Consider the following 277,555-nt stretch of genomic DNA (forward strand, 5'->3'; position numbering starts at 1 on the left):
CAGTGTTCAGCTGATTAGCAGGAATTAGCAGAGGTGTAAGTTATTCGAGTGATTGACCATGAAACTAAGACAGTAAAAGTTTGATCTGATGAAGGTGCAGCATGGAAGGTACATACAGTTTATCCTCTGGTGACCTAGAAGATCAGTAGTGAATGTCATGGCAATTCATCCAGTAGTTGTCGAGATATTCCCTTACGACCTTATGTTAAGTCAGAGGGTCAGTAAAATAGGATTCACCCTCTGGGGACCATGAACATTTGAGAGTTAAGCCTCAAATGTGGCTGAAGTTGACTAAAAAAATTGTTAAATTATCAAAACTGTAAAATTCTGTCAGCCAACTAATGAGTTAAGCTTGTTATTGATTTAACTACAGCAGCATGCTGTTTTTGGAACTTGATGTTAAACAAACCATACAGGTGTGGTGTTTAATTATTCATATATTTGGCTCAGGGTCAGATAGACTGTTCAAGAAACCTCAGAAAACACAGACCAATGACTCTCTGCACACAGGTGTAGTAAAAATTATTTTTTAATATGGAACAAAATCAGAGCTCAGCTCCATGGCTCCGTCCACCCAACACACTCTGTAACACTGGTGGGTGGAGGAGAACGAGAAAATCAACCAGTAAGATCACAGTCCGCTCGGCCAAAAAACAGGAGAGGCTAAAAAAAACATGGAACGCAAAACTAAAGCGCTACTGGGTTTGACCTCGAGACGCCCTCCTTCCCGTCCCTCCTGACCCAGGATGTGACCGACAGCACCGCGCCTCTCTGCCGCCTCCCGGGGCTCTCCCACCTCCTCAACTACCTCACCCTTCTCTTCCCCCTGGGAGGCCGGGTGTAGTCAGTGTGGAGGTGGGTTGGAGGAGCAAAGGGGCGCGCGTGGGGGTCTTCACGCTGAGTGTGGAGTCAAGTTTTCGGGTTTTACGGTTCTCAGAGGGACATGACTTCTAGATTATTCTCATGGCTTCTGTGGAAACACCTGTGGTTCAGTCATTCTGCTGTTTTGCTCTCAGCCAACGTGAAGTCTAATCATCTCAAAAACGCTTCTCGCTTGAGATTCAGATGGAATGTTTGAAGTTTTGGAGGAAATGTGAGGGGAGGCAGGAGGAGGAGGACGTCTGCGGAGGACACCCAGTAAGAACCCATTACTATCCTAATACTAGGACATCAACAGAAGTACTACACAGATATATACAGAGCAACCAAGCAACACATCGGACTACTGAGTAATAAATCTGGTGTGGGAAAGGGAAGGTAATAATAGTCCACTGCAAATGCTCTATCCCACTACTTTTTTGTGTGTAGTTGGTCCGATCTTTAAGGCTTTTCTCTTGCTACAAACAGGGCAGCAGTGAAGCCACCACAACAAAGATTTGAGTCACAGCTCTGGGCTTGACTTCTGAATATGGCTGCTTTGTGTTTGTGTGGGCAGAGCCGGCAGCTGCCCGTCTCCTCTGAGTCCGTACAGACAAACAAGGAAAGCGTGAAGGTGTGACCGGGGATGAGGGGCATGGATCCATTCTCCTTTTTCTGTGCTAAATCGTTCTCTGGTCCACAGAGTCCTGCAGATAAACAGGGTGGTAATGTGGTGGGTGATGGATGAGAGCTGCTAATGGGCAAGGAATCAGGGATAGATGGGGAAGCATGGATTACTGGGAAATAAGAATGGTGGTGTGCGCATTGCCAGCTGAATGGGAGAGTAAATGAACAATTGAGCGGAGGAAGTGGAAATCTATACTTGGTGGAGGATTAAACTGAAGCGGTGTGATGAAGAAGCCGGGTGTTAGTGTGGTGGGGGAGACAAAAAAAGAGTGTGAGAGAGAGAGAGAGAGAGGGCATCTGCCAGCTTTGAGCAAACACAGTCATTCTGCACCTTAACACGCACTGCGTCACATGACTTACTACATCAGAGCGAGGGAGGAGCGAGGGAGGGAGGAGGCACTGCACAGAGAGCACTAGCACTACTATGGACGGACGCACACCTATTACACACACACGCACACGCGCACACTACTGCACAGGGTCCCAGTCTGCGTTCCACTGCACTCTCCTGGCTGCCAGAACCTCGCTGTGTCTTGTCAAGAAAAAACAACAAACCAACCGATCAACAAAGAAACGGACGGAAAGAAGAACAACACACACTTTGGATCCCACTGGCTGGAATAAAAAAATAAATAAAAATAAAAAAAATGAACCATAAACGAAACCTAGAATATAAAAAGAGCCAGTGGCACCAGGTTTTACAGAAAGCATTTTGTCTCAATAACTGGCTTTTGAACAGCTCTACGCTTTTTCTTTTAGTCTACCAAGTATATACTATTAACCTTACCAGGCAGCTAAAATCTATACAGTACTGTCTTTTTTTCATATATTTATAGATATTTATACACTATACAAAGTTGGCAAAAATACATAAATAAATACATTAAATTAGATTGTACACATCACAATTGTGTGTTTTTGAGTTAGAGCACTCTTTGTTGAAGAGGTGGGCCCCATGGCAAGCCGAGAAAGTAGGTGAAGAAACAGGAGTGCTACCCTCGACATCCCATAATGCAAGAGGAGTCACAATCAGACTCTGTAAGTAATAGTTCAAAGTATGGCGTATATACGATCAATTATAGTGTATTGCTTATTACCTACCTGATCAAAAATATCCACATTATGGCAGGAGTTAGAGGCTGCTCTAACAGGTTCACAAAGACTATTTACAACCAGCAAGAAACGTAAGAAGTGTTCTGAAGGGTCTGGATTTGGGGAAAATAGTAAGAATTTGATTTCAGTGCATCGATAAATGGCAGACTGTGTGCGTGTGTGTGTGTGTGTGTGTGTGTGTGTGTGTGTGTGTTTGTATTTTCGGACTCTGTGAGACTCCCCCTAAAGGATGGTATTACAAATAAAGGCGGGACAGTATCCCCTGTCCTTCCGGCAGACGGCTGCTGGGAGTATCTGCTGTACTGTATCATATCTGTAGCAGGGACGGTCCAAAAAGTAATATGAAATTGATAAGCTCCCTCCCTGCACCGTATGCAGACCCAGCCAGTTACATACGGCGGTGGCATATAGAAAAGAGGGAAAATAACTGGACTGCAGCCCTGGTGCAGTTTTACCATTTTGGTTAAAAGAGTGTTGAGACAGCAAAGGGCCTACTTAAGTTATTTAGAAAGATCAATGTTATTCTCCCTCATTTTTTCAGGCATGTGGTGGTTCCCAGTCTAATCCTGTGTTCTACTTTCAGGAGTTCTTACAAATATCTGGAGCCAGAAACGGACCAGTTATGGTGCAAGTTCACAGCAGTGAGCGGTGCTTAATCCGGAGTCCAACCCCCAATACAAGCAAGCAAATTGTCTTTACTGTATCAGATCAGATGGATGATGTATGTTCTCTCACTTTGAGCTCCTCTCCCTCCTCCATACGTGCCTGTCCGTCCCCATGTCTGGCCTCCAGCTGAGCAATAATTACTTCAAATTCAATGGAAGGCATCCTCAGTGTCAGTAGAGGGCCAATCCCGTCTAACACAATGGCATTACACTAAATCCCCAAGCCGGTAAGCAGACAGGGTGAGATGTGATGCCAGTCGGCCATGGCAGAGAGACTCCACAGGGAGGTGACCAGTTTCCTCACACAGCCAGCGAAGACTCTGTTTGTAATAAAGTACATGGAGGCTTTTAGGACGTAAATGACCCAGGCTACGTCTCTTTCCTGGAAGTGTGTGTGTGTGAGTGTGTTTGTGTGTTGGGAGGTTGGGACAGGTGGGATGGGGTCAAGGGTATGAAGGCATGTGGCAGTGTTGCTACAGTGGACCTGGGATGTGTCGGGTATCACTCCTTCCCTTTGTTTCTCTTGCCCCGAACCTCAAACACCTCCAACAAATATACAGCGGACATCAAAAGCCCTTATTCAAGAAGGGCAGTTATAATCAGATTCAGCATCATCAACATCACCACTGTTATTCATGGATATCTTTGTTTTCTTTATCATTTCAAGTGACAAATGAAAACAAACTCGGCATACAACAAACGTCATTTTTCACCAACGATATTTACATAAAGTCTTTCAAAAACAGAAGGAGTTTCTTATCACGTTTTTGTAAAGAATAAACCCGACACAAGAACACCACGCACACACATACGTACACACTGACCAACAGTCAAATGTGAACAAAAAGGAAAAAAATATATATTATTACTTATTGTCTTTCAAATTCATTTTGTTACCATTCAAAGAATGCTCACTTGAACCCTGATTGGGAGAAGTCACATTGGTTTTCACCAGATGCTTAAAACAATGGAGAGGGTGGTTGGAGGAGGCGAGGTCTGTCTGCGCAGGGCGAGACTCACAGGACGGACCGGGCACATGACAAAGGTGACCCGGGACACTTGTGGGCTGCCTGCGCTGTCATAAGATGATTCAGCAGAATAAAAGCTACACTGCAGTCCCACTGGGATGAGATTACTACAGCCTGATTTTAAAACACACACACACACAGTCAAACACCTGAAGTTCTCCCATAAAGCACAGTGTACCCTTAATTCAATATCGCCCAAACTACTGCAAAGCAGGCACCTTTTCAATAGAGTGAGTCATTGACGCTCATCTTGAGGAAGCCATAGCCATCAGGGAAAACTAGTGAAGAGAAAGAAAGTGTCTCAGAGCATGCGACAAGGACACACAATATCATCAAGCTCAGAAGAATATCTTACTTATCCCTTGGCAAACTGGTGTGACCCCATCAGCCAATAAAGCTTTTACTTATTTAGAAAGCAAACAGAGGAGGAGGAGGCTTCTGGTGACAATGATTCATTTGGGAGAACACGGAGGAATAAACATCTCAGAGAAGATGGGAGTCCAGGTGAATATAAAGTTTTATGCATGGAGTAAGAGTCTTAAGCATACTAGCAGGCTAACATCTGTCAGCTAGTTCTAAATGCAGCTGAGGCCGATGGGAATGTCATTCGTTTTTCAGGTATTTGGTCAAACTATAGACTTTATATAAAGATGGACGATATGACTGATCCGCAAAACTGAAGCCGTGTCTCGATCTCCCCCTGGTGGCTGGCTGCTGTAGAGTTCACAAACCCTGCCTGCACCATGTTTGTGGATGGGACATTGACCAAACTAAAAAGTCCAAAACTTTTGTCAATGATGGTCATTTTAGGTTGTTTTTTATCACACTGATGTAAATGTTACAAAGAAATCAACATATCCTACCCCCAGAGGCAAGTGACTATACATATGACTATAAAATAAGTAAATGAGCCTCTAATAATAAGAAATTTGGACAATTTAAATCAAAAAGTGTTCTGATACTCTCCAGATTGAAAGACAAGTTTGGAAAATAACATATACAATAGGTATCAATTTCATTTAAGTGGCAAAGTGAATAGTTTTTTTAGAGCCTGTGTGCGGGGCAAAGTTGTGGGCAGTGTTGTCTGCGTGTGCCGTTGTGAATTAAACCTCGGTAATCACCCAGTTATCACCCACACCTGCAGCGACCAGTTGGCTTCGCCAGGGAGCGGAGCGATGATGGTAGACGGAGCAGGGGCGGAGCACGAGGAGAGGAAGTGCACCTCGTCTGACAGCAGCCCTTACTGGGAGTAGCTGCACCGCCGCCACCACCGCGCTGTATTCATGAGCCAGGGATTGTTGAAGGTCATTGCTGACACTGTTGCTGCCAACAAAATGCAATAAGTTCCGAGGTGTGAGACAGGTGGCAGTAAAATAAAAGTGGGATTTGGAAATTGCTTTCTCCTTTATACTGTTTGGCTCTGAGCTCACCATCCGTTTTAATGGAGCTGCAGAGTGACTGCTGGTTATTCTAAGGAGTGTGGAACTTCCTGGACTCTGGTGATGAATTTTAATGCAGCTCTGACACACTCGGTTTCCTAAAGTGTGACTTCAATTAGTATCTTATTCCAGGATTGGCAGTGTTACAGTCACATTACACTGTATTTCTGGCTGTTTTTAGAGGTAATAGTGACTTTTATAGAGAAGCTTTGAAATTCAGCCCAACTTGACTGATTTTGTCTTTTTAGATAAACAAATTCTTTGTATGATAAGTTGTAGGTAACTGCAGAACTACTATTTGCAAAGTACGGAGTCCTTTTTAATGTTCTCTTTAACATCTGCTTACATCGTTTTATGAGTTTGACTCTTCATTAAATGTTATTTAATAAGAAAAGCTTATAAATGTGATTTGCACTGATCGCATTATCAAAAATGATGCATCGCGTCTGTTTTGAAGGCGACCTCTTCTTTAGACCTCTTCCTTAACTTAGGTCACTTTGCCTTGTATGATACTATTTTGTACATTTCTAACATGGTTAATGACTTTCAAGAAGAAAATATGAATATACTCAATATTTGTAAAAGTTTTAATAAGGTCAGTAGTAAAGGAAAATGTGGATTTAGCGATTATCATTATTTCACTTAGCACTTGGGTCTATGGGAGCTCAAACAATGGGACAGAAAAGCCAATGTCAACAAAACAAAAGAGGTTAAGAAATTTTACATAAGAAGCACATTTGCATTGTAACAGTTTGCTCAGTAACTACCTGCCTTCGCCCAAAGGGCTAATTATTTGATAACCGGCCCATTGAGGAACTTTTGGAGAACTTTTAAGAATGAAAATTACAATGATCAGGACTCAAAAGCTCCCGGTGTTATAAGTTTTAAAAGCCCAACCCTGTACCCTCCCAGTGCCCAGTCTCCCTGGAGGATCAGAGGCATCACACTGTGTTGCGTGTTACTAAAAATAAACCATATCCTCCAGCTTACAGGGTCACTGATGACAAAGCACTGTAAACCCCCTTAGCATAACAATTTATCACTCCTTGAGCAAGATGTAATCTCGGTGAAAGGAAACGGCGGACGCATTGTGTTGACTCATCACCTGCACACCTGCTTATTCAAACCAGGTTCGGCTTTCACCGCTTCCACTACGATCACTCACTGATTATTTTCCTCATTTCGACTGATGAGTTTTTATCCCTGTCGATCATCGTGTCATGTATTATTCTAAGCAAGGTTTGTCCCCTGAACACAGCGGGTCCCACCGGTCCGAGGAGGCAGATATTGCTCCTTTCTGACCACCTCACGGCACAGTGATGTGCTGTGACACTGCAGGCAGGGCTTGTCAAAACAGTGTGCCCTGTTCCATGGCTGGCCAATTGTTCTGAAGGGTGCTGGACCGGATCAGTAGATACCAAAGTCTGTTCAATCGGTCTTCTAGAAGCAATCGAATGCGACCGATGAAGTTATTGCTGTGATCAGCTATAATGACTTCTCTCTGTTCTCAAGATCTCTACATGCAACATAGAAAAAGTGCTTCCCGTAGATGCACCGTATGGATATGTGTGTGTAATAAAACTGTGAAGGGGTTTGAGTGGTCAGGCCCATTTACATCAGCGCCGCGGCTTACATGAAGCACATCCGCCCAAAATAAACTCACAGCATAGCACACAGGACAAACCCTGTGAAGATTAGACTATCTTTCAATTTGTCTCGAGGTGATTGGGTTATCATTAGCATAAATCAAAACGAGCACAAAGACACAGGATACTATTAAATTATTACTAGATAAGAGAAGATTAAATCCACTGCAGGACCTGCAGATTTTGATGGGGCCAGAGTCAGTAGGAGCAACCAACACTGTATTAACAGAACCAGTGAATCACACAAAACTGATTATTTTTAATTGCTCAGAGTAAACCTGAGAGATGTTTGAAAGGATGATGCTCATTTAGAAATAAAATCAAAGTCACTGCAGTGAAAATAAGAAAAACAGCGAGGAGACTGGATTATTATGCTTCACAGATTTTTATGAATGTGAAAACACACTCAGTCAGAAGTAAGACGACGAAGGAGCAAACATCTGTGTGAGAGGATCTTGATAACTGACAATAGTCGCGTCGCTGCTTTTTGTTTTATTTACGGGCACCGGCACCAGGGCTCTCTGTGCTGCTGTCAAACACTCAGGGAGCGTCTCACACTGGCAGAGCAGACCATCATCTAATATCACAACCACTGTGTGTGACACGCCGTTGTTCATAGTTTCTGTGAACAACAACTAAAACTCAGACGAGGCCCTGTCATCCTGTTTTTTCTTCCTGCGTTAAAGCCAAACTGCACATCTGTCTCCCTGTTCTCACATCTACACTCGGCTCCTGCTCAGCATCGTGGGCAGACACGGACACTGAGCGCTCAGAGCGGGCCTGCTGTTGATCAACACATTGTGTAATAACACTGTAGTGTGGGCCGGCCCCACATGACAAGCAGATGGGCCTGATCTCTCCATTCTGGTCTGACATTTCAGACACTAATAGCCTGCCACTGGGAGTCTGGTAGCTCACATACAAACACACACGCAGACACATGTACACAGGTGCACCAAGGAAAACAAGAGGAACGAAAAGAGAGGAGGATGAGAGCCCTACATCCCTCCTCGGTGTCCCCCACTCCATCTCCAAACCCTGAAATCACAGAGCAGACATCGCCTCTCCCTCACCCTCTCAGATACTCCACCCTTCATGTCTACCAGTACTATAACCAACATCAAAACCATTATCATTATTATTACATTTTCAAAAAGTGCAGATAGAACTTCCCCTCATTTAGAAGGCAGGACAGTAAAAGAGGTTGGGGAAACAATGGCAGTATAAGAAGAGCAAGAAGAGCGCAAGATGAGAAAGAGAAAAGAGAAGAAGATTTCTGCCGAGTCAGAATTATGTTGTTCCCGTGAACATACACACCCACGCACACCCACGCACACCCACACACACATGAACACACGCAGTAAGGCAGCCACACAGGTCAAAACTGCTGGAGTTCGACCCCCGTCAGCACAAAGCCAGAGCACACGGCAGCACAGAGAATTCATAGCATCAATAAACAGACTGAAGTGAGCACACATGTGCACCAACAGCTCAAACTCTGCTTTTTGCTTCTGCTTCGATCTTAAGAGTGGAAGAATATTTTAAATTTGTTTCCTCAGTTGGAGATGCTGTGAAAAATGACATCATCGTATCTTGGTCACTTTTTTTTGTTCTTCATCTTCTTTTTTCTCTCTCCATGTCAGGCCGTTTTGTCTGGAAAAATCAGGAGCGATCCTTTTCACGAGTTTGTTGTGTTCCCGCTTTCCAAACGTCGGAAAGTTTCAGTTTAGTTTAGTATTTTCTTTTTTTAATCTCTATTTTTGTTGGAGCTACGGCACAGCACCCACAGCACACTGACGACGAGGGGGTGGGGGTCCAAAAAGGGGGCGAGGAGGGGTTCGCTAATATTGTGCCAGAGGAAGAGAAAAAGGGAACAATAAGGGGGAAAGAAAGAAGAAGCTAATAGAGAAGAAAAAGGGGGAGGGAGGGAGAGATAGAGAGAGCAGTATCAACAATTCCATCCGAGTTCAGCTGGTTGCATCACAAACTGAGTATTGATTGCTTCTGACAACTTCAGCTGAACATTAAACCACTTTTGAGTAAAAGGAGGGAGGACAGAAATGGAGGACAGGATATAGTTCACTTGAGAAAGATGACAAGAACGAGGTGACGAATGAAGAGAGGGGAGGGATGAGAAACTGCAGAAAGGCTATGGATAACATACTTTTTACTACTGTTTTTAGGGGGGGGGGGGTTGTTCTGACAATCTATAACGCCATTGAGATTAGTATGTTTATGTATATATGTGTAGCTGGAATAGTCAATACAGTAGGATTATATGAGATTAGGTTTTAATAAGATTCTCTGTGATCCCACGGGACTGGCACCTTGATGAGTCAGGGGGCTGCAGTGCAGTTCAGAACCAAGGGGTCGACAAAGAAACGGAACATATGAGACCTCCACAGGCAGAGTGCATGTGGACAGACAGACATACAGACAGTCAGAAACAGGGGGGCCATCGACGAAAAGGGTGAGAGGCTTAAATCAAGGACCCGGCCGTACATGAGAGGAAGGAACAAATGAAGAGAGAGAGAGAGCGAGAGAATTTTCAGATAGGAATAGAGATTTTGAAAGCAAAGAGTTTAAAGGTTTAAGAGAGCAGATGGCTAATTGTACCCGTGTTTTGCAGCCTGGCAGCAAGTCAGTCTTGTGCATAAGGACGGGAGTGGGAGGAGGAGGGGGAGGGAGGCAGGAGGCAGGAGGGAGGAGGGAGGAGGAGGAGGGGGGCGGCAGGAGATGCAAGGGCATGGAGGAAGCTGGGTTGCTCGATCAGGCCTTGAGAGCGTGCCACTGGGCGACGTTCGTACGCGGCCGAGCGAGCATGTCTTTCCAGTGCTTCACCTCCCCCGGTCCACTCTTCCATGATAGGTAGATCTAAGAGAGTGGAGGAAGAGATCTTGTAAGGTACAGAACATTATTGGCTTCATTAAAACTTTTGGCCCAGTAGATCTTCTCCCCCGGCAGCCGTGACACTTTGACAGTTGCTGCAACATATGGGGCAACTGCGACAGTTAACAAAATGTCCACTTCAAGTGCTTTTGTTCACCAAGACATTTTTATTTTGGGTATTCATTCCTAAGAGCCGCGCAATCTAAATTTGCAGGAAGTCGTCGTCGATATACTCCGGCTCAAACAAGTAGGGACGATCAAGTGCTTCATCAAAAACTGTCCACATGAGAAAAAGAATCAGCCATAAAAGTTCAGTGCAATTCAAAGTCATCTCTCCAGCTCTCGTTCTGTTTTCTACCTCAGTCCAATAACTCAATTCTGACGAGACTTGAGAGTGAGACATGTAATATGTTACCAGACTCTTAGCAAAGAGCCATAATAACAATTTGAGACTTTTGTTGGTTACATAAAGTACTCTTAGTGGACATGTTGTAGACGGTCGCAGTTGCCCCATAATATCACATTGTAGCCAAAGCAGAGCACATCTACTTACAATATTTAGACAATTCATGTTTGTACTGTAAATATGTAGTTGGAGCAGCAGCCCGTTATTTAGCTGAGTGTAGTGACTGTTTTTATTCTTAATGCCTGTCAGAGGTGATGATTGAATGATATTTTTCTAACAGTGGTCTGTAAGGCCAGCAGGGCATGTATCCACTCTCTCTGCATGTTTAACCTTGCGGCTGCAGCCTCTGTATTAATTTCACAGCATTTAACTCAGACATGTTTGAAATGTGACCAAAGGCTGCTCGTTCCTCTGTGTTACAGAGTCCAACGTCATCAACTGCTAACACATCCATGAAACAAGGAGCAGAAGGGGCTTACAGTATATGTTGTAACCAGGGCCAACATGACAAAGTATTACCTTGCCAATAACGTCGTTGCGGCTGAGCCTGTCCTTGTCCATGACGGTGATGATGATGGTGGTCTCCCTCAGCACATGGGCGGCCACTTCGAAGGGGAAGGACTCATTGAATATGGGGTTCAGACAGCGCTTCATCGTCACCGTCTTCTTCTTCTCGACACGCTTGTCCTTGTGCATCAGCCACACCTTCACATATGGATCTGCAATGTGGACGCAGGGGGCAGTGGTTTACACGAGAGGGCAGGTGAAGAAGAACGTGGGGGGGGATTCTTGGGGTCAGGTTGGCTATTACCCTCATAATTGGGAAGGTCAGAGGAGGCAGCAGGGAAGCAGATACTTAGTTTGGCCTCAAGGTCAATTTATCCCCTGAGCAAGGAAACATACAAATGAGGAAGTATTTATGGAAATAGGGCCTGGGATTTGCACTACCAATTCTGGAGCATTATCATACTCTGTTATACAAACAGATCCTGCTCGCACTGTGAGAGGAAGCAGTCATTTTACAAAGGAAAAAAATACGCCACGAAAAGCATTTCACAGAAAGAGCTGATACTAGCACCAGACCCGGCTGACACAGATTTGGCTGGGAGGCTGAAGATCCTCATAGATATACAGAAGAGACAGAACGGGGTAGAGCTAGGCCAAGGGACAGACACTTGATGTAATGTCACCTTGCTGCTGCAGCTATCTGAGGTGCGACTCAGCTTAGGAGCCAGACGGCAACCGTCATCTGCACAGACAGGTCTGTGAATGTTTGAACACAAAGCCGGCTGGAGCTGCGTGTGTGTGCGTTTGTGTGTGTGTGAGAACACAAAGACCAATGTCGTGAGAAGGGCTACGGACTAGAGAACAAGGGTTAGAAAGAGAAAAGGCTAAACAAACATGGAGGAGACTCTACCTGAGGTACCCCCGATATCCATGGCTTTGAGATTGCGGGCTTTGATGATGTTCACAGTGATGGTGTTGCCACTGGGATTATAGCAGAGTGACAGCAGCAGGTCTCCTCGTCTCCCCTGAAGAACACACACACACACAGACCCACGCACAATGGAGTATGATTCACAGGGTCTAATATCAGATTTCATCAGGGAATTGCAAACTCCACATTACTCACTAGCTTGTCTAATCTTACATCACTGCGCTCTCTGCTCTAACCCCTCGTGCCAAACACAACCGGTCCAGTGACCAGGCTGGCAGAGCCCATCTCGTTGCTCACTCTAAAATTAGACCTATCAAGCTCACGTGCTGAAAGTCATCAACAAACCGCCTCGTCTACTTAAGGTGTAACCATTAAAAAAATCTGAACTCAAACACTGGATTCTTCATTATTCCCTCCCACTCTTACGCTGCCATCACTGCAGGGCTTGAGCTCCTTCCAGAAAGTCTTTATCTGGCCCAGTTCCACCTTGTTGAGGGGGATCGACACCTCTCCGATGGGGTCGTTCCGGCTGAAGCGGTCATAGTCCAACACCTGAAGGTAGAGAGTGCGCTCTCTAACCTTCTCATACGGGAAGCCTGGAAACAGACAGGGAAACAGAGCGGGCACCGAGGGAGGAGTTGCACAGATGAAAAACCTCATTCTCGACAGAACAAAGTGAAAAGTGTAATCGGCACCGTACTAACATGGATGAATTTGGCAAAGGCCAAAGTGCATTTCAAAAACTGCAGAAAGAGCCAGCGCTCTCTCTGATGACTGAGAGGGATCATCGCTCTCCAGCCACAAAAAAACTATCACACTCATTTTTCAAGAGCGCTGACTGTTGTTCTGCTTTTAGAAAGAGTCTGAGCCTTTTGAACATTATTCGGGTTAATTTACCGTTGAACTGTCATCCAAGTACAATGGTCATCACACTACCATAGAGCTGCAGCGCTCAGGAATAAATATACTTTTTTGCAGTTTCTTGAGGTTTTATCAAAAGAAAAAAGAAAACCACATCTTTATTGTGACTTTTCTCACTGATGGGAATAAACAAACATATTTGCTTTTGAGTGGATGAACCAGAGTTAGATAAGAGAATCAATACCACTCTGATATCTGTAAAATATGATGCTACACCAGAAAGGTGGTTAGATTAGCTTAGCATAAAGACTGTATGCAGTTTTAATGTGGAATGCAAAAACAAGACATAGCATGATAGTTATTGAGAGATGCTGATAGATGGGTTGTGTTACCTGTGAACACTGCAGCTAGAATGTTTCCCCCTTTCCAGCCTCCATTCAAAAGAGTAAAGCTTTAAGTTGTAGCTTCATGATGATGTAAAAACTTTTAAAAAGCTCATCTCTTGCTTTAAACAGCTACCGCAAAGTTTTGGAAACCAACAGAATGTCTAAAGGGTCCGGAAAACCCCATAGCCGCTTTCAGTGAACTAAGGTGTCTCAAATGAACAGGAAATTGTCCCCAATTATCTACCAAAGACTGAACAGTTATTTCACATGAGAGATTTCTATTTTTGTTAGCACTAGTCCACTGGTTTGAAGATAAAAATCTGATGAAACGATACCCACAGTCCGTAAGCAGCTTCTCATCAGAGTTTCTCAATGATAAACTGTTGAATAATAACTACTTTTTTAGATAAATGCTCAGTGTCAGTGGTCAAGTGATCTGTAGGCAACGGACCGAAGTAGGGAAGCCTTCTGGTCTCCAGTTCTAGTTTGACCAATCATGTTTGAGCAAGCTGTGGTTGCCACAGACCGTGTGGAAAGCAAAAGACACAGACCACATTGACCAGAATGCATCAGCTATCTTCTGTTTGTCTGCATTCATATGTAGATGGTTGAAAACTAGTCAGACTTCAAACGGTGAATGGCGAACATGGGACAGGATCTTGAGAACCAGAACATTGTCAAGGTAATGTGAGGTGGGTGTTAAGTTTGGGATATGCTTAGGATTTGAAATGTTTCTAGGGGTTTTATGGAATAAAAGTAGGTCCTTCTTTTTGGGGCGGCATGAATAAGTGTGATAACAACAATAATTGCAACAATTCTTTGGTTAAGTAGCTAAATGGGAATACCACAGACCTTCAAAAAGGAAGGTTTCGTTCCAGTGGGGGTTGAGGTTTTTCCTCTTGATCTTGGTTTCCAGCTTGTTCTTCTTGTCAGGCAGCAGGTAGATCTTGACGAAGGGGTCGGAGGTGCCAGAGAAGTCTTTTGCCGGCAGGTCCTGGCCCCTGAGCATTTTGACAGTGAGAGTCGTGTTCTGGAAGCTGTAACCTATGCTGAACTGGATCCGGCCCAGCTTCTCACTGATGGGGCCTTCGCCGTCATCATCCTCCGAACCAGGGGACAACTGCAAAGGGCCACAGATGCAGTCAAGTAAGCACCCATCCATGCAACAGCAGCAGCAACTCAAAGGAAAAAAGTTCAATCCAAGGGCACACACATTTGGTCACGCAAGCCTGTGACACGGAGAAGTTTTAAGGGGAGGAGATTTTAGAGCCGCCTCTCTGTCACAGCACATTCATGCAGCTGCTCGACGGTAGAATCTGGTCTGACGTTAAGAAGACAGAGACTTTAATTTCCCTACTAATGTCCTTAAAAGGCAGGAGATGCTCAGATTGGAGATAGCGGGAGCTTTAGACCACCTATTCTCTCTCCACAGCCACTCTGACAGCTTTATCACTGCTGTTTACTAAAAGGCCACTATCTGATAGAGCGCAGCGGGCAGAGGGAGGGAGAGAGCGAGCAAGAGACAATCAGAAAGAGCAGGAGAGAGCGAGACCATTGTGTGAGGGGCAAGGAGAGAACGTTCAGCTCAAGGTTGCCTCTCTGCACTTGCAGTTGCGTTTGTGGTAGTTTCTTTTCTGCGTGTGGCTCCACCTTCTGTTTCTGTCCTTTATTTATTCCTGTCACTCTGACAGTAGCTTACATCAGAGCCAGGCGTTTGAGGACTCTGAGAGAGATTAGACAACCAACAGTTCATTAGACCACTTTGTGTGAAAGCCCTCCGCTGACAATAGCCTGCAAAGTGGTTTGCATGTAAATGCTGTCTACCTAAAAAAACTGATTTCACTGCTTCAACCAGAGCTGCAATTTTAAAAGGACTGAGACTCACTCACTCACTCAGAGTTTGTCAATATGGGTTTTAGAAGTGACAGGCAGCGCAAGTGTGAAATATTCCAAGTCTCATTTATCAAACAGTGTGAGTCACCTTGATTGTCACTGTGGGAACGGCCCCTGTGGGTTTGTGGGAAGAGCATGGCGAGAAGTATGAGGTCCCTGAATATTAGACAAATATGTGATCTGAGCATACTTCATTCCGAAACCATCCTTACAATTCTCCGTCACTTCTCTGTAATGTCTTGCAACAACTTTTTGGACTCAAAGAATTTTTTACCTCGGCCAACTGTTTGTTATCAGGAATAGACATTAACTACTTTACGGATTAAGACAAAACGTGCTGAAAGGATAGGGTGTAGGTCAGGGAAGAACCAATTGAATTTCAGTGCTGATCTGAATAATTGGGCAGACCCAGGAATTTCATTTCTTCAGCATTTCCCGCAGACTTCACTCTGTCTGTGGCGGACGAATAATGTGCTAACGAGCAAGAGATTCTGGGAAACAGAACTCACAAGACACAACCGCAGCTGAAACTATGAGGTCCGACCGTGTGGATGGTAACAACTTTATGGACGATAGGACTATCACGCAGCAATAGCAAAACACTAAGTTAAATATCTCTCATGTTATCAGGAGAAGTGTCATTAATAAACTGTGGCGGCACTAATTAGAATATGGCAGGCCACCACAGTCTGGAGGATTAATGGGAAAAACGGCTTTGATATGGCGAGATGGGGCATTAGCCTTGGCAGATGTAGTGTCCTTCGAGCTTTCAGCGGTTTTGAAGTGTGATTCAGAGAGGAGATAAAAATCGAAATATCTTGGCCTCTTTTGGCTGTTAATGCGCCTCCTTAAGGAGTTGTGTTGTGGAAGAGCAATACTGAGTCCCTTTAACATTTCTGTTTGAGAATAAGCCTGGCCAAATTCTGTATTTGTCATTTTGTCAACAAATCCCATGACAAAATTTGAACTGAGTTATATCTACTGATAAAGGTGACATGTCTGATAAAACCAAAGAAATAAGCTAGGAAAATTAGTTTTTTAGTTTGTTTTCAGTTAATCCCACAAACACAGTGGTGGTGCCAATATTACCTAGTTATGTGTATTCATCTACAAGCACAAATAGTCCCAAATAAATAAACTTCTTCTTGTGTCATAGCTGCCTTATCCTGTGTGTGAGAATCTGGGCTGTTATGTCATCAGCATCTGCGACAGTGGGGCTGATGTGAGTTGGGAGAGAGCCTCTTACCATCACCATGTCTCCGGTGAGAGAATTGGCCAGGTCGGTTACGGAGGAGTGACCGTCAGCATCAGGGGGTTGGCCTTTGGGGCTGTTAGCTGGTTTGTTGCCCCTGCAAGGAAAAAACACCATTTGACCGGGGGGGAGGAAACAGCGAGGACATGTGCTGAGAAGCTAACTTTGTGTCCAGAGAGAGAGAGAATGTCTGAGCACTTGGGGAGTCCAACCTCCACCTGTTTCTGCGCTTGAAAAACCGCCTATTTGAAACCACCAATTTGAGTCCAAGTTTTCTTTGGATAGATGTCACTTCAATGTGGATTGTGCTTTCTCTGGCTATCGTGAGCGAGGCCAAATAAATCTGCCAAAGATTCCGCAGATTAACGGCGGGCGCTAGAACTGAGGACATTTGATGCGGTGAGTTGCGTTTGATGAAACCTGGAATCTGAGATGACTGTACATATGTCCAGTGTGGCAAACATCCATATCTCCGAGAGGAAAGTTACCTCCACCAAGTGAACAAACACATTTTCAGACAGAACACAACACAGACCCACTTAATTTAAAATTGATAGAAACCAAAAACTGATTCCTGATCCCCGTGGAGTTTATGATCAAGCCTTGGTCCCTCTGAAGACGTTAACGAGACAAACAGGTATAATGACATGTATAGCAACTTTACGTTACTATATACACATAGACAGACACGTATAGCAACATGTAGAGGACTATACATTTAACAGGACATATGCTGAACAGGTGTAATGTGCTTGTGTGTTTAAATCTCTCAGTTATTGGCTTTGAACATCAACCACACAAAACATAAATAAAAACATAAAGGAGAGGGCAGAGATCTCCCATGGCACAGCTGGTACTTAGGTGCAAATGTTAATAGTTGTTGAGATAAGTTCCTTCACATGAGGATTGTTGAAAACATAACGTTAAAGTGGGACAAACAGTTTAGGGAGAAAAAACCTCTAAGTTGATACATCATGAAAACAAGAGAACAATCAAAAAATTAAAATAAAATCAGTGAGAGAAGATTAAAAAAAGAATCAAAAAAGAGTAAATATTATGAGATTAAAGAAATCATGAGGAAAGATAGAACAAGAGAGAGTCAAATGCAAACATCCCGGCCAATGTAATGTGACACATTGGACACACAGCACTCCATAGATGACTGGTCAAGGCACATGGAGAGGCTGAACACTGAAACACCATTAGGCAATAAACAACAGTAAGAATAGAAGAAACAACAAGAACAGAAACACAGAGGAGGAGAAAAGAAATGAGCAGACGCTGAAGAGAGAGAGAGAGAGAGAGAGAGAGAGAAAGGATGCACAAACTGGACAGAAATCATAAAGACTGTCGATAAGATAGAAAGGTTCAACGAGGAATGCAAGCAGAGAATTGTTTATCTGTATTAGAAGAAGATAGCAAGTATTAATAGCATGAACAGTGAGGTTACGGAAAAAAACAAAAAACCCAAAACAGAGTGAGATCGTAACAAACACCAGCACATTAGAGAGAGAGAGAAATAACAGAGCTGCAAGAAAAGATAGGGAATGAAGGCAGCCTGGAAACACAAGAGAGGCTTAGTTTGGTCAGTCTGATAAGTACCAACGAATAAGAGACCAAAAAATAAAGAGCTATGCACACACAATATCTCTAACAGGAGACAAACGGGTGGACATGCTAAAGGGAGAAAAAGAGCACAGAGAGGAAAAGAAAAAGACAATAAATACAATTGATCACCAGGAGAAAAGAGAGCAAGAACCGATGTTCTTAAAGTGAAGAGTCTAAAGTAAACAATAGATGAGAGAGAATGAAAGAGAAATAAAGTGTAGATATCCCGTACAAAAATATAATATCATCGAAAACACAAAAGATTTGACGAATAGTAAGGGGATGCACATTTAGAGTGTTACAAATGAGGACGTTGTTGAATAGAGGTGATAACTACACATATGCTTTAGTAAATAACAGGATTATCCAAACATTTAGTAACACTCTAAAGGTGTGAACTGGGGACACAGGGGCCAAAGCACGAACGGGCATTGGCTACATGTGCATATATAATATATGCAAGTAGTTGTCACTCAAGGGAGTGAGGCAATGCCTGGGACAGGCCGAAAACAAGGAGCCCATAAAACGTCTGTCTGTCTGGCCAGCATTCTCTGTTGACTACTTCACTGAGAGGCTGTATGTCGTACTTCTTTTTCTTTTCTTTTTTGTGTGTGATTTTTTTTTTTGTATTTTAATCAGCAAATTTGGATGAAAATTGATGTTGACTGTTATAATGTGTACATTTTCTCTGCGGAAGACAAGGACAGAACCGGGGGGGGGGGGGGGGGGGTATACTGACAAGTAGACAGACAGAAAAAGCAAGCAAACAAGACAAGCAAATAGACAGATCACTGCAACCAGCGAGGAACCGGGGCGAGACGGGTGGGGAGGGAGGGAGGGATATTAACCATTTCGAGAAGGAGGGGGCTTCATCAATTGGTGTTAGTCGTATTAGTTGCCAGGGGAGGTAAATGCATTGTCAGGGGGGCTCTTTTTGTTTCCTGCACAGACTATAAAACTGCAGGCAACAAGTCTGAGGGGAGAAGGAAAAGACGTGGGGATAAACACACTAACCTGAGAGCCGAGGACGAGCGCTAAAGCTCGGAGAGAGACTCAGGGTTTGAAGTAAAGCACGGCACCTCCCTCCTCCTCCTCCTCCTCCTCCACCTCCCAACTATCGATGGGGGAGTGAGCGTCTTCAATTATTCATTCACCTTCATGCTTCATTCAGGGGTTCAGTGCATTTTCAGGTAAGAGCTAGTGCAGCCGGGGGGGGGGGGGGGGGGGGGGGGTGGCCGTTCTACCAGCACCTGAGGTGGTCCGCTGCTCCGATGCTGCCTCCAGGCTATTAAAACACAGCGACGGTGGGCTGCAGAAAAATAAGCCACTGTACTGTACTGTACTGTACATCATGAATTGCATATGAAGACTGGTTTCAATTGACTTTATTTCTATTAAAGAGTCATATTAATTGTGGCAGATGGTAATGCTACAACCATTAGATTCCGGTGCCAATGCTTTTTCTGTCCAACACTTTTGGAGAGGGGGAGCTGAGATGGAAATTGATGCTCTGGAGCCTGCAGTTGTCTACAGTGTCCAGTGGGAGGCAGAGTGGACTCGAGTTCAGATTCTCCCACAGCTCAGGCAAAGAAAGTGGGCTGTCGGCATGGCAACGGCTCGTGAAACACAGACCATACATATGTGGAGTTTGGGGGGGTGTTGTTGTGACAGGAGGTTGTTGGTGGTGGGGGCGCAGTGGAAGGGTGTGTTTGGAAGGGGGGGGGGGGTGCAGCATAACAGGCAAACACTGAGAACGGAGAAGGTTTTTCAGGATATATGACAGGTACGGGTGAGAGCCTCGCAGACACACACATTCACATGAACAGACATATGGAGGCAGGCGGGGCCACGTTGGGTTTCACCGTCCTGTGATACTATCCTGTTTGGTTACCTGACCGAGGGCCAGCCGCTCGAAGAGAGGGGGAGGGGGGGGGGGGAAAGACACTCCACTTCGAGGCTGGAGAGAGACGCGAGAAAGAGAGCCCAGCCCAGTCCCAGCTTCTTCATGCACTCAGACTCCCCAACCCTTCTGCAAACATGTCACACTCAAACAGACACGCTCGCCCGAGACCATGAAGTGATGAGTTTCAATGTCTGTGCTCAATTTCGTAGCTGCCCACTACATCTATGACTCTTCGGGGGCCACAGCATTACTTCCCAGGATCGTACACCAGCAGTGTGCTACGCCGCTTACATAACTTCATCATCCACGTGACACACACGTATGTACGCACTGGGAATCCCTGCTCGTTCCCAGCGTGCTGCTCAACTTCTCGGGCCGTGGCTCCAGCATGTGAATTTGGAGGCTTTCACTGTTAACAAATGACTTCCTGCATTCTGGAGCTGGAAACGTTTCCAAAATAGCATTGTTTATTAAAATCCCATTTCAGGAAGGAGCAACAAGGGAGATGCTAAATGCTGCCTTCTGCGTGTCTGCTCATCTCACTGAACTCTACATGGAAATAGAAAACATTGAATCAGGAACAAAAGCTGATCTTTACAGTTTTACATATATTTCTATCACTATTAAAAGCAAATTTATATATTTAATCCTTCTACTACACTAGCTCTTTTAAAAGTATATGGCAAACATAATTACTTTTGAATCCAAAGACGAGTGTAATGTTTAGAGCCCCACCTCCCTCCACTGGCTGCCCCTGCTCTCTGCCATTTAGCATTCATGCCTCCGAGCCCTACGGAAGTAACAAGCCCATCAGTTCAGGGAATTCCAGCCACATGAAAGCATCCAACATTTTAAAAGTCCATTAAAATGCCGAACACTCGTCTACCCAAATGTTTTGAATCCTGATTAAATTCAAAGATTGCCTCTGAGCTGGGGTTGGGGGCTGCGGCTGCTGCAGATGTGCCACCTGTTCAGAGGGAGCACGCAGGAGTCCCAGGTTAATGCTCCTAATAGCTTGTCCCCCCCCCCCAATCTATCTGGATGCATGAGATGAGCACGTGTAGCAGCATGTACCTGCTGGCTAGAGAGCGCTGCCTTCAGCCCCGCACGACGCACGGCTGTGCCGAGTACAATAAGTACTCCCTCCCACCACTCTCATGGAGGAAAGATGGATTTGCACTCTGAAATTTCTCTCATCCTCCCCTGACATATGGATAGATAGATGGGTGTTTGAATGCACTCCGCTCTCCCTACTCCACTCTTTCTCCCCACCATAGGGCTATCTACTCTCCCCCGCTGCATCCCAGCGTTCCCCCTGTGATGTCGGGATGAGCACGGCGGCCACAGGGAGCCAAAGCCCTGAGGGGCAGACTTAACCAGAGCCCCCCCAACGACTCGGCTGATTAGTCGGGCCTGCAAAGCCCCTGTCACAGGAGGAGCACTGTGTCAGACTTTCAGAGCGTAGCGTAATCAATTAACATGTTTATGGCCAAACACACGTACAGATGATATCATCTGGAAGCATTGGAGCTGCTGTTTTGTTTTCACTATCTGAGGCCGAATCAATGGCCACCTCTAACTGTTGAAGCGCACATGTGACCTTAGAATGACCTGACGTTTCATTAGCCTAAACACACCATCCTTCACCGCCATTTGTCTTTGCCTTTTCATATCACGCTTAGAAATGTAATAAGCTCATACATTATGAGGGGAGTTCTATAGCCCACATGGCAATTAACAGATACCCAAAAGACACTCAGAACGCTTCACGTCTCTGAGGCAGGGAAACATACATCTATATCTATTAATATCTGCAAGATGTATTCAGAGGCAAGACGCAGCTCCACTGGCGAACACAAAATGATGCAACATGCATGGATGAATAATTGAAAGACCAAAGGCAAGTGGATTTAATGCTAAAGTGCCACAAAGACCCGTCCCGCCTCCTCGGTCATCAACATCCATCCTCATTGGACGGTCGGCTTGCTGCTCAGGGAAGGATCTAGATTCAAAGCTCTCGGGGATGGCTGCTTCTCTTTATAGCTACAATGGAGGAGAGCGATAAGTATAGATTCAGTGAATTGAATCAGAATTGTACGAGTGACGACCAATGAAGCATTAACAAGCCACTCGTGACTTCCTAATTACGCTTTCTGAGCTCCGCAACCTATCGATGCCTGGGATATCAACATGTCAGCAGGTGTGGCCCCCTGAATCAAACAACACATGATTTTCTGATCCAGTCGTTTTCCTCAGCTATTTGACTGAGCACCACCACCGACTCTGGTGCGGTTCAAACGGCCGGTCAGCTTCTGCCTCACTTCCTAAACAAATGGGCACGCAGAACTCTTTCATCCAGCGATCGCACGGGCGCACACAAGGTCGCTGAAAGGAACGCGCAGAATATCACACATTATAACACCTTCTCATGGGCAGTGGGGATAAGAGTGTGTTTGTTTGGCCTGCCTTCAACTATGGCCGAGCAACAATGAAGCGTAAACACTCAGCCGGAGGGAAAATGAAAAGCCTCTCAGTCGTTATTTGTGCCTACATGTTGTTTCGCATCGCTGTTTCCAGAGGATGTGGAGGAAGCGCTCTGATCTGCTGCGTGAGTCAAAACACCAATTGTTCAATAGAGAACATCTAAGCAAGTATTGTCGGCAACATTATTGAATGACTTACACTGTCTATTCAGGCTCATCAATGTGTAGGAGGCATTTTAATTGTTACATATCGAAGAGGAGCTAGTTTAACTACTTGTATTCTGTAGGGTGCATCCAAACTCTGGAGTTGGGCCCCAAATGCTCCAAAAGTTCTTGAGATTGCTGATTACTGGATTGGAACAGAAGAAAAACATTTCAATTCATAATATTTCATCATAACCTTCACCAAGGAGGTTTGTTTGTGGGTTTGTTTGTAAGCAAGATTACACAAAAAGTACTGAATGGATTACCACAAAACTTGGTTGAAGGATGTTGTTTGGGTACCAGAATAATATTGTTATCACTGTCTTTAACATTGTTTTTCATCATTTTCATTGAGAATAATTCCCTTCATTGTAAAATCAACCTTGCCTACTGAATGTCTATTTCCTCAAAATGTTGTATAATTCTAGCTCTTTAAGTCTGAACAGCTGTTTAAATGAAGCCGTCTGTGAAGCAACAGGTTTTCAATAAAAGGGTATTTTTGGTTTCATCTTTAAAAGTGTTTTATAAGGTAATATCTATACCTGTTCTCTATTCCCCCCACTGGCTGGTGCACTACTGTGGAGCACCATTAGAAAGTCGAGATCAGAAGTTAGCGCTGACGTTGTTATCGTCTGAGAGTCTCGTGAACCGGCGATATTCACTTCACAGGCTCCGGATTGGCTGAAATAATTTACCAGTGACATGTTGTCCCTGCAGCTCAGTTTAGTTTATGTGAATTCAAAGGCTGTGACAAGAGTGATGCGGATATAGAGATGAGTGATGGGCACATAAAGGACATGTTTAATGTAAATGCACAGACGGCGGTGATATGACTATGCACAGAGGGGCGTGGAGAGCGGGAGGCGTGTGACAGGATGGCTTTGTCTGCGGCTCGAGAGCCCGCGCTCAGAATGAGCAATATGCCAAGAGCGTGATTGATTAAATCATGGTCAGACATCTGTGAAGTCAGCACTAACACCACAGGGAATGATATACTCCCAGCAAGCTTACACACCTCGCATTTCGAATTCACTGTGGACTTGTTTGAGTCGCTAACTATAGCATTCAATTAAAGTTTGGCTAAATCATCCCATTATACATTTGAATTAGTAATTTATCGTGAAACAAACAAAGCGCCTCGCAGCTCAAGTGGAATTAGTTTACAGCTCTGCAGAGGGGACGAGCAGGAGCACACGAAAGGCCACAGACATTTAAAGCTTTCATTAGAGTCAAATCATTTATATTCTCTACTCCCCACATCTCTGTCGTTCACAGACTGTAAACTGCAACTCACTCTGTTTTGACTGAAACAAATTAGATGAACCCCAGGTTAGTCTAGAAAAAACAGCAGTCAACTCAATCACCGTTAATTGAGGCGAGTCCTGCCGGCCGAGTGCTGCACCTGGGGGCTTGCTTCCCCCCACCCACTGGCCTCTTCGTCTAAAAGGAGGTTTTCCAGGTGAATACAAATACTGCGTAAGCCAGATTTAATGTGGACATGAAAGAAAATTGCACTCCTCTGTGGCTCTACAGCTTTCACGCTCATTTTGAACAATGGAGGCAGTTCTGATGTTCAGAAAAAAGACATTATTATTATCCGAAGAATACTTTCATGCTTGTTTGTATCGCCATGTGGGAAAAGGCCACAGGACGCTCAGGGGCAAGAGACTAAAACGAGGCAGAGGAACTGAATATACATCAGCAGTTGTCGACCTAGCATCGCTGTTAAAGACTCTACACTAACTAAAGGTGCTTTCTAGTTCACGGAGGACAATTACTATCACGCTGAGGACCCTGTCAATGTCTCCAGCCGCGCACGTGCAGCTCCAGCCTGCAGGTGTGCGGAACCCACTCACCAGCTGCATTGAAACAGAGCCCCAGTCTCACATCATGTGGCAAATTGATGAAACTCTAGCGAATGAGAAATAATTGGCATGACAAATAAATCTGGATTTGCTCACTCTCGTCTGCCATTTTGTTTTAAGGTGTGTGTCATATTATATATCTCCAAGTTGTCTCCAATTAGTCACAGAATCAAAGTGAGGTCAAAACGGCCTAATTGGACGGCTGAGGAAATCGAGTGTGTCGCCTCTGCCTAGGGCCGGACCGAACGCAGGATCTCACTGTGGCTGTGCGGTGTGACACACTGATGCACACGAAACCAATCCCACCAACTACGGCTCCACACGAACAACACCAGCACGGTGTGTTGTGAGCCGTTTGTCTCACATGATGCAACACGGTACTTATTTGTTGGTCCTAAACTATTCCAATCCCCCCCCCCGCAAAAAAAAAATGGTCCAATTCCAAGGCCGGAATGAAAAGCAATTATTTTTGGAGATAGGTGGTTCATGTGTAAGGTGGTTGGCAAGGAAGAGGTTTATTTTTAGCAGCATGTTTATGTAAGTGACTAACATGTTGTGGAATAATGAGGGGGCTCTCTGGGCCCTCGGTGGAGCTACAGAGACGGGACTCAGAGCAGCAGAGGGTGATTGAAGGAAGCTAATGAGCAGGAAGGGGAAAAAAGAAGGGGAGAAGAAAGGACTGGGATAATAAAAGCATGGAGATACAAAGGGAGTACAACACATACCAATGGGTGGTTTCTGTAAGGCGGTAGTGAAAAGACAAACAGAGATGGGAATGGAGGAGGAGAATTTCATTGCGATGGGGGGGCTATTATTATCATGGACAAGAATAAAAAGACCACTGGCATGAGAAAACACCGTTTTATTTGATTGGCTGGATTTCTAGCAGAATAAAGGACGGCCGGTGAGCGTCTCATCGCTGTGAATTACGAGCCCATTACTGCTTTACAGCTAACATCTAAATGTACTCATCATCTCTTTGCTCATCGCAGTACTAAAGGATTTGTTTTCCACATTTGGTTTCATCTGTTCACCTCTGTTTTTATTTCTGTAACTGAGAATCGAGCTGTAAAGCTATTTCAAGTGCGCAACGCATTTAAGTGCTGTGACTCACCGAAAAACACTAGAAAACTACTCTCCTCTAGGTTCTGAAATCATCTCTTGTATTTCTTTGATATCGTTTGGACCCTGTTCTCGCTCACGCACACACAACACACACTTTCACACGTTATCCGGTACCTCTTCTCAGGAGGGGGCTCCTGATTGGCCGGTGGTGCTGCCTGCGCTGTTTCTTGCAGGTCAGGGATATTGGCAAAGTCATCTTGCTCGGCCACACCAATGGCCAAAGCCAGGACCACCATCTTCCCCTCACTGGCTCCCAATCCAAAAAAAACATACGACAAGAGATAGAGACAGACGGAAAGAGAGACAGAGGGAGAGTGTGTGAGAGAGAGAGCGAGAGAGAGAACGAGAGAGAGAGAGAGAGGCAAGAGGAAGGAGAACAGATGCAAAAGAGGATAGGGGAAATCGAATGTGAAGAAGGTGTGGTGCAGGGAGGAGAGAAGAGCAGACAGGTAATTCCAGGTGAAAACGGGGACAGAAAGCAGAGGAGCTGTGGGACAATAAGAGACACGTGTGAGAGTAAAACACACAGGAAGCAGTAACAGAGCCAAAAGGGAGGAAATCTGCTAAACTACATTAACAGCTGAGCAGTGTGAGCACTTTGTCCAGGGAAGGATATTAAAGTGAAAGGCCAAACAAATAAGAGCCTAATGATTTAAATGAAGTGAGGCTGCCGACAGGTGCAGGCTGTGTTCACATCACACACACAACAAATAATTAAGGGAACTGTTGGTGATTAGTTAATGATCGTTAATGGATGTGATCTTCAGCAGCCTGCACACAAGTCAAAAGTATGTACGGGGCGCTTACACACACACACACACACACACACACACACACACAGAGTAATCTATCCAGTTATTCAACCTGCCTACTGCTTTCCCTCCAGACTCACGTTTCCCATTGAACATGCCTGTCATCTTTCTCCAGAGTTAAGATTTAATTAAGCCTCATTAAGAAGATCTGGACTAATTGTTTCTATTTGAGTGACACAGTATCTTGAGGTTCGAGGTCTATGTCACCGCTTTCTGGGTCAGCGCTCTCGCACTCTCCGTGTCGCACTCCTCGTTTCGTCGCCTCCTATTCAGCCACGGTTGCTCTCCAAACCCCCCCCCCCCCCCCCCCCTTTTCCCCAGTTCATCCCCGATCGGCTTCTTTTAATTCTCTGCCTCCTTCCCTCCTTCCTGTCACCCACACCAGCGGGGTCTATAGCTTAAGCCCCTGAGTGCATTACAGCCTCTCCGCTAGGAAAATACGGTGCTGCCAGGCTTTGGAAAGATATCGGCCTAAACTTCACAATTTCATCTTTCTTGCGCACCGTCAAAAGCTTTTCTCACAGCACCATGAAGCCGTGTTTAATAATCTCCCTGTTATATGTCTACAGCAGTCGTGCCCAAGCTTAAAGGTCTGCCACGCCCCCACAGCCACTTCCAGCTAAAAAAAGTTCACAGAAAAGTAAATATGTTCATATGTATCTACATTATATATCGTGACTGTTATACGTTCCTGCAAAGGTAAAAGGTCAATAAAGGAGTTAAATAAATAAGAATGATCAATGCTGTAATTTTAGTAAAAGAAAAAGGAAAAAGATAAAAAATAATAATGATAAAATAAATGTTTTAATTATAAAACCACAAATCTATGAGAAACGAAATAGGTGGGGTTTTGATTTACATTTAAAAATATCAAGATTTCATAAGGGGTCTGCTGGTGGAAGAATGCGCTCTCTTATTTTGAGCAATTTCAACCATGTGTCTTTTACTTTTAGAAATGTAACTTTTTTAGCTATTTTAAATCTTTTATAATGACCCTTTGCAAAAAAAAAATCTACTTTTACCGTTTTAGTCTTGTACCACTTCCCTTTAGTTTAGACTAATGAAGCCTCTCGTGGTGACTTCAGAAGTGACCCCAGTAGCTCACACTTGCTTGGAATCACTGATCCGTTCAAAATGAAATGACCCAGTGCATGTTTTGATACTACCACTCCCATCCGACATCAAAAAAAAGGGGTGTCTGCACTCGGGAATATTGGTAAAACTCAATCAATCAATGTGCCGAACATTAAGGAAGCACAAGTGAGAGCAGACATAAACAACACCAGGACAAATGATTGATTTTCAAGGCCAAATTCATGAAAACTAATCTCTTGAAAGATCAATTTGGTCAAACTGCTCCAGAGGCCAGATATCTGTGTCAATGACATCAACACATTCATTGAGCAATGATTCAAGCAGATAAGGGATCTGGCCAAGACTGAAATTAACCGGCTCGAACAATGGGTCGTGTCTATTGCCTGGCCACTGTGTCGTCAATCATGCCAGGCGCGGAGATGGAAATACAACAACAGTGACCTCAATCTCCCATTGAACATGATGTGCTACAGTTGACGATTACGGCCGATGTTCTCCGTGACCTTGGCACTTGCGTGAGCTACGTTGCTAATGCTCAGTTAGCCGGTGACATCAGTTCAGCTGTCATGATCAAACGGCCCGGAGCTTGTAAATGTAAAGAGAAAAGCGAATGGTAAAACGCTACAGTAAAATGGATTTGGCGCGAAGGGACATTAAACACATGTTGTACCTTGGCAATGTCCTTCCTCATCCCTTCAATGTGCCCCCTGTCCCCCCTATCGTCACCCCCTATCGTCACCCCCACCGCCTCCCCCCTCCTCTACAGGCCTGCAGCAACAATATGTTGTGGGCGTAATGGTGCTGGTGACATAAGATCGATGCTTCAGGGTTAACACAAATCTACACACAGCTGCTTAACCCTTGTTCTTAAACTGATGCAGCGTGACACATGGCCTGTGTGAACTACACACGCTGACACACGTGTGAGCAGATTTCACTATTTGCATAAAAGCAACAGTGACACTGGAAAAAAAAAAGGGGTGTCGCTTTAGTTGCCAAATACCAGCTGCAATATGGATTAGGCCTGCTGGTGTGTCTCCGACGGAGGGAGCTCAACAGTAAATCCAGAGGGAATAATTTCATGTAATTGAGGGGGCCGGTGTGAATGTAAAATATATTGTGACCACTGGCTCCGTCCCGTAAAGACCAATCGCAGCAGACAGGCTGAATGCCATCCAAGCAGATGTTGCTGTTTAGCAGAGCACACAGCGTGAACGTTGAACCATTTAAGACAGAGCGGGATGGAAATAGCCAGCAATATGTCGCAGCGTCCTTGCTGCTTTTCCACGCACATGATGTCATTCATTCTAAAATTAGGAGAAATGCGTTTTGTGACAGATTGTTCACTGAGACGCTCCCCGATTCATTTCAGCTCATTACTGTTAAAGCACTGCGCATCCAATACGAGGAAATGCTGAGAGCTCATCACTCCCGATCAAATCATTAAACACAAGGATCATAAAACTAATAAGTATATGCATATATATACACTCCCTTTAATAAGCACTGTGCATAATTATTAATATCGGTGTGTGAGCTGTGACATCCTGATACAATTAGATGTTGATCCATCTCCTACACAACAAAAGGGCTTAACGCTGAAAGACAGATTATTTACATTTATAACCCCCTTATTAATAATTATAAAAGATTTTTTTAAATATGCAAACCTCTGGCCTGAACTGAATTTCTTACTGTTTATAAAATATCTCCTTACAAACAGTACATTCACTTTTTGAAATTTATGCTCCAATCAGTCTCGGGCATCTGGGAACAATAGCTACACATTAACACATGCATCCAGAAACATACTGCACGTGTTTTATTTGACATTAGAACTATCCTTCCCTGGATATCGTATAAACACTGAGAGGAGACACCCAACAGAAGAAACACAGAAGTATATTTTAACAAAGGTAAAGGTAAAAACAGATTAATACTTACATATTGTAAACATTATGAACTAATCGATCCTAAAACATTGTAAAACACTAAGGGATAAAACTAGGTAATTACTTAAAACAAAAACACAAAATAACCAGTAGCATGCCATACACTATAAGACACAGGTAGAGACACAGGCTTCAAGCAGGTGACACTACAAACACTCCATAAAGATATGAAAGAAAAACTGTAGAGACTCACAAGAAGGACTTTGCATCCAGGCCTCGATTCCGCATCTGGTCCATCATGTAATCCCAGCTGCCGGGATTGGCATGTGAGCGCCCTGCTGCTCCACCTTCCTTATAGCGAGAGGCACCTGCTCCTGCTGGGCTGCCCCGCGCACCCCGGGGACCGCCTCGCGTACCTGCAACCCCACCCTCACCACCGCTGCCACCTCCCTCTCCTCGCCCAGCCCCCCCGCCTCCCCCTGGCTGTCCAGGTGCAGTGTGTAATTGTCCCAAGCTCTGGGATGTGGTGGGAGGTTGTGCTAGCCGGGGGCCCGGCGGTTGGATGAGAGGCTGCTGAAGACTCTGCTGGCGCAAGAGTGTCCGAGGCCGGGCCGGCCCAGAAGGGATGTGCTCCAAAGTGGATGCATAGGATAGGACTGGATCCCCAAAGCTGGGAGGGCAGAGGAGCAGGGAGGAAAGAGAACGTGAAGAAGGCCACGGCCGGCAGAGGACAGGATGAGGAGGAGGGGAGGAGGAGTCAGAGGTCACGGAAGAAGAAGAAGAAGAAGAAGAAGAAGAAGAAGAAGAAGAAGAAGAAGAAGAAGAAGAAGAAGAAGAAGAAGAAGAAGAAGAAGAAGAAGAAAAAGATGTAGAAGAGGAGCCGTGGCAGGAGGAGGTAAATTGGTCAGAGGGGGTAAGGAGGGGAGATGAGACGAAGAAGACGGGGAGAGAATCCTCAGAGATGAGACAAGGTGCCAGAGGGCAGAGGGGAGACACAGCAGAAGAAGTCAGGTTGACATCAGGATAGAAACAGGAAAGTTCATCCAGACAGGAAGTGGATGATCGCGAGGAGGAGGAGGAAGGAGGAGGAAGGGTGGAGTTTGAAGACAAAGTGGAAAAGTAGGCAGAGGGAGGAGTGGTGGGAAGAGGGGACAGGAGAAGGAGGAGAGAGAAAGAGAGCAACGTGAGGCAGCAGCAGTAACAGCAGTAGCAGAAATAGCAGTAAAAGGTGCAGCCTGAGTGGTCGCTGTGTGCCGTGTGCTGCTCGTGGGGCGGCGGCGGGCAGCATCGTGCAGACGGTGAGCTCGCCCTGCGTGTCGGCTGCGTCAGATGTGTGTGAACCCTGCGTGTCTGCGTGGTCTGCGCGTGCTGTTTGCGTGCGGGGGTGTTCCGCGCGGGCAGGGGTCGGATGTGCACCGTCCCAACGGGCGTGATGCGGCCGTGCCCAACGTGACTGCGTCGAAGGGTGTGGATGGAGGTTCTGATGCTCCCGGGCCTTCCCGTCGGGGGTTTTTTGGTCTGATGAGAGATCCCCATTATCTCGACTCGTCAGTCAACTTTTCCCATCTCTGATAGCCTCTCCTCCTTTTTTCGTCTTTGTGGTCTTTTAAACACATGCTGCTCCTCTAGAGACATCCCGACAGCCAACCATGTCGTACAGTACGACTCCCTCCCTCTGTCACCATTTCACTTCCCACTCCTCCTCTTTATAAATGCAGTTTAATTGGCTCATTAGCTTCAATGTCAAACAATGTTTCAATAGTCCTGTCAACACAATGGTGAGTGAATCATATTTCGCTAATGTGTTCTTTATTTCTTTAGTTTTCTGGGCTCTTTAGTATCATCTCTTTTAAATCTATTCAACTCCCTAAATATAACCTCCTCTCTCTCAGATCTGTGTAACCTAGACTACCAGAATTAGGTCATGAGAGAGCCACTCACATCAGTTTACTCTGCTTTGCATTACTTCACCTATAATGCAATTTTGGCAATAAGGCTTTTAGTGCGCTATCCATCATATTTTAAGTGTCACAGATGAAAGGATAAAAAGGGGAATGCAGGAACAAAAGAGTTTGTGGGCAAAACAGAAGAAAAAGGCAAAGACGAGGAGTGGCTTTACACGGCGACGGATAGATGGAGGGAGTGATGGGAACGATAAGAACGGAGGGTGACGATGGAGGAGAAACAGAAAATGGGGTGCGAGACACAAACACAAGAGACACAGACACTTACAGGAGCCTGGAAATAGAATCCAATTATAGAGAGGGGCAAAAAGAAAGATGAGGAGAGAAGGAGGGAATGAGGAGTGAGGAAGTGATGAGTGTAAATGTGTTGTGGAGGAAGAGATCGCAGGCACGAGGTGCCAAAGGAAGGTGCAAAAGAAATCATGGAGAACTCAACTGCCTCATTTTCAACTCGCTGAATTTACAGGGGGGCCTAAATCATGTTGTACGTCATGGTTGTGGGATACAAGCAGTCGGAGACCAATACGCAATTCGCAATTCAGCCTAACTCTTAATTAAAAGTCAGGCTGGCAGCAAGTGACGCATTATTTTAGTCGGTGTGTGAAAATGAGACTATTTCTGTGTTGCACTGTTGAAGTGCACTCGCAGGCTGTGCAGTTCTTCACATAAATAAATCATGTTCTCCTGCAGATTGGTACAGGAGGCCACACCGTGCAGCCGGGCCGGCTGTCTGAGCTGAAGGTTTGAGTCACAGTGCTACGCAGCTCCTGTAACTATTGTTGTCTGCTCATGATGGCGAGAATTCACCTTTCCCCAGAGATCATATTTTGATTTATGCCCACACGCTCAGCTCCATACCTGAGCAGCACTTTCCTGGACCTGACTCTCACTGCTGATACACTCACCTAATCACAGCCGAGGCACAAAACTTACCAGGGTGACATTTGCATTGTAAAACATGAACGTTGACTTTTTAAATGCCCGGTTCTGAACTCACTTGCTGGGTCTCAGTCCTCCAGACTGCATGTGGCCCTGGACAGTCTGCCACCTCCCGGCCTTCACTCCCTCTGTCACCATGCTCTTCATGCTGTCACTGCGATAAGGACCCCCCCCATCATCCCCATGCCCAGTTGCTGCCCCCTTCTGACCCCCTGACACTGCCCCACTGAGAGAGAGAGACAGGGTGCGGAGGTCCCATGGTGGACAGAGGGTGTAGAAGAGGGAGAATAACGACAGGCAGAGGAGAAAAAGACAAGTAAAGACACGCAAAAGAGTTGGAGAAAGAGAGACAAAAACACACACACAACACACACACAAGAAAATAGATTGAGCAACTACATAAGGAGGTGAGACAGTAGAGTGTATGTGTGGTTGTGTGGTTGTTTGTGTGTGTGGCGGGGTGAGGACAGGTTTAGTTATTCAGGCACGTGGATGAAAAGGTCCAGTGTGGAGAGAGAGAGAGAGATGAGGGAGTGGAGAGAAGGTAAGAGGAGGAAGAGGGGGAGGAGAAGAAGGAGCCTGTGAAGGGTGGAAAACCAGCAAGAAGTGACTCCTTTGGGCCTGGAGGACCAGGGGTGCAGCTGCCAGCCTTCACGAGCTGGCATCAGTGTGTGGACACTGGTCACTTTGTTCTCATTTTCTCATTCATTTAAGGCATTTGAGACGGGAGATTTGCTGCTGTACCAGGCAATTCAATAGAAGACGTGCAGCAAAGTGCCTCACGGGCACGTAATCGACTCATTGGGAGAAGTCATCCAAAGTGACATTCAGTTCAATACAAGTGCATCTGTTCCTGTAAGACACCGTCCCACTCTATTTTTAGATATCAATCTGTTCATCTGATAACTGCTTAGCATCCCTAAACAGGAAGCAGTGAAATACCTGCAGCACACAGGAGGGAAACATCATGAGTGCAATCTAATCACATCAACCTCCAGTGATTAACCACCTCCCATACTTAGGAGCACTTGTCAACTCAGATTTCATTTAAATAAACTGGTTTTGGGTTTGAAATGTCACGTCTGCTCTAAAAAAGCAGCGATGATCAAAAATAAAGCACAGTAGTGCCCTCTGGTGACATGACTACATTTCATTAATATGCATGGTGCTCCTGCTCCGGGAGACGCAAAATAGGAGAAACACAGAAAGACACTGTCGCCTGGTGTGTATGCCTGGAATGGGAAGGGAGGAAGTGGAGTGGCGGTGTGGGTGGATGCTACTCTTACATCATGTCCCTTTGAAGGTCACCTCTCACATTTCATTCTGACCAATTGACCTGACAGTGCACGTGGATAAGTCATCAATCACAACCGCAGCACGGATGACACTGCCAGAGCAACGGTCAACACATTTATCGAGCCGAGCACAAGGTGAAAGTCTTCCCTCTTTATTTAAAAGCTATCCAGATATCAAACACATAATCTCTGACACTTTTCTTCATCTCCAACCAATCAGATCGACAGAGTGTTATAACTATTATAACTCACCAAACTCAATACCTACGTTTGAAAAAACTATTACGTCAATGCACAAGGCCATTTTTTCAAGAGAGCCTTATGACTTTCCGCTGACATTTAGCAAATTGCAGGCTCAGAGTGGAGTCCAGGTGTAAGTGAAAATGTAAGAATTAAAACTCATATTCAGTCAATCTTAACATGGAGATTGAAGGTGCGAGGGAGGCACAACCTGTTTGATCATTGAGTCCAATTGCTACTGAAAGCTGCTGATCTGCAGATGATCGTGAACAGGTAAAATGATTTTCCAGCTGTCTGTTGACTTTAGCGACATATTATTGGTTCAAGTTAGGAGGTCTGCCAGGTTCTGCTAGTGAAAAAATTATTATTTTAATTAAAATGCCGGCCCTGCTCACCCACACCTGATAAAAAAAATCTCATTTCACCATTACTGCAGTGAAAAGTTCATTTATATTTCACTGCCAGCCCGAGGAGGAACTATGAGCAATAAATTACAACCTTGAGGGGATTTCTTAAAAAAAACAAACAAACTTCTACAGACACTGGGCTCTCAAGCTGGTTTCCTGAGATCAGCAGCCTCCATCCTCAGGCAGAGTTTTCAGACAGTAATCCATATATCCACAGTGTTCATAAACACACCACTACCTCCTTTCTGCAGGCAATTTAACACACAGTCCACAACGGCTAGGTCTATTAAAGATGACCAGTTATTAGACAGTTTATCAGACAGATGCCTGGTAGCAGGATGCCTGAGCTCAGAGGCCTCTCGGTGCCCGCAGGGAGATAAGTATGACCTTGCAAGGGCTTTATTGGATTCAAGTGCCTATAGTGAGTAAAAAATAACCTATATTGCATCAAGTACAAACACCGTATCTCTCAATGCGATTCACACTGGATGAAGTTGGAGTGCCACAGTGTTAGTGCAGCAGACGTTTGCAATTAGGGTTGATGGGGATCAGAGAGAAGCCACAGATGGATGTGAATCACAGGTGAACACTGGCACCACACTGCAACCTGGTGTGAACGGTCAACCCTCCACAACAACAACAAACTAACAAAAAAAAAAAGGCAAATTTCAGTTGAAACAAGCAGAGGACAGGGAGATGCACAGGTTACAGAGAAGGCGGGTCAAAGTGTACACTTTTGGAGGGGAGGGCTATATGAGGGTTGTCCGTCTCCATGGTTACAGCCCATGGGAGAGAGGGGAGAGGTTAGAGGTCAGGAGTTAGTGGGAGCAGCAGGGCTGTAGGGAGTAGGGGGGCATGTGAACACGTGCCTCTGTGTTCATTAGAAGGTGACAGGATGTGAGGAGTAGCAGCAGAAATTTGCCTGGGGGGGGCTTACAGGGCCGCTCTGCCGCAGCGATAGTCAAATGGCTGTCACGGGGACGCTGTAATGTTCGCATATGACATTTTCCTACGCTCACATTTCCCTAGCAGATTATGAGTAATCATTAGTAACCATTTGTGCCCTCCGGTGTGCTGACATCGGTCGGGTTGTTATTGTTGCGGTTATTACTATTGTGGATGGGAAAAGGGTTATTCAACAATAATAATAAAGTCCAGAAATGCTTTATTATTCTGCCACCGTCTGACATGTGGCTCGCTCAAAAGGCCCCTGGCCACATAACCCCAGGTACCCCTCAGTGAATTTTGTCCTAAGAATAGAAAAACTATAAAGACCATTAAACCAGGGGGATTTAATGTCTGATGTTATAACCTCCATATCCACTGGTTCAATTTGATGAGTGGCTATAGTGGTGGTGATTGCACAGAAAGGATTGATGGATTGAGGAGCGGAGAGGAGAGGAGAGGAAGTCAGGGAGGTGAACAGAAAGCAGAGGAAAAAGGGGAAGAGAGGGAAGGGAGAGTGACACTGCCCCTGCCTCGTTACAGCCCTGCTCAGGGGGAAAGTCTCTTACCAGCCTTGGACCAAGACTCACTTGAGTGTGAGGCGAGGATCTCCATATTGAGCATAGGGAGAAATGTTTAGTACGAACTCCTTGGGAGGATAGGAGCTCCACTTCTGCTGCACTGTGCTGCTGTCATTGTTATTCCAAAAGTCTCTGTCTAGATCACTGCGGCCAAAGAGAGAGACAGGTCAGAGAAAAAACAGCCATGGAAAGCCTTGGCACTAAGCAACCACCTCGCAGCAGCCGCTCCAGCGTTCAGGGGCGAAGCCAGTGCTCGGTGTGAGGGAGAGAGCTGGACTCAAACGGCTGCATTAAACAGGAGTTTGAAACAAAGCAAACCCAGATGTGTGTGTCTATTTCTACCTGGAAAAACACCGTGGTGGTCCGACTTTGAAAAATAAAAAAAAAAGGGCAGCCTGGAGGGAACCGTATTCACAAGAAAGCTTTTCATAAAGCAACGTGCGGCAGCAAACACACAGAGATAGAAAAAAAAGAGAGGCAGCAAGAGAAGAGGAGGTCATAATCTGATGAATACATCCAGCGTGTGATTACATTCGGTTCATCTAGCACAGCACCACTGACGGAACACATTCGAGTAAACATTGAGGACTCTGGGCTCCCCCGTCCTCGGCGCGAGCAGAGAGAACGCATGGAAGCATGGGACACAAGACAAAGAGATAAATCGCACACAGTCAAAGTAGAGGAGGAGGAAAAAAGGTGAGCAGAATCACTGATGTCATACAAATCACACAGCGGTGGCCAGAGCTGTAGCACAGGGACAGAGCGGGAGAGAGAGGCAGCGCGCGGAGAGGAGCTGGAAGGTGAAATGACCGACAGAGCACACCGATGCTGCTGGAGCCAGTGAGAAAGAAAATGCAAAAAAATTAACATCTCCCCCCCACCCCCCCTCCAAGTCACATTCACATATTCCGTCTTTAGTGCTTCAGACCATCCGCACAGAAAAAATAAAAAAAAGTAAACAGACAAATTCAAAAAATTGCTGAGACCACAGCAGGCTATAGAAGGGAAGAGGTGGTGAGCAGGTTAACACAGGCATTTTGTGGAATAAAGTTTCGTACTTAGCATTACAAAGCTGGCATTTTCTGCTAGTGACCCAAAAGGTCACCTTTCATCACAAACAGAAAATACCTTAATCTGAGTCTGAACCCTGGAAGGAATGTTAGATCGAAAAAAAATCAACATTTACGCTCCAGCAATTTCACAATAAAAGGAACCTGCGCCGGTTTAAGCGACACAGAGACCTGCACTTAAGCGAGACCTATCTTACAGCCCATTAGATAAGTGCAGACCTGTCCAGCAAACAGGCAGGACAATGCAGATGTCATCTATGCTGATTAAGGCAATGACCTTTCAATTAATATCTGCAGAGCAGGCTCCTCATTTTCCGCCTTGTTATTTTTTTTGTGAAGTGTACGTGGAGGTGCTCAGAGCAAATGAAGTTCATTATCAGCAGATTATTCTACCCCAACCAGTTACTAGGGCACTTACTTGATGGCTTTCTTCTCCCCTCGCCCACGTGCTGAGTCTGGAGTGTCTGCTGTCTCCACTCCAGGCTTATTCCTCTTCCCCTTGAGTCAAGCGGAGGGAGGGGAAGACAAAGAAAGAAGGGAGACAAAAGGTTAGCCCGGATTTGTCCTTTCAAGCTGTGTTCTTGCTCCACAAATTTCCAGCGTAAATGTCCCCCCCCAACACACACACACACACACACACACACATTATCTCAGAAACACTGAGACATCGGTCCTTTACCTGATAGTCACCTGATTACACTCATCAAAGTCAAATCAAATCTGCGGTAGAGAGCCATCTCCGGTTATGATTATCATTCGAGCCACCCTGAAATTTACATGGCAATGGCCTCTTTGAGGTAATCTGCAGGGGACTGGAGAGAGGCCTTGAGGAAGTCCTGCGGCAGACTGATTTCAAACAGGCAGAGCACGACCTGCTGTAACCATGGAAATAATGGCAATTTGAAGGTTTCGAAAAGTGAGGTCTGCCGGGGACATTCTGCTGGAAAAGCTCATTACAGTTGAAGGTGTTTCACATGTTTCACAATGCGGGTAATCTCTATTGACACTTTGCTACAAGTGGGACAGGGGAGGGGATCAGCCTAAAGCTGCCCCATGATGCCGTGCGGTCCTCCCTGAAAGTGACACTCCGATACCCATCAAGGATGGGCGAGGATTCTCTGGCCCAGAAAATGAGGGGGAGTAAAACACGCTGACTTGTCACCGCAGCTTGGCTCGGACAATTGAATCTTAAGTCACCGGAAGGAAAATTTCCTGTGGTGGGCTTTGCCTGTTTGGGGCTGAGCCCGTGTCTCCAGACTGGAGATTTCTGTTTGGACTACAGTTATACACAAAATGTCCATTCCATTCAGAAGCTAAAGAAGTTTTACTCGAGTTCTGTGACCCCTGCAAAGAGCAGGCTTGGGTCAGGTCCTGTTCTGTTTGGTTGCATATACTTGTGAGACGACTACATTTGATTAATTTCCAAACACCGTATCTGATTTCCTGTTGGTACAATTCTCTGTGTTAACCTAATTAACCTATCAGTGACATGCTCGTTCCACCTGGTTCAGTAAGGTGACACAGAAAGTTCTGCAATAGAAGGTATTTCTGTGCCGCTGAATCATTCTCCTCCACTCTTGTTGCCATTTTTCTGCTGCATTATAACTATGGTTAAGTAAGGAGGGAGGGGACTATGCTGCCAAATAAGCTCTTATTCAATCAATATTAGACCCTAGAGTAATTGATATGCTCAACAAGTCAGATATTCAAAAGTCTGGACCCAGGCTGAATTATGAATGATGAAAACAATTGAAGTAAAACAAAAACTAATCCAAAGTGATTCAAGGCCTTGGCTTTGGAAAATATGATGATCAAATGAAAGCCCCACTGTCTATGGAGAGGTTGCAACGATTTGTATAATTAATTTCTGCATTGTGACTGTTTGTACTATGTGACTAGATGTGTAAGACACAAGACAGCAGACACGTTCACTAGGCAAATAGAGTAAAAACACAAAGCTGAGGTAAAATCAAGTCCTCTCCAAAGAAAGATTATCGTACTGGATCCTTTGGATGGGAAATTACTGGCGTGTTGGCTCTTGCACACACGAGCAAAGGACACCGAGAACAACAGCTCTTAAAAAAAGGTGACAGCAAAAAGCCATCAGCCCAGCATGTACATATTTAAACGTGTCCAAGTAAAAAAAAGCCCTTGGATGCAAGTGCTAAGCTAAAAATACAGAGAGGCAATCAGCCAGAGGATATGTATGAGTTTCTCAGAGCTCATAGGTAGCAGGAGCATATGGACATGCAAATTGCACCACAGCTCAGTGTATATATTGAGCTTCAAAACCCTGATGGCGGACTGATGTCGACTCCATGAGGTGCCGATGACACAGATATACTGTAATTTCAAACCACAGCCCCCACCACGGGTGTTGTGGCCGGGGTTATTGTTGGATCTGTCACAAAGCCAGAGTTTACAATAACACCGCTGGGCGAGGGCGATAAAGCCCGCAGTGATACTGCTGCGTAAAATTGATATCACTCGCACACGAGGAAACAAAAGCCCTCATCTACTGTACACACAGAACCGGCCTGAATTAGAAAGGTCAACAAATGAATAAACATAGATGTGACAGGAACAACTAGTTTAACAGCTACGTATAAGAGACGTGTTTGTACTTTACACACTGAATTGTAGATTAACGGTCTTTTATAAACTATCACAGAGTTACTGTATGAACTGAACGCATCGCAAGATATCAGTAGGTTCTCAGCCAACGCATTATCGAGAACCGTCATAATCTTTTATAGTCGGGCATCTTTTGATGGCTGTTTGCTGGCAGAACACGGGAACTGACATCATTCCACACCAAATGCAATAACACAGGAGGAACACACTTACCTAAACGGGAGAATATCTATACAATAAGCACTGTGATATATTCTGTATTCTTGCATGACAATCTCTGCGGAGGCACAACTGACCGAATTTCTGTCAGACGAGGACGAGCTATCAAAGGGAACTCATGTATCATTCAATGCTATCGTAAAAATTTCAGGAAGATGGTGAGACCCACGAGGGTGACTGAGAGTCCGGTAAAAATAGAAATCAAATTTGAAAAAGGGAAAAAAGGAAAAACAGCCAGCAGGAGAGAAGTGAAGGACAGAGCAGGACGGCATGTGAGATAAAGAGATGAGAGGGAGGGAGAGGGGGAGGGACAGGTGTGAAAAGTGAACTGAGAGAAACAATGAGTGACAGGAAGTCCCGCGTGGATTGTGTGTGAAAACAAGGAGGGAGACTTGTACACGCTGCAATAGACATCAAACCCAAGGATTGTCGATTCCACACACACACACACACACAGACACAGACACACACACAAACACACACACACACGCTGGGCTTCAAAACCATCTCCTCCCCACCTTTCCTCCAGCTCATTTGCAAGAGTGAATTACAAACACTTTGCTTCTATCTTTGATGGGAGGTGTGGAGGGCTGCGAAAAATGCACAGTGATGAACAGAGCTCACCAGCTCTATGGACGTGAGACAATGAAGAAAATCAGCTCAGTACCACCCCCCGCCCCCCCACCCTCTACTCAAATACCCTTGAAACTACTTAAGTCTAATTTACACAATCCGTCTTTTTATTACACGACAAAGGGGTTCGGTGTGATTGCAGTATTCAGCGCTGTCTGGGGTCCGAAATCGCTCCGAATGATATGATGAACAGATTGGGAGACAAGCTGAAATTGCAGCAAGCTTCAATTTGGACAGAAAAACACAATCCACTTACTCTTTTTTTCAGCAGCCAAACCATGTTATAAATTACATAATTAATGTCCATGTCAGGGGTATGGCAGTGAGGGAAATGATGAAGATGAATACCCATTGCCCCACAATAAACTACCAAGAATTAAGCTTTTTATTTACAACTTCAAATTCTTTACATTATTAGCATAAAAAACAGAAGGGCAGTCGGAGAGCCCTTACCTCCTGCCAAGGCTGATTACGAGTCTCGCCAGGCCAAAGCTGCGTTTACCCATAATTATCTAGACTGTGGGGCAGTGTTTTGCCCCATTTGCCCCCCAGCCCTATTTGCCGCATGCTCGATCACGCACTTAAGCTACCGTCTACAATTCTTTTACCATCCATGCAGTCAGACCTCATCGTTTTAGCAGCAGGTGTTCACGTACCCACAAATGACATGAAACCACGTTCTCTCTCTCACGTCACAAGTTCAAGTTCATTTTGAGTCTGTCAATCAGACTCTGTTGGTCACTTGCCTCACTGCTACTGCTATCGATTCATTTAATTCTGTAGTAAATGCTACAAATGCTTCCGCCCTTTTCCCACTTCTCCACTAAAGTTCATGGAAATAGGTTCAGTTGTTTTCGCTTAACTCTGCTAACAAACAAAATGAAGCGTCGTGTTAATTCAGGCAGGACACGGAGTCCTGTGCCCCAGCCTCCACCTTTTAGTACTGAGTCCAAACATGGTTGTGGTAAATGGTATTCAAATTGAAAATGTATGTTACCTACTGGTCGGATTTTGCATGTGTTCCATGCAATAAATGGGTAAATCATGGCAAAGTGTTCTGTCTGAACAAATGTTGATTTGATGAAAACATAACCTCCTTGGTGGAGGTAATTAACGTGGGCTGAACTTTGGTTAGCATTGTTGTCTCACAGCAAGAAGGCTGTTGGTGTTTGTGTGGGTTTTCTCTGGCTTCCTCCGACAGTCCAAACACATGCTGATCGGAGGTAGTTTAATCGGTGACTAAATTGACCGTAGGTGTGATTGCACAATGGCTCTGTATGTTGGCGCTGTGATGCGTAGGCGACCTATCCAGGGTGCACCTCACCTCTCGCCCCAATGTCAGCTGGGATTGGACTCAGCTCCCCAGGATTCTTAAAGGGTAGGCAATATAGATAATGATTGGAAGGATAAATAAAGCTTAAGTAGTGGTCAAATAATTAGTTAGATAGGTCGATTTTGTATTTGCTACACCAAAGTAGACGAGTATGTGAAGTGTGGACTGCCGAGGGTGATGCTGAGGGTTTTCTTGAAGAATCCAGACATGGGAGGAGACGGAGTGAAACTACCACTCTCTCTATCTCAGCTGGCAGTGCACTGCCTTCCAACACCCAGCTGTGTTTGTTTGCTGTGAATTAGCAGGCAGCAAGAGTCTACATGCTCGCTCAATATTACCCACATCACACCATAATTAGAGGGGAGTGCACTATTAAAATGGTCGTCCGCCGCTAAATCATCAAGTGATCATTCGCTTTTCAGCATCTGTCAAAATATTTTGTTATACCTGGCTTCTTCTGTAGTATTCTGTGACATTGATAAGCTTGAAATCGCAGAGGCATAACATTTACATATCACCAGGAACTGTGCCAACACTGAGGCTTAACTGTGACAGGTCAAGACTTTACATCTACATTAATGTCCTGCTTATATAATATTCCAGACAATTCTGCTTTGAGATTCTATAATTATTGATTTGCACATATTCTCTTCTCTGATTGGCATAATTACTATCATCCTACTAACAACCGTGAAATCCTAATTCCCGTTTAATGCCACCAAAATGCCGAAAGGTTGTTGATACATGCTCAGCAAGGGAGGGGGAATGCATCGGGGCTGTGAATCTGGTCAGATTCAATCTCAACTCCAACACAACTATGTCACGGATCAAACGGCACACAGGGCTCACAGGAGCGCAGGCACGGGGCCTTCTGAATGCCAAACAGTCACCGCTGCTCAAACAGATGTTAGCTGCACCACCTCTGATACCTGGAAAGCCCACCCAACACCTTCAACACCAGCCCCCGCTGACAATCATCAACCCAACGACACGGGAGATTCATACCCGTGTGACTTATTGTATTTTTTGTTGTTGCTGCCACCTTTCTCTTTAAGTGCAAACAATAAATCAGCCAGTACACAAGAACAATTGCTGCAGCAGAGACCTGAGTAAAAGCAGCTCCTAAAACTGTCAAAGGTTTAACACATATTCTAAAAACAGACTTAGCGGGCCAAGTGAAGGAGACAATAGTGTGCAATGTGCCGCACTTCCAGGGGGCTTGGATAACAGAGAGGCGAGCAGGGGGACGTCTCTGGGATGACTGCGCATGAGGACTTTTAAAATAAAAACCCATCGCACTGGTTGCCAAAGCTAAAACACCGAAAGCAACACTCGCTCAAAATGTCTTGTCTATTAACCTATGAATCATAACCAAAACTGGCATGGGCCCACTCGCAACTGACACGTGAAGCTTCAGGGTAACATTTGCTCTTATGAAAGCTGACACTGTCAAAGAGTACATTCGGAAATATCAGAAAATGTACGTTTCAGACGGGGACTGGCCTGTGGTGGCTTTACGTGGAATGGGTTACAAGAACTGAACAGTTTTTACCTAATGGGATTTTTTTTGTGCATAGAAAATCAACTTGCATTTATTACAGTGCGCTAGATACAGTGTGCATCAACGGGGGGGCTCTGCTAAAAGTAACCATGTTTATGCAAATGATGAGGTATAGATATTCTAATCAGGTCTTCAGGGAATTCAGTACGACCATGGAAAATACGAGAGATAAAAAGATGAAGGGACTGAAAGGAGCGTCTCGGAATGTATAGCTGCCGCCCCGTCATGGCCGTTAGTCACATATAGAAATCAACACACCTCAAGTACGTTGACGTTAATGTCTGGAGACAATTTATAGCAAGATTAGAAGCATTTGTTCTCCGTCATATCACAGTGCATCATCAACAGCACATTTGTCATCCCAGAAATGGCAGCCATTAATCACAGTCACACTTTATTGTTTTATACATTAAGCAGCTGTGTTTAATGTGGTTTCACACCAGTGGGGACTGTCATGACATTTTTCCCAAAGTAAGTGGTCCGAGACCACAGACGCCTTAATTAACATCTTAACACAATAACATATTGGATGCACTCTATGGTGTCCTGCATCACAACACGCAAACACACACACAGCCGTTCTCGGATAGGAAAAATTGGTTCTGAACATTTTCTGAGCTTTTTCAGGTCTGAAGCGTTAAAAAAAATGGAAATGTCTGGAACATTCAAGTGAGTGGGTGGCGCTCGGGTAGAGCAGGCAGGAGGCAGGACATCACAGAATTCAAACCGACACCAGCGTTGGCCTTTATCATTAAATATCTAATCTCATTGTCCTCCAAGCTTCATAACCATCTTACATGTCTGGCAGTTTTTTCATCCTGACAAATGTTTGTCCTTCCATTCTCGCATCATCGACATGCCCGCTCGCTCACTATGAATTTTCCTGATATTTTTCTTTTACTAAGGAGCTGTGAGGAAATGCTCTGGAAACTGACTCTGACATTTGCGTTGTCACAAACAGCCCTCTGTAAAATTCACTGCATTCGTTGGAAGTGTCTGAAAGCAGCTGTGCACATACTCCTAAGTGCGTAAGGGCTCAGGGCAAGATTCACTGTGTGTGAATGAAAACTACGCTACCAGCAGCGTTTCAACTGTGAAAGAAGCACATAGTCATGTTTACGAGGATGTGGCTGATAGTGGCTCTCACAAGGTCATAGAGCCAATAGATCGTCACCTTATCCCAGCCCACTGCTGCTCTGTGGCTGCTGCACGGCACTGTCACAGGATGGAAATAAGATCCATTTGCAGCAGCGCTCCGGAGAGGACCGCGGGGACTTTCCAAGCTGCTGGCAGCAGAGCTGCCTCCATCCACTGCAGGAAACTAGGAGTCATTCACTGCTCCATTTACTTTTAAAGTGGAATATCTAATATAACACAATGTTCCAGTGAAGCACACAATAGAAAGGCTGTGTTGAAACACTTTTATTTCAGCGTAAAACATTTCCCCCCTGGTTCATATATATCATAAAGGCATCACTGAGTAATGTAGGTATAGAAATGTTACTGGTTATTAAAGAGCAATGTATGTAGTGAGGTGTGGGGTGTACAGAGAGTGATGTAGTGCCAAGTCCTGCCACCTATGGACCAATAGGTTTCACATCAACGCGTTTGATTGCTAAAACAACACACACTAAAATTGCATTTGAGTAGTAGCTGAAGTAAGGTCATCTTTGGAATGATTTTAATAATATTTAACAAACTAAAATAACTCACTGAGATGACTACAACATGCCTTCTCCTAAAATCACACTATGAGGTTGTTAAGCAGCAGTGGTTTACGTTTGGGTAAAGCAAATAACTGGGTTGAAAAAATTTGAAACTTAAAGTTGGTGAGTTCATGGTAACTGTGATTAGAAAAGTAAGATTATTGAGTAGATTTGAGGCAAAGCAAGTTTGTTCATATAACTTACTAGCTTCATTCATTTGCGTGCAAATTTTTTTTTCATATTGGTCCCAGACTTGTCTTCTTTCAGGGAAGTTAGAATTTGAGTCAGCTTTGAGGTTGAGATAAGCGGCCGGTGTTTCTGGGTTGAACAAGTACAGGATGATCAGAAATCTATTAACTTTGAAGACATGCAAATTTAAACCCCCCGCAAAAAAGACTGGAGTGAAGTGGTACTCAGCAATAAGGCTCTGTCTGACTAATGAGGATTTCCCTCCCTTTAATCAATCACATTTCATACAACATAATCACAATGATATGCCCTCTGTCCGAGGTCAGTCGGCTCCGCCTGTGCTTTGTTTCTGCTCATTGAGTGGACTGGTCCTGATGCTGTTTCAGCACGATGTCCTAATGTTGTGGCTGCTAATGTCTGAGAGATCCATGCTGTTGTTATGGGATGCGGATGTAACTGTATACGCCCTACTACAGTTATACGCGGTGATGGAAAACAAACAAGTACATTTACTTCAACGTATTAGTACTTTAATTCCCTATGCTCTAAGCTGTAATCTAAGACCTTCTAACAAACACTCGCTAGAAGTTCCTGAATCGAAGTAACTAAGGGTGAGCTTGCGTCTGCCATCAGGACCCAGAGGACCTGTAACTCCACGCCTGAGGAGATTAGACATGCTGATCATTGATAAAAAAAAAATTATTGGAAAGACTGATTTTATTTGTTGTTGTTGTTTTCTTTCAAATTATATTTGTTGTTGCTTGTGGCAACTGACTGATTATGGCTCATTGTCACGTTTCAGATTCATATGATTTGTTAGAATTCCCACATGGCAGTATTTATTTAGATTAAATATTTCAAAGCAAAATATTTAATTTCATTGTACAGCAGAACATTATCATCTCTCAACTCATCAGATTTGTGTTCATTTCGATACTTGAAGAACATTTTAAAACTTACACAGGACTTTCATACTTTCAAACATTATCATTTTGAATGAGGGACTTTTACTTGTAATGGTGTATTTTTACATCTTGCATTAGAAATCCTAATTAACTAAAAGATCTGAATTATCCTTCTACATTTGGTTATATATCTTCATTAGCAACTGTCTTTTGAAGGAACATTCTCAGTTCAATATGACTGCACATAATATCAGCACACATTGTGCCCCAGTGCTCTAAAGTGTAATTTACTCGTGAACTCACAGCAGATAACGATTATTAGAGCTCTGATTATTAAAATTAGGGTAACAACAAAAGTGACTGTGAGATAATCTGTTGGTGAAGCTCGGTTTTTTATGTGTTCATGTTGGTGTGTGTGTATGTGTGTGTGCATGTGCGTGTGTGTGTGTGTGTGCTTGTGTGTGTGTGCTTGTGTGTGTGCTTGTGTGTGTGTCTGTGTGTTCGTGTGTGTGTGTAAACTCACCAGCTTGCGTTGACACCAACCACAGACGCCACAAAGAGCCACCAGCCAAACAGCACACACTGTCACTGCGAGGGAGACCAGGAACACACTGAGGGACACTGAGCCTGGACAGACACACAAACACACACACATGAAACAGGGAGGCAGAAAGAGAGAGAGAAAAATGAGTGATGTTGTCGAGCACACAGGGATGCATTTTCTTCGTTGCGTTATATATACCAAATATAAACATGGTATTTTTAGCTACAGGACAGAGCTTATTGGGTGCCACAGTTAGTGTTAGTCTTGTCAAAAAGGGGACAACCCAGAACTGCACCGTCTCCCTCCACGTTTAATTTAATATCCAGGCAGGGCTTCCATTTTTACATTCTGTCATAAGGAGCTGAGAAACACAATCTCATCACTACCCTCTTCGTGCCGGAGCATTTCAATACCTTTCCAATAAGGGGCTGGAGCCAGGCATCACTCAGCTGCACACACATCACTGTCATGGTGTCACAGCTTGTTAACTGACAGGCTGAGAGTGAGGGAGGGCTGGGGGGAGGGGGTGGGAGAGGGAGAGAAGAGGGGAGGCCGGGCTGACAATACCAGAGAGCTCATGATTAATGGGTATCAGTAGAAGCCCAGTGAGAGGGGTGGTTACGGCAGAGAGGCATAAAAAAACATTGCCGCTGTGTCTCAGTGCGTGTGTGTGTATGTGTGTGTGTGTGAGAGAGAGAGGATTCACACGTGCACCTGTTTGCCTGAGTGTGTTTACATGCTGGTTACGATCGTGCTGTTTTAACTCTCCAAATCTAAATGGCTGAACGGCCTTAACTCCACTCATAGGAATGTAAAGCCTCATTGAGCTTTGAAGTCTGTGCAGCGGGGGAGAAATACAAGTTTGTGATTTTCATTCCAACAAATCAGATTCTTCAATATACAGCGATAAATGGGAGGGAGCGTTTTCACACAGCTGAGTGACAAACACTGACAAACACCCATGATTTCCCATCAGTCAGTGGGTCTGTACCTCATCACGTCCTCTGGGAACAGACAAGGAGGAAGAATGACAGATTTAAGTCTTTCAAATGGGTAATCACAATAGAATCAGCAGCGGATTCCACAGTCTGCCTTCTACCTCAACTGCTGTTTAAAGTCTATGTGAAATACTATGACCATGGACATTAACCTTAATGACAGCTGGATGATGATTGGACTCATAGTGACAGACAATCCATCAAGAACACAGAGTGACTGACGGCGCAAAAATAAAGAACAATTTAGTTTGTGTGCTGAAATCTGAACAGAAGGAACACTGCTGTGGATGGAGAGGTGGGGAACACAGACTGTTCACTCCACAGGACGAGCTGGACATGAATAAACTTCGCTGCATGAAGTGAGTCCCGAGACGAGGATAAATTGTCTTTTTCTAAAACTCAAAATTTTTAAAATCACTGCCCAGATTTCAGTCCGAAAACATTTAATCAGGGAACAACTAAAATGTTCAATGTCATGATGCAAGTTTGTTATTCACCACTATATGGTGTTGCCAACTGATTTATTCCTTTTCAGCAGCCAGGGCACACCATCCTTTTTTATTTATGTGTGACAGACGATAGATATATATATAAATATTCTTGTCAATTTTTTAAAGATGCCATATGAATATATCAAAATCCATAGGGCAAGGTCAGTGGAATAACGGGAAACTATCGGTTGGAATGCGTACCACAGCAAACATAACAAGGACCCACATAAAAAAACATTACTCTGTAACACTACTAGTGGCCAACAACTCTGCACAGGCCCTTCAACGGGCATATTAACAATCTTCACCATGTCCTCTACATATACATGGATCTCCACTTCCTCCCACTATCCAGGAATGAAGCAAAAGATCCCAAACACGAATGCTACCATCTTATGCATTTGGAGCCAGAGTCTAAGGAGCAGCGATCTGGGGATGGAGCCACGGTAGCGAGGTCACGTTGAAACACCCACTCGTCCAATCAGTCAATATGCTCGTGCCTCAATCACCTAACAGTTCCTGTTCTGATTGGGAAAGTAAAGTATAGCTGTTACAACTTCTTTCAAGTTGCCCCCACCTCCCCACCCTCATTATTCATCTACAGTCAAAGTGGCTGCTAATGGTAAAGACAGAGGTTCGTACCCTCATGAACACAAGAAGGGTCAGTGAACACATCCAGCTCCTGAATGATGAATACCTCTATTCATAGCAGTTCATAAATAGACACAGGCTTTATACATTGCTACTGTATATTCATAGCGAGGTCAATACAGTTGAGTCCATTAGATAGTATGAAATCAGCTATGGATCTTAAATAAGAAGAGCTGGTCTCGAGCTTAGGGCACGTATGGTAGCCTCAGCACTAAGTGCATCAGTGATGGATGTTTTGATGTTTGAAGGAGAGTCAGGTGGATCTGTGAATGCCGGCGGCTCTCGGTGGGGCCTAAAGTCCTGTGCTCCCTCTGAAGGTCAGAGGATGGGGGTTAGGGGGATGGTTTATGATCTGTGTCAATCATGAAGGGAGAGACGATGGAGATAAAAAAAACTCTGAAATAAAATGCATCATCCAAAGAGGCCACATTACTGCGGACAGCTGGGTTCCTGCTTCCTGCTTCTAGGAAAATCACTTCCTTCTTAGAAGTTCCACAGACGCACTGTGAGCAGGCAGCGAGTAGAAATGAGAGGGAGGAAATACACTGTGTTGCGGTATTAGCGAGATATGCAAATCTCCAGCACTAAAGCTGCGGAGAAAAAGAGGCATCATTAGCGTATGCGAGGTCTGCACTACATACTGCTATCACAGCATTCAGGAAATTCAATTTATCGTTCCCCTGGAAAAAAAACAAGAGCCACGGCTTAAAAATACTCCAGCAGGTGACGCATTAGTAAGGTGAAAGATAAAACAGCTTTAGTATGCTGTTAAGGGAGTTAGGAGACAATTTAATGAGACCAGCTAACGTATCATTTGGTAATCCTTACTATAGTTTAACTAGGTAAGGAACGAAAACACTCCCAACTGGAGGTTAATGGATCGCTCAGTAAAATTGACAAATAAAATGAACAGCCAATGAAACCCTTTGATCGGGAGCCTAAGGGAGTCGGAGCACTCTTGAACTTTACAATCCCTCGTTGGTTGTAGATGTCTGTGGCTGTTTCTTTTATTTGCAGCTGAAAGAGAAAGTAAGTGGGACCCACAGGGTGAGTTGGGACAGTGATGGAATAAGTGAGTTTGCGACAAACCTTTGACTGAAGAGGACAACAAAGAGCGAGTCATGCCAGAGCTTATATCACCCCCTAAAACTCCTCTTTGTTACTCAGGGAGACACATAAAGGTTTGTCATGGCCTTTAAATGGCTTAAATGTACCTCTAAACCTCCCTTTACCCATTTCGTGAATGTGACTATAAATAGACTGATATTTCCTTGCCTCTGCCCTCCGTCTCACCACCCTCACAGCTCACCTGCCGCTGAGGAGCTACTGAGCTCCACCCACAAGTTGACACGAATGGTTTCTTAGGTTTGTGACATCACAATCTTTATCTTTTTTTTCTTCAGAACAGGCGTTTGTTTACTGAAGGGTTAATGTGGGACTACTCAGCCATGGGGCCTATTTGTTTTTGCTCTAAATATGTCTTTGATCATACAAAAAGCACAAGAAAACATATTAGGCCTGATTTTCCCTGGAGACTCTAAGGATAAGACGGAACCTGCTGAAAATATCAAAGTATAGTCTTAATTAGGGATGAAATGGTTACTAGTTTTACAAAAAATGGTGGTAAAACTTCTGATGGATTAGTTGTAGTGTTTAGTGTGTTTACCGTGGTCATTTGATTGGTACTGTACTTCTTGAGCTGCTAGCACTCTGACCATATCTAACAACTGCTAGCATCAACTGTCACCAAATTATATTCAACAAAAGCTGATATTTTGTCCTGACTCTCTCGCTTTGTCATCAACACCTGACATTGGATTTGTTTCGTAATGGTTGTGTTTTTCTTACATACACATACTGTATTCATAATGGTATAGTTGTTTTTATATGCACATTTCATTTATTTATTTAAGGTTTCAATTAAACTAAGTTTTGAATGTGAAACAAAAAACTGCTTCGGCAAGTTCAAGTTCCTTCTTCAGTTTAAATGTTGCCTATTTGATGTGATGTTCCATGGTGCTATATTTAATTATTTATATTGATAACAAATATATTATTTCAAATAAAACTTCAGTTTGTGTATCAGAACTTTTTTGAACATTTTCAGCACGTTTTAGCAATAACACAATAATACTCGGATCATTTGGTCACTATAATTTTGATACAACATTTTCATACCGTTTATTCTCAAGTCTTAATTAGGAAGCGGTCCTAATGCATAGTGTGGTTAAACGGAGTGGTACAGTGCATGCAGGTGATCTGGCCCACATACACTGAGCTAAGCCAAGCAGAAAGGGACCAGTCCTCAGGGGTGGAAGAAATTGCTAATTGGACAGGCGGAACTGGAGCAGTGTCCAGTCAGCAAAGCTGCCACACCGCATCTTTATGCTCAGACTGAGGTAGAGAGGGCAGCGCCTTAGAAGATCTGGGTGCAAAGCTCACAGCCTAATCGCCACTTCAAAGTGCCCTTTCCTTGTCCTGGAGTCTGGGCTCTGCCCTCTTTATAGCTAGGGTAATCCTCAGATGTGACTCAGACAGCCTTCTCCCTCTGAGGCTCCAGCTCTGTGCAGCAGGAAGTTGTTACTTACTTCCTGTTGTATTGTGATACCAAGTGTTTGAAATTGCTTCCATTTTCTCTAGAGCTCCGTCCTGCGCTTTAGCTTATTGCTTTTGTTTTACAATTTATTCCTCAGGACGAAACGACTGAGTGCTGGTAAACATCACATCCATTTGAAGGGTTCAAACTACACATTTCGCCTTCGCTCAGTCGCACAAAGTGATTTGTGTAAAATTGATTCAAGAGAGGATACCTGGGTAAAAGGAATACGTAACTATGGTTCCAGGTAAATAAAGTCTTTGTCACATGAAGTCATGAGGGGACATGTCCCACAGTGAGCTCAGAGGTAGCTAGGATGGAGGACAGATGATTGACAGGTTTCTTACTCATGTAAACATCATTGAAAAGAGTTCCTGCAGCCATCTAAAATAATGAACCACTAGGTGGACGTGCACTGGTCTTTTTTTAGATCTATAGCACAGAGCCCGTTGTTAACCAGCCTGTTTGGAATGGGCTGTTTTGCTTGGCCTGAAGTAATGCCAGTTGCAGATTTCATTCTGAAACTTTAAAAGTGACCTACTCTAATTGAGCCAGAGCAAGTGAAGACTGGCTGCAGGACTCAGTCCACTTAAGCAAGCTACACAAAGTACGCAGAACCCTGATCTGGAAAATAAGTTGTTGTTGCAGTTGTAGTAAACGCCACTGATACAAATTATTCAGTTTATCGATATATATCAAATATGACAAATCCAAATCACACCAAATTCAACACTGCACTTCTTTGGACTCTTGACACAACAAGCAAAGTGTGATGTCCATGAGATGAACGTTTTTAGAGATACACATACAGACAGACTTCTGGAAATAGTAGACAAATAACTGTTTTTTTTCAGGTGAGTGCTGAAGGATGTTAAAAATCCTTTACTATACTTTAGAACAGCAAGTATTTTATTTATTCAAGTAGCTAAAAACATTTGATTTTTTAGAACACATTCTTGTTTGCTTGTTGGTTGTGTTCCCAAGTTAGATTTTCTGATTATGTTTGGCAGGGTACTCTCAATTATTGATGTTGTTGCTTGTTGCCACCACTCACTTTAACATTATCATAGATGCAACAATAATAGTTTGAAACAATATAGACAAGCTAATGTGAGCTGCGATGGATTACCTATCTCATAAAAGTTGGCAGGGAGCATAAAAAGCAAATTGATACCAGGAAGATATAGAGTACATTCATTCATCATTTTAAAGAGCCGTGGTATGCTTATGAGGATTTATGGCTTTGATGTTGCGTTCATAAAATTTGCAGTAAATGGAGAAAACAGGCAAAACTCAGGCACCACAGCAGCCAGCAGCGCATCATGTGCAGCAAATCACAGAAGTGTGCAGGGACACAAGTGAAATTTTGGCGGGCGCAGAGCACCTGTTGTGAGAGAGAGTGTCTCTTTCATTCCCTGTAGTGCAGCGGGATCTTTGCTGTCTCTGTGTCCCTATATGCTCCCCGTGGCTCAGCTGCACCACTGCTGTGCTGTCACAGAGGCTGTTGCACAGCGAGAGTAAGAGGACTGCCGCCCACGTTCTGTCTGCTCTCAGATGAGGGATAATATCCATCTCAGCCCAGTGACATGCCGGGCTGGCGTCGGACCAGCAAGACATCAGGTGACACATGGCCGCCGTCACCTATAATGGCACCATCGCCCTATTAGCACCTCTGACACAGAATGGATGAATATGCACTGAAACCTACAGATCCGGACTCTCGGTTGTAGGTGAACTGACACTGTGTCGATGTTTTGATTTAGTTTAAGTGTCATAAGATACAGTATAGTATAACACTTAAAACAGCTTATACAGATGCTGTTTTGTCCCTCACACTAATGTTCTTATGTAAAATACTGCATTTCCCTAATATAGCTTATATATTTTTATGACAAAGACACTTTTAAGTGTCAACAAATATAATACCTACATAAATTTCCTGGCCATCACTTGAGAAACCGTCAGTATTTTATGCTAATGATAAATAATGTGTGTGGGAGACAAGCAGCAGCCTGCTCACAGTGCAACGTTCAGTGATAAATAGCTTTTATGTTGTAAGTATAATACCTTCAATAATACTGCACTACAAATAATGAATGTGATTATGCTGCACATTTTCCCTTTCAGTGTATTTAAAGAGACATGAACACAAGTAGATCAATTGGATTTACATTATATATTTTTTTCTTTGATATTTTTCTCCAAGCCTGATCCATGAAAAATAGCTGCCTATTGAAACTGTATGTATACATGGAAAGAAATGTTTTTTCAAAAAGTGAAATCAACAAGCTGATTCTGAAACAATCCTCTTTAATGTGGTGATCTCAATGGGATGGCTTTCACCTGCTTTAAACTCGGATCATATGATAAGATTTTGAATGGATCTATTTCTCTTGATGTCCTTGATAAGGACTTTATACAGTATGCATTGTCTTCATCCATCAAATAATCTATCAGTCCCTCTGCCATAATTTTCTCCTCCAGCTCTGCCTCAGAAAGACTGAATTAACTGGTCGGATTGAAATGGATGACTTTCATATAAGCCGCGAGAAAGACTCCATGCATTTACCAAGGACACTCTCCCCCTGCTTTGCAAGGGGCCAACTTGTTTTCCAATTTGTAAGTGCCCCTGCCAGGCATCAAACCCACATCAATAATGGATTAGAGTCATATATCACAGGAAAGCACTGGTTTAAAAGACAATGAATCATGTGCCTGCTATAGTTCTAGTGGTGCACACTGACCGCTGTTTACCAGATAATCTCACATATCAAGGTAACTGGCTTGTAATTGTGCAAGCTCTGCCTATTTCTAAAATATAGTCCATGATGTATTTTCTCATACGCCTGTTCCTCCTGGCTTCATGTTCCTCATGACAAAGTAACCTGCACCCCCTCTCCATATTTCACTTGTCTCATGTGGTTTTTCTCCACTTTCAGTGTCTCACTGGGACAAATGACTGTGATATATTCCAGAAAGCTGATCAAGCTTCTCGCTCTTTCCCGCAGTTACAAACAACCTATTACTCACCAGTGCCACCGATGTCCTTGACTTTATTGACTTAAGTCCTCATGCAGGCTGTTGATACTCTGAAGGTAGACTAGTGTCCATCTCAGTAATGAGCTTGTGAGCCGCAAACTAAATCAACCATGACTAACGTTATTCCAGGTATAAAGGGGTATTGAATTGCCCATATAGCCAGCTTTATTTGCACTAAGCAGGATTAGGCTTCACAATAACACAATTCTCTTCACGATTGTTTTACAACTCCTCTCTACTTTCTCCCCATTTCACAACTTTTCAGTATGTTCCGTTCGCTCCGCCAGATTCCCATCATCACACAGAATATATATGAAGTACACAGTGATAAAAAAAACACGATAAGAAAGAGAGTTCTTGATTTGAGATAAGAGCGTTTGTTCATTTTGACTGCTGTTGCTTAAATATTTGATCAGCTCCATAAGCTGGAGGACAATATTGTCTCGGGCTGACTTTTTAATGTTTCATTTTAAAATGACATTTGAATGGCGTCTTCAACATGTACATAAGGTTAAATGGGAAATTATACCTGAAACATTTAAATATTGGCTGAAGTTTTCTCTCAAATTCAAAACTGCCTTTAGATCACAGTGCTAAGACAATGAGCCAAGTTATCAGATTCCCACTCCTGACCAGTGTCTGGTGGCTGGGAGCTTCCCATCTGTGTTGACTCTACGTAATCACTGACCATTTAAGGTCAAGACGATTTGACCTTAAATGGTGGTGTTATGAAGTGGGGTTATGAACCATGTTCAACTCGCTTGTATCTGAACAATAGTGGTTCGGACCAAACGGCATCTCATAGGAAAGGAACTAAAGGCTGTTTCTTATTTCTGATGTCAGTGAGCAGTATAGATCCGGCTACAGCATCACTCAAATCAGAACTGAATAGTATATCGAAAGATGAGCAAAGAACGCCACTGGAGGATTTTCTTGATGGAAAGATGTTTTCGCTCCTCTCCTGACGGACTTCACTGACTGGGATTGTTGGCGATAAACAGATGGCTCAGTCAATCACCTGTCAACGGTTTTTTTAAAGCGACGGCCATTTTCCGAGCAGCTTCTAGCGAAGCTTTTCCAGATGGTTCTGCGTGACAAACCATCTGGCGCGTCAGATTATGCGTCCCGAGCCGAGAATAAAGCCACACTCCCGCCAAGTATGTTGTAACAGGCATTGTTCTGGTAGACATCCAGACACACATGTTAATGAATGTATGTGTGTGTTGATAACGCAGGCCAGTCCCTCCTGTTGGCTGAAGAACAATCTATTTGGATTGAGATGCAGTGCTCTAGTGCGACCTCTACTGGTGGTGATTGTGGTGGATATAACCTTTAATGGCTACATTCATGATAACATGTAAAGGAGAAAAAGCATTGTTCTTGTATTACAGTGTAGTTAAAGAGTTACAAGAAGAATACGTAAAGAATGTAAAATATTAAACTATTATTTTAAACTCTTGAACTTGCTTTTCTTATATTCTTGTTTTTATTAAATCCACCAAGGAGGTTGTGTTGTCATCCATTTTTTGATTAGTAGCAGAAGAAGAAAAAGACCACTCAGCCAATTTCAATGAATTTTGTGCAAGGGTTGGACACGATCCAAGAGAGATGCCAAACCACTTTGGTGCAACTCCAGATCAAGGGACGGATAGAGGAATTAGTTTTCTACTTTCTCTAAAGCCCCTACAAGGAGTTTTAGCTGGCTATGAAACTGTCTTATTTATATTCTCCTTGGAAATAACGCCTGGTCAAAGCTGCAGGTCCTTTTTCTGTTCCTTACACTTTCACTCTTCCATTTTTGAAAAGGCTAAAAACAGACACCACCCTGCAAACTCTATAAATACAGATTATGACTCTTCTTACAGCCACATGCACATCGACAGACCTGCCTACTTACTGTGCGGCTGCACAGGTCACATTTCTTCCATTTTCTCTATTTGCAGCAGATGTCGTCACCGAGTCTTGTTTGTAACAAAAAATCCCCCTGACTCCCTAAGAGTCCACTTTCTACAACCTTCTTCATCTCCACACTCCACTATTACCTCTAATTCCTCACCCGATCGCATTCACCATCGGCAGAGATAGTTGTGTTCTTGTTTAAAATGTGCTCCAAAGCGCATACACACATATCCATGCACTTGACACTGCTTAAGCACAGTGACATGAGTGGGAACACATACGTTTAGGGACGAGCAGAAACCAAGGAAGTGGAGAGCGAGCGGTGCAGGAAAAAAGCAGAGTGGGAGTGAGGGAAGAGGGACTCAACTGTAATGCTATTGAGGAGCAATTTGTGAAGCTTGTGCATATGCATACAGGCCTACAGTCCCCATCTGCCCACATCCTCAGCTCACTGCTGGTGACATCAACCAAGACAAAGAGGTCTCGGATGCTCCAGATATAATATGTGGGCGGCGATATAAAAATGTAATCCAAGTCAAAGTCAATTGTATTTGCCTACGGATACAGGGCAGAGTTGCATGCATTCACAAAGTGAGTGTTTGCGTGCGTGTGCGTGGAGACACTTTGCGTCCATGTCCAAATTCCTACTGCTCCTCTTCACATGGAAATGTAAGCCAAAATATTCTCACTCGTTCAAAAGTGAGAAAACAATTATTGAAGGTGTAATTAAAGTATTGGCAGGACAAGTGCAACTTTAATTGAACGGCAGCTAAATGACAGTCAGTTTCAGTCGAGCTGCCATAGTGCGACCATCTCTGTTCTGGTTTCAAATCTCATCAAGCGCTGTGCAGCGACACAATCAGCTTAGATTAAGACGTTTTCACGCTTATTCACGAAACAGACAACCATCCGTCCAAAAGCCAGACAGACATTAGTCATAAATTAATTAATTTAGATTCACAACCACCTGGAGGCCACTACCTTTGCCTCCTTCATTCAATTAAAAGACTCCCTATAAAAATCACTTTGCTACCTGTCTGGACAGACCAGGCACTAAAAAGTCAGTGCATTGCAAACACTCGCCTCGAGGCAGAAGTTGGGGTAGTGACTCAGCCACAAACGCGACAAAGTCATCTCCCTTTAGACTCCATACGAAAGCCACTAAAAGACAGAACTCACATGACCCGATGCCGGCCGCGTGTGCCCCGTCTCTGCGTCCCTGCACGGCTGCCTATGTGTGTCTTCGTCGCCCGGAAAGTGGCACACATTCTGCCCGGGGGGGTCAAAGCCTCACACTGCCGAAGTTTCACCCTCAGCTGGCGTGATGACTGATTACTGTGCCTCGCCTGTGACCACAACCTTCTCGCAACTGGTGACAGGGGCGCTGATGAAGAGAGGATTGCACGGGCGTGTGACAGCTAAGTGAGGGACGGCGACGGGTTACTTGGGGAAGAAATAATGGGACTTGATGGTGTTTTTTATACGTGCAACAGGCAGCCAAACTATAATTTACGCTGTCACGGGAGAACAGACCGAGAACAGGGTGTCTACACTCGAGAGAGCATTACATGTGGTTAGGGACTCATGCTCTCGTCAGGCGGAGCCGAGAATCCCATCTCTCCGGCGACCACCTTTCTCCCCAGGTGACCTTCCCCGTCAGTGGCGGTGCATTAACGGTAAAGCCTCTGGTCGAAGTGATCATGTCCTCTGACTGACTGGAGGCCTCTGGGATGACTCGGCATTGGCTCAGTGTCAGGAGGAGATTTAAATACCCCTCTGCTTTTAGACTCCAGCTGGATGGAAAATAACCCTCATTAGCATCAGCCAATGTCAATGGAAGGACAAATTAAAGTAATGAAACACATCCTATATAATATACTGTATGTTGTAATCTAGCTCCCCCCCTCTGTCTCAAAAATGGGTTTCTTCCAAAATGCACATTTTGATAATTACTAATAAAATATATGCCGCAAGTTCCTCAGAATGAAGTTTTGGTCTTTTTGCAGACAGCTCTCGGTAAACCTAATTTGCTGGACATAAGCACAGGGTCATCTTGAACGGGCCTTCTGCAGCGCTGTCTGTTGCTTGGCTGCCCATCGATGTGTTTGCGTGTAGAGCTGTCAATTTTTACAGCTGGGTGGTACCCAGCAGACTGAGATCATGCCGCTCAGCTGCTCGCTCGCAGCAGGATGCAGCGAGGGGCTCATGGGAAATATAGTTTTCCACAACTACCGGTCCTCTCGGTCTTCACTTCTGCTGTGAGCGCCCTGTAAATTTCCCACCACGTTAGCTCAATCACGCAGCACCTGAGGACATCTCAGGCTCGCTCCGCACTGTGATAACTCGTCTTGATTCGTACTCACAAGCACGTCAACAGTAACCGTGGTATCCGGTTATCCGATTGACACTCACACGAGGGGGGCTGTCGCTGCAGTGGGTATTTGGGCCATAATACCTGCAGTGTCCCACGGGATGTCACTGTCCGTCAACCGGGACAAGAGTTTTACATCTGACTGGCAGTCAGACACTAAACGGCACGCTTGGCTGTTTTCATTAAGCAGAGTGACACACACGCACACACATGCACACAGAGCTCCCACACCTACTTGACATTATCATCCCAACATCATGACAAGGATGTCATGTGGCTAACTACTGCAGGTGAAGCTGTGGGGAGGAATAACGGAATGGCTGCGTTCATCGTGCAGAAGAATTAAAGAAAGAGAAGAGATTTAAGTCATAACATGGAATCGCCTTTGTTTCCTCTGTGGCAGTGTTATGATGAGCAAAACAACATTTCTACTACAAACGCATGATTAAATGTGGACAGCTGCGGTGTATTGTTTTCCATCGCTTTCTCAATTTACACTGCCCTCCCCTGAGAGCTCACACTGCTGCATTCACTGGGCATCACCTGCTTATGCAGGCTCACACGTCACAGGCAATCTAACTGGCATTACGAGCATTATTTACTGTGAGTGGAATGAAAAACAAAGACGGCGGACTAACCTGAACCGCTCTTGATTTATTAACTCTTTAAGTGAGCAATAACTCTCGTCTGTGACTAATGGGCCAGATTTGGTTGGCGAGGAATAGCGGATGCTGGTTAGGGAGCCTCTCAGCCCCGCGTCTCGGGGAGGTCTGTTAAATGACTAAAAAGACAAACAGGGCGGTCGTGTGATTTGTATGCAACCTGACCTTTCAGCCAATAGAGGGGCTCTCGAGAACACAGAGCTGCAGTTGAGTTTGAGTCTGTTGTGTGGATCGCTCTGCAACCTAATTCACAAAGTAAGGTTTTCTGATCCATGTCGGACTTTTCATATGCAAATCACGTCCATGAGACCGACAGGAACTGTTGCATGAAAAATGTGTCGAAAGACAGGGTAAGTAAAGTCAAAATAAACATTGGATCAAGCACTTAGGTGCTTTTTTGCATAAAAACACTACTGCTATTTAAAAAACAGTGTCAATTCACCGGTTAATGAAATGGTTATATGGCCTAATACACCCTGAGAATTATCTAATGGACATGTGTAAAGTGGTTCCATTATACTATTTCAAAACACTAATTGATGCACAGATGAAATGTAAGGTTTGGAAGGTGGAGAGTGTGTGTGCGTGTGTGCGTGTGTGTGTGTGTGGGTACATGTCCATGCTCATTTGTGTAATTGTGCCAACATGGCTCAGTTGTGCTTGGCCTGTGGAGTCAGGGTGATTCACCAGGCTGACAGTTGTAGCGGACGGGAACGGAGACGATGGGGAATTAGGATGAGAAGCCGGAGAGAGAACGGCACACAGAGTAAGAGAGATTTAGGCATGGACCCTCGTGCCTTTGTCTCCAACGACAAGAGGTGCATTTCAGTGTTTCTGGGTTATAGTTGAATGGTTCAGCGGCCATAAACACATGAAGTAATAGCATATATGGGAAGGAGGGATCTGAACAAAAGCGTCACGCAGAGTGATTGTGCTCTGCTCAAAAAGCAGCACACAAAACGGGATGCGTCCAGAGTAGGTAGAAAAAAATTCAAACACAGAGGACTGCCAGCGTGCCCTACCTCTGGGCTGTTCTAGTTGGGGGAGGGCGAGCTGGAGGCTGTGGGAGAGGGCGCCGAGAAGAGACCACGCGCACGCCGGGATGTGGCCGTGCAGCCTTGGCTAGAGGAGGACAGTGAGTGAGCATGGGCACGCAAGCCTACAGATGCTCAGGGCTTTTCATTAGCCTGCTTTCCACTGCAAAGCCAAAAAGGACCAGGCGATCCGAGGTGGGTCATTACTCATCTCAGTGAGTTCTCCCCAGAAAAGAAGAGTGCATATTTTAGCACTTTGAAGTGCTGATTGCCAAGTGGGTTGTGGTTTAAGAACAAATTGTGCTTTATATTACATATTATCATTTTCTTTTCTACGGTTCTCACAAAACGAACTACTCTGCTCTATGTGTTTGATGCCCTGTTGAGACCTTAAGGTAAATTGTAAGTGGCCTGTACTCATAGAGCTTTTCCACCTGTATCACACATTTAAAGCGTTTTATAATACAGGTTGCATTCATCCATTAAAACATGCACATTCATGAAGGGAGCATGGAGGAGAAAGGTAAAAAAAATTGGGGCCCAGATTCGGTCCACACTGTCAAACTGCCACATTGTCTTCCGACCCATATACCACGTGGAATGATGGCACTTGGGTGCTATTGCCAGATCTGGGCCAGTAATAAGCCATAGCAGTACTGCAACCAAACCAAACCAAAGGGGCCCAAGGTGGCCCAAATTAGTTTTGGGATATTCAGGCCACATTTGCTCTTTTGGAAGTGGGCAACTTTATGCTCACATCCATTGTGCCCGGGCCACAGGAAGGCCCACATGTATATGCTATCAGGACAGTGATCGAACAACCTATCTTCTGCTTAGTGGACGACCCGCCATATCACCTGAGCCACAGCCGCAGAACGTGTCCACGACGTATAAAGCTTCAACCTGAAATCACCCTTGGCATCGGAATGAGCAAGTGATCGCATTGCTTTCTGGCTCACAAGTTATCTTGTTTGAATGAATGTATAACCTCTGCTTAGCTGAAAAACTAAGTTGTGCTGCTGCTGCTGCTCGGTACCTCCGCTCCACTTCAAAACACACGGCCTGCCCTGTTTATTACAAACAAACATCTCGGGCTGTAAGCATGTTGTACGAAGTTGAAGTCTGACCTTGCGGCCCTTTCATGCAGTCATGGATGCAATTGCTTTCACACTACATTGCATATGCAGTCACATGCATCACTGACCACCACTGAATGCTGCTTGAGTGTTTTAAACCCAGGACATCCTCAGAGCTGTTTGGTTGCAGTAACACCTGTATTAAGATCCACTCGCTGGACATCACATGATCAAACATGTAGTTTTGCTTTAAATAAAAACTCAGCGAGGAGGATCGGTCGGAACAAGAATCCTTGTTTTGGCCGAATGGCTTTTCTTAACAGTACAGAGTTTGATTAGAGAAACCAAGAGAGAGAGAGAGCAGGGGAAGACAAGCAGCAAATAGCCTGGACGGACCTGAGGCCGCTGCCCGGGGACTCAAGCCTCTGTACATGGGGCGCCCGCTCAAGCATGTGAGCTGTCGGGTGACCCCCAAAGCCTTTATTCTTCGCAAATAGCCAAAGCATTGAATTCGAGGAAATGCTGGGATCTTGTTTCTTATTTCCAGGCAGTTTTCTTACAATGGTCTACCCACTATTACCCAGAGGAACACTCGTAACAACCAAGCATGTATTTGATTAAACGTTTGTTTGCACACTGAAGACAGCAATACAATCATTACCAGGCATTTGTTATTAATAAACGCTAAATTATAATCTCAAATGCAGTAGTATCAGGGGAACATTTTCAGCTTCCCATCACATTATATAATGACAATAACAGCTTACAGTGTTTTTTGTAGAAAAAGAATGAACAAAGCCGAGGAACGTTCATTCAATGGGAGAAGCATTGAGTAAGATACCGATACGACAACTTAACCTCCCACAGCGATGCCCCGAGCCACTTAAAACAGCATGCTGAAATGACTGCATGCAATGGATTATCCTTCCCCTTCAATGCATGCAGTAATAACAACAGATCAGCACTCTGAATATTTGCTCCATTTATATCAGCTGAAGACATGTGTCATTATATGGATATCATACTGTTCTTTATATCTCAAAGATGCCCTACTAGAATATTACCGTATACTCAAACAATAAGTACCCATCGTATCCATCAATTACACCCTGCGATATTGGTGAAAACGTCAAAATAACGCCCTGTCTCACAATGTTGTGGAACCACCCCTTGATCCGGATCTGCACCTAAATTTGTGGTGGGTTCTTTCCGGATCCATACTGCATCCTTCCACCAAGTATTGTGGTAATCCGTCCTGTAGTTCCTGTGTAACGCTGCTAACTATCAGACAAACAAACAATGCCATTAACCTTCTTTGGGGGATAGAACAAAAACATTTTTTTTAAAGAGATGCACTTAATATCAATCTTCAGGTTTGATAGGACATCCAGGCTTTAAGAGAGTGATATATTCAAGGTTATAATTTTAAGATCAGGGGAAAAGCTTCAACCTAATTCCACCCTTTCTATGCCCTCCCTTTGCCTGCTTCCTTGGGTTAATTTCTTTCTCTCTCTTTCACTTTTCTATCTATGGTCCACATCCAGGCTGTGAAATCCATCTGGAGCAGATTACACAAAGTGCTGCTGCAAACAGTGGGTTATAAACAGAGGGAGACGGGGGACGGGCGTGCTGTGTTTGGAAGTAGGAGAAGAGGAATCTGGAGCAGCCACGAGAGGACACGAGAGCCGTTTTTCGCTGAACTTCCCAAAGCGATTTCCCGGCTCACGCCACATGCTCGTGTGCGCTCCCGACTGTCCTCAGCTCCTCTGCTATTCTAATTCGGTCCCAGCACAGAAAGTTACAAAATGTCAAAGGTAATGTGGCAGTTTATGAGATGCAAATATGAGACAGAATTAAATATTTAATACAAATAGCCTTTTACATTATATTAATATTTCAGTGGAGTAAAGGAGAGGGGGCGAACGCGGTTCAGGGATTTGGGCTGAAACAGAGGAATCAAATATCGCTGTGCACTGAATGCAAATTTTCCGACAGTTATCAAACCAGGGCTCAGTGGACACCAGGGTGGAACACATCACATTGGAGAGATCGTCAATACCATACATGCTGCGTTTCACTTATTCCACTGCACACAGACTACAGGTGAACGCGAATGCAGCCCAGAGCACATGGATCCACGTATAGGCACTGCTATATAACCTTTACCCGACTCATGTTTTATACATGACTCTCTCTTGGTATGGCTCATGTCAATAGAGCATGCGTGAACAGTCCTCAATGAGGTTTGTCAGGCGCTTTAAGAAGGAAGAAGAGAGACGCGAGAAGCTGGGAGCCACATGTCTGTCAGTCCACTGCCATGTCTGATGTGCAGTCATTGTGTGTTTGCCTCAGAGTCAGAGCCCGCTCAGCCGAGAAGCTGGGAGTGCGGCGATCATCAAATATTCACAGTGATTTTTAAGAAACGCTGCCTTTAGAACAATCCTAATTACGAACACTCCCCTCGCTGACGTCTGTTTTCACACAGCTGTTCTCGTACACCCATTTCACCTCGTCTAGCCTCAGGCATAACAAAGCCTCCTCTTCCTCCCTATTTCTGGCTTTTGCTAATTTCTCCCACTTTCTCCTCACCTCCTCCCTCGGTTGCTCTGTAATTAAGCAGTGTTTTAGAGGGCAGCGGACTTCGACACGAGGGAGGAACACACACACACACACACACACACACACACACACACACACACACACCCAAGGGAAAGATGGTGTGCGTGGCAGATACTGTGACATCCTCTGCGTGCATGTATGATAGCTCAATTAACAAGTGGAGACCTCCATCATCTCTCGGTGTGCTGACCATCACTGGTGGGAAAACAATTTACCGTCCTTATCAAGTGGATAATCACATAAGAGATAATATGATTTAGCACAATCAGCCTCATATTACAGCTCACAAACAGAACTACCCGGCGAGGAGCATCACCACAGGCAGGATGCACTGTAGAGTCAGCACAGTGGTTGATAGCATGACAATTATCATATAGCTGTTTTGGGCTTTTTTGTTTTGATTATGTAATCAACATGCTTATGTCGGTGATGAGTGAGCCGAGGCTGCGCCACAGTGCATTCTGGGAGCTCTGTGTTTGACCTGCGTGTTTGCTTTTCTGTGGCTGTGCAGCAGGATCCTGCCTGTGCCCGAACAATCCCGAGTGCACGGAGCGCACCACGGGAGTGCAAAGTCAAGATTTGTTTGTTGACTTGTGCAAATGCATGTCCGGGGGCATCTGACTGCGTGCCAGCTCTGTGGGCAACAAAAAAAAGGAAAAGACTCGCAAAGTGAGTGACCAATTGATATATCACCCAATGTCAAGACTATTGGAGTGTATAATTCTTCGCCTTTTATGACTCATTAAGGGGATCGGTGTCCCCTCCCGAGCCTGAGAGCCATAATCACTAAGAAGGGTCTCAAAGCGGTTGGCATTAATCAATGAATGTTGCTCACATGAAATATGATCTGTGTAGAAAGAGCTGATGTTCGTTAGCGTGAGAGTGAGGAGAGGGAGGGAGAAGAGACGGGGAGATATTTCCCCGGCACGCCAGATGTGTGGACCAGTGGCACAAAAGGCACATTTCAGCTTTGTGACCCAGACCAATCAGGAATGAGCTGCTTGGACGAGCCAGCCCAATCTGGTGCGTCTCAGCTCAACTGAGTCCACCGCTCGATCCCATGCATGCACAATTACTTGCGTCCAATTCAGTGTGCTCTTGTAGCTGCACCTAATCACAGCGAGGCTGCCGAGGCAAACTCAGGATGATGAAGCTTGCAACAGCAACAAACAAAAAGTTAGATGACTTGAGGGGGAGAAGAAAGAAAACAATTCTCCAGATTGTTTTTGTAGATGGAGTCTCCCACCTGTTGGTATCAGTAATTCGATCTTTTTCTGTTGTTCACAGCAGGTGCTCAGTTACACGGTGACTGGGGTCAGCATCGCTTTTCTTCAGCCAAATATCCAGCTGATAAATCCCTCGCCGCCGTATTTCCGCTGAGCCTGCCTGTACAACCTCAGGTTTTCCATTTCCTAATAATTCATGTGCATCAGAGTTTGGATTTGAAGATGTCGCCCTGTGTATTTGTTGTTTGTCAGCTTTTCATACATTATCTGGGAGAAATGATAAAGGAAACTCTGAAGAAACTTCATCTGCCCCTACTGATTATTCCAAGAGATTTTTTGATACCAAAACCAGACATTTTAAAAGCCTGCGATACTATTGGTCATCTGCGAGTATGCAAATCACATATCCGATACCACAACATTTAAAGTATGTTAGTTTCAACTAGGGATGGCATTTGATTAAATTGTCTAAATCGATCGTCGGGAGAATTAACGATCGACTTTCGATTAATCATTAATATTTTTATATGAAAATTCACTATTTATAGGCTATATTAAAATGCAGTGAAACAAACAGGCTATATTAAAATGTAGTGAAAATAGAGATCTTTATACATGATGAACAACTGTTGTGGCAGTTAAACTCAGTCCCGGAACCCCTCACCCAGACCCGGGTCTGTCCGGGTTCCCATCCGCGTGGACTGACGGTCCGTGTGCGGACATGAAGCCGAGCGAGCAGCGGAGGCTTAGCTTCGGGCTGCTTCGTTCAGCTGCTAACATCCTCGCTGTGCTGCGTTCAGGGCAACTCGGATATCCCGACATCCTGCCACATAGCGAACTTGCAATAGTCGATGAAAAAATAATGTCATAGACGAAATTCTTAATGATCAATTCATTGATCGTCAGTTGATAGTCGGTTGATAGTTTCAACCAAATAAAACTGCAATTTTCTTTTCTTCAACATGCATTTGGAAAAGGTTTAATCTGAGTCAGGCCATATGACAAGCATACAGCTGATAAACTCATGATAGAATTTGTTATCTGTCTAATCACAGTGATATTGGGTTGGTACTCGTCCAGGTATCGGAATCGATATCAAGAATTAAGGGAAAATGGTAGCCGAACATCTTTACTCATTACTCCTTATTCTTGCTCTGCGTGCTCCTCCTCCTCTCTCATGCTCCCTCCTTCCGATTTCTCCAAAAGTATCACTACTGGGGCACCACAAGCCTGAAAGATGCCAAACCCTAACTGCCTCGAATGACTAAAAACAGCTAAAGTAGATGTAAAACATTATCATTTTGTTAATGTGCCCACTGAAATGTTTTCATTTAACCAAATTTGGAATAGTGAATAGAGCGTAACTAGGACATGACGGGAGCTGTTACTGACAAGTCTATCTTTCTATTATTGTCGAGTAAAAGCAATGACTGTGAAGAGTGTGTGAATTCTCCCTAAACACACACACACACACACACACACACACACAAACACACACAATCACTCTGTTGAATCCCAGTTTCACCCAGCTTCCCTTTGATCACTCCTGCAAAACAATGACGCTCGGTTCTCCATCATCTACAGTATCTGTGTGTGTTTTGACACTATATCCAGCCAGAACCAGCTCTAATAAAAGAGAGTAAGGCGAGAACACACAGAGCGCTGGCTGACACCTTTCTGGCATCTATACCTCACGCTGCCACGAGCTATACCTTCCCCGGTTTCGAGCACAGACCTGGATTGTGGATCCATCAGGTATTGTAGCTGCAGGATATGGAACAGTGAGTGGATTTAATCCGGGGAGAGGGCGAAGCTAAACAGCTAGCTCGATAAGGCCAACGAGGGAGCAATATCCCCTGGCCTGCTGGTCACCACTGAGGCAGGGCAGCGGGGAGATGAGACAGAGGGAGGAAGGAGGAACGAGGGAGAAACGCTCAGGCAGCCAAGCCAAGGAGAGATGGCACTCATACAGCCCAATCTGTCAGTCTGACTACCTTGCCAGATCCAGGGTGGCTCACACAAAAATCACACATTTATTTGCTAAATACCAAGAGACAGAGAGGCTACACACACACATCAGTGCTCCAGCACACACACGCAAGTGGTGGAACACGGTGTACTGCAAACGGCGTGATGCTCCTCCTGTACAAACACACCCTTTATGAGAAAATCGGAAAATACCTGCAATTTCCTTCCTGTCTTCCTGCAACTAAACCCTTACGATAAATGGCTTTTTGGTGACCTGACACAGACCCAATGTAACAATGAAGTAATCTACCTTACATTTGGGAAGATGGTGAAATTGACTGTATTTATAAGGCACTTTTTAACACAAGCCGCGTTCACCCATTCACACACACACACACACACATTCAAACAACTATGTTTTTTCTGTCACACACCATTCACACACTGCAATTAGGGCGCCTTGGGTCTCAGCATCTTGCCCAAGGACACTTTGACATGGGGACGAGAGGAGCCAGGGATCGAACCACCGAACTTGGTTAGTGGACGACCTGTCCGGCTTGTGTTTCCAACCCCTGTCCCGTTTGTCGGTTGGTCGGTTTGTTTGTAATTGCGATTAGCAATAATTTGTCATTTAGGGGTTTGATATTTATATGAGTGTGTGAAATGGTGCAGGTTGATAATATTTTTGGGGACTGTTGGGCCTTAGCAAACGTCAATGCAGTTTGTGTCAATGCAGTTTGAACCAGCACAATCTGACTGCCAGAGTTTTCTCTCAGTTAAAGTTAAGGATCGAGACCCTTGTGGATAATTGGTTAAGATGCTATGAGTTACATGTACTTATACTAGGAGTGTCCCTGCTTTGATTTAAGCTGCACACTTAACTTTCATGTCCTAGCCCCGTCTCTATTATTTCTGCTGTGAAATAAAAGAAAAGATGTTCAGGGTCATTTAAACACGAGGTCAAACTGCAGGTCAGCTCCACAGGGTCTGTTTAAGATGAGTATAATTGCTGCCTATAGCTGGCAAAAGGCTTTGAACCCATTACTTCAAAAAGCATTTACTCTGTATCTGGGTAAAATCATGGTGTGGTAAGAGTAACTACGCTATGAAATGGTAATGATGTCTGTCAAAAGGATCATTTGCTCAGAATTTGCCGAGCGTCTTCGGCTGAATGCGATTGTGTGACCACTGGAGGTTTAATGTGAGGATTAGTGGCGCTGATTGCGTTTTAGAATAACAGAGTGGGGGAAAGACACGTTTTTCCCAAAATTAAAGCAAAACTGCATCAACGGAGCATAAATAAATTAGGACAGAGACGTTATCTAGAACAATAACTGTGAGCGACCTCAGGGGGAGGCCACCTACGGGATGAACTCTTAACCTCCTGCAAACAATGCGACAATTTGCTCCGCAGATTGTGTTGCGGGCGCCCGCGCCACCTCAGATCTTTAACAACAGCACACTGGTGCTCCGCAACAATACGACATCTGCTCACACTCGCAATCTCTCCCGGGTGTGAGACGCAAACAGGGCTAATATGTTTGAAGAGACAGCAGTGATCACATTTCCAAGTGACTCCCCGGGTTCTGCTGGAAGGAAAAAAAAACGGAATAATGAATTTTCTCAGCAAACCTCGATCCCGCTTTCAAAACACTTCATCCTATAAGATGACAAGCGGCGGGATATGCATTACGTAATTCACCCCATTCTCCGCCACTAATCAAAACTAGAGCAAGTTCTCTGGCTGGGATTAACAGTGTCCTCCTCAGTGCATCTTTCAGGGAAAAACGATATATGCACCTGGAGAGCTGCAGCTTTTTACTCTTAAAAACACATCCTCTTAACAAAACGCTTCGTGGCACCTAGTGACAGGCGGGAGCCGCAACGACACGGCAGAGGTCATCGAGTGGTGGATACAGAGAGAATAAGAGAAAGAGAGCATGAAGAGAACATGGATCAACACAACAAGACGGGGAGGGTTATGCAACAGCATCCATGGAAACATTCGCTACACACACATCACGATGCAGTGGAACCATGTAAATAACAGATTTACCAGCTCTGCCTCCAAGTTTAAGTCAAACATGTTCAAAGTTACAAATGTATGAAGTCCCTCCTGTCACAAACACAGAGTTGAAGAGAGTATTAGGCATTAGGAGAGTGTTATGAAGCCATATCTCAAACTCCTGTTATCTCTGGCTTCTTCTGTTTCCTTCCTCTGCTTCCTTTCTTTATCCCTCCCCATAAAACCCTATTCCAGACTAAACCAATCCGCTGTCACTAACCCTTCATTGTTCACTATATGTAGGCCTCCCATCCACACTGGTTCCCTTTACAAACACACACACAGGCAGGCCCTCCTCTCCTCTGAGTGACCTTGACTAGCTAGCACTCCAGGGCTTGTTCTTTGCTTCTGCCTCTCTCCCTCTGTCTCTCCCTGCTCTCTCCATCTTTTCACGCTCGCCTCCACTCTATCGCCTGTTTCTCTACCTCTTGCCTTCCATCACTCTTCCCCCGGCCAGCTGATGTTAACCGGCACAGCCTTTTTTTTCTTCTTCTTTTTTTTCCTCTCCTTCCCCGCACAGAGGCGGAAGGGACAGAAGATGGCAGAGGAAGGAGAAGTGAAAGACCTCCCCCCTCCTCTCCGATCCAGTAGGCTGAGAGAGTCAGGCATAAAAATAACTCCAGCTCTACAGAGGTGCATCAACAAGTCTGCTGAATGGATATTATTTCCCATCATATATTTCAAATAAAACAGGACTTCCATCAGTTATTCAATATGTGGTCAAGCTGCTAACACTTCACTTTAAGTATCCCTATTTAACATCCATTTACAGCATATAAACATTTAATAAAGTCCATAAAACATACAATAATGCAGTTGTAAGCAGATACAAGAGTCTATTTATATATCTGTCAACTAACTCCCACAGCACCTACATGTGGAGACCGCGGTAATGAGTTATTTAATAATAAAAAAACATATGTAATGTGAGAAACATGAACTGTACATTAATGATCCATTCAACCATTATCTATAGCGCTTATTACCAGTGCCCCCCGGGCCAAAGACTCCAATTAACACCTATCTGCATGTGTTTGGACTGTGGGTGGAAGCTATAGACGGAGAACATGCAAACTCCACACAGAAACTCTCCAGCAAAACCTTCTTGTTATTAACGTATATACATTCTTTATGCATTGATAGCGAATAAAATAGTGTGATTTGCAGTAAACTGCTATCAATAAGGGTAATAAAACAGTAAAAAAAAGTTTTTAGTAATAGATTTGGTTTAAATTATGTAAGTCCATGTTTTTCAAAAGAAGTTCCAGGTAATCAATAAAAATGTAGCTAATCACTTATTTTATCTCTTCACAAATGCGATTTTATTTTCATTATATTTAAAAGCGTGAATAGACGTTCGGCTCTAATCAGCTGACACGGCTTCCTGTTCCAGCGGGGGGAAGGAAGACAAGCTTTCTCAGAGGATCCGAGAAGCAGCAGGTCCAAATCCCACTTTCATTGCAGGTGCTCCTACAAAGGCATCTAATTGCCTCCGTCGCAGCATTGTAGCCTGTTCCTGTGACTCCAGTGATCCTGGAGAATTCTCCCAATCGCTCAGTCGACAGCATCCATCTGTATAATAAATTGGAGCCGTTAACCGTTTGCCTATCCATTCATAGCTAAATAAACTTAAGCTGAAGAGACGCAGGGATCTACTGCACACTCTACAATTACACGCCAATTTATACACCTTACATATCTAAAGGTCTCTGCTGCGATTGTGTTCCCTCAATCTGTGAAGCTCACAGACTGAATCGAATGCATTTAATTCAGACTTTGGAATACGACATTTTCACCTATAATACATCTGATATCAGTTCAGCACGCTGTAGGACAACAGACCAGCTTGCAGCAGCTTTAATTATATTAGTGGAGAAAATAGAGGGCATCATGAATTCTTATCTCCAGTAATCTTTGATCACTGAAATACAGGCTTGTTGAATGCGGCCGCTCAGCTCACAGCGATTTCTTTTCTCCTAGCATCCACCTCTTTTTCAATTCACCTTGCCCCCCCCCCCAAAAAAAAATATATATTTCCCATTCCACATTAGCAAAACAGCCATGAAGTAGAGGGACATCTTCAATTTCTACAGGGCAATAATAACAAAGAGGTTAGGAACTTGCAGTCTTCGGCTGACACTTACACGTCACACCACGTTAAAGACCAAATTCCCTCCATTTTTCATTTCATTTCCCGAGCAGTTAAAATGCTTTGATGCATACCAAGAATTGTCAGGGACCGCCGGGCTTGTGCACCACGCACTGTCGAGACCCCAGGCCTAATGAAGGCCTTTTCATTTGGGGGTAGGGTGACTTCACGGAGCAGCAAATATGCTCCGCTATGCAGGGATGTGTGATTAGCATATAAACGACTAAAAGAACGTGGAATAGCCCAAGTAACTGTATCAGCAGGCATCCTGTCACTTGTTGGCATTGGCTCCACAATTAGTATGTGGAAATATGGGTATGTAAGGTTGGGCTTCAGGGCTACTATCTCCAAAACTGTGTCCTCCTGGAGTTTAGTGTGCTCCAAAACCCAAACCTAGATGAGCAAGATCCCTTCCCTCCCTTTACTGAGCTAAACAAGTGGGATGCCGTTACTCCAGGGCAGCTTCCACTCCACCGAAGTATCACAGCAACTTTGAGTAAACACAATTAAACTAGAGAGACACTGTAGAGCACATACATCCACCAAGGCCCAACAGTCCACTGGAATTCAATCAGGCTGCACCAAATTACATACCCACATATACATCAATTCCCTTATTCCCACTCACAAGATTAAAGAAAGTAAAAAAGAATCCTGGATCTGCCTTCCTGTTTCTGCACCAAAATGTAATGGGTTCTTCCTGGGATTCATGTTGCATCCTTCCTACACATTTTATGGTCATCTGATAGGTCGGCTTGATTTAATCTTGCTTATAAACAAAGACATAAACGGACAGGGATGAGAAAAGAACCTCCTTTGAAGAAATATTCATACTAGTTAATGGGTTATCACTTTGAAATGAGGGAAATAATAAAAAAATCGAAAAAAACAATAAAATTCAAAGACATAAACAAATTTGTCTTGGAAAGTCTTTCTTACCCCAAACAGAATAGTGTTTTTCCAAGCGGACATCACACATGTGAACGTTTCTCGATTGTTATTTGGGAGCCAAACTTATCACACTAAATATTTCCACAAAGTTACTCAGTATCTCATTGCTTAAATTTTCAATAACTTCCGGTTACACCTCAACCTGCCCGACCTTGACTGGATCAAGGACGTTAACAGCTAATTTAAACTCTACCCAAATGTCTCAAAGTAGTTTCAAACTGAATCCATTGTTTTTACAGACCAGAAAAGACACAACTTTGAATCCACAGGAGACCAGGACATAATCACCACTACATACATTTTTTTTAAATAAATCACCCTTTTCGAAAGGCTCGAACCACAACTCTGGAACAATACATATATGTGCACAAAGACATATATCCAGCTGCTCTCAAGGCCACAACAGATCCAGCTTGATTTCATCTCACAAAGCAGCCACTCCAGCAGCTCTGTGAGGTTCACACAGCATGCTCATGTCTGAATGCTTACATGTTGATGTTAATGTTTACTTATCTTAATTTAGGATGTTAGCATGCTACCATTAGCTAATTAGCTCTTGGCAGCTGATACTGATGGGAATGTAATTGGTTTTGTGGATGTGTATTCATAAAACAAATTATCAAGCAAATTAAATTATGACCTGACAGTGATGCTTGAGCAGAAATTGAGAGATCACCAAAATTATTGAAACAAATCCTCTTGGGATAATGAATATCTGTACAAAATGTTCATGGCAACAACTCCAATAGCTGAGATTGAGTCTGAATCAAAGCAGTGGGCCGATACTGCCAAATCTTTAAAGAGTACTGTAAAGCAAAAAGGGAAGTAAATTTATGTTTCAAAGTTTTTAATATTCATGGTGTCCATTTCTCAATGAATTAGATCATAGCTACTGCTGGTTGCGTAATCCTTTTAAGTTGCAGATGCCAGAAACAAACAGCTCTACCTGAGGAGCTCTCTTAGTCCAGGCTCCGCATGCCAAACTTGAGTCATTTAGAATTGTAGTCCTGGCCAGAGGTTTGGACTCTGGCCCAAACATGAGGCCAGCATCAACCTAAATCAATAGCGAGCCTGACAGTGTTACTAAATATTATATTTGACTGGTAGTGTACTGTGGGCTGCCAGACAGAGAACAGGACCACACATCAAATAGATTTAGAGAAACTTGTTCCTGAGATTCGTCCCAAACTGTCATGAGATTTAGCACCACAGACAGGAGAGGGATGACAACATGTCGACTTACAGGAAGTTAATACTTTATGCTGCAGAGCAAACCAATGAAACTTTACACTGATTTCTTCATAAAAAGCTTGGTATTGTTGAGTTTTATCCTTCACGAGACTGAATTGGACAATTTAATAGACACAAGACAAGAGGGAAAACTGCTCTGAGGTGATGTGGCTTCACTGAAAGAGGCCATGAAGCTGTCTTACTGATCCACTTCTTATGTACAGATGCAGGTTGATTACATGCATAAAACATGAAGTCCGTCTACCAAAGGTTCCCTCTCTGAACGTGTCTATCCCACAGCTATAACCCTCAACTGATACCCTTGGTGCAATCAATCAATAAAGGCATCAGTTCCTGTCCAACCAATCTATACAGTCACTTCATCAAAGCATTCATCGATAGTTGGAACGCTCTTCATTCACAGGTCACCTGCTGTTTGTCAAGCTAAAAACTGCACCACGTCTCAGTACCCGAATCCAGCTGAAAAACCCTGCTGAAGTGCAAGTAGAAGTCAATCTCCCCGGACTGCGCGGCAGAGACATTTCACAAGTTGAGACGTTCTTCATCTTGTGCATGAGGTGATGATGCCGCCTGCCTGACAGATTTCTCTCTCTTGCTAGTAACGGTTTCAAAAGGAGAAACAGACACTATCGAGTCTGAAGCCACATAAAAAAACCCAGGCACCTCATATTGTTACCGCATAATTCTAGTAATTAATCACTTCAATAATGTTGTCATTAATTAGCATAACGTTGGCACTGATATACGAAAATCATGTTTGTATTCTAGAACAAAAATGTAGACACAATAAATTAGAAAATAAATGACCAGGGAATTATAATATTTCAGTCATTTAAAAAATACATGGGTTTGATGTTCAATATAAAAGTATACTGAATATCTCTGGGACACAAAGAAGGTCACCTTGTGGATCTGTGGCTTTTTACTACTTTCTAACAATTTATTAAATAAAATCAATAGACAAAGAATATTGTTGGCAGATTAACCTATAATGAACATCCTCATTAACTCCACACTATGAAGATGTACACTATATCCTACATCTTAGAATTTTAACTTTCTAAATACTCATTTACTGTTATTTAAAGAACTTCCTATATCACCATGCTCTTCTTTTCAGTTTGTCTGTGTTTAATTAGTTAAACATCTAGTGTTTACTACCATATATTTACATATAAATACCCTGAATCAATGTTTATTCTGTTTAAGTGTTTTGTCTTAAACTGTAAAGTCTGTTGCCAAAACCAACAATACAGTGATAAATTCAGAACTGGAATTTGTTTCTTTTACTTTACCCTGTCACAGTGTTATTGATTACCAGAGTTACAGATAACGTATGTATTCTTCGACTGGCATTACTACTAAGAATTCACAATTAGATTTCAATACTTAAGAAAATGTGTCTGTATGTGCGCTGGATGGACAAGACATCCTTAAGTTTCCTGTTAAGGTCCTTCAGTCAATCTCTGTAGGTGCTTGATTCTGCTGCTTTTTGAACGCCAGTAAATAGTCGACAGAGTTGTTAAATGTATTCCAGTGCGTATAAATAAAGAACCATTTAACCGTCAGTCTGAAGAGACAATAACAGGGTGCCATATCTTTCCCAGCATGCACCCCTTTGTACTTGCACTTTGTACCAGACGACTTATTTTCTTATGCTCAGAATAGGTCTTATTTCGGATTTTCACTTGACAGTGTATGGCTGCAGTTTGACTGACTGTCCGACTCAAATATGATCAACCTGTTTGTCCTCATCCCCTTTAATCCTCTGAGGCCATAATCGATATGACCCAGGTAGATCTTTCTCCCTCTCCCTTCCACTCCACCTTGAGACGCGGTGTGAATTTAAAAGGCACAGCAGGGGGAAACACCCGTCGAAAAAAGGAACACCCATTCACATAAATCAATTAAAGGTGTGTCTATCGAGCACTGAGTTCCTTACTTAAAAGAGTAGAGCCAGCCAATTGGTAGTCTGCCAAGTTACGACACTAAAACATTACTTGCAGACTAATAAAATACCTGAAACAGGCCTTCCGTCTCAACCTGGGCTGAATAATCACAGAGTCTGACAACTTTTACAGGTGCATTCGCTTTACAACATCTTCACACATGATTCTTCTACCTTGCCCACCACCAAGCCTTTTTAAAATGTAATCAGTGGCAGTAATAATAATTGTAAATATCAATTTACACTTAAAAAACATGAAGCTGTCACATATCTAAATGTAATTTTTGACTTGTTGTGACGTGTTGAAAAACGACTTGAGTCATGACGTCCCAAACACTATACCGTCTGATGTGATCTAAAAATATCCTTTTGTATTCCTCTCTGACCTTCAACAAGAAAAGAAAGGTAGCCCAGCTGATGCCATGCTTAGCCACAATTGTGCTTGGAGCCAAGTAAACAGTAATGACATCATGGTCCAATGACAGTATTATGTCATGTTGGTGTTAAGCACGTAATGTTTGTCAGTTTTACCAGCTCAGTTAAGTGTGTTAGCATGCTAGCAGTTGCAGCTTGACTATAATCATGGCTGACAGTGGCATTAGTTTTGCAGGTTTTTAATCACAAACTTATTGGGGGTAAACATTTTGACTTTACAATAAACTGAAGCAACAAACAAAATGTTGTAGCAACTGAACCAAGTGGTAAAAACCAATCAACCAACCAGCCCTTAGAGCCCTGCTGCTACCATGACCAAAAATGCAATGTAGTAAACTCACCTTCCTTTGGCTATGAATGGAACATATCATTTCTCCTTTATATCTTGAAAAAGCCAAAGTAAAGGCTACTGACCATAATTCTTGATAGAAAAACTTAACACAACCTCAAAGCTAGCTGAAATACTCTACAACTAGCTAGCTGGGTCATTTAAGCTACTTGAAAAGAAAATAATAATATTTCATAATCAGTGTTTGATTCACCAAATAAATTGCTTATGGCATATTTCCTGACAAAAACTTTCTTATTTTCTAGTTAATATTTTCAACGTGTAGATAAAACAAACAACCATTAAATGTTTGGTGATTGCATGACAACCAATCTCGTCGCCCATCTGCAATTGTTTGATGACAAATTATCCACAGTGGGCAACAGCCAATAATTTGACAGACAATTTTTTGTGTCTCAACACAAAACCCTAAGAGTAATACTGTAGATGATATAGAGCCAGAGAACATTTTGGTTATACTTTACTGACATATGAAAGGAGATACATTTTTTAAGTAAATAGCTAGATTTGGGTCAATATGTTTCACCTCTTTCATTCTCCACATAGATTGCCTGGTCAAAGATGATTGGTTGAACTAGAAACAGAAACCAGAAAGTTTATAGCCTGAAAAAGTTGTCCCTCACCTATAGATTCTGTTTATTTACATCCAGAAACTGTTCATAGAGACAACAAGTTGATGGTTGCTGGTAGATTTTGATCGTGGACCATAGATCCTGACGCTGGATCGTGAATCCGAGATCGTGATGGTGGATGGAGGATCGTGATCATGGTGGCAGTTGACCATGGCTCATAATGGTGGATCCTGATCATGATGGTGGATCCTGATCATGATGGTGAATCCTGATCATGGGTGGTGGTTATGGATCATAATCGGCAGCTGATCGTGGACTATGATTAACAGAAGCCTGCTTGATATACAATATGCCTACTGTCATATTCTACCATTACTGTCATTAACTCCACCATTTCAATTGTCATTGTGGCTCCCTTCATTTCTATCGGACAAATTCTTATGGAGAAATACTTTAAACAATGTCATTATTGTAAATTTGTTGCTGTGTTCAGCTACGCATGGCATCTATTAACACTTCTGTCCATCCTGGGACATTTGAGCTTTCTACGTTATTTTGGTGGAAATAACACCAAAATCCTGGACTCTTTTCGAGGGTTAAGGACAGAGGACCTTTCCCCTTTTTGAGCCCTAGGAAACTATTACAATTTGTGAATATGAGCTATAAAAAATCAAATTTGAATGACTAATTGATCGAAGTTATGTAGCCATAATCCATAATTCTGAGAGTTTTTAAGGCAGCCAAACAAACTCATCCAGTTTATACTTGTCAATTCAACAAAACCTGCGAAAGGTTGGATATTATAGATTAATATTCATCTCTGGATATACTATTTTTCTATACTATTTATATATACATATTTTTTTTATTTATTGTTATTCCCCACCTCACATCCATATGCTGCTCTGACTTGCATCATTGTTTCTTAAGGCTCGGTCCCCTCCCCAGCTCCCTGATTTTGCTGCTCGCACGCATCCTCCCTGTACAGTAACATGTTGTTGTCCGTGTGTGATGAGATCACATTATCTCACATCACAGGGAGATGAAAACAAAAAAAATAAAAAACCACGGCCCCGCCCACTCTGCCTTTTTGCTCTTTAACACCACCCTCCCAATCCCCACACCCCTGTCCTCCCTCCTCCTCCTCCCCCCCCGGGTCCTCGGTTTAGCAGCAGGTGTTTTTTTCTCTCGTCTAACCTGAGGATTTTTTCAGAGACGGTGATGATCGTTTTTCGGAGTTATTTGACGCTCCACGGTCGGAGCGGCTGAGGGAAGAGGAGGAGGGAGGAGGTTCTCGGGTCGGGGTTGTGTTTGTGGGCGCCCGATGATGATGATGATGATGAGGGGGGGAGAAATCACGCCTCAAAAACACGTGGGAGAGATTACTCAAATATGCCTGCTTTGTATCCCCCCTCCCTTCGCCCGGTATCACCCCTCTCTCGCCGATGCACGGCTCTCCCTCCCCGTCCAACTAATAAGCTGCAGCCCCCTTATATCGCATGTGGCCGTAAAGCCCCGCAGATAACCCGGGTACCACTTGGCTTTCCTTGTGGCTAAACGGCTTTGACCTTGCGCGTCTGTTGCCCTCGCGTGGGCACGGAAACGCGCGGGGACGTGAGCGCGAGGCAAATGCACAAAAAGAGAAATAAGTGGCTTCTCGTTTGTTTGCGCCGCTAATCGGTCCAATGGACTAAATGCACGATTTCGGGGCTGTATGATAAGCATCCACCTAGGGAGGCAATTAACTGCACTATTATTACATAATGACAGCCCTCACTTTGTCAAGCAACAGCACCGGACCCTGCCAGAGGACGATCAAAGGAAAATCAAAGGATAGTCCAAACGTGCGGATGTGTGAGGATGCGTCCCCACCTTGTCATGTCACCTCATAGTAAAAAGAACCGCGGGGTCAGATGTGAAACACCTTGAAAGTGTCGGGGGGGGGGGGGGGGCTCCTCCTCTTACCTTTGCCGCTGTCCTCTTCCCTGTTCAGATACATGGCTGTGGGTTCTCTCGGAGCCAGGTGCGACGGCCGCTGTCTTCCTCACTCCTCCGGCGTGCAGACCGCGAACTCCGCTGATGTGGTTTGTAGTAGTCGCTGTATTGTTGTTGTGTTGCTCCTCAGCAGCGTCTCCTCTCCTCCTAGCGGATAGGTAGGGCTCACCAGTTTGAGACTCTCACTATCTCCCTCCCTCTCCTCTCTTCTCACTCTCTCTCTCTCTCTCTCTCTTTCTCTGACTGCCTCCCTCTCTCCCTACCTCCCCCTCCTCTCTCTCTAATAAGCAGCGGTTCACTGTGGCTCAGAGGACAAAATGGGGAAAAGTGACTTTTGCAGCTGAGTTATGAATCCTCCCCGCCTGCACGATCTGCTGCAGCCTCATGTCATTCATGATCCATGATAGTGCATTGGTTTTTTTTCTCATTTTTAAGTTACATGAGGTAACTGGAAACCTCTTCACAATGTGTAATTATCGAGTACCCAGTAGTGCAGTAAGTGCATTCATGTATGGGTAGCATAATCAGTTAACTTTACATTACTTACAGCCGTGAGGAAACCTTCATAGAGGTCAATGTTTTTAAGGCTAACAATAAAATCCAAAGTATGAAACACCTTGATACTTAGGATCACCCCCCCCACACACACACACACACACACACACACACACACACACCCTGGACCTCGCTGTTTTTAGTCTAAGTCTGTGCTTCCAGGATGTTGACATACAAAATATGAAACATAAACTGTACAGCTTGTCCTTTAAGGGTCAGGGATGGTGGTGTGGAGAGAGGCAGGGTACATCCTGGACAGGTTGATTGGTTTCATCATTACTTTTTAGAATTTATGATACCTGCTCAATTAACCTTTAGCTGCAAACTATACTGTGGTTGTTTAATCAATCAAATGTATTATATTTTATTGTATGATCGCTGGTTTCTTTATGCTCTTTATGGTGGCCTAGTGGTTAGAGTGGTGGCTCTCCAACAAGAAGGTTGCCGGTTCAAACCCCATTCTCTCCCATCTGCATGCCGAAGTGTCCTTGGCAAGATACTGAACCCCTAAATGGCCCCTCATAAATGTTGAGTGTACCAATTGTAAGTCCCTTTGGACAAACGTGTCAGCCTAATGACATTAATAAAATCACATTAGCTATGATTTCCCCAAAATATTAATACCATTTATGTAATGTAAATTATCAGGCCAGGTCCAGCCTCTCAGATGTGAGAATACGTTTTCTCTGATTTATATACGCTGGCCGGGTCATAAAAAATAATACAAGCATGATCTCCCTATATATCATATTAAACTACAATTGCAAAGGGAAAAATAAAAAACGTTTGATCTCTTAAATCAAGATGACAAATGAGTCATTAAAGCCACAACATGCTGTTTGGTCTCAATGACACGTTTTAATGGATCAATTTGTAAAATCTTATAAACACTCAGATTTAATGTCTTTAAACAGTGACATAAGGAAGAAACCATCTGGTCCTGACATCCACCTGCTGCATATCCACATCCCAATTCCTTATGCATATACACTCATCTGATGGTCTCATGTTCAGGACACTGCCCTATGAAAGTGTGCAGATCACATTATTAGGAACAGGCCAGAGACTAAGAGCTCTCAGAGAGTAAATGAGTGCGTCCTCTGCCAGTTTGTGATGAAAGCTAATGTGACTGCTGGCCAGATCCTCTCTATGATGCAGAAGTGAGATGTAGATTATTTATTCAGTTTGTCTTGCATCACACATCGGCAGCCCTGCCAGCGGAGGAGGAACAGTCTGTCCATGACCTTGACTTAGTCCCAGTGGGAAAAAATCCTGTCAGAAGCCAATTTAAAACAATTTCTTCAATTATTTTTCCTTCTTGTTCTGAGAACAAATTTCCAATTCGTGACGGGACTGCTTGTCACTTGAAGCTGTTGGACTGAGACATGGAACATTATTAAATAAATGGGATATAACTCTTGACAGTTATTAATAACACAGCACGAATCCTCTTTGCCATTTTGTTGGAAAAGGTTAAAAAAAAAATTGAAATGTAATGTTTTTATTGAACTTCACAGCCACTCAGCAGCTCTCACTCTGCCTGAGTTATATAAATATACACGTTCTCCTAACCAGCATGCAAAACAGACTTATATTCCATTCAGGCACGTGACTCCCTCATATCACAGATTACAATTCAATAGGATGTGAGCAGAGCAGGACTCAAGATGCAAATGCTGCTGCCGCATTTGCAATATCGCAACTAACAGTTTGCCTGCGTTTTGTCAATAGAGCTTGGAAGGTAATTTGCTCAAAGCGTCCCGCAGTGATTTCCATTTGATTATATTTTGTTTTGCACTGCACTCCATGGCATTCTTTCACCACTGAGAATCTTTTGCCATTTGTTAGGAGAATTTTCTGCAGACTAATTTGACCACAGCCTATTCCCAGATTCTCCCCTCCAGTGCCCCCGGCATCATTGTGCCTGTCACTGATGCATCTGTCTCCTCTGGTATCTATAAATACCCCCCTTCTATCCCCCTCAAAAACCTGATTCCCATTGATTTAGTGACCTATATACACATCACCACCATCCCCTCCCTTCCTCCGGCTCTCTGCTCCTTCTATCGATGGTCCTACTGCCCCCCCCCCCTTCCCCCCTTGATCTCTCCCCCCCCCCCCCCTTCACTCTCTCCATCAGTTACTCCCTTTAAGCTCAACTCAGACTCCTCCACCCTCTCCCATCCTTTTGCAAGAAAGCATTAATGGCTAATAATAATGGTTACAATAATAGAGGAGGCTTAAGTCATGACACATGAAAGGGGTTTTAAATGAGCATAAAAAAAAACTGAGCTGGTGCTCATTCCCACATATATTTCAAAGTCTGTTCGTTGTAGTAAATTGAAGCTTTTGGCTTAATCTGTTGTGTGTGTAACACTGGAGTAGACGGTCTGATGAAAGGAGTCTCCCAAAACAGGCACAAAATTAAATATGAAATCTGACTCTGGGTGAAATAAGACCTGCAGACATATAGAAAGACAGCAGTACCTACCTATGTGTGTGTGTGTGTGTGTATGCGTATGAGTGTGTGTGGAGGATTAAACAAAGGTGCTGTGGGGTTATTATGCTGCAGGTTGCTGCAAAATTGCACCCTGGAAACTAATGCTATAAACAGTCATGGTGAATACATAGCAAACGCCAGGGAATTAATAATGTATAAACCGCTGTCACAGCATCAGTTCTGCTGAAACGTGCCGGAAACATGTGAGATTTATAAATCCCATTAGGTCACATACGCAGGAAGACATATATTTGTCATACTTTTATCGTGCCTGTTAATATAAACATAATTTCTCAAGTGACACATAGAAATTGTAACGGTTATAAGAAAGGTGCCAGAGCTGGAGGAGACAGGAGGCAGCTGGACTGAGAATAAGAGAGCGAGGGAGCTGGAGAGTGAGATCACAGCCCATGATTTACTGCCACCTGAGCCTGACATACACCTGTAGTGCTCGGCACTGTTGACACTCATCATTCTCCCCACCACGCCAGCACCATGGCCCCACTTGTGACCCCACACTGACACCTGGTGGCGGCTCCACGAGGCGGCAGATCTTCGCCTCAGATCACCGCAGTCTCAGCTGTCCCTGAGCCCCGAGGAGCCACCGGTGTCATCCCCATTCTCTTCAAAACATGGCCCCGCTGTTTTGACTTTCACGACGCTACTGCAAACAGGAAAATGGTGGCGTCAGTTCTTTTGTGTTCTGTCACACAACCACTGGACCTTGAAAGAGAAAAGTAATCCTCAGCACAAACGACCACATCAGACGATTCCAGGACAGTCCGTTTATTGAACAACAAATTGTGACAGGGAACAGATTTCTTTTTTTTTTTTCCATTGCATTTTTCATTGTAAACAATGTCTAGGTCAACTGTGTCATTCACCACATAAATTCATAAACACCCTCCGTGTCGTGGAGGGACTCTCTGCAGATGGGCAGTGGGGTCCTTGTTATTTTTAAAGTGCTGTAATGCACAGTTCCTCTTGGAGGAAGAGAACAGAGGCTCAGACCCCAGAACGCCTCCAAGGTCCCGGTTGCATTATTCATACATTGTGTGATGTCATGATTGACAGGCTGTGTTCAGTGAGGTGTTTTTTTTTTTTTTTCAGTTTATATTTATGTATTTTTCTAGTGTCCATCTGTGTGTGGCTTCTACTTATTGCATATCAGTGAGCTGGTTCATAGAGATTTCGGTGAATGTGTAAAGCACAAATCTTTAGATTAAAATGTAATAAACTCTTCACTATAATTATAATAAATCTTATAATATCTAAGTTACATTCTTATATCTGATTCATTTAGATTATGTAGGCAATATACATTTTTTTCACTAACTGCTGATGGCTAACATAGTGGACACCATCACATGGGTCTCTTATCATGACCTGCTGTCTCAGCCCTATGGAACAAGTGTTATAGACATAGAGAAACTTTCCTTAAAGACCAGAAACTCATTCAACCTCTCCTGAAAGAAATCCGACTCTGATCCACGTCCGCCAAAGCAGCACATAGTTTTCAGGGGACTTAGTATTTAGAGTTGGCCGTGTGGTCTCTTGTGCCTAATAATCCTTTGTGCTTTCTTTGATTGTTTACACTCTGGGTCTTACATTTGGTGTTCAGAGCTCTTCTGCGTCTAACCTGCACCCTGGCTGTGGGCGCTAGGCGGCAGAGGTGCTTGTGACAGGTAGAAGGAATGAGGGGGAGAGGCATGGGTCTGACAATCCAAGAGAAAAATACCGCAGTGTCACACTAAGAACTTCACATCAACTACAGCACTACACAGCCAGACACACACACACACACACACAGGCACGCACGTACAAAACCAAATGATCAAGGTCAGAGAAAATTCACAGCCAGAGTAAAACAAAATGACTTGCACAACATTTTTCAGGATTCAACCAAAAACAGATCAAAACAGATCTGGGAGGATTTCAGGTGGGGGTTGGGGTTGGGGGGGGGGGGGTTCAAAATCATTACAATCATCTCAACAACACATAAATAGGCATCATGATCACAATAACAGCATATATGAGATGAACTGGCAATCGCAATGTCGAGAAGACAAAAAACAACAGTAATTGAAAAAGAGACGAGCTCACATGGACAGGCAGCTCGTCACATGTCAACATCGCTGGAGGGGCCAGCCGATGACCTGACCTATGACTTTCACTTAAGACACTGATAACGCTGAGAGTTACTAGCATGTGGATCGGTTGGCGCAGCCTCGGCCGTTAGTGCCGCCGCTGTCGTGTCGCAGCTACATCACGAGCGAAGCACCCTTCAGAAAGATGGATTTACAGCCTGATTTACTGGCTTCGATCAGAACGTATTTTATTTCCAGAACTGTTTGCAGCAGTGCCATAGGTCATTCACTTAAAAAACGAATAACATTTCTACCACCATTATAGGATGATGCTCCATTTGGTCCTTTTTAGTAAAACAGCCGGAAACAGGACGATAGGCTGAGCGACAGACTCGGGTGAAGGGCACCTCCTCGACACCATGTGAGGTCTACGCTAACGTTCCCCTTTGCTTACGATAATAAACCCTCATTAATCTGCTGCATTTAAGTTCATGTGTTGCTTGTTGCATTATAACCTGTTCTGTCATTTGATATGTCCACATCATCACAACATAAAATCACCACAGTATGGATCGAGGGGGGAGCTGGAGAGGTAGGTGTGCAAATAAGCCATCACGTACAAAACAAACCAATAAATCCTAAAACATAAAAGTTCATATCATCTGCATATGTACAATATAGTTAAGGTGGACACTTTGACACGGAAAAAACGACACATACAAACACTGTATATAGGGCTATACCACCTATATAAAGGGATATGGATAAATAGGTCTCACTCCCACAAAATTATATTACACTGATAAAAGTTGCATCGCGCATCAACAGTGCAACAGTACGAGTTGAAGAGCTGCTTGAACTTGTGGGAGCGAGGAAGGAATGTGATTGGGGGGATACACCTCAAAGTCACCTTGATCTCCGACAAGATAAACCAATGGCGGGGCTTTGGTGTGGTGGTGCATAAAGGAGACGCGGCAGCAGCTTAAATCAAACAAAACCTCTAAAGCAAACAAGCGGAGATGTTTGGTGAAAAGATGAAAACAACATTGGTCCGACTTTCTGATGGAGAATCATCTGATCTTTGGGCTCCTGCCTCTGAGTTCAAGTTTCGGAGAAGAGAATTTAAATTTGAGTTTTAAGTTATCTGTAAACAACAATTACGTCTGGATCTAAGGAGCTAGTGGATCCACAATAGGGGACTGTTCTCATCCGGCCTCAGCAGGAGATCTCCCGCTTTTAATCAGCATCATTAACTTCTACTAATAATCTGGCTTTTCTATTAAAATTACCGTCAGCCCATTTAGTGTTCGCTGCTAATTCTTTCATTTGTATTCACAGTGAATCACAGAGAGGGGAAAAAAACGCCACTGCTCTGAAACTGTGACAACACTGAGGACTGAAGGTTTTAAAGCAGGCCACTCTTTGGGCCACAATCCAATCAGTGATGTCACAGCGGGTGTTTTCCATCATTCCACAACGGCGAACCCCGCTGTGACATCACTGATTGGGGTTTGGCCTCAAGTAGATCATGTTCATCGGTTGCAATCCTCAGAATAAAATGACATAGGTGGTACTTTTTTGTGTTTCTGTGTCGATTCCTCCCTGATTCAGATTCGGATTCTGATGTTTAACAATGGGAACGAGCAGACGGCTGGTGCATGATGACGGCGTCTCTTCAGTCAAGTGTGGGACAAAGGCAGAAACAGTGGAACCATTATGGTAGCACTAACTATCAGATGGAACCTGATCTACTTAAAAAGCCAAGGCAATCAGAGTAGTCTGCTTGGCGCTGAATAGCTGAGTTCATTGCAGCCATTTACAGGAAGGGGTGTGGCTTCTCAGGAGAGATCTTAGGTGCTGTTACCGTTCAACCCATTCCCTGGGTCTTTGGAGATGGAGGCTTATGTTTTTGCTCTACCCCTAGGTATACTATCTTCTATTAAGACTTGAGATCTGGGGAAAATATTAAATAGCATTTTAGCAGATTTCCTATAGAGCTAATGGTTTCAAGGATTTTCATTTAGCTAGATATGAGTGACATTTTCAATCGATTATGGACTACTGATTTGGAGGCGAATGTTGTTTGTGGGGAAAAAAAACACTGCAGGGATTTAACAGCAGCAGCAAAGAGGGCAGTACATCTCCTTTGGAAATTCAACAATCATATTCAAAAAGAGCAATAAAACGTCTTAATTATAAAGCAAAGTTCCCTTAAAACGTCAACTGATATTTGTGGCTTCATTTCCAGGGAGCTGGCGGAGCACTGCCTACTGGAATTGTGTGTGCCACCACAGGCAGCTTGGCAAACAAATGCTCTCTCCTAAATTATTTCAAAATTCAACACAAAAAGAATTCCAAAACACAATGAACTGATTGGTCATGCGTTGACCCGTCGGAAAAAAAACTTCTTTCAGGCCGAGTTGATTCCTCACGCAATTGGTGTGATGCATTATGGGAGGGAAAGGCAGAGAGGAGGTGCTTCTTATTTATCTTTTTTAGGCAAGCAGCTGAGTAGAAATTCACCAACACCCAAGAAGTAGATCACCTGGGCAATGCCAAACAGAGGGGCGATGACCAGGGCTCGACAGTAGGCTCCCTTCAGGAAGGCCGACGGACCCTCGTTATGGAGGATTTTCCTAGAGAGCAAAAAATGAAAGGTGGTTACATAACCTGAAACACGCAGCCAGCGGTAGCTATGGCGGTGCAGCAAACACCCGGCCTGCCTCACACATGGTGTAGAGACACAATGAGGTCACCTGATGCAGTCTGTCACTCCGCTGTACGTGTCCTCTGTGCTTCCTCTGTTCAGGGACTGCAGGCGAGTCTTTATCACTGCAACACAAAGAGCTCAGGTGAATATTGGGCATCGAGCATCAGCGCGTTGCGTTCCTGTAACCGGGCTCACGGCCCCGCTGCTCACCATCGACAGGGTTGACGGCCACAGCCGCTGTGCTGCCCGCGACGCAGCCTGATATAAACGACACGTAGAAAGGAGCCGGGCCCTCTGCACCTCTTTTGCCCAGGTTATTCAGGTTGGCGAAGAGGGGGAAATAGATGATGGAGAAAGGGACGTCCCTGCAAAAAGAAAGAATAAGACAGATGAGCACAGTTTGTCAGAGGTGGTTGGTATAAATCCTGGATTGGCCAAATTGTTTTACCTGAGCAATGTGGCACCAAGACCCTTATAGAGTCCAGCTATGCCCTTTTCCCTCAGCAGCTCTCTTGCGAGCTGGATGGCTGTCGGGGACTTGGTCTCGACAGTACCTGCTGCCACCGTCTCTGGCATCAGTTTCCTCTGAGCAGCTGCGGAGCAGAAGTCCCACAATATTAACGACAGCAGTTTACAGCTATTTGAAATGATAATGACAATCAGGATAATAGCAGTCATTTGGGCAGACATTTTGAAACCATAACAGTAAAAAGATATTAGGATAAAGCAGTTGTAATCACTAGCATGGCCACATGAGGTCACTGTTTGTCAAGTGTGTCACATACAACTTCATTCCTGATTACGAAACACCATCTGGATTTCATTTTCTCCTTTGTCTTACCAATTCGTCCAGCATCTTGGAGCTGGATTTTCAACATCTCCATAGGAGTTGTGACAATAACCTGCAAATCAAACCAAACAAAGGACTTTAATTCAGTGTCAAAATAAACACAGCTATAGACATTTGCAAGACAGAGTGTGTCAGACAAAATGTGTGTCCAGTGTAAACCTACTGGCAATCATTAGCTAAACGTCAACTCTTGTTTTCCTCCGTAATCCACACAGTAGTAACTAGTTAACTGGATTAAGGGTGAGATGGCCGTGTTCTCGGCCACAATCTTAATCCAAGGTCTGCTACACTTAATCTAATCATTCTCCTTGGGCCTGAAGCCTTTGGCCTCATTAACAAGAGGCATTTCCTTCTGACTCACTCACTCACGGCCAAGCACTCTCAGGATGTCTTATCTGATCACTCACCTGCATTGTCTCTGACAGGACAGCATTTCAGTAATTAGAAATCATTCATGAAAAGGAAACATTCAGATCAGAGATAGCAGGAGACATCCACAGAGACGGACTGCGAGCACGCTACTGCCGCGGCCACCTCTCGTTTAAACTTAGCTATGCTTAAAAGTTTCTGGAGGCTGAGGCTCGTTGGCTTGATCGTGAGCTGACATCGGCAGTGATGAGAGCGAGAGTTCAATATGGAGAACAGGAGGATGGCATTAAAGCAGCGTCTCACTCACTCACCTGGCATGTACCTGCCCCACATCCAGCCAGCATCTCTTTGACTAGAGTGAGTTTTCTGAAACAAAAACAGACAATAAAAAAGATCAGATCAAAAGCAGACACCAGATGTACAGTGTGAGAGTAAGCACAGGGTTTATTTCCACAGTCCTGGAAAAATGGAGCTGCCACTACCGGTGCTAGTGATGCTAATCTTTCCACATCAACACATCAGGCACAAGGGCAGATTAATGATTCACCAGTTGAGCGGCTCGACCAGACGAGTCAATCATTCATCAGCCTGCACGTTTGTCGCCATAGTGATGGAGATAGATGCCCCAGAATTCTTTAGGTTAATCTGCTCATGGGAGACAGAGCGGGCTCAGGCGGCTCAAGTAACACCAGATGATGGTTGCTAATGATTTGTGATGTGATACCATTGTGTGATAATTTAATTAGTGACATGATTTCAGACACGGCCTCTGTTGTCACACGTATGCACACACACACACACACACGGACACGCACAAGCACAACACACACACACACACACACATGTTGTCTGTATTTTTTTAACCAAACAGTTAACAAAGCACCATGTGAAGCCCGGTGCCTTGGAGGAGATGACAGAGCAGTGGAGGATTAACCGGAGCCCTGGTGAGAATACAGACAGCTAATGTGCCAGGTTACATGTTAGTAAACACGGCAGCTAATCACAGCGTGAGCGAATGAAGGGAGCGGGTACGTGTCACTCAGCCTGTCGGCACGTTCATGGCTCACCCGTCTTTAGCGAGGTGTTGCCTGAAGAAGTCGTTGGCAGCCAATTTGATGGCTTTCTCCGGCGTGACTAGTGTTAAGTTCACCGCCGCTCCTGGGAAGATAGAAAGGACAGAGATCAAGAAAGAGATCCAGACGAAAAAAGTACGAATCTCAAGAACTAAAAATATGTCTTTTATTATGATAATGATGTGAAAATGTTTATCTTAATATACATTTATACCATATTGTCCAGGCCTACTCATCTGTCAAAGTTAAAAACGTACCTCTATACATCCCAAAATACCCCTCGGACCGGATGGTCTTAATAAGGCAATCGGACCTGAAACACAAACACAACAGATGGTATATCAGTCAAACAGCTGCCGACAGGATGTGCAGAGAACCTGATGATGAACTGGGTGTCTCTGCTGATGAATGTGTGAATGGAAAACGCAGAAGTCTCATACATGCTGCTGTAGAGGCGACATCCATTTTGCTGGTTTTGCAAGCGAGTCTTGGCCAGGTCAATGGGAAACACACAGGTCACTCCAATCAGGCCAGCGATCCCCCCATTGATCAATTTGGCAGGCAAACTGGATGGAGGTGATGACGATGGTGAAAGAGACAGAATTATGAAGTGTCGAAGAACGCTGGATAAGACCAAGGCTGCAGCGCAGCCTATCATCTTTGTGGTTGTTTCACACTCAACCTTACCTGATCTGCTTGTCAGCCATTTATCTGAAGCCCCGGCAGGTCAAAGTGTCAATCTGTGTGTCGGCGAGTAACTCAGTGGTCGTCCTTTCTTTTATTGCTGTTTGTCCCGGCACTGTGTTTCTGTCCAATGATTTGCTCACTTGTTTCTTTACGGTTGTTGTTAATGTAAGTTAGGGGATATCTGTAGAGACACAGGAAATAACCTGTTAAACATCTTCAACAATAGGAGGATTTGTACACTGCAAAATTAGAATGAAGCAATTTTGCATTCACCAACATTACTACATAGACTTGCTTTAGTAACAAGATGGTATAACACCTCAAATACAGAGTAAAATCTGAGAATATATTTACATCAAAAATATCATCTCTTTTTAACATAAATAGTTTTCTCAGTTAAGAATTTTGGTGTCAATACCAGAAAACAAAAGAAATGTATCAGAGTTTACCAAAGTCCAGGGTGGTGTGATCTAATTATTTGTCTTGTTAATTTTCAAGGGGATCAACAAAATAAATGTTATGCATTTAAACCCAAAAGTACAAAAACAAGAGTTCATTATAACCTGAATCGTGTAAAGCCTGTTCAGAAAAAAATTCATATTGATTTCAGGCGGAAGAAACATTTCAGACCTAAAAATTATGACAATAAATATAACACAAAAATACAACCATATATTTAGAAGAAAAAAAATTACGTAAAAACACTACCATAAATGAACATATTAATTTGCATTCATTATTCTAACTTTTCATATCTTGGCATATTGTGTAATGTCTGGGAAAGGCTCAAAATTATCTAAATCGGTTGGGCTCCACTAAAAACGCTACCAAGTGTGGCTGGGTATAACTTGCAGAATGATTATGGAAAAGTCTTAATTCTCCGGTATGATGTGGACAAAACCAAACACAGCCTTCCCAACGAGGAGGGTAGCACATAGTATCAAATTTTGGCCTGAGATAATTGCAAACAATATCCTTAACAAAGTCCAGAACAGATTATACCAAGCCAACTTAAAAATCAAGTCCAGGAATCATTATCCGAGTCTCACTGGTTTGCTGTGGCCCAAACCAAATACAGGCCTCAGTTACTGCAGCTTGGCAGTGTTCAGTAAAACCTCCTCTTCCAAATCCTCCAACATTCAGTTTACGAGCAACACAGAAGAAAACACAAAATGCAGCAAAACCTCATAACTGAGAAGCTGGAATGAAAAAAAATAAGTTCTGTCCAAAAGGTGATTACTAAAAACCTTGGCCGTCGCTTATTAATCCTAAATAGGGAGAATAGCACACACTAACATTCCCTTAGTAAAGCACAGTTCAGGATGCTAATGTAACATTTTGACAGCTCCCTCAAGATAGAGCTTTCAGCCATCACTGCAGAGATAACACAGTATTACAGAAATCTATCACCACTGGAACATCTGTGCGTCACGCGTGTCCTTGAATGGAGATGTTTTATGCATAAGCCTTTTCAGTGTTAAACTGGAATGATACAGGAGAAGATCCCCCCCATGCTAAAATGATAATTTAGAGCAAACAGATGATGTGGCTCGGAAGCTACCTATTTTTGGTACAGCACAGGACGTCCTCAGAGTGGAAAGATGCTTCCCATTTACCCCGTTCACTCTCTCCACCCCCTCCGTGCACCAATCACAACCTGCCTGTGCGTGTGCAACCTGCCTCCTCCTCTCTCCTCCTCACCAGCCCTCCCCCCGCCCGTTTCCCTCAGTCACGAGTCACGACTCTCCAACGCAGCTTTTTCCGCCTCAGATCTCTGCTGACTCGTGGGTTTTTGTGTTTGTGTAAGTGTGTATGTGTCCACTTGTGGGACAATAACATCACAAATTCCTCCGGATCGGTCTCATGGAGACTGCACAGCATGCGTGGATGTCTAGGTGGTTTGAATGCAGCTGTGGTGTGTTTGGTTTGGACGGGGACTTGAGGCCCTTGCTGGCCGCCTCTGTTCTCGCCGGTGATTGGGTGGGCGTCGCTCTCTCAGCTCTTCACAGCTTACCTCCATGGCTCATCTCCCTCTGACTGTACATCGACCTTGTAGTTTTCTCACACAGCAGCGGTACTGGGCACACTCACTCAGCTCATCTCCCTGCACGCTACTTTTGTTTCCCTATTTCTTGCGAGTAACTTCCTCTTGAGGAGTGAGCATGTCGTTAACTCCACAGTCAGCACTCTGGCTTCTTCCTAAACCACAATTTACCCAAGACTATATGTTTTCTCAGCGATAAGGCTGACAGGACAATGCACGGGGTTGTAAGGGGCACTTCAAATGAGTCACCCATCAAACTGACATCTCCCACCTTCTTTACTGCGCCGGCGGCTTGACTCCTCTGCTTCGCTTCATCTGCACCACACAACTGTGTCCACACTAGGACATTTATTTGACCCTCGGCCACTGTAGTGTCCTGTCATGACCATTAGAGTCTGTATGGAGCGAACTAGCCTGAGTGTGCAGCTTCCACAGCACAGTGTCACCACTCATCAACCATATCTGCATAGAAAATCCTACATTACACGCAGAGCACAAGAAAAAGAAAAACAACTCTCTGGTAATTCTTGTCTCCAGACCCCACGTCACCACATCGGTAAATCACTTCACCGTCATTGCCAGGGTTCTCACTTATTTATCAAATCACTTAGATCTTAAAAGAGGAGCGTCTGACCAGATAAGATAAACAAGACAAAACAACAGATTAACAGAGAAGTCAAAAGCTCTTTATCAAACCAGAAATTTAAACATTCACACAAACACACACAAACACGTATTCACACAGAGGTCATATTTTGAGTTTGAAACCTCTAAAGCAGATAAGAACTGATGACTAAACAACACACCAGGTGATTGTGTAACTTGCTTGCCATATAAAACCTTGAACCTAAAACTTCCACAGACACGGTCGATTACAGATATTGTGGAGTCTGGACGCCGACAGGCAGATAACATCTCTGTTCTGACCCTTGTTCATCATTAGAACGTGTACAATGAGCCCATAAACACTGACAAAGAGATATGGGCAACTGAGAGATACTGTCTGCGAAGGAACATGCGGGGGTAGAGGGCTAGGTTTCTCAATTCTGTACGATTTATTTATTGCTGCACATTCTCTTATAACCTTTTCAGACTTAACCAGAAGCTTTGATATCGGGTAAACCTCTTTTGTGAGATATTTAACAGTCTCCAATACTCCCTAACTAAACGAACCTAAACTAAACAAGCACATTTTTAACATGCACTGCACTGTCACTACTTCGATTTAAATGTTGAAAATCCTTGGAATGATTGAAAACATTTGAACTTGATTAAATAATTCAACTGTCTAATGCGTGTATATTCTTGGTTTATAAATGCATTCAATAAAGAAATGTTTTTCTTTCAAGCAATGCAAGAACATGTTTGCTACAGTATATATGTTAAAGATGCATTATAAAAACTGACAATACTGGTTCAGTATACAAATGTAATTGCAAAAAGATGAATATAAACCTGCAAATACAAAAAATCTGGAGAATCGTCCACCCTGAAAATCAATGTCAAATATACTCCTCTCATTCAAATAACCCAGAGAAAGTTACAATCCATCCTTGGCTGCTTCTCTGTCCTGCAGTGCCAAACCGAGTAAAGGTCTTGCTGACTAAAAGACAGGAAGTGTGGTGAGTGATAGGAAGATGTGATACAGCAGGACTGTACATGGACAAAGCACAGAGGCAACCCCCGTTTCAAATGACTGTGGCTGGACCGAATGACAGTTAAGAAATGAAAATCACATGAGTTTCTCATTAGCAGGGAGAAGAGCTGTTATAACCAGCCCATCTGTCTCACACAAACTGGGTTGATTAACTCACTGTGAACAGATCCTGAGAGGATCTGATCTGAGGTCTGTTTTCAGACACAATAGTGTTGAGTACTTCTCTGTGCTGCAAGAACACAGTGGCTAGATCTGATATGAAACTCAATCTGTCTAATGTAACTGTCCTCTATTAATTATTTTCTACTTAAGTATTCCTTTGTGGTAGTATTTAGGTCTATTGTAAGGCTATGAGCTACTGTTATATGATTCAGCTTAATTAATATTGTCCTTGTGTATATTTGTTGCATTAATTATCTTTAAAAAGGATTTGTTTTTAAATAGTTATTTTGCAGCTGTGTATTTACAATAAACCTGACAGCTGCTCTGAAGCCATCATCATATTTTTATTTATTTTTCGTAGTGATGGTTTATAAGATGTGGTCTATTTCTGGATACTGCGGAAACAAGGGATGAATTTTGTTGTGTCACAGATAAATCTGATTACTATTCCCTCTTCCCTACAGCATCAGGATTATAAACCTAATACCTACTTATGAAAGCTCTCTCGCAATCTCCATTTACAACCAGTGAAGGGAGAGTTAGGATCTGGACGGATGCAATTCTTTTCTAATACAGGTGCTCCAATCGCAGCTGACACTCGGTGCAGGGAGGTGGTGTGGAGTTTGGTCCCTCCTCTGACACCACATGTATCCCCGTTGGCCCAGTTTCTAAAAGTCACCTGGGTGTTTTTCTCTTGTGTCTCTTCTGTTTGCCTCCATCTTAGTTTTCCTGCAGCTTTGATGGGGGGAATGATAAAACCACCGTCAGTGAACTTTCCTTAGAAAGATCGCCAAATGGCATTTGATTACAGTTGTCAAGTTACAGTAACAACATGAATGGCCTGAGTGTCTGTAACTTTTCAGGCTTAACCTTCCCACCAGTATGTAATTTCTATTCAGTGCACATACACCAGTGACATTTAACAGTCCTTGCCTCTGGATTTTGTAGCTCATATGCCTGTAGTCCTGCATGCCGATTCAATAAACATTAAACACAAGGTTGTTGTTTTTACTTCTGAATGAAAGTAACGCAATGTTTTTTAGCATCACAGCCCAAACATTTCAACCGGAAGGCACAAGGGATGAGTCACCTTACACCCTAGAATGGCTCGCCTCATCAATTATTTGAAGGTTGCAGGGCTGCTTTCATACATCCACTGCTTGGTCTTATCATGACCTACATACTAATACACAAGTTGCTGTGTGGAAAATAAGTGCGTCCTTTGAAATCATGCCAGTTTGTCATTTGACACCCTATTCTGCAGTGAATAGCATTCTATGTATACTGTGGAGGCCTCAGCAAGGTAAATAGTGGAGCGACCAATATGGATTTTTGGAGGTTTATGCCGATAAAAATATTAAGAAATAAAAACTTCCCAATACTGAAACTTCAGCTAATATTTACATATGATTGCCAAGAAATAGCTATCAAATAATTTTTTCAGGATATTTTTTTCCAGTTTGACAAGAAACTTTACTGTCTATAACTGAAATTGAAAAGAAAATACAATTAATACTAGTGCTGCGAGTAACAGCACTTGCGATCTCGGGACCTGAAGCAGCCCCGGGGGAGGGCGAACAGGGGCCGAGTAAAACGGCTCAGGTTTGCGTGCGTTTTGTGCATCGCGGGAAGGATAAACATGTAACTACCGGTGACCACACCCACTAATCGGGCATTGCGGTCCACGACATCAAGTGTAGACCAGATGGTGAAAATGTTATGTAAATCGAATTAAAGTTGTGAAACACCTTTTGGCAGTAGGTCGTGCTATCACTATCACTACATATAAACTTATAGAAACGTTCAGGTCAAAAACACTATTGTTTCTCTTCAGATCTTATAAATATGTCACCTTGGCAACAGTAAATACATCAAAGGAATCTACACTGACATTGTGACATCTAAGCAAACTGACAACAGTGAATTCTCGCTTAATGAGTCTTTTGAAATGTTCTTCTGTATGAAGCCTGGGTGGAGTTCAATAGTAAATCAAAAACTAGTGTTATTCTTTCAGCTTAACCCTTTGATACACAACGTGGGTCAAAAGTGACCTGACACAGTTTGTATTTTGTTAGGATAACACTCACTCGTGTTATTGATGAATGTCAATCTGATGAAAATGCTAGGAGGAGTTTTACACATCGCGTAAAAATCATCACGTGGAAAAAAATAGGGCCTTCGCACTGTCGGTGCGAATAATCAACTGTCGGGGCCCTAATAATCAACACAGTTTCAATAGGGTCATTGCACTGTTGTGCTCAGGCCCTACATATAGAACTTTAATTAAGAAAATGCACATCTGTTCTGCATTGTTTATTCTGTAAAGTAAAAGTATCGGTGAACATTGACCAATACTGAGATGTCTGTGCAAGGCTTATATCAGCTGATATCGACCAATCGCCATCGGGCTCCAGTGAAAAGTAAAGTTAGTGACCAAGAGCAGATGTTAGGTGTCTTCAGTTGTTAAAGAAGTAGCATTTATCGGCAAATGATACCGAAATGTCTGTGAAATGCTAATTTCGACTGATATTATCGCCCAGTCTGGCTCCAGTAAAAAGGAAAATTGAGGGGAATATAAAGTGGCTCCATCAGGAGGGATATTGAACATTAATAAGCATATATTTTATTTAAATGCCTCATTTTTCATTTGTTTGGTTGTCTGACACGTTCAGACTGCCGGTAAGTGCAGTGTGAGTTTTCTGTACCGATGTCAGACAGGAGGTGGTAAAAGGTGAAGTGGGTTCATCCTCCACCACCATCACCTCCCAGTCCACTGATGACAGCCCCCACAGGGAGCGCACACCGCCGGCACAAGGCGGCAGCTGCGGCCGCCTGGAGCTCCCGAGCAAATACGGTGAACTGGTCCCAGTGATTCAGCTCACAGGGAAAAAAAACGAACATGTCCGCTGAAGCAGCCACATTCACATGACGCGTCTGAGAGCAGCAAATGAATGAATGACAATGATTTTTCTGTCAAGCTGCCCGGTCGCTTTTTAACGTAATATCACAAAACCTTTATTACAGACGTCAAATTGAATGTAAAGCAGCCGCGGTGACGACACGTAGCTACAAGGCCTGGCGGTCACTGCTTCAAAAGCACCATTCAAAATGATATTTGCATTTCTCACATAACGGAAAATGACGAGGCTCTGCGGTACTAGCATCTCTTCATGTTGCCCTAATCTCCGTCTTTACCCCGCGATCAATCTGACTAAACATGTCGCTTCCAGCACAAGCAGCGGCAGCCGCTTCCCAGCGAGTCCCGTTATGTTACATACCGCACGAGTGGAGGCGTCTCCGCTGTCCGCTGACCGGGTTGTGGCGTGAAATCAGAGCCGAGCTTCTCTCTGTCAGACCGACTGGTGCAGCTAAACCTACCCACCTACCTACCCACCTACCTACCGGGGCTACGAGCGTCTGAGTCCGGAGGAGGAGGAGGAGATGGTGTGGAGAGGAAAAAAACAGGGAATAGGGATTTAAAGAGTGGGGTCCCCTGGTGGCGTGTAGTAGAAGCACACGTTCGTTTTTTTATACGCAGTGGATGGATAGGGGGGGTGTGGGGGATGTGGTCGTGGCGTCATCGTGACGTTTCATCCAAACCCCACGACCTTGAACGTAAAAATAGAAAATGTCCAGCGTGCAAATATTAGTGAATGAATGGGAGCAAGCAGCAGTAAGTATTACAGCTGTGTCTAACGACAGGCACAGAGAACAAGGTGGAAAGAAAAGAATGGGGTATTTTTGTTTGTATCAGTTTTACTCACAAGAAGCATTAAATTCATACATTAGAAAAATCGAACACGAGTCACTGAGTCTGTGCTGCAGCTCGAATGGTTGCCCAGTGACCAAAGGCACACACGGAGGACATTTTAATCAACCATCAAAACTGCCTCGTCCTGCACTTTGACGGTTATTCAGGCCTCAGAGACTGTGCCATGGCTTCTGTGTGTCCTGGACACGTACAAATAAAACATACAGAGGACAAGAAATTAAACAAAAAGGTAAGGCATGATGAAAGGATTCGAATAAATTAGTGCTGTTAGTGTAATTAAACAAGTAATAAGATGAAATACCGAGGCAAATTCAGATACTGGGTCATCATTACGAGATGTCAACACAATTATGAGATAAGTGAAATATAATTTTGCAATACAATTACTATTAAATTGGTTATACATTAATTGACGATTAAGACATATCAATTCATCTGTGATATGCGAAAGTCACTATTTTGAGGCGCGTCAATTATGCAATATCGGGCCTGCAATATACATAAATAAAATGTTGACACTTTAAACCTCACTTAATTATGAGATACTGAATGAAAGTAACACTTAACCCAGAAGCCAGAGTACAAAGAGAAAACAGGGAGCACACGCAAACTTCACACAGAAAGTCCCCGGTCCAAGCAGGACTCAGACCAGGAACCTTCTTGCTGTGAAGCTACAATGCTACCCACTGCATCACTGTGCCCATCCAAATCCTAACTAAGACAATATGATCATAGAGTAAATGTGCATGATGTCCCATTAGAGTAAGTCAAAATTGTGGTTTGGTATCTCATAATTGTGAGTATCACTTTTCAAACTTTTCTCTGTTCTCAGCAGAAACAAGCTGTTATAGTATCAAACTACATGTTGAGACCGTTTCGAAAAGGAGTGTAAAGTGTTGGGAAAATAAAGCCACAGACGATCATCTTCTTGCAGTTCATCCCATTCGTGATCCGTGATTGTTCCTCTCCAGGGAATATGAAAAAGCTGCGGCCAGCTGGTAGCCGGCTATCATGTTTGTGAAGAGGAGAGTTTTGCGCCCCAAGACAGTTGTTTCGACAGCAGGATGAGACGATGGGGGCGCACTCTAAACAAACTGGTTACTCATGTGTACGGCAGCCATCTGTAGCCAGCGCTGCCTCATCTACTGCTGTGCTTTCTTCAAGGGGGGAAGTTTCTGCTTCCAGGCCCAATCTCCTCAGTGACTGTGAGTACTTTCTCCTTCCTATGTTGACAATATCCTCAATCTCATCCGCAAGGTCTCTCCTGCCGCTCTCCATCATCGCATCCACCAGCTTGGACACAGCCCCTGGCCCGGCATTCCTTGCCCAGTGGAACAGCATGTCCAGCACCAATGCTCCCAGGTTGTCCCTAGTGGAGAGAACAGGACATACACGCGACACTTTACATCACGTCTCCTTCTGCAGTGACATATAAATTATGTAAGCGTTCCCACGTTGAAATCTTGAACACAAAACCATCAAAACACGTTTTTTATAGAATTTTGCATATAGTATCATTTTCCCCCGCCACCTCCGGGATGTGATAGAGGAGGTTTTCTGAGCGTGACTGGAAGGGGGAGGGCCAGATGAGCATCAATCTGTGTGTAATCTCCTGCCGTGTCCCAGATGGCTTAGTGATGGCTGACAGTGCAGATTAAAACAATCAAAACTCTCTACCATTTCTCTCCCACTGCCGTTTCCTTCAATCACATAACATCTCACTACATTTCGTCCCTGAGAGGCTTCGGCTGTGAAAACCCATGTGCACTGATTACATTATTCTCTTATGTTAAGTAGTTCTGCTGCAGTTTGACTCTTTGTAGTCTACCCTAAGCATTGTAAAAGTTCCATAATAGGTGTACGTTCACTTTCCCATCAAAGATAAGATCTGCTTTCACATGAATGTGAATCTAACCTCTTAAACTCTTCAATGGTTTGTGTTTCACTGACAACAATTGTTCTTCCAACACAACTCTATTTCTTTTCTAGTGAATGTTTTCGAAGTAACCAAATATTTCAGGCTGCATTTGTTGAGTTACAGTTTGGCAGAGTGGTTCATTCCAACCTGTGTTTATACTGGATGTGGTCCAACTCCTGGTAGCTTAAGCCAAGATTGATGCCAATAACACGCCAGTCGTGTCCTATCTGAAGAGAGATGGACAGCAGGTTGGATTCTGTCAGATAGCCGCTCTCAGGGTCACCCAGGTTCAGAGGAGGATATTGTATCTCCTCCAGGATGTAACTGTTGTCTGAGTTTAAAGCCTATGGAGGAAAAACAGAGGGGAGGCCGTTAATGCAGGATTTGTTCTTATTTGTAGGAAACAAGCGTTATTTGTGTTGCCTTGGTGGAAAGATATACACATCTAGTTTTGATACAATAATATGGATTTAAGGAACATTGTACATCATTTTTTCGGGAATATTGAAAGGATATAATAAATAAAACTATGACATACTGATTCATACACTGTCAAAGAATACAAAGTTATCATATAAAAACAGTAAAATATTAAAGCTTATGTCAAATCCACTGACTGGAAGCCTTAGCAGCAAAGTTGCGAGCCACTGGTTGTCGTGTCCTTTCCTCGTTCTCGCTACTTCCTCTGGTAGATTACTGGGAATGTCCCCTCTATAAAAGGAAACCTGCAACAGAGGGACAAAGCACATTCAGCGTGTTGTCTGAACAATACTTTCAAACTGATAAAGATACTCCTCACGACACACATATAGAAATATCCAGTAAACATTATATGCAATATATTCTACCAAATAATAATTACCTTATGATGTTCCCCTTAAATTGGTTAATGAAGCTGTTTGTGTTAAATAATCAGTTTTATGGTACATTTTTAGGCTGAGTTTTGCAGTTTGATGTATAATATATTTAAAGATTTTTAACTCGTTTACATATACATTAAAAGGAAAGAAAATATTAGATTATAAACCTTCAAAATGTACTATGGATTTGAATCGAAAGAGTCACAGACATTAAAACAACTAAGTGTTTTTATTACAGTGTACAGAGGTCCTTCTGTTTTACCAAGTGTACGATCTATAACTTTTTTCTAGTTTTTATAGTGTAGGTGAGGGTTGCTCTGTCCTTGCAACATATGTCCATTATGTCATCTGGATAAGAAAGATACAACATGTGCCCCTTTATTTTACACTAGAAAATATAAAGACTATATTTCCAGCTGCTGCATTCTTGTCTGCAGATTATGGTGTTGGTCTTACTTGTCCCCTCACTGGCCCCTTCTGACCCTGAGCTGGACAGATGTACACTTCCTTCAGATTCTTCAGGCTGGAGTAAAACACGAAACACAGTCTTCCTTGCACACAGTCTGGTCTGTCTGGATAAAACAGGAAAACATCATCATCAAGACTTCAAACAATAACAAAAGAAGGATAATTATTATACAGAAGCATTACATAAGACATTGGAAGGAAAAGGAACATAGGAAGAGAACTGTTTATTTAAGATAGAGCCTCAAAGAGGACTTCAGACCTGTGCTGATATCCAAGCCCCTCTCGAAGCCGGCGAAGAACTGCTCTCCTTCAAGTAGGTCACACAGGTCTGACGGCTGAGGTCCGTCATACTGCTCTGACAACGACTGCACTCGGCCTTCCACCTGGACAGGAAACATCACTGTCACTGCTCAGCATTAATGCATCAAACATAACACTGACATTCAACCATGGAGGAGAGATACATCACTGAACAGAATAATGGATGGTTTGTCGAATGGGCAATACAACAATTAATTGTGTACAATGCAGTAACAATAACAAATCAATTGTTTATATCTCAGCCTCACCTGTGCCCTGTAAACAAAATTGTCTTAGTGAATTGTATTTTCCCAAAAATTGTGTACATTTTTCATAAAAATGTTTACCTTCAGAACTGGCAACCAGTCTACTCAATTTTCACACTTCCTTTAAAACACAGATTTTGACATTTCGTTGGTAAAATACAAACGTTTGTGATGCCTATGTCACATTCTGGCCACTAGATGTCGTCCAGTGAACATGAAGCATCTTTGCTGAAATGGTTCAGAGCTTCATGAAGCTTCATCCCCCCATCATTATGAATTGCTGCAAAGTACTGAATGAAGTATTCCAGACCTAATTTTACAATAATGAAGCAGCCAAAAGAGTATGTATTGTATTATTTGTGAAGCCTGAATAGTAAAGTATAACTTGATGCTCCACATTCCTCATTCTCATGAAGGCGACAGACTGATCTTCTAATATTCCCACTCTAAAATGACATAAAAAATTAAATAAATAAAATTAAGACCTTTTCTAATATTATTATGACTTTATTCTAGAAATCTCAGATTGTTTTTCCTTTAAGAGAGTCTAATACACTGTCGTAGCATATAGATGACAATGACCAACCTTGTTCGAAGGCAAACACTGGAGCAAAACTTGTGAGGGATCCTGCTTCCGCTGGAGGACGAAGAACTGGACTTTAAACTGTTTCAGTCGTTGATAGACCTGCCTGGCCACACCACTAACATATCGCTGAGTGGTGTACCACAGCCAGTACCTGTAACGGACGACAAAGAGCTGTGTTGATACTATGCACATATATATAGTCAAACTACATGTTAATAATGTATCACAGACACTTACCAGGAGAAATGTTTAATGTAGAAAACAGCATACAAATGAGTGAAGCAGAGAGACACTTGTGATGTGATGTCAGTCCAGGTTTGGGCAGTGGGGTCCCCGTGGAGCACATGCAAACAGGTCTCATCAACTGTATGGCCTGCGGAAGCATCAGACATTTAAATGTAGGCGGATGCATGCTGTTATAAATATGTATAAAAATGCACACGGCAAAGTCTACCTGTGACTCCAGGTGGCAAAGGGATCTGAACTTTGATTGGCTGCAGGAATTGCATGTTGGGAGTCTGGGAGAGGCAGAGAAGAGGGCTGACTCTGGCCTGAGGGTCACCACACAGCGCCTGCACCTCTGACACAGACACCTGCAACACCTACAGAAAATAACGCCTTTAACATCCCTGATACCACACGGACAGACTGATGTGGTGAGCTTGCACAGGCTGTAGTGCAGTTTGTACCTGGAGTGTTATGGTACGGGTCTGTGCGGTGCAGTCTGGAGGGAAGTGGAGCTTGATTCCAGGGTCAGAGCTGGAAACCAGCAGCGCTCCAGTTGGTGTAACGGAGCAAGTGTCCTTCACTAGACGGGACACCGCCATAAACCAGGAGAATTGGCTCACTGAGCAGCACGCCAGCTACGGGGAGACGACAGGGGATTTTGGGGGTTTTACAATAATGTAACAATACAACTGCATTGGTGTTCGCTTAAAGTGTGAAGTTTGTGCTTTACCCTGGCGGGACGTCCTCCAGGGTGACTGCTATGGCCCTCGCTCCCCCTCCTCAGATCAGTGGGCAGGGTGCTCCACGACTGTCCATCAAACCTCCGCACGACCACCTCCTTTCTTTTTGTTCGATTATATGGCACACACACCTGCACAGGCTGTAGGGATTTTAAAGTCTGAGTTTATTAACATCATGCAGAGTGTAGAAAATATTAACCATGATTCTTGAAATCGAGAAGGACCAATACAATGCATAGAATCGGTATCTGTGGCTTACTGACCATATGATTTTATATAGAAAGCATATATAATTCCACAATAGTGACCTGACAGAACGTATGTGGTTAAAGATGTGAATAAGCAAATGAAATGCACCTTGAGAAAAGTAATCCCATGGGGACGCAGTTCCAGAGGGCGACTCAGCAGGATTTCATGCTCCTCCAACCACACCCACTTCTTTTGTGGCCTTTTCTCAACCCACTCCAGTCTTGTGGTTGTCACTAGGCACCCCGGGGGGAACAGCAGCTCCCCCCCCCCGGGGAGAAACACATGACAGCCAACCAACGAAACACAGAAACTGACGGGCAAACAGAAACATGACGTATTTAATCATGACCTCCTCAGTAATGAATGAACTGAATGAGACAATGTTTCCATGCTGAGAGTGACACTGTACCTGTGCTGATTCAATCCCAGGTGCAACTCTGGGATTTCTGCTTCAGCTTGATCTGGTTAGAAAGCAGTAGTCTAACCGAGATTGTATATACTTGCAGCTTTTAAAAATGTATCCAGTAACTATACACAAAAAATTATTTGAGCCGGGATCAGTTAGAAGTCTTTTGCCTCTACTCACCAGGTATAGGAGACAGAGGAGGAGGGGTTAGCGGCCGTCCCATAGGATTGTCCCGCACGTCTATTTTCAGCTGAGGCAGTTTGTTCAGACAATGTGGGATCGAGCGGAGCTGATTGCTGGAGATGAAAAGCTCCTTGAGCGAAAGGAGAGAGCCTGGGAAACAAAGGCAAATACAGTTTTTCAAATCTCTTTAATTCTTTATTTAGGATTTTCACTTGATCCAAAAAAGGAGAACTCTTGTGTATGGTTATAATTGTTTTCCCTGACACACCCACTCACCCTTGCACCCTTACCCAAGGTCTCTGGTAGCTCTTTCAGTTTGTTGTGGGACAATTCCAGCATAACAAGCTCCTCCAGAGAACCTATTTCCTCAGGTAGATGCTGGAGGAGATTGTGCGATACGTCCAGCGCCTGCAGCGCTTTCAGCCGACCCAGACTGGGAGGAAGGGAGACCAGCTCGTTCCCCAGGAGGGAGAGGTAGGTGAGGGAGGTCAGTAGGCCTATGTCGGGAGGCAGAGCTGAGAGGCGGTTGTGGCAAATGAGCAAGGAGGACAGCGTGGGAATGCTGAGCAGGGCGGAGGGCAGACAGGAGAGCTGGTTGAAGGAGAGATCCAGGTGCACCAGATGAGAGTGGGCGGAAACAGATGAGGGCAGAGTGGTGAGGAGGCCAGGCAGCGGGTCACCTCTCGAGTCATAAAAACGGTGTCCTGTAATAGGAAAGACAAGTTGTCAGAAGCAGCAATAAGGGAGAGGAGCATTTAGAAAACAAAGAATGATTATAGCATTTAAACACATAACTAACTTTATCCCCTCAATGTCAAATAAACCATTAAATCATCTTAGTCAACAAGCAACTGATGCCACATTAAATTAATCAGAAAAATACCCCGAACAGCCAGTGACCGCAGTTCTGTCAGATGAGGTAGAACGTCTACTGCCGCATCCAGCCCTGGTTTATCTTCAGAGCCCAGTCTCAGGTACCGGAGCCCCCTCAGCTGCACGGGGACCGACGCCCACAGCAGGGGCAGCGCGGCTGCTCCCCCCTGGTACACATCCAGGGTCAGCCTTGTGTCAGTCAACACGGCAGTGACCTCCACAGATGGAGGCAAGGGTGGAGTCAGAGACAGGACCGAGGAAGATGATGATGAAGAAGAAAAATCTGCTTGATGATGGACGGAGCCGCAGGAGGCAGAGGAGAGACTTGATATGGAAGGAGCACAGGTGTCCATGAGGCTGGTGGGAGAGGCAGAGGGAGCAGCTGGGCTCTCATCCCTCTCTGGCTCCAGCAGCTCTGCTTGGTCTTCAGACATGACCCCTCAGAGCCAAAAATGTCCGAGGGACCCTGGTTCTCCACCTAGGGATGATGTCACTTCATCCAAACCGTACCCATCCTCTTCTTCAGCAGCTGCTCCTTCCTCACTGAAGTTGGTACCAGTTACCTGCTGGCTCACGTGTTTTCTCTCCGCATGGTGTGTCTGTCATCGCAGCATCGGTGCGACCATAAAAACTCATCATGTACTAGACATGATAGCTGAGAGCTGGTCTGAGTTACAGAAGCTTATTAGCTAAGCACAGCTAAGTGTCAGCCTCACCATATTTACATGAATATAAGCTATGATTTAAACATCTGTTAGTTCGTATGGCAGCGTTATATATACATGTATGTCCCGTTACTATTACCTCTACCAAGCTAATAAAGTGTCGATCACTAACTACTGAGCTACATTAGCCTCGTTGTTGACCAACCTCTCTGCTTCGTTTACTTCCGTCAGCACGAAGGGTTTTCAAAAGAAGCTCCTGTGTCACAAGTGGGCGTTTGTTTTCTTCACCGGACATAGACGGGCGGAGTATATTCTAGTGTTTGTGGCCAAAGGGGATAAACCCCGCCCGTACGGTTGTTGCCGGGTCAAACACCGAGCGCCTCGATTCAAGCGCCGCCAAAGTTTCACTGAAGGGCGGGACCGTTGTGTTCAGCGTGTCTCGTCGCTGTAGGTCCCGGGTAGGCCAGCGGGTGGCGCTGTTTGATCTGATTGATACCTGAGAGAAATTCAAATAAATAAATCATCTGCACGTGGCTCACACTGTAAATATTTCATTCATCTGTAAGTTAACATGTTCGATGTGTGTAGCCTAAAGCCTTCCTTTTCAAATTCATATTTCATTTTGAAAGTAGATGATCCTATTCTGGTGTCAGATGCCTTTTATATCATCAACTTTACCAATTATAATAATAAAATAAAATAACTATTATAACATTATACAAAATAACAAGGGCCATTCCAGTGCTCAATGATGCCAGATGTATTTTAACTTTGCTACTTGTTTCTGTATCTACATTGGATTTTTGGCAAAACTATAAATCCAGAATTTTAACTTATCATCAATAACTACAGTTCATCTTTTAAAAAATGTCAAAAGTTCATCTCTGTTGTGGAAACCATGTTATCATGGAGACAATAATTCAAGAGTAGTACAATGAGCTATTTGGGTTAAACAACAAATAACATCTCCTCAGATAACCTCCCAGCCTCTCAGAGCTCCTGATCAGGAATAATTCAACTTATGAGACACTTTTTACAGGTGTTCATCAAGAATGACATCCCTTTTGGGAATCCAGGTGAGGTCTTGTTAATTGACGCATTTGAAATACTTAATTATTTTACTTAATGTCCACCATTTCCTCTCATTGTAACCCCCCACCCCACCCTGTGCACCATGTTTACCCTCCAAGCTCTTAAGAAGAAAAGCAGAAGATGAGGGAGCTTCATTATTTTCCTAGTCAGATTTTCTGTGTGTCTGTTGGCTGGTGGAAATATAATAAGGAATGTAAGCACAATAAGAATGAAAATATGTATGACTTGAAAGCTAGATTTGGAAACAGGATTCACAAATTAAGATAATAATACAGGAGTCTATATAAGTTTATATAAACTTGATGAGGTAAGGGACACCTCTTCAAGACAATGAATTGTTGCTTTGACATCTAGATGAACTTTTAGGACTCATGTCCCCAACGGAAACTGGATCACTGCCAACAGAAGGTGACTATTTGCAGACTGATTCTCTGAATAGTTTATTGGAGTCAGAGTTCCAGTTCCAAAAGACATTTAAGTGTTATTGTTGCTGTTTCTTGAGCAGGAGATTTTGTAATCCCCTCACTGTCTGTTGTGAAATAACCTTTAATGTTTTGTAACCAGGATGTTGCCAAGAAGCCCGATGTGTGCATCTGTATTATTAGGACAGATTTAGAGACAGCTTCTCGAACCTTATATGATGTCCAGGTCCTTTCATGGAAATCATTTGGCATTTTAATAATGGTTTTTGCAACAAATCAACAAGAAGTGAACACTGTTGTTGTTTTACTTAAATCTATCTGCAAACGGGAGTATCTCGCTCGTATTGCGCATACATCCATAGCATTCTTCTCCATGACAACCCCATTGAGGACACAAAGAAACAAACAGGCAGACACATTTAGAAAAGACAAAACTAAACATGTCTCTCTTCCGGGAAAGACTCATTGACAGCAGTCAGTCTTTTTGAGTGTCGGCTCTTTTCCCTTCCAGGGTGTGTCGGTGGCGGCGATTGTGACTGGTCTTGTTGTCACAGCCTACACTTTCGATCGGCCAGCGTCATCAGCGGCCTCGATCGTGATTGGCCCGAATCCTCTGCGCCCTCCTCCTAATGCTCAAAACAAGTAGGTAAAACAACAATAACGCCCCGTGTTCCACTGGGTTTCTATTAAACGAGTTGAGGACAAGTTTCATGAAGACACTTGATAACGATCTTTAGCCTCCTCAGTGTTTTTAAATGATGTGAATTTAGTAAAGTGTTTTCCACTGTTAGCTCTGCGGCTAAACGCGCCAGCAGGACAAACTTCTGAAGTGAGATCACTTGTAGTTCTTCTGTGGTGAACACGTGTGCGTGAACTTTGCCCCAGTTACCAACGACCCTCTCTGGACCATGCCGCGGACGGCCGACGGAATGTTTCCGATAGACTCCCCGTGGAACATCTCCTTCGCCGGTTGCGGCTTCCTCGGGATCTACCACATCGGGGTGGCCAGCTGTCTGCTGGAGCAGGCCCCGTTCCTGGTGCGGGACGCCCGGCACATCTACGGAGCCTCGGCCGGAGCTCTCACCGCCACCGCTCTGGTCACCGGAGTGTGTCTCGGTAGGTATTGGGGAGGATAAGTAAGGTCACATGTGGTCCTGAAGGCTTCTGTGTAATAACTAGTTATTGAAGAAGTACTCTGATTACACAGAACATGTAAACATACTGTGCGTTATCAGTAAAGTGGACTCAATGTTCATCTTTTTACAAGAATAGGAATAAGTCCATGATATCATTGACACACTCGCTGCACTTTAATGTTGAAGCTTCATTTCGATGAGATCAATTTAAATGTGTTATATTCTGATCAGTAGTTTGATCTGTGTCAAATTTAATAAACAGAGAAAATGTCCTGTATGGTCATCTGAACTGTAACTAGTACCTGCAGCGTCAGATATTAATATAAGATCACTTTTTGAATAGAAATCTTGATTGTAAATTTGGAAAATTGTCTTTGGATACAAAGGAGATGAAATGGGTTAAAGGTCACAGAGACAGTTCATTCATTCAGACATAAGCACATTTGTTCAATTATAGATACAGATGAGTGCAATAAATACAATAACATTAGGCAGTGGAAATAAAGTTCATCAAGAAAAGTGCAAAATTCCAATCTTGGATAAAGACCAATATCATTACCAAATCATTTCTATGTTTACATGGCATGCCAACTAAGACGTCTTTAGTTCAGTGGTGCTCTTCTTATAGAAAAGCTTTCTTAAATATTGCCATACAATGGAGATAAGGTTTAAGTAAACATGGATCATATCCTTTGGATTGATCTGTAAAAAATGATAATTGTAGACTCTGTAAATATATTTTTTTCCATATTTAGTTGAAGAAAATACTTACTATGAAATACACAAGACTCAAGCTACAATTCCTGATTTTCAGGGTTAGGGTAATTTCGTTCATCCACATCGTCCGGATGAACAAAGTTTCACCTTTCACCTTTATCTTGTCTTTATCGTATCATGTGCAATCGCATGTGGTTACTTTCGACCTTCATTTAGTTCTCAACTGTCTCATAAACTTTTATTTCATGTTTTCACAGGAGAGGCTGGTGCGAGCATCATCGATGTTGCCAAAGAGGCGAGAAAGCGATTCCTCGGACCTATGCACCCCTCCTTTAATCTGGTGAAGATCATGCGTCTCATGCTGCGCCGCACTCTGCCAGATGACTGTCACCATCTAGCCAATGGGCGGTTAGGAATCTCTCTCACCCGCGTGGCAGATGGAGAAAATGTCCTAGTGTCTCATTACAACAACAAGGAGGAGGTGATACAGGTGCGTGCTAGGTCTTATGATTTTTCACAACGCTTTGCAGAAGAAGTGGTCGGCATGTATTATATTAGGTATCAAGGAAAGGCCAGATTTTTTCACTGCAACACTACTAAGGTGACAGTATCTTGGGGCTGCTTTCAGATTCCAATTGTGTACAAGAACATTTTCAGAAAATATTATTAGTAACGTTGATATGATGTGTGAAAACAGTTAGCAGATTATCAAGCAGAAAAGCCATACTGTCTGATTTCAGCCTCTCAAATGTGACATATAATGGATTCTCTCTGTTTTAAATCACTGTACACTGGAAATCTTTGGGTTTTGGACATTTGTTAAGACAGAACAAGTTGAAGACATTAAAATGTTATGGAAGAAGCTGCTCACTGTTGTCTGATCATTTTTAGACTGTGTTATTGGGTTCTTACTTAAAAGAGAAAACAAATGACGATATCAAATATACTGAATAATGTTAAATATCGTTTGTACGTATCATTCAAACATCATTTACAGTGTAATTGTTTTAATTTTATTCCTCTGTTCTGTTTAAAGGTGTGAGCCCACTTCCAATAATGCATCCAAGAGCTGTTTCTTTTATCCACTTATTTTGTCTCTTCATGTGTCTTATATTTTCTTTTTTGTTAAACAGGCGTGTGTCTGCAGTGCCTACATCCCAGTCTATTGTGGCCTTATTCCTCCTACACTACAAGGCGTGGTGAGAAAATACACTATTAGTCAGCAGTTTTCACTTATTTTAGAGCTAATTGAAATAAATGACCTCAATGGTTTTCATTGGTTTTAAATTAAGAACTACTTATACAGTTGGTATTATTGTTGGAGAGGTGTAATGGCCAGTCTGCTTTCCTGCTTTGCTTTTCTCTCATTGTGTTTTATTGTTACATCTGTTGCCCCCCCCCCCCCATCCCATTTGTAACGGCCCCCGTCAGCCCCCTCCCTTCCTCAAGAATGTGTTTGTTCTGAACGGCACGTGTGGAAACAATAATTATGAAATTCCTCCGGAGTTACTGTTTGCCTGCGATCTCAAACTAAAGAAGGAAGTCAAACTTGTATTCTTCACTGGACATGTTTTCCAGCGCAGAGGTTTTCTGGGTAATGTCATTGAGCAATACTACCAGCAATACTGCCATCCTCCCTCTGTGGCCTTTGTGATGGGTTTTAAAAGCACACATGCGTGTCTACGCTTGGGACCACGTTGGCTCAGACTTTAAGGTTGTTATGTCCTCTCTTCTACCATCAGTGCCTCAAATACAAGAAAACTGATGTCACCCTGGTCTTATTTGTTGACACTCATAGGCAGCCTCCTCCGGGTTTAAAAGTTCAGCAGCTTCACTGAAAACAAACATTTATCACTATGCAGGCGATGATGCCACTGCAATAATTCCTGGTAATGATAGAACTCTAGTTCAGCATCCTCCATCACGTTTAGTCTGACGAATATGTATCTGCTGTCATTCAGCGATATGTTGACGGAGGGATCTCGGATAACCTGCCTCAGTACGAGCTGAAGAACACCATCACCGTGTCCCCGTTCTCCGGAGAGAGCGACATCTGCCCCAGAGACACGTCGACCAACATACACGAGCTGCGATTCACCAACACGAGCATCCAGTTCACCCTCACCAACCTCTACAGAGTCTCTAGAGCACTTTTCCCTCCAGACCCAATGGTAGGTCTCACACATACACACACAGAAAATTGATTTGCTCAGTTGAACTGGAGAAAACTCAGTCGACTTCTCTGACCCATGAAAGATGCATTATTGTTTGTTTTGAGTGCAGGTTATGAAGGCCATGTGTAAACAGGGATACAAAGATGCTCTGGACTTTTTAAAGAGGAATGGTAAGAATCATTCTTTGTCTCTTTTCTTCTCCAATGCTGTTTTTGTTTAAATGATCTTTTGTCCACTGGCCAGAAAATATTAGTACTGCACACACAGGGCTGTTGGAACATGATAACTTATCACACTTTCCTGTGAACCCAAGTCACCAAATCAATCCATTACTTTTACGTTTGATTAGGCTTTTGTTACCCATGTTGATTTGTTTATTTTTTTCCTTTATTTAGTATTTTCAGTATTAAGCACATAAACAGCATGTCAAAGCAAACTAAGATTTGTTATTAGTTGTTAAGTTGCTGGCTAATTAGATGTAATTTCACCAGCAATCACAGATTAATAAGAACTTGATTTGTTTTTTCAGGTTTGCTGAATTTTAATGGACCACTCAGAGACAGGCCCCTGCTCACTAATGATGAGGGACACAAGCATTTTCATAAGGAGAAGGAGGCTGAAGATGAAAAGCCACATTTAGAGGAAAAAGTAGTGATGGTTCGTAGAAGTTCCTCAGTCGAGGAGCATATCATCGCGAACCTTCCACCAGCTCTGCACAAAGGTAAAAGCACAACAGAGCTTCATTTAACTGAAACTCTTTCAGTGCTACTTCTGTCGAGTTTTGTTTATTCACTTGCTATATCCATTAGTAAGTAAAATAATTTTTTTCAAATTCAGATTTTTTGTTTCGAAAACTGTATTTGATGTATCTATGACCTCGAAATTTGCAATTAAAAAAAATCACACTATTTTTAATTTCAAATGTTGCATTGTTTCCGGCCATGAATAGTTTTGTAAGAAGCTGGTTACCTCTGTGACTAGTTGTAGTAACCACTCGACTCCTCTTTTCTTTTCTCTGTAGCTCTTGTCGAGGCCTGTACTGAGAGGAGGAGCCTGGTGCAGTCACTTAGCAACCTGCTTCCTATGAGGATGGCGTCGGCCATGATGCTCCCCTACACTCTCCCTCTGGAGTCTGCTGTGTCCATGACTCTCAGGTACTGAAGGACGCAATTACACCGGGTTCCAATCCCTGAGTACATATTTGACATGCACTCAGAATAATACTACAGGCTCTTTTTAAAGAAAAGTGGTCTCAGACTTTTGGATACTGGTGTGCATGTGTAGTTGGTTCAGGCAAAAGCCATTGCACTGTTTTTATAGACGTTTGTTTACAGATTAGTGGAGCTGACTACCCTGTAGCAGTTGTTGTATTTGCAGTAAATACATTGAAATGGCACAAATTACTGTACAGGCCTTCTGTGCCTACTGAATAACAGCTGCATTTCCCATGTGTAGACTTCTGGAGTGGCTGCCAGATGTGCAGGAAGATGTGGGATGGATTCGCGAGCAGATATCAAAACTCCTGCAGCATGTTCTTCGCCAGGCCTCTAAAAGCATTTCCCAGCATGGGTTTTTAGAGATGAAATGGTAGGAGCATTTTAATCATAATTATCACAATTATAATGGATACCAATCACAGTATGCTCAGAAAAAATATTAAGTAAGCACACACAGAAATCACATTATTATTATCTTATAATAATAATACAAAATGTTGGCTGTGTGACTAAACTATTTCACGTACTTTTTTTAATGGGCGAAAAGAGAGTTTGAACCGCCTTTACTCATTCACATCTCTGCATGTTTGTAAATCTACTCCAGGATTTCGTGTCAACTGGAGCTGCACCAATGCCAGTCGCTTCCGTCCCAGTTCAGCTCCACCAGCCTGTTTCCCGATTGGGTGAATGGGAGAAACGCTTCAGTCCAGGATATCATCATGCGTCTCGACCAGTACAAGACTCAGCTTACTGGAGTTCTGTCTACAAACATGGACCTGCAAGGCTCAATGAAAAATGGACCGACGTCACCAGCTACAAGCTCTTCATCCCTCCTCGTCACAGAGGGCCTCACAATGCACAGAGTTTGTCTAAATATTCCAACTGCTGCCGACAGTGGAGACGCCATCAGCAGCTTCTAGGCTTCGGCCGCAGATGCTACTGCTCTGAGATTCAGTCGGACAGATTCTACATCCAGGAACACTTTTTAAATAGTTAAAATCCAATTTCAATATCCGGTTACACCCTGATGTTTAGAGACGTTTGAGCTATGGTAGTAATTAACCCTATTTACAGTGTTTATACAGTATTTTAAGTCTTTAACTACAATCAGGAAAGCTCTCAGACACAGCATGTCTGCAGGCATACACAAGTGCATTTAAACGTACCACATTCACCCAGACAGTCTTGTAAAACTTGAATTACAAGATGTTACAAACAAAAATGTGCACTTGAAGTAGCATGGTTAAAATAGTAGAGTGTGAATGTTTCGGGTGGAATGCACTCAAACTAGTAGTTAAACAGAGCGTTTGTCTCTGGTGATGAATCTCTGCTACACAAGCAGTGAAGGAGGGAAACTCTGTTTGCCACAGATAGTTACTCCATTTATTATATGCACATGTCAATGCATTGTTTTGAGAAATCTTTATGTTTTTATGTTTGTTGTTTGTTTGAAAGTCTAATATTTCTTTACACTTATTTATATGAGAAACACAAGACTGCCTTTATCTGTTTTCTCTTAAAACTTGTTTCTATTGTCTTGATTTACTTTGTTTTAAATTTAAATCTGCATTGATGAATTTTTTTTTGATTTTGTTGATTTTGATGTTGCTACAAATTCTTCAACATGTGAACTGTGATTAATCAGTCAAAAGAATCAGTTAATCTGAATTGCACTTTCTTATTCGAGGTCACTTTATGACGTCACTCAAGTTCTAGGTAATAACCTAGCTGTGGTCAAATATTTGTCTTGTATGTTAGGAGAAATTACAACTGTATGATCGAAGCCACAACGTGTGCCTTAACCTTCAATTAAACAAATGCCAAGTGAATGTAACATGTTTATTGTGATCGTGAAATAAACTGGCACTGTTTAACAGTAAGTGCAGCTTTTTTCTTTGCAGTAGATTCTCAGAGATCAGTTACACAACAGTGATACTCACATTACCCAGAAAACCTGAAACTTGTAAAGAAAAGTACACACAGCAGTAATCAAACAGTGGATCAGGGACCTGGAGGAAATGTTGGGAGGTGTCCAGATGATCCCATCCAAATGACAAATATCCACTGCTGACATGAGGACGAAGCACAAATAATGCAGCTCTCGTGAGGGTTCAGGGTTTGACGGCAGCTGAAAAGGTAAAATAGGTCCAAGGTAACAAGGGAGCAGGTGTGGAGTCTTAATATCACCAAGTCAGGCGAAATATAATTAAGAAGTTTTAATGAATGGAAATATGACATATGCCTCAAATCTGGATTTTATTTGTTGTCATGATCAAAAAAGTTATCTTTTTAAAAATTATGAGCTGTGATGATAAAACCAATAGAGATTGTTGAGCCCCCCCCCCCCCCCCCCCGTGTCATGTCATATGATCTTCTCCAGGCCACTAGAAGTTCTTGTCTCACAAACAAATCTATTAACTTAATGGATTTATCCTGGAGCCATAATGACATGATTAGATTTATTAGAGACAAAGCAGTAAACAGTTGTTGTACTGTCCTGTCAACAGAACAGATACAGCAGAGGATTCCCCTCATATCATAACAAAACTCATCACATCAGCTGTCTGTTGTAAAAGCTGTTTATTTATATGTCTTTGGCCAAAACAGAAATCTCCTGGAAATAAACGGGTCAGACACAAAGACAAAATATTATGTGTTGAGGTAGATTTTTATTCACAGAGATTTGAAAGTACAACACAGTACGTACCAATTCCTTGTGGGATGTCAGGGAAATATCATTGATCTGCCTCTGGAGTGTTAATGAACAATATGTCCATTATTTGTTTCATTCATTCTAATGTTTTATCGGCCCTTTTGTGGGCTTCGACTCAAAAACTACTTCACAATATGAAGTATTTGGATTCTAAATGGGTACATGATATGTATAATGAAGTAATAAAAAAGGTATTTATTCTGCACTCTTAATTTTGGGTTGTGTGGATTTAGATTTGTCCAACTTTGTTAATTAACATTGTAGCTTAGCTTATCAATGGTATTTGCAATATCTATTACCAGCTGCTTTAATATATACAGTATGTGATATATGTCATTTGCATATAAATATAATGTGACAATGTCCCTCCCAAATTTTAAGAGTAATGAAAAAATCTATTAAAATGTATTGTACCATAAAATATTGAAAAATGACTTCAGTTTTATGACTAAGTACTTTAATCGTATGTTATATGATTATGATATGTATAATTACATGTTGAAAGGGTTATTTGTCTTATTTAGTTGTATTGAGGTTCATTCTTTTATTTGCTTCCTGTTTGTTTTGCTTTGTTGTTATCGGTTGTTCATTTGTTGTGTAGAGTGTGTCGCTTGTGACCCAGATTCAAGGAAAGAGAAGAAAAGAAAGAGCTTTCCTCTGGTGGACACATTTCCGAGGAGCACCTAAAGGCAGCATGTGGCTGCCACTCAGTCAGAAGTCCGTCCTGAAGTTCACGGCTTCAGTTCCACAGAGTGTCCACCAGGCGGCGCAGTCCGGGGGAGGAGAGGCTCAATCCAAACCCTCCACTCCGCTTCTGCTGCTCGTACCATGAGCTGAATGTGTCCGGGACAGACCAGGGAAGATGGCGGCCACTGACCATTCCCGGTCCGAAGCTGCCAAACAGCGTCGGCAGGATCAGCTGCAGCGATGGCTGGGCTCGGACACGGATCGGACGGGACCCGAGGCCCGGGACACCTTGAGCGGCTCCGGGACGCGGCGCACGAAAGTCCGGTTCGCGCAGGGAGCCGTGTTTATGGCCGCCTGCTCCGCCGGCGACCAGGAGGAGGTGGCGGCGCTGCTACGGCAGGGAGCCGACATCAACCACGCCAACATCGACGGGCTGACAGCGCTGCATCAGGTAGGAAGTTAAACAATACTCCCGCTAAGAACAACTAGTTCGATTATTATCAGTTAACTAACCAGCTAACTAACGAACTAACCAAACCCAAGAGTTAACCACGGAGCTGCTGCTAACCGTCGCTTGACTAGCGGCGGAGCTTTATTCGTTTAATGAGCCTCAGAAGCGTTAACGCAGTTTACATTCGTCTTAAGATTCCATTGTTTTTAACCTAGCGGCCTTTGCAGTAAATAAAATAAAACTTTATTTAAAGTTCGCAGCAGCAGCAGCAGCAGCAGCGGTGTCTGTGGCCTGTGTGGAGGAGGCTAAGTCCGGTTAACAGCCTGTTGGTCGGTTGGATGATCTGCTCTGTGGAGTTGTCTTTTTCTGTAGCGTAGCAGGGACACAGCAGCAAACTGGAGTCGTTTTGAGTCTCAGGCAGGTCGGTGACAGACAGGCTCTGCCGGGCTCTCCAAACACCAGGGAATCCAGCGAGGTGTTAAATATGTGATCAGAGAATTCAGGGAGGTTATAAACATCTGATCGGTGAATTCAAGAAGGTTTTAAATATGTGGTCAGAGAATTCAGGGAGGTTATAAACATCTGATCGTTGAATTCAGGAAGGTTTTAAATATGTGATCTATTAGTTCAGGGAGGTTATAAACATCTGATCGGTGAATTCAGGAAGGTTTTAAATATGTGATCTATTAATTCAGGGAGGTTATAAACATCTGATCGGTGAATTCAGGAAGGTTTTAAATATGTGATCTATTAGTTCAGGGAGGTTATAAACATCTGATCGGTGAATTCAGGAAGGTTTTAAATATGTGATCTATTAGTTCAGGGAGGTTATAAACATCTGATCGGTGAATTCAGGAAGGTTTTAAATATGTGATCTATTAGTTCAGGGAGGTTATAAACATCTGATCGGTGAATTCAGGAAGGTTTTTAATATGTGATCTATTAGTTCAGGGAGTTTTTTAACACCTGATTAATGAATTCATGGAGGCTTAAAAACATCTGATCCATGGAATCAGGGAGGTTTTGAACTGATCACTAAGTTTGACACATTTCTCAAAGGGGAAGCATGCACGGAGCCTGTTGATTATAAACCACCGCCGTCAACAGGCCAGCTGCGTGTGCTTTTAACCTTCCGTTTTTTTTGATATTGCAGTTTATGCCCCAAATAGGCTGCACTGCCTCCTCCAGTGCATGTTCCAGCCTTAATGCAGCTCCCTCCCTCCCCTCCACTGAAGTCATAACACAGCCGAGCAGTCTGGACAGCATCACTGTCACACGAGCCCCTCGGTGATGCACTGTTTCCTCTGCTTTTATGATGCTGTGTGTCAGAAACACGCCGCGGCCCCTTTCGCTCTGCGGCCGAACTCACTGTTGACGACATTTCACTTTCGGCATCTGAGCACACGCTTGTCAACATGAACGAAAAAGATGGTTGTTGTGCTTTTATTTAAAAAAATTATAATATCCGCCCACTGGAGCTGAATGGTTGCTCAGCAGGCCCCTGTGTGTGTATGTGTGTGTGTGTGTCTAGCGGTGATGTCATCTGAGGTGCTTTCCTCTCAATTTCAGCCAAACTGTATGTGTGTGTGTGTGAGTTTGTGTGTGTGAGAGTTTGTGTGTGTGTGTGTGTTGAAGTCGCTTTCCCCCATGACCAGGTCAGATGAGCACATTCTCCCCCGCACTTTGGGTTACGTGGGACCCTCTTCTGGTCGATCCACGTGCTGGAGCGTCACCCAGTGTGGTCCCTCTCTCCTGCCCTCCATCCCTCTCTCCATCCCTCTCTCCATCCCTCTCTCCTGCCCTCCATCCCTCTCTCCCCTGTTGTTCGCCGGTAGCCTGGCAACCAGTATTAAATATAGGCCCACACTCGGCAAACTTTCCATCCCCTGCATCCAAAGCCTTTTTGCCTTCTCCGCCACTCGCTCTCTCTCCTTGACCCCTCCCCCTCCACCTTCTCCTCCTCCTCTTCTTCCTCTTCCTCTCCTCCTCGCTGTCTCTCTTTCTCCTTCCCTTTGCCAATTCCCCAATGGAGGGGACTTTAGGGATTTCGGATGAAGAAATGGAAAACATTCCTCAAACAGCGCGAGCTGCTGTTGTCAAAGGCCACTTCCACAATGAGTCACTTGATGACCCAGTGAAGGAGTCTGCTGGGAGGCTGGATGTGCACCCTTCAAACGTGCAGGGGTGCAAGAAATGCCCTCTGTTCATTCATTCAGCTCCAAGCGGCCACTTGTTTCATAGGGGGGCTCTCTTCCCCCCCCCCCCCGATGAGAGTGAAGCCTGCTTTTGACTTGGCTCCGGCCCCGCACTACTAGCCTCATCTCAGGGTCTTACAAGGACCATATTTTAGTCTAGTTTTTTTCCGACCACACACCCTGACTAATTATCTCATATTACGGAGGAGGGAGGAGCCTCGTAGCGGCTTTGAGATAAGTTGATTTAGCCCAAAAGCAAAGCCTCTTATGTGGCTGAAGACGGCCTGATGCACGAGGTTCTGTGTGAAGTACAGACACTTGCTGCCTTGACATCCTGCACAGGAGCTGCAATTAGAATACACGGCATGAAAGTGTGCTATTTATGAGAGTGTACTCTGCTTCTGAGCAGGTTTCGTCCGTTGCATGTTGTGAAGGTAGTGTTGCATGTAAAAGAAATACACAAAGCGAAGCAGGAAAATAAGGATACATTGAAGTCTGCTTGAATTCCCCGATAAAATAAATAGTAAGCTTGCATTCACAAGCACGGATTAAGCCTTTGCTTTGCATATCAGTGACAGACACCATTATTTGTATTGTTAATCCTCAATTGGCTGTTTTCTATCTGGTTTTGATCTGTTGCTGTGCATTGTTATGTCAGTATTTTCAGTCATGTCTGTGACTGTGGGCTGCAGGGATGGTTCTGTCCATCTGGTGGTCTGTTGGTCCATTTCAGTCCAGACTGAATGCTGAGTTCACACATCAATTTCTCCTGGATTTCTACCGACCTTATACCAGGAGGTCAGGCGGATAATGTCCGTGTCTCACTGGGACATTTGCGTTCACACATGCTCCTCCTCCAGAGAAAACACGGAGGATGTGCGGAGTCCGGTGCACGTCTTAAAGCAGCTTAAGTGTTGAATGGCGGTGAAAGGGTGAATCCAATTGACTCTGGTGATCTGCTGACTTCTTGAGCGCCACAATGACGTTCACATTTGTGACGGTTTGAATGTTGTTTCTAAGCAACATTGCTACAGATGTTTTATTATAATAACTGTGAGCCTGCTGTCACTTTATTGTTAGCATTTTGCTGAAAGTACAGTACAGCCCCGTGTATTTTATAGATTATCAATGCTTAATAAAACAAAAGTTTTATATCGTTAGTAGCTAGTTACATTGTTAATGTCACTGTTCTAGTTACATTGTTAATGTAACTAGCTATTTTGATATTGATAATTTTTTTGGCAATTTAAAAAACAAAAGTGAGTTTAGTTTCACAGATGTGAGGATTTTCTGCTCATTTCCTGTTTTGTGTTATTTCCATCTACAGTTTCAAAACAAAACATACAGTATAGTGGCTTTACCTTTTTTCTCATATTTTTTATTTATTGTAAGTATTTGGTGAGTATTCGGTTTATCTAAGCTCTAGACTAGACCTTACTATGTAAAGTGCCTTGAGGTATTTGGAGTTATATAAATAAAATTATATCAAAAGAACAACTAATAAACCTACACAAAATACTAAAACTCACAATGGAAGAATGAGCGCATCACCTTGAATTTACGCCACAGCTGTTAAAAAAAATACATACACAAATTAATTTGCTATATTATCTGGTTTTGAATGAGTTACTTGTGCAGACTGTAAATGTGTCAAACCCTTAGTTTTGCCCACATAAGTGAAACAACCTCGGACCATCTAATCCAAGTAGTGTTTTATCTCATAAATCATAGCTGAAATTAAAGCAGCATCTCATAATATAGGACCTTGAGGTTCTCATGGGATTTATCTTGGGACTGATTTTGCATCACGTTGGGCTCTTTGCAGGAGCAGCCTCAGGAAAGTCAGCTAAATGGATTCGCTATTCACTCACGCCACAAAATGACTGTTTGAAAGTACTTGAGGGCCTTGAGCAGCCCACTTAACAGAACGTCATTATAACAAGTAGACACAGTAGTCATTGTTTCAGCCGCCAGTGCTGTAGTTGACTTTGGTCAATTTTGGAAGTGTCCTGAGTTTTGTCTTTCACAACAAACCAAAGGGGGTCAAAGACCCTCCTGACTGTAACTGTAACTGGACCAGGGACTGACTGACGTGTGCAGCCTGGCTTCTGTCTTTAAACATGTGCAGTGGGGATTCTTATAATAAACAGCAAACACTTGTAGAGCGATCCCTCATGTGGCTGTGTGTCCTCTGGCAGGCCTGCATAGATGAAAATGCTGAGATGGTGCAGTTTCTGGTGGAGAGCGGGAGTGAAGTCAACAGAGGGGACAACGAGGGCTGGACTCCTCTGCACGCTGCAGCGTCCTGCGGCTTCATTCAGATCACCAAGTGAGTGTTGACCATGAACCCACTGACACGTCACTGTTTTTATGATGGTGAACAACGGTGACGTCAACTTATGTATATACGTGTGTGTGTGTTCATCTTAAGTGGGTTCCGGGAGTCTGGGAAAGTTTTCACTGAGCACTCAGACTTTTCTCAATCTTATGGACTCACTGTATGTTTTAACTGTATGATTCCTGGTTTTTCTGCTGCATTCTAAACTCTTCACTCTGTGTTTTTCCTCGGGAAGGTACCTGATAGAGCACGGCGCTCACGTCGGGGCGGTGAACAGTGAAGGAGAGCTTCCTCTGGACGTGGCCACAGAAGACGTCATGGAGAGACTTCTTAAAGCTGAAATCAAAAAACAAGGTAAGGAATAGTTCCACTGTCAGGACACAGTTATATGACTACTAATATAATATTAATACAAATATATAACAACAATATATGAAAAAACGAATGCTTATATGAGAATTTTATGATCTGGACAAGACTGCATGATCATCGTCAAAATACTTTTTTGATATCATGTGCAGTATAAAATCATAATTTCCTACAAATAATTGTTTAAATAAATTATCAGATTTGCTTTATGTTTTATATCATTATACATGTAATATCTTTGACTGCAACTGGAACCACAGCCGATGTATTAAATTAACATGTATGCTGAATAGTCTTTCTGTATCTTCTAAGAGGCGAATGATTTTCAGTATTCAAACTCTGAGGTGTGTTCATATGTGCGTCACAGAGATAGACGTGGACCAGGCCCGGAAGGAAGAGGAGAGGATCATGCTCCAGGACGCCATGGCAGTGCTGGCAGGAGGAGGTACTCTCACACCTCACCCTAACACCAAGGCAACCGCTCTGCACGTCGCTGCCGCCAAAGGCTACATCGAAGTCATGAAGTGAGCACCAGTCCACACACAAGCACAGACACACGTCGGCAATGATGGCTTTTTTGGCTCCTGTCGGATCTTTTACTCATAACCTTAATCCTTGTCCCGTGTTGGGTGTTTCTCTCGTCCTTTCTTCCCCCTCTTCCTCACGTGGCTCAGGGTGCTGCTGCAGTGCCCGGTGGACGTGGACAGCACGGACATCGACAGCTGGACGCCCCTGCATGCTGCCGCTCACTGGGGGCAGGAGGAGGTGTGCACCCTGCTCGCTGAACACATGTGTGATATGGGTGCCGTCAACAACGTGGTGAGCAGCAGACAAACAACCCTTCCCTGGCATCAAGCCTGTGATCGAAGCCTCTACTTGTGCCACCACTTACAAATCCGCTGTGAATGTCCTTGTAGGGCCAAACACCTCTAGATGTCGCAGATGAGAAGCTGGTGGACACTCTGGAGGAGCTGCAGAAGAAACAGAACGCCGTGAGTCTGCCTTCACACAACCATTTTCCCTCCGTTAGATAAACCTGATATGATTGATAGTGTTAGAGCAGCGAACGTTCTCCATGTTTATGTGTGTTTATATTCCTTTTCAGTTACGCACTGAGAGAGAGAAACAGACTCCTGTTATTGAGACCAACCCACAAATCTCCATGGTACCAGGTCGTGCGCGCAGGTCAGTGCCAGTGTGTTGGGGGTGTGTGTGTGTGTGTGTGTGTGTGTGTGTGTGTGCGTGTGTTTATGTGTGTGTGTGGGCACAAGCTATGCTGTACCTCAGCTGAATCCCAGCAATCCCAGTACCAGTAATGTGCATGCAGTCATGATGTTAACAGTCCCAATTATCCTGTGAACCACCATACCTCTATCCACTGTCGTTGACCTGGATAGATGTAGCGGTCAGTAACACTGAAACTACTGTGTCCCATTTTCATACTTAGAACTAACTGTGCAGACAACAGGAAAAAATGAGGAATATCTAAGATATATCCCACATAGATGCCAAAATCAGTATGGCTTCCTGATATGAAGCAAAGATAAATACTTGCGAGTTAGATAATCGTATAAGAGCATCTCTACTGTCATAAAGCAGAGCAATAAAAGTTAAAAAATAAAATCATGAAAGAGAAATATTATTACTATTATATGATTTCATACGCTTTAGATATATCTTGTTCTCTATAAAACCCACTAATTAAGGTTAATTTAACGATACAAGAATATTTTTTTTTTCCTAAATTAAATATCTAATTGAATACAAATGGCTCCATTAAGATCCATTAATGATTCCCTGGGAAATCTTTGAAAATGTCCCGAGACATCTTATCTTTCAGTGTTAAAGAAAGGGACGACCTTGGGTCATTCCCTATCCTTCAACAAAATTTCATGGAAATCCATGCAGCAGTTTTTGTATAATCCCGCTAATCAAATATACAAACACAGACAAAAATGGCGGTGGTGTAAAGCCGTCCTGCTCCGTAATTTGAAATAATAGCCACAATGGCCAGTATACCCAGATACAATGGTAATTTGTTTCCCAAATTTATTATACACAAACTCAAATGATAACATGAAATTGTTTAAGGCCAGTTCAAGATTCACTATATTCCCATAATGCAACTCTGATTTTGTGTCTGCAAACTGGAAAAAACACAGAAAGACAGTATATAAGTATTATGGAATTGGCACACAGTAATCGTTGCTGTCTGTGTGGGTGCTGTGCTGCTGTTTGATCCGAGGGCTTGTGTGAGGTTTCCATCACCACATCTGAAGAAAAGATCTAAAACAAGTGATTTAGTCGAGACCTGTTGTGTGAAGTGATGGAACAGCAGCCCTACGAGTGACATCACAGCCGACTGGTGTGTTGATTGGCGCATGCTTGCTCTAATTGGCTGCATGTGGAACGAGTGCCCTCACTGATCAGCTCCCTGCATGCCACCTGTGTTCCACCCCCCACCTTGGCCCCGCCCCTGCAGGACTTCTATCTCTCGTATGAGCAGCAAGGACAAAATCTGTCTCCATGAGCGGGAGAAGCACCCACCCCCTGCCCTGCAGAGCAACCCGGCCGAGGATGAGGAGGAGGAAGGCCATGTGGGACAGGGTCAGCCTCAGAGCCAGGCCAAAGCCTCCAGCAGCTCCAGCTCGGAGGAGGAGAGCGAATCGGAGAGCGATGCTGAGTCGGGTGAGAGACACTGCGACTGCTGTTTCCACTTTAACAGAAATCTGTGGTGTTGATCCTGATCACTATCTTAGACAGCAGTGTGTTTAAGAACAATATAGTTTTATCAGACCAAAGTTTTATGATTCTGAAAGGAATTTGCCGAATGCTGACATGTGATTCTTTGCAGAAAAAGCGAAAAACAGAGAGATCATAAACAACTTGAACAACAAACGCAACACCACCAGCCTGCTCCCTACCTCCATGTCAACGAGCACCGCCACAAGCCAAGTGAAAAAGGTCACATGGAGAGACATTTTCCAAACAACATCAAATGTCTGTTTTTAGCTGCGTGATGCGATTGAATAACAGAGGTGCTGACTTTTACCGGCTGTGTAGCAGGAGCCAAGCAAACCCACAACCACTGAGGCCCCGGTCTCCTGGAGAACCTCTCTGAGGAAAGCCGGCAGCTCCGTGACCCTAGGCACGGCCGGACTAGCCGACTCCGGCCCGGACCCCAGCAGACCTCCAGCGACGGTCCTGGGCATGACCCGCTCCGCATCCAGCCCCCGCCTCAGCTCCGAGGCTGACCCCAAGGTACAGGCCACCGCAGCATGACGCATGAATCTAGTATGACAGACCAAGAAAGACCTATTTCTCACCGGGTCACATAAGTAACTCATGAACTGGTCTCACCCCTCGATGTCAGGAGCCGAGGCTCGCCAGGGTCCCGCCCATTCCCACGCGGAGACTCTTCAGCATTCCCGACAACAGCCCTGACAACTCCAACAGGTGGGCTTGTTCTCCCTTGTGAAACCAGAATCTTTTTATTTCTGCTGCCTACAGTATGTGCCCTTGTCAACCTGTCTCTCTCTCTCTCAGTTGGCTAAGCCGTAGCTCCTCTTACACCCGACGCCTTCATAGTCAAACAGGAAATGATCTCACTAGTTCCACTCCTTATTTGCTTCACAGGTCAGTCACGCTGCCCACAGCTCGTCTTGTATTTGTTTTGCATGATTGTCTTTGCCATCACAGCTTTTTACAGCCCCCCCCTCCCCACTCCCAGCAGCAAATACTAATTGTGTGTATGTGAACGTGTTGTTGTGAATGAATTGTTTTCGTTTCCAACGGGTCTCGTGTTGTTTCCAGCTCATCTTATGGAAAGAGACTGGATGACCCCACCTTGACCTCAGCGAGCACAGGAACAAGCTCCTCTGGACTCAGCCGTCTTAATAGTGTCTTGGCGCAGAGGTAAATTGGTTTTCTTCTCTTCACTGCGTTCAAGTTTGTCTGGAACATTTTTCCCAGCCAGCTCTTATCTCTCTCCTGTAGACTTCCTCAGGAACAGGCAGAGAAAAAGGATCAGTCGGCCATCGCCACCTCCATCTCTCAGAGCATGACCACGGGCGAGCAGGAGACCAAGCAGAGGCGCAAGTGAGTGTCAGCTGTTGTCTTATTGTGGGGTTGATGTGTTTAGATTGTGAGCCTGGTTGTGCTGCTTCGTGGCTTAAAGTTTGTTTCGACTTGTGTAGATCTTATCTGACCCCGGTGCGGGATGAAGAGGCAGAGGCGCAGAGGAAGGCTCGCTCCCGACACGCACGCCAGTCCCGCCGCTCGACTCAGGTACAAACTCCCGCTTGTGAGAGGAAGATGAGGAGGTGGTCACCTGGTGCTGGTTGTCAGTAACACAGAGTTATCTGTCTTTCATATGAAGGGGGTGACGCTGACAGATCTGCAGGAAGCGGAGAAGACGATGAAAACCAGCCAAACCAACCAGGCCGACAACAAAGGGAGAGAAAAGAAGGAGGAGGAAGAGAAAGAGAAGGAAGCAAAAGCGAAGAAGGGAGAGGAAGGGGTGAGGGCCTTATTTTAGTTATAGTCCCATGTTGGCTGCACTTATATAACGTCATGTGACATTTCATAGCGGGGGATATTGTGTTTACAGGAAGTGAGCTGGAGGTCTCGTATTGCCAGCCTGCAGAAGTCGGACCTGCTGGGCCTCACGCAACCCGCTGGCACTCCGCGGCCTCAGGCTTCCGACAGGAGAGGTATGTACCACGTCTTCCCATGTTCCTAACTTAATGTAGAACTTGAACGTTTGTTGAGATGTTCAATTTGGAGTTTTTACGACTGCTTGTCTGGCTTTGTTCCAGATGTTGAGGCCAACGCAGGGGAGACTGAGACTATGCGATGGGCCAGGGAGCGCAGGGAGAGGAGACAAGCTCGGGCCAGAAGGAAGGCCCAGAGGACCGGGGAGGTAAACACACACGACATCTTTTATATCTATATACACTGATGCAGGATGGAGAACAGACCACTGCTTACAAGAAAAGACCAAGTCAGCAGTCATGAAACTTGTGTCTGTGTCGCCTGCAGAGTGATGACAATGATCCAAGTGGAGAGGAGGAGTTCTCAGGCAGTGGGCTGGATCCACAGGTATATATGTCTGTCTGTGTGCATTGGTGTACATGTATTTACATGTACTTATTTTTGTGTAGTGGTTTTGTGACCTCCTCAGGACCTTTTTCAGCATAAGTGTAACATAATATGTCAGGACCAGTAGACCTCATTGGGACTGTAATTCATGAGGTCCTGGTTAAGACTTATTATAAGATGTGAATTATGGTTAAGTTAGGGTTAGGCAGGAATTGGTTTTGGTTAAGTTTAAGGAAAAGGTTTTGGATGGCTGTCCACATTGAATGGAAGACAATGCATCTCCTTAGAAGGACACATTCAAAAAGACAAAAACTGTTAATTGTGTCTCCAATTGGGGGGAAAAAGCTGATTTTGGGTCAGTGGTAAAGATCAGGGTAAGTCTCCAGGAAATGAATGTATGCCTATGTTAAATCATTAGAAATTAACCTATAATTGTTTGTGGTCACTGTAACACTCAAGCCATCATTTTTCCCCCCCTTCTGTTTACAGACAGACCAACACTTGAGTTCCAGGTACGACTCTAGACTTTGACCTTTGATCTGATTTACCATCGCCTCTTTCATTCTGTCAGCACAGTGTCGATGATAGTAGCTGTATCTCTGAACTCTGCCCTCCTCGTCCACGCAGGTCGGTTGCATCCAGTAATGACCGCACCCAGGGAGGAGAACCTGAGAGCAAGGATTTCAAAAAGGTCAGCAGACAGGGCAGATAATGAAGTCACTGAAGGTGTTTCTCTTACATGTGCCAGTTATTTACTGCTGTGTGTGTTTGCGTGTGTGTTTGTGTGTGTGTGTCAGATGTTCGAGGACGTCTCCAGAGAAAACACCCTGCTCCAATCTCAGCTGCAGGACACTCAGAGGGTTATCAGTCAGACTAGGTTGGACCTGGAAAAGGCTACACAGGTGAATACACAGACACGCTGAGTTGTTGTAGTAGTCTTCTTCATGCTAAGACAAAAGGAAGAGTTTCAAAGTGGTAAAACCAGGAATCAACAGGCTCCGTCTCAGTCGTCATTTTCTTTTTTGTCCACTCCCGGTTCATCTGGCCATCGCTTATCAGCCGATCTACACAAACTCTACTGTCTTTATCACGTTCACTGTTTTTGAAGATGCACCTGTGCTCTCATCAACACACACTCCTTAAATGATCTGGTATTACGATAAGCATATGCTGGATTTTTTACGCCACTATTTGTAAACCTAAGCAAGTAACTGACATTACTGATCCATCCAGTTCAGTTATGCCCTATTTAAGCAGGTCATGTATAGTTTTTCATAAAAGTTTTTGTCCCAAAGTAAGAAAGAGAAGAAACCTCGACCCTCAGATTGATATATACCTCATTACATTAAACTATTCACTATATAGAGTGTTCAGCATTTTTTATTTATGTGTGCTGTCTACTGATGACAATTCCCTGTTTAAAGCCCAAACGATGCACCATGAAAAGTAGAGTACAATCAGTGTTGCACATCTGAAAGCCAACAACCACGATGCTGTGTGCAGGAGGCAGATTTAGACAGCTGCAGGATGAAGGGATGACCTGTGTCCAGTTGGTTCTTTTTTAGTATAATTCCTTATATAGAGTTTTGTGAACACAGCCATGTTTTTTGCTTCCTGCCTGTCGCTTCGTTCCCGGTCAGATCACCTGCAGATGATCTAAAGCGGCTGACGCAAGACAGTTAAAAGGAAGACTTTGTATTTTCAGCAAGAAGAAATTACCTTTTATTCTATTAAATTAAAACCTTTATTAATATATTTTTTTAAACTCACACACCAGGCTCAGGGATTTTTCCTCTACAGAACCATGTGTTCTGCTATGATCAGTGGTTGAAGTTAGCAAAGAGATAATAAAGGGTATCTGATATTTGACTAACTTAATAAGTACTTACTGTTAGTGTTTAACCATCATCCTGTTTTTGTGGAAACAGTGGTAGATAAGCGGAATAGGCATAGTCGCACTTAAATTAGAACCAGTAGAGCGCAGACCTCCGCCAGCAGCCCAACAGTCTGCTTAAATACAGTCCAGCTGCAACAAAATTCACACACTCATAGAAATCAGTTCCCCAAATGTGCCAGATTTTGATTTTCATCGAAATCCATAAATTAATTCCATAAATGGTTATGTCAATGTCTTTTTGCACACAGCCCCTCTAAGGATCTTTATAGTTGTAGCGATGATAATAATATTACTTGTTTGCTTTGCGTCCAACAGAGACAGGAGCGCCTCACTGACTGCTCAGCCATGCTGGATCTGGAGAGAAAGGTAACACTTCTCTACCGATGTTGTTCCATGTTGTTCTGGTTTTCCGTGGCTTCGTCTGCCCTCACTACTGCCACCCCTGCTGTCTGTTGAGGCCACTCGAAACCACTTTCTCACCAGTTTTCACTCAATTTTTCTGGAACCCCCCCCCCCTCTTCCTCCTCTTCCTCCTCTTCCTCTTTGCCACTTTCGTCTGCCCCACCCCTCACCCACCCCCCCTCACGTTTCCCGGCATCAGGACCGGAGGATGTTGGAGCGGCGAATGGCAGAGCTGGAGGAGGAGTTGAAGGTGAGGAGACGTATATTCACGACCAGTTTTCATCATGGCCACAGTCACTTTGCATGCTCCTGCTTGATTAGCTTGGCTTTAGCGTGTGCGGTTCGGCATCATGGAGGAAGCACAATGGAGAGAGAGCTGTTATGCATAAGTGCTCTCTCTTCTGTAACATTCATTGTATCAACAGAAAGTATTTCTGTGCCGTTATTGTTAGTTCTCCATCACAAACCGTTGGTTTTATTCAGACTTTATTAAGGTTTTGACACATGACTTGTTTCGCACTTATTCTAGGTAATAAGCCGTCCAGTTTTGGTAAATGAACCACATGTCAGAGTCTGATTATTAGTTCAGCTTCTCACATCCACATTCTTGAGGCCCTATAGAAGGAGCTCCATGGGTAACAAATTAAATCATCAAGGTCTCTGCTTCCTCTTAAATATGTCAACATTTATATTCAAACTTTTTATGAATTTATTATTTGTTTGTGGTGCAGTTACAGGTATAATTTAGAGCATTGATAATAATAATTACATTTAGGAGTGCAGGCTCTTTGTATTGAGCCTACTGGTACACTGGTAAAAACTCAACAGAAGCAAAGGCCCCGTTCAGACCTGTTATTCACATCCACCCTGAGAGATCTGATCATAAGTGGACCGTGCCAAGTTCGTCTGTTCACACCTGACATTAAAATGCTTCCTGGATGCGTCTCCTGTGAGCACTTGTTATCTGATCTCACTTCCCACGTACGTCAGCAAATACCAAATGGTGTTTTTACCCAGTCTGAGTTTGCAGATTTTTCCATTATCTGTGTGGGCGGGTTCAGGTATTACTCATGTTGTGGGGGATTCGATGTGTTTACAGCCACATTATGGGGACTTGTCTTCTCTATGGGCTTTAAAGAAAGTCCTCACAGTCACATTTTAAGGTGAAGACATGTTTTAAGGTTAGCTTATGGTTCGGTTAAGGTTAGAGTAAGGGTTCAGGTTAGGCAAGTAGTAGTTATGGTTAAGGTCAGAGTACGTCTCCAGGAAATCAATGTTATTCAATAGAAAGTCATGGAGATGCGTGTGTGTGTATCTCTTTCTGTCAGCTAGAGAGAGCGAGAGAGAGTGGAGTCAGGAGGAGCTGGGTGAATCAAGGCACTGTGCACAGCTTGGCTAAGGAATACGATTTTAGCCATTTGAAAAAATAGAACTCAATTATGTGGTGATCAGTGTTGATGTTCTGGCTACAAATCAATCAACGTATGGTCCCTGAGGAGCTTAAAAGTATCTTTGATCCGTAGTCGATGTCAGCTGAGTACTTGGTTCTTCATATGTGGTGCAGGACGCATTTGTGTTCACACAGTGAAAAGATTGTTGCCACATGAGTCCAAGTCCAGCTCCCGATGAGGTCTGAGTGATCAGATCTCAGGACGCAGTTTTGGTTGCCTTCAGATCTGAACTTAGAGCTTTCTACTTGTGATCAAATAACTCAGGACAGATGTTATTACCATGTCTGAACGGGGTCAAAGTGATCCTATATTTCCAGTTAACACCACAGTTTGTCTTGTCCCCTGTCAAAACTCTGCTGTGAATAACTATAATGTATGATCTTAGATTTGAAAATAAGCTATTAACCATATAATAATTTAGAATCTGGTTTTCTATTTTGGATTTTGTTGTGATGTGAATTTTCCCCTCCAGGTTCTGGTGGACCTGAGAACAGACAACCAGCGTCTTAAAGATGAAAATGGAGCACTGATTCGAGTCATCAGCAAACTCTCCAAATAGATGTGGGGAGAGTGTCTCGGAGAGGGCGAGAGAGAGACACATGAAGAGCAGGGAACCCCCTCCTTCCCCTTCCATCCATCCCTCCCTCCATCCCTCCCTCCCTCCTCTCACACATTCCTCCTCAGTGCCAAAGAGCGAGAGGGGGGAAGAGAAGTAGCAGAATGTCCTTGCGTATACGAGCAACCAAGACTTGACTTGGATTGTGATGCCTCTCTGTGAACAGCTGGAGCAGCTTCGGTGCCTTAGCGGCCTTTTGTCAAGACCGACAGCACAAAGGCTCCAGCAGGAGCAGCATGAGACTTGACGACGGCCGAAATGCCCACGGCCGGTGGAACACACACAAAACACAACATGTACTACAACTGTGCATCATGGGAACCCGAATGTGCACACACATTCCTATGCGTGCATCACATACTTCCTCAATGCACATTCCACTGAGCGCACAAGGCAGCTTGGGCCTTAAAGCTCCCACTTAGTATTTTTTTTTTGTGAACACACTCACACACTCACACATTTACCCCACTCACAGTCCAGATCTAGCGTGTCGTCAGGCAGTGAAGGTGTCGGCGTGTTCTTTTAAACTCTGAAACACGCTACAGACTCTTTACGCTCGGCATCGTCATGACGACACGGGGGAAGTCCATGAAGCTCTGTTGGGTTGTTTTGTTTCCACATGCAAGTGTTTGAACCCACCTACCTCTCCACCTATGCACCTCCCCATATACATTTTTTTATTTTTGTGACCACAGACACACTCCATGCTCTTAGGTCAGTCGACCGCAGCACTTTACTCTCCGCCAAGCAATAAAAGATCTGCGAGGCCTCTCTCGTCCTCGATGACTTCAGAGCAGCACCGTCTCACTCAGTTAAGTGGAGGGAGACGATACCCATAGCTGAAGGTCAAAGGTCATTGCACAATGATTTAGAAAATTGCTGTTCTGTCAAAGCCTATTATGCAATGAATGGTTTTATTGATTGCCATTGATAAATATATTATTTTCATAGTTTTTCATTGTCATTTCCTCTCCTGCAATGGAGCCTAGAAATGTATATTACATGTGTATAAATATTAGTCCTGAATAATAATACCCTTTTGAAGTAAAGTTCAATGTAGCCTTTTTTCACATGTTGGGTTTCTAATATATTAAATGGATGTCTGCACCCTAATAAAAAAACAGTGTGTTTGTAGAGACTGCCTGGTTATTATCAAATTGAATAATACTCCATCAGATTATTCATAAAAGGTATTAGTACACATCAATATAACAAGTTAGATCCTAAACTCTGTACTCACTGTTCACTTGTGTGAAATCTGGTCACCTGGTTGTTGTTGTTTTTCTGCTCCATCTACACTTTGCTGTATCATCCCTGCATGAACTGTCAGTTACTGTTTTCTCTGGTAGCCAGATGTTCTAAATATGGGGGTGGGGGGGGGGGGGGCAGAACAGCTCAAATGCTGCGATGCTCGCACACCAGCCGAGGAAACGGGGCAACATAAATGTATTTACAGTATGTTAGGACTGTAATGTTAATCTGCTGCTGCTCCCAGATGGACTGTACATCATGACTGATTTGACTTACATGAAAGAAATTTGCCATTACACATGCTGGATGAGTGTTGTGTAGGCGTGTGGCTGTAGGAGTTCTCTTGTCAATTCTGAGCTTAAGTGGCGTTAGCACCAGCCATCCATCTGTTTGTCTCATCTGAGACGTAGAGATGGACTACTGTCCTGCAGGGTAGAAGCACTGACAACAAGCTGAGCTCCTAATAAGGAAGGGCCGGCTGGCTCAGGCGCTCTCTCTGTAAATATCCCTCAGGTCTGAGAAAGACAGAGGAAGGGAGCTGGGGAGGAAGAGGGAAGCGGATGGATTGCAGCCTTATATGGACAAAGCACTGCTTTTCCCAAGGTTTGTGGCTCTGACCCCCGGCATGATGCCAGATGCTGCACAAATGGCTCCTCAGCACCACCAAGAGGTGCAACTCGTCCAATGCCACAGCTGAAAAGACAAATCGGACTTCTCCATTGCAGCTTTAGTTTTTTTTTTTTTTTTGACATCTTTAGAACAATTTAAACCTCAGACAATACTCTAACTAAGGCTGGGTTACCAAAAGAAATCGGTGGGCGACTGCCTCAAAGACCCAAATCCTCAATTGCCTGTCAGGCTCCAGGTTGTTTGTGTGTAATAACGTTGTGTATTGATTGATTTAGTTTATTATTCACTGTAGCACTAAAGTACTTACTTTATCACAGCATTAAAGTGACTTCTTTTGCCTAATCGTCAGGCCTTGTCTTGTAAATTTGATTGTATTATTTCAGTTTTTCCCACACACTCATTTAATGAAGAACTCCAGAGATATGGAATTGAATTGGATACAAAAACCAGCTCCTCAGGCTTCTGCAGCAGAACTAGGTGAACATTATGTTGAGTCCCAGACATATTAAAGCATCTATATCTGCCTCCTAAGACATCTCCTCTCACTTAAGATCTCTGGCTACTGTACCGTGCTGAATATTGTGCACCAGGTTGTCAAGGTTAAACCTATCATGAAGAAATCACACCTTGATCCCGAGTCTCTAGATAATATCGAGACTCAAAACCCTCCATTGTTTTCAGAACTTCTGTAGAGAGTTGGAACTCAGCAGCTTTCAGGCCTCTGGTCTAACAGTAATCGTTCTGAACCTCAGCAGTCCGCCCCAGGGCCTGTCACTCCACTGAAACAACACGTACTAAAGTGGTAAATGATCTTCTGCTTTCTTTGGATCCAGACTCCACCTCAGTGCTCCTCTTTACTGCATCTCAGCGCAGCTTTTGATACCATAGATCATTGTAGAGACTCCTGCACCAAATGGGAAACAGATTTGGGGTCTCTGGCATGAAGGATCTGAAAGAACACAATGTATCTCCTATGATAATACTTGTATGGATAAAATGGTTGGAGCTCACCTTTAACACATTTTAAAGCTGTATGTGGTACCAATACATGAGTACTGGCTGGTTTCAGGGGCCTGGACATAATGTTTTGTAGGTGGGGACCCTGAGTAACAGCCCTGTAGACCACTGGAGCCAGTCTCTCTAAAAAAGGTCTTGTTTAATCCCATTTTTTAATAAGCATTTCTTCTTGGACATTTTACACTGTAACTGGTCAGCAACAGTAGAGAAATGATAAGACACAAGGGAATGCATGACTTTTAGAAGAGATTAGTAGATTCAATTACATGGACAGCCTGTCTTCAACCCCATTTACAGTAATAATGGAACATCAATAACATATATCTATTTTTCGTGTTATAATAAAGGAGACACAAAAAAACGATTATACATTGAACAAACAAGAAACCAACCAACCACCAAAAGTTAATAGAAATGTTAATTATAAACTTATCACTTATCAGGTAAAACTGAGTTTTAAAAAATGTTTAAGAAGAGAATAAATCATAAAAATAGATGATTTACAATGGAAGCAAGTCATTAAATGTCTGGCAGCAAGAAGGAGACATCAGTGTGGGTAAGAGTAAAATAACAATCTAATGTCTATTATAAAAAACCATGAGGGAAAATTTAACGAGTGAGCGGGAGAGAGATGACATGATTTAGTTTTGAGAGAGTGACGTGGTGATTCTTGGAAAGAAGGGATGAACATGTAAACACTCTCACTGTGACCTGGAGACTATTTCTCCTGTCTCTGCCAAGTGGCTGTGGTCATTAGGAATATGTAAGTAAGTAAGTATGAGGTGGCAGATATTTCCACCTAGAACAAGCCATGGTTGTTATACCAACTAGCCAACACACACACACACACACACACACACACAAAACGTGTTTATAATGTAGAAGAAGCTTTTTGACCATACATAATGTGATTTGATTTTAAACAGAATGAAATGATTGTTTTAGGTACAGGCACGTGCAGAGACAGTTTGGGGGGGCAGGTGCTCAAACCAAGAAAAGCGCACCCATCGCCAAAATTGTTTATGAAATTCAAAATTATAATAATAAATAAATAAAAAACACAGGAGGATATTTTCCACTAATATATTTATTTTTGTTAACAAACTAACTGAAATTATCAATTTGAATAAATAAATGAATAACAGGCAAAAACAGACAAAACAAGGCAATATTGAATAACCAAATAATATGTTGATGTTAGGGTCAGTGATGTGATGGGCTCCTCTGGACCAGGTAGGGTTACTGATTCACCCTCATCTGTTTTACAAGTTGATGGCCTGATCCAAGATAAAAGAGAACTGCTAGCCTGAGCTGCTTGCTGCAGTTCCCTGTCCTTCTGCTTTTGGAGTCTCTCTTTTCTTGGCATTATGCTGCAAATTTTGTAAATGAGATAAATCAATGTTGTGCATAATTATCAAGAGTGACAAACATAATCTCTATAAAGATGACAACATAGTACACACACATTTTTTACTGTTTTCTGACAGAGTTGAAGCATAAGCAGCATTACACTAGTAATATACCACAATATGCCTCACCAGACTGTCATGTAGCTCAACTTAAGACCTACCTTTCATTTCAATAATTACGATTTTAAACAAAACTAGTGAACTTGTCTAATTTGTAGAACAGTAAAACTGCCTTTTAATTATCTGTCTGTCTTTCTGTCTGCCTGTCTGTCTGTATCTCTCTCCCTCTCTCTCTTCATTCAACATAACAAACGTCAGTAAACAGCTTGTCAAGGCTTTGAAATCACAGAGTTTTTGTTTATTTTTTAGAAAACGTCGGACCAGTTGCGATGTAATGTTTTCAGCGGCGCTAATGTTTTGGTTCATTTTTCACCAAACAACGTCGGGGGATTGCACAAACACCGTCATTACCTGTTTGTCTGATCCTGCGGGTATTGTTGTGCAAGTTCACACCTCTCATGAACTAGTTCATAGTTCAGTTCATGTCATAGTTTTAAGGTGGAAAGTGAGAATGAAAGAATTAACTTCTTAAGGAAACCTTATCCATCACTACCCCTTGCCTTTACTGTCGGAATCTTTATCAGACAGTGTGTAAAAATCCCTCTCTGCTTTATCTTGCCATCTGTATATGAGACCGAGAGCTGTTGTGTTGCAGATTTGCAGCTATGGCCTGCCTCTTTAAGGAAAGTTTGTAGTGTGTGAAGTAGTTCACCAGGGTATTGTGGGAAAAGAAGCTAAAAGTGTGTTTATAAGGAGAAGTGACGGACCACCTAGAGGTGATGCGAGTGTTGCTCCTGCTGTATAGCCGAGAAATGAAGTGGCCGCATTCCAAGTAAAGAAACATCTTCTCCTCCTTATTCACGGAGCGGTTCGGACGGCTGGTTACCGGCCAGACAGCGAGCCAAGATAACCAGTGACAGGGGCGGCTCCTGGTTCAGGCGACATAGGAGACTGATGTATCATGACGCGAAACATGTAATGTAAAACAATACATTAACATCACACCATCATCCTCTAACCCCGGAGACGTAACGGAGGTAGAAACGCTGCAAAAAGCGGTCCGCTTCCTTTCCTCGCCCATGTTAAATACTTAGGCTGTTCGCACCGGCAGCGTAGTGCCAGGAAGAACCGGGCGCTGGCATCATTTACCTCTGAACCAGCGCGGAGAAATGATGATGATGATGAAAAATGAAATATAAAAAAAAAAAAAAAATGAAATATATATATTTTTTAATTAAATTCAATAAAATTAAAAAAAAAAATAATAATAATGCGCGCGCACATCCTGCACAGAAGTCCATTGCGCAAATCCTGCGCAGAAGCCTACTGCGCACTTCCTGTGCAGAAGCCCATTGCGCACATCCTGCGCAGAAGCGAACTGCGCAGGAATTGCTTGCGCAGTTTTTTTTTTTTTATTACATTTTTTCCTTTCAATTTTTAAAGTTCAGTTTATTGTCAGCTAGAAGATGAGAAAGAGTGGGATTTGTACCCGGGTCTCTCTTGTTGGAGAGCCAACACCTTGCTGACTAGGCCACACAACCTGATGATTGTCACATGGTATGAAGCACAATAATAATATTGACAAATTATCACTAAAACTTCAGAGAAATATTTTCTACTTTACTACATATATTTGACAGCCTTACTAAAAAGTTACTTTTATTTTTTTGGCTTTTAGATACTGGATGATTTAACATACTTTAAAAACCTATTGTTAGATAATAACCCAGTTATTTTCCAACCTTGTCTTCAGACGCCTTACAAGAATCACAGTCTGCTGTGATATCTTCAGGCTGCCCCCTGCTGGCTGCTGGGTTCCTCTGCTGCTCTAACTTGGTTTGTGCAGCTTGTGATGAACCAAAGTTGTCCATAAAAGAAAATCTTTAATTTCCTTCAAGGGCAATTTGATGTACAACCAGCAATCATCAATTGATGACAGAGAGAGTAATTTTTATTCTTAAATATTGATGAATGAAGAAAAAATTTGGCTCCAGCAGAAGGGCACTTTTCTCATCCAGGGCAAAAGGGCCAGTGCTTGAGCACCACTAGGGGTCTATCTGTGCAAGTGCCTGATTAGGTATGAAGTGCATGTGTCCTTTGCACAGCCTGTGCCTCATCCTTCACATCCTTCCATTCCGTGTTTTCCATCAGACCAAAGGTCAGGTCCAGGTTTTCTGTACAGCCCCTGAGCTTCAGGACCTCCCACCACATTCATGATACTCGACCAACTTGGAAGTTGATTTTCTTTGCTTTGTCTAAATATGAACTGTAAGAAAAGTAAATACAGCACATCAGCTGTGTTTTGAGGGTTAAAGTGTCAAGAACAAGCGGTTTGGGAACTCCTGCAGAGATTTTTCTCTCTCTTTTTTATTTTGGTCTTTGTTGCAGGATCAGATGCTTCTTCCTGCTCATGTGAGACTGACACATCCCCACTGTAGGAGTGTTGTTGAGTGGATTCTGGTGGATGTGTGTAGAGGCCTGCAGCTGTTTAGACTGACCCTTAACTGTGTATTTATTTTTATTTTGTCCAATTCATGTCTTCAAAGTAAACCAAATTTCAGACATAGTTAAATAAGAAGGAAACATTACTGCAGTGACTGGATTTGGGGAATTTCTGTATTTGTTTAGTGAGCGGCTAATTTTCCACTCCAGCTTTCCGCGCAGTGTCTCAGGATGTCATGAAGACACGTTGTGTGACACACAAGTGTCAAAGTACACAATCTACAATTAGACTTTACCAGCAGGAACCTGTTAAAAGTGTGTGGGTGTGTGCGTGTGTGTCTATTCAAAGAAATTATCGAATGTCTCTCACCTGCGCATGTGCAAGAATATAGCATGTAATCTCAGTAAAGGGGAATAATAGTGCAAATAGAAAACTGCTGTCAAAATAGAAATGTTCTCATGCCCCACAGTGAGTAAAATAACTGCACATTCATCATCTCCTGGGAGCCTCTCATCGACCCCTGACTTTCCTGGAAAAGACTCTGATCAGAAACCCCCTCCTCGCCATGTCAGACCCTTACATCTTCTCCACTGACGAGCTGCCCAGTGACCGGCGCTTCCTCCCTCCCCTGGCCAACGGGCTCCTGGGCTGGAGGGTGTACAACAACATCATGCACATGGGCGGCGTGTACAACGGCGAGGGCGGACGTTGTCACCGGGCAGATGTCCCCTGCCCTCTGGCCGTTAAAGCTGAGACAGAGGAACCTGCCCAGCACTCATACAGTTTGGACACAAACACAGGCGAGGACCTCTAGTTGGAAAAACATCTGTGTCCATGCTGATCTCAAGTTGAGAAGATGCATCACTGTTAACTATCTCGTTTTCTCGTTCAGGCATTTTCACTCACACTCTGAGCTCAGCCAGGGTTACTGCCTCACAGTCTTTGTATTCACATCGGTACTACCCCAACCTGATGGTGATGGAGGTTTCGTTGGTGCGGCAGGGGACGACAGAGGAGCCAGTTACTGTTAAGCTAGTCAGCTCGTTCACACCTCAGAGCAAAGACATTGTTTTTGAGTCTGGCCCTGATTATAAAAGAGGAAGGTACGGTTTACAAAATACATGTAAAATACTTTTATTTTTCTGTTTAGTATGAGTGTGACCTTATATGGGGTCTATTGTCCCCTCTTCCAGTCACATCCATGGACAGACGTCCACTGCTGAGATCCCCGGAGGCTCCTGTGCCACTGTTCACCTTATTTGGACCTCCATACCTGAAACCCTGACGCTGCTTCCAGAGCAGAGCCAGGCCCGCTGGGGCTTCATCCTGGTGGTGGCCAATGATTTAGACTCTGCTCAGGCCAACTTCGACGAGGGCCTAAATCTGATTGCGACTGGCGACCTGCGTCCGTCTCATGAGGAAGCCTGGAAAGAGCTGTGGCTCCAGAGCAAGGTGGAGGTGTCAGGGTCAGAGAGCCTCTGCAAGGCTCTGATCGGCTGCATGTTCTACCTCCTCAGCGCCTTCCCCAACATACACAACACCTCCAGCTCTTTTGGGGGAGTCAGTCCAGGCGGGCTGTCTAATGGTGGGGATGGTCAGGACTACTGGGGCCATGTTTTCTGGGACCAGGTAAGGCTGGTGGCAGTTTATGCCTACATACATGTTGTTTTTATTTATCGTAAGGATTTATCGTAAGGATAATTTATCACCCAATGACTCTGATGTGACAGGACATGTGGATGTATCCTGGGATCGCCCTTTTCTACCCCAAGTTAGCCCGATCTGTGCTGGAGTACAGGGTGAGGACTATAGATGGCGCTAAAGACAATGCCCAAAAGCAAGGCTACAAGGTAATATGACATCAGTATCACACATAGCAGCCCTTCTGCCTTCACTAAAAGCTCACTGTGCTCTCACTAGATAAACACACACACACACACACACACACACACACACACACACACACACACACACACACACACATACCTTTACATATGTTCAGTGAAGGAAAAAAGAGGAGCTGGTTTCATACTGGGAGCAGCTTTGAAGTCTCAGGACAGTGTTCATGGCAAAGAAACCAACTAGAATATTTTCCCATATAAGCATATTAATTATTATATTCCAAGTACTCATTATGATATGAAGAAATTACTGCATAAAAAGATGTACAATGTATTTCCTCTTCGTCACACTGTACTAAAGTGAAGACAAAATATTTAAGAAGAGAGCTGCCATCGTGCGCTGATGATGTCATTTTGGAGCCCTAATCTGTGTAGTAGTGATCGGGGCGTGCAGCCACTTTATCGAGGTCCCAACGATCAGTCTCAGCTGTCAATCATGACATTTGACCCTGTTTTTGTACCATCAAATATTTATAGATAATAAACACTAACCTACAAAGCTGTATTAACAACACATTAGCCTCAAATATTTAGGCTAGCCGAGAAAAAAACTATTCAAAATCTTACAGGGAATAAAGTTCCCATGGGAGAGTGCTGTGTCAGGGCGGGAGGTGTGTCCAGAGGACATCTATGGAAACCAAGAGATTCACATCAATGGAGACGTCACCCTGGCCTTCCAACACTATCTCTACCTCAGTGAGGTAAACATCTTCCTCCCCTCGCAGCATCACTTCGTCTCACCCCGTAGTGAAAGTGTTAACTGAGCTCTTTGTTACAGGATCTGTCCATGTTCAGAGAGGCCCGGGGCAGTGAGGTGATATACGGTGTGGCTGATTACTGGGTTTCTAGAGTAACATGGAGCCCTGAGGACCAGAAATACCATCTCCTAGGTAAAGAGCATTAGTTGAAAGATAATACATGGAGAGAATGTGTTTAGTTTGACACTGCTATCAGGAGAATTCTTCAATCAAAGCAAAATGCAGCTTATTCGCCATCGCAAAAAACTCACTATCTCACCAAAAGACGTCTACAATGAAGCAGAACGTAATTTTTAAATGCCATTTTAAATGTTGACATCTTTTTATTTTATTTGCTTTATTACATTTTTTTTATTTTGTAATATCTGATATTTTAAAGTTTCTGCTTGTGTTGATGAACTTGTTTTTCCCCATCTATTTAGGTATTTTGAATACCTAAATAGATGATACACCTTGTGTCTGACTTAACTGTTTAATAATCATGAAATGTCACTGAATATGCTTTTTACAATTTAATGAAGCATTTCTTTTTGATGCCCTGTTTAGGTGTGATGCCTCCTGATGAGTATTACTACAATGTTAACAACTCTGTGTTCACAAACACGGTGGCCAAATTCAGGTACTGGTATTTCAGTATTTCTCTTCTTTGCATATGAACTTGTAATACTAATAATATAAAACGTTTGTTATGTGTCAGTCTGCAGTTTGCTGTAGAGTTGGCCGATCTCCTCCAACACCCTGCACCGAAGGAATGGAAAGAAGTGGCCGAGCACATCAAGATACCGTTTGACACAGAATCCAAGTACCACCCTGAGTTTGATGGTTACGTTAAAGGTTTGTTTTTGTACCTTTTGGCTCTTACCCACTTCAGAATATACAGAGTGCTTGTGACTTCACATCAGACTGTCTGTTGTACCTCTCACAGGTCAACCAGTGAAGCAGGCAGACACGGTGATGCTGGGTTATCCTCTTGGTTTGCCAATGTCTGCAGAGATCAGAAGGAATGATCTAGAGGCGTACGAGCCAGTGACAGACCCTGAAGGTCCAGCGATGACATGGGTAAGACACAGTGTGTAGTATTGTGGTTAACTTATTAGATATTACAATTTTATAACAATAGCAATATGCACTTAAAATGATGCTATAGAACTTTTAACTTAAATTTAATTGTGTACTCTTTCAAATGTGTGCAGTGACACACAATCTTCACTCAATACTGAGGCAAACTAGGTATATGTGACGATATTATTGTGTTAGTTAACACATTTAATGAGTAATTTCTACTGCTGTGTTAATGTTTTACATATATTTGGGATAAGCCATTATATCATAACTGACACCTGTGTGCAATTTATAGACTTTAAACTATCAAAGGTAAACACACTTATTTTATGGTTGCTTTCAGTGTGGTATCTTGTGTTGTTTGCTTATTAATACTGATCTATGTGATGTATCTGGTGAGGGGATGCTTATTCTTTATTCGATAATACATTTTTATTTTATGAATTCTATGTATTTTGTCAATTCTTTATTTGTAAAGTAACTACCGACCGATAAATGTCGTAAAACTTCAATATACCGCTCTGAAATGTAGTGTAGTTTCATAAAGTGAAATGAAATTGATTGTACTTGTAGATGTATTTACTTGTCTACTGTCCTTATTATATGTGGGTGACCTATTGATTACAAATACAGGGTTCATTATTTGATCATTGCTTTTGGTTCATGTAATTTTATTTTATTTTTTCTCACATCTAAGGGGATGTTTGCAATCGGCTGGCTGGAGCTTGGGGAGGCTGAGAGAGCCCAACGTTTACTTGAAAAGTGCTTCAGCAACATCCAGGGCCCGTTCCAGGTATCCCTCTGACTCTCACACCCACAGTATACTTATACTAATATTAGTACTAGTAGTTAAACTCTGATCTGAATACTGAGAGATTGTGTGATTACCTCTCCTCTCAGGTGTGGAGTGAATCAACAGATGGCTCTGGTGCAGTCAACTTTCTCACGGGTATGGGAGGATTCCTGCAAGCTGTGCTGTTTGGTTACACTGGCTTCAGGTAACACACTATGAAGAAACACCTCAGAATGAACACAGCACGTACACAGTGATACAGTTTGTGTGTTTTTTTGTGTGTTTTTTTTTACCAGAGTTCAGAAGGAATGTTTGGCCTTTTCTCCAATTCTTCCCAATGACATTTCTGAGCTCTGTATTCGGGGTGTGAACTACCTTGGGAATCAGATGGACTGGCTGCTGAGGAAAGATGATGTTTGTATCATAGTGAGGAAACAGACAAGGAGCGATGGCAGCGCTAAGACCCACGATCTACAGGTGGTCCTGAAGGCATCAGGAGAAAAAATCCCTCTCACGCCAGGTGACACACAAACCAAGAAACTGTTTCTGTTGTATACTAATAATATAGAGCGTCACATTTCACCTCCTGAACCAAACAATATAGTCATAAACTCAAAGACCATTTTAGCAAAACCTGGAAGGATATTGCATTTGATTGACAACACAAGAAACAGTTCAATCAAGACTGGATTACTCCACGTGGAAAGTTCCCACAGGCCCCATGTTTACTCAATTCCATTACTTTCTTCATTATTCAATTAATTGAAAATATATTTAAAATATACACCACTAAAGTGCAAATTCTCCATCTTGTGGGCTCTGGTCTTTGAGAAGCACCCCGTCCCCAAATCATATTTAATTATGTTAGTTCACTGAGATCATTACTTGTAATTATTATTATTTCTTTAATAATGGATGCTTGCTCAGTGTTTAAACTATCAGTGAAGGAATAAACTATACCCATATTTGTTTGACCAACAAAAAAAACTCCAAAATGATATATGTCAGAATAGATAAAATCTCAAAATATTCATACTTAAGGTGATACTGAAACTTTGGCGAACTTGCCAAATTGTCTCCAGCTCTAGATTACTGGTTTGCGTCTAGGGAACTGGCTTTTAAAATGTTTACCCCAAGCCCCTTACAGGAGGTAAATTTGGATATAAGCCCAATAATAAGAAAAATTATAATAGGCTAGGCCTAAACTGCATGTGTATACTATTTTTCAGCCCTAGAAATGTATATCTTTCATATTTACTAAATAGCTTTGTTAAAATGAAGTTGTAAGAATTATCCACTAACAGTTTAATATGAATTCACTCACGTGCGTCTCTATTTTCAGGGAAGCCAGTAACTCTTCCTCGAGAACCTGGCTGTGTTTGTAAACTTCCTTCGGTGTCTTCCTGCTGGCCCTTGTAAAACAAAGGAATCCCTGCTCCTCCTCATCATTTCAATTGTGCATAATTAAAAATATGTTGAGCAAGCTATTTTGTATCTATGCTGCTGTTGTGCTGTATGCTGACATTAACTTGACCAAAATGTAAAAAATGGAATAAAGTTTGATGTGAATTCTGTGGGTTTTTCTGATTATAGCGCTGTCACAGAGAAGTATGCCCATGAATTGAGACACTCATCTCAATTTGAAATTGATGTGATGTAAGCCCTGGTACAAGTACCTCAAAGTAAAAATGTGGAATATGGCCAAAACGGCCACTTAATGCAAAATAGCAGGCTTCCTGTTGCGTTTTTCCAATTGCACCTCTGGACTTTTTTGTTTGCCTGGTCATGATACACATGTGTATCGATTTTTGTGAAGATCCAGCAGCACACAAAACAGCCAAATACAAGAGAATAAAAATAATAAAAGGTCAAAATATGCCAAAAATAAGCTTTCACTGTAAAAAAGTTTGTGCTAATGTGGTATTTGACATTACAAATATTTTAAAGACAAGGTGATTGAAAAACACACGTAACCAAGGTAAGAGTATAATAACTAAAGCTATTCAAAGTTGTGCATTCGCCTAACAAAGCCTTGGAAATTCTGGTACAGCAGATGTAAGTGTTTGTTTTTTGAAAGGGGAAAACAGTGCACAGAATAAAACTTAAAATATAAGATGTAAACAATATATTAAATAAAGATAAACATAGACAGTAAGGGTGACAGTAAGGCAGCCTAGTGCTTATTTTGTCAAATTGGTGATGTTCTTACAAAGTCCTTGTTTTTGGTCTATTTGTGTGTATTAACTTTCCGTGTATGCAGCCCTCAGGACACAAAGAGTGTTTATTTAACATTGGTAAACTGAACCACCACTTATTAATGTTGTCGTCAAACATCCTGTCTGTTTGTTTCGCTGGAGAAAGACAATGGGACAAAGCATAGACAGAGGTCATCACATTTATACTCATTGCAAGAAACGTGACATTGTTCAGCTTCAGACTTTCTGTAAGTGTGTGTGTTTGTGTGTTTGATGTGATCTTTTTGTCTATGGTTTAAGTGTGGTGGGCGGGGCGGAGGAAATCCTGCCACACATCGAGTGGTCGATTTAAATCGTGGCAGCGCTGTAACTCCGCCCTGGTCTTTTGTTGGGTTTGCACGTTTTGTTCTCACGCGTAGACCGCTGTAGACTCCGCACCACTCCTCCCTAAGCATCCAAACGGCGAGCCCCGCCTCTTCAGATAATCCCCATCCACAAATCGAGCGACTTCCTGGTTACAGAGCCAGGCGATTGGCTGCTGAGGATTTGAATCAGTTAAACGGTTTCAGCGGGTCAGTGGGCGAAGGGCTGCTGTTCCTGTTCGTGTTGTGGAGAGAGTTTACACACGAGCTGTAAAGCAAAGTGGATTCTGCTTCACTTCAACGCCCGCGTTTTTACGTCAGTATGAGATAGTTCTTGTTTTTAACTCAGCGGAGCAGCGAGCATTGGATTTTTACCCCCAGGAGCGCCAACATCAAAGGTAACGGTTAAAACACGACGTTAGCGTAACTAGCTCACTAGCTAGCATCGTAGCAACATCTAAACAGCAGAGCAGTTGTAAACCAATCAAACCGTATACATCAAACTTGGTTAAATTATCTCTCCGTGTGTCTCTTAACGTGTCACAGTGTCTGATGGCTTTTAACAGGATTTTAGGTTTTTGTGCTTCCTGCTGATCTCTTTATTTCTAAGCCAGCTCAGCTAACATGTTCTGGTGGTGTTAAGTCATTATATTTACGTTGTGTAGATAAACCTAGGATCTATCTGTTCGGGGAGAGATCTCTGTTTTGTTTGTGACACGATGTGTGTCCGAGGTTGAAGACTGTTCTGTCAGTGTCAACCACATTGTTTTAAAATGTCCCTCCGGCTTATCAAGAGTCAGTGCGCATGCACCGCGTACACGTCAGAGATGAGAGCAGTGCAGATTGAAGATGTCGATGAAAGACTGATGCACCTCTTCTGCAGAAATGACGCATTCAAACTGCAGCTTATCATTATTTGTCCATTAGTTTCTTTATAGAGTATTTTATTGTCAAAGTATTGCTCTCAGAGAATGACCCACCCCCTCCATCCTTAGTTCCGATCTGACTTCTGATTGGACAATACCTGATTTTGAACAGCTCCTTAAAAACACGAGTGTTTTAGTTATTATGTTGAACACACGAGACCGTATTAATGTTAAGTGGTACATCTACTGTCAACAGATATGACATCACATTATTCAAAACCCAACCATTTGTTACCTAGATGAGCTGTCTAGATGATGAATGAAATGACTTCCCTGTTACTAGCCATCTCAAGTCAGATTTTAATCGCTCTATCTTTTCCCCAGGTCATCGCCATGAACAACTTACTAACATCGGTGAGATCTCTCATGCAAATGTTCGATGGCAAAAAACAGGAATTTATTAATGACATTGACAATGTCCACGTGGTTTGGCTTGAGGAGATCCAACAAGAAGCCAAGCAAATGTTTTCAAGGTAGGCTGGATGTAATCTCTCGGGTCTTACAAACCTGTTTAATAAAAAAAAAAAAACTCTTTTTAAAGGTTTACATCATCATAAATTTGTATGTCCGTATTGTTATCTTTGTTATATTTAATATTTTACTTACAAAGGTATTTCTTTTTATTTCAGAGATTTTAATGCTGAACCAGAATTGATGCCCAAAACACCATCACAGAAAAAGAACAGTCGCAGGAAGCGTGTATCTTTGGGACGCCAGGAAGAAAATCAAGCTAAGCGAAGGTTTGTTTCTTTCTTTATGATTTTAGCCTGAGCTACATTTGACACATGCGGCTTTTTAATTGTAAATATTCCTTTCCTGTCCAGGTTTTCAAAGGGAAAACGCAGTAACCTCCGTGGCTCCTCTGTAAAATCCCTGAACTTCATTGTTGAAGAAGAATCCAGACCCGAACCTTCCACCTCTGAAGCCAGCACCTCCGCACAACCTAAACGTGCCACCCGCAAAAACAAACAGAGTAAGCCAGAGGTGGCAGAGGATGTGAGCCATTCACCCAGTGGAAGTGACAAAACAGAAGAGGTGCAGAACAAGAAGCCAGAGTTGTTAGGGGAGGAAGATGTAGAGATAAACAAACAATGGGGAAACAATGCGGAGGTGGAGCCTGATGACATGTGTAGCATCGCCCAGTCTCCACCAAAGATGTCCTTACCTGAGGTTGTGGTCAACATCTCCTCAGCCGAGCGCTTGTCTGCTGAGCTCGCTAAAAAGACAGAGCCTTCACCCGGCCGTTCAGCTGCTAAGATTGCAATAGCTGGAGCTGCTCAGAGCTCACGCCGGAGCTCGGTGCGGTGCTCTCTTAAGCTACGTCACTCGCTGGCTGGTATGCGGCACAGTTTGACGCAGGAGTCTATTCGCCGTGCATCTCGCCGCTCTATGCTTAAGAGGAAGACTTCTACTCAACAGGGCAGCTCCACATGTAGCAGCGAAATTAGTGGTAAGAAATTAGCCACACTTACATAAAATGCTAATTTACCAGCCCTTTGCAAAGATAAGTGTTACATCTGGTTATCTTGTTAAATTGTAGAGGACTCTTGCATGGACTCTGGTGAAGAAGAGGATAAGGAGGCGTAAGTAAAGATTTGAAAGAATGAGTTAATTGTCATCTAGAATTTGAGCAGCTTGTAACAGTGACTGTAACACTGTGAATTTGAATGTTTGAGTTACGTGTGACTGGTCATGAATTATTTTATTTAAGTATTTCTTGACCATATTAATTGAATCTGTAATACAGTGTGTGGGAGGCTGTACCTGCAGACACATTGGACAATGCCGCAGCAGAGGGAGCTAAGGAAGCTCCTCAGGTATGTGTGTAAATGTATTTGTCTATAAGGTCTCAAGCAGAAATGATACTACGTTTATTGACAAGCTGATGTTTTGTATCCAACAAATCTTTAACCAGGCTAACCAGAGCTTACATCCATCTGTTGCACGTATTACTCGTTCTGTGGCTGCACAATCTCCCACTCTGGCGCCCCCAGCATTATTCACCTCTGAGCACAAAGTGAGCACCCCTGAAAAGAGGACAGGTAGGAGAACCCTCTCTTTTTATTGGCTTTTGTTAAGTTCGATTTTAGTTCATATTGCCTGTTGATGAGTATGTATGAATGGATGTTGGCCAGTTGTGTACCAAAATGTAACATGTATTAAATACATCTGCATTTTTGTTTCAGTTTTTGCTGAGAAACACCAGACCCCCCAGTCAGGCCGAAGGTGAGTGCTCTCTGTCATCATTTAACAGTTGTCCTCAGCGACAGAGTAGAGAGTATTTTTGATGTTTACAATGATTTTATAGTTGAATCAGCTTGTTGAAGTTCTTGAAAAGAAGCTGTGTTGTGTCCTCTAAAATATGTTTCACTGCGTCCAGGTCACGTTTGAGTATAAAACGTAAAGCACCAGATACTGTGGAGGAAAGTCCAACAAAGAGGTTTTCTCCCCCAAAGAAAAGTCAGAGTGTAAGTGTTGATGTTTCTAAAAAACACAGATCTTTGAATAGATAAATAATATACGAAATTCTTTATTAACTAGTAAGGTTTTGAATGTATTCTCCTTTGTTTGAATATTTAGGCAGTGAGGCCCAACATGAGATCTTTTCTCCACACTGTGCAGAAGAATCAGATGCTGATGATGACTCCAAATTCCCTTGGCCGCACTGCTGCTATCAAGTCCTTCATCAAACACACCACTCCAATGAGGGCTGACCCCAAGGTAAGTTCACAGTTTAACCATAAGCAAATCTACACATTTGAACTTTCCTCATCTATTCAAGGTTTTCCAAGGGTCCTGGTGGGCTTAGGTGGGAGTCGAGGATGAGGGGCTTTTTGAAAAATGCATATAATTATTGTATATGATAAAACTGCATCCTTTATCTCTGATTGTATTGTTTGTTGTTGAACTTTCATATTAAAATTGGTGTTGATAACATAGCAGAAAATATTTTTGCTGAAATCAGATGTGGTATTTCAGTGAATTTGAAGTAGTATTGTGCGTATGAATAACGACAAATGACTGCTTATCAGATGCCTTATAATCTCCGCTTTGTCTCTCTGTAACAAACATACAAGAAATCTCACTTGCATAGTGCGTGTTCTTGCATTTTAGAATATTTATGTTTCACTTTTCTGTTGAGCTTTGAAACTGTGGTTGTTGTTTTTTTTCTCCCCTCCTCAGTTGAGTGTTGGTTTAGTGGTAAGTGTAATTTTGAGGCACTGTATGTTATGGGGACTTGATGGTGTCTAATATCCTGTTGCATCTCCTCATTTAACACCAGTCTTTAGAGAAGCCCCTTTCCCACCTCTGCATTTGTATTCATCAGTTATAAATATCCTGGCAGTTAATGTTTCAAGATTGAGAGAGAATTTTTTATTTAGTGAAAACATGAGCGGGAACTTTCCTCGACATATCCCTCAATGTGAAATGTTGTGTAGAATTAGGCTATATGCTTTCCATTTTATGTACAGGAGACAGGCCTATGCTACGTTATCACAGTAAATACATTCTGCAATTTTACACAATGTGTGAAAGGGGCTGTTGGATATACATTGACACCCCTAACTGCATCTTCCAAAAGATAATGACTATTGGTGACCATGGGTCACCAATGGTCATTATCTTCTTGCCATTATTTTGCCGTCTAACAGTCCACCGTCAAACCACCTTAAATAACCTGAGTAATCTCACCGTTTTTGGACTTTGAAACACAATTTGATCAAAGGATCAGAAGAAAAGTAAAAAAATCCATTTTAACCAGAAGTCACATGACAACAAACTTGCGTTTAATGTAAACTCCCAAAGTTTCAAGGAGGTTGTTTTCAAAATTGGTCCCTGTGTGTCAGTGGATTCAAATGAAGTTATAAACTCAGTTAAAACTGAGGTTATGTCATTACCTCCGTAATCCAGGTATTAGTACAGCATTTGTGTCTATTCGTGTCTTTTACTTTTGTCTTTTAACTGACCTGACTCTCTACAAGACACTTGGCCATCTGACCTGTTAACTGATCCATACATTTATTATATGAGTAGGAAGTTTTATTGCACACAGCTGAAAAGTTTTGGCAGGGAAGGGACATACATATCAATTTAATATACATCATATAAAATTGTAAATCTTGTTTTTAGTTTTCTACCATTCTTCAAATGGTATGAATGAGAATGGTATTGCATTTTAATTTGGTATTTAAATGTCTTCCATTTCAATTTGGTGAACAACATGATGGTAGCACAAAGTCTGTTTGGATGGATTTTTTGCTTTTGGTGTTTATTCTGGGAGGTGATCATTTTCCACACTACAGCACTTCACTTTCCAGTTTGTCATGAATTGGTTAGTTATCCAAGCTAAGTGTTTTCTGACATTAGTTTTCTAAATGCTCATTAAATTCTCTCGTTGTCTCTTTTCAGGCAAAAGAACGTCTAAAACTGGAAGCACTTAAAAAGAAGCAGGAGCAAGAGGAGGAGAGGATGAAAAAAATGGAGGAGGATAAGAGAAGGAAACTGGATGAACTTAAAAGGTTAGTGTTCCAAAGTTTTCCAGAGTTTATTCTCTGACTGAACATATAGTATAGTTTATATATTTATTTATTAGCACTTTCATCTTATTATCCTATAGCATATCATAACTTTTGCAATTTGTGTTGCAGGAAGAGGGATGAGAGGCTGAGGAGGGTGTTTGAGGCCAAAGTCAAAGAAGAGCAGAGGGATGAAGAAAAGAAAAAGAAATTTGAGCAGAAAATGGCTCAAATTGATGAAATGAAAAATGATAAGGTGGGCAACACATTTCATGAGTCTGAATCTATATCTTCACACCAAATACAAGGCACCTTTTGGTCTCATCCATTTCATTGTCCCACATTTGGTCTCTTCATGCAGCGCGTGGCAGATGAGAAGGCCAAGAAGAAGGTGGTCCTGAAACGACAAGAGGAAATGGAGCAGAAGAAGAAGTTGGAGGAAGAGGCTCGGAAGAAGAAGATTCAACAAGCAGTGAGACAAAGCTTATTTTTGTAGTTGGGTGCGCTGGCCGGCTGTCAGTAGAATAGTCTACTACACATTGGAGTCTAGCTGCCAACAGAGGCCAGGACCTTGATTTACCTGAACTGCAAAAGTTAACATAATTGGAGTTACCAAAAACTTTGCTTGTAAAGTTCGGTATCAAATCAGCTGTTAAACAAACATACGAAGGAAAGAGATATTAACCTCCACCAAGGACGTTATGTTTTGGTTTGTTAGGTATTTAGCAGAATTACGCAAAATTTACGTAACCGACTTCAAAACAATATGTTGAGGGACCTGGCTGGACCAAGCACATTAATTGTTGGTGCAGATCCCAATTGTTTCTTCTTTTTTTTTCTTTATCATTGCCAGAGGGTGTTTTTCAATACTTTCAAAGATTTCTCTAAAATAACCACAGTGCCTGCCCTGGTTAAACTAATGGAGAACCTAAAGTGAAAGCTGTTCGTCAAAGTTATCGTGTTAAATTGCCATGATTCTCTTAAACTTGTCAACGTCAAGGAGAGGAGGACAAGAGGGAGGTCTCATTCGCTTAAACGTAATAAAATTTATATAAGGGTTAAAAACGACTTGCTGCTGTGAACTTCCTCTGCATAAACACAACATGAGCATGCTTCTCATATGCTGTATGTGTCTCTTAAAACTTCAGGAGGAAGAGAAGCGGCAGCAGGAGCTGGTCAAAAAGAAGGCAGAGGAGGAGGAACAGCGAGTTCGTAAACTGGCTGAAGCTCGCAAAGCACTGGAGCTGAAGAGGGAACAGGAGCGAGAGAGAGAGCTGGAGAGAGAACGACAAGCTGCTGCTGAAAGGTTTGTCTCTATTGTCCTCACACTACTGTCAGCGACTTAATTAACTGAGTTTTGAAATTATCTTTTGAATATGGTGTCGGTGTATTAAACGAAAAATTGCTCTCGTGAAAATGCTAAGAAAGAGTTTAGTTCTCTAGAGTTTATTCCACTGACTTAATTTCTTTATTTAATTTTCTTACCCAGGGAGCGAGTGGAAAAAGAAAAGGCTCTCGCTCTGCAGCGTGAACTGGAGAGAGCAGTGAGAGAGAAGGAGAGGAGAGAACTGGAAGAGAAAAGGAAGGCTCTTGAGGAAAAAAGAAAAAGGGTAAGAAGTTAAAATTCACAATGTCTAACTGAATGGTGACTTTAACGGTCCAACACCTGCTTGTTTGAGCAGATACATGTTTTTTTTTAAAAAAAAAACAGATTGTGGCATTATGATAAAGCAGTTACTCAAATAAAATGATGAGTCAGGCAACAAGATACTCTCGCCAAAACATACGATTGTGGTCATGTATTTGATGACAGCGGAATTAGAATCTATTTTAAATCAAAACACTGAATACAGATCACTCTTACAGGAGAGTCTCTAAGCTTTACTATGATTATCATCTTAACCTTCATTGTTTCATGGAGACTTGAGCTCACATGATGTATGTATGTATAGCAACAATTAAAACATGGTAGAGTAGCAAGTTATGATTTATTTAACTTTATCCTGTTTAGTTGGATGTTATTGCTAATTATGGCACAATATCAGGGAATCAATTTTCGTCAATCTTTACCTCAATGGAGCTGCAACGGCCATTTTAAGTTAAAACATTGAGATGTTCAACAGCTAGTTTATTTCTGCTGCTCATTGTCTGGATGTTGATGTCTGTTTGTTCCTGCAGGAGGAGGAGCAGAGATTGGCTGCAGAGCAGAAAGCTGCTAAAGAGAGAGAAGCTGCCAAACAGAGGGAGGCTGCTGCTAAACAGGCTGCTAAAGCACAGGTAAACCAGCCAGGGACAAAAATACTTGGTTTATGTCAACTTCTGAAGTGAAACGTTAGCAAGAGCTGACAGAAATGCTAATTATCTTTAATTTAAAGAGGCTCATTATCCAAATGGAAAATTCATTATCCAATGCAGATATTTTAGGATTTATTTAATGTAATAGTAAGTTCATTGTTTAAAGATGCTGAATAAGGGGGCTCCCATCGGAATTTTTGTGGGACTAATCATCAATCGTTTGAAGTAGTATCGACCAATCACTGATCACAGGGACTATGGCCCTGTTTACGCCTGTTCGAATTCCTCTTCACTGCTTTATATGCATATAAACACTACAGGGCTGAATCGTACTCAGAGTTTGGTCAGTAAATGTCCATTATTGCTGTCAAGTTTTTCGTTTTTTTTTTTTTTTTTTTCAAATTCTGCGCAACATTACAGAGAGTTCACCGAAAAATTAAAAACTCTCAGATGTGCACATGTTCAAATGGAGTCTGGTGATATTGGGGACCACAAACATCTGCTGCTTATACAAAAGCACAAACGCGTCAATTTCATTAAAGAGAAGCAAATGGTCAGAAACCTGGTAAAACAGCAAGACCAGAGAATCCCATGATGCAGCCACTGTCATGTTTAATCAATACTGGGCATGTGCAACTCTCAACTGAGAAGAGAAGTAAGAATGGACTTGGTAAACTCTTTCTTCACGGCTGCACAAGATTCATTCAAACTCTCAGAGCACCCTTAATGCTGAATGTGTGTTTTTGGACCCTTCAATACAGTTTGGTTGTATAAAAAAATAAACTCTTCCAGTAACCTAAGAAATGGCATTGTATAAAATGTACTTCTTCAAATTGATCTGGATATTCTTGAACTAATCCTCCTCATATTTCAATACCTACAGAAATAATCACATGACATTTTTTTCATAATTTCACCAAACCTGAATAACGATGTAATTTCTCTGCTCTCCGTAATGAAGGCTACTGCTGCCCTAAATGTGACTGTGGATATCGAGGTGAGACAAGTTTCACTTTTAACACTTCATAAACAAATTGTTACGAGGAATTCAAAAGTAACAGTCTATGGATTTCTAGTTTCTATGCCTAAACTGTAAAATGCCTTAAACCTGACTGTTTAAAGATCCGGTGTGTGGGCTTTGTCTCAACACGTTGAACCGTGGTGAAAACATATTTACCACTAATCTCTTGACTCTCTTCAGAACTCTGTAATGAAAACACCGGTGGGAAAGGGTGGTGGCCTCAATGTGACCGTGGATATTGAGGTACATTTTTTTATTATATTATGGCATTTCATTGATTTCTATCTCAAAACATGATGCAACTTTTGTCCTCATCAATTGTGTGGGATATCCTTCTCGGCAGAAATCACCCCAGTCGTACGCCATCACTCCAAAGGGCGGCAACAAACCTCTGACATTGTCCAAAACCGCTGAGGATTATGGGATGGACCAAAACAGTGACGACTCTACCGATGATGAGTCTGCCCCGAGGAAACCTATTCCGTCCTGGGCTGAGGGTATGATGAATTAGTATTATTGTTATTTATTATGATTCATTATGTTCAGCTGTTCCGGTTTCAAAATCTGCTGTAGTGTTGTTCATTAAGTTTAATGTTGGTAATGGTTCACTCCACGACCGTCCAGTCCTAGTTTAGTAACTGTATCTGGGCAGAGGATGGCCTGTCTCCTCCTTTGTTGATCACAGAAGGCTTGGCTAACCCTAACCCTTCACAACAGATTTATTTATACAAATAATAAATAAAAATGCCAAAAGGGTCCACCAATTATCCATACACCAGGGCTCCAGACCAATTTTTTCATTGCTTCAGCTGGTGCAGCCAACATTTTTTTTTAACTACACATTGATTATATCAAGGGCTGCATATCACAGACCTGCAGGCAATTTAAAGTCTCCAATAAACCTCATCTACATGTCTTTGGACTGTGGGAGGAAGGCAAAGTACCCAGAGAAAACACACGGGGAGATCATGCAAGTTACACTCCCAAGACCTACTTATTTGGGATTTGAACCAAAACCTTGTTTTGTGAAGCGACTTTACCAATCATCGCTCCCGTTACCAGTGATACTTTGGTTGATTAAGCTGTTATCCTAATTAGTTATCCAGGGCTTGATCAATTCTGCAACTTATATCATTTCATATTAAACCTGAGGGATCACGGGCTGCAATTGACAAAACCTGCTGAGTCCGTTGTAATATTTTAACACACCTAAACGGTTTTAATGTTTACAGACCTGTTTGTTGTATGGTTCTAATTTCCGTGTCACGTTTTCTCCTCCAAGGTCCCAACCTGCAGCAGATCATCATGAAGCAGTACTTCAACCCTCCTGACATAGAATCTTTCTTTGGGAAAATTGAACCACCGAAACTGGAAAACATCTTTTACAAGAGCAAGCCTCGTTATTTTAAACGCACCAGCTCTGCCGTGTGGCACTCTCCTCCCGTTAAGGAGTAAAATCTGTACACTAATACAGATCTACACTGCTGTATAAAGTTAGATTATTTTTTTCCTAAGTCTCTTTCCAATAAAGTAATGTGTTTTTTTTTCTCTGAATGTTTTTTCATTATTGAATTTAAAGGTTTTACGGTTTCAGCATTTTAGGACATAAATATTCATTTGTAAAATATCATGTATTTAAGTGATACATGTGGGATGAGCTTCCCACTCTTATAACATAGTGGGATCTGTTGCTTGAAAGTTTTTGCCTAATGATCAGAAATGTGTTAATGTGTATAATTTGTGTACTGAATGTAAATGATATTAGAATTCCCTGATTTGGGATTTATTAAAATGATTGTTGGAGCAAAAATGTTGTTCAGTTTGCAGCTTTAAGTCGTTTGATGATGCACAGGGAAATGTTTGTCATGGGTTGGGATTCATCGGTAAATTTGTTCTACCACTGAAAATGTTTAGTTTAGTTTTCTGTCGTTTTGGTTGATTAGACTTCAGGTCAAGGTTAAAGTGTCGGACAGAGATTACAAACACAAGTGCTCACACACTCAGTCTAGAGAAAACATCTAATCTGTCAAAATAAGGTTGCTTATGTAAATATACCATCGATGTCCAACAATTTATTTCAACCGGCTTGTGTTGATGAAAGACTTACATAGTGAAGCTTTCATTGGTGAACTAATTATCATGATTATGATAAAGGTGAAAACATCACTGCCTAGGTTGTATACTGATGTGATTTAATTCAGTATTTAAAGAGATAGTATGACTGCACATGGATATTCAGAGGGATTGTCATCAGCATCCTGCCCCAGTAAATGCTAATCATACTGCCATGTTGTTTGGTTCTCCACTTGGTTGAAAAACCTTTCCTAAAGTGGGAGAGTAAAAACTGAATTCTGTGGGCTGGTATAACGTGACCTACTTTTTCTACCACTGGGGATAAATGTTTCTATGAAAAGTTTAAATATAAAGTGTTCTCAGATTCTGAGGGAGGAGTATGGAAGAGACACAAAGATGTGACTGGGAGGTGAAATATGCAGGGGTCCTGAATACAAGGTTCCCAAAGAACAGCAGCAGGTTTCCTGCAGTTAAGTCATAATTTGGTCAAATCTGAAATGTAACATCATACAGAAATTTGTGTTAAATTTTTTTATAAATATGTAAACTCCAAGAAATAAGACCAACTGCTGAGCTTGTCTGAGAATCACCAAAATTAGAAAAACATTGAACATTTAAGGTCAACGTGAAGTCTCCAGAGAACCTAACCTCCCATATTTGAACTGCAGGAGGAAGCTGGAGAAAACTCACATAGACACAGGGAGACTGTATACACTCAGAAAGTACCTGGTCAATCTGGGATTTGAACAGTTGACCCTTTTAGGCGGCAGTCCATATATATATATATATATATATATATATATATATATATATATATATATAAATAAATTAAATTAAATTAGATAAACGTGACAGTTCTAGGCCAATGCCTGTAGGTTTTGGGGGATGGCAGGCTCTAGTTGGCCGATGAGTTGGCGTATCATGGGTGAATGAGGACGGGGAGTGAAGAATACAGTGGTGGATGATAGGGGTGTCGGAGTTTCAGAAGTTTCCTGTCGTCTTTACTCGAGGACGCTACAATATGAACGTGTTCATCGTTCAAATTCATTATTTGTCATTGAGTTGCGTTCAGTTCATCGTTCTCATAAAAGTGAACGTGTTCAATGAACGCGTTCTTTTGCACAACACATAAAGTGCTAATAGCAGATTTGCTCTACTTAATATATGAGGCTGAATTTTTTAGCTCACATTATGAATCCCGGTTCTTTTAAAAGTTTGCATCTTTAACTTTTTATTGAAGATTAATTTCAAAGAATCCAAAACACAAGGTGTTTATAGAATAACCGAGTTTTCGAGACCCTTGCTCCCTGATTCAGTCAAACCTGGCAACGCAGGCATCAGTGAAACTTGAGGGCGTGGCTTCATTCAGCGTTTACAAACGTTCATGACACACCGCTGGTTCACAGGCCCGCTCATGTCTGTGGAGCATCGAACACATCCTATTTCTACACGTGTTTGTGTGAGCAGCTCCTGATCAACACACCAGGTAGAATGCTCCGCTCGTGTTGTGTTTTGCTGTGCTGTGCTGTGCCTTGTTGTGTAGTGCTGTGTGTGTGTGTGTGTGGGTGAGAGAGCTGCTGCAAGGTTGTATTGATGTAGTTGATGGAGTTAGCAGTTAGCAGTTAGCTAGCTGTGCTGAGTACAATGGATGCTCAGCTGATCGGTCTCATCGCTGGTGTCCACTGGTAAAAGCTAATCTGTTAGCATGTGCTGAAGTTAGCCGCCATCACGTCTCCTTTAGTAAGAGGAGAAATTAAACCTGAATCAACTAGGTTTAACAGAGTTAATGTTCTACTTCATTGAGTTTGTTTTGTTTTAGTTCTGCATCTGCTCTATTGCGGTGTCATCTTCAAATTGGTTTGAATTGTTTCTCATTGCTTGCTTTTTACTGTATTCAATTGTTTCTCTTAAAGTTTTAATTTGTAACTCTTTTTTGAGAGGTTCAAAACGATATATTAATAATGTATTTGTGAATATTTAAAGAGGTTACTAGTTTTATTTTCAGTCATTCCAAAGCACTATGCAATCTGGATTTTGAAGTGCTCTGTAATTGTTTTTTATTATTATTATTATTCTTATCATATTTGTGTTATTTATATAACCTCCATACTCACCTTGACATGAAGACAGTATGTCTCCCTTAAAGTGTCCAATGCTCCAGAACTGGGCGGTGCCCCATTGCAGTTACCCTGGAGTAGCGCTTTCTTTCTCACTGAGGTGACCTCCCCTGAGATACTGCTGCATGTGAACTAAACCATTTATTGTAAAACATGTTCTGTAATTGCACTCACTGCATCAGAGTCTGGGCAGAAATCTCAAGGGCAAGTGTTTTAAAGCCCCTTTGCTCGTGAACCCCAAATAAACTGCACGGTTGGATACAACTTATGTTTAAATATTGCACCACAGTAACCACACCACAGGTGAATTCACCAATGTGCATGTTTCCATTAACGAGCTGAAGTGTAGTGAAATGTGTCCGGTGATGTTGAGAGCGATGGTGCAGGAGAACAGCCTCATCAGGCCGTGTCAGCTTTCTGTAGTTCATGATAAAACTAATATGGCAGCAGCTGGGTTTCTAGTACCTGTCCAGGTCTTTGCATGTTTTACTTGCAAAATGTACCTCTCCAATTATGATCTGCCCTCAATTTCAGCTGAGTCATTTATTCATTGATGTTATTTTTTACAGAAATGAGTTCCCAAGTCCGACAAAACTTCCACCAGGACTGTGAGGCAGCCATTAACAGACAGATAAACCTGGAGATGTATGCCTCCTATGTTTACCTCTCAATGGTAAGAAATTATAATTAAAAGAATGGAAACAACACTCATATCAAGGAAACAAATCTTTTGGTGGTAATGGGAGCTTTAGTTGTGCAGAGTTTGTCTTTTTCAAATGAAATGTGATCAAGCCAGCACTTGAATGCGCACCCGTTCTGCTCTGTGATGTTTGTGATGAAAACTAAGTTCTCTCATCTTTCCCCTGTGTTGATCCGTAGGCGTATTACTTTGATAGGGATGATAAATCCCTGCCAAACTTTGCCACGTTCTTCCGCGCACAATCCACAGAAGAGCGTGAGCACGCAGAGAAGCTGATGAGTATGCAGAATAAGAGGGGAGGCAGGATCTTTCTGCAGGACGTCAAGGTTTGATATAATTACTTATTAAAATGTTGTACACAGCCATGCAGTTTGATTCACAAGGTCAATCTTTCACCTCAAAGGCCTTTTTAGTGTCAATGTTTTTTAGTGTTTGTTAAATAAGCTGCAAGTGCCAGCATATGAAAAAGTTATTCATTAGTTAGTAGTTAAAAAAAAAATAAAGAAAAAAACACAACCTGATTTATTGATTTGTCTTGAATTATTTATGTGTGCCTCAGAAACCTGAGAGAGATGAGTGGGGAAGCGGCCTGGAGGCTCTGGAGTGCGCCCTGCAGCTGGAGAAAAGTGTAAACCAATCTCTCCTGGATCTGCAGAAAATGGCTACAGAACACGAGGATCCTCATGTAAGCAGCAGACTAAGGTCGAAAGGATAGAGGATGCAGCTGCGTCATGTTCCTGTTGTGTGTGTGTGGATTCATTTTGTGGGCACCTAAATGTTAGCTACTTTCAGACACACAGTACACTGAACCTCTGGACATTCTCTGCAGGGGCTGTATGTGAGAACGTAAACATCTGAGTAAGAACCTCCACACTTTCTCTCTGTGGCCCCCTTGTATGAAGTGTGCAGAATGTCTGAAGGAGCTGATGTGAGAACCAGGCAGGAGATCGTCAGGTTTTGCAGGTTTCCCCGGGGTGTTGATGACAAAATAGAAGACATAGCCAAAGATGTCAAGAGATCTTTTGGTGTTGAGGGCTGATGCCAGTGTCCATGTGCTGTAAAAACAAAACACGGGATCTCTGCAGCAGAGTGGATCACCTGATTTTGTTTCCAGCACCCCGACACCTTCAGCTCTTATCACCACAAACTCTCTTGACATCCCCGTCGGTGTCTTCTAGATTTGTGACTGCTTTTTCACCGGGAGATATTTTTTTTCTTTTTTTTCTTTTTTTTATTCATTCATCAACCCACTCACGGTGAATCCAGCAGGGGATCCCTTGCTGTGTTCACACATTTACTTCTCCTGTATTTCTACGGACTTTAAACTCAAATTTGTTGTTCGTAGAGAGACAGACAGACAGACAGACAGACAGACCATTAAACCTCTGTTTATTCTGCCCGCTCTGTGATCAATAGCTCAGTGTTTAAAATCAGCTAAATTCTGTGTTCTGTTCTCACAGTATGAAATGTGATCATGGCTCATACATACGACCATCACTCATTACCAAGGGGCTGAGCTGTAGATAAAATCCTGATTTTTATGATCCCAACATCATCCTACAAAATAAACATAAGTGTGGTTATGTCAGCAGCTGTACTAGGAGATGTGGAAACATTTAAATTGAGCGATGACGGATGCTATTAAAGATAAAATACTGAAAAGACATAAAGCCAAATTTAACATTAGAAAAACGCAAAAACTGAAGTCTGCAGAAGAACCGATTCTCTGCTTCTGACATCAATGTTCTGTCTTGTATTTCCCTCAGATGTGTGACTTCATAGAAACCCATTTTCTGGACGAGCAGGTGAAATCCATCAAACAGCTTGCAGACTGGATCTCAAACCTGCGCCGCATGGGAGCCCCTCAGAACGGCATGGCCGAGTACCTCTTTGACAAACACACCATGGCTGAGGAAAGCAATTAAACCACAATGCAGCACTACACTGATCGTCCTGCTCCCCTCTGCATGCTAACCTGCCCCGAACCCTGAAAAGAACTACATACTGTATGTTTGGAAAAGCCATAGATCTCTGTGTAACCTGGACTGCTGCTTCCCTCACTCCTTGTTACATTCAATATTACAAACTAGTCCAGGAGTGTTTTGTAAGAATAAAGAATGAACAAGCTTTACATTTATGCATTTGTGTGTTCTATTTTTATATTTTGCATCGGACATATTGTGGCCATAACAACAATGTAAAGGACCAGTGGGTAGGACTAGTGGCTGCTAGTGGTGAAGCTGCAGATTGCAATCAACTGAACACCCCTCCCCTGTGTTCCTCACGTCCCTAAAGAGTTGGAGAATCCAGCTTCTCTGGAGCCAGTGTGTGGTTTGTCTATTCTGGGCTATTGTAGAAGCATGGAGATGCAACATGGAGGGCTCAGTGGAAAAGGAGCTGGCCCCTGTGTAGATATCAGTCTTAACCACTCTTAAAGATGGAAATACATTATTTTTTTACCTGATATCTCTATTTATTTTTTGTATTTGAAATACTTGATACATATACTTTCCTTGAAATGGCTGGGTTCAGATAGATGGTTCAGATAGTTCTTTGACTGTTCACAGCTCATGTCAACACAAAGACAGTGCTTCTTACTTTATGGACCTTGGAAACGTTACTCACTCCTGTCACATTATGTTCACCACATCCTTACTGCAGATTCTGTTGGAACATTAATTCTTTGAATTATATAAAAAGTTATATGGAGGCTCTGATTCGGCAAAACAGTTCAAATCCACGTAAGATTTTTCTCTTAGTTGGACAGACTGCTTCTATCTGCCGGCGCTTTATATAATATATATATATATATATATATATATATTAAATGAGTTGTAAGCACAAACTCCTCGATTAATACAAAAAAAGAGTTTGCAATAAATGTAAGGTTTTATTTTTTTATTCAAAAATGACAAACGAATAAACGTGAAAAGTAATATTTGAAGAGTACACTGATGGAAACATCAATATGACTACAAGAGTTAAAGAGTATACACACATTGGTTTCCTGGCTCTGAGTGTAGGAAACTGCAAAGTACGTCTTGTTTCTCCTTCACATGTGGACGGTTCAATTTCATAAGGTGCTTTTTGCATCACAAGCAAGTTAATTGTTCTGTAACAGTTTGTCCGGAAGTAGAGATTAACCCAGTGTTAACTCGGCAAACGCTTTTCAGTCTTGTGTGGGGCTCCAGATTTCAGAGGGAACATAGGTCAGGACCTGTGTGTGCATATTTTAAATCCCACATGTGACACAGAAACACCGTCACACCGTCTGTCCTCAGTCCTGCTCCCGCCCTCCTGCCGCCTTCTTCACGCCGCCATCCACCAGAACGCCCAGCAGGTCCCCTTCAGCCAGTGAGATCCCTGAATCATTGGGCGAGTGTTGCTGGTTGGATTCCTGCGGCGATGACGCTGTGGTGGAGGCCGGGTTCAAGTTGCTGCTGAGGCCACCGTTGTTGCCTCCGTTGCTTGCCCTGGTGCTGGTGCTGAAGTTCCCATGGTTACTAAAACTAGTGTGACTTGTACCGTTGCAGAGACTTCCCGTCGTGCCAGCGCTGTTGGTGCTTGTTGCATTAATGCTGCTAGAGCTGCTGGTGGGATTACTGGGATTTATTGCGGCTGTTCGAGGGGGAGAATTGAACGCGAACACCTGTTCTCCTCCGCTTCCTGCAGCCCGAGCACTCGCGGGGCCAGAATGGCTGTCGGACATGGGGAGGTATTCCAGATTGAGGCAATGAGGGGGAGGCCGGCGAGACAGCAGGCCGTGCCCTGGTCTGAGTTTAGATATCGGGCAGAGTTCCGGTGGCGGTTCGGGGAAGGAGAAGGTCGGGGCACTCCCGCCATCTTCACTCAACCAGGGGAAAGCTGAGGACGGAGGTTGGGGGACATGGCCGGGGGTGTCAGGGGGCAGCAGCTGTGAGCCCACCATTGGATGGGCCAGGGAGCTGCAGCTGCGGTCCCACTCGTTTTGGGCTCTCCGGGCGGGTCGAGGGCGAGGCACAGCAGGGGGGACGCAGTGGATGGGTGTTTGTGGACAGCTGTAGAAACCTGGTCTCTCATACTGGGGCATGCTGGAGAAGGCATAGTCCGGATCTTGGTTCAAAGGCTGGCGGACTTGACCTGGTGTTGATGGTGCTTCAGGGTGTAGGTAAAGAGGAAAGCGGCTCAGCGGAGCTCCAGGGCGGCGGCGGCGGAATAAAGACACCCGAGTGGAGCGAGGAAAGCTAGGGGACTGGACGCCGAGGAGGCGACCCAACCCTCCGAGCAGTGGGGTGGAGTAGTTGGCTTCTTCATGTTCCTTGATCTGCTCCAGATTGGTCTGGAACTCCATCTCCTCCTTAGGAACACTGGTTCAGATTACACACATGGTTACATGACAGAGTATTTCAGTATTTTCCATCTGACAGGAAATAAAAACGTTACTGAACCTGATATCCAGAGCCGAGCCCATGAAGGAGGGTTTGCGGTGTTCCGCACTGGCAGTGGTGTAGGGAGGCTGAGGCTCAGACTTATTCCAGTACATGTCCCTCTCAACCAGTGGCAGGCTGTCGTACATCTCATCCACAGACAGCAAGGACACCTGGGGAAAACCACGGCAGGTGGAACAAGACAAACAGTGTCTACAATTGATGGAAAGCAAATATCAAATAGTTGTGTTTTGACTAAATAAAGATAAGCGTCACATCCTATGGTGCCATTAGATCTGGATGTAAATGCTGCCATCTTGTGATAAAGATCTGATTTGAAGCCAGAGTCTGTCCAGCTGTGATCAGGGGGGTGGAGCCGTGGTATCATGGTCCCGCCGATAGATGTGCGTGACCAATCATGAGTCAGTTTAATTAAGTCTTAGTTAACCCATAATAAAGCAAATGTACCAAAATTGGACATACACCAGTGTGAGAAGAACTACTTAAACATGACAGAAACATCTTTGAGAAAAGGTAATTTAACATGTATTTAGATTTGGCCCAGGTCCCGTCCACTAACATGGAGGAAGCAGGATTTATGACCTTCTCTGGGACCAGCCACCAGTGGAGACACTTTGGCTTCAATTTTGGAAAACCACCGTATCATCCATCTCTGTATACAGTCTATGATTTAGATCCAGACCTGTAAATTGCGATCAACAAGCCAGTTGGTTTCAAAGTCATCGTCGTCTTCACCGAAAGGATTTATGAGCTGCTCCGCCACCTGAGACGACGAGAAGAAAAAAGGCCTCAATGACACACAGCTCAGAGGTGGGAAAGATGGATAACGTTTCACTGTGATGGGAACACGCAGACAATCCTCACCTTCAGCCAACCGACGTAGAAGAAAAACTGCAGCAGGGTGAACACAGGCAGGTAGAAGTCCAGATCGTGACCCGGGTAACCCTGAGCTGGGTCCAAGAACTGACGACCAATCAGACAAGCCAGGAAGAAACTGTACACGGCCACTGTCGCCACCTAATTAAAAGACTCACGTCAGCTCTGGAAGGGATGTTCAGCCACCTCAGGGGAAATCTTCACTCTTTTTCTTGTGGTTTTCTATGGATGTTTTTTTTTTTATGCTTTTGTATGTGTGGTCTGTACTGTACGTTTGTAAGTGGGGTGAGGTTTGCTTTTGGCCTGTGTGATGGAAACTGTAGAAGAGTTGTTTTATATGAAGGACAAACAAATTAAGTAAAGTATAGATAAATTCACAAATTTGTTACCAATTAAATACATGAAAAATAACAAAGTAAAAACAATTTGTCAAGAAAAAATGCTCATCGTTGCACAAAATGAAAAGTACTAAATCTATTTGTGTAGTTGCAGAACACAGTAGCAACCGAACCTGAGTATAGACGAGAGGCAGGCTGATCCAGTCATAACCGTACAGCTTCATACACTTTGCCCGTAAACTATTCAATTCCTGCACAGAGGAGAAAACAGGACACACAGGAGTGGTTCAGAGTCAGTATTTTCTCATAAACAAAGACGTCCAGGCTCCTTTAGCCCTGAGGAGAGACTGACACCTACAGTGAGGATGGCTGAGAGCGCCACGTCGTTGTTGATGCGACCCTCAGACCGAGCTCTCAGGGCCAGACTGACGAACCACATACAGGGAACCCAGAACTTGTTGTGAGGAGAGGGCAAGTCCTCCAGGTGCCTCAGCTCCTCGGGCGTCATCAATCCTGAAAGACAGACGCAGAGTGGCGATAAAGGCCAAAATGATATCAGCAGAGAAATCCTGAAATAAGTTGCTTTCTCTGTGTTCCCTCACTTCTTATTCTCAGCTGTTGCACCACCATATATTACTTTGTATCACACAAACAGTTCAACCACATAAGAGGGCGACATCCATATCACTATGGAATTTATTTTCTTAGACCGTCTTGGTTGGGCAGCAGTGATGAGTTTTAGAACCAAAATGCAACAGTGTGGATGTAGCCAGATTCTGAGCCTGCGCCACACTGGTCCAAAAGCACCACCTTACTGGCTTCAAGACTCCATAGGAAGAGAACCAGCAGCTTTGTGATGTGTTTGTGTTGTATAGATTGAGACTAGGGAGGAATTGAACAGTGCGTTTCAGTGGTTTTATCACAGAGTCGTACCTGCCTGCACCAGGTGCTGCATGGTGGGAAACCTCTTGTAGACGGCTGTGCTGACAGAGCGGTAGATGAGGACACCAGACAGGTTGGCGTATCGCATCAGAGTCCGGCGGGTCAGCCTGGAGGCCTCGTCGGCTCCACGGACATGACCGCCCACCAATGCTGTCAGGCGGTCCGGCCAGGGGACGTTTTCAAACTGTCCCCACCAACGGGACACGACCAAGGTCACATAGAAGCCTGGATAAGGAATTTAAAAATTATGGAATTAATGACGGCCTGCGTTGCGATGGTTTGCACATGTTTGGATTAGCACTCAAATTTGAGAGAGAAAAAAATCCCTCAGCTCCGACTCACCCAACACAAAGGAGACAGGAATGAGCTCTGCGTAGCGGTCACAGTATATCGCCAGCTTCTCAAACAGCCTCTTCTGCTCCTCACTCAACACAAACCTGGAGACAAAAACATCTGCATGAGTCTGTGACAGATTAATAACTGAGAGACCTGTAAAAAGAAGTAGTGCCACACTTTATGGTCTAATACAATTCATAAGGTACAGAGGCAACCGACCATAATAAAATAAATCCTTGTTTCTCATCATAACATACCATCTGTTCTTGTTTTAACAAGATACTTTTCATTTTTTATAATATTTTTGTATTTATCTGACATATATTTCTTGTTAAAGTACCAAATTTATTAATTTTTCTTGTTTAACATAATTTATCAATTACTCATTAAAAAAGAAAAGCTTCCCTCTCTTTACAACAGAAATTAAATCAATTAAAAGGTTTCAATGATTAAAAACATTTTAAATCAATAGAATTTTCAAATAATTTAAATATATACATTTTTATTTTTAAGTATATTTTTGTCATTAGGGCAGCAGTATGCTGTTATCCTAAGATTTCCTCTACATTTTGTCCAGTTCGAATCCACTTGCCATATGGCAGCTGCTGTCACACTGGTATAATGTGGTATAATAACCGTCATTTTTATAAAACAGATCTAAAACCTTATATGTTGTATGAATACTGTTAAACAATATCACAATTAAATCTGACAAATCAGCCCTGGCATAAATATATATATAAGCAGCTATTGGATTATCAATAGTATATTGCATTAGTCCATCAGGCAATAAGTAGCAATAAATTAAGAACAGAAAAACAATGACTCTTTTACATTGGTTGTCCACCAGAGAGCATTGTTCAACTCAGCTGATAAATGTCAATATCAAATATGTTGATATGTTGATATCTGAATAAAAACTCCAGTATGGTTCTGGTAATATTGACTCTCCCCGCAGATGTCAAATGTTACATTTGCATTTTTTTCTCAAGTGAATACCTATAAACAACACTGAAGAAGTAGTAGAGCAGTGTGAAGATGATGAGTTCTCTGTAGAGCAGTTTGTAGATGCTGCCTTTCCATCGCAGGAGCAGGTGAAAGAAGGTTCCCAGACCTGCATCAGCAACCCTGCGGGAGTACGTGACTGTCATCGCTGCTGCTCGCTGGCCGGCCTGCTGGCTGACTGTGGCCTGACATGAAGGAAACCACCAGCAGTGTCAGCGATCAACCTGGAGGCCAGTGTGGTCAGATATCTAAAATGGTTAAGAAAACAAAAACAGGAGGGTCAGTTGTGTCCCATATATTTTCCACTTATGCTGTTATCAATTTATTTGGATCCACACATCTGGATTGACACTGAGTTCAGTTTTTATTAACCTATATAAAATCAACTGAAATTGATCTTTCCATTTCTACACAATCAAATAATCATTAAAAATGACAATTATCCTAATATTTTATACATCTATGAAGCACATCTAATGAGTAAGTGTTTTCAGGGCTACAACAGACAAACACAATATTCCAGGGTCACAAAAGGTCAAATAAACTGAGTCAAACCGAAGTTGTGGTTACATACCACTGCATGTGAAAACGTCTGGCCATCGTGCTCGCCGGGGCTTGAGATGTGTGTCGGCAGCGTTCTCGGGGGAGAATGGTTGAGAAGGGAAAACAGGAGAGAAAAAAAGAGAGTGGGGACTCCTACACCTCCGGTCACTTGATGTGTTAATCTGTTTCTGTAACAAAGATGCATTGTGAGGCCAGGTCCTGGTAATCTGAACAAATCTGAGGACAGCACAGCGGCCGCACGCCCACAAATAGGTTGGTGCAAGGCATTACTGCAGAGTTGTGCTCAGATTTAGGAAGTATGACTTTATAAAAACCTCACTTCAATGAGTTTGGCACAGATGTAATCTCTCTCAGCTGCTTAACGACACTTTTGAACATTTTGTCATTTTTGGATTTCACTAAAACCTGATTATTTTCCATTGGTAACTTCTGTCAGTATTTGACAATTATGAACTTTTGATCAGGTGACCCTGTTGGGGGGAGTGGGGGGAGGGTGGACTTCCGCCCCCCTGCTGGTAGAAATGTGCACAGCTTAGTTGTTACTGGTCAGAGAGTGTTAGTGATTAACCCTTCCTGTGGAACCAGACCCTCAGCAGCAGGGCGAAGTGCGGACTCAGTTCAACTCTGCCTTTAAAGATTATTAAAAACTGTGCCTTTCAGATTCTGGATGCTCTGGAGACCATTGGGGATCTGCTGTGAAAACTGTGGTGAGTTTAATCATGTCTTTTTTTTTTATTAACTCTTTCAAACTCCACATGTGTGATACTTGCAAGGTACCATTTAACTTGTGTTTACACTGCATATCTCAAAGACACAAATTCCTTAAGCAGGGCAAAGCCTGGAAAGAATTCAATTCAAGTGTGTGATACAGTTCAAACAGTGTGGAGGTCACATATTTTCTTGTGTTGTCCTGTGTGCAAGTTTGTTAAGAGAAACTTTTATATTTTCATCATTCAAAGATCATTCTTCACGTATTTGATCTTTCTCATGTTCCCTCTCATATTTGACAGATATAATACAAATAGAAAACGTTGTTAACAAAATAAGAAAACAATACTTGACAATAAGGAAAGGTACCTTTTGTATTTACTTGAAATACCCAGGTACAATGTCACACTCAGTCCTCTGGAGGTCTTCTGCTGTCCTCTGTGAAAGTTTGTTAAGCTACTTTAAGTTGCAGTATGTAACTTTTTCCTTTCTGTATTTTAGGTCCAGACAGACAGACATCAAGGTCATCATATATGTATATAAGTAAATATACACTGGAGATATCTACCAATTTTTTTAAGTCTTTGACCTGAAAGAGACACATGGATGCTTTGGAAGGACTTCACAGTGTCCAGATTTCTTCCTCTCCACCATCCTCAGCCTCATCCAGCCGCGGATATGAAGTCCTCAAGGTGGGGAGGTCCGGAATACAAGTGTACTCCTCTGCTGTCTTCTTCGGGACACCTGATGTGCTGGGACACACAGCGACCAGACAAAGGAGCAGCCGAAAACCAGAGCAGGGATGTGTGGTTGGTCGGTGAGTGTTGAATCTGGGCTAAATACAGAGGATTTTACTGGATCCCTACTCTCCATAGAGAATGACATAAACATGATGGTTGTCTGCTGCACTGGAAAAGGATATATTCATTCAATCAATTCAGGGTTCATTCATATAGTTGCACTAGTATTTGCAAATACAAGGTGCTTAACGATGCAGTCAAAATATGAATAAAATGCAACAATACAGCAATATAATGAGAAATAAGATAAAGCAGGTAGATGAAATAAAATGGATGTGTTCATATATTTATGCTCATTTGGGATGTCACAATAAGGACCTTCCACCACCTATAGTAAAGACAGTTAATGTATATATTTTTTTCCGCTCTACAACATGTTCAACCATGGAAAGTTAACCAGACATGTGAGTGAGTAACACACTTTCCTCTCACAACATCTACTCTCTGTGAGCAAAGTGCAAGCCAGCAGATTTGACCTGTGTTTTCATGTCAAATCTTATCCTGACGAATGTTGTGAAGAAATAAAGAGCGACCAGGAGCCATTCTTCCATCTGTGGGTTCTCTGCAATCAGATCAGGGCTTGTTTTGATATCATTATTGTCCTTTATTAGAGTTGCAGGAGTAGAGAGCTGACAGGAAATGAACAGAGACTGATGGAGGGGATGAGGGCAACTCAGATCCGTGGCTGAACTCAAACCAGGGATGAAGAGATTACACAGTGTGGTCAGTGTCTTAAACCGCTCAGTTACCACTGTGCCACATGATTTGCTTGTCGACTCACGGGTTTGTTTCATTCTTTGGTGTTTAACTCAGAGTGGAGGAGATTGGATCACTGGGGGACAGGTGTCGAAACGTTTTTTTGTGGAAAATAGGAGTTATTACCTTCACCAAGAAGGTTATGTGTTCACCCCTGTCTCTTTGGTTGATGTTTTAATGGCTGGTTTGTAAGCAAGATTACACAAAAACAAATGAACAGATTTCCCCTGTGGAAGGATGTGGTATAGGCTAGGGAAGAAACAATTTAGTTTTGGTGTGAAATGCTTTGATTGTAGGTGGGTAGCTGCGTATGTGGCTCGGTACTGTATGTGGGCGGCTGCTGGCCGGATATGTGGTGGGCAGTGTTGTGCCAGTTCACACTTAACAAGAACTAGTTCATAGTTCAATTTCTAAAGAGTTCAGAGTTCCACAAATGAACTAGTTCACATTCTTTTGTTCCAGTTGTTTTTGGGAGGATTTAGGTGACACACATACGATCATGTATTTAGTTATTAGTCGGATCCTGTCTGAGAGGTATAACATTGGTACACCTCCAGTCATGTAAGGCAATATCTTTTATCATCAATGTTGGAATATAGTTACTTTGCTGTTTTGTGTGTGTAAAGTGATAAATGAGTGTGTGTGAATGGATGGTCTCTAAGACTGGAAAAGTGCTAAATAATTACAGTCCATTTACAAATTACCATGAAGCCAAATAAAATAATTGAATACAATTCACCTTATTGACATGGCGGCCATTATCCTGTGATCCAGGTTACAAGTCATATGGACAATAGACTCTGACAGAGTGTTTTCTGTTCACAGCTTCCTGATTGATCAGGAAGTATGTTTTATTTAAATTTATTTGCATTCAACAACTTTCTCACAGGGAGGAGTCCGTTGAGTCGTGTAGAAGAAGCACCTTTCTCAGGGCTCCAAGCATCGCTGACAGAAAGACATGGTTTCCTTTCGGGGTGGTGTGCACTCCGTAAGGTAGATAGATTTTTTTCTTGAAAGACCTCAGGAGTGGATGCTGTATCACTTCACCTCCTAACTGGTGACCAGCCTGTGCCATCATCTGGTTGACAGTCCTACTGTCCTTGTTGATGATTCTTGCTTCACCGTAGCGCCACGCTACTGCGGTCAAGCCAGCCGACACTCGCATCTCTGTGGTCAAATCAGCCGACACAGAAATTCTACTGCACTCATATACTGACACTTATGGTAAACGCATCCAAACCGCCCAGAAAGGGGACGGCAACGGAGTCATGGATACATATATCTATGCATGGATATATATCTATGAACGGAGTACTCAAAGTTAGAGGAAGTACACATGTAGGCCTACATCCGGTTTTCAAAATATAATGTTGACATGGCGCCTATACAAAAATGCATAATTGAAAAATAATTTCTTGGATTTAATTCACAAGAAGTATATATTGTCTTACCTATATCATTTATATGAATAGAAATTTTGACAATATCAATTATGAGATTTTACTAAATAAAAATCACACATTTTTAGCTTCAAGTATGTCTGGATACTTCAAAGTACTGTAAAACACTTTGCTGAATAAGTTCAGAGAGAGACTGATATTACTGTGTTCAGGACCTCTCACTGATTTGGAGATTTTTCAAAGTAAAAATGTTTGATATTCAGTATGTAGGTAGTCAGAGAGGTCATGGACAGTTCGCTGTAAAAGCGAGGAAGAACACCAGTCAGCAAAGAAAAAGACAATTCATACAATTTAGATAACTGAAAACATCACTAGGATTATTTTCTGCCAATAGATCCCTTTCACTTAAATCTTACACATTGGACCTTTTAATAAAGATGAATGCACCAAAGATGAATGAAAGTCTCACTCTAACAGCAACACTTTTATAAGCATTCACATTTATTACTAGTTTACTAACACAATTTGTTTTATAATGAACTAGACAATTTGTAAAGGATCTCTTGACAAGTTATAAATGAAATAAAGTTGTGTTTTCTTTTTACATTTTTGGCCAAAAATTCGAGTGGCGCTCCTGAGTACCAAATCAATATTTTGTCCTGAATGAGTATATGGGTATGAGGGTATAAGGGTTTTTGGGTATGTTGGTTTATAAGTATATTAGTGTATTAGTGTATTTGTGTATTAGTGTATTAGTTTATTAGTATATTAGTGTTTGACTATATGAGTTCATGAGTTTATATGAGTATGTGAGGTTTTGGGTGGGGGGGTCTCCGGACAGACCTCTGGGAGTGGATGCGCGGTCATGTGACGTGTGTGTGGTGGAGGCGGACGCGCAGAGACGCTCCCTCTCTTCTCTGGGATCAACAACGCGGAGATGAGAGTAAATCAATGAGAGACACGTCAGGAGCAGCATCTGTCCCCGTGTCCCTGACTGACCTGTCTTTGTTCGACTCTTCATTTCGAACTTGCTCGTGTTTTTGTGGCCGTCGCTGTTGTCGGTGTCTACGTCAGCGTCCGCATTCCTCCGCTGGCTGCCGAGATTTAAAACAGCTGCGATTAGTTTCAGTGAAAACAGCGGAGCGTCACTTTCTGCAGTGTTTTGTCCATCAGTTGGCCACAGAGGAGGACAGCTGGAGGACCGAGGGGACAGAGGACACAGAGGAGACAGGGAGGGAGCTGTGTCGGTGTGCTGTCCCGGACACTGACGGGGTAAGGGCGGGCGCCGAGGGGAAACCTCTCCGTATTAAAAAAAAAAGAAAAAAAGTTGAAGCTAACTAGCAGGCTAACCGTGCTGCTAAATGACTGTTAGCATTTGCTTTCACCTTAAACTTCACAAACAACAACAGCAGTGACCAACGAGCTTAAGTCTTTCAAATGAAACGTTGCCGGATCGTAGCGGAGGGTCCGGGGCGGTGGTCCGGGTCCCTCAGGGGTCTGGGACTCCTGTGATGCAGGACTTTGGCTTCATGTTTGAAACATGAGCTGATCTGACTTTTCTGCAGTTGTCAGTTTATTAGGAACACCTAGCTAAGACTAATGCAATCCTGGAATAAGGGTACAGCTTGATCAATACCTTATCTGGTTCTGTGTATCAGTCAATAAAAGCTAGTGACAGATCCAGTCTTACTAATGAACTGATGGTGTCATGTTCCACATCATTGACTCTAAGGACTATGGTGAATCTGCGTCTTGTACCGTAAACCTATACACTTTAAACATTAACACTGAATTCGAATGTATTGTATCAGAGGTATCTTGACGGTAATGCACAAACACAATGTTGTACGCCACTAACAAACAGGGCTGGACTCAAACAGCAAATTAATTGTGGAGTAATCAGTCATTATCATTTAAGTTAGTGTCCGACCGATACTTGGCTGATACAGTATCAGCTGACATGAGCCTCAAACAGACTTCCCAGTGTCTGTTTGCCGATATTCACAGATTTGAAAAGAGTGAACCATGCAGAGAAGATGTGCAGCATAAACAATCTTTATTTTCTTAATTAAGGTTCTGTGTATTTGGTTGTATTTGTATGTATTTGTCATACCATCTTAGGAATCTTTGCCATTTAAAAATAAAAAAAAGAATATATATATTTAATATATAAAATGGCAGATGGGTGGCATCATTGTACGATGGTTATCTATGTTTCCTCACAGCAAGGTCCAGGGAATGATCGAAGTCTGTATGTTCTCCCTGTATATGCCGGGGTTTCTCCAGGTCCTCTGACTTCCTCTGTGTGTTGTTCCTGTTATATAATGGCGGCGTGTCCAGACTGGACCCCGCCTCTCGCCCACTGTCAGCTGGCTGGGACTAGCTCCGTCTTCCCCCCCCCCCCCCCCGGAGGATAAATGGTTTAGATAGTGAACCCAGTTGTCACTTTAAAAACTTCATGTTCACTTAATAACCATGTTCATTATTTTGTTTGTTTGTTGTGCAGGTTGGTAGATCTGGATCCAGAGCCAGAGTCCAGAGTGGAGGGAGGAGGCCAGGCTGGGCCCACCTCCAGCAGAGACCATGTCGACCTCTGTCGGCTCCGCAGCCCCTCACTGGAAATCCGAGAAAAAGAAATCCGCGAGAAGGGCTCAGAGATCCTCAGGGAACAACTGGACGCTGCAGAGAGGGTGTTGTAAACCACTTCATTACAAACACACAGAAGCATATTTTGACCTGAAAAAAAAGAGTTGACTGTGCAATTCTTCTTCCTTGTTCAATGTGGTTGTGACACTTTTCTTCTGCAAATATCAGGAACTGAAACTGAAAGATAAGGAGTGCGAGCGCTTGTCTCAAGTCAGGAATCAGCTGGAGCAGGAGCTGGAGGAGCTCACAGCCAGTCTGTTTGAGGTGAGCAGTTATCATTGCTCCATGCTGAGTGCACTTTGACCTGAGTCTCAGGCCCTGCTGATGAGGGATGCTCTGTCCCCTCACTATTCCTAATAGTTACGGTTTTCATTGTAGACAGAACATTCACATTAACACTAATATTTTAGTCTTTCAAATATGCATTGCTCTGGGGCAGCTAACGCAAGCAGTAACTTTTTAAGTCAAACTTGTTAGCGAACAGATTCATCCACCAGACACAGAGCAATATTATCACATATCTGGAGTCTTGTTCATTTCCACCAGGTGAATTCTATAAAAAAAAAATTCTCTCTGCTTTTATCACAGTTTTTGGTCTCCATCAAATCTTGAGTTTAACTTTTGCTGTTGCTGCTTTTGGAAGTCGCACTCATGATAGCAGAGAGGGTCAAAAGTTGTGGTGAAACACGGCATATAAAACAATAAACCTGCAGAGTCAGATGATTGTTCTCTGGGGTCATCGGTTTCATGTTGGACTAACATTAGAACCCTGATAATGATCAGATTTTTTGAGAAAGACATTACTCCACACAGATTATAAGAAACGGGGGTAATGTAAGAATCAGTGATATAGCTATAAGAGTAACAATGTCTCCATTTAAAGGTCAATTCCAGAATAATGCTCACTGTCAGGATATTATCTTGTGATCACACTCACGGTTGTGTCCTCAGCTGCTGCTCCCAGGCAAATAATACGATTTAATAGTGCAGCTTTAACATTTTACTGATTTAACTTTTAGCACGAGTGAAGTATTAATAACAACCTCACAACCAGATGTCTCGGACGTTCATACAGATTTGTTCAACCTGTATTGTTTTTGAGCCTGTGTTGAAGTAATCCACTTGTGTACAGGAAGCTCACAAGATGGTGAATGAAGCAAACGTCAAACAAGCAGCAGCAGAGAAACAACTCAAGGAGGCTCAAGGGAAGGTGTGTGTTGTTCCTCTTTGTTTCTGTCCAAACCTGAACATGAGATGTCTGATGAATTGACCTTTTGTCCCATACGAAATCCTCAGACTCTCCTAAACTCCTCATGAATCCATCTCTGATTTGTCTAAGAATAGGCTGCAGTAAAGACATATTTTGAAGAGGACATAAATAGTGTTTTGTTGATGCCACCGATTTCTCTCACATCATCTTTTTTATTTGTTTCCCTCTAAATGTTCTGTGTCTGACTCCCAGATTGACGTCCTGCAAGCAGAGGTGACGGCGCTGAAGACTCTGGTGTTGACATCCACACCTTCCTCACCGAACCGCCAGCTGCATCCACAGCTGCAGCCTTCGGGAGCCAGGGGGGCGTACAAACACGTCGGGGGACACGTCCGAAACAAGAGTGCGAGCGGTATTTTTCCATCCTCACCTGGAAAACATGAACCTTCTTCTGTGGCCAAAGAGGACCGAGAGGTGACTTTAACAAAGTGTTGTACACTTTCCTCTTTTCTCCTTAAAATACATTTCTGCATCTTTGGACTTGCGCATTCTCTTTTCCCATCAACTATTCTTGCTTCCTTTTCTCTTATTTTGTTCTTCAGCTTTTTGATTTCTTTTCTTTTTCTCTCACTACTAACCTCTGCCTGACTTGTTCTTCCTCTCTGTCTCTGGTGTCTCTTCCTCTCTCAGCCTGCTGTTCCTGCTCTCCTCTCTCTGATTCTCTGCCTGGTTCCCGGACAGTCTGTCAGTATGACCTATGACTCTCACTGGCGGCAGCGGGGAGAGGGTTTAGACACTGGCAGCAGACAGGTAACTGCATCCCTTCAGCCAGGCTCCCTGGAGTTTTAGCTTTAGCTGCTGGATCTGTATTCTGTAATTGTCTGAATTTACAAGGACAGGGAGCAAGTTTTTCCTGTACAGAGTGAGTCAGCATTTCTTTGTTTTAATGTTTTTATGGGTCATTATCTCCTTTTTAAAATACAGTGCAGTGGCAGAATGAGTTTGACTTTCTAATGACACTGTTTTCAATGGAGAGCTGCTTTATTATAAGAACATGTCTGCTGTGCTCTTTAAGGAGCTGAAATATTCAGCAGAGACAGAATGTTCGTTTTGAATATTGAAGGAGGTGTAAACTACTCAGAGCCACTAGTTGTGTGGAAAGTGACATCCTTCCTGCTACATGCAAGTTCAAAAGCGAATCACAGCCTCATAATGTTTTATTCACTAACTAAATAAGGAACTCTCCTCTCTGTATTTTATATTTATGACAAGCTCCATCGGTCTGGGTATTACCGTGTCAGTTTATCAGTCTACCACTGCAATGAGATCTGGTACAAATACCAGCCCTGTGGTTCAGGGGGTAGAGGGGGCGTCCTCTAACTGCACGCAGTTTGATCCTGTAATACTTTTGTCCACATATCGGAGTGTCCTTGAGGAAGACACTGAACACTGAGCTGCGCACAGCAACATCACTGACTATGTTTACATGGACAACAATATTCTGATATTAACCCAGTTAAGAGAATAGTCTGAATAAGATACTGCTGTCTCAAAGTTCATACTTAGAAAAAGCATGAACTGACTTTAGACAGGAGTACTCAGATCTTAGTCACATTATTTGGACATTAATTGCTTTCTTACTACCAATTTGAGTTTTCATAGAATTGTGAGGAAACCACACACAATAATTACCAACTACTGGTCAAAGAATGCCCTAGGATCAAGTGTAAACAAGTTAAAAATAGGATGTAATGTAGACATGGATCATAATCAGAGCTTGCTGTGTTACATGTCAACAGGAACATGAATGGAATACTCTAATAGCAACTTATTATGGTGTTTATGGTAAACATGGTATGGTTTGGTATGGTATGGTGTTTATGGTTTGAAAGTTAGAAGCTTCTGTGGTTGACACATTCCACATTTCTGTTTGCAGATGGACTCAGTTCTTTATGCCGAGTTTTTGATGTGGAAGGAACATCCGAGTTTCGAGCGCTCCTCCGCCTTCCTGAGACGAATCTACAGAGAAGACATCGGACCCTGTCTCTCCTTCACAAGATCCGAGGTCACGATCCCACTGCTTCTCTGCAGAAATATTATGTTGCTGTATTTGTCATATTTCAGTGTGTGAAGTCACGTTAACATTATTTGGAACCCTTGCTCCCCACAGCTGTCCCAGCTGGTGCAGAATGCCGTGGAAAACAACTCTCTGACCATCGAGCCTGTTGCCTTGTCAGCGTTACCGATGGTTAAGGCCTCAGCTGTGGAGTGTGGAGGCCCCAAGTGAGTTGTCACTTCTAAACATTAACTATCATCCTCTCCTCTCTGTCACCATACAATGCTAAACAACGGCCAAGTCAATTCTAAAATTCACTTGGATTTGGTTTTGATTTCTTCACTGGTGATTTTATGGTTATACGCTTTTCACTGTCTTATCGTGGGCACACTTCAAATCACTGTCTGACTTAAACATCTTTTTTTCCAGTGGGTTTAGGGCAGCAATAGAGACGTAAGTCCTCCAAAGAAGTAATAAACTGTATAGCTTTGCACTAACACAAACTACTGTAGCATGACAAGAAAGCTGCCTGTCCACACAACTGAAAAGTTGTAAACAAATCTGTAAATAAATGACCCAGATGGGCTGTGCACGTGTCTGAGTTTACATTCCTGTGACCTATAACCTCTCGCTCTTCACAGTGACTAACTATCTTTGATTGTGCACCCCTTTATTTGTGCTGTCTTCTATAAATGTGGCCTCTCTGTGAGCAATGTTAAGTGTCTGCTATGACCGTGTGTGTCAGTGTCTTGTGGCTGTGATTCTCTTGACAGCTGATCTCTCTCCACTTGTAGAAAATGTGCCTTGAGTGGCGTGTCACGGCTCTGTCAACATCGCATTAAACTCGGTGACAAGGGGAGCTACTATTACATCTCTCCTTCCAGCCGAGCGCGGGTAACTATCGCTTCTTTGTCACCTTGACTGGACACACTGCTGCTCAGAGTTCCTACTTGTAACCTTGACCTTATTTCTCCTCTCTAGATCACAGCAGTTTGCAACTTTTTTACTTATATCCGCTACATCCAGCAGGGCCTGGTGAGACAGAATGGTAAGTCAACGTATTTTACATTTGAAATAATAAATAATCAGGGGCCTGTTTTCCTATTCCTTTGCCATTTGATTTATATAAGTATGTCCGATTTAGCCGATTGACTTGTCGTTGTCTCTCTGCTGTTTTCCAGCCGAGCAGATGTTCTGGGAGGTGATGAGTTTCCGCAGAGAAATGACTGTGGCCAAGTTAGGTTTCTACCTCACTGACCTGGGTTAGAGGATCTGACGGGACATGGGAACACCTGACGTATCATGCACGATCCCAGGACTTTTATTAATCAGACAAGCTGAGTTCAACTGTGGTAACAAAAGGCCTTGGATCATGATTTGGTAGCAGAGCTTGTACGGCGTTAGGGTTAGCCGTCCTGCAGCAGAGGTAAAACAACAAGGGAAGCAGGAACATGTTCTAGTGCCTCTAGTGCCATTTCTGCATTATGCAATACGCGATTTTTAATTAAACCAGCACAGCAAGAAAGAAATAAAACAAGCACGATTTTATATAAGATTGTGTTACTTCCAGATATGAAAAATGTATTCCTCCATTATAGTGCAGGACACAAGAGATTTGTTTTCCGTTTATTTTTTATCATGTAAGCTCTGAACCTCCCAGGTGGAGTGAACACATCGTCTCATCTGAACACGATAGATTGTTTGTGTCAGGCTTCTGGCATTAGTCTGTTAGAAAGATGAGCCCAGGATGGAAGCACTCCAGAAGCTTTGGTCGGTCTCTTACCTCAAGTTTAACAGACTTAGACAAATACATGACACATGTAAGATCTGTGTACTTTCCATGGATCAATGTTTCGGTTGTTAGCTTTATTTTTTACATTAGTGTGCAGTCTCTAAGCGACTCCTAGTTGCTTTCAGTTATGAAGTTAAACACCACAAACAGGATGTTTTATCTCGGGATGTTAATTCATTCTCACCAAATTACTTGTTTTAGAGGTTTTCCTTTAAAAAAAACATAAATGAAACTGGAAAATCAGTTTCCCATTAGCCTGAACTTAATAATCAAATATATTATTAATGAATTATTATCCCATTCAACATAGAGACGGCCTTACAGTATAAACAGACAATAAACAAGCTTTAATACATATTATCTCAACATGCTCAACTTTTGGAACTGTAGTTTTGCACGTCTACAATGAACAGTATGTACAGTATAAGCCATAAAGGACTTTGCATGAGTGAAGCACATAGCCATATTATGCATAATTGTATTGTATATTGGTTGTACCTCGTAGTAAAGATTTAGATCAGTTTTTACGGAAGACAATCTGTTGAAATGAAAAATTAAGAATATTGTGTCAGAAAGTGCAATAACTGCCTATCTTATCCTGGTAATTACCTGTGTTCTCCAGTGTAAAAACAAAGGCAGTTTCACGTTTGTACCTTGTGTGATTTACAGCTCTTGTTTGTATGAAGTCTGATGGCAGTAAAATGGATCAGTTTGACTTTGGTTTCAGGTCATGACTCATTGCTGTACAGTTCATTCATTCATACAAGACAATACATGACACAGAGACCTGTTTTTTCTCAACACGCAATTGGTTTGGGATTAAAATTAGGTCACACGCCCAGACGCACACCCACAGTGGCCCAACAGGTTTTTTAAGCAGGAATCGGGCACACGGCTACAGAGGAAACACTGAGGCCATATCCCACTCACAAGGGCTTTATGGTTGGAAATTCTGTTTTTGGTGCAGACATTCCTGAAAGATTTTAATTTCCGGATTGAAAAAGACTTTTGTAAGCTTGTTATTCGGTTTGCCTGGCCTCATCACACAGATTACCACAGAACCTAATAAAGAGGTTCACTGTTGTGAAGGTCAGAGTGACTCGAAGTGAAGTCAGTGGACAGTGGTGGGATGCAACAAGTTACTTTTTTATGAATGTGTACTTAAGTTGGCGACTTTTCGCTTTTAATCCACTACATATATAAACTGTAAATATCTGTACTGTCATGTATTGTCACATGTTTGGATTGAAATACTTCAAAAAATGAAATTTATATTATAAGCAAGTACTTACATTTACTCAACTAGAAAAGTTAATGTTGTACTTTTACTTGAGTACATTCTTTTTCAATTTATTGAATTACTTATGCAAAAAGTACTTCCTCCACCACTGTCAGTGGACAAATAATATCTCTCGCTATATATATATATATCTCATAATAAACTGCCTGGTCAATGCAGGGATATTTTAAGATGTAAAACTTTAATTTGTTCAGTTTTAGTGAGATAAATTAACAAAACAAAATGTTTTAATGTTATAAACACGTAAATACATAAAATGATTCCACAAATAATTATTTTAACTTGCAAAAACATTGAGGACTTCACAATAACTTTAACTGGTATAGACAATAAAACTCTCACAAATGTTGGATTAACCGTTTCCTTGACAACAGGCTGCAGCGACCAACTCCTGTTTCTCAAGGAAATATCTGAAAGAAAGAGTCAACAAATACTATTTATATTTCAACTGCTGCTACATATTACTTTCAGGAACAAATTCATTTCCCCCAAAATATTAATTTAACATGCACCTGAGTACACTGACTTGAATGGTTTAGTGTTTCTGATTTGGAAAACCCACAGAGTCAAGTTTTATAATATTTAATTTCAAGAGAATAAGGTGCGCACACACTCAATGGCTGCTTCTATCAATATGATTTCTAAATATTTGTTTAAAATAGTTTAATCAGGTTCATTCATTTTTTAAGTTCCTTACCTTTGATAACAGATCATTATCATCACCAGTACGGCCACACCACCGATCACTACTATCACCGCAGTGACCAGAGAGATGGCAGAGAGTGACGAGGGCTCTGGATCATTGCACACACACACACACACACACAAACACACACACAAACACACACACAGCAATGTTCAGTATCAGACATGACAGATTCTGACATGTTGTATGTGTTGTTGTAAATTAAGATTATACTTTCCAAAACAAATGTTAAAAAAGTAAATGTACATTTATCACAAAATCTCAAACTGGTAGAAACTCAGGGAGCATCTGAACCAACCTGAGCACATGAAGGAACCTGGTTTGTTGAAACATTCAAGGTTTTGTGGACATGGAGAAATCTGTTCTTCACACTCATTGATATCTGTGTCGGTCAAAAGCAAGTCAATAAGAAACACTATTATGTCTTTCATTAAAACTATTATATCGAAACATTTTGGTATGATAAACAATGTTGTCTAAGCATATCAAGAATTTCTTTTCAAATTCAATTATTTTTTCATCCCCCGTTTTGGAACACATCCTGAATAGGATCTTCAATAGAGCATCGAAGTCAAGACTGCATGTTCATTCTTGACTTAAAAATAAAACAGAGGAGACTGTTGATTTGACTAATGCCTCCAATGCCTTGTTGTGCTTATGTGGAAAAAAAACATACACATGACAACTTAGGAAAATAATGTGATGGTACTGAAAGCTCCAGATCAGATACTAAATGGACCTAGCAAGGTGATTGTTTCCATGTGAACAATACACTTTATGTCTAAAATTCTAAGAATAATCAACATTTTTGAAGTTTTGCTGCCGATATTAAAGAATATATAATCAAGATGAACACCGGTTTTGTTACATGTCACACACACACTATGTTGCTGATTTAAAACGTGATATCTTCTGTAGGTGTGTCACCAGCCTCTGTTTAGTCTTTGTACCTTGACATGTTGGAGGGGCGGGGCTCCACTGGTTCTTGTTCGTATCACAGCTGACAGATGAAGATCCCAGCAGCTTGAAGCCCGAGTGACACTCATACAGAATCACAGAGTCACAGAGGAGGGAGTAACCAGATTGAATCCTGGGTATCGGACCACAGCCGGGATCTGGGAGAGACGTCAGTGAAAGAAATAGCCCAAGTGGAATATCACCAACAAAGTGTTTCTGTGTCATCACCTGTGTCTGATTCTCTCCAGGGGCTGAGGTCGAGGTGAGGGATGAGCGGGTGGGAACAGGCCAGCATGTCCTGGGCGCTCTCGGTGCGTGAGAACGGGTCCTTAGGGACGAGGGCGATGTGGCTGTTATCACAAATGATGCGGGACAGAGAGACGGCGTGGAGGTGTCTCCTCTGGGTGCCGGTGAACACTCCCTCCTTCTCCCACCAGAACCTCACAGGACAGAACACAGGTGGTTTTTGCTTGTGGCGTTAACTCATGTTGTTTAGATCAGTAGATGATGAGCTGTGGACTCTACCTGTCGCCATCTCTCAGGGCTCTGAACTGTCTGGACAGCAGGCAGGCCAGGAGCGGCCCGACTCGGCCTCCGGGCAGAGGGGGCTCGGAGATGGCCCCCACCCACACGTCCACGTTGTGGGGCGTCCCGTACAGGAGCTGGAGTTTCTGGGCCAGAGTGAAGTTTCCCAGGATTTCAGCCAGATCGGACGGGGAGTCGGGAACCGAGAGGCCGCAGGAGCTTCGCCACGAGCCGTACCCTGGGGAGAGGGGGTGAGACAGAGAGCGGGAGCATGAAGGTCAAGATGTGAGACACCGGGAGAACACACATCCCTTCAGTGGTCACTCTTGAGGGAAAACTCATTCAGAGGGTTAAAGTCTTTAAATACCTGGGATGACTCTCTTTCCTTTAAGCTAAATGTTCAGAGCTTGGTAAAATAACTGAGGCCTAAACTACGGTTCTACTTCAGAAACAAGTTTTTCTTTGAATGTGAAAAGGGTTCTGTCGCTGCCACGTCTTTACCTTCGTTGGACTATGGGATCTTATATGAATGCCCCTGCTCATTGCCTTAGATCAATACAGCCGGCCATGGCAGGCCTTCGTCTCATCACTAACTGCAAAGCCTGCACTCATCATTGTGACATAACTTTGCAACTAATAATGTCAGTAAAAAGTAAAAGAATAGTTTTTGAAAGACTAAAGAAAACAAATGGGGGATTTTGGCAACGCCTGAGATTTTAGGCAGTTTCAGAGATTATAGCGTGGTCTTTAAACTGATCACATGATAACTTCCTGAGAGAACTCCTGAGATTTGAGACACATTTCTGCCTCAAACGATAATTTATGACTTTAGGAATTCTGCAGTGCTCACACATTCCAACATCTGGAGCATTAAACCCCCAGATGTTGCTATGATGTGTGCGTTTCATTTAGCTTTTCAAGCTCCAGAGGCCTGTAGAGGTTATAGTAAATCTATAAAGTTTGTTTTATATATCAAATTATTTCACTGTTACTTTCACCAGCATGCTTTACAGTTTTATATCAACAGGAAATAATACAAAGAGGTCAATCAAATGGCCAATTCAGAATTTCACTCCAAATTAAACCTTCCAAACTAAGAAGAACTAAGAACTGTATGTTCACATCTCACCACCACATGAAATGTAAATCTAAAGCAGCTGCACCTCCTGCAGCAGATCTCCTCTGTGAACATACAAAATGCTCAAACCTCACAGCTGCTGACATTATTTGTGTTTCTTTCATAAAATCTATAACAATTACTGAGTTTGTTCTGTTTAAACAAATCCAGGCTCCTTGTCATTTCTGTGTGTGCCTAACTTTCAACCAAATCATCTTTATTAATACTGATTTGAGCATTACTTAATAAACCTAGTCAATCTGTTGAAACAGTCATCGGCAGACTTTCAGTATGAAGTGACTCTACTGTGCGGCAGATTACAGAAAGTACCAGGTAAGCCGTGGTCGCGGCCCCTCTGGAGGTTGAGGGCCCCAAGGTCCAGGGGCATCCCCCCCTGTGCCTGAAACAGCCTCTCAGTCAGCTCCTCCACCATCATCTGACCTGGAGTCTGCAGTTTGGCTGGAGACAGCAACAAGCCACGCAGCACAGGGTCGATACCCCCTGAAACACCGGGAGACAGAACTGCTGAGTAAACCACATGTGAGTAAAAGCACATCAAATTGAGATTTCTATACCTTCCTGCACAACCCTCCAAGAGGCGAACAGAGAGTGGTGCAGAGGCAGTGGGGGATGCTGGGAGTTTGTGGTGTATCCTGGCCCCAGCCTGTTCACCACTGGCTGCACCGTGACGTGGGCAAAACGAAACGCGGCAGCTGCAAAGACGTTGGCGATGCTGGGATCCACTTCAGGATTATAACCCTCGTAAGGAGGCATCAGTCGGGAGGTGGTGGTCTCACCCAGGACCTGTGGCAGGTAGTGCTCCCATGTGAGGATCTGGAAGAAGAACCAGGAGGCTGGTCAGAGGGCTGGAAGTGCTTATGGAGGATGGATGTGGAGCTGAGACTGTACCTGATGGATGGCTCCCATGATCTTGCGGGCCTCCTGATACAGAGTGTCGGGGCTCCACTGAGGGTTGAGCAGGTGCAGCTCTTTGACCAGCCGGTTGTGCTCTCTCAGAAAGAGCGTGTGCAGCGCGATCATTCCCAGATGCTCGTTTGCTCTTGAATCACCTGAGAGACGTGAATGATGAGCAGCATCTCCACTGAAGCCTGATGAGGACGGATGAATCTCTACATCTACTCACCAGCTTGAAAGCAGGACGTGGAGTTCTGCCGGGGCTCGGACCTGTCCGACGTCCCCGAGGTGGTGGAGTTTCGAGGACCACAGGGATCCAGGTGCGCCTGCTGTCGAGGCAGGAAGGGCATGTAGGGCAGCCCCTGGTCTGAGTGCTGGGGGTTGAGGGTCATGGAGCCCAGAGGAGAGGAGTTGTTCCTCAGAGACGAGGCCACACTGGTGGAGCTGCCGTACACCATGCTGGCATCCACAAAGGAGGTGATGGCGTTCAGCTGCTCTCTGTGGCGATGAGGGAGGACTCCGTCGCTGCAGCTGGGAGCAGATCGGAAGAAAGGCATACACTTCTGGACGCCATTACGGCGATCTGACAGAGGGATCTGGGGGGGAAAAAAGTTACGTAGTACATTGTGATCTTTCTACATTACTTGCAGTTTTTTTAATTCCTCTCTTGGACTTTTCATCTGCTTGATCACATCACTATTATTTCAGCTTCTCTTCATTGACAGTTTCTGTCCATACTAATTCATTCACATTGCTTATTAATAAAACAATAACTTTGCTTCTTCTCTTTATTTTTATTTAAACTGAACAGGGGAACAAAACCCGAAACGAGACCGCTGGAGAATCAGCTGATAGTCGGTGTGTACCTGTATGGGGAAACAGGGCGTGTCCCGGCTGCAGGTGTGTGTGCAGTCCGCTCCGGTCCTGAAAGCAGCCGTACTGGGGCTCTGAGGCGTCAGCACCACGTCGTGGTCGATCCACTGACCCCACTCCACCAGCAGGTGGGACAGGGTGGAGTCCAGAGAGATGTTGTCGTTGTGAGTGAACAGCACCTCTTGTGAAACCAGCCGCACCTGAACAACACACATGGTGAGGGGAGGGATGGAGGGACAGCAGCTGACAGAGGAGGACAGTGTGCTGCTGCAGGACTCTTACTGGAGGCAGGCTGACGTTGTGGTAGGTGTGATCTGGGTCCCAACCTCTGGGCGTCCCCCACCGGTCCTCGTACTCAGGAGGCAGCCAGCGGGAATATGGGATGTTTGCAGCGCCCCATCTGGGATGATCTCTGTACAGACATATCCTTTCCGCTCAGAACAGCACTGCTGGATTACTACATGTTTGTCGTGTGTGTGTGTGTGTGTGTGTGTGGGTGTGTGTGAGCTCTGACCTGTTGTTGCACTCTCCTGTGATGGATCTGTAGCGCTCGGACACACAGTCGCTCTGACAGCTGGGTCTCTGCAGCTCAGCGGAGCAGCCGGTCGCCTGCAGCAGATTCTCCACATCTTTGTCACTCAGCAGCTCTTCTGGAAAACACAGTAAATAACACAAGACACTAATGATACAAATGATAACTTATATAATACAAAAAATAACATTAATATCCTCGAACTTGCTATGGGTGGGTTATCAGATCATTTGCACTTGTCTTGTGTCAGAAAACCTTTTCTTCTTGTATTATAATTATTGTTAAATGATATAATAATTTGTGTATGTATTTCTATAGCACTTACCTAAGCAAGGTTTCAAAGTGCTTACACAGTACACAGGAATAAAACAACAGAAAAAGAAGAAAAAAAAACACTAAGAAATATAACATAAAAGTTATTAAACATTTGTATTATTATTATTAAAATAGTTAATAATAATACAAACAAACAACATCCATTAAAACTAAAAATCAGACATGAAAAAGCTTTCTTATAAACAACATGTTATAAAATGATTTAAAAAACAGGTAGAGTGCTGGTACGTCTCATTTCAGGCTAGATCGTGCTGAGCTTCAAAAGTCAAGCTCATCTATCTTATTGTAGGGAGGGTCTTTCACATTAGATGAGGTTTGTATTAAATGTTGTGTAGTGCTGTTGTTCAGTACCATGAGAGCTTGGCTGCACCATAGTGTGAGTGTAGACCATCTCTCTGATCAGCTCCACCGTGTTGTCCAGCAGCTCTGCAGCCCAGATCTGAGTCCTGGTTCTGGCTTCAGTGTGTTTGAACTGAGCCAGCAGGTCACTGGGTCTCACAGTGCCCTCAGACAGGGATTTCTTCCCCCTGGAAAAGATTCATTATTAGTTGCACCAGCTTTTTTTCTGAAATATATCTATGGAAGCCCGGGATGTTCTACCTTTCACTTGTGCGGGTGTAAGCAGCATCCGTCAGCTCCATCGCCCTCTGAAGAGCCTCATTCAAAAACATAGACCCCAGATACACAGTCCCTGTGCACCACGGAGGAGAACATGCACTTTTAAAAAACTCCCAGGTACCTTCCCTTTAAAGTCATAACCAAAAATAAATCCTACCTGAGGTGTTTCCAGACGCTCGGCTCAGCGAAGCATGCCCAGGGAAGGAGAGGAGGACCAGTCCAAGTAGGGAGAGGGACACCTGAAACCGGAGGACACATCTGACACGTCTCAACTTATCTGGTTCTTTAGTCCAATCAAATAATAAAAAAGAAAAGAGAAACTCACCATGAGTGCTCTATCCATTTAAAACAGTTCAGGCTGTGTAGAGAGGATTAGCTCAGTGCTGCTCTGACTGTGACTCATCTTCAGAGCCAGCAGGTGTGTGTTTGTGTGTGTGTGTGTTTGTCCGTGTGAGTTTGCGTCCCGAGCGTGGAGGTTGCCATTTATACACTGGCAGCAGGGCTAACAGGTATGTGCAGAATCCCCTTATCTGTCCTCATGGTGACAGCAGGGGAACATCAAACACTGGACTCACTGCCTCGACCTAATAACCTCTCAAATCAAATTTATTTCTGTCCTTTCAGCCACGATGAAAACCTCCTGTCATAGATGGATCATTTCAAATAAATGAAACACTTCTAACCAGGAGGACAGTCCAGGCCGTTGAGATATTGTTTGTCCGAGCAGCGTGCCACAGCTGGAGGATGAACATGGTCCTTTGTTATTTTTAAGAAGCCAAATGTAACAACGATACAGTAAAGCTCAGTTTATCTGGGATTCATGTAAAGTGTGTCTGTGGCCTCATACCAGTTTAATCTGAGACACAGACGTGCGGCTGAGGAGTGGAGGATTCTGGGAAGTGATACAGAACAAGGAATGAGATTGATAAATAAAAAGAGGCTCAGACAGGAAAGTCTGTGTTAAATCCCGACTCGTGAAGCATGTCTCCAGAATGAGCCTTTAAAACTCCGACGTGAAGCAACAGGTCGACCCTCTGCCCGCTCTCCTGCCTTTGATGCTCCAGGTGTGTGATAGCATCGAGTGAGTCATCGGTCCCATTTCATTAGGTTGGTATTAGTATTATCTCTGCTGACGCACATTACCCATCTTCTGCTCTGCGGCTGATGGTCAAGATCTGAAATGTAGAAATCTTTTGTTCTCAAAAAATGTCTCGTTGGAACCTGAAACCGTCAAATGAAATACTCTCATTAAAATGGCTCATTTCACCCGACTCCCTTTCAAAAACATATCTCCATTCAATCCTAATGGTTTCAAACCATGGGAGTTGCACAATCAAATTTTTTGCAAGTTATGCATGTAGGGAAGCAGCATCATTAGAGCTACTTATACTTTTTGTTTGTTTGTCTGTTTGCAGCCTTACACAGTTACTATAGAACAGATTTCCACCAAATTTGGTGGACGGATGAAAAATCTGCCAAGAAATAGAAATACATCACATGTTGGTGCAGATCTGGATAGTCACCAAAAAAATCACTTTTATACTTTTTTACCAAATCACTTTTTTTTTGACTCAACCAATCAATGCCGGTTAGGAGATCTGTGAGTGTGTGAGATCTGTGAGTGTTTACAGAACCAAATCACTGGATTTCACTGTGGTTCCATGAAGGGGCCGGATTACTTCAGCCTCTGTATTGTAAGAAAAGCAGCTGCGAACGTAGAGGGGATAGATAATTTGGATTCAGGAAGACATCAACAGTTTAAAATGGATTTGGTGCAGAATTCCAGAGGACTGTTGGGTTTTGGTGGAGGTGTGAGCTCCACTGTGCTATTTAACTTCTACACTTTAGAGACACCAACAATTGACTGGACTGCGTAACAATAAAAAACAAAAAATGACATGTTTCATTCAGACACTTTTATTCACATTAAATTACTTGGTTAGAACATTTTATTATTTACAATTCTTTTTGTCTTTCCTGAACATGCTTATTAATCTGAAGCATTAAAGAAACAGTGATTGGATTTCTTACAAACTCATCATGATAAAGACGCTAAAAAGATCGTCCTGCTTTTGGCTGCGAGTGTCTTCAGTTAAATTAAGTTAGAACAAAATGGCAAATATCACAGTGCATTCATTAAGCAGCAGTTAGTGGGAAGACTTTGATACAGTGTTAGTTTCATTGGTTTAGTGAAGTCGCTGTCCACACAGGATCTAGAGTCAGGCATGCTGAGACCACAGGAAGCGATCGCAGCGCTCCAGCATCGTCTGGATCATCGCCCTGAAATGAAAGTCACAAGAAACTGAGCGTTACGATCAGCAAGACAAAGTTTATTCAGAAATAGCAGTCGTCTCAGGGACTCTTGTGTTTTTCCTTTCACATTGCACGGGCTTTTTCGACATTATTTTGATTTCTCAGAGAATAATTCATGGATCTTGAAAAAAAAAAAAAAATCTGGTTAAGGGGACTGATATTTATGAGTGTCAGCAATATGGTGCAGACCCAAATAATAAAAAAATAGATCTTGTGAATATAAATGTGGTTTCATAGGAGCCTGTTGGGCCTTGGCGGAGGTGACATGTTAGTTGTTTTACTCCAAGCACAGAGTTGATCATCATCAACGTTTTCCTTTAAAATTAATGATCAATTATGTTGTTTTGTGTAATAAATTGGGGGAAAGTCCACTTCTGCTGCTTCTTTACCCTCTCCTGACACATCCATTTCATTGAAGTCATCTTGTTTGATGCTGTTTTGTATTAATTGTCATTACTAGGCTTGGAAAGTTAAAAATCTATGTCAGAAAATCCAGAGAACAATCACTTATGCCTAATGAAGGTTTACGAATTTATGTTTGGTTTATTCAAATTTTGTATGTCTGCTTTTTACATAAACGCCTGAAAGAAACTATCTCGATCTGCGACATGTTCTTTCATGTGCCCTGACCCACCTCTGCCTCTTCTCGGTGACCCTCAGCAGCTCACAGACCAGTTTGGATTGAGGGGACAGGACCAGCTGCACGCCACACTCCTCCAGGACATTCAGAGCTCGGTCAGGGCCGGCTTTCCGAGCCAGCATCAGGGTCAGGTTCTCCAGGCTGGTCTTTCCTCCGCAGTCTGCCGAGCCGTTGGACCAGCTGTTCCCGTTCACACCTGGGACCTGCTCGGAGTCTGTCTCACCTCTGCACTGCTGAGACAACCGGATCAAGAGCTTCCACTCGTCCAATGTCTGAGGCCCAACACCTTGAAAATAACAGGAGCCAGTTCAGAGATCAGTCTGCTGAAATGTTTTGTTTCCTTAGTTTTAGTCCAAACTTTCTTCTGCACTTAGAAAGGGTTTAAACAAGGAGTGTTAAACTTAGATGATGGCTCTTAACAGGCACCGATTTTTCCTTTCGGCCGATTAGAGATGAAAAATCTCCTTTAAGGCTGAAGGAGGGAAAGGTTTTTGAAAAACAGTTTTACCCTCAGGTTCCTCCAGCAGGCTGATGTCATCCAGCTGACAGATTGTGGAGAAGGCTTCTGCGCGACGCTGCAGCTCACAGCAGAGGCAGAGGTAGCCCGTCCAGTACCTGTACATGGGAATATTATACAAAATGTTGAATATAACACTGTAAGAAAATTGTCTACTTCTTTATATGTTAAGTAACTCCGAAGTACCCATGACTGCGGCATGTCTCTGCCATCTTCTGCTTGGAGGACAGGTCTGCAGGAAGACGAATCAACAGGGACAGGAGGCGTCCGTAACCCCAGCTGAAACAATGTGAATGCCACCTGCGACAGAGGTCATGTGATTCACAGTTAGGGTGATTCTCTACTTCCACTTCAGAATTATTGGGTTGTGAATAAATAGAATCCAGAAGTGAAACATGAAACCCACGAAAGCAGATAAGTTCAGATCCGTTCAGATTTATAGATATTTATAATGCTTATTAAATTGGATATCTGGTTTTAGAATTGTGAAGTGAACTTTCCAGGCCTTTGAGTAAAATGTGTAAAATATAATTAATTTAATTTTGACAAAATCAGTTAAAAATGATACTTAAAGAAACAGGGATATTATTTTGCATTAGTTTTCAAACAATAACCGAACCAGACCTGGGCTGTCCATCAGGAGTTTGGGTATCACAGCGTTGAGGTGCATCATGGGTAAGTGCAAGTTCAAGCCAATCCTGCCTCAGTGATTCTGGTTCAAGAAGGGACTGCAAAAATGACAACCTAAAGAAAGAATTGAAAGTACAAGATTCAGCAATTGAATTCAATGTCTTTGTTTTTGTTTGATAGGAAATGTGATTCAAAGATCTACCTGTGCTCCTCAGTTCGGGATTGGACCAGATTATCCAGATAGGCCAGGAAGTGGCTTTGCTGAGCCAATGCCATTACGTCAGCAGGAGTTATTGTAGGGTAGAACTGAGAAAATGATCGTACAGCCGACTCCCCGTGCTTCTCATATAACCTGGAGAATAAAAGAGTAAACTGATTCCACTTGGTCCATCGTGATTTAAAGACTATGTGTCAATGAGAAAAGTGCAGGTACTGACCTGTGCAGGTGAGCGAGGAGAACCGGTGCGCTCCAGGGCTGCAGCTCTCTCAGACTGCGCAGTGACCGCAGTAGATCCCCTCTCTGAATAACCTCCACCACCTTACAAGACCTAGTGAGATCTAGGGAGGAAGACCAAAAGTTAATTTTCAAAATCACTAAAGATTAACAATACCAAGGCCGGGTGTATTATTAGATCCTAGCTGCAAAGGAATGCAGCTAGGATCCAGTTTTTACTGCGCTCTAAAGCTAAAATGAGCAAAACCTGTATCAGTATAAAATCAGGAAAAGAGATCAGGGTATGATCAAGTGATGTAAGGAGAAAATTCTGACCTAACATGGCCTCAGTGAAGGAGCTCTGCACCTCCGGCCGCTCCTGGTAACATAACAGACACATTCTTCTGATGCGCTCTTGATCCAGTAGAAAGAAGTAACTGCGCAGGAACGCAGTGCATCCCGGTGCTCGCTCAATCTCCTGATTTCTAAAGCAGCTCAGCTCTGTGTATAACGTGGCCAGCTGAGTGAGATTATCCAGGAGATCAGGCGGCACAGGTTTGGGGGACACCACTCGCACAGGCTCTGAGAGGTGAGGAACCTCAGACACTTTCTCAGTGGAAGCACACTGGTACTCCCGCTCTCTGACCTCAGGTGACTCCTCATTCTTTTCCTCTGTGCCACAATCTGGTGCTTCTCCTGAAGAGCAGCACGAATTCAGATAATCCCTCTCCTGTCCTGCTCCATCCGGGTTTGAGCCACTGACAGCAGACGACCCGAGTTCTGCAGGTCCGAGTATTCGCTCCAGCACCGGCAGCCACTCCAGCAGCGTTTCACCCAGGCAGACTGGATCGAGCAGCACCAAGGGATCTTGGATCTGGGAGCTGATGTTTGGAAAATATTTGTAAAATTTGAAAACCATGGTGCAGGTGAAAAAATGGTAGTGAAATCCTGCAGTGGGAATTATAACATAATGTTGTGCAGTACTCACATAGTTCGCTCTGTTGCTGATCGAAGTTCCTGCATGTCTGTCTCTGTATTAGGCATTTCATCATAAAGTCTGAGAGGACAAATGAAACTCAAAATATAACTCTTATCTATTTACGACAAATGTAAAGGGAAAGATGTACAAATCTGCTTTAAAGTCAGAAAGATAATTTTTTTATAGAGGCCTAATTCCTCTCTTTTTTTATGAATATAGCAACAACTGAATCATCAGTTCTCTGTACTCACTCATTTTCCATTTCTTCTGAGTATAGAGTAGCGGTGGAGGACACATCCGACTGTCCGCCCTCTCTGAACTCAGGTCGCTGCCAGAGCTCAGAGTTCATCTGGAGGGTGTTGATCTTCTCTGTCGTCTTCTTAACAAAACTAGAAACACTGCGGGAAAGAAAATTCAAGATAAACAGAGCTACGAAGCATGAACCTCTTCATAGTGATGTCAAATGAAACATGTGACTACACAGATGAACAATGCAAGTTTAAAAAACAAAAGACGTGGGCGTTCAATGGAAAGAGGAAGTGAGCCGTCTGTAGTCACAGCTGAACTCGTATGATCGGATGTTGTTGGAGTTTCAATCCTAACAAGTACAACAACAAATAGATTTTTCTGTTTAAAGCCCTGTAAAGCATGCATGTTTCCCGGGATGTTCACCTGTCTTTGACGGCCTGCAGTGCAATGCGAGGTGGTTTAGGGCGGAATGAAAGGGGAAGATGGAACTGCATGCCTTGGTCAGATCGCTCAGCCTCCGGCCGCTCGCCGCTCTGTGGATCTGAATATAGACAGGCGCAAGAGCCAGAGGAAAAACACAGATGGATGGAGTACTGGAGTGGAATGATGAAAGGGAGAGTGGGGAATGCAGAAGTGGATGGTGTAAAGACGCCAGACTCGACTGGCAAGAGAATGTAAACCAAATACTTCACGATGCAAAAAATGCAAAACCAAAATGTGATAAATATGACACAGACAGGAAACTCAGAATTACTAATCGGGCAGAGTAAAGAACATATTCAGTTATCAGAGATCACTCAGCTCTTACAGAAAACTAGATTATTGAATATATGATTTCATGTGTGGTTCATATCAAATGAAAAACATAGATTTATGTTCTGTTTGTGTTAGGAGAGCAGGGATTTTTACGTGATCAGCTTGTTTTAACGTTAGAGAGCAACATCTGCCTCTCACCTTGATCCACTTGATCGTCTTCCTGGACAAAGCTGAACTCTTTGAGTCTCTCCTCCTCCGACATGGACTGATTGATGAGTGAGCTTGTCTCCTCGTCTGACTGACTTCCTCTGCGGCTAATCACACGATAGATTCCACAGTCGAGAACGTTGAAGCTCTCCTGGATAGTGATGTGTCTCATATTAGTACATTCACCATTACATGTGTATTCAGATTAGCAAAAGCAGCATTCTTTAGTAAAAATACCCCCACAGGAATGAAAATGTATGTGATGGATATGCTTGATCACATGAGCCCTGTGCTTGTGCGTCAACCAGACAGGAAATAACTTTGTTGTTGAGCTATTGTGCACATCATGCAGCTCTCTGAACCTCATGATGAGTCATGAGTCATGTCAAGTCATGGTGGAGATATTTAACTGCCTAATGTTGACTGACTTTAGACATGTGAGATTAATTCCAGTACTGGAGGCTGTTTAATGGGATTCCATGGAGATGCTTGTCCTTCATTAACAGGATGCTTTCCATAGCAAAAAAGATTCACTGGGTTCAATGTAACTGACGGGGAAGTGTGTTGCTGATTATTTACAGCGATGGTGCTTGTGAGACAAACAGCTTATACTGCACATAGACATAAGTTACAGTTAAACTCACATGTGAGGAGATGCTGCTTCTGCGGCTGCTGGAGGCGGAGTCCAGAGGCTCCAGCTTCGTGATGACTTCCTCCAGCTGGCCACTGAGCTCCAGGTGAGTGGTGGCATTGAGCTGCGACCTGAGATGTTCAAGGCGATCGATGGGAATAGATTTCCTGGCCTGAATCAAGAGTTAGGACTTTACTTTATGAATCCAGCCAACACTGAAGATCAACACAAGTGATCAAGACACACATACACATTTACTCTGATTAAAAGAAATGGGGTTAGGTGCTGCTTTCTGCCTTTGCCTAGAGGGTTCAATTCTGAGTCCTGTCTGTTTGTTTGTTACCATTACTACGTAAAAACTACTGAACGTATTTCCATGAAACTTGGTGGGGGGATGGGAGAAGAAATAACTCATGAAATGAGAACCCAAGGATTTTTTTTTTCACTACCATTTACATTATGAGAGAAGGCATTTTTTGATATTTTCACACATTTCCAAGGGAATTGTGAATAGATGTATCAAAATGTATCTAAATAAAAATTCCTATCTTGTCATGCTAGTTTTCAAAATGTTTTTGTCAAAAACATGTTAACGTTTTCTCACACATGTCTATTAACATCTGCATAAACCCCGACTTAATGAGGTTTACTATACATTTTGAAACTTTAAATACAAGTCAGGTTGAAGTCAGGTTAATTGTGCAGGGTAGAGAAAATGTAAATGTTAACCATGGAGATTATACCTTGCTACCGATGTTTCAAAAGTGTTTGGCCACTAACGGTGAGAACCTTCAGGTGAATAGCTATGATCTTTTTAGTCTTAGTAAACAGAAAGTCAACAACTCAAAAGAAAATCTTAGCTGAGAGAAGACTGGAATCTAGGAACCACTGTTCACAGAGACGAGGTCAGGTAGCATGACAGTAGTAGCCATCTTACCTTGCTGGTAGTAATTGCGTGCGGAAACATACAGCACACGGCAGCAGCAAGTGGCCAGGACTCCCTCCGCAGCAGACGCTCGACACAGCGCTCTGCAGACAACAGGGAGAGGTGGGACAGACGCCCGCTGCCATGGAGACAGAAGAGCTCGCTGCGGTAGACTGCCACCTCACTCAGGTCTACAGAACCAGAAAACAGGTTTGAATCAGTTTCACGTAAAGAAAACATAGGAACAGAAAGAAATGAGTGTATAGCATTGCTAGATCATACGAATAACAATTACGATCATATGATCACAACGATGCAGCAAAAACAATAACATTTTGAGCATTTGAGTGTGAGTTTTTGAGCAAAATGGTTTGACTGTTCAGTCTTTACGGTTAACATTTTAGGAGACAAAGCAGGAAATGTACCTTTGACTTCAGTCCACAGAAGCACTTGTCCATTGTGAGGGGTGAAGATATAAATAGCGGTATCGGTCCAGGTCAGTAGATTTTGATCTCTAAACAAGTAGAAGAAGTAACAGGTAAGTTTTACCTGATGTTTGTCTGATGTGATTTACTGTAGATATGATACAAAAGGGATTGATAAGTCTTAGAAGGAAGGTGATAAAATATAAAAAAGGATCTGATATTTTACCCCAAATAAAGCAGCTTAGGAAAAGCAATTGACTGGGGGCTCTTCTGCACTGGGCTGTAATGTGGCTCATTTCTGCAGAATACAAGTTGAAGAAGACAAGTAAGAAGTTTGCTATTTTACAGACAACAACATAAAAGCAGGAAGAATCAGTACCTGTAAGTGATGAGAGGTAGAGGGGGGCAGGCCAGTGGCTGCTTGAACTGGTGTGTGCTCAGAACCTCGCCATGAAAACTGGCCTCCCAAATTCGCGAGCCTGGCCGGGCGCAGTAGAGCAGGGGTGGCTGACCAACTAATAGTCCCTTATTCTGGGGGAAAAAGCAAGCTCCATACTCCCCATCACGCTCCTTGTTTCCCACACGCCAGAACTTCTCCCTGACGATAGGATTTAAAAAAATGAAGATGTCACTTTCATTCGACTACTTTGCCTGCTCATCATGCAGATTCCGTAACTTACATGATCAGAGAATTAGCTTAGATTTAAATAAAAAATGAAGATGTCACTCTCTATAAAGTATCCAAGTCACATTAGAGATGCAAACATAATGTTTCCCACCTCTCTGTGTCGCAGAGGTAGCAGCGGCTGAGCGAAGACACAAGCAGGCGGCCATCTTGGTACCCAAGCTGAACCACTCTGGAGTCGACCGTGGTGACGGTCTGAACAGGGAAGATAACAAATGCTGACCCCTGGACACAGAGAAAAGCAATCACATAAGTCTTTGATAGGAAAATCTATACATTTTAATTATAGAGTAATGGGGCACATCTAGCAGGAGGGACAATGTTTCACTTCCTGGACCAAAGAAATGTGGAAAACAAAAATATAAGCCAAGGTACAATTCCGGTAGGATTTAAATAAAAAAATAGTCCTTCAGCCAGACTTTACTAGTGTTGCCAGTACACAACCTAGTAGGTTAACCTGCTTTTGACTATTATTGCAACAGCACATACTTACTACATACATGCCATTTCATTAAATGAGGTGTATTTCAGTTTTTTATGACAAGTAACATAGAAAATGCAAATGTCCAGCACAGGGGTGTCCTAAGGTCTGAGACTACTTTGCTGAATGTGACAAGCAAGGTTACTGAGTGAGCAGCTAATCAGACAGGACTAAATGGTACAGATATTTGACCGTCCAAAGGTTTCTTGTTGCCAGTCAAATGTCTTTTCCATTGTCTCTCTCTTCCTCTCAGAGTACTTACAGTGTCACAACTTCACTTTGATGAACAAGCCAAGTAAGAATCAATAATCTCTACTTTTAGGTCCTTAAAAGTGCTTTGTGGCCTCTCTGATTGCTGAGTGAAAGTAAGATGAGGCCAGGACTTCATTTATATCGGTCACCTGGTTTTAAATTAAGGCCTGGTGACTTAATTTTTTTTTGGAACCAAACCGAACCAGAATCCTTTCAAAATTTGCTCTCGATACATTAGCATTGAGAAAACAAGACAACTTTAACCGTGAATCAGAATCCAATACCTTTCCCAGCTTTGAGGATCCTGCACGCAGAAAGGACACCTTGCCTCCCGAGTCCCCGACAAAAACTCTGAGTGCGCCCGTGTCCCAGCAGAGTGCAGTGATGGCCTGACCTCTGTGCTCCCAGGACACGCAGACTCTCTCTGGTCGACCTCGCCGCTCCAGCTGCAGCTCCCACACCACCACCAGACCCTGACTGGACCAGAGACATTTCACAACAAACACATTAAGAACCATACAGGCAGCACGACTAACACAGAGATAGGTGTCATATAAGCAAAGAAGGGGAAGATGACAACGAGGGAAATTGTTCGACAGACTCTAACCTTGTCGCAACGGCAATGAAATCTTCATCGTGCGGGCAACACGCCACCTGACAGATGGATCCCTCCTGAAAAGAGCACACTCTTATAAAATTGACTGCATTCCCTGTAAAGTGCAGCTTTATTAGTTTAACAGCAGAACAACAGTCAGCTCTGTATCTACACAATAGGAACTCAGGTCACATATTACCTTGTGAGAGAGGATGATCCTTTGTTTCCAACCCTCCTTCTGAATCAGGTGCAACCCTCCTGCTGATGTTCCCAATGCCAGCCACTTCCTCGACACAGCCAGGCAGGTACACTGCAACACAACAGAGTCACATCTAGTGACTTCATCTGGACATATGTTGTTCGATAAACATACACTGGACAGTGTTTTAGGTTTTAATCATGAACTGTAAATACATTTTATAAAAGTCTCCGCTTCCTTCCACTATCCAGAATTAAAGCCAAAATATCCTGGATGGGAAAGCAGCCATCTTGCAAATTCAGAGCCTGACTTGGCGCAGCAGTGATGGGGGGATGGCGTTGTGTTATTGGGGTCCCATCGATAGATGCAATCACCCCATTTCTATATCATTAATTGACATATTAAACCCAAACTTACTCGAAAAAGTTACTCTTGAACAAACATCAGAGAGATATTTACTACCTAAAAAGAAAGAGACCCATCTTTAGGAAAAAGGTTTTTGATGTGACCTTTTTATTTTGGTCCATGCCCAATCACCTAACATGGAGGAGGCAGGGTTTGTGACATATACTGCAGCCAGCAACTAGGGGGCGATCGGGACGTTTTGGCTTCACGTTTGGGAGCTGTGATGTCGTTCAGATCTTTACTTACAGTCTATGGTTTTTATTGAATCGACTTATCTCTGCCTTTACACTGTTGGGTTTCTCTATTATTTTATGATTTGGCGCTTAAAATGGAACTGAATTGAATCCATTTTATTTGAGATTATTCAGTTTTTGCCATGGATTTTGTGAAGCACTAATGTATTATTATCATTATTATTTACAGCCCAATTTTAGCTTGTGGTTGGATTTGAATATCTGTTTGCCAAGCACATGGTACATGTCCAATAATCTAACTATGGTAAATTAAGTAATTTCTCACTCTCCACTACAATAATGGCACTAAATAGGAAGCTAATAAATCATCTCTGTGTGATTTTATTAAAAGACTGATTCAGAGGCATGATGGTGAAACCTACCTTGAGCCTGCCGGAGTCCAAACGTAGCGCAGACAGAAGTGGATCGAGACAGTCAAACTCTGCCAGCAAATGACCGTAGTTCTCTGGTACGACTGGTATCAGAGACATCTTCACTGGTGATCCTCCACAACTGAGAGAGAATGAGACGGTCAGGAGAGAAGAAAGAAAAGTGTGTGACTTCAAGAGTGACTAGCCTGCATACCACAGCTCTCAGCCATGTGGCATCACATGACTTTCAGTAAACTGACCAGTCATGACTCCACTTAAACTGTTTACAGCCTCCTCAACACATTTTAATTCATTTATAACTTGAGGGTGTTAAAGCATTTAGAAAAGTTTATCGATGTTTCTAGTTATTATCAACATGAGCAACATTGTCGCTAAAATTATTCTTTAATTCACAAGATTCTGATTTAGACAAAAGATAATGATAAAAAAAAATATCATCTTTAAGGCAACTAGCCCTGGTGCTGTCATTTGTTACTTTCACTGTTTTGGCAGGACCAAAGAACAACACTGAGCACTAAATATAACGCAACACACTGCAGTTTAACGTTGTGTTATGGTTTTACATGCACAACGAAGCAGAAGCAAAACTACAGATGCAGATCAACCATATACTGATTACTGATTGGTTATGATTGCCCGAAAAACTACCAAAACATAATGTGGGTAGATAATTGTTTCTCAGCAATAATGTTGTTGACACAAGAAGCTCAGAAGAAGGTGAGAAGAAACAATCAAGTCTGACCTCTGACCTTCTATTTGTTATCACTCCGCTGTAACAACAACACACTTCAGATTACTTTACATGGACAAAGTGGAGGTCTTAATGTAGAAAATGTTTCTTAGTTACACAACTCCATGGAGTATTTTAACTTGTGTTTACAACTAACAATGACTTATCAGCGATCAAATTAAATTAAATATATAATTCGAAAATGTATTTCTTTGTAATAAGGGTTTGATGATGACATTTTAGGAATATTTACTCATTTAAAAGAATATATTGATTAAAACCAATGCTTTACTCCCTGGTACCGTTATTGGCCCCAATAATCCAGTGGTTGGGCTCTTTTGTTTTGATGTAATTTGTCAGAAAATGGGAGAAAAGAGTGAAACATGCCAATAATAAATTACCACTGATCAAGGTGGTAATAATATACTCAGATGTATTTTGTCTGGCCAACGATGCCAAATGATCAGAATGCAAACTTTACTTTACTTTAACATTACAAGTGTGCGTCAAAGGAAAGCATCGAAACCCCATATTTGTTGAGCTAGACACAGCAAACAGGCATCTACCCTCCATAAACAGCTGCCATCTTTCTTTAAATATTACAAAAACATCAGATTTGTAGATCGACTAATCGTTGCAGCGATGGTAAATAACATGTTGTTGCTTGAGGTGATTTAAACAACGTGTATCTTGTTGTTTTAAAAACTGATAGTTAATCAGTTAATCAAGTAAGCTTGTTGACTGAATGTAAAATGTTGATTTGTTAAGAGACAGGAGCAGAAACGTCTCATCTGACGCGAGTGGCGGAATGAACTGGAAATACCCCAGTATCCCAGATGTTCAGCCTGCACGAGCACAGCGGCGGAGCGGAATGACTCTGATGACACCAGGGCACCGTTACCAGACATCGCAAATAACCACAGCTGTACATGAATCAGTCGTTCTCATGAATCTCCGTGTCCACCCTGTACACTGTTAGATAGCTGGAAACCTCATTTACACTTCGGCTGAGCTAGCATGAAAGTTACTGCTCGTGTCGCCGCCCGCAGCAGCACCGCGGGGCTGCGGCAGCGGGATGGACCGACTCCCTGCATCACGAGACCAGTCTGCTGACACTGATGCTAACGTTTCTGTCTAAACTGCCGGGGTTAGCCGAGGCTTGAAGGAAACGACTGAATTGGCTCCACACTGCTGAAGGACACATGTGTGAAGGTAAAGACATGTCCAGCACTCCGCTTTAACGCCTTCTCGCTCCAGTGGTGGTGATATTAACGGTGACACTTTAGCAACAAGCATGCTAGCTCCGACAGATATGAACTCACCTGGTGGTTGCTCGTGACAGTCCGGTTTGTGTATCTCAAATAAACCAGCAACACATCGCCGTGTCCCAACCCGGGTTGAGGTTAGTTCGGGTGGGAGTCAGCGGTGGGTGTCGCCGGTCTGTGGCGGCAGAGAGTCGAGCTGTCACGGCTCCTCTCTCCGCTGCTGTGGGGACACCTCCTCACTTCCTGGAGGCGAAAGCACACGAACTCTGCTCCTACACTCGTTTTACCATCGGACCCATTCCATCACTTGTTAGACTTTTTATTGCATATTTTAAAGCTTATTATAAACTTAGTGATTCCGTTTGGTGAATGCATTTCCCATCCATAAATGCAAAACAATACCTTTCACAGAATTTCTTTGTGAATTCAAAAAATATATGCATCTTACAGACCCTAAAAATAGTTACAAAGCTGTTCACATGTAGTTATAAACATTTAAATGAGCATTGAGGAAGTTTTCTTATCTTGTTTCCCCTACTTTTAATCGTGTGGCTTAATTTGCATACTTTTCCTACTAAATATTTATTTATCCAGGTGACTTGTTTTTAATAACTTCAATTAGAAAATTTGTATACATATATATACACACTTTGGCATTAACACAGCTTCCCGCCTTGTCTGTCGCTTTCCTTTTATATATACACAAATTTTCTGAAACAAGCCTTAAAATAACCCAAACCATTAAATGAATGTAAGAAGACAACAATACACAGCCCCATATGCTGTATTTTAAAAATGTAGCATGGTATTAAAAACAATCCATCTTATAAAAACAGAAACAAATGACCAGAAACATGGATGAGTGGAGGTGCAGGGGATTGATGAAATATTGCAGTTTGATCAGACATGTGGACATAAACAAAAGCTTCAGTTTAATTCACTTACATTTGTGTCCAGTGCAGACAGAAGGTGCAGACATTACAAACCAGTGACAGTGTGAGTTCACGTACACACATTAATGCACTCAAGTGTGAAACGTCTCTTTACAGTATTGCTATATTAACTTTCCCCTGTTTTTTTCCCTTCAGAATTTCTTCCACAGAGCGAGCCGGCGTTCAGAGGGGCTCCTCGTCATGTCCAAGCCCTCCTCAAAGTCCCTGTTGGCAGTCCACCGCCTGCATCTCACACCTCCACTTGTTGTCCTGAGAGCCTTTTTTAATCATTTCCATCTGCAGTTTGGTCATGTTACACTATTTAAAACATCCTGTTCAACCACCAGTCTCCCAAACACTGAGGAAACAAACTACGGATAAAGTAACTAATTTCAGGTTTTTTGTGACTGAGATGCAATTAGTCTGTTGAGCATCTGGGGATGTGGTAGAGGTCCATCTACATCCCCATCATTAAATCCCAGTGGACTGTGTCCCCTCAGACTGCGCTCTTCACAGCAGTCCGCAGGACCTTCACAGGTCATATGTCCGTACACTTTAATGACTTTCTTGTCCTCTTTGCTGACAAGCCGTCAGACCTCAGGTTTTCCTCATCATCCGACGGGTTTGCCAGGCGTGGAATTTGTTGTAGGCAGTCTGCAGCATCTCCTCCAAGTGCCCTGTGAGCTGAGGGGACATTTAAGAGATTTAATATGCGGGAAGTGCGACCTGGTGAAAACCACTGTGTAAACAGTAATACCTTAGAGACTCACATTTGTACTTAAGTACTGGCGCTGAATCTTCTCCTGAAAAGGTCGAAGCTTGGTCATCTGAAATCTCTCCAGGTTTGTCTTCATTTTTGTCACCTTTGTGAAAACCACATAATGATGAAAAATTGATTTATATATAAGTTAAGTATCTACAACTATAATATACAAAAAAACTGAAAATGTGATTATGGTAAAGGATATTGTAAACAATGTTGTGAAACAATAAAACAAAAAGTCCTAAGGGCATGAATATCTAAGATTGGCCTTGTGTTCTTATACATTTTATTTACCTGCTGTTGCCTACAGTCATGCAAACGTGACGTTTATGTTTTATAAAAGGAATCTTAATAATTCATCTGTGTACACTATTTGACGATTATTAGAGGTGGCAATTTACTTTTCTGCTGAGTCAAGAAAGGTACTAAGGGACAACCAGGGTGACAATATCAATTCTACTTCCTTTGAATAGGGTTAAAAAATGCGTTACCTTCTCTTCCAAAAATGGAGTGTTTACAGGAAAACAGGACCAGAAGTGTCTTAATAGCTCTCCAGCAGCTACGTAGAGATGCTTCAACTCTCCTTGAACATCAGTGGGTATCATCTCTGAAAAGGAAAAAAGGAAGACAAAAATACTCAGATAAAGCTCTCAGATAAGACACAATGATATTAACAAGATTCAGGTGAATGCAACATCAGATCAATGGTTCAGTGGAAACTTCACAAACTTTAGAGTAAATTAATGAAATGAGTGTGTCTATTTTCCATAAATAATTCCTACTTCCATGTTAGAATAGATGTAGACAGTAACCCAGACAAGTTAATGTTCATCGTGCTGCTCAACAGCAGTTCAGCTGCCTCACACATGTGAGAAATGCTATAGACTCTCACGGTCACCAACTTTCCCAGTAAGTAATATTAATATAGTTCAATGATAACTTACGATTTATGGCTTGCTGTGTTCCTGCCTGCATGAGGACGCCACCTGGAGAAAGTGCAGTGATGGCAGAAGTCGCTGCTGTGCTGGACAACACCTGTGAGGAGTTTAACTGATGTGAAACATTGTGGTGGAATCTTGGAACAGTTGACATATTCCTAACTTTATAGCAAAAATTGAAACTGTAGCTTATTTCTTAAAATCACAAGAAAGTATCACATTCATTCATAGATGAACTTAAATCACATTTTCAGGTTTGATTTCGTCTCTTATTAGGTTTTCAAGACGTTGAAGGATCTAACCTGAGTGAGGTTGGGTTTGTAATTGGCCATTTCATGGCGGATGTAGTTGACAGAGTTAATGATTTCCTGGCTAGTTGTATATTGTTGGGACTGAAGTGGCACTGGTCCATGAGCGTACCTTATAAGGAGAAGGATAGAGAAAACATATCTAAACATGTCCAGAGCACATCCAATCCCCTCTACTCGAAACTTACAGTAGGGTCTGATAGTCTGAGAAAACTTTCCCATTCACTTGAACTATAGAAAGTTAGCAAAGAGAAACCATGACTCTGACCTTAAATCAAATATCATATCTATTATGAAACAATACAAATGTTGCACTCTGTCCAGAGGAAGTGAGACTTCCTAATAAGACATTTCAAGACATCATCGACTGGTTAAGGTTTGATTTTCACAAGTTTATTGAGTACAGTCATGAACAAAGGAAATATAACAATACATGTGGACAAACTGTACCTGTCAGACTTCTTAAGGTTCAGTGGGACTGTTTTTGGTCTGTTCTCCCCTTGGAGATCATCATATTCTATCGCTTCTTGTAATTTAACCTAAAATAGTTTGCAGACAGAAAAAAAGGTCTGTTAAGCAGAACTTATGAATTTTGAAGAAATGTATACAGCTATAGATCCCTCATACCTTCTTTACAGGAGGTTGTAAGAGGTCAGAATCCCTGGAGTTTCCATTCGTGTTGCTTGTCTCACTTGCAGGGTCTGTTGGTGTCTCCCTAAACAAACACAACAGTTAGAAAAAAGAGGAACACAGGTTATTGTGAAGTTCTTTAAAAAGTACAGTAGGAATCCAAGAGTCTGAAACTTGTCTTCACCCCTTTCCTGAGCCTGCTGCCAGCACCATGGCACTGTGATGGTTGAAGCGCTTTATAATGGCAGAGTTGCTGCTCTCCTTCACCGTCCGGTTTGCATTGGAAGTTGAGGGCAGTGTTGTGCTAACTCCATAACCCTGTGCCACAGGAAAAAAGCCAAGTTTTTTTGAGTTTGAAGGAGGAAGTAGAAGAAGAAAGTTGACGGTTAGTGAATAGCATAACACGGCTGCCGCTGGCCAGTTTTCTCACCTCATCTAATGATTTATCCTCTAACGACAGGAGGTCGACCAGAGGATTCTTCACTCCTTGAGTCACCATCGACTTTAACCCTGCAAGAGACAGATTTAAAACATTAATACATGAAAGCTGACTTTCACTTTGCAGTAATGAAACAACACGCATTGACTCCACTAGAAAATGCTCCTACCCAACTCATCCTGCTTGGCACACTCAGAGAAAATATCCTGTGTTCCTGTGTTGATGCGATCTCTGTGAAAATAATGGGACTGGAAAAAGCTGGTCCAGAACTCCTTCTCCGTCAGGTTATGAGGCACATTTTCACTATACTTCTGTTTCACTGCAAGCACAATCCAAGTTGAGAGAGACATTTAATCCCATCTTTATGATCCAGATCAGGATAAGCCGAAGCACAGTTAATATCAGTTACTTGATGGCTGACAGTGTGTGAATCTGTAAAATCGTCGTAGTTGAAATTAATAGCTGACATGAAAGTAGCCTTTTCTTGATCTATCATTACTGTATCTGACTGAAGTGGAGAAGTAACTCTTTACCTGCGGGGTACGTTCTGAAGATGGATTCAATAATGTCAGCAGTTAGATTATATCTCAAGCCATTGCAGCCATCTGTCTGAGGTCGTATGTCTGCCTGTAATACATGAAAAGGACATCTGTTCAAGTTCAGGTATTAAAACTTCAATTCTCAAAGAATAAAGGTTGTTTTCATTCTGTATGGTCTTCCTCTGATCGGTACTCACAAGAAAGGCTCCAGATATACCGACTTCCTGTTTGTTGTCGTACAGTGCTGGGTCTGTGTTGTTTACGCCCCCTAACCTGTTGGCCCAGAATTCCTCTGCACTTATCACCTGGCTCATCACTAGGTCTTTATATAACTGGAAAAGCACAGGATCCTCTTGAAGCATCCTGCAGGAAAAATAAAGCAATAACATTTGAGAGTTGATCATTGCTCCTTTCATTAAAAATTAGGACAAGACAATTTCTGATAATTTGCTTAAACCTCTTTAGTAAAGTTAACTTGAAGACGATAAGACTAATTTTTTTCATTTCATATTAAGTTCAAAGTATGGTTAATTGATTCTAATCTTTCCTTTAAGACTAGAAAATATTTAAACTGTATAAGGTTTAGGTTTTTCTTGTCTTATATCATATAATCAATATTGCATCCAAGATAAGATAAGAATGTACTTTATAAGTTCCGCTACGGGTTTATGTACCATGTAACAGCAGCTGATATTAAGCTTTGGTTACACATGCAACGTCAGTTAGGATCATTAAGTCAGACGGTTTTCATATTTTCGTTTTTAAATATTCGGAATATTACCAGCCTAACAAACTACATTGTTTCACCTGTTTTTCTCCTCCAGCTCCTTGTTGGCTTTCTTCTTGAACTTGGGCAGCAGCTGCTGCAGCAGCTCCTTCGCAGCGTCTCTGTCTTTGATCGCACTGCTGTCATTAGAAAAGTGGAATGTGGTGCTCTCGCCGGTGTGAAGCACCAGCTGGAGCTGAACTTTGGCTTTACCATCCGGGCTGATCTTCTGGCCTGTGCAGACAAGGAATGATAGTTGAAGAACACCACCACCGAAAACATCATTACCACAGCACTGGGTGTGAGCTGGTGGTGTCCAACACTCACAGCGGATATCTGCAAACAGGTGGCTGACTGTGAAGCGGTCCTTGCCCTCCGGACCCCAGGCTATACGTTCAGCCATCAGATACAGTGTTCCATCCTGCTTCCTCTGGCGAACCTTCTTCACCACCAGCAACACTTCTTCTGACAGTGATGCCATCGTCCCAAAGGACACCTGAGAGAACAAAAGATGTCTTAGGTACCTAACACTGGGTCACAGATGAAAGAGCGAACAGGAGATTACAAAGAATAAAGTTATTCCTTGAAGAAAATGTTTTTGAGGCTATGGCGAAACCACGCAATCGTTTCTTGACAGGTGCAGAAACAACAATGAGGAACATTATAATGATGCAAGAAACACTTTTTCGAAGATACAAGCACAAATTTAGCTAAGAGCAAGTTCATCTGCTGTTCCCTACAAAGCCCTGTGCTGTGATAGATAATACAATAGGACTATAGGAACCTGCTGTGGTTTCATCACATCAACTTAGCTAACCAGTTAGCCGCAGCTCACAGTGAAGAGGACAAAATGCCTGAGGGTGAGGTGGCCAGAAAACTTACTTTACCTCCGAATAAACCCACACAGCAGCGAACAACCCCCGTCTGATCTCAACACATAATCTTTAACCAATGTACACCAGAGTATAACAATGGCAGAGTGTCTTAGCTCTGACTGAATCCTCACTACATGAACACTGGATGCCCAGAGCCCAGCGCCGACATGACTGCCATGCTGAGCGCCACACTCTAAACGTTCCGGCGAGGCACAGCGGTGAGGAAACTGAGTTCCGGTGAGAGCTGACATGAGAGAGGCTGTTTTCGGCACATTGCTGCCCTCTCAGGCAGAGATTAGATTTGCAGTTCGATGTGACATTCTTTTAGAAGTGTAATCCATGGTGTGTGAAAATTTAGGATCCTTTCTCTGCTACTAATTTAAGATCATTTTAATGCCATGTCATGATTCTCTACTCACCACTATCCCGAAAGAGGGGTGGGTAGGTCTCTGTGTCCAAAACACACTTTTGTCTCAGGGTTAAACAGTGTGGCAGCCAAATCCAATACAATTAAAGTAAATGGTGACAACTTCTTCAAATGTTTAGAAGAGGTCACCACTGTACTGTGTTTGGATTGGATTGAACACTTATTGCGGGAATTTCTCTTTTTCGTCTGAAACATCCCTTTAAGAATAAAAAAATATATGTAATGAAGTGTCTTTTAGTTTTACCAATTTATTTCATAGAGTAGACATTTTTATTTATTTACTATGACATATGAAAAAGTTGGACAAGAAAAAAGTAGCTATTGATTTTTTTTCCCAATCCTGTGATACAGGCTATATAGTTGGGACTATTATTATTTTTATCAAGGATTTGATTATTTCACCCCTGTTCAATTGTTTGTTTGGGGGTTTGTGAATCTAGATCTGCAAAAAAAATTGTGAGATAGAGCATTTTTCAACATTAAATATGAGTGACTGTTTATATCTACATATCTAATAATCAAATATGTGTGAGTTACGCATTGGGGTCCAATACCCTGATACCACTTTCCTATTCAAGTGAATGGGAAGATGTTCTTAGACTTCATTATACATGATGGTGCACTGTCATAGAAAAACTAAACATATCTTTTCTTGATACCAGCAATGCGTCATTCAGCCACATCAAGTCAAATCATGAGAAATAAACAAGATCTGAACAAATATAGAGTGCATGACCATTAGTAGTTTTAATAGCACTGAAGATTTTCATATTTGACAGAACGATATGGGATCAGATGTTTGAAAAACCTTTCACCAAAAACTTAAAAACTGCAAAACACTATGCAGTATACACTATATCTAATTGTTTCTCTTAAGGTATTGAAATAAAGACCCTCTTAGACAGAAAACATCCCATGATGTTTGGAAAAAGTTAAAAGAGAACACCAGCCTCACTTTAAACAAATCCAGGTACTCTAAAGGTTAAAAGAAACAAGTGTCTACATATGTAGGAAACATTTGAATCATCCTTGGGAGACATGAAACATGAAGATGGAACAGCTCGAAGTAAATAAAGTAGAATTTTTCAAAATCAAGTTAAAAAATATTTGAGTGAGATTAGTTTCCAGTTTCAAACATTTTCCTCTATTCTTTGCCGTTTTTAGAACATTCTGCGACTTGACAGCCGCACTTGTCAACTGAAATGTAGGAGTGCTTCAGACGGCTTCCATCTAAGCAGATCATCTCCACTTCCTTCTTGCTGGAGGCCATTTCTTTACAGCATGAGCATGCATGTGTCATGCTGTCGAGCTCTGCGGAGTACCTGTAAATAAAGCGTCAGAGAAGCTCAGTGTCAGTCAGCAGCTGTTCAATATTAACAAACACTTGTCCTGCCAATGCCACTTCCTATCCATTCTAAGGGATCTCACATGGACGAGGAGGCTCCACAGGATCCTTCACAGGCTGTCATTTCCACCGGCTCAACTGACGTGCAATTCTTTGCCTTCAGGTAGGTGGAGGTCCTGTTCATTTGACAGCTCTGGCCAGGAGTTTCTGTGAATGACATGTGGCTTGGTTTTTCAAATCTTTAAATAACAAGACACACAACTGCAGGTACATTATCAATCACAGATAAAATAATAATAATACAAAAAAATGTAATATCATAGGTAATATGTTGACAGGAATTTGATGGTTTACAACCATTACAAAAGGATTCAGGTCAATAAAGACGTCATAATGAAGCTTAATACAACTTTTGTCTTTCCCATTCCTTCCCATTCCTTCCCAATTGTCTTTCACTCTCCCCAACTCTTCTAATCAGCTGATTGTTGGGTCTTTACAGTAATCCAATAAGGGGACTGGACTAATAAGACTAATCATCATATCATCATGGTTGTGCCACATGCTACAAATAACAGAGGCAGATTCAATTATATGCCTCCTCATATGTACTACCCATATAAGCAATATTGCTATCATTACAATTTTCCTTTTGCTCCCTTTATCTCTCTTGCTGTAAATATTGCTATTCGGTTGATGTGCTTCTGCTTCAAAGTTTTTTTCTTCCTGTTTGCATTTTTTTTGGGTCGTTTTTCCTCATTCTCTTTGAGAATCAAGGTAATAAGATGTTACACCTTTCTAAGCCCAATGAGGTAAAATTGTGATTTGTAAGTATGGGATGTAGAAATTAAATTGAATTGATGATTTGAATAATTAGAGGTGGTGGGAGAGGAATCTTTAATCACTCACCACAAGTCAGAATCTCACAGCAGTCCACTGTGCGGTTCACCAACACCGCACCTTTCTCAGCACAGGTCACCGGTTCTTGAGTGGGACAAGCTCGCGGCTCACACTGAACAATCTCGTCAGTGCACACACACTGATGACAGCCAACCTGCCAAGACTCACCAAGCTGGTATAGTGACGGAACAGAATTATTTTTTAGAATTTTTTAGAACTCGCTCTTAATTATGAAAATGTTTGTGTGATTTGGCATTTTACGTGTTTAGGTTGGCCATCAGGTCCAGTACAACCTGGAACAATGAACAATTATTTAATCTGTATCTTCAGTCACAAACACAAAGATTTCGATTTCTCTTCTCAATATAAAATGCTCTTACAGGCGTTGACACAAACGTCCGATTTTGAACTGAACAGCGTCGTCCCCTCTGGACAAAAGCATCCCTCCAAGAATCCATCAAATTTATCGTTGTGTGGAGGATTTTGTCCCGGGCATTGTTCTATATACTTGTCATTGTACCTAGATGTGGAAATAATTAATGGTGAAAAATCACACATACACACATATGTATAAATCAGTGTAGACGTCAAGTATTATTTTTTTTGTCATAGCCATAGTAGGGGTCCATGACATCAGTCGGTCCAGAAGTTTGGTCCAGAGAAAAGAATCTCAACATCTATTTGATTGATTGCCATAAAATTTGGTAACAATGCTCATGGTCACCAGTGAGTGAAACCTAATGACTTTAGAGAGCCTGTGACATTTTTTCTCTAGTGCCACCATGAGGGTGACATTTGTGTTTTCAAGTGAAATGCCTAAACAATTATTTGATAGAAGACCACAACCTTTGGTAAAAAAATTAATGCATCACTTTAAAACATTTAGTTTTACATTTTGCAATTGTCCAATACTATCCAATATGTCCAAAACTTGCATATCAAGTACATTACACTCCTATAGCTGTTCTTTGTGGTCAGCACTAACATAATTATTACATGTTAGCTAGCGCACAATTTTTTGCTTTGTATGTCAGCATATTAGCATGTCAGCATTGTCATTGAGAATGTTATCATTGTTATGATTGTGGACAGATCTGGCAGCATGGCCGTTGAGAGAATTTTCTTATTTGGGATATTGACCCGAGTGATTACCTTGCATTGCATGTTGGCACAGCAGTTGGTCCACAAGGCTTGTAGATTTTATTTTCTGGACATGTATAATCTACAATAAGAGAATGTAGATTCAAACAGGCTCGAACAAGGTTACGCAGACATCTGAGAATTTGAACAGCATTTGCTTCCTACCACACTGTCCATTCGTAGCTTTCCTCCAGTCTACACAGACAGAAACATCGGCACACATCGTGGCATAAGTCTCCAGACTGGAACAACCAATGCTGGAATTCGGCATTTGGCAAACATCGAATTTACAGCCCTCATAAAAGGATTGTGGTGGGACTAGTTTGTGGCATTTCTCAAACAACCTTAATGCACAAATCAAAAGAAAGCACAGTGTTACTCCGCGTGACATTGCAGAATGACGAGTTAAATGAGGAAATTCTTACGTGCTGTTCAAAATCTTGCAGATATCATGATTGCATTCAACTTCAGGTGGAGGTGTTGTATCATTAGATGGCCCCTTGCAATAATCCTTTGTTGTATCGTTTACACGCCAGTGTTCTGCCATCTTAGGGCACGATGTATGAATAGTGGGCTTTAGTACACTGCAGTCATTTGTCTTGTTATTGTCACAGGTACCTTGTTTAGAAAGTAAATATTAACACGACAGATATTGAATTGACCATTGAATTGAACATTTTCTTAATATGAAGCAATGTTTTCAATTCATTTATTTTGACAACAATCCAATAATGAACTTACCACATTGTCCCTCTGTGTTATTGTGGAACAGCGCAAATGGCAATTCAACGCTGTATGAAAGTCCTTTGAACATCACATATGCTTCAATTGCTGGGATTGTCAATTCCAGCTTGATCCCTGTACTTTTAATAGTGAGGTCCTCATTAGAGTAGGTTGGGAAAACCCGCTGGTCGTTGATGAAGACCTACACAATATCAAAGTCTTTGTAAACCGACCATTTTCAGCCTTAACAAGATTTTCCACAGATCATCACTGCATATCATTATAATTATATAATTAGAAAAACTCTGATCATTTGACTGCTGTGATGATTACCTTGTTTATGAACTTGGGATTCCTCTCCTGCGTGAGAATTATGTCATACTCTTTGTAATACACCCTCAAGGATTTAGTGCAGGTCACAGTTCCTGAGGCGTCACAGTTTTCATTGTCAATAATAATCTTAAAACCGTATCTGGGAATGATCTCTTTGACCAGGACGTATGTGCAGTTTTTCTGGAAGCTGTAATATTGACCATCAAAAGTCTTATAATGAGGATCTCCCCAGCCACTGCAGACACCTGCAAGTATAGAATAAAAGACACTGCTCGGAAAACTGCAGAGATTATATTTTGCTGATGTATTATAAATTGCTGCTGGATTTTTCTTTTTAAATTTGATTTGCGCTTACATCTGCATTCGTAGTGATAACAGCAGCCCGTTTCATCATAGACCTTGAGTGGCTCGAACCCATTGTCACAGACAGGCTTGGTCACTGAATCACATGTTACTGTACGATCTGATCGTACTGTACCATTATAACATGTTGCTGTGGTGCATTTGTCTTGCTTCCACGTCTCTCCATGCTGTTAATGGAAAAACAATAATTTTATTTCCACAATCAACTTAAACAAAACCAAAATGTCCCAGGAGCATTTTGTAAAAAAATAATATAAATCTATAATTCATGTCATTGAGGGAATGAGGAAAGAATTTCACACAGAAATAATGCTTAGTTGAAATGCAGCATTTGTTTTGTTGTTTGTTTATATGTTTAATGTCTCTTATTATGTAATTTTTTATGTCGTGAGTCGTCATGGTGTACTGTATGTTAATGCATTTTTTATGTGTTGTATGTATGTATGTATGTGTGAATGTATGTAAATTGTGTGACAGCATTTGGTTCTAATGAAGATATAATAAGACGAATAAGAAGCTACAGACGTGACAGAGATGACGCATGAAGGAAAAAAACGAACATGAAAGGTCTCAGCAACATGTTGGTCTCTGCAATCTGTTGGAGGGGGAACATCAAAATAGGTTCCCTCATTTAATCTCTTGATGATGGAGGTGAAAAGCCACGAAAAGTCAAAAATATGTGTTCAATTGACTTGAGCTCTGGTGACTGTGTGGATCACAGCATATAATTGAATTTATTTTCATACTCATTGTCCGATGTGATGTTAGAACTGTTGTCCTGATATATTGTTTTGTTTGTATATTTCATTGACTAAACCAATGAGTGTGTGCAAAATATGTGTCATGAGCATCTTCACTTTATCCAAAGTAATCAAAAATCTTGTTTTCAGATTTTCACAGAGATTAATCTTCAGCAGTTTTGACAGATTTTGTGTTCAGAATATAGTTTAAATACCTTTCTTGGTGGCTCCAGATATGAGCAGTCTTGGAAAGGCGTCGCTGTGGATCCTGTAACTTTCGGTGAGCCAGTTGGTGTTGTAGTGCCAGAGCTTGACGTGGTGCTGGTCGGTGCTTGTGGAGTGGTGGAGTGACATGGTCTGACAAGCTTCTCAACGTTGCATGTTGAATTGCAATATGAAGTGTAACACCAGCCTGCACCATCAGTTTTATTGTACATGAAGCTCCCTATAGGGACAAAGACGATGCAGCATGATGAATTGACAAATGACCCCCTCAAGGCCCAACGGACCCGTTAAATTTAATCAAGCTGCATTAAATTTCACACTCTAGGTATTAGTACCCATAAGATTATTTGTTTTCATCCAGATTCATGCAGAAAGGAAAATTATGAAAATGTTGAAAAATACCTTGTTCATCACAATCATAATTAAACGCTTAATAAATATTAATCCAATAGCTGTTTTTTATTTTACCACTACACCAGCAACGGTGAGGTATTAACCAAACTTGCTATCTGTACACGTATCCCTCCACTTTGCTAACAAATCGTGAGGAGTTCCTGTCATACAAAAAAGGATTGAAAGAAAATTCCTTGACCCAATTGAGCTAATTGTGTTAATTGGCATGCATGGTCTTGCATGTATGCACATCTAATCCTTATAGTTTTGTCCAAGATCTAAGGAAGTGTAAACAAACTCTGAAAACAAGTGTTAACGCAAACAGTTTTTGACCTCAAAGCATAAACATCTCATAGTGCAGGAGTAATATGCACAGTAATTGATAGCATGGCTCATTGCTTACCTGGGGAGAAAGTCTGATTCTGGTAGTTGCAGAAGCATGTTGTAGATCTGCTTGTGGGTTTCTCTGTGGTAGTGGGCTTCTCTGTGGTTATGGTTGTAGTGGTGGGGTGCTTCTCTGTGGTTGTGGTTGTAGTGGTAGTGGGTTTTTCTGTAGTTGTGGTCGTAGTTGTGGGGTATTTATCTGTGGTAGTGGTTGAAGGGGTTGTGGTTGTTGTGGGTGTTTCAGTAATTGTGGATTTTTCTGTGGTTATAGTTGTAGTGGTGGGGGGTTGCTCTGTGGTTGTGGTTGTAGTGGTAGTGGGTTTCCCTGTGGTTGTGGTTGTAGTAGTGGGGGGTCTCTCTGTGGTTGTGGTTGTAGTGGTGGTGGGCTTTTCTGTGGTTGTGGTTGTAGGGGTAGTGGGTCTCTCTGTGGTTGTTGTTGAAGGTGTTGTGGTGGTTGTGGTTGAAATTTGGGTTGTTGTGGGTGTTTCAGTCGTTGTGGATCTTTCTGTGGTTATTGTTGTAGTGGTGGGGGGTTTCTCTGTGGTTGTGGTTGTAGTGGTAGTGGGTTTCTCTGTGGTTGTGGTTGTAGTGGTGGGGGGTCTCTCTGTGGTTGTTGTTGGAAAGGTGGGGGGTTTCTCTGTGGTAGTGTTTGAAGAGGTTGTGGTGGTTGTGCTTGAAATTGGGGTTGTTGTGGGTGTTTCAGTAGTTGTGGATTTTTCTGTGGTTATGGTTGTAGTGGTGGGGGGTTTCTCTCTGGTTGTGGTTGTAGTGGTAGTGGGTATCTCTGTGGTTGTTGTTGTAGTGGTGGTGGGATTTTCTGTGGTTGTGGTTGTAGGGGTAGTGGGTCTCTCTGTGGTTGTTGTTGAAGGGGTTGTGGTGGTTGTGGTTGAAATTTTGGTTGTTGTGGGTGTTTCAGTAGTTGTAGATTTTTCGGTGGTTATGGTTGTATTGGTAGTGAGCTTCTCTGTGGTTGTGGTTGTAGAGGTGAGGGGTTTCCCTGTGGTTGTGGTGGTTGGGGTGGGGGGTTTCTCTGTGGTTGTTGTTGTAGTGGTGGTGGGTTTCTCTGTGGTTGTGGTTGTAGGTTTTTCTGTGACTGTTGTTGACTCTATGGTTGTTGTGGTCGTTGAACTTCTGGGTCTTTCTGTGGTTGTTGTCGATTCATGGAAAACCTGGGAATTTGTTAATATTGCACTTGTAACCTTTGAGTTTGTGACTACAAGGAATGATGTGGTTGAATTAACTCTGGCTGGAGTCATGTTTGTTGCTATTTTTGTGGTTGTTGGTTTTTCAGTGGTTATGGTTTTAGTGGTAGTGGGTTTCTCTGTGGTTGTGGGTTCTTCTGTGGTTGTGGTTGTAGTGGTAGTGGGCTTCTCTGTGGTTATGGTTGTAGTGGTGGGGTGCTTCTCTGTGGTTGTGGTTGTAGTGGTAGTGGGTTTTTCTGTAGTTGTGGTTGTAGTTGTGGGGGATTTCTCTGTGGGAGTGGTTGAAGGGGTTGTGGTTGTTGTGGGTGTTTCAGTAGTTGTGGATTTTTCTGTGGTTATAGTTGTAGTGTTGGGGGGTTGCTCTGTGGTTGTGGTTGTAGTGGTAGTGGGTTTCTCTGTGGTTGTGGTTGTAGTAGTGGGGGGTCTCTCTGTTGTTGTGGTTGTGGTTGTAGTGGTTATAGAGGTTGTAGTGGAACACATATAAGTACAACACGTGACTTGTATTTCATAGTCCAGACAATGAGGAGGTGTACCCTGGTCTTTGTTATGACAGATGAGTCCGACTGTTGAGTCGCATGTTACTTTTTGATCTAAATCCTTCAGAGGTGTATCTGGGTAGAGTTTTGCTCTACATTTTACCTCCAGAGGTGTCCTACAAAAAGTAAAATTGTCTAAAGTTTCATAATCTCCACCATCTAGGGTTTGTTGAGGGTAACCCGTGTTGATCCAATCAGAAGAGTTACAAACAAAGCAATTAGCGGTGGTGGTTGGGGTGGTTGTTGTGGGTGTTTCAGTCGTTGTGGATTTTTCTGTGGTTATTGTTGTAGTGGTGGGGTGTTTCTCTGTGGTTGTGGTTGTAGTGGTGGTGGGCTTTTCTGTGGTTGTGGTTGTAGGGGTAGTGGGTCTCTCTGTGGTTGTTGTTGAAGGGGTTGTGGTGGTTGTGGTTGAAATTTGGGTTGTTGTGGGTGTTTCAGTCGTTGTGGATTTTTCTGTGGTTATTGTTGTAGTGGTGGGGGGTTTCTCTGTGGTTGTGGTTGTAGTGGTAGTGGGTTTCTCTGTGGTTGTGGTTGTAGTGGTGGGGGGTCTCTCTGTGGTTGTTGTTGGAAAGGTGGGGGGTTTCTCTATGGTAGTGGTTGAAGAGGTTGTGGTGGTTGTGCTTGAAATTGGGGTTGTTGTGGGTGTTTCAGTAGTTGTGGATTTTTCTGTGGTTATGGTTGTAGTGGTGGGGGGTTTCTCTCTGGTTGTGGTTGTAGTGGTAGTGGGTATCTCTGTGGTTGTTGTTGTAGTGGTGGGGTGTTTCTCTGTGGTTGTGGTTGTAGTGGTGGTGGGCTTTTCTGTGGTTGTGGTTGTAGGGGTAGTGGGTCTCTCTGTGGTTGTTGATGTAGTGGTGAGGGGTTTATTTGTGGTTGTGGTTGTAGTGGTTATAGAGGTTGTAGTGGAACACATGTACGTACAACACGTGACTTGTATTTCATAATCCAGACAATGAGGAGGTGTACCCTGGTCTTTGTTATGACAGATGAGTCCGACTGTTGAGTTGCATGTTACTTTTTGATCTAAATCCTTCAGAGGTGTATCTGGGTAGAGTTTTGCTCTACATTTTACCTCCAGAGGTGTCCTACAAAAAGTAAAATTGTCTAAAGTTTCATAATCTCCACCATCTAGGGTTTGTTGAGGGTAACCCGTGTTGATCCAATCAGAAGAGTTACAAACAAAGCAATTAGCGGTGGTGGTTGGGGTGGTTGTTGTGGGTGTTTCAGTCGTTGTGGATTTTTCTATGGTTATTGTTGTAGTGGTGGGGTGTTTCTCTGTGGTTGTGGTTGTAGTGGTGGTGGGCTTTTCTGTGGTTGTGGTTGTAGGGGTAGTGGGTCTCTCTGTGGTTGTTGTTGAAGGGGTTGTGGTGGTTGTGGTTGAAATTTGGGTTGTTGTGGGTGTTTCAGTCGTTGTGGATTTTTCTGTGGTTATTGTTGTAGTGGTGGGGGGTTGCTCTGTGGTTGTGGTTGTAGTGGTAGTGGGTTTCTCTGTGGTTGTGGTTGTAGTGGTCGGGGGTCTCTCTGTGGTTGTTGTTGGAAAGGTGGGGGGTTTCTCTGTGGTAGTGGTTGAAGAGGTTGTGGTGGTTGTGCTTGAAATTGGGGTTGTTGTGGGTGTTTCAGTAGTTGTGGATTTTTCTGTGGTTATGGTTGTAGTGGTGGGGGGTTTCTCTCTGGTTGTGGTTGTAGTGGTAGTGGGTATCTCTGTGGTTGTTGTTGTAGTGGTGGAGGGTTTCTCTGTGGTTGTGGTTGTAGTGGTGGTGGGCTTTTCTGTGGTTGTGGTTGTAGGGGTAGTGGGTCTCTCTGTGGTTGTTGTTGTAGTGGTGAGGGGTTTATTTGTGGTTGTGGTTGTAGTGATTATAGAGGTTGTAGTGGAACACATGTACGTACAACACGTGACTTGTATTTCATAATCCAGACAATGAGGAGGTGTACCCTGGTCTTTGTTATGACAGATGAGTCCGACTGTTGAGTTGCATGTTACTTTTTGATCTAAATCCTTCAGAGGTGTATCTGGGTAGAGTTTTGCTCTACATTTTACCTCCAGAGGTGTCCTACAAAAAGTAAAATTGTCTAAAGTTTCATAATCTCCACCATCTAGGGTTTGTTGAGGGTAACCCGTGTTGATCCAATCAGACGAGTTACAAACAAAGCAATTAGCGGTGGTGGTTGGGGTGGTTGTTGTGGGTGTTTCAGTCGTTGTGGATTTTTCTGTGGTTATTGTTGTAGTGGTGGGGTGTTTCTCTGTGGTTGTGGTTGTAGTGGTGGTGGGCTTTTCTGTGGTTGTGGTTGTAGGGGTAGTGGGTCTCTCTGTGGTTGTTGTTGAAGGGGTTGTGGTGGTTGTGGTTGAAATTTGGGTTGTTGTGGGTGTTTCAGTCATTGTGGATTTTTCTGTGGTTATTGTTGTAGTGGTGGGGGGTTGCTCTGTGGTTGTGGTTGTAGTGGTAGTGGGTTTCTCTGTGGTTGTAGTTGTAGTGGTCGGGGGTCTCTCTGTGGTTGTTGTTGGAAAGGTGGGGGGTTTCTCTGTGGTAGTGGGTATCTCTGTGGTTGTTGTTGTAGTGGTGGAGGGTTTCTCTGTGGTTGTGGTTGTAGTGGTGGTGGGCTTTTCTGTGGTTGTGGTTGTAGTGGTGGTGGGCTTTTCTGTGGTTGTGGTTGTAGGGGTAGTGGGTCTCTCTGTGGTTGTTGTTGAAGGGGTTGTGGTGGTTGTGGTTGAAATTTGGGTTGTTGTGGGTGTTTCAGTCGTTGTGGATTTTTCTGTGGTTATTGTTGTAGTGGTGGGGGGTTGCTCTGTGGTTGTGGTTGTAGTGGTAGTGGGTTTCTCTGTGGTTGTGGTTGTAGTGGTCGGGGGTCTCTCTGTGGTTGTTGTTGGAAAGGTGGGGGGTTTCTCTGTGATAGTGGTTGAAGAGGTTGTGGTGGTTGTGCTTGAAATTGGGGTTGTTGTGGGTGTTTCAGTAGTTGTGGATTTTTCTGTGGTTATGGTTGTAGTGGTGGGGGGTTTCTCTCTGGTTGTGGTTGTAGTGGTAGTGGGTATCTCTGTGGTTGTTGTTGTAGTGGTGAGGGGTTTATTTGTGGTTGTGGTTGTAGTGGTGGTGGGCTTTTCTGTGGTTGTGGTTGTAGGGGTAGTGGGTCTCTCTGTGGTTGTTGTTGTAGTGGTGAGGGGTTTATTTGTGGTTGTGGTTGTAGTGATTATAGAGGTTGTAGTGGAACACATGTACGTACAACACGTGACTTGTATTTCATAATCCAGACAATGAGGAGGTGTACCCTGGTCTTTGTTATGACAGATGAGTCCGACTGTTGAGTTGCATGTTACTTTTTGATCTAAATCCTTCAGAGGTGTATCTGGGTAGAGTTTTGCTCTACATTTTACCTCCAGAGGTGTCCTACAAAAAGTAAAATTGTCTAAAGTTTCATAATCTCCACCATCTAGGGTTTGTTGAGGGTAACCCGTGTTGATCCAATCAGACGAGTTACAAACAAAGCAATTAGCGGTGGTGGTTGGGGTGGTTGTTGTGGGTGTTTCAGTCGTTGTGGATTTTTCTGTGGTTATTGTTGTAGTGGTGGGGTGTTTCTCTGTGGTTGTGGTTGTAGTGGTGGTGGGCTTTTCTGTGGTTGTGGTTGTAGGGGTAGTGGGTCTCTCTGTGGTTGTTGTTGAAGGGGTTGTGGTGGTTGTGGTTGAAATTTGGGTTGTTGTGGGTGTTTCAGTCGTTGTGGATTTTTCTGTGGTTATTGTTGTAGTGGTGGGGGGTTGCTCTGTGGTTGTGGTTGTAGTGGTAGTGGGTTTCTCTGTGGTTGTGGTTGTAGTGGTCGGGGGTCTCTCTGTGGTTGTTGTTGGAAAGGTGGGGGGTTTCTCTGTGGTAGTGGTTGAAGAGGTTGTGGTGGTTGTGCTTGAAATTGGGGTTGTTGTGGGTGTTTCAGTAGTTGTGGATTTTTCTGTGGTTATGGTTGTAGTGGTGGGGGGTTTCTCTCTGGTTGTGGTTGTAGTGGTAGTGGGTATCTCTGTGGTTGTGGTTGTAGTGGTGGAGGGTTTCTCTGTGGTTGTGGTTGTAGTGGTGGTGGGCTTTTCTGTGGTTGTGGTTGTAGGGGTAGTGGGTCTCTCTGTGGTTGTTGTTGTAGTGGTGAGGGGTTTCTTTGTGGTTGTGGTTGTAGTGGTTATAGAGGTTGTAGTGGAACACATATAAGTACAACACGTGACTTGTATTTCATAGTCCAGACAATGAGGAGGTGTACCCTGGTCTTTGTTATGACAGATGAGTCCGACTGTTGAGTTGCATGTTACTTTTTGATCTAAATCATTCAGAGGTGTATCTGGGTAGAGTTTTGCCCTACATTTTACCTCCAGAGGTGTCCTACAAAAAGTAAAATTGTCTAAAGTTTCATAATCTCCACCATCTAGGGTTTGTTGAGGGTAACCCGTGTTGATCCAATCAGACGAGTTACAAACAAAGCAATTAGCGCTGGTGGTTGGGGTGGTTGTTGTGGGTGTTTCAGTCGTTGTGGATTTTTCTGTGGTTATTGTTGTAGTGGTGGGGTGTTTCTCTGTGGTTGTGGTTGTAGTGGTGGTGGGCTTTTCTGTGGTTGTGGTTGTAGGGGTAGTGGGTCTCTCTGTGATTTTTGTTGAAGGGGTTGTGGTGGTTGTGGTTGAAATTTGGGTTGTTGTGGGTGTTTCAGTCCTTGTGGATTTTTCTGTGGTTATTGTTGTAGTGGTGGGGGGTTGCTCTGTGGTTGTGGTTGTAGTGGTAGTGGGTTTCTCTTTGGTTGTGGTTGTAGTGGTCGGGGGTCTCTCTGTGGTTGTTGTTGGAAAGGTGGGGGGTTTCTCTATGGTAGTGTTTGAAGAGGTTGTGGTGGTTGTGCTTGAAATTGGGGTTGTTGTGGGTGTTTCAGTAGTTGTGGATTTTTCTGTGGTTATGGTTGTAGTGGTGGGGGGTTTCTCTCTGGTTGTGGTTGTAGTGGTAGTGGGTATCTCTGTGGTTGTTGTTGTAGTGGTGGAGGGTTTCTCTGTGGTTGTGGTTGTAGTGGTGGTGGGCTTTTCTGTGGTTGTGGTTGTAGGGGTAGTGGGTCTCTCTGTGGTTGTTGTTGTAGTGGTGAGGGGTTTCTTTGTGGTTGTGGTTGTAGTGGTTATAGAGGTTGTAGTGGAACACATGTAAGTACAACACGTGACTTGTATTTCATAGTCCAGACAATGAGGAGGTGTACCCTGGTCTTTGTTATGACAGATGAGTCCGACTGTTGAGTTGCATGTTACTTTTTGATCTAAATCCTTCAGAGGTGTATCTGGGTAGAGTTTTGCTCTACATTTTACCTCCAGAGGTGTCCTACAAAAAGTAAAATTGTCTAAAGTTTCATAATCTCCACCATCTAGGGTTTGTTGAGGGTAACCCGTGTTGATCCAATCAGACGAGTTACAAACAAAGCAATTAGCGGTGGTGGTTGGGGTGGTTGTTGTGGGTGTTTCAGTAGTTGTGGATTTTTCTGTGGTTATTGTTGTAGTGGTGGGGTGTTTCTCTGTGGTTGTGCTTGTAGTGGAAGTGGGTCTCTCTGTGGTTGTGGTTATAGTGGTTGGGGTTTTCTCTGTGGTTGTAGTGGTGATGGGTTTTTCTGTGGTTGTGGTTAAAGTGGTGGGGGGTTTCTCTGTTGTTGTGGTTGTAGGGGTTGTGGGTTTCTCTGTGTTTGTGGTTGTAGTGGTGGGGGGTTTCTCTGTGGTTGTGGTTGTGGTTGTAGTGGTTGTGGGTTTTACTGTGTTTAACAAGAAAGGAAAAGACAGAATTCTCTCAAAACACAAAAAATTGAAATCTCTCATGTGTCTGCTGTGCATTTTTACAGTCAGTTTTCCTTACCTGTTGTGGTAAAATTAAAGGTTGGTGTCTGGGTGGTTGTTGTGCAATATTCAAATGTTCTAGTAATATTTCCTTCTTGTCCACAGGAAGCATTCATACAGTGTCCATCTCCATCATCTGTGGCGTATATCTTATCTCCAAACTTGTATTCTTTGCCTTCATATAAGCATCTGCAAGCTGAAAAAAGATAAGGTGGCATATAAATCTTTATTGTTGCCATTGATTTATACCTAATTGATTTATTATTGTCCTTTCAATTAGTCTGTAGCTTCTTCATTGGCAACCGAGGTCATCATTAATAACTACAACCATAATAAATAATGTATTTCAACTTGATCTAATATAGCATATTTCAAAGAGCCAGTACAATTGTTAAAGTTAAACAATAAAATAAACAGTATTTCCACTTTTAAAAATGTATAATGATAATATTAAGTTAATTATAATGTTAGTATTATATAATGTTTACATATCATTAACTTAACAATATCACATATTAATATCTACTCACAGTGGACATCATATCTGCACTTCCTCTTTGTTGAAAAACAATTGCTGAAAGGTAAACGAAAGAAGACAGGTTTATCTGGAGAATATTATAACCTTTATGTACGTATATTTATTGCCTGATGTTACAGCACCAACTGTGAAGAATGTGGACTTGTTTTAGCAGGTCCTGCCTTGTCTCCTAATCAAGACCCCAACCCTGCACTACATAAGGTCCAGTCCCATCACCAAGAATCAGCCAGATCATAAATCCCTCAGGGCTAGAAACCCTTTTGCTCTGTTACTCTGTTTTTGACTGTACTATAAATATATGCCTTTGCCATAACCTGCCAACATCAGCCACTTACCACAGGCATGACTTTACGTCTTGACCTCTGCCTACCTCCCTGTCAGCACACTCACTCTTCTCAATAATAGAAGTAGTAGCTAGATGTTCTAACAGTTCCCCACCTCTTAATGCACACTCAAAATTCCACAGGCCATCTCAATGAAGTTATACTTCACACACTAAAGAAGATAAGAATACTAAATTAAAGTTGCACAGGAAGTAACATACTCCCAAATCAAACAAATGTGTTATAGATGAGATTTTATACATACAAATGTTTCCACATATTGTAGATGAAAATGTACCTCACGTGCAATCATGAATAATCATGATTCATTACAAGCATTGGAAGGAAAAAACAGCTGACTACCTAATTGGCTAGCGATGTGTTTTTGAAGTATTTTTACATGTCATATTGTATGTTAACAATACAAACATCAAACAAACAGCATTCATTCTATCACTTATACTCTATGCACTCCACAAACACTAATCTATTAGAACCTGGGGCTTTGAGAATGTGCTTTGTGTCAAATTCCTTCTGTTTTAAGAGTTATCATAATAAATGTTTTAAGCTTACTCGTATCTTAAAATACTGCATTACTTAGATCGAAAGCGTCCTACCAGCGTTGACAGTTTGTTTTTGTAGGCATGTCCTGCCCTTCTTCATAATGCTTCTCTTCATCATCGTAGCAGCCGCATTCCTCCTGTGGCACACACTTCATGGTAGTTTCCTCCAAATAAGGTTGTTCAAGTGGGCAATTCGGATAGCAGCCTCAGAAAGCAAAACGACATTGTAAATCAGGGTGCTAGGAAAGAATTGATTGGGACAAAAATTCTAAACTAAACCTTGAAAAGTGAACTGAAGGTGAATGAAAGTATATAAAAAATTGAAATGTTGGGGATTTAGTAGAAAAGAGCATGCATGATCGATCCTTTCTCTCTGAGGAATACACAAAAAACACATTTAACACATTTATGCCATTTGTACCTTCTAATGCTGGAATGTGGTTGTAACATTTCCCTGAGGGGTTCCTGCATGTCTTCATACAAGGTTTTCCACATGGGCTGTAGTGCCACTCACACTCCCCATCAGCGTTGTAAAAATCACAGAAAAGAGCTAATGGGACAGGAGAGAATCTTTAACTTGTTGATCGGAGTTAACTAATACCAACTATGAAACCTTTATATTAAATTTACCTTATTTGTAACTTGTTACTCATAAACGTATGCAATAGTTAAGGTAACACAAATGAAACACTCACGGCAGATTGTGGGAGTTCTCCACCTCACGCAGGCTCCAGCCTTATTGCAGGCGGCTGCGTAGGCTGCCACAGCCGAGCAGAAACACTCACAGTCTCCTCCTGTGTTGCAGGCACATGTGTCTCTCACACAGGCATCATGGTAGATTTTGGGATCCACCTTTAAAAAATGAATGAAGTTATTCAGCAAAAGCGTAACTTTACAATGACTTGGTTTGTCATATTTCATGTGACGTTCGTGAGTAGTGTTGGGTCCTAGTATTTGTGAACTATACTTCGGCCTACATGTTTAGCAAAACCCTGACCACATGTTTCTTTGTCCTGGGGACAAAAGAGCCTCCAGAACTAAGAATTCCTGGGTGCTTCAACTTCAGACCCAGGTGTTAAAACTGCCCCTGGATACAACTTTCAACCACTGTTGGTCACTTTGGGCCTCATAACCCATGAGATCACCAGGCCGATATAAGCCAAGTTCCATCTCTCTTCTTTCTCTTTCTACTCAACTTCCCCTGGAGGAGAGGTGTAGCTCTCAAGCTCACCCTCTTATCCACTCAATTCTGCTGGAGAATTCAAGGATAAACTGATTTAAATTTTGATGGTCAAAGGTCAAGTTTGATATGACCTCACAAACAGCTGAAAGCGATACTTCAGGAACACTCCGATAATCCCTTCACATTTTAAACAAATATTAACTTGGATTCAGGGATAACCCGATTAGGACTTGGTGGTTAATAGGCAAGGTTACTGTGACCTTGCAAAACAAGTGTTGTAAACACAAAATCAGAGGAGCACTCTTAGGGGATGTCTTCAACTGGACTCAAAGACGAACTAATTAGAATTTGTGCAGTTGAAGATCAAACGTCAAGGTCATGGTAAACTCATGCACTTGTAAAGGTGATACATGAGTAGCACCAATAAGGCGTTTCATTACATTTGTCAAAAACATTCACTTGGACTTAAGAATGACCTGATTGTGATCTGGATGAAAATGGTCGAGGTCACTGTGATTTCACTAAAACCTTTTTTACCTTGTTTATGCATTATCCTAGGAATGCTTTTAGAGAATCCTTTCAAATTAGACACAAATGTTAATCTAGACTCACATATTAAATGATTAGATCTATGTGGTCAAAAGTCAGAGGTCATGGCCAAAGGGCCTCACACAACATGTTTCTGACATGATATTTAGGGAAGTTCCCAAAATTTTGACCACTTGTCTGAATGAAAATGCATTTACACTGAAACTGCAGCGTTTGGCTGAGGCATACAACCACAGAGAGGTAATTCGAATCTTACCTTTTCACGGCAGACAGCAAAGACTTCACTGTGGATTATGTTGCAGTGTTTTAATGCCCATGCCTGCCTGTGTGAGTACAGACTGCAGGGATTTGTTGATATATTTGCATTGGAGCAGGAAGGCGACAATTTCCAGCTGTTTCCAAACTCAAGGTCATTGACCACAATTTCTTTGTTTCTGGTGGTGAAATCGTTCTTGGTATTCCCATCGTAATTTCCACACAGACCACAGACTTGGCCCTGGGATGGAATGAGATTGGGTAAATTTGTAAAATGGCAACTGTGTTCACAATTATCTGCACATCTTCTCACTCACCTTAAATGCTGAGCTGAGTTTGATCATCAATATTGTCTTCTTATTCCACATGAGAACAAGACCATTCTTCGCCTCAATGACAAGATAAAGACCCATAGTGTTGATGTGATAGGGTATGTCCAGCCCTTGGCTTTGTTTGACAACTTGGACATTTTCTTCTGTTAGAATAATTTCTTTGTTCTGAAAAAAAACATCAAAACACTCTAATTTCCACAAAGTTTGAATCATTTGAATCACATAAAATAGTGTAAGGTGTTGTGCAAAGATTGATGTACCCCTAAGTAGAGCCTGATTTTAGTAGAGCAGATGTTTTCAGATGTTCCACATGGGATGCTCTCAGTCAGGACCCTGAAGGTGCCATTCCTATCGTCCCCACAGTAATCCTGCCAGATACTGATATTAGTTTTAAAATCCGAATCCAAATCACAAACACTAAACAGAGGAACATACTTTACCTGGGTGAAGACATAACCACATTCCCCATTAAAAGAGAATCTCCTTTCATCAAACGTCATGTAATGCCCTTCTCCATACATGGAACATGTCCCAGCACATTCATGAGTTGTGCAATTCCATTTTCTGCTTCTGCAAGTGCTATAAAATCAAAAAGATTTAATAATATCAACATGTTAATGAATGAACAAACACTTCACAGTGAGATGAGAGGGCTCACCAGGTATTGCAGTCTACAGTGACAGTCTGTCCAGAACTGTAGTACTGTCCGTTATAGGAACAGGGACAGTCCTCCTCCTGTACACAGGCTCCTTTGCCGTCAGAAAGCAGACCAGCAGGACACACGCAGCCTGAGATACACTGTAGACTGACCTGTGGAGTGTAACAGTATTTACCATTTGAATCCACTTCTTCATTGTACATGCGTAGAACACTCAACAGCAGTCATGAACATGTGACTGATTCTTACACAGTCTGTTTCCAGATTCTGGCAGCTTCTCTGGCACTCAGTTCCCTTTTCACCTTGGTTTGCAGTGGAGCAGTTGAAGAAAACCATTGGATTGGTGCAATCTGATGATAGTGATAAAAGTGAATGCCTGGAGTTTTTTCATACATATATATTTTGTTTTGCTGCAGAAGGAATATTACTTTGGGAATGGGTACCTACATTCATGTTTTGGACTTCCTGTACAGCTCAGTTTTCCCTGGTGGCAGGAGCTGAAAGAAAGCAGAGAAGAGAGGAGAAAGGAATTTTGTTATTAATCCTGTCCTGCGATTTATTTGACCAAACACTGTCCATTATGCAGAGGTGTTGCCAACTATAGACTGTATTATGGTGGCAATCTCTGTTGAATAAAGAACAAAGTCAAGAAGAAGAAACACCTTATTTATAGCTATTATTATATGGGCCACACGTGATCTAACACTGAGTCATACACTTTCTATACTTTACATATATACAACAATATTTTGGTGGTGGCAAGTACCACAGGGGATCTTATCTTGTCCCGTCCTGGGACAGGCAGTAACGTGCTGGTGCTTATAAGCGTGTCATCCAAAGATTTTTAAAGAATACTGTCTTAACTGAAAAGACCATTTGCTGTTTAAGATAAGCAATCAGAAAGACATTGTTCATTTAAAGCTTAGAAATTTGAACTTTTACTACATTTCCCCACTTTGAGCATTCAGTGGTTACAAAACCAACAGTTCAAAGCTGAATTGAATTTGACCATTTTTCTTATTTCCTGAAAGCACCCAAAAATGTAATTTACATTTTCTGCAAAATGTGAAATTCTCACCAAGTCTCTCCATTGACTGTAATGTCCTGCTGGGGCCTCAACATTGTGTCCCCCACCTGACAGGAGCATTTTGAGGCCGACACACACTCCCTCATCTCATTGAGGTACTTTCCTTCAGCACAGCCGCAGCCATCAAGAGGAGTAAACTCAACCTCACATGTTAAGTCTGACTGACTGAGAGAGCGACAGGTGCGTCCGCAGCTATTCATCTGGTAGGCATACACGAAAGTAGAGGGGCAGCCACTTGTGTACTTATCTGTTGAAAGGAAATAGGTCACTTAAGCCTTTAGTACTATAAATATCACTTATTTAACGTTTTTATTGTTCAAGCTAAACTCACTGCATGCAGTGGTCCTCCATCCGTCCAGTGAGACACCTGCAACAGCGCATGCTTGCACATAGGAAGACAGGGCAGCACACATGCATTCCTCACTGTCTTTACAGGCGCATGTATCGTAGATACAAGACTGCAGAGAGAGAGAGAGAGAGCAATGAGCTGCATGAATTGTTGAGACGTGTGGTTGTTTAAAAAGTGAAATAACACAAATTTATTAAACCACACTAATGCATTAGATTGTGAACAAAGAGAAATGACTGCTTACCTCTTCATAGATGTCTGGGTTTATGTCAGAATGGCATTTGGCAAAAATCCCTCCTTGCTTTGACAGCAGGGAACACCATTGTTTGGCATATCTCTCTACAAAAGCAAATAAACATGTGGATTGCATGGAGAGTTTTGATGAATGATGTTTAAATATGAACATGTTTTTGGTGACATACCCTTGCCCATGTTAAAGCTACAGGGATGCTCGGACGTGGTTGTAGCATCAGGGCAGCCGGCTTTGGTCTTCCATGTGTTGGCGAATGTCCTACACGTTCCCTCGGTCAGTCCGCTTGGGGTTCTGAAGTCGTCAGCTTGATTGTCATTAAAATCTCCGCAAAGACCTGGATAGAGGTAGTTTGTCTGAATACTAAATAGATATTTACCTCCGCCAAGGAGGTCATGTCTGTTTGTTTGCTTGTTAGCAGGATTATGAAAAAACAACTCAATTGATTTCCAAGAAATTAAGTGGTCGGGTGAAACATGGTGCAAAAAAATTTCCCCACAAACGGTCAGAACATTTCATCCGTTTTTCAAGGAATAATTTACGGATCTTAATGGAAAAAACATCTGGCATATTTCGGGGACTGACATCTATAGGCGTGCACAATTGGGTGCAGCTTAATTCAATTAAGGAGACGGTTGTGCCTTGGTTGAGGTATAAACTCTAATTCACAACATTATCAGCAGTTCTCAAGAATTAAAATCTACCTTTAAGTTTTCCCTTGTTGGACACGCTGGCTTTGATGTAGACCTGCATAACCGGCGTGAGCTGAATCTCAACATCGAGCCCGTAGGTGGTGTGGACCACAATAAAGAATGTTGATGGACTGAAGACTGTTACATCGTCTGTGGAGGAATAAACATTCTCAGTAAAGAGACTATTTTACTCTGAGCATCTGAAAACATGAGCAAGTCACTCACCGGTGAAAAGAGGCAGTTGAGAGATCTGCTTGTTATATGAGACCTGTCCGTCGGCTTTAACTTTAATCTTCTGCTGTATGGTAAAAAGGAGTTGTTTAATCACCAAGAAACATATTTACGGTTAATAAGATTGAACCCGAATATAGGCTACTTTTTACCTTTTGTTTTGCCAGATGTACCGTGACCGCAGTCAGGCAAGTTGATTTATCAGACTTCACATCACATCTGGCCATATTACCGAGGACTCTGAAAGTCCCGTTAGTTTCCTACAGTCAAGAAAAAAACAACAACATTTGATTCCAACCTGCTCTCTATCTCTAATTTAACCCCTGCTGCGATTATCTTTGTGAATGAATGAATGAATTAATTTCAGCTTTGATTTCTCACTTTGGAGAAAACGTAAGAGCATTCTCCATGGAATGTGTACGTATTGTCATCATAGGTGGAGATGTGAGAGCCTCCCAGTATGGAGCAGATACCGGGACAGTCTTTGTCCTGACAGCTCCACTCACCCCTGGTGCAGGTGCTGCCAACAAAGAATATGGTTAAATCAATTAAACAGACCAGCTTAAGTACACATGTTGTGAATATAATGAAGATTAGGATTAATTACCATTCACCACATGGCCTCGAGTAGGATTTCCCTGGACCGTACGGCTTGCCATTGTGCAAACAGGAGCACTGGTCAAAGGGAACACACCCACTTTGTGTGATGTCATCAAAGATGGTCCCTTGAGAGAAACATAGTGACAGCGTTAGTTTTAGAGGAGTAAAACGATGCAGACTCTGGAAAAGTCATATGTGTGTTGGTATTAGAGTGAATATTGTTCACCACTGCCAGAGAGGCAATTTTTGGTTTGGTTTGTTTGACTGTTAACAGCATTACACAAATACGAATGGACAGATTACCATGAAACTTGGTAAATCAAGTTTTCACAGGGTGCTTTATCGCCTAAAAAAAAAGATCAGTCACAAAGTCAATACATGGGTGTAAATGATGCCATATCTAATGATAGTCATTAAATTCATTTGTTTGTTTTCACTAGAAAAGCTTTTTTTCGAAGAATAAAAAAAATCTAACTTACAGTAACTTATCAGTTGTTCATCAGGATGAATTTCATATTCTTGAGGAGCTCAAGTCAACTATTTCAAAGTCAGGATTTAATAATTTGAGAGAACTGCTGTTATTAAAATCAGGGACCCCACCATTTGGACAGAAGCATCCATCGGTGCAGTGATCGTCGCACGTTTGGCTTCTCTGAGAGTCGCTGCAGGTGTCAGTGCAGGGACTCCCACATTCTCTGTACTCCATGTTGAACGGACACGTTTTTGCTATTAAACACAAGAATTTGCCAATTTAGAATCAGGGACTTCGATAAATAACTTTGGTGAAACAGTTAAATCTAAATCTTACCACAGAGCTGAGTGGTCTTCCATTGCTGAGGTATTCCACCTGCGTGAGCGCACTGACGGGAGAACTCTGAGATGGTGGAACACATACAGGAGCTACTGTTGCTGTTACAGCTGCACAGGTCCATCACACACGCTCTGATAAAGGAATGGGTATCGACCAGGTTTTGACAGCTGTGGAAGGCAGTTCCTGTCAGCAGGTTTTCACAGAGGTCCGTCTGTGTGTCAGAGTAGAATCAGGGTGTGTTTTAATTGTACCTAAATGTGGCATATAGAATCCTTTAAAGCAAATACATGTTCACATACCTGCTTTTCACAGGTCGGCATAACAGAAGAGGGGATTTTTTCACACTTATCAGTGGGATCATTCTTTTCCCATTCCTCCCCGTACTCTTCAGAAGAATCCCCTTTATCAAAAAGAAAAACATTGTTTTAACAAACGCAAGGATAATTTTTGTGCAATCTTGTTTCTAAGCTCTATTATTTAGTATTTACCTATTGTGATGGACTTGTCATCAACCTGGACTCCATTGAAGTTACCACACAGGCCACATGTCTGATTCCTGTATCTTGGATCCAGCTCAATCTTTATACCAGGGGGAAATTTATAAATTGCAGAAATGAACAAGAAATCATTTAACTTCAACTAAATGTCTTTTTAAAACTAAATATATAGGTTTCTTCTTCTACTACTTCTTCTTCTTCTACTTGAGAGGAACACTTTAATTTAATGTCGTTTTTTGTAACTCTGTTCTTTGCCAGTACTCTGAGTATTTGTATTTTCTTATTCTCGTGAGCCTGACGCAATATGTCACAGTTGCTCCCTTAATACTCGGTTCTCTCAATGCATGTGCTAATCTCTAAACTGTGAACATAATATGAGCCAGTATCAGATGGACTGGCTCAGGTAATCCAATTTAAATTAACGTACCCAGAGGACGTCATCTTGATTCCACATGAGGACCAAACCCAGCTTTGCCTCGAGTTTGACATATGAAACGGTTCTTTCAATTGAAATGCCAGGTTGAGTGAAAGGTATAGACACACTAGAGGGGACGAAAACATCATCACAGTTAAACATCTCAGTTATCTGCACATCAGCTTTTGATGAAAATTCACATCATTAAAACAGACTCACGGTAGTTTGTTGACTTTGATGGAAGTGTCGGCTAATTCCACTTCAACCCCATCCAGTTTCATAATGACCCTCTTAATGGAGACAACCCCATTCGTCACCTTTCGCTGGAGCTGAACATTGAAATCTTCAAAACTGCCTTCGCACTCGGACGCAAGGACGTAGTTGCAGGTGAAAGGGAGCTGGAAGAAATCTCCATCGAAAGTTTTGAAGTGGTAGTTTCCCCATGTGCTGCAGACGCCGTCATCGTGGAAGGATCTCACCTCTAGTTTGTGAAAAACACAGCGTTTAGTGACACTTAATTACTAATCATAAAAAGAGAAAAAGGTTTGGTGTACTGCAGTTCAAATTACGAATATTCTAAATGTTTTGGTTTGTTATGTCATTTTAAAAACAATTACCTGGGACTACTGGCATTTTAGCTTCTGTCTGACCCATGCCTGAAAAGAGAGGAAAGAGGTTTTACCAGCACTGCAAATCGTCATATTTTAGACAAAAGCTGACTGCATATATTTTTTGCATTATCTAGTATGCGTATGTAAATAAATCCAACAACACTTTAGATTCATTTCTTCTCAGGATCTCAACTTTCTTCTTTTCATTTCTCTCTGTGTCCTATTGAATCTACAGCTCATACCAGAGTTGGCTGCAGACAGTCCAAAGCAGACGGCGACCCATAGTGCCACCCATTGCAGCTGCTCCCTGGCTGCCCTCATGATGCTCCTCGTCCTGACAGGGAAGGTTGTTGCCGACCAGTACGACCCTCACATGTTATATACCTGTCTGTGTATTTGCAGTTTAGGAGGGGTAACAGGAACATTTGGAGTATCAACCTGTGATGCTTTTGTTTCCATTCATCCGTGAAGACGCTGCTTATAGCAACACTTCAGCTGCATCTGCCTCCTCTCAGGTGTCATATCTCTGCTAATGTGATTTTAGCAGGGTTAATTTAATGACATATATATATGTATTGAAACAGGATTGAGGTTGTGTGTTGTTCCTACTTATCTGTTAAGTAAACTCACAAGTCGCTTCCTCGTTCGTTGACCAAACATGTGAATTATGCAGACATGAAGTGCCTTGTAATTTCTTTCTTCCATCATTTCCTTGACCAGCACAACAAGCCAGAAGCAGTGGCCCTTATAAGACTCAGCTAAATGGAATTTAATGTAATGTAATAAGACTTGTTTAACCCAAGACTGCACCAGATTGTCAAACTCACTAAGTGGTGTACATGCTCTGGACTGAGTATCACTTGCCTCTCTGATAATACCTGCCACTCTCAGCCACACGTCTGTTCACAATCCTCTGCTCTGGTTGTTTGCCTGTTCCATCTCCTGCTCTACTCAGTTGGTTGAGTTGGGAGTCAGTCCAGAGCCAAAGAAACGTTTCTTGACTGATATCTAGCCAGGTAGTGTCAGATTACCCCAGTATATGGTTGGGTAGTTTTTAACCCTTTAATCAAAAAGTTTGGAGAGGATTTTTTTATCCAAAATTGTAATTTCTTAGCGCAGCCACCTCTTATCGTTACAGTCGTCGGTTCAATCCCAGTCTTCCCCAGTCCGAATGCCGAAGTGTCCTTTGGCAAGTTACTGAACTCGAAAATTGCTCATAGAGAAAGTGCTGCACATAGATCCACTGTTTGAATGGGTGAATCTAAAACTGTATTGTAAAGTGCTCCGATTGGTCCTCTGGACTAGAAAAGCTCTATACAAATACAGACAATTTAATCTTTATTTATTTTGTCTTTAATATGTTACTTTGACTTTACTTTTTTTTTGTAACGTGTAAAGTAACACACTGAAAACACAAGTGCTACAGCATCACTGCTCTGAGCTACCTATTCCATATCAACACTTAAGACAGCCTGAATATGAAATAAAATGTATTCAAATATTATACAAATACATCTGTACAAATCCAACTCACAGGACTGATTTCTGGGTCCTTTCTTAGAGCATTCTAAGATTACTTCATGTGAACAGGGACACCAACCTGACATGATGCCTGAACACATTTTACTTGATTCATTTATTCATGCTGATTTGTCCCAAGACTATTGTGAGATTTGTGAAAGTCTTCTTATAATATCTGGTAAACTGGCAGTGTTTTTGCTTTGTTGAATTTAAATTTAGTCTGGTTTGTCATTGTATAATGAAAAATTGCTATTAAGTTTGTTAAAAAACCTATTCAAACACACAATGAAACGATAAGACTGGATATTAAGTGATTGCAGTATTTTATTGAGTGTTTCACCAACTCTCAACTAATATTCTGTGTATTTTAACAAATCTATCTGTTGTATTTCTGTGTCTGTGTTCAGTTAATACCTGTGCACCACTCTGACGCACCACTTTGTTTTGATAACCTCAGAGTATATTTCAGTTAGTTTGTGAAATGATAACAAGTAATCCCTGTTAATAATTCATTGTCATCTTTTAACCTGTGTGTGTTTGGGGCAGGACTGTTCCGCTTGTATGCATGCGGAACAGTCCTTCCTCTAAAGAAAACTTTCCATGGGAATTTGTCGAATTGGACAGCCGTACCTGAATCAACACTCCCATGCTGCCAGGGACACATTTTCCTTCCTCCTTATACATCTTTCCACCTCTTGAGGTGATACTATTTGACATTGGAGGAGCTCACAACGCAGTAGATATTTGAGAACATGGAAAGTAACCTCAGATTCAAGATGTACAAAGCTAAAGGCAGGCGGTCGGTAAACTGGCTACATAATAATCCCATGGATCCCAACTAAACTGCATTACTGGTTTAACCCAGAGCTCTGTAGTGCACCAACCATCAGAATATATGTGTCACTGCAAGTTGAAAAAGTTATGAATTTAAACATGGGTTAAATTTGACATATGATGATGTAAATACTTTTTAGACAAGAGGTTATTATTTGCTCGAGCAGGTAAGTTGATATTTGACTTGTGTCTATGACAAAATGTAAAAACAGTAGTACTGCAAACATTACGGACTGTAGAACACACAATGTATTAGTATTTATAAATGCAGTTCAGTCTAACTTCTGTGTATGGTTCATTAGAAACTGTGGAAGATATTTTATTGATGTCACACTAACATTCACATCCGCAAACCACAAAGCACTTATTCGTGTTTTACCAACATTTATATCTGCATCATTACTGAACAGAGACCCAGCCATGTCTGAAAGATGAACTGTTTCACTTATAGTTTAGTTAAAATTGAATGAAACCTGCAGGGAAGTGTTCACCTTTTTCTTACAGTGCTTTATAAGTTTAAAGATATAAAGGACTGAGACAACCACTCCTACAGATGAGGCCACACATCTGGACTAGTCCAGTCTTCTCTCTGTACATTAGGATTTTCCCCGTAAATTGTACTGTATGATTCTATTATTGTTTGTTTAATTGTCTTGAATTTTTTATTTGTTTACATATTAATTCATTTGTTTGTTTTTCTCGTTTCTTTGTAATCATGAGAAAATGTTTGGGAGGGTTGGGTTCATATTTGTGCTGTGTACTTACTTGTTAAATATAAAAAAGAGTATTATAAAACAACAGCTCTTATATCAACATTTCACATTTACTGTATCGACCCTTTATAATTGTAAACTTGTAAGTAATCCACATCTACTGGGCTTGTTTCCTGAAGGGTTGAAAAGGATTAAACCTTCCTTACAGCCACACTGTCATTCCCCGTACGTCCTGCAGGGGGAAGCAGAATCATTTGCTCTAAGGTGGTCGACCACTACAAGAAGAAGTGTAACACTTCCGCGCATGCGCAGCCAGTGACTTGATAAATGGCGGCTGTTTGTAATGTCTAGAAAAAGAACCTCACGAATACTTCCGTCATTATTCAGCAGATAACTTCGTCTGCAGAGAGCGAACACCATGGGTGAGTTGACATGAAGTTCATGAGTGAAGCTGTTTTAAAACCAACACACAGCTAGCTGCGGAATGTGCGGCTTCTAGCTAAACTGCCAATCTGAACTTCTTCAATACTAACATGACCTTGTGTATTTACTGCAGTACTGTAAGATACTGGAGGCAGTAACGTAGTCTTTATCTATACCACTATATACGTCCACTGCACTACGTTTTATAAAATGATTTTTTTTGTATTCAACACTAATTAGTGTGAGAGCTAGTTACTAAGGAAAATCAGATGCATCATTTAATTTATGAATAAATCTGAGATACTCGATCAAATAAGCCTGCATAACAGATAGTACTTTGCATAATGAAAATTTGTTACACTCTGTACCTTCAGTGTTGGTGTTGCAGGACATTTACTTACATATTCTGTAAATAGCTCTCTGCTTAACATTTATATTTATACAGCACCACAAAGTGCAACCTCAGAAATCCCTGTGAAATTGAATCACTCCACATAATAGAGTACTGCGGTTCTCTGCCTGAAATATCTAATTCAAAATGTCAAAACTGAGGTGTCACCTTACGTGTTCTTTCTTTATCCAACTGCTTGGTCTTTCTGTTTTAGAGCAGGACTCACTCAATTCCCATTCATATTTTGTAATTATTTTACTACTAAAACACCCTGCCCTCTCACTCTAATAGTTCCTGCTTATGCTTCGATTTGCTCGTGCTCAAACTCGCACAATATCTGTGTTGCTTCCACAGATTTCCTGCGCTTCAGCTCGTCTCCTCACACTGACTCTGTACCTGCGTACTAACGGCGCCTCTCGCATTTCTCCTCTGCTGTTGGATTTATTCTTCTGTCCCCAACTCTAATTTGTTCCACCATCTGTTGTTGTTGTTGTTTTCCCAAGAGTTGAGTGATGACTCTACTATCGAGTCTGGTGACTCTAGCGACACAGAGGAGATGGAGAAATGGAAATCGACATCCCTAATTGCACAGTCCCCTGTAATGGACCGTAACCCATCACCACCCCGAGAAACAGCTGATAGAGAGGAGGATGAAAACGCGGATGCAATTGGAAACACTGTGTACAGCAAGCTCTGGCTTTTCACCACCCTGAATCGTCTCATCCGGGTAGGCAGGCTGTTGTTGAGGATTTCATAAAATACATTATGATTTGTTACGTAAAAATGTATTAATTTAATAGTTCATATCTTCAATGGAAATCAAAGCAGCAACTAATCTGAACTTGTCTAGTAGTGACAACTTAATCCTGGGTTGTACCTCTTACTAAAGCTATTGAACTATATACTTTCCTCATCAGCTAATGTAGAGATGAAAAATCTAATCGGAAGCGAATACAAATCTTCCAATTACAGTTGATATTGATAGCAGCATCTCCATTGTATGTCCTGTGCAGTTGCTCTCTGCAGCAAACTGTACATCATAACATCACAACATGTTTGTTAAATGTCTTCCAGATGATTAAAGATCATTCAGAGGAAGAATCTGAAGGTCCAATGCAGCTCGAGGATGATGATGAGGAAGATCTATCTAGAGTTTGGGATATGACGATGGACAAGGTCAAGTTCCCATTAAACTTTGTCCCATATGCTTCACAGTCTTTGTTTACAAACGCTCTTCTTTACCACGGGACCTTAAGTTGTGTCATGTAAATACATCAATCATGTAGTGGACAGTATAAGTTATAATTGATCAGACATTAATGTAGTAAATTAGATAATTAAAAAAACAAGTTGCAGTGGTAAACATTTACAAAAAAAGCTAATTTGAAATTAAGTTAAATGATCTGCACTGGAAGTTGAACCAAGTGCAGTGAATCAAATGATGAAATATGCAGCTGGTGTCTTTGTGTCTTTCATAAAGCATTTTAAACATATCCTTAGATGACAGTGAAATAGGTACCTAGCTAATACTGGCTCTTATAATAGCTCTGCAATAAATCATCCCTTCTGTAAGCTTATAATGTTTAGTTTCTAAATGACAATGTCTTTGCGAATAATAATTTTAACAACCTAAAACCTTTCTATTGCCTGATTAAAGCTGTATTAGAGGATTTGAGGATTTGTTGTTTGTCTTACCCTTGAACTGTATTGGATTATACTGACATTCGTTTTTGTTTTTAGCCCAACTTCATTGATATCAATGAGGTGAGAGGTGAACAATTGTAGAAGTTTCGATATTTACTATTTATCTACCTTACATCTATAGGACGTTGCTGGTTTTATGCTGGAATTTAAAGCCCCTGATATCCTTCTGGGGATGATCGTCAAATCTAAATGTCCACGACTCACAGTGAGTAAAATTCCATTCCTTTTTTTGCACAGTCTCAAATATAATCCGATGTCTATTTCTGAGCTGTGAGGGTTCCATCACTTGTCAATGATTTTTCCTGTGCTTCTCTAGGAAATTTGTGTGGGAATCCTCGGGAACATGGCTTGTTTTCCTGACACGTGTCTGACTCTCAGCCAAAATGAAGACTTAGTGTGGGTAGAAGTCATCATCTGTCATCGTTGTTTCATAGATACTATACATAGACTGTATATAGAGATGCACAACGTGTCTTCCTCCCTCACTCCATAAAATTCAGCTAAAATATCCTGGATATGAATTCTGCCAGCTTGCACATTTGGAGCCAGTCTCCACAGTAGCGAGGTCCTGTTGGTAAACATGCTTGACAAATCACGTGCTAGTTTTAGCTTCAACCTTTCACCATATTTGTATAGCATCAAATAACTAATTGAAACAAAACTTACCAGCAAAATCTAACTTGAACAAATATTCATTAATTTGTACACTACTGTGATTCACGCCATATAATGCAACTCCCTGTGTGTCCACAGAGCTGTGCTGTTGCTTCTTCTTGGAGACGCAGATCCTCCAACCCTTCTGGAAGCAAGCAGGTGAGGTTTCCATTTCCTCTCAACATCTGAGATGTAGGGAGGGATGGAGAAGTGTTAACTCTCTCTGATGATGTTTGCAGGTTTCTGCTGACTGGTCTCTCTCAGAAAGATGTTTGTTCCCTCTGGCTTCAGCGAATACGACAGCAGACATCTGTGCAATCCAACCTCTGCTTCATCATGAGCAGCTCCACCAACAGTACTTTGTTTTTGCTCATTTCTTTTTTATCATTGGCTAAAGTAGTTTTACTTTTGTAACCTGTGTGTGCTTCCTAAAAAGATTAGTCTCTGTTTTATAGAGGACCTGCTCGAGAAGGTGGGAGAGCTGGTTGACAAACTGTTTGACCTTGACGAAGAGCTGATGAAGAGTTGGATCACAGCTCAGCCTAGTGAGGAGGGGGATGATGCTGAAAGCCGTCTGGATGTGGCCTCATGCCTTCTCGAAGCAGCCAAGCAGCTTAGGTGGGAATGTTTTAATTCAGGAGAATGGTAGTTGTATTTTCATGATTACGTACATTTTCGATAGGAATATGAAAATCTACAAGGAAAGTCTTGAAAATACAGTTTTTGAAAATGAACCATTTTAATGAGGGATGAGTTGATGATATATTGGCAACCTTTCCGATGATGTTGATGTCAAAAAACGCTCTCAGACCCTCCCTTACCTTTTATATATTTATATTTAGCTTCTTCAATGTATGGTTGATTTGCCGTTATTGACATTGTGTCGTAAAATATATGTATATTTTATTGTTGTTCTGATACAACAGGGTATAACGGTTAAACACAATGTTGATAATGTAGCTGAGCCTCAGCATTCAACAGGATTAACTTGTTTTCACAGACCAGAGAGTTCTACTGGCTTAGAGGTTTACCTTCATGCCCTCCAACTCCTCACCACCATAGATGAGGGCATTCAGGGTTTCGGTAAGACTCTTCAGCTGTCGTCCCACCATCTCACAAGTTAACGAGTCACCTTTATGTGGTAATATAATGCTTGACTGTTTCCTCCAGCGTCCCCCGATGGGCCTGGCAAAGCAGTATGGGACTTTGTCTGTGAGATTGTATGCGAAGACCTTTGCCGGCCCGAGGATCTGCCCGTTGTCCTGCAGGAGGAGAAGAAGAAGACCATTTTGGTTCAGTCGCTTTCTGTCCTCCAGGCTCTTTATAGATGCCAGGATCAGTGGCCCAGCAAAAGTGTCATAAGTGAGTTGGTCAAACTGCCTCATTGTTCTTTCTAGATTTACACATAAATCCCCCAGATTGTTTTATTGTCTAAAGAAGTTATCTGGCTAAATGAAAAACATCCAAATGCAAGGTGATAGAATTGTTTTGTGCATCTGCTTTGAACTTCAGTATCTTGCTCATGGTGAGAAGAAAGATTTTTCCACACTCTTCTCAATGCAGATATAAGGCAAAACACTAGTATGTCCTTTAGTGTTTTTGCATAATAACGAATAACATTGAAAAACATAGAAAATATCATTTGTGCTAAAAGTTGCCCGTTTGGAGGTTCAGCACTTCCTCCTCCCTCATTTGCCTTTTTCGAATGTGCCTAGTTCTAATTAATAATAGAAAAGATGCTTTAGTGCAAATATCTCTGTGTTTTCTTTCTAGGTCTGCCCCTTGTGGAGAGCATTCTGCGGGTGCTTCAGTTCCACAGTGAATGCAAAGATAATGAAGGCAGTAATGAGGACGAACAGCTCCACACTCTGGCGGAGATCGCGACTGAGTTTCTTGCTGATATCTGCAGTCAGATACCGAAGGTCGAGGAGCGCTCTGTTCAAATGCAACTGTCGAAGAATCATAAAATAATATGAACCACAACTTCCTGTTCTCTGTGGAAGACCACTGACAGGTCTGTTCTTTGTTCTTCACAGGACACCGTTGCAGATCTGGTGAAGAAAGGTTTTCTGACAGAGAAGATGTGTCTCACAGCTGCAGGCAGTTTGTTTCCCAAGTTTAAAGCTTCAGTAAGTGCTGCCTCAAAATGCTTGATTAGTTTAAATCTTGTATTACATTCTGTTGGTTGGTTAGAGCCCCTCGTTTTTATCTCAGTTTCTCGTGGTTTTAAATGGAGTACATTTTAAGACTAGTGTAAGCAACACAAAATGTGCAATTTATTATTAAAGTAATCAATTTATTCATCGAGTTAAATTGTCATTGAACTTTCTACAAATATTTTTTGATCGCATTTTTTCTCTGGTACTGGTCACCACTCCAGGTAAATGTCATTGGTTCATATAAAGGGATTTATTTTCTGAGCTGGTTGCGGTCTAGGCAGGTGATGGGCCGCTGCCACACAACACAATTTCTGTGGAAAATAAACACCATGTTTCCACCCCACCCTTCTTCCTCTTGTGTAGTTTCAGCACCTGCAGCTCATGTTGTCAGAGACTGATCCGCAGCTGGCAGACACGATGAGGAGCCAGTTTCCTGAATGAGACGACCAGCGACATGCTCATCCAGACCCTCACCACTGCTCTTTGTACTGGATCCTGCTTCAAGTCAGATTATTTACATTTCCACTTGGAAGGCTCAGATGAGTCTGTAAGAGTAGTACAAGTTGTTCTGATGTTTTTAAAATTGTTTTGAGAGTCCTATTTTTGTATTGGTTTCATTTGATCTGTTAATAAAAACTGTTTTTGTTTATCAGCGTTTACTGAAGCATCATTATGTGGCTGAATGAACAAACCTCATGCAAACCGAGAGGCTTATAGAGGAATAATACAGTCGTCCAATAATTGTAAAAACAATCCTCTAATTGTCTTGTGCGACTCTGTTTGGACTCATGAAAGGTCTCTGTAAATTTACAGGGCAATACAGGACAGTTAATTGGCCTCAAAAATTCTGCTCAGTTTTTTTTCTTTCTTTAAATGACTGCTGTAGTTTTATAGATTTTACAACTGGAAATATACACCCCATTTTATGATTTAATTATCCTCGTCTATTTGGCACATGTCAACAAGTGTCTCTGTAAAACATGCATCCAGAAAATTAAATAGACTATAGAATCACAAGTCCTCTGCAGTTTGGCCGAAGAGACAATTTAAATAAAAAAAATGTTTATATGTTTAATTATTAAACATGAAATATATTTGTCACAATAAATGATTTGAGTAATTCTAAAACTATGTAACTATATATATTTGTATATATCAGATTGCATTGAGTGTCTATTGAGTCACCTTTTCAAGCATATGAGTAATTGTGCTGATTCTGATGACAACATCAAGTGTTTACCAGAGGGTGACAGTCACTCTGTAAGGACAATAAAATTAGATGAAAGGCCTCAGCCCGGCCACAATGAACTCATTTGGTTTCCAAAAGCCCCATTTCGCCCACTCACAGAGAAGAGTGGGGCGGCCTGCGCATTTCCAGCGAGCGTATGAGGCTCTGTGAATATAGCAGCTTTTTAATTAAAGCTTGGATTGATATGGAGAACACTCTTTCTAATGGAGATCCTGGGATGGTCTGAGTGCACGGGAGGCAGAGATCACCCTATGGGGGGAAAAAAAACTGTCTTTTTAATGCTGCTGCCTGTCGACGAGGTCTGAACCTTGATGGACCCATGATGTTCAGACGTGGCTGGTGCCTTGATCTGCGAGTCACGTCCTGTTTGTGCTGTAATTGGCTAGAATGATGTGGATGTAATCGTGCTTGGCCTTTCAAGACTGCTTGTGGCCAGTGACTTGCTCTTTGCGGGCCGCGCTGACTCCGGGCCTCGCTCGCAGGCGCGTCATGTCACAGAGATGTGGGTGAAGCCCAGATGCTTCCTGCTGCCCTGCCAAACTTCATTGTCAGTCTGCCGGTCTTCACAGGGGCTTGATATGATCTGACTCTGTGAACACAACGCAGCACGCCGCACCTCGTGCGACTGGTGCTTTGTACACATCAGAGAGATGAGGCATGTCAGGCCTGTCTGATGCTGATGCTGGATGTCAGTTTATTCCTGTTGTGTTTACCTCTGCCCACACAACTAACTTCCTGTTCTTTTAAATGACATTTGCCTTACAGTCAGAACTGTTCTATTTTGGTCGCACATTTGTGTGAAAATTCAAACGTGTTCAACGTCCTGATGTAGCCTGGAAAGAATAGAACACTACCTTTCACATACATACCCATGAATATGTTGTTCTAAGATATTGTATCAAGGTTTATTTAAGATACATTTATTCGTCCCAAACACATGCACAGACATGCACAGACACTCATGCAATTGTAGGGTAATTTAATCTCTGCTTTTAACCCATCTGGTGCAGGACACACAGAGCAGTGAGCGACCATGTACGGCGCAAGGGGAGCAGATGTTGGGGGAGTAAGGTGCCTTGCTCAGGGGCACTAGACAGGGTAGGGAGAATCCTCTTGGATTTTTTTTTGGACAGATCAATCCAGGTTCGTCTTGTGTTGTTTCTCCATGGAGTCGAATCAGAGACGAACCAGAGACCTTTTCTGCCCATAGTCCAAGTTTCTGCTTCTAGTGCACCGCCTCTCCTTTCCAGGCTCTTAAACACCTCTTCTATATTGCTTCTATAGATTCGAAGATTTAAACTGATCTCTCAAGATCATATATCTTCAGAGAATAAATTTGTGTCATGCCCTGACACTCAGACTGAATCGCCCTTGATGAAAAAATAACCCATCTGATATAAGCCGTCCTAAGTGTGTGTGTAAAACCCCTCACACTGGTTTAGTACCTGTTGCTGGGCAAGCGGGAGGGATAATGAAGGGAGGAAGAATGCGTGAGCAGCTCCACGTTCCCCTCTCCTTTGATTCTAGGGCCTGGCCTATTCACAACCACCTGGTCAAGGCGTGTTAATAAAGACACATGATGCTGTTGGCCGCAATCAAAGCCCCCCTCAGCTCATTTCCTGAGTTCCCTGGCTTTCTATCTCTTGTCAACAGAATCACAATGAAACTTTCCTCTTTGTGATCCTCAAATTTCAAAGACACTGACGTTTCCTGCTCGCAAAAAGTGATGAGGTGACGTGTGTGTTTGCATTTAACTGCATATTCTGGTGCTTGGACCAGCTTATCTGTCAGGTTATGGAAAGACTAAACCAGACAGCATGGATGGTATACTGTGTGTCAGTGGCACAGCAATAATATTTCGTATATGTCTCATCAACACAATGTAATGCACATGACGTGAGACCTCTAATTCTTACTGTTTTTCTTAAGACGATCAAATTCTATTTTGGTTATTTTCTTTATTCGACACTGATATGTCAAATTAGTTTATGTAGTTTTAATACTATATGTACATTTAATTTGTTGTGAGAAATGCATCCTGAAATCTGTGATGAGCATTAACCTGTGATATGATCTATGATTAATTAAATCACCTTCTTGAGTTATTTGTTCTAATATTTGAATGTTTTGAGGGTAAGTCGCGTTGCAAATGCTGTTTTATTTCTCCCCTGTCTGATGCCACTTCTCTCGGTGTCTGCCTGTGTGTGAATGATTTTCTTTCTTCCTCCTCGTCATGAAATAGGCTGACTATATTTCTGTATTTCCAGCCTGTCTTTATTTGTCTGATGGAGGTTTAATTGCATCCAGCATTGCTCTAAACCATAGTCACATGGTCAGCTGTGATAAGCAATATTATGGCCATGTATTACACACTCGTTCTATTTTTAACCTGGCTCATACAGCTGTTAACCAGTCTTGACAGTCCAGATCACTCCACTAATGAGGTATGATGGTTAGACTTTGTGATGTTCAGAATCAGGATCTGATGCAGCAGTGAACTACTATAACTCACTACCTGTAGGATGTAAAGTACATTAATGTGGCTGGCAGCCATAACGTGCAGACACTCTTTACTCCTACACTCGAGTGAGATTTTACCAACAAGGCCTTTGTCCTTAAACAGGGCCACTAACTACATAATTTTAATTGAAGCAGGGATTCGATTTTTACAACAATTTTTGATAGATTATATTAAAAGTAATTAAGACTAAATCTGCCACTTCAATGGAAGTGGTTGGGACTTATTTCGCTTGTAAATCCGTAATCCGTGTAAATGAGACTTGAGGATTTGACTTGCAAATGGTTAATTTAGCCCGACAGGTTGAATAACAGTGGTCCAAGAATTGAGCCCTGCGGGACTCCATATATTTCAACTGTTGACCTCTCTGATTTCTAATCAGCAATGGCAAAAAAGACCTTGCTTCCGAAATGATGGTTTGAGTCGAGGTCTGTGTCGAGGTCTGTGTCAAGGTCTGTGTCGAGGTCTGTGTCGAGGTCTGTGTCAGATAATCCAACCCACAGCATGATGAAGGCTGGTTAAATTCATATTGTAATGAATGTAATAGATTTTCAATAGTAAGATGATATTTTGAAGAAGAAATTAGAATATTTGCTTCAGTTGGTAAGAGAGCTTCAGCAAATTTGGAGGTAGGCTTGGAATTTGTTGAAAACATTTTTATTAATGCAATTAAAAACATTTTTTTGATTGTAGTAGAGAACTGAGGTTGTGTTATCAGCTACAATTCATTAGTAACTAAAACATATTTAAATAGAATTCCGGAATTTTTGCATGATACTTTTAGCGAATCTTAAAGTTAACTATCATATTCTTTTTCTTTTTTTTGCATTGTGACGTTTCTATTTTGAATGCGGCAGGTGTTTATGGGCTCAGTTCTATCCTGTCCTGTCCTTGTGTACACGGACGCCTGTCACCAAGTGGCATATGTTGCTGTTTGCTCTGCAATGAAAGAATCGGAGCTAATTAAAGAGCCGTAGTCCTGCCACAGGAAGCACACGCAGGACGACCATTCACTGTTCTGATTAGTTAGTTGTTCAAACAAGGCTCGGGATCAGGTGAAAGAGTGGAATTCTGGTGATGAAGTGTCATTAGAAGACCTTGGCTTTTCTGGAAATTCAAACAACACTACTCAGGGGTGAAAGAGCTACATGAACATTCTACAGAAGTAGAACCACAGGGACTTGAAATGATATGAAAAACACTGCATACTCACTATTCTGTTAAACATGATCTTTCCAATGCAACAAAATAAATCTTTACTCTGAATATACTGTTATCTACAATAGAAAAGAGTCATCTGTTTATTAAAAATAACTGCTTTTGGTGTCTGTTGCCACAACAATTAAATCAAGTGCAACTAAACAGATGTTGTCTGACTGACACTCACAGAATGATTTGAGCACTCATAGCTCAGCATGTTCACTGTAGTATTTGCATTTGATGCTGAAAGAATTTGAATTTGGGGTTTTGACCCTCAACTCAACTTTGATCTTCAATCAATCTGTACTCTGCAATAGATGAGAAAATAATTATTTGTAGTAGCATACTGAAGCCCCTGTTTATAAATGAACTGCATCTATTTATTTGTTTGTTCATATAGTTTGTATTCTGCTGTCATTCCAAACTCAAGCACATTCCAAATTAGATTACAAAAAGCTGCAATTTATAATGTCATTTGGTTACACATATACATAACGATAAGTAAACACAGACACACTAGTTGCATTAATACCAGTTTGCCAATATTTTTTAAATAACATGTTTTTGTGAAATGTTGAATAAATCGTGAACTGAATAGCAGAAGACATGAAGGAAAACTATGAAGCTAATGTTAAGGGTTTTTTTCCCATTATTTTCCTGTTTTTCTTTTAACTGAAAGAGAGTTTGTGCAAAATCTATCTTAGTCTTTGTGTAGCATATAAAACAAATACAAAAATAAATGTTTGTTTTTTTAATTACAGAGTTGAAAACATTAATACAGTAACGTGTGAATATAAATATTTCAGCTGGCATCTGCCCTGCTGAGGCATATATGCGCAAGACACTGAATATCCATCAAAGGCAATGTGACCTCTGACCTCCCTGTGGAAAATCCAACAAGTTATGGAAGAATATTAGAGCAACTTCTCTCCCACGTCTCCAGTGGGATGTGGAGCAGTTCTAACACTTTCTAATGCTCATGCTGGGCAGTTTCTTAGCACCAGGGGTGAGATTAGCAACAGAGATCTCTGGGTGCTCAGACACTGTGAATAAATCCCTCTGATTGAAGTGAACAGAACTGGGACAGAGAGGTCGCGGTGCAGCTGACACACACACACACGGATACGCATACGCACACACACACACGCACATGCACACCCACACGCACACAAACACACACACACACACACACACACACACACACACACACACACACACACACACCCACATCTGTAACAACGTCTCCTTCTCACACACCTCCACAGAGTAATTAAGACAAAAGACTAAAACTAGATATAAAGAAATGGGGGGGAACAACAACAGTGTTTCCACGGCTGGTTTCCATAAAAGTAGGTTTTGTTTCAGCACTGAGACGTGTGAATGTATTTATTGAGCACTCACATGATCTGAGTGCAGTAGAGCATGAAGAGCCTTATCTGCTCCATCAGCAGATCATTACAAGTGTGGTTAAATATTTGAGTTTAGGTATAACTGAGGAAAACATGGTTTACAGTACATACATATGTATGTTGATGAATATAAAGAGGGATTGAATAACCTTTTTACCTTGTGCTTTTTGAACATCAGTACATTTGTAAACCTGGATGTGGAAGAATGTCTCCGAGATCATCGAGGGGGAGAACTTCAAATGTTCTGCTTGGAAAATGGTTGTGAATGGCTGAATCGTTGCATCATGTTATCTCACCCTTGAAGCTAATTATTGCGGCGACGTAAGGTAGCTGCTTCAACCGGACGGTGGACCACAATGAGCCTTTTATTCAGGCCACACTCTCGCTGCCTTGTCAAAGTACTTGTTGGCAGAAAAGCATCTCAGAGCAACTGTGTCACCCTGTGAAAGGGAAAGCAGCACGAGCCAAATCAAATTATTGATTACAGTTGGTAACTATTGAAACGTATAATTCAATACAAATAACATCAGAGATGGTGTCTTCATAATAAATACTGAAATGACATTAATCAACAGAGATCTGATCCAGGAGCTGTCGTGACTTGAAGAGATCAAACACAGGACCGGAGCGACCGCAGCCTTGCAGTGATGTTCTGAAAATGTATTTGTAAGTGGATTTGGACGTGCTTGATCCTGCTCAGTGGCAGCTCAGTGTTTGGGCTTTGTGAAAAGAACAGTTCATTACTGAGTCCTGAACAATGACGCACTCATGCCATTCAGTAGCTTTGTCCTTTTCCCGGTCATTCTTTAGAGAGACACAAGCCTAGAATACCTACTCTAGGAAAAGGAAAGAGTATGAGTCACAGAGTTTGTCTATAAGGTCCACATTACTGTTTGTTTTGCTTAAGGCAGCTGCAGCCTGGTTAACTCCTTGTGACGTCCACTGACGTATGCTGGTGTCAATGGATGGACGCAGAACCTCATGGGTTTATTTGACAGATATGTAATTGTTCTTCTCCCGTTTCCTTTAGAGAGACTGAAGATAATCAAAAATGCAACTGCAAATTTTATAAGATGTTAAAATCATTGCATGGTTGTTTTATCCAGAGTCCACCACACCGAGGAAATCTGAGTTTTAGGCAGCAATTGATACTGTGATGCTCCCCATCAGTATGATTGCTGCAACCAGTGCTCCAACAGAGACAGAAATTATGTGTAAATGCAGTCTGACTATATGTCAGATCTCATAAGTTCAGATCTGTCAGCTCATTACCATCATACCTCAATTGCGGTATTATAAAATGTTTAACTAAATCCAAGGTCCAACAGTCCCCTTGTGTTCAATCAAGCTGCACCCAAGTTCACACACTCATAAATCTCAGTTCTCTGAATATTTCCAGATGCATGAATTATTCCCTGGAAAATCAGTGAAAATGTTGAAAAATGTCACAATGATCGATCCACACCAAACATTTTGTGTAATCTGTTTACGAGCAAATAAACGTACAGTTGTGCAAACATAACTTCCTTGGCGGAGATAACATAATAATAAAACTATGTTGTACTTGCCTCTGTTTGGTTTCTCCTTTACACTGTTTCAATGATTGTATTCACTTTTATTTCTCAGGCATTTTCTCTTTGGCTCTGTTATTTCTAACTGTGTCACCGTCATTAGCCAACATAATATCAGATGGTGTAAGTTTCCTGCGTGTTGCCTGCTCGATTTATCTGATCAACAGTCTAAAACCTATTCATATTTAATTTACAAAAACAGCAAAAACAAAAGCCACATTAAAAAACGGAAATAGGAAATATTTGATGTTTGCGCTTAAGAAGTAATTGAATTGGTGTTGTGTGCATTAATTCATCCAGTAATCGACAAATCCTTTCAACTGTAATTTAAAATTAATAAATGTCTTTCTATGAGCAGTTTCAGGATGATATTAGGCTGCACTCTGTCTGCTGTGGTTATCATTTCTAATTGAGACTTACAATAACTGTATGCAGATGTAACATGCGGGGGTGTGCAAATGTTTTGTGTTGTTGCTCTGGCGATGTGTTGTATTGTGTTAGTGCATTAAAGCAGAAACGGTTGCCCTCTATGTGGAGGTGATAAGGAGCTTAACCTAACAGGCAAGTAAACATCATCACTGATCTTAAGGTGTGTGTGTGTTTCTGTGTTTCTGTGTGTGTAGCTTAAAACTTAATGAGTAAGACACAGGGCCTCATGTCATCGCTGACTGTTCTGTCAATATGAATATGTTGCCAGATGTGTTTCACAGAACCAGAACCAGAAGAGACAGAACAGACCGGCGCCTATATAATGACTGAATTACATTTAAGCTGATCTCCTCTGGCAATGCTTTGCCATTTAGAATAAAACATGCATGTTTAATGAAAGCTTGACCCTTGCTAACTGCTCTGCCTAACACAATATCTAGGGCGGCAGACCTGGGTTCAGCTCTTAGCAGGCGGAAGTTCCCCTCGCTGCCTTCTCAGGGTTGTGTAAAGCATCCGCCCATGTCACGGGTAACACAGGCCAGGACCACCTGAGACCAGCTGCATGTGCCTCGGCCACATGTACCGCTACGAAGGGTTCAAAGTGATGGCTGACCAGACAAAGACACTTCAGACTTTCCTATTTTGCGAGGCAGCTTAGAGAGGACAGCGGCGTTATCTCTCTAAAGTAATGAGGTCTCTCAGGTTCTAGTGCCACATCGTCTTGATTCTGCTCGCCCAGGCCTCCGAGGCCTTTCCCACTGATTGTCCTGATCTTATTAAAAGGCTTACAGAAAGAAAACACGCAGATTATTTCTGTTATGTGCACGAGAACCCAGAGGTGCTTACCGTGCAGGGGAATGGATTTCGAGAAAGGGGGGTATGCTGGGATCTCTGTACAATGCAGGCTGGTGGGCTACGCCTGAATCCTCTTACTGCCTGACCTCTTCAAGGTGTCAACAAACAAGGAGAATTAGCTGTTTGTGCAAACACGAGTGGCTCTGGGTCCACTGTGGTTGAACAAAACAGGTTAAACGTAGAATATATTCCATATTTCAACAGTTTGTTGCAAAAAACTGAAAGAAGTAAAGCAATAATTCCTGATCATATATTTTTCATGCAGCATTTAAGGGTTTTCAGAAATGCACCGAAGTAGGTTACATGACCTTAGGAAGGGTTTAATAATTAGTTGTATTCTCTCTGTAAAATCAGACTTTGTGATTGATGCCATTCATGCTGTTTTGGGACCTTTAAGGTGAAATAATTAAATAAAAGGTCTCCCCCCTTTTTCCCCTAAGGATGTGGGCGGCGCTGCTCTTTTTCCATTTGCTGCTGTGGCTCAGATTATTGCCCCCTCCTATTTCTCACTGTGGTTAAATAGCAAAGCGTGCTGCTTCCCTGGGTAGACAGCCTACTTTACATTGAGGAGGTTATTGAGACAAATCACCTGTAAAGAGCTATTGTATACATAGGCTTCATAAAAAAGAAAAGAAAAAACACAACTGAACATTAACATGTACTCAAACAAAATCGAAGGACCACGTAGAGGAAGATCTTTTGACTCCATGAACATCGGATTTGAAGAAAAGCTTCTAAATAATGAGGTAAGAAATACAAACAAATAATCTTTATGACTGTTTTCACCTTCAGGTTTGTTTTGTCCTGTCCCTCCGCGTTTTTTCCTACTGTTGTAAGACCATGAGTGTTGGCTGAGGTGCAGAGGTTTTCTTTTATGTGATATTTTAAGACTTTGCTTATTTTTTTGTCAAGTGGTTGTGTGGGATTGGTGCAGTCATCCTAATAACAAGCCTTTACCTCGCTGTCAGGGCAGATTAATTGAAGCCGTTCTGTTATAGTGTAATTTACGTCAAAGGGTTAATAGGGGTAAATTAGCATACCTCCCAATTTCAACTCATAAGCAACTCATTATTGTAGAATAATATTTTTTCTTTTACAGAAGAAGTTGAATGTGAATTCACCGAAATGCTTGCATGTGTGCTGTTTGTACATGCTCATCCTGATTTACATGGAAGATAAAAGATAAACCGATGGACCTGCAGAGTCTGTGATGTTTCCATTAAAAGCACACTGACAGGAGAGAGGGGGATCTGAGGGTGATGACATAACAGCACACATTATGAATCTAATTTGAATTAAGGCATTTAGACGAACTGTTTGCGTCAATATATCAAGTTTTCTCTGCATGGATCCATCTTAATGTCTTAATGTCTCTAACAAGCAGAAAAAAAAACTACAAACGAAGAAAAAATAAGAAATAAACCAAATATAGAGGAGGAAAATGTGAAATAAGATGTGACTACATTCATATCCCTTTGGGAGACAATGTGTCTGTGAGCTTTGAACAAAATATTTTAGGCATTTTTGAATGAGGACACACAAAATAATTGTTGCACAAAAGCAGAAAACTGAAAATGATTTTTTTCACCAAAGTGAAAAACAAATAAATGGTTTAATCATGCTTAATTGTAAATTATCTCACAGCTATAGAGTTAAGTTTTTAATATTTATATAAACAGACAATAATAACAGTGCATGTTGCATTAATGACAACTTTACGCGTCAAGCCTGACGCGTAAAACCGTCCCGTGCGCCCTGCAGACCTGAATCTGCACGCTGCACCGACTGGAGGCTCACACCTCCACACGAACGGAGCTAATAATAGGCTTCCCTGCGATCTAAATGGGATTGCATTAAGGCGATTCTTCGACACAGACACGGGTTCATCTTCGTTAAACCGAGACGCAAAGAGTTGACCCCGGGGAGCCGTGCTGATCCAGTCTCCATCCATGCACTAATGCTGTCACGGATAGTACCGACACGGCTCCACCGACACCTGGTCTGTCGCGCGGTGTACACAATGCTGGAGGGTCGGAACAGGGTAGGAAAGCAACTGAGCTGACTTTAACTGATGCTTGAACGATCCCCCCCGCCCCCTCCCCCCTGTAAATCACCTTGTTCAGTAGTAAAGTATAACCTCGTGTGACAGGAATGCAACTATAGTGAAGGAGAAAACGTTGCAGAGATTGTAAGGAGATTAGTCATTCTGTGGTGTGTGCATGTTGTCGCCGCACATGTCAAATCTGATGCAGGATTAGCTGCTTGAATTTCACCCGGGCGTGAGCAGCAGCGCGCACACGCCTGCGTCAACGTGCGAGCGCTGTCCAGTGTGCTGAAATGGACAAGCGGGCTGGCGCGCACTAATCCCAGCATCGAAACTGCGTTGTTGTTTTTTACTTTCAGGGTGTAACATTTGCTACACGCTGTCAGGGTTCGCAGGAGTTGTTTGGAGAGATGCAGGTTCATAAGAGAAGGTTCTTTGAACGGTGCTCTTCAGAGATTAAGAGCATTCCTCCAAATTGACTAAATTCTAGTTTTTATTATTATTATGGATGCTTAACTTTCTGTCATTTTTTTATTCTTTATGACTGTGTATTTAACTTAATGGAAGTGCTATATAAATACTTTGTTATTATTATTATTATTAATAATATTATTATTTGTGTTAGTATTATAAGGAGGAAACTTAGATAGTTGAGGCCTAACTAAAACTACAGAACATGACATTTCTATTAAGTGCTGTCTCCCCACGATCTACAATCTTAGTTTTGTTTATTTCTCATCACATATTTTAAAAAGGTTATTAAAAGTTAAATATTGCCTTAAATGACTATCAGAAGAGAACCACTGTTGGCTGTTGTATGATGATGATGATGACGTGCTGTTGCACAAGTTTACCTCCATCCATTTTTTCTTGCTATTTACAGATAAACAAATCCACCTACACCAAAATCGAAGAAAACACTGAAAAGAAGAATACATCAGAGAAAGGGAGAGCTACTATCATCTTTTCCCTGAAGAATGAAGTGGGGGGACTCGTAAAGGCACTCAAACTGTTCCAGGTATGCTCGAACTTAGAATGTTAACACAATCTATCTATCAGTATCGATGCATACGCTTTCTTCACGTCTTAAATCTCAGGGGATAACAGAATTATTCGCATCCTTTGTTGCAGGAAAACCACGTCAATCTCGTACATATAGAGTCCAGAAAATCTAAAAGACGCAACTCTGAGTTCGAGATATTCGTGGACTGCGACAGCAACCACGAGCAACTGAATGAGATTATCCAGCTGTTGAGGAAGCATGTGAACGTGGTGGATATGGAGCCTCCAGATAACTCCTGTCTACAAGAAGGTGGGACAGTATTGAAATGATCCAAACATAAACTGGAGCCAGTTCAACCTGATTATAACACTTAACAACTGTTTTTTCTCTCCTTCACTTGTCAGAAATGTACGATATTCCCTGGTTCCCAACGAAAATTTCACACCTGGACAAGTGCGCCAACCGTGTCCTGATGTACGGCTCCGAGCTGGATGCCGATCATCCTGTAAGTTTGCCCATATGCACCTGTAGGATTGATTTGAAATGATAAATATCTTTAATGTGAAGCACTCTCTTATCTTTGCATCCTTTTCTCCATCAGGGTTTTAAAGACAACGTTTACCGGAAAAGGAGAAAGTACTTTGCAGATCTCGCCATGGCCTACAAACAGTACGTTATATTTATGGTTAACACTTTATCTGGTTTTTAAACATGAAAAGCCACGATAGGCCTCTGTGGAAACACGGAACTCAAGCAATACAGTGAGAATTGACTGTGGAAATCTGTTAAATTATGACTTCTTCTTCCAGTGGGGATCCCATTCCTCGCATTGAGTTCACAGAGGAGGAAGTGAAGACCTGGGGTGTTGTGTACAGGGAGCTCATCAAGTTGTACCCGACGCACGCGTGCCGCGAATACTTGAAGAACCTGCCGCTGCTGTCCAAATACTGTGAATGTCGCGAGGACAACATCCCTCAGCTGGAGGACGTCTCGCGCTTCCTCAGGGGTAGGATGGATTTTCTTTGAAAAATAAAACATGATTCTTCTGCTCAAACCTTTTTTGAATTTCAGTTTGGTAAATTACTCACATATTTTGCAATCCTCTCCTCAGAACGTACTGGATTTACCATCAGGCCTGTGGCAGGGTATCTGTCCCCACGTGACTTCCTTGCTGGTTTGGCCTTTCGCGTTTTTCATTGTACCCAGTATGTGCGTCACAGCACCGACCCCTTATACACCCCAGAGCCGTGAGTAATACCCACTGCTATTTTAAGAAAAGTGGCATTAATGCACATATAAGGCTACTGGAGCTAATATTCGGTGGTCTTCTATTTCCCAGGGACACATGCCATGAGCTGCTGGGTCACGTGCCTCTTCTTGCTGAGCCCAGCTTTGCCCAGTTCTCTCAGGAGATCGGTCTCGCCTCACTTGGGGCCTCAGATGATTCTGTTCAGAAACTGGCCACAGTGAGTGACAATGATTCAGTTCAAATGACTCAAAGCAAAGTTTGAGTGAAGCCAGAATACCTGTAATAATAGTTTCTGTTTTATCTGTTACAGTGCTATTTCTTCACAGTGGAGTTTGGCCTATGCAAACAAGAAGGGAAGCTGAGAGCATATGGAGCAGGACTGCTGTCATCTATTAGTGAGCTTAAGGTAAAGGCAGTGTAATTGAGCGAGATGTGTACAGTGGACGTTTTAACACAGTCTGATGTCCTGACATGAATGGAAATATACAGCTACATTAAATTAAATATAAGTATATATGCAGTGTATATTAAACGAATATTTGAAGAGCTGCCTAGAACTGAAATAACCATCTTATTAAACCTCTGGAATAATTTTATTGAACAGATAGAGTTGATGCTAAATACAGTGGTGAGTAAAGGCCTCTGTACATTGGAAGTACAGGCCCCCAAACTCTGGAATGACTTATCCGCTGAGATCAGAAATGTTAAATCTGTTAATACTTTTAAATCCCTTCTTAAAAGATTATCGGAAAACAAAGCTTTCATTTCTTGGTAAATTTCAATTGAGTTTTTTCTTACTTTTATTTGATTGTTTTGTTTATTTTAAATCGTATTAAATGTAATTCTATTGTTCTTTTATCCATGTGTGAAGCACCAAGAAAGGTTGTCTAGAAAAAAGTATTATGCAAATAATACCCCATTTTTGTCTATTAATGTTATATTGTTGTAATTGTACTATTCGGATTTTCCTTATATGATAAATGAATTGAAAGACAACTGAAATTTGTTCTGTAAACAGACTTAAAAAACAGACTTATTTCCCATTTAATTACTTTATCCAGACGTGGGCTTGTGTAAACATGAAATATCTTTACAGGAGCACTTTTCTTATGTTTCTCTCTTTCAGCATGCACTCTCTGGTAATGCAAGGATTATGCCTTTTGACCCCAAAGTCACGTCCAAACAAGAATGCATCATCACAACATTTCAGGATGTGTACTTTGTGTCAGACAGCTTCGAGGAGGCCAAAGTCAAGATGAGGTGAGCTTTGCACCTCAGTCATTTAACATAATATCTCCATGATGACCCACCTTGCAGTGAAAGATTAAAAAAGATCCACAAACTACACTGTTGTTTCACGTGTAATGAAATTTCTACTGCGTATTAGTCAGTGATGGTATTATTTTTCATTTCAGGGAGTTCGCCAAGACCATCAAGCGTCCTTTCACAGTCCGATACAACCCTTACACCCAGAGTGTGGACGTGCTAAAAGACACGCCCAGCATCAACAGCGTCGTGGAGGAGCTTCGACACGAGCTCGACATCGTGGGCGACGCCCTCCTCCGCCTCAACAAGCAGCTGGGAGTCTGAGTCCGAGTTAACCACCTTACATCAGTGCTCGCTGTCTCCCCCCCCCCCCAGCATCGCTGTACAGATACTGGTTGTGAATAGTACTTTGTCGGTACAATGAATGTGTGCACTGCCGTTGGCTAACTGCTCTGTTGTCCCCAATGCATGGTGTATGGCAAATAAAATATACTGCCATTGATATCAGTACTTACCCAAACCCAAAGAGCTGCTAAACTGTAGTGGTGTGCTTGGCTTCTGTATAACGAACAGTTGATACGTCATCATGGTATTTTAAAGTGTCCTCAGCTGTTGCTTACACAGATGTGGTTTCGGTCTCCCTGTTGTTAACTCTGCTGTTGTATATGATCATGTGATTATTTTGTTGTAATTAATCTATCTCTTCTTCCCATTTAATCTTCCTCACTCCAGTGATATGTATAACATGTACCTTATGTGTGTTCTTTTGGTGTGTATGTGTCATGCTTGCTTTTCTGTGCGTTGTTGAGGGAAATTATAAAAGTGAAAACACTGTGTTATAAGAATGTTTTCCTGACTGATTATGGCAAATTTGGCCCATGCACCCAGACCCATTTTATTTTACAGTGTTTTGAGAACCTTCTCTTCACGTGAATATCATTTTTAGTTATCCTGAAATCAAAACATTATTTTTCTACTGTAAAGAAATATAGAAATTATGAGTATAAGCTATGTATCAAACTATTGAAAAAATATAATAAAGAGAAAAGCTCATTGTGTCTTCAGAGTGTCTCATGGTTTGTTACCTGTTGAGAGAGATGTTGGTTATTCTAAAGATGGAGAATGATGACAGCAAGGAATCCTTAAAGTTATGGTAAAAGTTGGGAGATTGTGTAATTCTATTCTGTTAGTAAAATGATGTCTTTGTTCTGGGGGCCACTTAATTCATCCACCATAAAGACTTGACTTGCGTTAAACTAACTCACTCGGAATCATATCTAACAGAGAAGACTGTTTTAGCAAGTTAGGTGGGTCGGCTTAACTGGCCACTCATTTTATAGATTCCCCAAAAACCTGGCCACCCCAAAGCTCTTTGAACGGCTTGTCAGTGACGTGTAAAGAATAAGTAAATGATTGAAGTGAATATTAGAAGGTGAATACATGTATTTATTACAAGTTCTTAATACCGAGTGTGTAGCATGTTGTACAGATTGTAAAGCCAAGTGATTTGGGATTCTGCTCTGTTTACAGTTGACTATTTCAAGTAGAATCTAATTTATAAATCAAAGTCGACTTCATTGTCTATTCTGCCAAATGTACAGGTAATAGACAGGAATGAAATGCTGTTTCGCTCTGATCCCTGTGTAATAATACGACATTGTATATATAAAGTGTATTAATTGTATATATACAGTCTTTGACACAGCCAAACAGGATAATAGTTGGCTTTACGACAGTGTCGCAAATCCCTCTGGTCTCGCTCGCAGGGAGCTGTACTGCTCCATGGAAACGAGCTCGCGGCTGGAGTTTTGTTTACGGTCTTGGGTAAGTTTGTCGTCTTCACTGTTTCACGTGTGTGTGTTTGTGTGTGTGTGTGTGTGGTCATGGAGTTTATCCGATTTAAATATACTCACCACCGGTAGAGACACACTTGTCTCGGCAGCCTCAATGTAGCACTTTTGGCTAACGTTAGCATTGGAGTCAGGAAACTACAAGTGCAGCTAAAACCAGCGGCTGTAAACAAGTGTCAGTCCTGAGCACCACAGTAAGGGACAGATGTGTTTGCACTCAGGGGGCCAACAGCCACGGACAGCTGGGACAGGGACATGTGGAGGACCAGTCCGAGCCCCGGCTCTCTGACACCGCGGCTCTCCAGGACCAGGCGCTCCGGTGTGTGTGCGGAGGCGGCGGACACTCCGTGTTCGTCACCGGTACGTCCCGCCCTGTTCCTTCTTCTTCTTCTTCTCTCGCTTTACTGGCAAACAACTGCAGGTGCAAAGCACTTTCTGTACAAAGAGAGTGTTACATAGTCTCATTTAACAACTATCCTCAAATTCCACCTGTCAGCCCTGTGGCTTTAAAGGTAAATCATTCCCTCTCCTTCTTTCCCCAAACCCCGTTAGATCCCACTCCCATATATATTATATAAATATACATAAATACATAATATATCAAAATTCAAACTAATAATCCAGCTTTTTTCTTAGAGTCAAGGTGCAATTTTATGCTCTGTAATGTTTATCTGAGACTACTGCAAATCAACATCAATTCAATTTATATAGTTAGTGTGCTTTTGTTTTTAAAGTCAGTAACCTCTTGCTTGGTTTTCATATGTTTAATTTAGTATTTTGTCTTTGACAGAGAATGGAGAAGTGTTTGTGTGTGGACAGAATCACAGAGGTCAGCTGGGACTCGGGCAACATGCAAACATCCCAACTCCTCAGCTCTGTCCCAGCCTCAAACAGTCTGTCACGAATGTTGCTTGTGGCTGGGACTTTACTCTTCTTCTCACCGGTGAGTGCTACTGTTTTTTTACTTACACTTGATCTGACATTTTCACGAGATTAGAATAAGCATTTCTCTCAAGTAGTTCTTGGCAGGAATGATCAATGATGTAGAATAATATTTATTTTTATTTAGTCATTAGGGAATAATTTGGATGTCACAGCAGCCTAAAATTAGACAGAACATCAATGGAAATATAGAAGAAAGGAAAGTGCAACCTACACAGTTGTAAATCAGTAAAAAGTTAGTAAAAGAAATATAGTGCAATAGACCATGAACCCAGGGTGAGATAGCTGCAACCACATCATATAAGAGAACAGTCAGTAGCAACAAGAGCAGTCCTCACAGACTGATGCTACATTCATGTCATATGTAGGCTACTGTAATAACCTGATCTGACTTGTAAATTGTATTTGTGTGAATGTCCACTGTGTACATACATCTGTCAACTCAATTTCTGATGATGCAGAAGTTTCTGAAAAATCCTGTGATAGAAAGTCTAAAGACATAAACACTTGCTTGTGAGAATTTTTTCCAACTTCCGGTGAGGCTGCAAAAAGTCTCCTCTAATGAATTACCCCAAAACAAGCAAACCTTTATATATATATATAGAACATTTCTTGGTGGATGCATTATGTGCTGCCCAAAGTATGAGATACCATGAAAGTTGTGAACACTTAACAGTGGAAAGTGGAAAGATAACATTTATACACAGAGTTAAAATATGATTTAAATAAAATAATAACACTTAGATAATAAGATACATACAACCAATAAAATGTATAAAATAAACCTAAAGGAACAAAGGAAATCAAAGTCCTGGAACCAACTCCCACCTTTACAGAAGTTGAATGATTCAGTGTGAGATCTTTCTTTTATATTGCACTTACAGATTGTGGTCAGGTAATGGCCTGCGGCTCCAATGCATTTGGACAACTGGGTGTTGGACCGAAAGTCACACACTCTGCAGATTTACTGTTTGTTAAGGTGAGCACAACACCCGTGTGTGTTTTACTGACTGTAATAATACAACATACCCAAAACTTTGGAAGCCTCTGTAATGGTTGTCATACATACCTTTGTGTTATATATATACACGTATGTAGTTTTCTGCTCCAAACCAACGTCATGTCATGGTTTGTTTGATCGGTTTCATTGACGCGCAAGTGACTGTGCTGTTGTCCTCAGTGTCTGAAGGATCCCGTGGTGAGTGTAGCAGCAGGACTTAGACACTCCCTCGCTGTCACTGGTAAGAATTGTAAACAGTCCTCAGTATGTTTGTCCTGAGAAGTCAATCCACAGATCCTAATATTGTGTTTGGCCTTCAGGCTCGGGTGCTGTGTATCAATGGGGAACTGGCCTTTTCAGTCACGCTAAGAGAGCACTCAGTCCGCACCCTGTCCCATCACACCTCTGCTCTCAGCTGCCCTGTCTGGTACCAGGTACATGCACTGAGCACAAACACAGAAAACATTTACCGATTCACTGATGGTTGATAAATGTCACCAGATATTCATGTTACAGGTCTGGATCAGAAAATATCACACCTGGTATCTGCGGGCTCAGCGCACTCTGTGTGCCTCACAGGTATGACAACAGTGTAAACATCAGCTGTTACCCTGTGTTTAGTTTATTTATCACCTCCGCCATTATGGTTATGTTTTCATCTGAAGTTGTTTGTCTGATAGTTAGCAGCATTGCATAAAAACTACTGCATGGATTTCCTGGCAGCCATATCAGCTGTTTAATTTAAACAGTTTGCATACAAAATGTGTGTGCATGTTATATGTATCTGTATATGAATGAAATGTGTAAAGTCGCCTGATTTCACAAAGTAAGGAGCAGAATACAAACATAAGACATCATTTTAAAGCAGATATGTCTTTAATTTCTTGCTGGTCCTCCTCAGGGGGCATTTATGCATCCAGGTTGTACCCTTGTGTTGTCTTCCACTAAAGGTCATTACATCATTATGACAGGGCTCCCTGCTGTCTTGTTATTATGTTGACCAGTTCCATGTAATCACTGCTCTGCCTGTGTGCTGCTAGCTCTTCTGGGTGACGAGTGGTGTTGCTTCTGTCTCGTGTGCAGGAGACGGTGATCTGTTCCTGTGGGGAAGCAACAAGCACGGTCAGCTGACCACCTCTGAGCCCTTCCTGTCCTCTCCCACTCCTCTGAGGCGCTCGCTGCTGGGTGGAGAGAAAGTAATGAACGTGTTGAGCGGCTGGACTCACATTGTTGCTCAAACAGGTGAAACAAAGTCACTTATACAGCATATTACATCAATGGTACTCAACAGCTTTAACAGGATTTTACAGACCAGATTGGCCATATCTGAATCAGGCCTTACTTAATTTCAGAGAGTGGAAGAGTGTTCACGTGGGGCAGAGGAGATTATGGACAGCTGGGCCGACAAGCAGCAACCACTAAGAACGCAGAGCAGCAGTCAGCTGGTCCATCAACAGGAAGTGAAAACCAGGAGGTTTGCCTCCCTACAGAGGTTAAAGACATCAGGGGAGCAACACAAGTGAGGAATCCATCTGTGAAAAACTCACTTACACCTGTTATCATTATTTTATTTTTTATTTATTGAATAGGGAGAGTTCTCATTGATGTGTCTTGAGCCAGAGTTAGCTGTATAGGCCAAGTTTCATCTGGTGTCCCTATAGCCAGTTCTTCCAAGGCAATCTGAAATAAAAGAAAAAATGACCTATTTTGTATAGTTTCAATATAGGTAATTTGTGTGCATGATGCAAATAATCCAAACTACAATAAACCCCATGATTTAAACACGGGCCCATTTAAAAACCAAACTATGTTGGTTGTCGACCTCATGTTTTCCAAAATGTCCTGTGTCAATCCAGAAGGGGGCAGCAGACCCCAACTAACAAAACAGGCATCTGAAGATGATTTGCTATGTAGTGGAAGCCAGTGCTACTGAGTGAGAGGCAGATCGAGAGACAGAAACCTCTTAATGATGGGCTTCATACTATTTATCCAGTAAATACCACAAACACACCCACTCACAGTCTTACTCACTTCCACTCACTCACATGCGTTATCTTGCACATGGGAGCGACCTTTCACATTTAGCCAAGGCAGAGGTCCCTTCTCCCATAAGGCGGGTTATGTGTGAGGATCATGGGGTTGCAGCAGTTAACCTGCCGTCTGAATGGCAGCTATATGTTAGGAGATTGTTGCCAGTTAAGTGGATGTCACGGACCGACAAGGCCAAGCTCCGGATCGCTCCCGCTCCACGCGTAGATCATTGCGGCCGCACTGCCGTGTGTCAAAGTGTAGTCACCTCATGTGTGTAAAGCTAAAAGTGAGATGAATTTGCTGAGTGGACTATGAATCTCTCCGCCTACTCGACCACGTTAGTCCGGCTATAACTGTACACCCACTTTAGTAAACTGTCAAATCTTTATGAGGCCTATGAACGCTACTGCAGTAACAATTTACTATCTGTCAATGCTTCAGGAATCATTGTGGGAGCTTCTATTTAAGATGTGACTCATGCGGTATGCTTCATCAAAAACATGACTTCATCACAGCAGTTGAACTCTAGTTTGTGTTCCCGATGATATGATCAGCATTTCACTCCGTCTTCTCAATTCCTGTAGTTGTGAAGTGGAAATACAGATTGACTTAATAAAATTAAAAAATCTGCAGAGGAAGCCATGCTGAAACTGTGGCATTGACTCCTCCCGGTTTTGGCTTTTATGAATGAGCTGCCATTTCTATTGCATTTGTTCACTCTGCTTTCTGATGATACATTGTTTACTTGGTGATTTTATACTGAAAGGAAATCACCCCCCATTCTACACTTCTTAATATCGGCCCCTGGCCCCCAAAAATTAATATCCGCCGGCTGTAATCTTTATGTCCATGTTGGACTAACAATTCTCTGAGTCCTAAAACTGTCTTGTCTGCTTTCAACAAACAAATATGCATTGTAAGCAGATAAACCCTTTCACGCCCTTTTGTCTTTCTCTCTGCAGATTGCGTGTGGATCTGAACACAACCTCGCCATTGTCGGTGAGTGTATTTTGTCCTGACACGCTCTTGGCTTTTCCTTCTCATTCAGCTCATGTGGTGCTTCTCTACCGATTTTCTTTTTACAATATAGTTGTCTTAAACTTCCACTTCTGCCAGTATAATGTATTGCAGAAAAATGGAAGGGCATAAACATCCGCCGACCTTACACAACTGCACTAGAAACGTATATTCAAGAAGACAGGTGTCAGAGAACTTGAGCAGAAACAGGATTTGTGTTCGGTAAGTGCAAGAGGCTGAAACAAGAGACGTAATTCCTGACCTGACTCGACTCCTACTCCTACTCATGCTCCTACCACATAAATGAACACAGAATACACACAAAGGTGTGGAGGAACTATTTCAGATAATCCTCTTCTCTGGACCAAAGCATTAGTAGGAGAACTGTCTAATATGTTACAATTGAACCTCAGTATGAAACATTATAATTATCCTTCCGGTAATGCTGCAGAGGATTTCTGGGGTCGGCTCGTTGCTCTATGACTTTTACATCAGGAAGTAATTACAGCATAGATACATGGGTATCACTGACAGGAGCAATTACCCCAACAGGCCTGTAAAGGAGCTGAATTAACCACACACGCACATTTACAGGTATGTTTTTCCAGTCGAGCGTTTGGAGAGCAATCTCCCTTTATCTACATAAGAAGAGAATACAGACACTGTAATCACACACAATAAACACACAGTACTTGTCCTACAAAATGTCCTGTGCTTTATTAACCTTTATTCACCACAGTGCACTGTAAAACATTTTGGAAGTAAAATCTTTTACATTAAAATTTGAACACTGACCCATTTTTTTTTTTTTTTATATCAGCATGAATATAAATACTGCAGATGAACACTGAAACACAAGCCAAGGCTTCCATTAGAGAGGAAATGTAAAAAAGCAACTAGCCATCCGCTATTAATGTTCAGACCAATTCAACCTGTTAACTGGATGTGCCATTTACAATTAGGAGAGTTTTAATGCAGACTGTTAGTCATAATGACAGTTCTCATAGAGCACCGCTCTCAGAAGGTCAGTTATGTGATGAGGAAGCAGAAGCAGTGCAGGCAGACTCATGTGAACCTCGTGCACTTCGCTGCTCTGCCGCGCTCTCCCCTTGTCTTTCTTTTTCTCCTCCTGTCTCCAGCGCGGTGGCAGGAGCCATGAAATAGCAAAAAACAGGATTGGAAGCAGAGACCTGAGTGCTGCTATTTCTGGTGCTGAAGTAGGTCAGGCAGAAAGGAACGGAGAGCACTGCATGCTGCTCATGATATCTGTTGCCTGCTCAGCCCTCGCCCGTTTGCACCTGAAGAAGTGCTCGTCATGTATGAAACCCATCAGCCGTGTTCAGAGGAGGGAGATGGGCTGAAGACGCTGTGGGTCAGGCTCATCCAATCTGAGGAAAGATCTTTGTTAAACATGTTGAACTTCGCATGAACGAGGAAGGGCAAACATCTGCTTTCACGTGTATCTGAAGAATCGAGCCATAAGAAAAAGTGCACCGCCAGCAGATTGTGTCAGGGGTGTTAATTTAAACTGTTGAATATCAAACCAAAGGGATGGATTTGCTTACAAGGAAGTGGCTTTTTGGTTTGAGTTTCTTGATTTTTATCCTTTTGTTGTGCAGGATATTGTGCAGGCACTTTGTTGCCATGGAAACACTGATGTGCTGTGTTCCCGTCAGTGAGTTCATGAAAAAGCGCAGCACCAAAATATGGCTTTTTATTTCCTCCAAAGAACAAAACGTTTTCGACACACTAGCTTCACTGATAGATGACAACCATGATGCAGTGCAATTATGAACGTGTTTTTAAAGACGTGGCCACATGCACGTCTGTAATGCATGAGCCATGTGGGACAGACTGTCACACTGACATAAGCTGCTGGCGTGATACTGTGCTCAGATAACTGGCAAAAACATAGACGTCTATGGAGATATCCAAATCGCCGACGCTCCTAATTTTCAGAGGGAGATAAAAACGCAGAAAGACAAAGACTCTTTATGAAGTAAATGGCATGAGGGACACACAACTGCACGACAGGGAAAGCTCGACGATGTGTGACCCTTGAGAAAGCAAGCTCGCTTCTGTTGCCATGGTAATGGAGCCTATTAGGTAACTATGTTGCCATGGCACGTGTCTCCTCTGTGATACAGACCTGACCACACCCACCAACAAGCTCACCAGCTGTGAAGAGCAGGGAGGCTTCATTACTGTCCGAGTGTCAGCGCTGGGAACCGAGACTGTGTGTGTGGTGTAGTTATTGCAGGCGTTGTGGGGACCTTGATGTGTCACATTATGGAAACTTGCCTTCCTTATGTGGACAAGAAGCAAGTCCTTGTAATGTAAATCCTTAGATCGTAAGGGGAAGACATGTTTAAGGTTAGTGGTAGGTTAACGTCAGGGTGAAGGTTAGGTTGGAGGCTTTCCAGGGTCTCCAGGGTCTCCGGGTAGTTAAAGGAAATCAATGCAATGTCCTCTGAAGTCACATTCAGTGTGTGTAAGTGAGAGATCACGTTCACTCCTTTTTGTTTTTTGAACACCAGGCTGCTAATTGTATTCTACATGCTACTGCGCTACATCCCTGTCTCTCCCCCCCGTCAGCTCCACTGACCCATGACCCCCTCTCCCTTCCAGGGGGGTGTCTCCTTGCCTGGGGCTGGAACGAACACGGAATGTGCGGCGACGGCTCCCAGACGGACGTCCCCGAGCCTCAGCTCATATCCGGTCTCCGACCTCTTCTAATCGGCTGCGGAGCTGGACACTCAATGGCTGTGTGCGCCACGACAACTAGCCCGAGATAAAACTCTGCACCGACTCCATCAGGGACATTCATTCATTCAGCATGAGACAATCACAGATGAGAAAAACAGAGGGACTTTGTGAACTACCACATTTCTGACTGATTTAGTGATGCATTGGTGCCTTGCAGAGCCCTCAAAGGTTTGTTAACCTCCACCTTTCAGATGCTACCTCAGCAGGTCATACTTTACTATGTCGTCATTAACGACTTCATGTGGACGTACGTGGGCTGAGGTATGTTTTATGTGGACAGAGGCCAACCTGTCACTTTGATTGACATGACGGGGAAGGCTTTGCAGGATATGGCTGTGGCTCCTGGTCCTCCTGCCAAGCTACACTGGTGCTCTACCTCCATCTTCTCATGTCAGTGAGTTTATTGCAGTCATCTTGAATGTCAGGAGGTCGTCAATCTCTGCAGTTCATAGTGAATTTCACTTGATTTACCGCTCATACGTAGGCTTTCATTTTATTTTCCAACTTTGCATCATTCATTTATTATCTTGTCAGTTATGATTGTCTAATTTGCACCACTTGTATCCTTCATTCATCTCTCGTGGGAGAAACATGTCCTCTGTGTTTAACCCTACCTACATATTTATAAGCTGTGGGCGACCGCAATGCAGCACCTGTGGATCAACTGCTGATCTTTAGATGGTGCCTCCTTCAAGGTCAGCACTGAGTGGGGCTCAGGGATGACATGCTTCCATGTATTTACTTTTGAATTTTAAAGGTTCTTCTTTAGAATTAATGTTTATGCAAATAAAATGTGGAAACCATCGCTGTCACTGACCGTATGCATCAATGAAAATAAAATTCAGCTGAGTAAAAAAAAAATCATCACTCCCTTAAAAATAGCATTTCTGTGTTTTATTTATTTATCACTATTTATTGTACAAGCCTGAATTGTTTTAAAAAAAAAAACACACACACAAAAAAAATCCTTCAACAGCAAACCAATCCAAACGATCACTGAACACCTTCTCGAAATAACTAACCACCAAATGCATGGTGTTTAAAATACACACTCTGAGGTCTCACTGAATGGCCACTTCTTTGAGTGATTAATTCCATTAATGACAACAGCTGCTGTTTTCTTTTCTTTTTTTTTTTTATTCTGTTGGACAATAATCAGCACACTGCCCCCCCTCCCATGGGTGCTCAGCTCCAGATCTGCTGTAACCTGATTGCACGCAGGTCTCAGCGAATAGTTGGCAGTGTTTCCGCAGTGGTTTGGTAAAAAGTTGGTCCCTCATCAATCTCAACTTTTCCACACAGATAATGAATCTGTGCCCGAATCTTTATCTGGGTATGCTCACTGCTTTGCCTTTAGAAACTGACCCACACAGGGACTCCCATTATATCCTGTGTACTTTTTGAGTACTGAACTGGTTTGAATGGCTGGTGACAGTATGGTTAGTTTGAAATAGAACTCACATTTAGGTTCATCATGTTGGTTGAGTAACTCCTGAATGGTGAGACTAATTTGCATAACAGAGGCACTTGTCCAGTGTGAGAGGCGTATGAGGTGTGGCATTAGTTACACACTAATACACCAATTTGGATTTGTGCAGTAAAATAATAAAAGTCCAATTCTACATGATTGTCAATGAAAACGTATTACAGAATAATTATGGGCTGTGAAATGACTGTTAATGTAGTACAGCAATAAACCCACATTCTTCAACATTCAATGAAAGCTGAATATGTATTGGTCATTTCTTTAGCCAAAAAAAAAGTCTTAGCCAATTCTTAATGGCACTCTGTCTTATAAATGGCTCATTAATACAATGTAAGAAAAGGGATTTTTGTTTTTGTTGAAAATATGATGTTATTCTTTACATTTGTTTGTGGATGTTATCTCTCTGATGCCTGAGAACTTAGAAAAGGACTGTTAAGAAAAGGTCACTGGTGCAAAACAGTGCAAAAAAGTCTACAAAGATGTGACCATGACAGTGCAAAGTTAACAATATGACAATATTGTTTGACACAGTGCGTGTGCGTGTTTGTGTATGTGTGTTTATGTTTGGTGTTGGTGTCTTTGTGGTGCGGGAGAGGGTGGGGTTTCAATCGGAGCAACATTTTTTTTTCTTTCAACAGAAGAAGAAGCACACAGATATCGGATGATCACTCAAAAACATTGGTACACACAGCTTCAGCACACAAAAAAAGCGTATTTACAGCACTGGCACACACAAATTAGGCACACAAAATTACAACACAGTAACCAGATACTGAGCTATATAAGGCTTGACAACAAAACTTTCCTCAGTGCTACATCTATGCTGAGTTTGTGATGTACAGGTTGTCACTGTCACACCCATTTAAAAATACTAAGTAATACACACAACATAGCTACAGCACTCTCAGGTGGGTGATGGGCCGTTATGAGTCATACACATAGTGGTTGGCACACCATGGTTCATAACACAAACTGACTCTGTTGGTTGTCTGCTCCGGGGCTGTCGCTGGGTCTCTAAAAACATATAAAAAAAAAACAACAATAACAAAAAGAAATTAATACACAAATTATGTATAATGGTGGAAATGATGGCGGTGATGGAGAGGTCTGAGGTGCGGGCGACAGAGGTGAAGACATGACAGTAGCTTGGAGAGTAAAGAAAATGTGCTCCGTTAGTTGTTCATGGTAAACGACAGGTTTACCATGTGTTTCCCATGCGTAGCCAAGGCATCAGACGAGGATGACGTGTCTGTGTGCAGAGGTTGGACGCTGAGTCGGTTAATAAACATGCCCGATCATGCGGCGCTTTACGGGTTTAAGAACAGTACATCAGTCACTGTCATGCGTTTGTATACTTCTCATCATGCTCTCTGGGTCACTTCCTTTTTCCTTTTTTTAAATCCTCTGTTTGACCCGAACACAGGTGGACCGAGGGTCAAACAGCAGTAGGCGCCACTAGCCATATGCTAGCGGTCGAAGAAGGTCGTATGTGTGCATGTGCTGCTGAATAAAAACGGAGTCTAAACGCTCGTTGTGTATAAAATTTATTTCATGCAAGGACTCGTATTTACATCTTTTATTTGAATACTTTTCTGTTGCATAAATGTAAAATACATGCATTTACCTTTCCCCAAGTATAGACCCACATAACATGATGGGTTGTGTTGTTATTTTTTTTCTCACTTGAATTGCATGAGCAAATAATTCACCTGCATCTCTTCACATCAAATCGTCACAAGTTTTTTTTTTTTCTCTTTTGAAATATATAACGCCCATTAATTACCACAAGAGACAAGACTGGAAAAGTAAAACTCTGCTCATTCAGAATAAGAACAACACTTAGATGAGATGCTGTACTTATCTTCTTCTAGAAAGGTATCTTCTTTTTTCTTCTTTTTTTTTGATTGATCAACATCAAATTTGTTAAAGTGCCCTGAAATAATTGTGCATAAGTATTGGGACAGTATCAATACATGTACCAGTATCAGTATTGATGTTTTTAAATCAATAGAGATATATACTGCAGGAGAACCTACCTGGTCCCCTTTAATAACCTGTTGTGCTTTACAATACAAAAATCTTTCTTGAGTTAGGGACTGTTAAGAAAGTATCTTCTGGTGTTTTCTTCTGGTCTCTCACTAGAGGTGAAGTTCTACTGTGGATTGTGTGGTGTAACAATACACGTTCTATTACTATCACTAAGGATACGTAGGGAGGTGCAAAAAGTACAAGGTGCATCTTGTAATATAAAGCTTCGTCACACTGTTATGAGCATGGTATATAAAGTGAGTCAATGCTACACCGGGAGCACTTATGTAATATCATTTAAATTTTAATCTCTCTTTTGCTTTACTTGTCTCTTAATTCAGGGGCTGCATCTCTGTCACTGACACTATCTACCCGAGCCACGAAGAGCGCCTCCTTCGTGGGCTGCGTAGACCGCGAAGGCCGAAATGAAAGTAGACGGTCCGGTCTACAGAGGTGTCACGAGCGTCACCGGAGCTGAGGTTGGACTGGTAGAGACATTTTTAATCCCCCATAGTTTGTTTTTTCACGTGTGCATAGTTAGCTGTTTGTTTGAGTTGAAGCGTTCGATGTCTTGATGCTTGCTGGCATTATTACCGCTTTGAAAAACCCTTTGTCACCAAAACACAATGAATCCTGGGATAGGTTGGGACGAGAAGGATCTATTGGTTGTAGCCAACGTTTCTCTGGGATAGTAGAGTGCATTGGTGTCAGCTTTTGAATGAGCCTTTGAAACGTAGAAGCCTAGTCGAGCCACTGGGATGCAAGTGGACTTTAAAAGCATCCTCCGAAGGATGCACACCCTGAATTCTGAGACAGCTTTTTGTTTCACCAGGTACGAAGGCACCGTTGTTTAATAATTCATGAGTCTCACGTTAATTTTAGGCATCACAGCAGTTACTGAAATTGCTGCAGACTAACGGCACTTTAAAAACTCGTAACTACGTAACTATTGGTAAAAAAACTGGCTATGCTCATAACAGGATTAGTTGGCTTCATGGCAGATTGTTCAAGTCAAATCACGATATTTTAGCTGGAGGCCCCTGTCGAGTAAATCAAATCAATGTACGAATTTGGGGAAAGGCAAAGAATGGCAGCTACATCAATCCTCTGCTATGACTGAGTCTCTTGTAAAGCTGTCTCAAAATGCATAAAAACATGACAAAGCTTTAGAAGCTTTTGAGCTTCTTACAGGTACTACGATACAGTTAGCTTCTCGCTGAACATAATTTCTCATGCAGTTCATGCAAATGAACAAACAGTTTTAGTTCTTTTGACATTGGATGTAATAATCACTTGTATGTGAATTGTCATCATCTCCATGTTGCATTGGACATCATGAACATCATCATGTAATAATACCTTTTCTAATGGCCACTCAGATAACATAAAGCCTCGCCTGGGTTGTACTTGTACAGAAAGTGAACGTCTCTACTTTGCAACGTCACAAAGCACTTTAGAGGAGTTCCCTTAACAGCTGGCCATGGTTCCCTTTGGATATGTTTCAAAGCCATGTGTTGTCAATATCCAGCATATTGGGCCGTTAGCAGGGGTTACATCTTATGAAAATTTCTTTCACAATATTGTAAAAGCAGATGAGATTAGAAAAGTTACTGGCAGGAGAGTATGCGAGATCAAAAGCAACAGAGCAACAGGCAATGATGTACACACAGGCAGAGAGTGGGGTTAGCCTGTTGTAGAAGTAGAGCAGTGCTTTGTCTGCAGCTGTGGTGACCCATGCAGATTGGCATGTGCCAGTGTTGTCTAGTCTAGGATATGATGACACACCCAAGGAGAACACTTGGGAAGCTTGAGTACTAGCACAGGTAAGATACAGTTGTCCAGGGAAAAAAATGAAATTATAAAAAAATGAAAGAAAGCAGGAGCAAAGGCAAGTGTAAAAACAAAACCAAAAACAGGAAGGATAAGAAGGAGGGGTGTGGACTGGCCTTCCAATGGCATTGTGTCTGCTACTCAACCATGCTACATAATGGATGGGATGGGAGAATGTGAGTGCTGCATTAGACAGGGTGGGCTGCAGGGCAGGGCAGACACTGAGGACACTCCAGAGGCATCCCCGCTCATGCCAGACATGCTGTTAAGGCTCCAAGGCTTTTCATAACCTTCAGTTGAAAAACAGAGAACGTTCTGAGTACACTGTAGCACTGAATCCACGACAAAATGTTGTTTTTTTTTGTTTTTTTTTTGCCGTTCCTCAACTGGTAAATACTACACCTGTTGCTTTCTTGTTTTTGTCTCCAAAGAAACAGGTCAACACAGACTTGAGACATATTTTTTTCTTCTCCATGCATTGAGTGTATCAGGAGTACAACAGCATGCACCGGGTGGTACTGGAATGGTTTCGGAGTATAACACTGCACGAGACTCGGAAAAGAAACAGGCAGGCACCTCAGGCAGGGAACGTCTCAGCTACAGGTAGAATTTCATGCTGTTGGCCATTTCCCTGTGGATGTGCTGGCTGCACACACAGCTGAAGTCTAACTTGATCTTCTCAGGAATGTTTCGCACAATAATAATAGATTTAATTAAAATAAATGAAAAGGGCTTAACCCTGGTATTAAAGTGTAACAATTACTAAGGTTGAATTTTGCTCTTATATTGACAATAATTGACATTAGCCTCCCCTCTGTGTTGTGCTCCATCACCATACTGATAGCACCCATCGGCAAGACACTTCATGCACCGTTATGGTCAATGTACTCAAAAGTCTGGATCCCGGTGGTATTTACCATTAAAGCACATATACATACATGGTACACGCATAACACATAATACCTTCTTTGTAAGACAACACATTCTAGATCATATAAATCTCGAAAATAGCTTCTTCTTCTAAATAAATAGGGGTATAACGTTATGAATGGTATCAAAAAATATATTATGCAGATGCGGACATGTCTTATTGACATTTGTGGTGCTTGTGCTTGGCCTTAACAAATGCTATTGTGACACTATATACATATATATCAATATGTACAATGCCCATCGGGACGAAGCAGCTGCTGTGAAAGTGTGTGGAGGTTGCAATAAGAGGTTTGTTGTTGTGTGTGTGTTGACGCGTGTGTTTAATACACTCAGCACTCAGCAGAGAGGGATAGAGGAGCGTGTCCTGTCTATGGTCTACGGGGTGTCAGTGTCTTACGGGGGCCTGTGATTGGCTGTTACTGTACGTACCCCTCCTCACTCTGCCCCCTGTGTGGTTGGGGCGTTCAGCAGTCGTGACCAGGAAGCAGGGCCGCTCTCGCTCGCTGGGACTGAAGATTTCCTCCGGAGATATCGCCTGGTCAATGTGGGGGCAGTCTTCGTTGGCCAGCGCTGCGTTAGCTGCCTCCCCGTTCAGCTTGGAGTCTAATAAGAAGACAATAAAGAAAAGGAAAGCAAAACACACACACAAAACAAATCTGGTTTCATAAACCAGCACGGTACAAAGCCTTTGTTCTTTATCTGCTATTTCCACGCTCTTTATGCTGAAAGCACATTTGGGATTCCCTTTTATAATCACTGTATGTATAGCTGCTGTCAATATTTGCCTTGGACCGTCCCTTGTTCCTCCCATGTTTTGGAGCACAAACTCGATCAAAGGTCAACACGTCGGCAGCCAGAGGGATCAAGTGACTAAAGCCTCTATTTATATGTTCTTAATATTACAAATACACGGAGGAAGTCTGAATTACTGCATTATTAACTCCAAAATCAATAGCAAGATTACTCACGGTCTGCCTCAGCCTCTATTTTCTTCTATCCAGAGTCAAATGTGCCTTTCATTACATATTTTATTGATTACTTTCTGTGGGAACTCATCGGCTGATTGAAGTGTAAAAACAGACAGAGAGTGAAGCCGCTGAGCAGTGATGTGTCTGGGTCTTGAACATAGAGAAGTGATCTGAACGTGTATCGTCTTTGTTTCTTACCTTGAAACTTTATCTCGAAAACGTCGTCGTCATGTGCGATGGGGCTCTGGGGCTGGGAGCTGATGCTCGACTTACAGAAGTTAGGAGAACCTGGTTGGGGAGCTCGTGGGATATGCCTGTTTTTTTTCTTTGGTAGTTTCTGTTTTGCCATGGCCAGCGAGTAATACATTCCAAAGTTGTTGACAATCACAGGGACGGGCATGGCGATGGTCAGCACGCCCGCCAGGGCACACAGGGCTCCCACCAGCATACCGGAGGTCGTCTGAGGGAACATGTCTCCATAGCCGAGGGTCGTCATGGTCACCACAGCCCACCAGAATCCAATTGGGATGTTCTTGAAGTGTGTGTGGTCACTGGCTCGAGGGTCGTTGGGGTTGGCTCCTATCCGTTCAGCGTAGTAGATCATGGTCGCAAAGATGAGAACACCAAGGGCGAGGAAGATGATGAGGAGCAGGAACTCGTTGGTGCTGGCTCTCAGTGTGTGGCCCAGCACCCTGAGCCCCACAAAGTGCCGTGTCAGCTTGAAGATACGCAGGATCCGCACGAAGCGGACTACTCTCAGGAAACCTAGCACGTCCTTAGCTGCCTTGGAGGAGAGCCCGCTGAGGCCCACCTCCAGGTAGAAGGGCAGGATGGCCACAAAGTCGATGATGTTCAGGGCGTTCCGAATGAAGTCAAACTTATTTGGACAGAAAGTTATTCGCATTAGAAACTCGAAAGTGAACCACACCACACAAACACCCTCTATGTAGGTGAGGTAGGCCGCAGTCTCCGTCTCCTGGTAGGTGTGCACCACGGTGATGTTGCCCACCAGCTCCAGCTCAGTGCGGTTGATAATGGGGTTGAAGGCCTCGTGGGTCTCCAGACAGAAGGTGGTGATGGACACCAGGATAAAGAACAGCGAGGCCAGAGCTACCCACTGGGCAGGAAACGTGTGCACGGTGAAGGAGAAGAAGTGGAGGGAAGAAGGACAGAGAGGATAATGAGCACAGTAACACATGCAATATGACAAAGCTTGACGGCTCAGCAGCCATTCTTAGCCCGACACGGTGCAGTTCAATCTCAGACAAAGGCAACTGCTCTGACAGTGACAGTGGCATTGAGACACTCGCTCCTGCCGCTCCCCACACCCCCACCCTGCTCCCCGGCTCCCTGTGCATCTCCATTCATTGTAAAAAAAAAAAGGGACAATCAATGCCGCTCTTCCTTCCCTTCCCTCTGCTGTATCTCAAGGTCATGCGGGATTTCTCAAGGGTAAGCTACATGTTGAATTCCAAAGAGACAGCAGCGGGCACGTAGGAATCAACCCCCATGACTAAAATTAGCTTAGGTTCTTCCCTTCAGCTGCACTGGTACAGTAGGTTTTCCCAACACAAGGTCACACTGGCCAGATGAGCAGCTCCTGGGAGGCGTTCGGATCCTAGCTGCTCACAGACTCGTGAAAGAAAAGAATACCTTGGCCTTCATCATGTATCGATCAGGTGATCACATTTCATCACATTTAGGTTCTGTTATTTCTGGTTACTACTACATGGGTGTAACCGATACAGCATCCTCTCCCGGGTATTGATTGCAGTGCTGTGCTCCTGTTATCCTCTGATCACTGATTTACAGCATGTGTTACCGCCCGTGTGACTGACTGTAGTTTGAATAGATAAAAAACAGCTCTATCTTCAATGAAAGCGGATATCTACTCACTCATCCCATGAATTGCCAAAATTAGATCAATAGAAATCTGTTCATGCATGGAGATGATGAACAGTCCTCATGTCTTTATGACATGGGCGGATCAAGGGGAGGGGCCAGTGGAATCTGATCGGCCCCTGAAGTAGCCCTGTCCTGTCAGTAATCTTGACAAAAATATATATTATATATAATATCAAAGCTATAAAGCTAACAGTGGACAAGGAATTATCTAAATGTTTGACCTTACTGAATCAGGAGTTATGAATGTGTGCATGGCTGTTGGACGTATAACCGCCCCCTCTGTTTAAATTGTGGCCCCTTTATGGCCCCCAATTTAGAAATATCCTCAAAACGCCACTGCTTTATGATCGTGATCGGGGCGCTGTAACATTTCTCACGACTAATCAGTCAATGAAATCAAATTATATTTGTTCAGCCCATAATCACAAATCACAATTAGTCTCATAGGGCTTAACAAAGTGTGGCATCCTCTGTCTTTAACCCTCAACAATAGTCAGGGAAAACTCAAAAACGCCTATTAAAATATATCAAGACCTCAGAGAGCAACATATGAGGGATCCCTCTCCCAGGATGAACAGAAGTGCAATAGATGCTAATGCACTAACGCATAGTATTGCTAAGTAGCTGGGACATGACAGTAGACATGACATGAGGGAAGCTGTACGTCAGAGTGGGGCATGTCTGGGCACGAGGAAGTCATACATATTCCACTGAGCAAAGGAAACTCAGCCGGCCACTTCCATTCACAGTGTGTCAGGGAGGCAAGCATGCTGCATGAGATGAAAAACAGGCTCCTCCATCCTAACATCTCATCACTCGCATTTCATTGAACTGTGCTGAGGAAATCGCTGTTGTTTATGAATGTCTGCCTCCCTTCCATGTTCGCATGATGGCACAGAGGGAAACTGTCTCAGCAGTGACTCTGCAGCACATTTACGTCCTCCGCTCTACATTCACAGAGATGAATATAAGAGCTCAATTGTTACTAGAATTTACACACTAATATAACTTGTCAGTGTTTTGGGGGGTTTCAATAGACTACAAAAGACTCAGGAAACTTGACATTTTAATGCAGTCAAATAGAAGCGGCCATTAAAAATGCAGCTTGTTCATTGTGTGCTGATCCAGTTCGTCAGTCAGTAGTATGTGGTTGTGTTTTATCCCATTGCATAATGTTGTTTTGTCCACCCCCTCCACAGTATGTTTGGTGCAAAATAACAAGTACGCCCTACGCTTTAATACAGACCAATAAATCGGCACTACAAACCGTGACCTACATAAATAACACTGGAAGGAATCAACAGCACAAATTGGATTACCCCCAAACTGGGAGCCCCAGACTTTCAGGGACAAAAAAAGATATAGATTCATTATCAGTGGGTTTGATTTGGTTATAAATGCAGATGAGAATCTATGCTTTCATTTATAAGTTCCTCCATCTATCCATCATCCCTTCACGTATGCTGTAGGCTAAGGGTGGCAGGGGAGCTGAAGCCTAACCCAGCTGCCATTGGGGAAAAGGTGGGACAGGTTGCCAGGCCATCACCAGGGCAACAGACAGAGACAAACAACCATTCATGCTCACATTCACACCTATGGACAATTTTAAATCATTAATGTGTTCAGATTGAACTAAATTGTCACAAAATAATGTTTATGTTTGCCCGGGGAACCCCTGTATCTGTCACTGTCTAAGCCCTACAGATACAGTGTTAACTGATATGTTTATAGCCAAGGTTGTAATCTATATCAACAAGTTGGTCAACAGAAAATTCATTAGCAACAATTTTGATACAAATGACAATTAATGCTGCTTTTCTTATTCTCCACTTTTGAACTCTTGGTTGGACAACCAGGCTCTATGGCAACCACGACTTTAGGAAATGGTGGACTGGCCATAATTGGGCCCCATTATTATTCACTTAGTCCCAAAAATAATCACATGATGCAAGAACAAAGATCCTGAGTTGCAGCTCTTACTAACAGATCCTGGTGTTATTAACTTCTTCAAGGGGGATATGTTTTCGTTTCAGCTCTTTGTTTGTCCGTCAGTTAGCTGGCAGGATTACACAAAAATCACTGGACGGATTACCAGGAGACTTGTTGGAAGGATGTGTTACGGTTCAATGAAGAGCCAGTTACATGTTTGGCATTAAGAGTTGTGCCGTCTTTCAACATTTCTCAGAAAATAATTCATGGATCTTGATGAAAGAAATCTGGCATGTTTAGGAGTGGGTGCAATTTGGTGCAGATCCAAATAAAAATCCAGATCTAAATCTCTTCTTTCTAGATCTTTTTTCTAATCTGAAAATCATTGCTAGTTTGCTTATTCTTCGACATGGCTTATCTGTTTGGACTCTCGGGTGGAGAAAAAATAGCTCTTTGAATATGACAAAATATTTATGGCCCAGATTGTATTCTATTAATCGAAAATAATTACCGCTGGATGCCTAAATAATTGGCTTATAGTTGCAGCTCTAAGTGGCAGATTCTCTTGTGATTTTTGAGTCAGCTCTGAGAGATGAAAAACCAACATCACCAACACTGCCAGCATCCTCCAAACTCACAAACCCCTCTCTGTTATAAGCTACATTCATACTGCCTCCTGACATCTCGATCCCTCGGAGCATCCAAGCCTCCACACAGATAAACAAACGCTGCCTGTCATCACACTGCCTCGAAAATGATGTGTGTTTGTGTCTGATAGGAACAGTGTGGCCTGGAGGGGTGGGGGGACGATTGTTTGCTCCTTATTGGCTAATTCTCACTGTTGCCGGCAAACCACAGGGCCTGCAGTGATATTCAGTGGGTTTTCCACTGATGTATCCACTGTGAATAGAGTCTGTAATTAACTCTGAGGCTCACTTCTAATTAATCTTCTCGGAAGCCTCTTGGTGGAGCTCTGTAAGTCCTCGCTCTGCTTTTCGTCTCCCTCTTTGTGTAACTGTTGGACACATATAAGGAGTTTTGTGCTTTGGGAAACTTCCTGAATGCAAAAGGGGGAATCTGAAAGAAGTGTGTGCATATTATAGATTAAACCACTTTCACCGATGCTAGGTGTTAAGAGTGTGGACATGTCAATACAGTTTACACTTGCTGGATGTGGCATGGCAACTAATTATACCAATCAGGCAGCAGAGGCTGTTAAAGCAGCGTGCAGCGCAGCGGTCTTTGTTGCAGACAAAATGATCATATCACCATTGAGAGACATGGTGTCCAGATGGAGAAGTGCCCATGGCCAAAAAGTGTCACCTCTCACGAAAACCCCTTTTTGTTCATGTGGAGGTGTGCCGCGACATTTCTGGTGGTGCCAAAGATCTGGTTTCCTAATGTGCCACTGACCTATTTGAGCACAGAGCCAGCCGCGGCCTGCCCAGGCATCCTCGTGTTATTGAACTATCAATCCAAAGTCCTGTGTGGGTCCAAATGACTTTCTTTATCTCCCTCTGAGTAACAGGGCAGGTTGGTAGAAATTATTTGCATGTAAAGGGTTTTGATGGATGAGGTCTTTGGTTGATTTGTGTCCCTCCTCCTTCCTCTGAACAATCACAACCCCCGCTGTGGAAATCCCCGAGAGAGTAATTTCAAGGTCATCAAAAGCCTGTCAGGTCCATCATTGACTGTCATTGACTCTCCATCAAGGCACATTGACAAATTCCCCATTCAGCCCTCCTCATGCATCTCTGACAGTTTCAAACAAATTACCCACATTTGTGTTCATAATAACTCATTATGGGAATGGTAAGAACACAGCGATGGCTTGGCACAGGCAAACATCTGAATGGGATACTCACCCTTGCATATTTAGAGGAGTACGGGTCCTCAAACAGGGCCCAGACGTGTTTCTGCCACCGGCTCCATAGGTTCCCACTCCTGGTGTGATGAGCGTCCCCCTGCGCGAGCCTCCTTGTCATCTCATCCACATCATCCTCAGCGTGCTCCTGCTCCGGCTCAGGATCCTCGCTCCCCAGGTCCAACAGCCCACCCCCGCCGAAACTATCAAGGGCCTCCTCTGCCTCCCGGTGCTGGCGATATGTCATCCAGCAGCATGGCTCCACGTCTGTCTCGTCGATGCCCCAGAAGGCCAGCTCCTCCTCGTAGAGGGGCCCGCAGACATCGGCTGGGCAGTGCAGCTTACCTGTCCTGTAGTAATTGAGGATGTGTGCAAACACGCCAGGGTGGCGGTCGAAGAAAAACTCCTCGATCTTGGCATCATAGTCAAAGTGGCTGGGGGCATCAGGCTCGGCCAGCCAGGACAAGCGGGTGCCGGGCAGGGTGCGCAGAGTGCTGCGGTATGTCTGATGTCTGATCCCTCCCACGTTTATCACAATGCGATCCTTGTCGTCGCTCAGGCCCATTGCGTCCCTTAGGCATTTCTCAAATAACTTCCCTTCATCGCAGAGGTGCACGCGCACCGTGCCAACGTGCACACCGGGGATCAAACTGAAAGTGTTGACAGGAGGGAGGCAGCGCGCAGAGCAACCGGTCGTTTCTCACCAGCTATGAGACAGAAATCAGGGCTGATGCTGGACCAGGCTTCATTCTCCTCACACCTGCCAGGCAGCTGGGGACTCAGAGGGGCTCGGGCTCACTGGAGGGGGCAGAGGCAAGAATCCCAAAAAACGATGGCAGCCAATGGCATCACATTAAGGAGAGACGTCACATCGTCGGTACATCCAAAATGTCGTGATAGCGGCACAGACGCTGGGGAGGTCTCCGCCTGGCAGCAGGGTAGATCCGGCTCTTTGAGTTGCAGTGATGGATCGGATCGGTCTCACAGCAGCTTTGTGACTTTCAAGGTGACTGCGGTGGCGGTGCTGAGCGGACAGCGCCTGTCCGGCTGCTCCTGCTGGAGACTGGGCGCTGCGATGGAGACTCTCCTCCTCTTCCTCCTCCGCTGCTGCTGCTGCCCACAGACTCACCTCCTTCACACCGACGCTCAAGCTCATCGACACCCGCCACCGCCACCTCACAGCAGGTCTTTGTCTGCAGGCTGCTCCCCTGCCCGCTCCCTGTCATGCACCGTTCAGAAAAAACAACCTCCACCTCCTCTTGCAGGAGGAAAACGCTGCTCTCTCTGATCCGAACGAAGACAATCAAAGATGAGATCCTCCTAAATAAATCACACCAAAAACTGCCTGTTATTCACACCATCTCCTCCTCTCCCAGTCTCATCACATCACAGTGAGCATGCCCAGTGGAGGAGGCTGCATCTGGCAACTTCTCCAATTACGGCTGTTGTTGTAATGGTCATCCCTCAGTCACAGCGAGAGGAGGCGCAGCTGGAGGAGAAGGTGTGACCCTGGAGCCGTGAAAAGATCCGCCCATAACATCACAAAGAGTCTGATCTCAGACAGCTTCAGGATGTATGGGTGGGAGACATCAGCCTGTGATCTATAGGCTACATGTGACAGCCTGCAGCTGTCACGGCACAGATACACAACATATTTACAACTTAAACTTAAAACTTAGACAGGGCTGAGATCATTTCATTTGCACCTCA

At 42.6% G+C, this 277,555-nt stretch overlaps 19 protein-coding genes across 31 annotated transcripts; 9 read left to right on the top strand and 10 right to left on the bottom strand.

Moving 5' to 3' along the window:
- Positions 1 to 511: 511 nt before the first annotated feature.
- On the bottom strand, positions 512 to 79,231 carry LOC133955367 (synaptotagmin-7-like). Its single transcript, XM_062390181.1, has 11 exons — positions 79,029 to 79,231; positions 46,693 to 46,796; positions 37,408 to 37,487; positions 35,929 to 36,063; positions 25,864 to 25,995; positions 16,556 to 16,658; positions 14,269 to 14,536; positions 12,596 to 12,765; positions 12,149 to 12,263; positions 11,251 to 11,450; positions 512 to 10,310 (listed from the first exon to the last, which is right to left on the bottom strand). Exons 1-11 carry the CDS (start codon positions 79,060 to 79,062, stop codon positions 10,206 to 10,208), a joined length of 1,446 nt encoding a protein of 481 aa, XP_062246165.1. The 5' UTR covers positions 79,063 to 79,231; the 3' UTR covers positions 512 to 10,205.
- Positions 29,423 to 32,591, bottom strand: LOC133955366 (uncharacterized). The gene has a single exon (XM_062390180.1). The coding sequence runs from the start codon at positions 31,082 to 31,084 to the stop codon at positions 29,798 to 29,800; it is 1,287 nt and encodes a 428-aa protein (XP_062246164.1). The 5' UTR covers positions 31,085 to 32,591; the 3' UTR covers positions 29,423 to 29,797.
- Positions 79,232 to 82,883: 3,652 nt separating the features above from the next.
- Positions 82,884 to 97,187, bottom strand: slc25a22a (solute carrier family 25 member 22a). Its single transcript, XM_062389535.1, has 11 exons — positions 97,031 to 97,187; positions 89,890 to 90,070; positions 89,643 to 89,768; positions 89,460 to 89,515; positions 89,197 to 89,287; positions 88,441 to 88,495; positions 87,752 to 87,812; positions 87,359 to 87,503; positions 87,121 to 87,275; positions 86,957 to 87,032; positions 82,884 to 86,836 (listed from the first exon to the last, which is right to left on the bottom strand). The coding sequence occupies exons 2-11, from the start codon at positions 89,907 to 89,909 to the stop codon at positions 86,683 to 86,685; spliced, it is 939 nt and encodes a 312-aa protein (XP_062245519.1). The 5' UTR covers positions 89,910 to 90,070; positions 97,031 to 97,187; the 3' UTR covers positions 82,884 to 86,682.
- A 310-nt stretch (positions 97,188 to 97,497) lies between these two features.
- On the bottom strand, positions 97,498 to 105,478 carry pidd1 (p53-induced death domain protein 1). The gene is made up of 15 exons (XM_062390862.1): positions 104,612 to 105,478; positions 104,019 to 104,432; positions 103,726 to 103,878; positions 103,549 to 103,600; positions 103,248 to 103,449; positions 102,881 to 103,030; positions 102,612 to 102,785; positions 102,377 to 102,524; positions 102,160 to 102,295; positions 101,923 to 102,073; positions 101,030 to 101,153; positions 100,759 to 100,874; positions 100,060 to 100,167; positions 99,590 to 99,786; positions 97,498 to 98,893 (listed from the first exon to the last, which is right to left on the bottom strand). The coding sequence occupies exons 1-15, from the start codon at positions 105,033 to 105,035 to the stop codon at positions 98,623 to 98,625; spliced, it is 2,820 nt and encodes a 939-aa protein (XP_062246846.1). The 5' UTR covers positions 105,036 to 105,478; the 3' UTR covers positions 97,498 to 98,622.
- Positions 105,479 to 107,439: 1,961 nt separating this feature from the next.
- On the top strand, positions 107,440 to 113,904 carry pnpla2 (patatin-like phospholipase domain containing 2). The gene is made up of 9 exons (XM_062390268.1): positions 107,440 to 107,896; positions 108,891 to 109,123; positions 109,767 to 109,832; positions 110,595 to 110,804; positions 110,917 to 110,977; positions 111,337 to 111,528; positions 111,829 to 111,961; positions 112,263 to 112,394; positions 112,629 to 113,904. Exons 1-9 carry the CDS (start codon positions 107,689 to 107,691, stop codon positions 112,942 to 112,944), a joined length of 1,551 nt encoding a protein of 516 aa, XP_062246252.1. The 5' UTR covers positions 107,440 to 107,688; the 3' UTR covers positions 112,945 to 113,904.
- Positions 113,905 to 115,496: 1,592 nt separating this feature from the next.
- On the top strand, positions 115,497 to 131,377 carry zmp:0000001167 (protein phosphatase 1 regulatory subunit 12A). 5 transcript variants are annotated; one of them, XM_062390016.1, is made up of 25 exons: positions 115,499 to 115,875; positions 120,269 to 120,399; positions 120,644 to 120,762; positions 121,145 to 121,301; positions 121,452 to 121,596; positions 121,695 to 121,769; positions 121,883 to 121,962; positions 123,260 to 123,465; positions 123,632 to 123,741; positions 123,844 to 124,038; positions 124,151 to 124,233; positions 124,324 to 124,413; positions 124,591 to 124,692; positions 124,774 to 124,875; positions 124,974 to 125,064; positions 125,156 to 125,296; positions 125,387 to 125,489; positions 125,595 to 125,698; positions 125,818 to 125,877; positions 126,367 to 126,389; positions 126,505 to 126,568; positions 126,675 to 126,779; positions 128,090 to 128,140; positions 128,376 to 128,426; positions 130,100 to 131,377. In XM_062390016.1, exons 1-25 carry the CDS (start codon positions 115,600 to 115,602, stop codon positions 130,184 to 130,186), a joined length of 2,751 nt encoding a protein of 916 aa, XP_062246000.1. In that variant the 5' UTR covers positions 115,499 to 115,599; the 3' UTR covers positions 130,187 to 131,377. The 5 variants fall into 5 exon arrangements, with proteins under 5 accessions (XP_062246002.1, XP_062246000.1, XP_062246001.1 ...); XM_062390017.1 differs by having other exon boundaries at positions 123,284 to 123,465; positions 123,841 to 124,038; XM_062390015.1 differs by having other exon boundaries at positions 115,500 to 115,875; positions 123,841 to 124,038.
- A 5,453-nt stretch (positions 131,378 to 136,830) lies between these two features.
- Positions 136,831 to 143,137, top strand: pgghg (protein-glucosylgalactosylhydroxylysine glucosidase). The gene is made up of 14 exons (XM_062390823.1): positions 136,831 to 137,022; positions 137,523 to 137,853; positions 137,946 to 138,156; positions 138,247 to 138,682; positions 138,784 to 138,903; positions 139,524 to 139,655; positions 139,733 to 139,844; positions 140,259 to 140,331; positions 140,410 to 140,546; positions 140,638 to 140,771; positions 141,472 to 141,567; positions 141,675 to 141,772; positions 141,864 to 142,087; positions 142,910 to 143,137. Exons 2-14 carry the CDS (start codon positions 137,619 to 137,621, stop codon positions 142,984 to 142,986), a joined length of 2,085 nt encoding a protein of 694 aa, XP_062246807.1. The 5' UTR covers positions 136,831 to 137,022; positions 137,523 to 137,618; the 3' UTR covers positions 142,987 to 143,137.
- Positions 143,138 to 144,352: 1,215 nt separating this feature from the next.
- incenp (inner centromere protein) lies at positions 144,353 to 154,433 on the top strand. Of its 2 annotated transcripts, XM_062390718.1 has the most exons (21): positions 144,353 to 144,522; positions 145,375 to 145,523; positions 145,680 to 145,790; positions 145,875 to 146,500; positions 146,591 to 146,633; positions 146,798 to 146,867; positions 146,966 to 147,092; positions 147,237 to 147,276; positions 147,431 to 147,518; positions 147,631 to 147,771; positions 148,234 to 148,251; positions 149,461 to 149,570; positions 149,700 to 149,823; positions 149,929 to 150,039; positions 150,716 to 150,873; positions 151,057 to 151,177; positions 151,746 to 151,844; positions 152,824 to 152,859; positions 153,064 to 153,126; positions 153,227 to 153,380; positions 154,166 to 154,433. In XM_062390718.1, the coding sequence occupies exons 2-21, from the start codon at positions 145,384 to 145,386 to the stop codon at positions 154,336 to 154,338; spliced, it is 2,553 nt and encodes an 850-aa protein (XP_062246702.1). In that variant the 5' UTR covers positions 144,353 to 144,522; positions 145,375 to 145,383; the 3' UTR covers positions 154,339 to 154,433. The 2 variants fall into 2 exon arrangements, with proteins under 2 accessions (XP_062246702.1, XP_062246703.1); XM_062390719.1 differs by lacking the exon at positions 148,234 to 148,251.
- Positions 154,434 to 156,316: 1,883 nt separating this feature from the next.
- On the top strand, positions 156,317 to 159,904 carry fth1b (ferritin, heavy polypeptide 1b). Its single transcript, XM_062390615.1, has 5 exons — positions 156,317 to 156,442; positions 157,643 to 157,746; positions 157,953 to 158,099; positions 158,333 to 158,458; positions 159,540 to 159,904. The coding sequence occupies exons 2-5, from the start codon at positions 157,645 to 157,647 to the stop codon at positions 159,696 to 159,698; spliced, it is 534 nt and encodes a 177-aa protein (XP_062246599.1). The 5' UTR covers positions 156,317 to 156,442; positions 157,643 to 157,644; the 3' UTR covers positions 159,699 to 159,904.
- Positions 159,905 to 160,725: 821 nt separating this feature from the next.
- Positions 160,726 to 165,843, bottom strand: best1 (bestrophin 1). The gene is made up of 9 exons (XM_062390721.1): positions 165,692 to 165,843; positions 164,699 to 164,793; positions 164,348 to 164,581; positions 163,773 to 163,927; positions 163,588 to 163,665; positions 163,065 to 163,217; positions 162,883 to 162,963; positions 162,201 to 162,352; positions 160,726 to 162,119 (listed from the first exon to the last, which is right to left on the bottom strand). The coding sequence occupies exons 1-9, from the start codon at positions 165,841 to 165,843 to the stop codon at positions 161,051 to 161,053; spliced, it is 2,169 nt and encodes a 722-aa protein (XP_062246705.1). The 3' UTR covers positions 160,726 to 161,050.
- Positions 165,844 to 167,556: 1,713 nt separating this feature from the next.
- rab3il1 (RAB3A interacting protein (rabin3)-like 1) lies at positions 167,557 to 178,344 on the top strand. Of its 4 annotated transcripts, XM_062390588.1 has the most exons (12): positions 167,557 to 167,786; positions 172,432 to 172,615; positions 172,740 to 172,835; positions 173,704 to 173,781; positions 174,034 to 174,255; positions 174,472 to 174,591; positions 175,718 to 175,846; positions 175,952 to 176,064; positions 176,267 to 176,290; positions 176,632 to 176,731; positions 176,819 to 176,885; positions 177,019 to 178,344. In XM_062390588.1, the coding sequence occupies exons 1-12, from the start codon at positions 167,572 to 167,574 to the stop codon at positions 177,102 to 177,104; spliced, it is 1,434 nt and encodes a 477-aa protein (XP_062246572.1). In that variant the 5' UTR covers positions 167,557 to 167,571; the 3' UTR covers positions 177,105 to 178,344. The 4 variants fall into 4 exon arrangements, with proteins under 4 accessions (XP_062246572.1, XP_062246573.1, XP_062246574.1 ...); XM_062390589.1 differs by lacking the exon at positions 176,267 to 176,290; XM_062390590.1 differs by lacking the exon at positions 174,472 to 174,591.
- An 831-nt stretch (positions 178,345 to 179,175) lies between these two features.
- Positions 179,176 to 185,851, bottom strand: epx (eosinophil peroxidase). Its single transcript, XM_062389714.1, has 17 exons — positions 185,834 to 185,851; positions 185,666 to 185,747; positions 185,491 to 185,581; positions 185,242 to 185,417; positions 184,537 to 184,669; positions 184,305 to 184,434; positions 184,016 to 184,222; positions 183,379 to 183,745; positions 183,144 to 183,304; positions 182,810 to 183,068; positions 182,565 to 182,735; positions 181,118 to 181,355; positions 180,821 to 181,032; positions 180,586 to 180,750; positions 179,934 to 180,017; positions 179,627 to 179,723; positions 179,176 to 179,339 (listed from the first exon to the last, which is right to left on the bottom strand). Exons 1-17 carry the CDS (start codon positions 185,849 to 185,851, stop codon positions 179,282 to 179,284), a joined length of 2,649 nt encoding a protein of 882 aa, XP_062245698.1. The 3' UTR covers positions 179,176 to 179,281.
- A 1,558-nt stretch (positions 185,852 to 187,409) lies between these two features.
- hps5 (HPS5 biogenesis of lysosomal organelles complex 2 subunit 2) lies at positions 187,410 to 199,693 on the bottom strand. The gene is made up of 23 exons (XM_062389802.1): positions 199,508 to 199,693; positions 197,447 to 197,576; positions 196,426 to 196,536; positions 196,239 to 196,303; positions 195,916 to 196,108; positions 194,993 to 195,123; positions 194,593 to 194,811; positions 194,440 to 194,511; positions 194,214 to 194,302; positions 193,801 to 193,979; positions 192,877 to 193,035; positions 192,224 to 192,383; positions 191,693 to 191,810; positions 191,272 to 191,418; positions 191,030 to 191,098; positions 190,378 to 190,922; positions 190,046 to 190,166; positions 189,811 to 189,960; positions 189,603 to 189,722; positions 189,165 to 189,278; positions 188,970 to 189,076; positions 188,456 to 188,747; positions 187,410 to 187,788 (listed from the first exon to the last, which is right to left on the bottom strand). Exons 2-23 carry the CDS (start codon positions 197,552 to 197,554, stop codon positions 187,728 to 187,730), a joined length of 3,330 nt encoding a protein of 1,109 aa, XP_062245786.1. The 5' UTR covers positions 197,555 to 197,576; positions 199,508 to 199,693; the 3' UTR covers positions 187,410 to 187,727.
- Positions 199,694 to 200,218: 525 nt separating this feature from the next.
- Positions 200,219 to 205,842, bottom strand: gtf2h1 (general transcription factor IIH, polypeptide 1). 2 transcript variants are annotated; one of them, XM_062389820.1, is made up of 15 exons: positions 205,653 to 205,842; positions 205,093 to 205,261; positions 204,807 to 204,999; positions 204,197 to 204,362; positions 203,994 to 204,087; positions 203,630 to 203,779; positions 203,452 to 203,531; positions 203,206 to 203,339; positions 203,019 to 203,106; positions 202,842 to 202,930; positions 202,386 to 202,503; positions 202,090 to 202,180; positions 201,637 to 201,752; positions 201,153 to 201,245; positions 200,219 to 201,066 (listed from the first exon to the last, which is right to left on the bottom strand). In XM_062389820.1, the coding sequence occupies exons 2-15, from the start codon at positions 205,244 to 205,246 to the stop codon at positions 200,980 to 200,982; spliced, it is 1,653 nt and encodes a 550-aa protein (XP_062245804.1). In that variant the 5' UTR covers positions 205,247 to 205,261; positions 205,653 to 205,842; the 3' UTR covers positions 200,219 to 200,979. The 2 variants fall into 2 exon arrangements, with proteins under 2 accessions (XP_062245804.1, XP_062245805.1); XM_062389821.1 differs by having other exon boundaries at positions 205,648 to 205,842.
- A 485-nt stretch (positions 205,843 to 206,327) lies between these two features.
- Positions 206,328 to 230,424, bottom strand: LOC133955125 (mucin-2-like). 2 transcript variants are annotated; one of them, XM_062389798.1, is made up of 42 exons: positions 230,347 to 230,424; positions 230,111 to 230,149; positions 229,713 to 229,974; positions 229,506 to 229,620; positions 229,070 to 229,160; positions 228,881 to 228,981; positions 228,579 to 228,792; positions 228,371 to 228,496; positions 227,778 to 227,895; positions 227,552 to 227,690; positions 227,323 to 227,430; positions 227,165 to 227,234; positions 226,952 to 227,089; positions 226,420 to 226,584; positions 226,242 to 226,336; positions 225,980 to 226,106; positions 225,640 to 225,895; positions 225,009 to 225,058; positions 224,811 to 224,911; positions 224,562 to 224,713; positions 224,344 to 224,482; positions 224,164 to 224,271; positions 223,889 to 224,068; positions 223,573 to 223,812; positions 222,280 to 222,436; positions 222,006 to 222,134; positions 221,639 to 221,789; positions 220,691 to 220,734; positions 220,180 to 220,356; positions 212,630 to 220,078; positions 211,824 to 212,053; positions 210,861 to 211,035; positions 210,506 to 210,750; positions 210,191 to 210,374; positions 209,875 to 210,067; positions 209,615 to 209,793; positions 209,462 to 209,531; positions 208,690 to 208,829; positions 208,571 to 208,602; positions 208,319 to 208,481; positions 207,496 to 207,619; positions 206,328 to 207,389 (listed from the first exon to the last, which is right to left on the bottom strand). In XM_062389798.1, exons 2-42 carry the CDS (start codon positions 230,145 to 230,147, stop codon positions 207,212 to 207,214), a joined length of 13,152 nt encoding a protein of 4,383 aa, XP_062245782.1. In that variant the 5' UTR covers positions 230,148 to 230,149; positions 230,347 to 230,424; the 3' UTR covers positions 206,328 to 207,211. The 2 variants fall into 2 exon arrangements, with proteins under 2 accessions (XP_062245782.1, XP_062245781.1); XM_062389797.1 differs by having other exon boundaries at positions 227,165 to 227,237.
- A 3,047-nt stretch (positions 230,425 to 233,471) lies between these two features.
- On the top strand, positions 233,472 to 239,152 carry saal1 (serum amyloid A-like 1). Its single transcript, XM_062389828.1, has 13 exons — positions 233,472 to 233,594; positions 234,490 to 234,713; positions 235,061 to 235,162; positions 235,812 to 235,895; positions 236,007 to 236,086; positions 236,444 to 236,503; positions 236,584 to 236,699; positions 236,800 to 236,962; positions 237,345 to 237,427; positions 237,515 to 237,706; positions 238,118 to 238,266; positions 238,381 to 238,473; positions 238,867 to 239,152. The coding sequence occupies exons 1-13, from the start codon at positions 233,591 to 233,593 to the stop codon at positions 238,942 to 238,944; spliced, it is 1,428 nt and encodes a 475-aa protein (XP_062245812.1). The 5' UTR covers positions 233,472 to 233,590; the 3' UTR covers positions 238,945 to 239,152.
- A 9,137-nt stretch (positions 239,153 to 248,289) lies between these two features.
- tph1a (tryptophan hydroxylase 1 (tryptophan 5-monooxygenase) a) lies at positions 248,290 to 254,360 on the top strand. The gene is made up of 11 exons (XM_062389827.1): positions 248,290 to 248,480; positions 250,662 to 250,796; positions 250,910 to 251,090; positions 251,186 to 251,286; positions 251,383 to 251,450; positions 251,591 to 251,787; positions 251,893 to 252,028; positions 252,121 to 252,247; positions 252,341 to 252,436; positions 253,157 to 253,290; positions 253,446 to 254,360. The coding sequence occupies exons 1-11, from the start codon at positions 248,391 to 248,393 to the stop codon at positions 253,618 to 253,620; spliced, it is 1,440 nt and encodes a 479-aa protein (XP_062245811.1). The 5' UTR covers positions 248,290 to 248,390; the 3' UTR covers positions 253,621 to 254,360.
- Positions 254,361 to 255,047: 687 nt separating this feature from the next.
- On the top strand, positions 255,048 to 263,786 carry sergef (secretion regulating guanine nucleotide exchange factor). Its single transcript, XM_062389830.1, has 11 exons — positions 255,048 to 255,120; positions 255,368 to 255,506; positions 255,937 to 256,089; positions 256,973 to 257,067; positions 257,269 to 257,329; positions 257,409 to 257,522; positions 257,605 to 257,667; positions 258,172 to 258,330; positions 258,441 to 258,607; positions 260,082 to 260,118; positions 262,765 to 263,786. The coding sequence occupies exons 1-11, from the start codon at positions 255,079 to 255,081 to the stop codon at positions 262,929 to 262,931; spliced, it is 1,197 nt and encodes a 398-aa protein (XP_062245814.1). The 5' UTR covers positions 255,048 to 255,078; the 3' UTR covers positions 262,932 to 263,786.
- kcnc1b (potassium voltage-gated channel, Shaw-related subfamily, member 1b) lies at positions 261,407 to 276,410 on the bottom strand. 3 transcript variants are annotated; one of them, XM_062389818.1, is made up of 4 exons: positions 275,847 to 276,410; positions 270,346 to 271,264; positions 269,609 to 269,782; positions 261,407 to 261,524 (listed from the first exon to the last, which is right to left on the bottom strand). In XM_062389818.1, exons 1-4 carry the CDS (start codon positions 276,408 to 276,410, stop codon positions 261,466 to 261,468), a joined length of 1,716 nt encoding a protein of 571 aa, XP_062245802.1. In that variant the 3' UTR covers positions 261,407 to 261,465. The 3 variants fall into 3 exon arrangements, with proteins under 3 accessions (XP_062245802.1, XP_062245801.1, XP_062245799.1); XM_062389817.1 differs by lacking the exon at positions 261,407 to 261,524 and adding an exon at positions 264,077 to 265,402; XM_062389815.1 differs by lacking the exon at positions 261,407 to 261,524 and adding an exon at positions 265,434 to 268,536.
- Positions 276,411 to 277,555: the final 1,145 nt, after the last annotated feature.

This window comes from Platichthys flesus, chromosome 6 (genome assembly GCF_949316205.1).
Source record: "Platichthys flesus chromosome 6, fPlaFle2.1, whole genome shotgun sequence".
Lineage (NCBI taxonomy): Eukaryota > Metazoa > Chordata > Actinopteri > Pleuronectiformes > Pleuronectidae > Platichthys > Platichthys flesus.

Bases quoted from the DNA above. Each gene is read 5' to 3' on its own strand.
- rab3il1 (XM_062390588.1), top strand. From the start codon at position 167,572: ATGGATGCTTTGGAAGGACTTCACAGTGTCCAGATTTCTTCCTCTCCA. The intron at 172,616-172,739 runs GTGTTGTAAACC...TGCAAATATCAG, and splicing joins AACTGGACGCTGCAGAGAGG to GAACTGAAACTGAAAGATAA. The intron at 174,256-174,471 runs GTGACTTTAACA...TTCCTCTCTCAG, and splicing joins TGGCCAAAGAGGACCGAGAG to CCTGCTGTTCCTGCTCTCCT.
- pidd1 (XM_062390862.1), bottom strand. From the start codon at position 105,035: ATGTCTGAAGACCAAGCAGAGCTGCTGGAGCCAGAGAGGGATGAGAGC. The intron at 102,074-102,159 runs GTAAGTGTCTGT...CGTCCGTTACAG, and splicing joins TACATTAAACATTTCTCCTG to GTACTGGCTGTGGTACACCA. The intron at 100,168-100,758 runs GTAAGACCAACA...CCTCTGTTGCAG, and splicing joins AGGGGCCAGTGAGGGGACAA to GTTTCCTTTTATAGAGGGGA.
- epx (XM_062389714.1), bottom strand. The intron at 185,582-185,665 runs GTAGGATTTATT...CGTGGTGCACAG, and splicing joins AGCGTCTGGAAACACCTCAG to GGACTGTGTATCTGGGGTCT. The intron at 185,418-185,490 runs GTAGAACATCCC...AATCTTTTCCAG, and splicing joins TACACCCGCACAAGTGAAAG to GGGGAAGAAATCCCTGTCTG.
- tph1a (XM_062389827.1), top strand. From the start codon at position 248,391: ATGTACTCAAACAAAATCGAAGGACCACGTAGAGGAAGATCTTTTGAC. The intron at 248,481-250,661 runs GTAAGAAATACA...TGCTATTTACAG, and splicing joins AAAAGCTTCTAAATAATGAG to ATAAACAAATCCACCTACAC. The intron at 252,029-252,120 runs GTGAGTAATACC...TCTATTTCCCAG, and splicing joins CCCTTATACACCCCAGAGCC to GGACACATGCCATGAGCTGC.
- LOC133955367 (XM_062390181.1), bottom strand. From the start codon at position 79,062: ATGTATCTGAACAGGGAAGAGGACAGCGGCAAAG. The intron at 46,797-79,028 runs GTAAGAGGAGGA...GTGTCTGTCCAG, and splicing joins GGAAGAGGACAGCGGCAAAG to GCTCAGTGTCCCTCAGTGTG. The intron at 10,311-11,250 runs GTAATACTTTGT...CCACTCTCTTAG, and splicing joins GCAACGACGTTATTGGCAAG to ATCTACCTATCATGGAAGAG.
- slc25a22a (XM_062389535.1), bottom strand. From the start codon at position 89,909: ATGGCTGACAAGCAGATCAG. The intron at 89,516-89,642 runs GTATGAGACTTC...TTTGTGTTTCAG, and splicing joins TGTCGCCTCTACAGCAGCAT to GTCCGATTGCCTTATTAAGA. The intron at 89,288-89,459 runs GTACGTTTTTAA...CTATCTTCCCAG, and splicing joins GTATTTTGGGATGTATAGAG to GAGCGGCGGTGAACTTAACA.
- sergef (XM_062389830.1), top strand. From the start codon at position 255,079: ATGGAAACGAGCTCGCGGCTGGAGTTTTGTTTACGGTCTTGG. The intron at 257,668-258,171 runs GTATGACAACAG...TCTCGTGTGCAG, and splicing joins GCACTCTGTGTGCCTCACAG to GAGACGGTGATCTGTTCCTG. The intron at 258,608-260,081 runs GTGAGGAATCCA...TTCTCTCTGCAG, and splicing joins ACATCAGGGGAGCAACACAA to ATTGCGTGTGGATCTGAACA.
- pnpla2 (XM_062390268.1), top strand. From the start codon at position 107,689: ATGCCGCGGACGGCCGACGGAATGTTTCCGATAGACTCCCCGTGGAAC. The intron at 109,833-110,594 runs GTGAGAAAATAC...GCTGTCATTCAG, and splicing joins CTCCTACACTACAAGGCGTG to CGATATGTTGACGGAGGGAT. The intron at 111,962-112,262 runs GTACTGAAGGAC...TCCCATGTGTAG, and splicing joins GCTGTGTCCATGACTCTCAG to ACTTCTGGAGTGGCTGCCAG.
- pgghg (XM_062390823.1), top strand. From the start codon at position 137,619: ATGTCAGACCCTTACATCTTCTCCACTGACGAGCTGCCCAGTGACCGG. The intron at 140,332-140,409 runs GTACTGGTATTT...GTTATGTGTCAG, and splicing joins AACACGGTGGCCAAATTCAG to TCTGCAGTTTGCTGTAGAGT. The intron at 140,772-141,471 runs GTAAGACACAGT...CTCACATCTAAG, and splicing joins AAGGTCCAGCGATGACATGG to GGGATGTTTGCAATCGGCTG.
- incenp (XM_062390718.1), top strand. From the start codon at position 145,384: ATGAACAACTTACTAACATCGGTGAGATCTCTCATGCAAATGTTCGAT. The intron at 149,571-149,699 runs GTTAGTGTTCCA...TTTGTGTTGCAG, and splicing joins AAACTGGATGAACTTAAAAG to GAAGAGGGATGAGAGGCTGA. The intron at 153,127-153,226 runs GTACATTTTTTT...CCTTCTCGGCAG, and splicing joins ATGTGACCGTGGATATTGAG to AAATCACCCCAGTCGTACGC.
- fth1b (XM_062390615.1), top strand. From the start codon at position 157,645: ATGAGTTCCCAAGTCCGACAAAACTTCCACCAGGACTGTGAGGCAGCC. The intron at 158,100-158,332 runs GTTTGATATAAT...TGTGTGCCTCAG, and splicing joins TCTTTCTGCAGGACGTCAAG to AAACCTGAGAGAGATGAGTG. The intron at 158,459-159,539 runs GTAAGCAGCAGA...TATTTCCCTCAG, and splicing joins CAGAACACGAGGATCCTCAT to ATGTGTGACTTCATAGAAAC.
- best1 (XM_062390721.1), bottom strand. From the start codon at position 165,843: ATGACAGTCACGTACTCCCGCAGGGTTGCTGATGCAGGTCTGGGAACC. The intron at 164,794-165,691 runs GTATTCACTTGA...TTTTGTCTCCAG, and splicing joins TTCTTCAGTGTTGTTTATAG to GTTTGTGTTGAGTGAGGAGC. The intron at 164,582-164,698 runs GTGAGTCGGAGC...TTCCTTATCCAG, and splicing joins TCCTGTCTCCTTTGTGTTGG to GCTTCTATGTGACCTTGGTC.
- gtf2h1 (XM_062389820.1), bottom strand. From the start codon at position 205,246: ATGGCATCACTGTCAGAAGAAGTGTTGCTGGTGGTGAAGAAGGTTCGC. The intron at 204,088-204,196 runs GTGAGTACCGAT...CATGTATTACAG, and splicing joins GTATATCTGGAGCCTTTCTT to GCAGACATACGACCTCAGAC. The intron at 201,246-201,636 runs GTAACGCATTTT...GTTTTCACAAAG, and splicing joins CTCCATTTTTGGAAGAGAAG to GTGACAAAAATGAAGACAAA.
- saal1 (XM_062389828.1), top strand. The intron at 235,163-235,811 runs GTCAAGTTCCCA...TTACATCTATAG, and splicing joins GGGATATGACGATGGACAAG to GACGTTGCTGGTTTTATGCT. The intron at 236,504-236,583 runs GTGAGGTTTCCA...TGATGTTTGCAG, and splicing joins ACCCTTCTGGAAGCAAGCAG to GTTTCTGCTGACTGGTCTCT.
- hps5 (XM_062389802.1), bottom strand. From the start codon at position 197,554: ATGTCTCTGATACCAGTCGTACCAGAGAACTACGGTCATTTGCTGGCA. The intron at 194,812-194,992 runs GTGGGAAACATT...TCCTATCGTCAG, and splicing joins TACCTCTGCGACACAGAGAG to GGAGAAGTTCTGGCGTGTGG. The intron at 192,384-192,876 runs GTGAGTTTAACT...ATCACTATCCAG, and splicing joins GAAGCAGCATCTCCTCACAT to GAGAGCTTCAACGTTCTCGA.
- kcnc1b (XM_062389815.1), bottom strand. From the start codon at position 276,410: ATGGGCCTGAGCGACGACAAGGATCGCATTGTGATAAACGTGGGAGGG. The intron at 269,783-270,345 runs GTAAGAAACAAA...TCTTCTTATTAG, and splicing joins TTTCGAGATAAAGTTTCAAG to ACTCCAAGCTGAACGGGGAG. The intron at 268,537-269,608 runs GTACGTACAGTA...TTTCAACTGAAG, and splicing joins AGGGGGCAGAGTGAGGAGGG to GTTATGAAAAGCCTTGGAGC.
- LOC133955366 (XM_062390180.1), bottom strand. From the start codon at position 31,084: ATGGGGATCTCTCATCAGACCAAAAAACCCCCGACGGGAAGGCCCGGG.
- LOC133955125 (XM_062389797.1), bottom strand. From the start codon at position 230,147: ATGGGTCAGACAGAAGCTAAAATGCCAGTAGTCCCAG. The intron at 210,751-210,860 runs GTAAGCGCAAAT...CTATACTTGCAG, and splicing joins TTATCACTACGAATGCAGAT to GTGTCTGCAGTGGCTGGGGA. The intron at 208,482-208,570 runs GTAAAATGCCAA...TCACTATACCAG, and splicing joins CTGATGGCCAACCTAAACAC to CTTGGTGAGTCTTGGCAGGT.
- zmp:0000001167 (XM_062390015.1), top strand. From the start codon at position 115,600: ATGGCGGCCACTGACCATTCCCGGTCCGAAGCTGCCAAACAGCGTCGG. The intron at 123,466-123,631 runs GTGAGAGACACT...GATTCTTTGCAG, and splicing joins GGAGAGCGATGCTGAGTCGG to AAAAAGCGAAAAACAGAGAG. The intron at 126,569-126,674 runs GTCAGCAGACAG...TGTGTGTGTCAG, and splicing joins AGAGCAAGGATTTCAAAAAG to ATGTTCGAGGACGTCTCCAG.